At 44.8% G+C, this 266,829-nt stretch overlaps 3 protein-coding genes and 2 pseudogenes across 13 annotated transcripts; 4 read left to right on the top strand and 1 right to left on the bottom strand.

Moving 5' to 3' along the window:
* The first annotated feature begins 45,869 nt into the window (after positions 1-45,869).
* Positions 45,870-57,129, top strand: LOC101708765 (zinc finger CCHC domain-containing protein 8 pseudogene; annotated as a pseudogene).
* A 93-nt stretch (positions 57,130-57,222) lies between these two features.
* Positions 57,223-59,493, top strand: LOC147822587 (zinc finger CCHC domain-containing protein 8 pseudogene; annotated as a pseudogene).
* Positions 59,494-64,630: 5,137 nt separating this feature from the next.
* On the bottom strand, positions 64,631-72,740 carry Dll1 (delta like canonical Notch ligand 1). Of its 2 annotated transcripts, none has more exons than XM_004868848.4 (11): positions 72,352-72,740; positions 71,946-72,245; positions 71,189-71,249; positions 70,699-70,956; positions 68,801-68,861; positions 67,964-68,094; positions 67,665-67,834; positions 67,336-67,552; positions 65,556-66,357; positions 65,349-65,466; positions 64,631-65,265 (listed from the first exon to the last, which is right to left on the bottom strand). In XM_004868848.4, exons 1-11 carry the CDS (start codon positions 72,403-72,405, stop codon positions 65,260-65,262), a joined length of 2,178 nt encoding a protein of 725 aa, XP_004868905.1. In that variant the 5' UTR covers positions 72,406-72,740; the 3' UTR covers positions 64,631-65,259. The 2 variants fall into 2 exon arrangements, with proteins under 2 accessions (XP_004868905.1, XP_004868906.1); XM_004868849.4 differs by having other exon boundaries at positions 64,632-65,265; positions 65,675-66,357; positions 72,352-72,549.
* A 188-nt stretch (positions 72,741-72,928) lies between these two features.
* Positions 72,929-182,168, top strand: Fam120b (family with sequence similarity 120 member B). 10 transcript variants are annotated; one of them, XM_087196014.1, is made up of 10 exons: positions 72,929-73,314; positions 94,639-96,143; positions 103,233-103,413; positions 137,442-137,546; positions 143,369-143,541; positions 147,141-147,233; positions 171,696-171,902; positions 173,278-173,386; positions 176,795-176,887; positions 181,496-182,168. In XM_087196014.1, the coding sequence occupies exons 2-10, from the start codon at positions 94,659-94,661 to the stop codon at positions 181,534-181,536; spliced, it is 2,487 nt and encodes an 828-aa protein (XP_087052140.1). In that variant the 5' UTR covers positions 72,929-73,314; positions 94,639-94,658; the 3' UTR covers positions 181,537-182,168. The 10 variants fall into 10 exon arrangements, 6 of the variants coding, with proteins under 6 accessions (XP_087052140.1, XP_012922544.1, XP_004868907.1 ...); XM_013067090.3 differs by lacking the exon at positions 72,929-73,314 and adding an exon at positions 85,694-85,714; XM_004868850.4 differs by lacking the exon at positions 72,929-73,314 and adding an exon at positions 86,087-86,343.
* A 63,749-nt stretch (positions 182,169-245,917) lies between these two features.
* Positions 245,918-246,427, top strand: LOC147822588 (zinc finger protein 160-like). Its single transcript, XM_087196017.1, has one exon. It carries the CDS (start codon positions 245,988-245,990, stop codon positions 246,339-246,341), a length of 354 nt encoding a protein of 117 aa, XP_087052143.1. The 5' UTR covers positions 245,918-245,987; the 3' UTR covers positions 246,342-246,427.
* The last annotated feature ends 20,402 nt before the right edge of the window (positions 246,428-266,829 follow it).

Consider the following 266,829-nt stretch of genomic DNA (forward strand, 5'->3'; position numbering starts at 1 on the left):
AATCAAGAAAGGAGAGAGGGAGATAGATCTTTCCAGGCGATGCCCATAGTGACCCACCTCCTCTGACAAGGCCTCATCTCCCAATATCACAGTTAGCTATAAACTCATCAGTGGACTAACCTACTGATGAGTATCATTCCCCCATGATCTAATCACCTCCCAAAACCCCCACCTATGAGCACATGAAGCTTTGGGGAGACATCTAGGTACAAACCATAACAAGGTCCCACTGTGAAATAAAACATGGACTTTCACATGAGAAGATGCCAAACCAACTCCCAAACACCTTGAATAAAAGAAGAAATCAGGAGGAAGCAGATTAAACTATGTTACTTCCATAGTCCTAAGCATTGACAAAAGTGAGGTAAAATCAGTTTCAAATTCCATCTGGCTTGCCATATGGACTTGTTTCAGGTGGCAGCTACCAGCTCCATACAACACACCAAATCATTTAAATCAAACCTTCAGGTCCTTACCTACATGAGTGGTTTGGGTACTCAACTCACATGAGGGTGGCCTGGGTGATGCAGGGAGCTCTACTGTGAGGCGAGGAAACAAAGTGCCATGGAGGACCCACCTCCTTCATCCCCAGTACAACCATGCACATCCACACACTGCACACATGTCTATACATGGTACCCATACCAGTGCATATGTACACATGGCAATGCACCCACATACACACACCTCAACCTCAATGCCCACCACTGATCAACAGGATCTTCACTCAGTGAGACCTAGCTGGAATCTGTTGGTCCCACTCAGCCAGGCATTCACACTGTGGTCACTTTGAGAGGTTCTCATGGCTTGGGGAGGTCCTCTGAAGGTGTTGACTTATGGGTGAGGGGAGAGGGAAGAGAGAGAGGTCAGCAAGCTTCTCTAGCTCCCTGGAATCACCCAGACACTGTTGGCCTGAGAGTGATGTGTGAATGTATGTGTGACTCTGTGAGCTTGTGTGAACTTATGCAAGAGTGACTCTGTGTGTGTTAGTGAAGATGTGAATGCCCACATGTGAGTATTATGATCATGTGTGTTAGATGTGAGCATGTGTGTGACTGTATTTCAGCATGTGAGAGTACATGTAATTGTGTGAGCATGTATGTGATCATGTCCATTGTGAAGGTGTGTTTGCATGTGAGTATTGTGAGAGTGCATTTGTGTGCATGCATGTGTAGGAACATATTTGAGCATATGCATGTGTGTAAGTGGCTACATGAGACAGTATACATATGTGTGTGGCCATGATGTATGTGTGAGTGCACAACTGCATGAGTGTGAAATGTGTGGTTTTGTGTGAGTGCATGTGTGAGCACATTTCAGCACATGTGTGCATGTGTGTGAGCACACCTGAGTTTGTATGGCTGCTGTGTGATTGCACATGTGTTTTCTGGTTTGGGAAATTTCAGATGTGCATGATGTGGGTCACTCTCCTCACCTTCTGCTGGCTGTGGTACCAAACGATATCTTCCCCTGAGCCCTTGGTCTGGGCTCTCATCTGTCCCTGCTGATGGCCATGCACATGTCCTCACAGGAGGGAGCTACAGGCTACCCACCTGTAGGCAAATGGCCCACAAGTGGCCTGTGGCACCTGCAAGACTCTTGGGCTTTTTCTGAAATCAGACAAGCCAATCAGCCTGGAGCCAAATGAACAACAGGGCTTCACTGCTAGTCCACAGTGGGTGGGTAAAGAAAACCCTCTGTCTATGCCAGGCTCTGCCCAAGCTGGGAATCACAGGTAGCAGGAGCCTCAGCAGGTTGGCAGGTTCCCATGAGTATGGAGGAGCTCTGGCAGGGACCTGGGGCTCCGTCTGTCTTAGGTGTCTTCGAGGCCAGGGCATTTGTGTCCCCCAAACAGCCCTGGGAAATGAAGTGCAATGACCAGAAGCCTATGGACACTCAGCCTAGAGTCAGACACTGACTTGGCAGCCTCATAACACAACCTCATCCCACAAACATTTTTAGTAAAGCAAGTTGCACCTCTTCATTTTGCCTATGTGTGGCCGAGCTCTCCTCTGCTGATGGAACAGGAGGCGCACATGCTACCTGTGGGGACAGCAGCTCTCTCAGAGACCAGCACCAGGCTTGTGATGTCAGTCCCCACAGTACCCAAAGCCACGCCCTCCCCAAAGGGGTCGGGGGCCACATTCCTGACCTGTGAGGCTGAGCAGCCAGGACTCAGGCTCACCCCAGGGAATTCAGTGTCCTCATGGAGCCTTCTCTGATTTCCCAAGGCCTCCTTCCTGTGTCTCATGAGGGTGGGGATTGGGTGAGCCGTCGCCAGGGCACCCCATTTGCAGGTGGATGTCTGACCCAAGGCGTCCCTGGTGACAGTTCAGTTACCTCTCCTGTAACAGGACCCCATGATTACTGCCATGGAGATCAAACAGACCACTTTTTCCAGCAGGATCCCAGGTCACACTGAAAACAAATCATGATAGACCAGCCTTCCAACAGCCACCCACAGGACACACCACCCTCCATTTGGGTTTCCTGTGGCTTTTGTTCCTGGTAAAAAAAGTGGAAACATTGAAACCCAGTCTCTCCCTGGAGACAGAATTTTGTTAACATTTGGGAAAAGCTGAGCACTCTCTCATCCGGTCTCCAATGGCAGGAAAGGGGCTGTGACCCAAACCCTACGAGTTGGTGAACCCAGCCTGCATCAGTCCCAGACACAATTCTTCCCACGATTTGGCCTGCGGACACTTACAGGACTGCTCTCCATGAAGACAGCATTTTGACTCTGGGGCCCCTCAGCAGGATGCCACCATACACAGCCCATAGACTCCACAGCGACAGACTGACAGGCACTGTCCTTGTTAGGAACGTCATCGCCGGCAACTCCAGGGTGAACTCTTTCCCCTTTTAGCACTGGGCCAGCTCCACGTGCCCTGCCCCTCATGGGGGTGGAAGGCCCAGTTGGACAGTGCTGGGACTGGCAGGGAACAGACTTCCCAGGGGCTTGCACTGGGTGCTGTGACTCCTGTGTGCTGTGGGGAGAGTGGAGATCAGCACTGGGCATTGAGGTGATCCAGACAGCAGGTTGTGGGCCAAAGAGGAGCAGAGAGCAAGGCCATGCAGAGACTGTTGACCTGAGACATACCTGGACCTCCTCATGCCTTGCATCACTCTAAAAATAGAGGAAGTGATTGTGTTAGCATTGCTCCGAAGCTTGAGCAGGTCCACACCTGCGGTGTGCCCAGGTGCCAGTGCCTGCTAACCATGTGGCAGAGGCAGCTCCTGTACATGTTGGCAGGTAGGTAAGAAGATGTGAGCTGATACTAGGGCTTCTCCACTCTGGGGCAGGCTGTGACAGATGAAAGGCCCCAAACAGCAGTAGCAGTGAGGAAGGCCCCAAGACCCATAACCCAAGCATCTGGAGAAGGAAACTGAAGGGTGGAACTAGGGAAGGACAACTGCCTTCTGCTCCTGGATGTTCAAGGCCACAGGAAGTGTCCAGTAGGATGAGCACAACTAAATTATTAGCAAGGCAGACAGAAGAGCCAGGAGCCAGCTCAGGACAGATTCCAGCAGGGCTGAGCAGATTGAGGGGCTGGCTGTGCAGGAGGAGATTCCAGGGTGCCTTCACACTGGTAACCAGATGTGGGAGACAGGAAGCCTTTACCCAAATAAGTCCAAATTCTCACATCTACTAAAGATTCAGAACTTTACCACAAGCTCACATAACTCCTTCAGCTAAACAAGCTACTCTTCATAGTAGGAACCTACCATTAATCCCATTATCCAATCATAGGACCTTTCCTAGTAATGACTACAGTAGCCGCAAAGCTGTTCCTGTTCCCATCCTAACTGACCTAAAGACTGAAAAGAGCAGGCTTTGAAGGCACAGGCTGCTGTCTCCCTCTCAGCTCCTGCCACCCTCTCTGGTCCCTGGAAGGACCTGCAAGGTCCCCACCAAGTCCTCCACAAATGCTGCTTCTCCCAATAAAGTCGAGCACCACCTGGGTGTTGTTTTCCATCCACGGTGCAGCACAGGCTTTAACAGAGGTCCTTCTGTGAGCCCAGCTCAGGGGAGCCCAGGCTGCAAGCAGAACCTGACACCTGTCTTTGAGTGTCTGATTGAAGAATACAGACAGTGCAAACCAGGAGAAGCTGCCTGAGAGAAGTCTTTCTGGGCAGGCCCTGGAGAAGGTGTGACAGGAACAGACTGAGGTGAAGCTTTAGGGGCTCTCGAAATATGGGGAGGGCTCCAGGGAAGTCGAGCACTGGCTAGAGGACTGGGCCTGCAGAGAAGCAGGATCTGTTAGTTCTGGGGCACCAGCTCTGCAAGAAAGTGTGGGGTCCTGAGCAGCAGAAAGGCTGGACCTGTGAGGCAGGGTGGGGTGGCAGGAGGGAAAGCAGCCCTGCACCTCGGCTCCCTACGAGGACTCACTCCCAGCCCTGTGCAGACACCAAGATCACCCGAGAGAGACAGCCCTGTCACCAGAGACACTCTCCCCACCTTGGTGACTGCAGTAGGGTGTCTCCAGCCTGGGTCAGGCAGCATTATGCTGTTGCTTCTGTTGGTCTCATGGTGTCAGCAGCATCTGCTCTGCTCATCCTGCACTCTACGGGTTGTCCTTACCCGTCCGGGCTCAAGGTGAGTCCAGCCCATGCCAGAGGAGGGCTTCTGAGGAGGCACCATCCCTGAAGGGTGGAGGGCTTGGTACAGAGTCCACAGTGCCTCAGCCAGGCTCTCTGCCTCTCTCAGCTGTGAGACACCAGAGTGACCACCACGGCATCAGCCCCACATCTGACACCACCTTCACTTCTGCCAGCTTAGCAGCTCCCCAAGGCTCTCATGGCTCCCATCTTCCACTCCGGCTTCATCTCCCTGCCAGAAACTCCACCCATGTCCCATCCATGTCCTTGTTACCACAGGCTTCTATGCACACTGTCACCTGGCTCAGCTCCCATAGGGAGGCCCTACAGCATCAAATGTGTCCTGGAGCTTTAGTGTGCTTGTGTGTCATTGCCTGGCCAATGTCCACCTCTCCCAGGATGCTGCAAACTCCATTTCCTCCGTGCTTGGGTTTTGCTCCCAGCCTCAGCCAGGGACTCACACAGCTAAGTACTTAGTAAACATTACAGAATGAGTAGGCGTTGCGAGGCTGGGGGGCTCCAGGACATGACTTCCTGGCAGGAACAGCAAATCTAGGAAGGAGGCCACTCCAAGGAGGGACGGAAGTGGATCCAGCTCAGACCAGGTCAGTGTGGCTACACCATGTGAAGACATCTGCCCAGCAACAGGAGCATGAAAGGGGTTTGGGCTTCCGTGCAGCCCTGGGTGCTACCCAGAGCCTCCATGCAGAGGCCTTGTGTGGATCTGACAGAGGAGCTGAGACGCCACAGGAACCACACCAGAGAAGCAGCGACACAGACACCCAGTCTGGAGTAGCACTCTTGGGGAAACTGAGACTGGCCAGGGCAGGACAGGAGCGGGTATGTGAGTCTGACAGCCTGAGGCGAGGAAGCCACACAGTCATATGTGGAGTGATCTGTCAAATGCTGTCGTACACTGTGTTCTTGGACTGACCAGCTGACAGAATGCCAACAAATGTTTTAAGGTTCCAGCTGCAGCACTGGCCATGGAGAGTGAAGTGGTCCTGGCAAGGGACTGTTAGGCCCACTTTGCTGAGGGCATGCAAGGAAGCCCAAGGCTCTCGGGCAGAGGTGATGCAGGGTAGATGGGTGCAGGCCAGGGCTGCACCAGCGTTCATGACTTCCCAGAGCTCTGAGGGTAGAAATGGGAGCAGACAGAGAGGGTATACAATACAGAGGATGATTTCAGGTCAGCGAGTCCTAGACAAACAGAAAGAACTCCACACCAAGAGAAGCATCTTGTCCAGTGTCGGGAACAGCCAAGCAGCTCAGAGGTCGGTCTGTGTGGTCACCTGTGGCCACTGATGTCCAAACCATATGTAACAGTCTGCTCCTCACTTCTTAGCATTTCCTTTTGGTTTCGGAAAAATAAAATTTTATGAAGCCAGATGTGGTAGCACATGCTAGTAACTCCAGAATTCTGAGAGGCTGAGGCAGGTGGATTACAAGTTCAAGCCCAGCCTGCAACTGTTATGATTTATATCTACATGTCCCGCAAGCCCTCATGTCCTCATAGGTGGGGCTTGGGGAGGTGATTGGATCTTGGGTGTGTGATGCTCATCAGTGCATCAGTTCACTGATGAGTTTATAGCTAACTGTGATATTGGGAGGTGAAGCCTCATTAAGGAGGTGATCACTTGGGGTGTGGCCTGGCCGTGACACAGGAAGGTGAGACGTGGCAAAGCTGGTTGGAGAAGTAAGAGTGACCAGATTCCAGGATACACACACCAAATAATTACCAAGATCCCATATATGGACTTTTTGCAGGTTCCAGCAATGCATGGAAGAGATAAAGAGCTGAGATGCCAAGAAGAGCTCGCTGTAGTGCCTCTTCATGGTGGCTCCCCTGTGTTCTCCAAGGTGTACCTTCATTCTTGCTTTTAATTTTTCCTCTCTTTTGTTTGGCCCACATTCACTCTTGCAGCCAGTTACTCCCTTACCCTCCACTTTCACTTTTTCAACTAAACTTTGGCACTGTTTTTTGTTTATTTGTCTTGTTTGTCTTATTCAATTCTTTGTTAGAGCTGAGTGGGACCTGAAAACTAAGGCAAGCACCCAAAAAAACCTGGTAATGTTTAATTGGTGAGCCATTTGTAAAAGGAGCTACCTGATAACAGCAGGGTCTATCTTCCTCCTCCTCCCTTGATATTTCTCTCTGTCTCTCTCTCTCTCTGTCTCTCTCTCTGTCTCTCTCTCTCTCTCTCTCTCTCTCTCTGTCTCTCTCTCTCTGTCTCTCTCTCTCTCTCTCTCTCTGCTTCCTACCACCACCACACCATGAGTTCTTTCTCCTCTGCAATGCACCTCTGCCATGCTGCCCTGCCTTGGAGCCAGCAGACTATGGACTGAAACCTCTATAAACAGTCAACAGAAGTAAACCTCTCCTTCTTATGGTTGTGGGTATCAGGTGTTGTGTCTCAACAATGAGAAAGTAAGTAAGACAGGAGCTTAGCAAGACCAGACTCATTGTGAAAGCAATCCCTAGTACACAGAGAGAGAGAGACAGAAAGAGAGAGACAGAGAGGAAGAGGGAGAGAGAAAGGGCTACATTTTTTACCTTAGGAACAGAAAGAAAGTGCAGGAGGGCTGTTAGCACCATGAGAAGAGCAAGGCCAGAGGAAATCCAGTGTCAGAAAAGCATCCCATGGGTGCTGTGCTCAGCACCACCAGGAACAGCTAGAACCACCCTGAGACTCAGCCCAGCAGTTCTGAGGTGGAGCCCAGCCCATTGCTTCTGCATCTCTGGAAAACCACACAAGGGTGGGTACAGCTGTCAGCAAAGGAGGACCCAGGCCTGTGTGTAGGTATCTCCCCCCGCTTCACCAAGAAGGCAAGGCCCATGAGGTAGCTTGGTGACCTGGCTTACAGATGGGGCCACAAGGCACACAGGAAGCTGTTGTCCCCAGGATCACCAAGTGCAGGGTGTGGGGCTGGTCGTTGTGAGCGAGCCAGCTTCCACCAGCTCTGGCTGCAGAGCCTTTGTCCATGGCACTCTTGGGGATGCACAAATTTAACTATGTGAAAGTGTGTTGTAATAGAGCACTACTGTATTCCCCCTTTATCAATGCAGTCATGGAGTGGCAACTTAGCCTTTGTATGGAGGAGGGGCCCACAGCCATCGTGGTCTGGCCTGTGTGGCTGCATCATTCAGGTACTAGAGCTCCACACAACTGGCCTATTGGCTACGGGGCTGGTGGTCTCTGCACCCCACAGCCAGCATGGAGATTGGTAAGGATTCTGGTAGAAGGATAGCCTGTCTGCCATCAGCCTGAGCCCAAGGTCTGGGACTCCCTAAGCAGCCCTTTCTGAAAAAACTTCTAGCAGACTCCTTTCCTGCAGTCTGCAATGAACCCCCAGGCCAGAGCAAGCTTCGGCCAGCTTGCAAGCAGGCAGGCTGCTACCTGTCAGCCCAGGTCATGGGCAGCCCATGGCTTGCTGACCACACCTCCTCCTGGCCTGCAGAAACAGGGCTGACACAAGTCCATGCCCGCCTCTCCTGCTCACTGCTTCCCTCTGCCCTACATTCCTGGTCCTGGCCTGCAGCCCCGAATTCCTGCTATACCGGGGGCAGGATACACATGGCTCAGGAATTCATTCTTGCCACCTGCCCAGCCTGAGCCTAAGGGTCTGCAAGGGCCAGCACAAGTCCCCTTGCTCACCAGGTAGACGGCACACAGGCTGTGACTCAGGAGAGGGAAGTCCCTAGGCTACAGACTTTTGATTTCTAAGACCCAAGAGCCCAATGACGCCCTGCTCTGAAATCAAGTGAGGGAGAATTCATTGCTTACAGTCCTCTGTCCAAGAGGGAGGCACAGGGACTTGGCGGGATGTGTCTGTCACTTGGTCAGTCTCCAGGTCTAGAGTGTGTCCTCGAGTGGGTGCCCCCAGACCCAGCTCTGCAGCTGCCAAATGGGCTTGAGGAGTGCTGTCACTTCCCAGGAATGTTGTCTTCTGGGAACGGCTCAAGATTACATGAAGCAATCTAGCTACACAAGAGGACAAGCTCCAAAATCAACACATTCAGAGGGAACCACTGCCAAAGCAAGAGGAGTCACACGAGCGTGCCACGAGTACAGGCCACGCCCAGCCCTGCACACAGCAGCCCTGCAGAGCGTCCAGCCTGACCAGTCTTCCCACCACATGCTGCCCGGGGACCTGCTTCCACCAACCCCGCATGCCCTCTAAGCAGAAAGCAGCCTGGCAGGGACTCCTGGGAAGAGTCATGTACAGCTTTGAACTCCTAAAATATGTGAACTTCATAAACAGTTTGTTTTTTAATTTAGGCTTTTGTCCTGTTTTCACAAATAGAACCATCTAAATCACACTTTTCCCACCCGACACTGTTTATCAGTGTCACCCTGCCTGGAGTCACAGGATCCCACTGTCAGCAGCCACTGTAGTCAGCCACTAGAAATGCAAGGTTTGGAGCCAAAGGGACTTGGTGGCCACACGCGTGGGTGTGAGGGTCGTCTCTGTGGTCAGAACTTTGGCTATGCTCCTCTCCCCATTCCTCTGCTGAGTGGACCGGGGTCCCCTGCACCAGCAGTTGACCTCGATAGTCGTGGTGCCCACTCTGCCTTTGGTTTGCCAGTGAAGAGCCAGCCCACAGTGGTGGGCACCGGCTCCGGCATGATCTTAAAATCAGAATCTCATGTATTTCATAACCCTTCCTTCTAAATCTTAAACAAGCTTGTACTTGCCATGTGGAAACTTCCTGCCAGACCATTACTGTGCCTGGCACCCACAGAGCCCTAGAAATATCATTCTGAGCTGGCAAGAAGGAACATGTGCAGGTCGGCTACCTTGTGCTCTCTGCATGGCAGAGGAGCTGCTCCACGGTGGCAGCCACAGCTCGAGGTCAGTACCCTGGAAAACAGAACTGGCGGAGTCACATTTGGCAAATTCATGGAGACAGACACACTATGTCTAATAACTGGTTTCTGAGATGGTTTGGGACACAGCTCTAATCCTTTCCTGTCATTCCTGCTATCCTACAATATGCTCCATCACCAAATCCTCTATATTCCCCATGTTTTCCATGTAATAATATATAATTTACATTTTGAGGGGTTTTTTTCTTTTCTATTGGGTTTTGAACCCAGGGTCTTTGCACAGAGCTTCATCTCAGCCTTTTTATGTTTTATTTTGAGACAAGGTCTCACTAACTTCCCTAAGTGGGGCTTGAATTTGTAATCCTCCTGCCTCACCCTCCTAGAGTGACAATTACATTTTCCAAGAAGAGCCCAAAGAAGGCTTTACTTCCTTTCAGTTTACAAGAAGCATTTTCTCTAAGCAACCAGCAGTGGAGGCCTGACGTTACAATCCTGATTTTCCAAAGCATCCTGCCTGCTACTTCCTGCACATACTTGACCCTAATCTGGGGTCGCCAACATGCTGAGTTGCCCAAGGCTTTCACTGGTATCGGACTGAAAGCCAATATCCTGTAGCAATGCCTCAGCCTTGCAACTCCAGGCCTTTGGTTACCCTCTGACCATCCAAAATAAGTCCCTTTAATTTGTCTTGCACTAACAGATTTTTACAACATAAAGCTTTTTTTTAATTTAAGAGCAGTTTTTAGCAAAGAACAGAGGAAAATAGTGGAGAGAGCTGAGAAGGGCATTTGGATTTTCAAGGAAAGCACGAGGACAAAGGAGCAAACTTTTTCTCTTCCCTGCAGCTCCTCCCTCTTCAGGAAGCTCACTTTCATTTGTGTATAGTAATATCGTCAGCAGGTCAGGGAGAGAAAGAGGACAACAGGTCTTCTGTCTGCATTCCTCTGATGTAACTAGCAGGGAAATGACAGAGAGGCCGCAGGTTCCAGAAGGGGCCAAGCTCCTCCATAAACATCACCCACTAATTGTCTCTTTGTCAACCCCAGCTCCTCTCCAGCAGGCAGCTCTGCCTCGGGTCAGCACCCGCTGGGACATCAGGGCCCAGTGACACTCTGGGTGTCAGTGAGGGGTTCGGCCTGGGCACATGGACAGAAGCCTGCCTGGCCAGCTGGCGTCCCTACAGGTCCATTGTCACTTTGCTCCCCAAAGGGTGCTAGCTGGCACACAGTCACAAAGGGTGAGGAGATGCCAGCTCAGGCAGTTTCCAGGGAAGGACACAGCAATGCCTGGTGCTGGCTTACAGGGCATGCGGCCATCTGGGCATCGGACGACTGCTGCCAGCTCATTTCAAGAGCACTGGCGCCAGTGGCAGGGACCCTGGGGAGGGTCTGGCTAAGGTTCATTCCTACTGCTACTCTGATGTTGGACAGAGAAATGAATAGGACTGTGAAAAATGTGCACCTATGCACGTGTGCACATGTGTGTGCATGCATGTGCTTACATGTATACATGTATCTACATGACAAGGGCTAAGAACCCAGGTGCCAGGACAGTGGAAGAATGGAGAACAAATGGTCACAGTGATTTCAGAATAACAAGAAGACTATCACAGAAGAGCAAGAAAGCAAGACACCACCAAAGTGTGGAAGACAAGGAATTTATTATGCAAAGAAGAAAAGAAAAGAGAAAGGTCATAAGGCCAAAGGAATGGTCACCAAAAAAGCCTAAAAAGTGGACAAAAGCAGAGAGAAACTGGGCTCTCAGAAAGCTGGAACAGAAGCCACTGCCCCGTGGCCCTGACAGAATACCTCACCCTCCTGAGCTTGTTTCCTGCCTGCTGGAGCCACCTAGAAATATGGGCTAACTGTGGCAATCATGGACTCACACTCTCCTCACACCACCTCTATCTGCCAGATTCCTCTTTTATTTCTAACAGACTTAGGAGCTAAAAAGAGACAAGGTGGGGAGGGAATACTGGCTCTTCCTAATATGTCCACAGTAGGGTAAAGGCAGCCCAAATCTTGCTTGGACACACTCAGAGAAGACCGTGACTCGAGGTTGACCATCCCCTCAAAACCTGATATATTTCTGTCCTCAGGAGCTCTTGAGAGGGCTTCCCTGGGAGTCCCCACCTCACTAAACACACTGAACCCACCACCACAAAACTAGAACTTGTTCTAGTGCCCCACAAACATAGGAACAATTTTCAATGATGCAAAAGAAAATATTAAATGAATCCATTGCTCCATTTGGAAAGTGCACCCTCGCAAGGGAACAGAGCAGAGTTCATGATAGATGTTCACTGTCACATATTTTCAGAGACAACTAAGAAGTAAGGAAACTCCCTCATCAAATAGCATTGAAAGGGGACATAAGGAAGGAGAGGGCCTGCATACCCATGACTCTGTGAAGGGATCCACCACTGGAGGATCCACTAACCTTTCACTAAGTGCCAGGGAAGCACTTTTGTGTCCTTTAGTTATTTCCCTTTACATACCTAGTGCATTAGTCAACTTTCTGTCACTGCGACAAAATACCCAAGCAAATCAACTGAAAGGTGGAAAAGTTTGCTTTAGCTTACGGTTTCAGAGGTTTCAGTCCATGGTCAGTTGACTCACTTTTGCTGGGCCTGTGCTGGGGCATAACATCATAGCAGAAGGACCTGGAAAAAGAGGCTGCTCACTTCATGGCATCTACGATACACACAAGAGGGACTGTGATCCCACTGTCCTCTTCAAGGGTACCCCTTCATTGACCTCACATTCTCCCAGTGGGCCCTACCTGCTGAAGGTTCTATCACCTCTCGGTAGTGCCACAGGCTCAGACCAAGCCTTTAACATGTGGACTTTGGGAGACACTGCAGACCACAGCAGCTGGGGTGCAAGTCCTGTGCTCACAGCAAAACAGAAGATGCCAGGCACTCTTTAGGATCCCATGACTCACTCAGAAAAAAACTTGTTAGATGCAGTGCATTTGTCAGGTGAATTGTAATACCTTGGACATTGTTCATTCATGTGTCCTATTTACACTGATCTTTGCAAGCTCTATGCTGGATCCCTATCTCCCCTTTTTAATCACACTGAATCTCAGAGGAGGTGATTGGCACCCAGGGATCCCTGATCATCACTGCTCCAAATGCCCAGTGTCACCTCAGATCTGGAAATTTACCACAGCTGGGAGGGAGCTGTAAACCTCACAACCATGGTAGCTTATATCATTGAGATCCTACTTCTTGTCCAGTGGGAACCAGAAGAGTTAGAAAAACAAGGCAGTACTCTTGTGCATGGGTTTCCCAAGTTACCTGGTCTATCATCTAGGCATCTTTGTACCAAGGGTGGCCATTCACACTCCTGATGCTTCTCAGCTTCAGTTCCATGCATGTTTTTTTTGTCACTAAGGATTATAAGTGCAGAGAGATGCAAAAAGCCATGAGGAAATGGCCAAAGTTTGAGTTCATAGCGGTGACTTCCCCATGAATTCTGCTCAGGAACCAAATGCCTGACACACAGAAACCCTACCAGACCTTACAGCTCCTTCCACTGTTTGTTTTAGAAATGTCCAGAACTGTAGGCCAGCAGCACTGGTCTTAGAGAACTTGGCTGTGAGCAGCAGCCTATCCTGGTAAAAAGAGATTTGTTTATCATCCCCAAGCCAGGTAGTGGCATGGGGGCCCTTCCTGGGTTCTGCCCCATGGATGCCTTCCCCTGGATTCTTTGCCCATTAGCTCTGAGATAGTGAGTGAGTGACCTTGGGAGGATGCTGCCCAGAAGCAGGAGGAGTCTGTGGTAGGTCACCTGACACCACTGGACGGCTGACTTCTGACAGAAGTTACCATACAGGGCACTGCAGGTGCAACCTGAACTCTACAACTGGTGGCTTCCACAAGCACTGAGCTGAGCCCCTGGCTTTGCACTGGCCTTTGTATGAGTGTACATGTGTGTACTGCATCCAGATCCTGGAAAGCAGGCAATCCTGGCCAAGATCTGTGTCTCAACTCCAGGCAGAGTCTTGCACCTGCCATGTGGGGCAGTGTGGACTGCAAGAGGCTTCGGAAACCCAGGGAGTGCTTTGCACACACACAAAGCACACTGAAAAGACAATTTACTAAACCCTGCTTCATCAGAGTTATTTGCAGTTTACACACTGGGCACCCTTAGGGGGATGTGGTGGCCTGGGGAAGGCCCAGGACTTGCTGAGAGCCACACAGCTCCTCATATCTACAAACCAGGCAGAAGAGAAATTGACATGTTTACCAGTTTGTCTGGAATAAAGTGTTTGTGTCCAGGTTGCAATGGTGCACAACGAGTTTTCACAATGGGGCTGAGAGTAGTGAGCTGTACAATGAGCACCTCCAGAAGGAGAGACAAAGTTCACCCCAAGTCCAATGGCCCTGGTCATTCCAGGGTGGGAAATCCAAGTTTGGAATATTGGAACATTTGAAAATTCTAGATAAAAGCAAAGTATGTGTTTGGACACAGTGTGATTATATGTGCATCTTTCTTCTTTATCAAAGATGCAGATCTGCCAGCCACCCCAGATTCTGGCTCAGGAAGAAACTGATAGTCTTCTTAGGACCATTTCAGCCCCATCTGAAACCACCGTTGACATTCACACCCACTCTCTCTCCCAGGAGTTCACCCAGAGGGCTGAACACTTGGAGTCCCTGGCCCAGCCATAACTCACAGGATCCAGATGAAATGTCTCCTAGTATTTGAAGGCAGAGGTTGTTCCTAAAGGAGAAAGAAGTGGAGAAGTCCACTGCTGGTGGGAGGGTAGACTGGTGCAACCACTGTGGAAATCAGGATGGAGATACCTCAGAGAACTAGGACTGGAAGTTCCATTTGACCCCACTATTCCACTGCTGGGGATCTTCCCCAAAGAATTAAAAGAATCATACCACAGTGATATATGTGCACCCATGTTCATAGCAGCGCAGTTTGTAATAGCTAAAACTTGGAAACAGCCCAAATGCCCATCAACTGGAGACTGGATAAAGAAAATGTGGGTTTTTTTATAAAATGGAGTACTACTCAGCCATAAAAAATGAGAAATTAGAGACATTTATAGCTAAGTGGATGCACACTGAGGCAATACTCTTAAGTGAAATAAATAGGACACATATGTGTAAATACCAAATAGTTTCTCTGGTGTGAGAAACTGAAAGGGTAAATAAGGACTAAATGTATAATAGGTAATGTGAAATAGGAAGAAAAGGGGCAAAGGGGAAGGAAGTGGGAGGGCTAGGGGAAAGGATAGAAGGGAATGGGATTAATATGAGAAAATGGAAAACTAGGAACAAAATCTTTGTAAATAGGGAGGACTGGAGGCGTTGAAGGGAGGGCTGGGCAAGGGTGAAAAATAAGAACCAAGAGAGACTATGTAAAGGTGCAAATTTCCAATGATGAAGGTCCTTATATTGTATACCTAAAATGTACCATTGATTAGAATGAATAATCGATAATGTAAAATAGGAAGAAAAGGTCCAAAGGGGTAGGGGTCGTGGGAGGGGCAGGGGAAAGGAAAAAATGATGAGAAATGGAAAAAATGAAAATAAAGTCTTTGTAAATAGGGAAGGGTGGAGGGCTTGAAGGGAGGGCTAGGAATGGGGAAAAAATAAGAACCAAGATGCATTATGTAAAGGTACAATTCCCAATGAGAAATGTAATTGTGTTGTATACCTACAATGTACCAATAAAAGAATTTAATACAAAAAAAAAAAAAGAAGTGGAGAAGTGAGCAACTCCCTAACATTTCAAGTAGAAACTCATGTGATTAGAAGTCTGGACCTATCAGGACCTCCTATCTGCCTTCCTGGCTTCTCTCTCTACTTACCTGTATTTACTGGGTCTCACTTCTTTCCTCTTATATTGAGGCCAAATGTCCAGCCTCCACGTGTTACCCAGTTATGATTTAGATCTAAAATGTCCCCCAAAGGCTCATGTGTTCAGAAGTTGGAGCTTTTGGAAGGTGATAGGGTCATAAGGGCCCTAACTTCATCAGTGGATTGGATCATTGATGAAATCACAATTTGATGACATTATTGAGAAGTAATGGAAATTTTACGAGATAGGCCTAGTTCAAGAGTCATGGGGGTGTGACCTTGGGAACCATATCTTGCCCCTGGCCCTTTCCTTTTCTTACTCTCCGCTTCCTGTCTGCCGTGAGGTGAGCATCCCTCCCCTGCCATGTCCTTCCACTGTCATGCTTCTGCCCTGTCACAGGCCTACACTCCTTAGAGCCATCTGACTATGGACTGAAACCTCTGAAACTGTGAGTCAAAACAAACCTTTCCTCCTCTAAATTGACTTTCCCAGGTATTTTGTCATAGTGAAACAAATCTAAATAATATACCTCACACTTTGCTCAGGAAAGGGAACTGAATTTGAATTCCATTCGGCCAATAACCTGTTTGCTGGTACTTTTGCCATGTAATGGGTCATTAGAAATTAAGAAATAAAAACAGTTGGTGCCCCTTGCTAATCTGTGATGCTCATCCCCCTCCTGAAAGAAAACATCTGATTCCTTTGGAATCAACACTCTGAGACCCCAGCATGTGGCTCCATCTACCCAGTTCCTTGTTCCACAGCAACCCAGTTTATCAGAGCTCCACATCACCTTCCAGTCATAAGCAGTGGTCAGAAGAACCACACTATCCGCTCTGTCCCTGCTGGCAGCCCAGAACACTATGTCTGCTTGCAAGATCCCATTCTGTGCACCTGAGGACTGAAGTCTGGTGACTCTCAGGTTGACTCACTTTCCCTGGAAACACCTGAGCTTACCATGGGGCCGAGAGTGGTAGAGGTATGGACCAGAGAAGGCTCAGGACTCAGGCAATGGCCACATGAGATCGGCTGTAAGGCTGACCGCCACCACAGCAGCATTCTTGTCTCTGGATTTAGAAATCCTACTGTGTAGCTTCTGAGGTCCTATCCAGTGCAGGGTTACCTGCCCTCTTAGCCAGGCAGCCCCTCATCCCTTCTGAGCAGAAAGCCAGGCAAGTAGGGGAGGGATGTGTCTGCCTGGGCATGAGCCAGGGGTCTGGCAGTCACCCCTCAGCCTGTGGATAGTCTCCACTCCTGCTGTCCCCAGAAGCTCCCCACTGCAGGGGCGGGAGCTGGGGTGGTGGGGCTGGGATCACAGTTTGTGCCATTTTCACAAATGTCTATCCTACAAAATGGCTGTCATCATTCAATTGGCTGATTTAGTCATTCCTTTAGAGTTTGACCCAAACTTGCACAGCTGACATTCCAAGTATATGAGTTGGCTTTTGTTTTCTGCCATCCTCTGGTGTTCATCAGTCCACATGCACTGACCTGGACCTGCTCTTGGGTCTTTCACCCCTGACCCGAGGTTTCTGTCTGCTCTGGTGGCAGGACAAGTTCCCAGGGTGGGGCTCGGCCACGAGCTGCCACATGGCCTCTGCAGCATGAGAGTCAGTCCCGTGCAAGGCATCTTCTCACTGCAGCCCTCTTTCTATCAGACACTGTGGGCTCAGTGTCACCTCTCCATCCCAGAGAACATGATTTTGGCAAAAGGATGACGGGGCCTTCAGAAAGATTACAGAAAAGATTGGCAGATGTTTGTGACATTCATGGAGCTGACCCAACCTGGAGAAGAGATAAACCCAGGTTCAGAGACAACCAGGCCATTGGGGCACCAATGGACCCTCCCTCCCTGGACCTCAGTGTTCAACATGCAGAAGGGGCTCATCTCCAAAAAGAGAAAGAAAACAGACATGTTATGTACATGTACGAACTCCCCACAATGAATGTACACTTTATGTATTACAAACATGTACTAATAAAAATTTTAAAAAATTATAAAAGGGGGCCCATTTTACAGCCTGCTCAAAGGCAGTTAAAGTAGTTTTCCAAAACTAAAAACCACCAAGGCAGTGTTCCCATGGATGGCATCAGATATGGGAAGAACCTCAGAGGCTCCCCCAGGAACATAGACACTGACGACGAGAGGTCAAAGATCTATGTTCACTGACAACTTGGTTTTCTGTGGATATTCTTTGGCCCAGGACAGGACATTTGGCCTTCATTTCTACTGTCTGGTCCTGAAATAGCAGCTTTACAGAAACCCCCATGAGTCCCTGTGATTGGCCCTGCAGAAATCCCAGTGTACACCCACACCCTATATAGCACACCCTGCCTGACCATGCACACCAACCCCCTCATACATGAAAGTGATCAGCCCTGTGGAAGCCCCAAGCAAAATGAAAAAGAGCTGCAGATTAGCTCACTGTTATCCTAAGTGGACTCCAAGCTCTTTTGAAAGCAGGCCCTTTACAATGTGCAGAAGCTCTGTGCCTTTCCTTCCAACGAAGGAGCCAGCATTTTCACAGCCATCAGCACCACCCTAACTTCCCAGTGAGACAGCTGATTGCAGGTCGACTTCCATAAATAAAACTGACTTCCTAATCACATTGAAGGCTCAAGTCACTAACATGCGGAAATACCTGTTTTTGAACATCAACTTTTGCTTCTCTCTCACACAGTAGACTGGGGTCCTCTCTGCTGGGACTTCAGAGGCACAGCTGGTGTTTGTCGCAGCCACACCCCCGTGGTGCTGTCCTCTGACATCCCCCACCTCCACCCCCACCCTCCCACACCCCGTCTTCCTGAGTAGCAGAGGCCACTCTGGCAGCTCTCTCAACCCCTTCACTATTCCACGGGATCTTTTGTCCCTGTGTTATGTCCCTCATTGATCTGCTGGCTCTGACTGTGGTTTTAAACACTACAAAATTAACCAAAGATTGCACACTGAATGCAGTTCAACTGATGCTTTAGCAAAATCACTTGAACTTTCTAATAAATGTTACTTGTCAGACTAGATACTGTCATTTTCAGATCTTTACTAGAAGATTCAATAGGTGGATAGATTTAGAAATCTGTAAAAGATTAGTAGGTTGGGATTTTATTTGAAATGTATGACAACTCTATTAAAATAATTAATCAATAAAAAGTTAAAAAAAATTTGTGGAAATAAAAATGTATGTTTGAAAGCAAACAATACCAGGAAAAGTTGAGGCAGTGTCCATCAGAATTTATCCACGCTTTTCCTGGCATTTTCCATCCAGGCATTTTCCTTATATCTCTTTTCTATTCTGTTAAATACACACACACACACACATACACACACACACACATACACACACACACACAGCCAATTAGATGGATTTAAAATTCAACCTAGGCATGTTTTTATTCAAAGAAGACCATTTCAGTTTGAGAGCAGCAGATTGAAAGCAGGGGCTTCCCTGCTGTGCACTGATCAGCTATTGATTAGGGGGAGGGGGGGCATTAAACTAAATCATCAATGCCAAATAATAGGCCTTTAGCCCAGAGGGAATGTGCTGAACACATTTGTTATAGGAAAAGTAAAGCCAGCCTTTTGTGGAGAACCAAAGGCCCTGGTCTTTCTTGAGGGAAAGAAATGTTAATTGAAAAATTCCTTAAATAGGTGAAGGCTCTGAAGTCTGCCTGACATGAAAGGTATGAAATCACCACCAGGGCCCCCAGAGAAAGAGCTCTTCATCTAAGTGGGAGTTTTCCCCCTAATGGTGCTGATTAATTTCCTATTCACAAAGACAGACGAGTTGGTGGAAACAGATCATTGGCATCTGGATCCATGTGCATAGGGAAGTCGAAGTTAACTGGCTCCTGAACAGGGAAAAATGGAAACAAAGAGACTTCCTCCTGGATGCAGACACGCATAGCCTGATGGTTTTCGTAAGGAACTGACATGCGGCTTTTTCTGTTTTGTTAGTTGACAAACTCAGAAAAGTCATCGCTTGCCATCAAACAGTACAGCGACTCTTAAAACCACATCCAGAGAGTGTCTCTCACCCCAGTGACCCATTCCCCAGTCAGCAGAGAACCCTCCATTTCTGAGTGGGCCTCAGGAACCTGTCCCACCAAAGGAAACCCTTGCTTCATGGGATGCCTGTCCTGTTAGTGAGATGCACATTAGTGAGGGTTAATCTGTAGCTGGTGTTTCTCACCATGTATTTTTTTGTCCCTCCTTCCAACCTCCAGACTTCAGTTCAGGATGCACAGCTCCCATCACCTGGCCTGCCACTGACAGAGTGGTGACGAAGCATCTGGTCCCAGGGGACAGAACAGCCAAGACTCGTGTTGGAACAGCAGTGGCTTGTGTTGGAGCCCCAAGTGAGGGACCCACCATAGCTCCCCATGTCTTCATGGGAGAGAGTCTGTATGTTGGGGAAGGCTGAAGCAAGCTGTACTTGCCCCAGGGCCTCTGCCTCATGGGAGAGTTTACAGAACTCTTGTGACACTTTGCTGTTGTATATTTTGAAAGCAAAACAGGACAGATTCAGCTGGCCATGAGGATCCATATGTCCCACCAGTGAAGGTGGCACTCATGCAGAGAGATGACTCACAGACACCACCTGAGAACACACACTCAGAGGTTGTGCTGGTTTCTGCCCTGTGAGAAGCAATGGAAGGCAAAGGCCACAGACTCTCCAGGTCCCAGCCAAGTGTCCTTTGCCTCTGAAGCTGTTTGCTACCACACCGCTTGCAGGCCAGCTCAGAAGTCCTTGCCCCCACCTTGCCAGCCTTTCCAGAGACCAGATGCTGCTTGACTGCCAGGGGCCTGCAGCTGGTCACAGACAGCAGTACTCCATGCCAGGAGGTGCAGGGTGGAGTTCCAGACATGCAAGTGGGCAGTGGAAGTAAGGACTTGGGTGCAGGAGGCACCAGAGCTCTGCACAAGGCCAGGAGCTGTTTGCACGCTGATGAGTTAGCACCTGCACCTATGTGGACTTAAAACAATGGGAAAAGAGAAGTCCTCAGTGAGGTCTGTGGAGCAGCATGGGTTCATTAGGTAGTGGACAACTTCAGAACATCGAACCCCCATGATTCTGCCCAGAGCAGCCTCAGATGCTGGAGTGGAGGAGAGATGGAAGGCAGGGAAGGCACAGGCTGCACACAAAGGTGTATGAAGGACAGGCAGGCACAGCCAGAAAAAAAAGTGTGAAAAGAGCCACAAAAACAGGTTGGTGATAACAAAATAGAGACAGAACATAAGTGCCCAACAAAGAAGGGCTAGGGTCGATACTGACAACAAGCCCTGCAGACATTAGACCCCTGCCTCACACACCACCCATCAGTCCAGCTGAACAAGAAAGACACTGTTGGAAATGGGCAGTGCATTACACTCCCTGAGGGACACAGCCTCTACTGATTTATATGTTATGTTAGCTAAACATCCTCTATCTCAGAATGTCTCTGACATCTCTGTCCCTTTTTCCTTCTAGGACAGTGGTGGTGAACCTATGGCACACATGTTGTTGTGTTTTTCTTTTAAGACAAAAGATGTTAATGTAGAGTTGTTTTTTCTAAACTGAAACATCAGTGCTCAGGTTTAATTGCAATGTTGGCTCTTTGCGATAAATAAGAGGGTTTTGGGTTGCAGTTTGGCACTCCATCTCTGGGTCAAAAAGATTAGTTATCTGAGAGGCATGAACCCTTAGACAAGCCAAGAAAAGAAACTCACCAACCACCAAGAAGAACTCAAACATGCAGCATCTTGCCTGGTGTTATCCCTAATGTACTCCCAGGGGTCCCCAATCCCTGTCCAGGATAGAAGCACAGGCAAAAGCTCTTGAGCCTGAGCCCATCTGGGCATCAATGGGTGGCACCTGCCTGAGGCAAATCCTCTTTACTCCCCAGATCTCTGATCTTGATCCCTTAGCTCAGATCTCCCCAGTCCTCAGGTCAGATGGTGGAGCTATGATTGGCATAATCCTCTGGTCCCCAGGAGAATCAGGAAGGCCCAGGGGGTCTGGAGGGTGCCAGGACTCAAAGAATTCCCTGCTGAGTCCTCAGTCCTTTGACACATGAAGAGAGAAGAAATGATCCCTTGCCTACACTTCAGTGAGGAAGGGAGAATCCAAAGTACCAGACAGAGGAGAGACAATGCATGTGCCACTGAGAGACACAGTGCCAGCAAAGCTTGCTTCCTAAAGTTTTCAGTGGACTCCACCATGGAGGAAGACAGCTCCAAGACAGCCAGTCATCATCACCAGTACTGAGATCATAAGGAGGCTCTAGAACCATGGTTCACATGGGAATCCAATCAAGCAATGAGCATATGCTCTATACTTGAAATTCACATGCAGTTAAAAATGTAAATTGAGACACCCTACCAAGGTCACAAGTCGCTCAGAACACGCCAAATCAGCCCGTGCCCCGGCAACAATCCACTGGACACTCCCCCTCCCCCACTCCTCTGTACAGTCACCTGGTTCCACACTGCAAGGACACACAGAGGACACCAGACCAGCAGACCATGGTACTGAGTCCTGCTGCTCCTGGCCCAAGGTAGGGGCTTCTGAGTCGCTATCCCACTGCTCCTGGTCCAGAGGAAGGGGCTTCCCAGCCACCATTACTCCCACTGCTCCCAGCCCCTGTCCCACCTCTCCCAGCTCAGAGGAGGTAATCCATGCAGGTGCTAACAGCACCCCCCCCAGTCAAAATGAGAAAACACATAAATAGGTCTCAAAACCAGACTTCCAGATCACCTACAGCAACCCCAAAGGGAAATGAGATGGAACACTCTGATACTCAACCACCTGGACCCACTGAACTGGCAACAAAAGGGGATCTGGAAAAAATGAAATCAGAAATAATTTCTCAGATAACAGGAGAAATTGTGCTCCTAGTGCAAGACATGATTAATAAATCTAGAGAGGAGCTCAGGAACATGATGGAATCCCAACATAGGAAACAAATGGAATCCATAAAACAGATGCAAATAGATTTCCAGGACATGAAAAACTCCACTGAAAGTCTACACAGCAGAATGGGCCAATGTGAGGACAGAATTTCAGATAGAGAAGATAAGATTGCAATTAATGACCAGGAAAAGAAAAACTGCTTCAAAATTATAAGGGACCATGAGAAATCAATCCAGCAGCTGCTAGATGATGCAAAGAAGAATAACACAAGACTGATTGGAGTCAATGAAGAAACAGGAGAGAGTGCAGATGAAATAAAAAACTCGTCACAGAAATAATGGCAGAAAACTTCCGAAGCAGGGAAAAAGAGCTTGACATACAGATAAGTGAGGCATATAGGACTCCAAAAGGCCTTCATCAAAAAAAATCTACACATAGGCATATCATTGTTAAGATTCCAGAAACTCAACGGAAGAACAAAGTTCTACAAGCAGTTAGAGAAAAGAAACAAATCACATACAAAGGAAAGTCCATCAGAATCACAGCAGACTTCTCAACACAAACCATCAAGGCAAGAAGAGCTTGGAGTGACATATTCCAAGCCCTAAAAGAAAACAGCTGCCAATCCAGATTGATGTACGCTGCAAAACTATCTTTCAAAATGGATGGAGAAATAAGATACTTTCATGACAAAGAGAACCTTAGGAACTTCATGAATACCAAACCAGCACTCCAAAGATTTTTACACAACATCCTAGAAACAGACATTGAGGATCACAACCCCAGGAAGAAAAGCAGAATGAACCCATCTGTCAGGACAAGAAATTAAATGTAAAGGGGGAGAACCCAACAAAAAGAAAAAGTCATGGCAATGACAAGTCAATACGTTTCAGTTATAACCATCAATATTAATGGTCTCAATTCACCAATCAAAAGAAATAGACTGGCAGAATGGGTCAAGAAGCAAAATCCAACAATATGCTGCATACAAGAAACACACTTAATTCAAAAGGAAACTCATAGACTGAAAGTTAAAGGGTGGAAAACAATACTTCATGCGATGGGAACCTGAAAAAAAGCAGGAGTAGCTATCCTCTTTGCAGATCAAGTAGATTTCAAACCAACACTGATTGAGACAAAGAAGGACACTACATCCTTGTAAAGGGAAGAATCCAAGAGGAAGAGATGACAATCATAAATATCTATGCACCAAACTCTAGTGCGCCCAACCATATAAAACAAATACTAATGGACATGAAAAGTCATATATGCACTAATACAATTGTAGTGGAAGACCTCAACACCCCACTGTCACAAATAGATAGATCACCTAGACTAAAAATAAGTAATGAAATACTGGAACACAATTGAACTCTTGAACAAATGAACTTAACAGATGTTTACAGAGTCTTCCGCCACACAAAATCAGAATACACATTCTTCTCAGCTGCACATGGGTCATTCTCAAAAATAGACCACATATTCACACATAGAACATGTTTAAGTAAGTGCAAAGGAATTGAAGTTATCCCCTGTATATTACCAGACCATAGTGCGATGAAATTGGAGATCCATAGCAAAAGAAACTCAAAAAATTTCATAAACACATGGAAATTGAACAACACACTTCTGAATAACCAATGGGTCACAGAGGAAATTAAAGAAGAAGTCAGACAGTTCCTTCAATTAAACGACAATGACAATACAACATGTCGGAATCTATGAGACACAATGAAAGCAGTCTTACAAGGGAAATTCATAGCAGTGAATATGCATATTAGGAAAACAGAATGAGCCCAATTAAACAACCTGATGCTGCACCTCAAGCTTCTAGAAAAAGAAGAGCAGGACAACCCCAAAGCTCATACTAGGGAGGAAATTGTAAAGATCAGAGGAGAAATCAATGCAATGGAGACTAAGAGAACGATACAAAAAATCAATGAAGCCAAGAGTTGGTTCTTCAAAAGAATCAACAAAATTGACAAACCTTTAGCCAACCTTGTCAGAAAAAGGAAAGAAAAGGCCCAAATCCATGCAATTAAGAATGAAAAGGGTGAAATTACAACACACCCAGCAGAAATCCAGAGGATCGTCAATACCTACTTCCAGAACCTATACGCCAATAAGATGGACACACAGAAGAAATGGACAGATTCCTAGATACATATGAATTACCAAAGTTGAACAAAGAAGACCTAAAAATTCTAAACAACCCAATATCAACCAATGAAATTGAAAATGTAATTAAAAACTTATCAACTAAGAAAAGCCCGGGCCCTGATGGCTTCACTGCTGAATTCTACAAGATATTTAGAGGTCCATAATTTTTTTTTTTTGGTACCGGGGATCGAACTCAGGACCTCATGCTTTCGAGGCAGGCAGTGGAACCACTGAGCTAAATCCCTGGTCCTACAAGACATTTAGAGAGGAACTGCTGCCACTACTGTTTAAACTCTTCAGTGAAAGTGAAAGGGAAGCAATACTCCCAAATTCATTCCTGGAAGCAAGCATCACCTTGATCCCTAAGGCAGAGAAAGACCCAACTGAAAAAGAGAACTATAGGCCAATCTCACTAAATGAACATAGATGCAAAAATCCTTAATAAGATACTGCCAAACAGAATGCAGAAGATCATCAAGAAGATCATACACCCTGATCAAGTGGGATTCATCCCAGGGATGCAGGGATGGTTCAATATACGCAAATCAATCTATGTAACACACTATATCAATAGAGCCAAGGACAAAAACCATATGATTATCTCCATAGATGCAGAAAAAGCATTTGACAAAATCCAACATGCATTTATGATAAAAACCCTACAAAAAATTGGAATAGATAGTCTCTACCTCAGACTGATAGAAGCCATCTATGAAAAACCAACAGCCAATATCATACTAAATGGTCAAAAACTGAAATCCTTCACACTCAAATCAGGAACAAGACAAGGATGTCCACTATCACCACTCTTGTTCAATATAGTTCTGGAAACATTAGCCATGGCAATTAGACAAGAGAAAGAAATAAAAGGAATAAAGATAGGAAATGAAGAAGTCAAATTGTCATTATTTGCAGATGACATGATACTCTATATAGAAGACCCCAAGAACTCCAAAAGTCTTCTAGACTTAAAAACCAAATTCAGTCAAGTAGCTGGTTACAAGGTCAACACACAAAAATCAATAGCTTTCCTCTACACCAATGACAGACTCACTGAGAGAGAAAGAGGGCAAATAATTCCTTTCACAATAGCATCCAAAAAACTGAAATACCTAGGAATCATCCTTATGAAAGAAATCAAAGACCTCTTCTCTGAAAACTATGGCACTCTGAAAAGAGAGATTGAAGATGACATCAGAAAATGGACAGACATCCCCTGCTCCTGGGTAGGAAGGATTAATACAGTGAAAATGGCCATACTTCCAAAACTGCTATATAGATTTAATGCAATTCCAATTGAAATCCCAGCAGCATACTTCATAGACCTCGAGAAAACAATCCAAAAATTCATTTGGAGCAAGAAGAGACCCAGAATAACAAAAGCAATTCTAGGTAACAGAGACATGGCAGGGAGTATCACAATCCCCAACCTGCAACTCTACTACAAAGCTACTGTGATAAAAACAGCATGGTACTGGCAAAGAAACAGACCTGAGGACCAGTGGAACAGATTAGAAGATGCAGAACCAATGCCAGACACACTCAGCCATCTCATCTTCAACAAAGGAGCCAAACATCCTCACTGGAGGAAAGATAGCCTCTTTAATAAATGGTGCTGGAAAAATAGGGCTTCAACTTGCCAAAGATTAAAACTAGACCTATATCGCTCACCATGCACTAATCTAAAATCAAAATGGATTAAAGATCTAAATATTAAAATAGAAACTCTGAACCACTTGGAACAGAGGTTAGGTAGAATCCTTGAAGACATCGGTGTAGGAAAAGATTTTATGAACAAAACCTCAGTTGCCCGTGAACTAGCACAAACAATCAACAAATGAGATCTCTTCTTATTAAAAAGCTTCTGCACAGCAAGAGAAACCACCAGCAGTGTGAAGAGACAACCCACAATGTGGGAAAAAATCTTCACCTGCTCTTCCTCAGACAAAGGTCTACTATCTTGAATCTATAAAGAACTTAAAAAGATCAGACCTCCCAAATTTAAAGACCCAATCCAAAAATGGGCATCTGAAATGAACAGACATTTCTCAGACAAAGAAGTAGAAATTGCAAATAAATACATGAAAAAATGTTCAACATCACTGGTCTTTCAAGAGATGCAAATGAAAACAACCCTGAGATTCCACTTCACTCCAGAAAGAATGGCTGCTATCATGAAATCAACCAATAACCAATGCTGGCGGGGCTGTAGGGAAGGAGGAACCCTGCTCCACCGCTGGTGGGAGTGTAGACTGGTGCAACCACTGTGAAAATCAGGATGGAGATACCTCAAAGAACTAGGACTGGAAGTCCCATTTGACCCCACTATTCCACTGCTGGGGATCTTCCCCAAAGAATTAAAAGAATCATACCACAATAATATATGTGCACCCATGTTCAAAGGAGCACAATTTGTGATAGCTAAAACTTGGAAACAGCCCAAATGCCCATCAACTGGAGACTGGATAAAGAAAATGTGGGTTTTTTTAATAATATGGAGTACTACTCAGCCATAAAAAAATGAGAAATTAGAGACATTTATAGCTAAGTGGATGCACATTGAGGCAATACTCTTAAGTGAAATAAATAGGACCCACATGTGTAAATACCGAATAGTTTCTCTGTTGTGAGAAACTGAAAGTTTAAATAAGGACTAAATGTATAATAGGTAATGTGAAATAGGAAGAAAAGGGGCAAAGGGGAAGGAAGTGGGAGGGCTAGGGGAAAGGATAGAAGGGAATGGGATTAATATGAGAAAATGGAAAACTAGGAACAAAATCTTTGTAAATAGGGAGGAATGGAGAGGTTGAAGGGAGGGCTGGGCAAGGCTGAAAAATAAGAGCCAAGAGAGACTGTGTAAAGGTGCAAATTTCCAATGATGAATGTCATTATATTGTATACCTAAAATGTACCAATGATTAGAATGAATAATCAATCATGTAAAATAGGAAGAAAAGGTCCAAAGGGGTAGGGGTAGTGGGAGGGGCAGGGGAAAGGAAAGAAGGGAAAGGAAAAAATGATGAGAAATGGAAAAAATGGAAATAAAGTCTTTGTAAATAGGGAAGGGTGGAGGGGGTGAAGGGAGGGCTAGGAATGGGGAAAAAATAAGAACGAAGATGCATTATATAAAGGTACAATTCCCAATGAGAAATGTAATTGTGTTGTATACCTACACTGTACCAATAAAAGAATTTAATACAAAAAAAAAAGAATTTAACAAAAAAAAGAAAATGTAAATTAATATGTTCTATCAAGTTGTGAAAAACATCAAGCTACTTATACTTAGTACAATATTAGCAAGGATGTAGGAAACACATATAGTCTTACAGTATGGGTGAAACACACGTGTGTTCAAATTTTAGAGGACAGTGAGCATATAATCAAGAACATTGATGGCTGGGGTGTGGCTCAGTGGTATATGCTTGCTTAGCATGTAGGAAGCCCTGCGTTTGATTCCTACACCACCGAACAACAATAAAAGCCTCAAAAAGGTTCATGTTGTTTGTTGTTTTAACCAATAATTCTGCTTCCTAAACCTTATTTTAAATAATTACAAGTTTACAGAAGTTTTTATATCACGACATTCATTAAAGTTTTATTTTGCAATAATAAATAAACAGGGTTTAGTGACACATTCTTACAGTCCCAACTACTTGGGTGGCAGAGGCATAAGGATCAAAAGTTCAGGGCCAGCCTGGGCAACCTTGTCTCAAAAATAAAATAAAAAGTGCTGAGGATGTGTAGCTCAGCACTCCCTGGGTTAAATCTTTAGCACTTCCAAAAAATCATTTTAATAATAATAATAAATACATGCAACATTATGCATCGATGTGGCTCTGTTGTTTTTTCCCTTCTTTTTTGCACCATCTGTGATGTCCCTTTTCCCTAGCTTTTCTATGATAACTGAACTGTTTTATGCAGCAACTATAGCACTACATTTTTAGACTACTCCTTTTGTCCCCTTGTTCTACTCTTGGAAAGTTGGCCTAATGAAACTAACTTGGCTCCAGGAAAAAAATATTTTCAAAAGAACTTCACCCCAGCATTATCTATAAAAGTGTTTTCCCCCTTCAAATATTCAACCAAAATATTAAAGAGGAAAAAGATGCTAAGTAGCAGAACACACCAAGTCAGTGGGATATTGTAAAGACAAGACAAAGCTGGAAAGCCAGAGAAATGCACACACAACAACAGACAGCAAAAAGTGATATACGATACACAACCCCAAACTCTCCAACAACAACAGTGTTACACACAGCAAATGCAAGAAGACCAAGACTGCACAACCAGTGTGGAGACCAAGGGTTTCCTTCCTTGCTCATCTCTGCTTCTGGACTTTCTAGAGTGAGGAGCTTTTCTTTTTAATTCATTAATTTTATTGGTACATTTCATTATACAATATGTTGACATTCATCATTGGGAATTTGTACCTTTACATACACTTTCAGTTTCTCACACCAGAGAAACTATTTGGTATTTACACATGTGTCCTATTTATTTCACTTAAGATTATGGCCTCAATGTGAATCTATTGAGCTATAAATGTCTCTAGTTTCTCATTCTTTATGGCTGAGTAGTACTCCATTTTACTAAAAAAATTACATCTTCTTTATCCAGTCTCCAGTTGATGGGCATTTGGGCTGTTTCCAAGCTTCAGCTATTACAAACTGTGCTGCTATGAACATGGGTGAGGAGGTTTTAACCAGAACAAACAGTAAGTTTTGTTTGTAAGTCCAAAACTTCTGTCTAGATTACCGTCCACCTCTAGGAAAGAAACTTTTTCTTTAGGTCAAAGACCTCAAGTTCCTCACCTCCACCTCCTGCTGCACCATTGAAGGCATGCTGAGCCGGGCCTGCACCCAACAAGGCTGCTCCTGACCCTGCAGTGCTGTGGAGCCACACAGCTGAGAAAGGGGGCAGACCCGGCTTATGACACAGGACATCAACACTGTAGAAGCCCCTGCTTGTGGAATGCCTGTGAAGAGACTCTCTGCTCATCTCTGAGACATTGCTTTGTGTTTCATAAGGTTCATTACTGAAGGATAGTTGTCCCACAACACACACATGCAAGTGCACACTCAATACCTTAAGTCAGCCCACATGTATTGAAAGACACATGCCCACCATACACATCAACACACCCAGACACAATCAGACACATCCAGACACAACCAGACATACTCAAACACATCAACACCCCAACACACAAAGACATGTCAGGCTGTGGTCTCCTCCCATATCTGTGTCCTCCCTGGTCCTTTCAATGAAATGAGAAGGTTGTAGTCAGGGTTTGCAAGGGAATAAATTTAATACAGGACACATAATTTGCAGGATTATTTTATAATATTCATCCAAAAAGTCAAATGCAGAGGAGTGCAAGAGATCTTCCCATGAGCTAGAGACCCAAAGAATCCAGCTGAGGACCTGGAACCCACAGCAATATCCCATACAAGTCCAACTGAAGGCCTAGAGCTCAAGGCAATGTCTCATGCAAGTCCATATCAAGGATCTGCATCAGGAAGGCCCAAAGGCCAGTGGTGAAAGCTAGAAAGTCTGCACCGGCAGAGTGAAGAATCTGTGCCACCAAGCTGAGGGATCTGCACTGGAGCCAGAAAGGGACACTCAAGGCTAAGACCAGAGCTCCCCTGATGAGAACAGCAGCTATTCCCCACAGCAGTGAGGACCTGAGCCCTTCTGACAATGAGAACAGCCAAGTTCGTTTCAGGAAAACTAGCCCCAGCAAGCTTCTCTAGGAAAATCAACAGCCCACGATCTTCTCCAGGTCTCTTTTTATGCCCTTGGCAACAATCCTCATGTGGGTCTTCCATATCCAGAACCACACTGACTCAGTTCAGCTGGGTGTTCCAAGTTGACCATTAGTTAATCCACCACAAAGGTCTCTTAAAATATGTCTCCCCCTCAAAAAAAAAGATATGTCTCCCAAGTTGAGTTTTTACTCTCTAAAGGCCCTGAATAATCATGCCCTATTCTTTGTCCACTGACCTTTCTGTCAAGAATCTGGGCAACATACAAGAATTTCCTTCGGGACATGTATGTTGACATAAACACGACATTCTCATCTGATGCCCCTTACAAAGGCCAGAAATTAAAGGGTTGAAGTGTATCTGAGCTTATACTAAAAAGAGTGAATGTTTGTTGGATGATGAAAACAACTGACTACACACAATAGGATGATAGATAATGTATCAAACCAAACATTTGAGGCTTTTAGGATTTCACACTTGGCATTGACTGACATCAAGTATTTAAACACAAATTGAATTAACAAAATATTCAACATATGTTCTCTTTAAACACTGTTAAATCAGATGCGACATCTAAAAGCTGATGCACAGGGTCTGTATCAGAGAGAGCAGGATGGGGCAGTGTCTTTCAGGAGGGGCCACAGCAAGACGCAGAAGGTGGCTAGCTTCACACTGTACTGGAGGCCTGAACTCTCAGCCCCCAGAGGAAGGATGATTAATGCCACCACCAAATGTGTGCCTACACCTAACCCTGACCTCATCAAACCCTGCTGCCACCATCTGCTGTTTTTAATTCCTCTGCAATATTTGTATTTGATGCCTCACTCCAACAAAGGGTGGGGGCTGCGTGCACCCTGGTTGGCTGGTTGGCCCAGCCAGAAGGCATCTGTTGCTTGCAGTCCAGCAGCATCTGCTACTATTTCTCACTTTCCCCAGCATGCTGTGAGATATGGTTTCTCCCAAAGGTGGCCCGTCCTCACGCATATCAATCCCGTCATTGTCCGCCGCCTGTTCCCACGGTGCCGCTCATTGCCATGCTGCTGGGCTTTGCTTGCTGGCTGTCTGTAACCCAAGATACTGTGTGATCGAGTTATGCCATTAGCCCTTTCCCTAAGCATTAGGACACTTGATTAAGCTCCCAGAAGGGCCAGGCCCAGTAAGGCTGGTCTGCTGGGCCAGGTGCCCACCCCCAGGATGATCAGATGCTCGGGACAGTTCAAAGAGCAGGGAGCACCCCTCAAGAGCTGTCCCCAACAGAACTTACTTCCAGAGAGGCAGGAATGGGTTTGGCAGGGCCAGTCCCCCTGTCTGGCTTTTCTTGTATTTTAATGTAAAACATTATAAGAGGATGTGCTATTTTTCTCCAGATTCTTGACCAGTCATCAAGCACCATCATAAAGCACATGTGTGAATGCCATTACTCAAGTGTCTGACTTCTAAACACTTTGCCAATGGGGTGCTGCCTGGCTGCTGACTATGCCTGCAGCATCCAAGCTGCCACCATTCCTGTGGGCCCACACATTCAGGAGCTTCTGGTGGGAGCTTCCAGAGCTCACGTCTCTCCTTCATCCTGAAAGCTGCTTCTCTCTGCAGCGCTGTCCTAGTCATGGCATGGATGAGAAGGCTGTGGAGGGAGAAGAGAAGGCAGAGGTCAGCTACAGGGGGCCTCGGGAATGTCACCTAATAATTCCAGGGCAAATGCCCAGACAAACGGCCAGGTGTGAAGATGGCCCCGGGTGCACTCCAGGTCTCAACACCCCCTTGCTCTAGGGTGAATCTGAGCCCAAAAGCCCTGAGCTCCATCTCTACAGGATGCGGGTGACATAAGAGCGAAGCTGTGGCTGCCCACATGCTCCTGTCCGTGTCTGTGTGGCAGCTTTGTTTCAGACCTGAGGTTCTAAGGCCACTTGGGTGCTTTACAAACAACAATAGAATATAAAGTAAATGTTGGCCAGGAAAAGATTTTCTTATACTAAGAAATGTAATCCTCGTAAGTAATGCCATACCAAATATTCAGAATGGTGGATATGGTGGATATCCTGAACTTGTACACTACAGGCAATCTGTTGAGTGAGGACACTTATTAAATCCCCAGAATATGAATAATTAAGTCATCCTCTGCTCACCTGGAGCCAGCACATGAGTAACAAGTGCGGCTGGACAGGTCCAGCACTTGCCGGCCCCAGGCCACTGATGGAGCAGCACCCATGCCTAGCCCAGGCTTCCCCTTCAAGACTCTGCCATCACCCAACAGGGATGAAGAAGTAATCTGTGAAATGCGAGGGTGGCACCACAGTTAGATTGCACCCATAGAACTTGTCCCTGACAAAGCAATGTGAACATCACCTCTCTGCTTAGGGAAGCATGAGCGCTCAAGGCCTGAACTGTAGGCCAAGGGCCTGGGAGTTTCCCAGCTTGCTGAAACACCTTCCCAGGCCTCCATGCTGACTAGAGTGTCATAATGCTGTTTTTAAGAAGTGGTTCCTACCGGTGGTCATCTTTGTAAAGTTCTCTGATGACACACCCAAAGCACATGCCAGCCAAGGCCTTGGTGGGCACCTGAGCTGGTGGCCAAGGAGCCCTGCAGGAGCCAGCGATCCTCCAGGGGCTGTGCTGCAGCACCTTCCTGTGAGGGGCATGGGAGACAAGCTATGTTTCTGTGGTACCTGCCTGACAAACCAGCCATGTGGCCCCCCATGTGTCATTATTCACAGTTTACCCAGTCCCAGTAGATGAATGTGATTGCCGAAGGAGACACACAATCGTGGCAATGGACTCAGACCTGGCTGTTCCCCCCAGCCTGGAGGTCCTGGGGAAAAGAAGCTCTGGTCCCTGGTGCTCAGGCCCCTCAACCTTCTTCTAGGATCCCTTCCCACACTTGTAAAACCATATTCCTGACAAACAAAAAATGCAGCTTTCAGGACAGATCTGAGCCCCAGAAAAAGATGAAGTTCAGGTGATGTGGCCCCTCTAGCTGCTGGAGTCCGAACATGAGCGCTGGGAATTGTTACAGGAACCCCAGGATGGCAAAGCCAGAGCAATTCCCACTCTGGAGCCTGTGGTCTCTGCCCCATCCCCATTTCCCAGCTCCAGGGCTCGGGTCTGCTATTTGTGTGAGGTTCTTGAAGCCATCATGGTTCCTGTTATCAGCCACACCTCACAGACTCCACCAGCCTGTAACAGTGGAGAGGAGGGGACAGAACCCTACCCCTTCCCAGGAACTGGGCAGCTGCATCCCTAGGCGTTTCTTCAGCCTGTACTTTGGCACTCAAGGCAGAAAATGCCATGGGGAGACATTTTTTCAGACACACAGGAGGACTAGTGGTAGATCTAGGATACACTGGGCAATGGGGCCACCAGCAGATAGTGGTCACCACCATTGAAGTGCCCATACCTTGGGTCTGAACCTCATCTGGGGACTTGTCCTCTGCTTAGCCCAGGGGTGAGAATCCTTCTAGGAAATGATGGTCCCAGAGATGAAGAATACTCTTTTCATGTATTAATTGGCCATTTGTACTTCTTCTTCTGAGAAGTGTCTGTTCATTTCAGTTGCCCATTTTTTGATTGGATCTTTATTTTGAGGGTGTAATTTTTTTTGAGTTCTTTACATATTCTTGATGTTAGTCCTCTGCCCAAGGAATAGCTGGCAATTTTTTTCCATTCTTTAGATTGTGTGAAACTCCCTGTTGCTTGTTTCCTTTGCTGTGCAGGGGCGTTTTAATTTGATATAATCCCATTTGTTGATTCTCAGTACTATTTCTTATGCCACTGGGATCCCATTCAGAAAGTCTTTGCATACTCCTATATCAACAAGAGTTGCACTTCAATGAAATTGAAAGGGAAGCAATACTCCTGAATTCATTCCTGGAAACAAGCATCACCTTGATCCCCAAAGCAGAGAAAAACCCAACCAAAAGAGAGAACTATAAGCCAATCTCACTAATGAACACAGATACAAAACTCCTTAATAAGATACTGGCAAATAGAATGCAGAAGATCATCAAGAAGATCATACACCCTGATCAAGTGGGATTCATCCCAGGGATGCAGGGATGGTTCAACATACACAAATCAATCAATGTAATACACTATATCAATAGAGCCAAGGACAAAAACCATATGATCATCTCCATAGATGCATAAAAAGCATTTGACAAAATCCAACATGCATTTATGATAAAAACCCTACAAAAAATTGGAATAGATGGTCTCTACCTCAACCTGATAAAAGTCATCTATGAAAAACCAATAGCCAATATCATACTAAATGGTCAAAAACTGAAATCCTTCACACTAAAATCAGGAACAAGACAAGGATGTCCACTATCACCACTCTTGTTCAATATAGTTTTGGAAACATTAGCCATGGCAATTAGACAAGAGGAAGAAATAAAAAGAATAAATATAGGAAATGAAGAAGTCAAATTGTCATTATTTACAGATGACATGATACTCTATATAGAAGAACCCAAGAGCTCCACCAAAAGTCTTCAGATTTAATAACCAAATTCAGTAAAATAGCTGGATACAAGGTCAACACACAAAAATCAATAGCTTTCCTCTACACAAATAACAGACTCACTGAGACAGAAATAGGGCAAACAATTCCTTTCACAATAGCATCCAAAAAACTGAAATACCTAGGAATCAACCTAACAAAAGAAATCAAAGACCCCTTCTCTGAAAACTATAGTAGTCTGAAAAGAGAGATTGAAGATGATATCAGAAAATGGAAAGACAACCTTTTCCCCTGAGTAGGAAGGATCTACATAGTGAAAATGGCCATACTTCCAATGTTGCTATATAGATTCAATACAATCCCAATTGAAATCCCAGCAGCATACTTCATGGACCTTGAGAAAACAATCCAAAAATTCATTTGGAACAAGAAGAGACCCAGAATAGCAAACACAATTCTAGGTAAAAGAGACATGGGAGGGTGTATCACAATCCCCAACTTGAAACTATACTACAAAGTTACTGTGATAAAAACAGCATGGTACTGGCAAAGAACTAGACCTGAGGACCAGTGGAACAGATTAGACGATGCTGAAACAATTCCAGACACACTCAGCCATCTCATCTTTGACAAAGGAGCCAAACACCCTCACTGGAGGAAAGATAGCCTCTTTAATAAATGGTGCTGGAAAAATAGGGTTTCAACTTGCCAAAGACTAAAACTAGATATATGTCTCTCACCATGCACTAAACTAAAGTCAAAATGGATTAAAGATCTAAATATTAAAGCAGAAACACTGAACCAGCTGGAACAGAGGTTAGGTAGAACTCTTGAAGACATCGGTGTAGTAAAAGATTTCATGAACAAAACTTCAGTTGCCCGTGAACTAGCACAAACAATTAACAAGTGGGATCTCTTCTTACTAAAAAGCTTCTGCACAGCAAGAGAAACCACAAACAGTGTGAAGAGACAACCCACAATGTGGGAAAAAATTTTCACTAGCTGTCCCTCAAACAAGGGTCTACTATCTCAAATCTATAAAGAACTTAAAAAAAATCAGACCTCCAAAATTTAAAGATCCAATCCAAAAACAGGCATCTGAAATGATCAGACATTTCTCAGACAAAGAAGTAAAAATGGCAAATAAACATATGAAAATAAGTTCAACATCACTGGTCATTCGAGAGATGCAAATGAAAACAATGTTGAGATTCCACCTCACTCCAGAAAGAATGGCTGCTATCAAGAAATCAACCAATAACAAACGCTGGTGGGGCTGTGGGGAAAGAGGAACCCTGCTCCTCTGCTGGTGGGAGTGTAGACTGGTGCAAGCACTGTGGAAATCAGTATGGAGATACCTCAGAGAACTAGGACTGGAAGTCCCATTTGACCCAGCTATTCCTCTGCTGGGGATCTTCCCCAAAGAATTAAAAGAATCATAGCACAATAATATATGTGCACCCGTGTTCAAAGGAGCACAATTTGTAATAGCTAAAACTTGGAAGCAGCCTGACTGCCCATCAACTGGAGACTGGATAAAGAAAATGTGGTTTTTCTATAAAATGGAGTACTACTCAGCCATAAAAAGTGAGAAATTAAAGGCATTTATTGCTAAATGGATGCACATTGAAGCGATACTCTTAAGTGAAATAAATAGGACATACATGTGTAAATACCAAATAGTTTCTGTAGTATGAGAAACTGAAAGGGTAAATAAGGACTAAAAGGTATAATAAATAATGTGAAATAGGAAGAAAAGGGGCAAAGGGGAAGGGGAAGTGGGAGGGGTAGGGGAAGGGAAAGAAAGAAATGGAATTAATATGAGAAAATGAAAAGATGGAAACAAAGTGTTTCTAAATAGGGAGGGATGGAGGGGTTGAGAGGAGGGCAGGGGAAGGGGAAAAAATAAGAACCAAGAGAGATTATGTAAAGGTGCAAATTTCCAATGACGAATGTCATTATTTTGTATACCTAAAATGTACCAATAAAATAAAAATTTTTTAAAAAGGAGTTGCACCATTTGTATCTTTCAGTAGATTAAGTGTTTGAACATTTATATCTTTGATCCATTTTGATTTCAGTTCAGTACATGGTGAGATATGTGGATCACCTGGCAGCCCGTGCAAGGACAGGCGGCATGGGCCGGTGTGATGGCTCCAGACCAGGCATGCGCGGCCTCCACCTCCAGCGCCGCCACCCACGAGGCTCCTGCAGAAGAAACAGATCACTCACTGCCACACACTCTCCTAATCGCACTCTCACTCTTGTCCTCACACCTTCTCACTCTCACGTTCGCATGCACTCTCGCCTCCCACGTTCTCACACATCGTCTCACCTTCACACCCGCACAATCGCACCTCCGCATCCTCACGGTCACAGTCTCACACACTCACTGTCACTCCTTCTGACTCCCACGCTCACAGCCTCACTCTCAGGCCCGCCCTGTCACACAGTCTCACACTGTCTCTCACACTCTGCCACTCTTGCATTCACACACACGCTTATTCTCACACGCATTCCCATCTCATCCTCTCATACTCTCACTCACACTTTCTCACTCTCGCACACCATGTCACTCTCACTCTCAGATTCTAACTCTCACAATCTCACTCTCACACTCGCTCATTCTCATACTCACATCTCGTCATGTTTGGGATGGGAAAGCTCCTCCTCCTCCTCAGTCCCAGTTCAGGGTCCACAGCAGGTCCACCACCCATCTTGGATTTCATAGATGTTCTTCTCTCTTGCCCACATTTCCCCAGTGGGACAGGCTTTGACCTGTAGTTCCATTAGTCCTGGCTCTAATACCCACCCAGCCTACCCTGACCATAGAAGTCCCCAGGGCAAGATAGGTGACCACAACAGAGGACCTCGGCTCAGGGTCAGGGTCCAGCACTATCAGGCTAACCAGGAAAGTACTGATCAAACCCACAGCCAGACTCAGAAATTGGCCTTCAATCCAAGCTGTCATCCTGGCCAGAAAGAGAGCAGCACTTTAAGATCGGGAGTGATTTGATACTGATGTGTTTCTCATTGCCTCACCTTTTCATATTTCAGTCATCTGAAAAGGGATTTCCTGAGAAATGTCCTCTCCATGACAATGCACACCTACAGCAATTTTGCCACAAGAAAACCTGGCAAGGCACCTTCATCCCTAGCAACAAGGAATATAAAACCCAAATGCATTTGCGCACCCTCTCATCTTGTTTGTGCCCCTCAAAGTGTCAAGAGGTAGGAAATACTCAGTCTCCACAGTCCAAGGAAGACTCAGCAGCATGAGGACCATCTCACAGGGCAACAGGTCACCACCACATCAGACTGAAAGCCTGGCCCTGGGGGCAGAGCCTGCTAATGTTTCTTAAGGATTTCCAAACTTTATCTTTAAAAAACTTTCATTTACATAACTTTTCAAAACATCCTGCTTGGCACACTTTGCTTTAAGAAGGGTGGTTGGTGAGTTGTAAGTCCAAGGCTCTGAGATGGGCACGAGGTTCACCCTGTTCTCTCCGTAGCCTACAGGGGTTGGGCCACTATGGTGATCTGCACTGGGGAGGCCACAATGCAACATTGGCTGACACCTTTCCACCTACACTCTGCTCTGCTTGTAAAAATGGTCTGATTCATCCTTGTACATTCCAAGGGGGTGGGAAAGGAAATAGTTTTACAAAACTAGTGTTTGAGTGGGATAGGTGATACACAACACAAGGACGTTTCTGAAGACAAAGTAGAGAGTCACAAAGCTGACTTTGGAAGAAAACTTTTGGTTTCCATGAGACCTGGCACTTTCATTTCTGTGCATGCTGTTTTTTAATTAGAAAACCTTGGCTTCTCTGGTGCCAACAAGTCTTGGCTCCATTCCATGGCAAGAGAGGACATGTCCTTCCAAACAAGGGCTGTTAGCTCTGTCAATTCACTTGGGTTGAAAAGTCCAAGGCGGACAAGGAAAGAGAGATACTGAGTGCTTGCTAACAGATAGACCTCAGGAAAACACTGATCCCTGAGACTCCTGGGAGATTCCCAAAAATAATCCTGATCCTCAGGCAAGAGCAGGGTGGGCTGCCTTTGCTTGGTTGTACCTTCAACTTTAGGATGATGTAGTGGACTTGACTCAGCAACGGTGGCCCCTTGTTTCGGATAAAAGGAAACAATTCTGAAGCTCACATACACAAAGGGCCCTGTCAGCCAGGTCCAAATGCTGTCCAGAGTGTTTCCCTTTGGTCCCTGGGCACGAGCTGCTTTTCAATGTTACAGTAGATGCTTGGAAAATGGAGTAACAGTGTGTGTTGGGGCAAAACATGGAGGACATTGCTTGTCTGATCTGCAGCCATTCCCAGGTGTTGGAACCAAGGCCACATGTCAAGCCAAGTGCCTGGAGAAATGTCCACGTTATGAGGGACAAGCAAGTTCCCGTAATTGATGCTCCCGACAACCCCACCCATCCCTATAGACAGGATGCATTCCCCACTGGAGGGATGCACCCCCCACACCAGGAGGGCTGGATCCCCACTGAAGGGGCACGCATCAACCCTTGATGCACTTTGCTCTGCAACATCACAGAAATGTTGTGGCTCTGTCCCTGCTGGCAGACACCAAGTCACCCTTTCCAGCCACTGGTACATCTTCCTGCAAGTGACATGCTTCTGGAAGCCAGGCAGCTGCAGATCCAGAACTCAAAAGCACCAGGGCACCAAAGTGTTCTTGCTGTCCTCCCTGGGAAGCAGGGATATACTTCCTTAGATCAGCCATCTGAGCAGCCTAGAAACTGCAATGCCTCTGCCAGCACATGGTGCAACCCCTGCCATGCCCCCTTCTGGTGCTAAGTGACCTTGACAGACCTTCCTGCTTTGGGACTGGTGAGGGCCTCTTCCCTAAGAAAGTGATTGTGTGTCCCAGGGATGGTGATATGCAATGGCTCCAACATGAAAGAGGTACTCAGGTGTCTGGGACCAGGTGGGCACAGAATGCAGCAACTGTACAGCAGAATGCTGTCCCCCAGCAACTGGAAGCCACATGATGCAGCCCACCAACTTTCAGCACCTCCACCTCCTCCAGGGCCTGGATTCCTGGGGCAAGGACATCTTTACTGCAGCCACAGGGACCATGCAGGCCCTTCCCTCATTCTTATCCACTGAGCACGTGCCAAGCAGTCTGTACCACTGTCTTCTGTGATCCTCATGATACCATGAGATGTCTTGGCCCCTGTCACAGAGTAGGGACGTACAGCTAAATTCACACAGCTCTAAAGGCTGAGGCAACTGGAACTTGGCCCTTCCTCCCTCCACTAAAACTGCTTTGTGCAGAGCTCTGTCCAGCCTCACAGGCTATCCAAATGAGTTAAACAAACGCACTGAAAGATGGCCTTGCTCCACCCATTGTCCCATCCACAGCAATTGTGGCATCTTAAGTGAATGCTGTACCAACCATGTATAGAGTATAAGTTGACTTATCTGAAGTCTGCATTTACAATTCATTTCTACCTGTGTGGATAGCAAGGAGATCAGGAGAAGAGCAGGAGAAGCTTTGAACAGAGGGAAAGAAGAAGCAGGTGGATGGTTTTGCTGGTGGCCACAACAGGGGAAACACTCTTGGGAAACCCAGTGTATTCCTGAGAGTCTGTCCAAAGACAACTCAATCAAACTGTTCCTGGCCGAGATCAACATGGCTCCTCTCCAGCAGCAGAGAGATGATAGGGATCACGTGGATATCCTACTTGTTTTCCTGTGTTTCCATAATAACCAGAATACCTGATAAGTGTTCAGATTCTCAATATTAAAGTATCAGGTCAATGTTGAAATCTTACTGTGAGTCAATTGGAAACTGGCTTTCCAGGAAAAACTCTGCATGCCCTTCCAGCTCTGTGACCTGTTGCTGCTGTATCCAAGCTTTGCTTAGAATCCCCAGGGTTGTGACATCTTGCTGAAATTCAGCCTTCCTCACCATTGATGGGTGCTCTCCAGCTGGGTTAGAGATGAAGATGGATCCCAGCTTGACCTCCCACCTCACCTGCACAGAGCTTCCCTAACCAAGGAATACCATGGAGATGTCACTACAGCATGAAAACCACCTGCACTCAGGAGCCCAGTGCCCTGACACAATGAATGACAAATTGTTCAAACCAAAAAGCTGTTAGAATGAGAACATTGCTCCCCAAAGCAATCCACAAGGAAGTATTATACATTCCCACACCCAGTGCTTTCTGAGGTTATGGGCAGTGTCTCTGATTATGTATGTGGGCCCCTGGCAAGCAGTCAGAAACCAGAGACCAAGATCCCCCTGACATCACAAGTAACATGGCTCCTCTATTTCTGCCACCCAATGTAAGGATCTAAATTCTTGACCCAGTAAGCTCCTTGAAAAGTAAATCCAGACTCTTAGTTGAAATTTCCAAGTAAACCAAAGCAGAATGTCACCTCTCTGTGTGCTAAATCTAAAATACAATGTAAGGAACTGTGTAGCCATGATGCTGTTAGCTGTGAATTTCAGAACTCCTCTACTGCCCTTGGTCTCCAGCCATGAGCAACATTAGCTAGCAAAGGCAAGCCAGCAGCACATAATTACCCTTGAAAAGTCATGGGAATCCACCACTCATTTGTCTGTGGCAGGATGGATACCACTGAGAGCCAGGTGGGCCCATGGTTTAGCTGAGCAGCCAGGATAATAACTTATGGGAAGGCAGTATAAGCTCATAACAGTGTGAAATCTTGGCCTGTGGAAGCAGTGCTGGGGGGTTGGGGAGCACATGGTGAGCATTTTACCAATTCAGTTTTTTGTCCGTGATGAAAGTCATGGACCTCGTAACTAATAGAGAAAACCCTAATAGTGTAATGTAGCATTTCCCATCTTTTAAATTGGCTGACTACATGTCCAATAAGTGCCAAGTATGTGCCAAGAACTGTGCAAGAGTCAGAGAAAAGAGATTAAAGATGTCACATGGGCCTGGTGGGTTCAGTCTGAAGAGGAGACAGACACATCAGCAGTCCTGGTGGAGAAGCATTAACCCCCTGCTACACCATGGAATGTGCACTTCCTGTTGGGAGGGGGCACCGAGACTCGAGAATGAATGGGACTTTCCTAGGGTCACAGTGTGTCACCCTCAGGCCATCCCTGACTCTGCTGAAAGTTGGATTGAAGTCAGCTGGCCCACAGCAGTGCTTCTCAACCAAGAGCATAAGAGTCGCCTGGGCATGATGCCTGTGTCCTTGAAAGGTGCTGTGGTTCCTTTTGTGCACAGTGCAAGGTTGGGAGCTGGAACTGTGAATCTATGCTCTTTTAGAACTTTCAGCCCTAGCCAGGAAAACCATGGAAAACCCAAGGATATGAGATGAGGAAAATAAGAAGCAGGGGACACATCTCATTCCTCATTCTTGTATCTCTTTCCTCTCCCTTTACTTCTTCCTTCTCTTACATTTGTCTTCATGTAAAACCATATCCAAAATGTGACACACCCCAGCAAAGCCCTTACTGAAGATGTGGGCAGAGTCTTTTCTTTAGTTACCTGCAGAAGACATGAAGAAGCTAACTACGAATGGTAGCTTGGGACATGCATTCTGGTCTGCTTCCAAGCACTGGAAACAGAGGTCCTGTCTGCAGCCAGCTGCTCCTGCTGGTCCAATGCATGAGGCCAGCCTGGGGCCTCCCTAGGGTTGTGGTCGCCACAGCCCAGTATGTCTTTGTCACTACTGTGGGACAAAAATAAAACTTCATGCCAATAATAAATAGAATTTCTTTTTTTGGTACATTGCTGCCACACAAAGATTTATCTTAGGTTGGCTGAGGAGCTCAGAACCCTGATCCTGTCCTAGCTGACCTTAGGAAGGTCCAACATGCTCTGTGTTGTGTGTGATCTCTGCCCAAAAGAGAGCCTCAGTGCCAGGGTTGTTAACCATGCTAATGAGCCAACAGGCAAGTGTCTGTGGGAAATGCTATAAATGTTCCTGTAGATGTCTGGTACAGGATCCTGCCCTGCAAGAGCTTGTGACCTGGGGAGTCATAAGCATGCACACACACACTGCCATACAGGGCTGTGTGAAACTGCTGCTGGCCTCCAGTGGAGCACACTGCAAGCACTCGAGGGTCTCAGCAGAGGAAGGGTCTCTGCCTGAGCGTCAGTAAGCTCTCCCATAAATTCATTCACATCTTGGGCTCATCTGAGCTACAGAAAATAGATAAAGTTTGATTTAGCGGACAGCACTTTTTTCTGGGCAACATAAATGCAATCAATGAGAACTGACCCTGGGCATGTCTCTACTAAGTACTTTTAGGTGTATTCATTTCCTTTGTCCTTCACAGCAGCCCTGGAAAAAACCACCATCTCCATTTTTCAGAGCAGAAAACAGGTCCCAAGGATTTAAATAACCTAATGGAGGAAGTAGTAGTGGAGTTTGTCAGAACACAGGTGGTGAGTCCCTCCAGAAACTCCCAGTCTGAGCTTACAGGGCCCCACAACAGCCCACCCCACCAAGCTTCAGATTAGTAATCTAGGTGTTTCTGTGTCCAAGCCCAAGAACTATGAGAAAAACAGGACTCCTTAGCTGCTACAGACCAGGCCCTGTGTAAATGCCACAAAGCCAAAGAGCTTGCTGCTCCCAGGCCCTTGCTCCAGCCATCCCTGGTGAGAAGTCTCAGTGGCCATGCAGCCCTGTGCACAGAGGTGACCTGGTTAATCAAGTCTTGGGTATGGCTGATGCACTAAACTGCTATTGCTCAATAGCTGCCCCCTCCAGCAGCTAAATTTGCCCTGATCCACAAAACAGTAAAACATTTTAATATAAAAACAAGGTTCTATGAGGAAAACAACAAAAGAGCCTTTATGTTCTTGATACACTCTGATAAACCTGGAGAGTTAAAGAAGAATTACATCTATATTGGAAAATGATTATTTATTATAAAACAAGATCAATGGGAAACTGTTAATAGTCTATTAAATAAAGGTAAAAGAGAAATTATAAAACTAAAAGAGGATATTATAGTTGATATCAAAAATGTCCCCCAAGGCCTAATGTGCTCCTAGGTGGGGCTTTTGGGAGTGGCTGGATCATGGGTATGTGGTAATTGGATTAGTCTCCTGATTGGTTTAGCATATTTCTGGATGTGGATAATGGGAATACCCACCCTGGGTGTGGGTGGCACCAAACAATAGGCTTGTAGCCTGAATGGAATAAAAGGGAAAGCAGAAGGAAGGCTGATGCTCCTTTCCTGCTCTGCCATGGACTGTTTCTCCTCTGCCATGACCCTCTGCCATGCCTTCCTGCCTTGGAGCCAGCCAACTATCGACTGAAACCTCTACAAACTGTGAGCCAAAATAAACCTTTCTTCCTTTAACTTGTTGGAGTCCCGTATTTTGTCCCAGCAACAAGAAAATAACCAAGACAGAGATAGTGTTTAAACTTGCTCACTATCAAACAGTGTAATTAACATAATTCCTCATTCTAGTTTGTTACAGAAATGTTCATGGTAAGTAGTGGCAAGACAGGTATTCTCATGTCCTGGGGTGCTGAAATTGGTTCAGTGTGGGTTAAAAGCTTTGGCAATGTACGCCACCTGCCTTGCAAGCAAAAGACCCTGAGTTTGACCCCCAGTACCGCAAAAAACAAAAAAACAAAAAAAAAGCTTTGGCAATGTTATGTCAAAGAACAAAGACATGTTCATGCCCTTAGACTCAGTAATTCACATGACATTCTGGAGGGAGGGGGCATCTGGGATGTTGGTGGTCTCGTTATCATTTATAGTGATTGGAATTTTCAAAGTACATTGAGTGCCCAAAAGAGTATTAAGCAACCTTTTAAAATTATGGTTTCTAAACTATGTGGTAACATAGAAATTGCATATAATATTGAATTTTTCAAAAGCAGAAGATAAATATTGTTCATAAACTGTGATTACAACTTTGTACAAAATGTACATAGGAAAGCAAATGCAAGAAATATGGTGAATGGCAATAGTTACAAATGATAGGATTGACAAGTTTTATTTTTACAAACATTATGTAACACAGATCTATCAATTTGGAATTTAAAACCAAAATTATTTTTACAGCAAAGAAGAGTTTGAGATTTTCCCTCTTGGTACTGTGAAGAGGTGGCTCCAGGCCAAACAGTGCACAGGCTCAAAGCAGTACCACATACAGGTCCACCTGTAGGAGGGGCACTGGGAGCCACCTCTTGATTCAGCTCAAGACCAAGCTCCTCCTTGGGAAGCCTGTTCTGGCTGAGAACCAAAAGTAAATAAAGTCTTCTCAACAACAATATGCCAACAGAAAATAAATGTTGCTTAATATAATACCTAGTTAATCCTATTTATAAAATTCATTTTGACCTGTTTTAATCCTTTTTCCAAACTTCATAAAACAGCAACTTTTGTCACAATGACAATTAAAAACAGAAAAATATGTAAATATTCTTTGTGTACCACCTTCCAAATATATCACTAGTTCAAATCTTCTTGAAAATAGGTCTTAAGAATATTTTCGGTTCACATCTCCCTATAGAGCCTTTTTGGAACATAAAGACTGATTTTACTGAGATGAATGTGATAGGTATCCATGCATGATTTATAAAAGGTAAAGCAAAACAAAGATGTGACTACTGCTGCTGTATGTGTCATAACGACCTCTGATGGGAGAGTCAGGTTCCTACCACACAGGTTGTCCAGACCCCACAGGAAGAGTAGGGCTGGACCAGGGGGCCGCTCACTCCAGCCACGTAGACCCCAAGAGGAATGGAGGGAGATGGTTATTCCCTCCTCAGTCCACATCATGATCATCTGAAGAAGAGGCCAAAAACCATACAACATTAACTCATCTGTCTTGGATTCTCAAGAGCCCAAGTAAGGCAGGACAGTGCCCCTGGATTTGCACCAGCTCAGGCAGCCAGGAAGGCAGTACAGGCGTCCACACTGCTGCAGCCCACCACACAGCCTGTTGAGATGTCTGCTGCCAGCACAGAGCAGTGGGAGCTGTGCTCAGGAACACTGGGCCACGCATCTCCAAAGAACATCTGAGTCCTGTGGGCCCAGGTTGGAGAAGAACAAGGACAGACCCGGAACCTGCTCTGCATGCACCAGTGTGCACACACTAGGCCTCCACATAGGCAGGGGCTGCAGACATGAGAACCTGTGGCTTTCTTTTCCTTAAAAGAAGACATTTCTCCCTGTTCAACTTGAAGCCGACCCAGGCCTCCTGAGCATGGACCTGCTCCTCTGCCCCACAGCCCTGTCTGCAGGATACCACATCTTTACAGCAGTTTTGAATCAGCAGCAGACCCCAAACCCACAGCACTGACAGCAGCAAACTTTCCAGCAACAAGGACTAAGTGGTGCAGACAAAGGGTCCTCACAGAGCACATGGAACCATGGCCACCAGTGAGTGCACAGCAGTCCCTGCAGCAGTGGAGGAGGCCGTGTGCCGGTCACAGAAGTCTATCTTCATCCACATGTACCATGTGCACCTTCTCAGTGATGTTTCCTCAGAATAAGGGAAACACCTCGGAGGGACAGTTGGAGGATCCGAGTATGAGTCCCCGTGCCACCACTGCTCTGTGACCTTAAGCCAGGCCCATGACCTCTCTGGGCTTCAGCTGCATGCATGTTTTTGTATTTTGTTTTTTACTCTGGTTGTTTGTTTTTTGTTTGTTTGTTTTCTTGGTACAGGGAATCAAACTTGGGTCCTTGTGCTTGCGTTTGCACAGCAGGCGGTGAAACCACTGAGCTACATCCCCGGCCCTGTTTTGTTGGTACTGGGGATCAAACTCAGGACCTTGAGCTTGTGAGACAGGCAGTGGCACCACTGAGCTAAATCCCCGCCCCCACATGTTTTAAGCTTCCCTGATACCCTGACACTCTGTTGTGAGGAGGAATCAGGACTTTTTTCAGGGATCTAAGCCCAATCATACCACACTCACCCACACAAAGTGGCTTTCACTTCTAGAACCTCATCGGGACATTGTAGAGGGGCCTGCAAAAGAAGTGACAGTGTGCTCAAGACCAAGGCGCCAGCATGATGGGAACCACAGGTGAATTCAACTTTGCAGGCTCCCCCCTTCACCTTGGTCACTCATAGGAGGTGCCCCTGTGAGGAAGTGACTCCCTCGCCATCCCCGCAGTCCCACCGAGGCCACACAGTGAGGCCTATGTGTGTAGGTTCTGGACAATGTCACAATCGCTGCCACTGAGTTGCTGGCAAGTCAGACTGGGCTGGTCTTTCCCTCCCTTGAAGTCAGGCCTCTGGGACTTGGTTGGCCTTGGGTTGACCTCAGGGGAGAACCTATTTCCTGCATTTCCATTCCAGCTGGATTATCTATGGGATTTGCTATGCACTGAGCTAGAGGAAGCAGGAGGGCTCCCTCCACATAGGATGCTGCCCTGTGGCTGCTCCTTGCTGCAGAACTGCAGGACACTCAGCTCCGTGCAGCAGAAACACGGCCGACTAGGTAGCCAGGGTGACTGGGAGACCTGATGAAGTGAACGTGGCCTCAGTTGCCCCCCTGATATCCTCCCACACCCTCTCCTGCTGGGTGGGGCACCCTTCATGCAGAAATTGAACAGACACAGGAGGGGATCCCTGAAGTGTCCGCACCCTCACCAAAGGCCTCCACAGTAGGGCAGGAACACTCAGGTGGCCTTGGCCCCCAGAAGGGCAGCCCAGTCTGGAAACGAAGTCCTTGCCTCAACTTCTCTCCTAAACCAGCCCATTTTGTTAGAATTCTTGGGACAATCAGACCAAAAAGCTGGACAGAGAAAACATGAGAATTCACCAGGCGTTGCTTACTCGGGTAAGGATCAAATCCTAGAGCTCCAGAGCACAGGAGGCTAGAAAGGAGGTGGAGCCCAGGCCATGGAGTAGGCAGGACAGAGCATCTCCCCAGCTCAGTCCTGGCCTGAGGAGTCCGAATTGAAGTCATATGAATTTGCTCCTTGTCAAGTTTTGTCGGAGCTGACATGATGCCACTGTGTCCAGTCCTGTGGCTGGGATTTGGGCTACAGTTGCTCTGGACACTGTGATAATCTTCCTTTCTGTTTTTCAAAAAGGTCAGAGATTGGAAGCTGAAGGCCAAAGAGGCTAAAGAAGAGGAGACCAGGGACCTTAGGTTGCAGTGTCTTAGAAAATACCCCTAGGGAAAAAATACTTCTGTCACAAAACATCAATGCCAACCAGATGTCACTGGCTTTTTTTTTTTTTGCATGTGTCCCTTAACAGCTGGCCAGAATATCAGCTTAAATTATTCACCACAAGCACACACTTTCTGTTTGTCCCCAGATAAAGGGTTTTAAAATCCTGTTTGTCAGGCAGGGATGGGGAAAACTGTGGACTGGACTTTTCTACACTGGGAGGCAGGTGACCCTCTTCTTCCCTACTGCTTCAATCCTAGTGACAGAGGGCCAGGCACAGTGTCAGCTCTCCCTGGGGACTGCAGTTTCCCCTGGCCCCTGCAGGCACAGTAGAAGAGGCTGTGCCTCTGTCAGTGTGATGCCAGTAAAACCCATGACCCCTGCATGCTGGTGCACGCCTGGTTTCTGGTCTAGAACATGTATGTCCTCTCGCACCGACTGTCCTGGAATGTCGGTTGGCCCCAGGATCATTGTTGCATCCCAGTTCAGGAGTCCCACCTTCAACCTCATTCCAGTGCTCCAACCAAACCAGGCCTTGGAAAATGCTCACTGAAGGAAAGAAAACCTGCCTCAGACATGCTTTGAAAGGTCCAGTTGACTGACAGTGAAAGTGCCAGTGTGGGTTGGATTGTGTTCCCCAAATGTCATGTCTACCCTGCAACTCATCAGGGATCTTGTTGGAAACAAGGTCTCAGCAGTTAGTTAAGGAGGGAGAGGAAACTACACTGGACTAAACTTGGCCCTAGATCCAGCAATTAGGTCCCTATAAAAAGAGAAGAGACCTACAGGGGAAGGTCTGTGAAGGTGGAGGCAGAGGATGGGGCTTGTGCATCCACAAGCCAAGGAAGACCAAGATTTCAACCTCTTCAGATGCTGTGAGGGACTGGCACCAATCCTCCCCTACCCCTGATCTCAGGCTTCTGGTCTCTAGAATGGTAACAGAATGAATTTCTACTGCCCCAGCCCACCACCCAGCAGGCTCCTGAGGCAACACATATACTTCATGGCAGCCTCAGAGCTGGTTGCTTGAATTAACTGGAAAGTTTCCCACCTTACTTTGGGTAAATAAACAGTGGGAAAAGACCAGACTCTCATTCTTTTTTTTTTTTTTTGGTACCAGGGATCGAACTCTGGTCCTTGCACTTGTGCAGCAGGCAGTTAAACCACTGAGCTAAATCCCTGACCCTCAGACTCTCATTCTTCCTACCAAGAAGTCAAGAGAGTCCAGAGTTGAAGAATCTGCCAGCTATTGCCTGCAGGACATGGAGACCACCTTGCAGGCAGCCCATGTGAAGAGCAGGGCAGTAAAAGATTATGGCTGAGACCAGGGGTGTGATAGGTAGAGAATGACTTCCAAGAAGCATGTTCTTATTTCCTGAAGGTGACACACTTTTTGACCCCGACAATGCTTGTTACCATCTCTGACCCTCGAGGCCCAGCATGACAGTTGATCACGCAGCACTTACTGTTGTGGATGCTGAGAGAACAAGGCTGACCCTTCACTGGCACTCAAGTCCCAAGGCCTGTATCTGACCATGGTGGCCTGTAGTAGGTGAAGACATTTGCCATCCTCTCACTTGAAAAACAGCTTCACTGACAAGTCAGACATTTCAGCAGATGCAAAGCATGAGTGAAAATGGAGAGCGCAAGTTCTTGGTGTCTGGCAGCTCATGTCTGAGTGGTGTGGGGCCCCCAAACCCTGCTGATGGTGCAGATTGAAGTTTGCAAACACAGGGCCTCACTTTATCTTGTGTGCAGGGAATAGTCACACTGCACATCTGTCTGTGAGCCATAAATGCTCCACAGTGAGCAAGCACAGGCCCAGCCCAAGTAATTCAATAAATATTTGTAGAGTGAGTGAGGCGAGCACCACGAGCAGCCCAGGAGCTGCGGTATGTTGTGGCTTGCTCACAGGACAGCCCCCAGCAATGCTGGGAATGCTGCCTGATCGCAGGTCAGGAGGCAAGGCCATCATCCATCAGAGTCCGGACCCAACCCTTGACTCTTATCCACCCCATGTGATGCCTTGTGACATTTGCACAATTTACACTCCCCTGAGAGCCTGTCACAGCCCAGGTTGCAAAGGAGTCAACAACTCATCCCAGGATGATGATTCCAACAAGGACCAAATGCTACTTAAAAGCAACTGCAGGGGTTAGTGGCTGCGGTTTTCCCTCTAATTTGCCACTGCCCAGCTCCATGGCCTCTGGACTCAGCTGACAAACATCAAAGTTGTTGCTGCAACAAGAAAAGTCAAGAAAGAGCCACTGATTTGCAGAGCAAAACACTTCTCAAAATCCTTGGTTTCCCCACAGAAAACCTATCTCAAAGAAACAGAGAGTTGTGAATCAGCAGCAGCTGCTCCCTGCACCTGTCATTTATTCCCATGGATGATGTTCTACTGGCATTTTGGAGGGAATCACACATTTTTCCTGAGAAATGCCTGGGCTCTGGGCACAGTTGACTGAGACAAAGGGCCCCAGTGCTTCTGCAGCAGAACTGGCCCCCACGATACTCACAGTGAGCACTGCTGGGGCCACCTCCGGAAGGAAAAAGCATCAGCAGGGCACACACTGAGCCTCAGTCTGTTTTCTAGTTCAGGGAGGTCTGGAATGAGAGTGTCCAAGACAGCAGGAAGCACAGCTCCATGGCCAAGCTTCTGACATCAGCAACAGCTTGCTGTGATACACTGGATAAGGACCAGCCCCCTGCAGTCCCTACATGCCATCTCTATCAGTCCCTTGCTTCTGTGACCCATCATCACAACTATGGCACCAAGCAACACAAACCATCCACCAAGTGTTCTGTAGGCCAGAAATCCCACATGGTCTCCTGGAATCAGAGTCCAGGTGTGCAGGGCTGGTGCCTCCTGGAGGCTCTGAGCAGGACCTGCCTCTGCCTTTGGCTGCTAGAGGCCGAGCACCTTAACTCACTCGCAGCCTTCTCCAGCCTGAGACCCAGCCCTGCTTCTGTCCTCATGCATCAGTCTGCCTCTCTGGCCCTTGTTCCTCCAAGCCCCTTGTGACTACACAGGGCCACCAGGAGGATCCGGGCAGGCCCCATCTCAAGATCTTCAACTTAATGACATCTACAAAGTCCTGTTGCCACATAAGGTAACATGTTCAAGGGCTCAAGGGTTAGGATGTGAGTATCTTGGGGTTGTTTTTCTCTATACACTATTGAGCCACATAAAGTTTTACTGATCTCAAAATGGACTCATTTCTGCCCCCTTGTCCAGTCACTTCTTCTCCCATCCCTGAACTTGGGTTACAGTCCTTTAGGGTTCTGGACTATGGATGTGGTGGCCAGAAACAGAGTCTCTCATCTGTATTTTTCCAGCAAGAAGGTACTCAGGAGACATGCCTATAAGCCTAGAACACAGGGGGAGGCTAGGCAAAATGATGAGAAGTTCAAGGCCAGCCTAGGCTATATAGCAAGAGACTATCTCAAAAAAGAAACACACATCAAGAAAAGAAAAGAAAAACAAAGTGCCAGGTGTTGTGGTGCATACCTGTAATCCCAGCAATCAGGAGGCTGGAGCAGGAGGATCATCGTGAGTTTGAGGCCAGCCTGAACTACATAGGGAGACCCTGTTTCAAAAAGAAAAATATATGTCCATCACCAGATATGGCTCTGACCTTGACCTCCAAAACCATGAGTCATATAAATCTCTCTTTTTAATAAATTTACTCTGCCTCAGGTTTTTCTATAATTACAGTAACAAAAAAATAGGCCTTGAAGTTCTCCGTGCAGTGGCAATCACCAGCGAGCTCTCAGTGAGGCCAATAAACTCAGGCCTTGCAAGACCCACACAGCAGAAGTGCTGGGAGTAAGGACCTGGTGAAGACTCACCTGCAGATGCTCAGAGCTGAGCACATGAAAGTCAGTGCCACACTGCTGTAGGCAACAGAAGGGCCAGTGTCAGGCAGCAGAGGGTGGGGCCCTCATCCCCGAAGTAGACTGTGCCTCTCCTTCTGATGCCCTACAACTGCTGACACCAGAGTCAGCACCAGAGGCCACGGCTGACAGAGGAGCTCATGATCATGAAGCCATGTGATGTGTGCCACCTGTGGTGCCTTCTCAGGGCCCATAGGTGCAGATGGGAGGGTGGCACACACTCTGCCTGAGAGGCCCAGAAACCTCACGAGGGTGGGTAACAAGCAAAGCAGAGGCAAGGAAGCTAACAACACCTGATAGGTGCACGCTCTGCTGTCAGGCCTGAGCAGCACTACTGATGAGTGCCTACTTGGCATCCAAGAGCTCCGAAAGTATAGAATCTATGGAGCTAGCATGCAGTCACACATTAGAAATCGTTTCAAGATTTGTAAGAGGCTGTCATTGTTCTCCCTCATGTCTGGTAGAAATAGTATGGGAGCAGGTATTCAGTTTGGGGCAACAAGGTTAGGAGTGGGATGGACCAGGGCCTGCACAGTCTCTGTAGATGAACCTGATGAAAGTGTGGCCTCCATCAGATCCTCCCAGCTCCTCCTTGGAGGTGAGCAATGCAGCAGTGCTGGCCACAAGTGCCATCAATGCCTTGATGTGGTGCAAATGCCTCAGCCCCACCCAATGGCCCTCTACCTCCTGCTAAGCTGAGGAGGAACAGCAGTCACCTCTCTTCTGCCCAAAACTGCAGCAAGGATGGCACTGCAAGTTCACTTCCCTTTGTCCTCAAGAACAAGTGACTGGGTCATGAGTGACTGCTGAATAAACTGCATCCCAACTCTGGTAGGGACACACCTGTCCCAATTTCCTGTTCAGTGACAGTGCACAGTGCTGACTCCACTTGTCTACAAACTCTGTTGCCCACGTCTAGGAGACTTCATTTGTCCACTTACTTTTTCAGCAAATGACTCTGCACTCTGCAGGCTAAGCTCAGGTGGCCTCTAGCCTGACTTTTGGTGGAGAAACAGGCCTGGCCAAAGGAGTGTTCCAGCCAGGGCTGAGGCCATCCAAGTGTGTCTCTGTGAGGTGCCATGCTGGGGCCTGATGGGACTCCCAGGAGCCTCAGGGAGAAGGTGGAACCTCAGCCTGAGCTCCCAGAACAACCCCTGTCATGAGCTACAGGGATTCTGAGTGGCCACAAGCATTTCCACCAAGGTGCCCAGCCTCCTGGGCTTTCCACGAGCCCTGGCTGCCCACAGTGCTCACTGACAAGCACCACCCTCGAGCAGGAGTGGGCACGGGGCTGGGATCTAAACTTAAGGTGAAATGAGTCAGGACCCAGCACTTCCTCCAGCCAGATGGTCTTTGTGACTCACATGGGGGTGGGGTGGGGGGGTTAGAGCAGGCAGGGAAGGGAGAGGCAGCAAGGGGAAAAGGAAATGCTAGAAATTGTGCCCAGAATGATGACTGGTTTGTGCTGAAGTAAGTAATTTTATATTTTTGTCTAGAACCTGTATTTTGAAGACAGGTAGGACAGGAGCAAGTTTACACATATGGGTCCTGTGTGTCACTGTGGCTACATGCACGAGGCCCCTGAGCCCAAGTCACACCCTCAACCTCTCAGTACCCGAGTCTCCCTCCCCGCCTGGTCCCTAATTACCCCAACTCCCCATTCTAGGTGTCAGTTGATGGTGACAGTTTAATCACACAAATAAGTAGCAGTGGTGGGGAGAGCCATAGTGACTGCTTTTTGATCCTTCTTCAAAGCTGTTGGGGAGCCACTCCCAGCTGCACCAACCCTGGCCTTCCACTTCTAAGCAAGTGGGAGCCTGCACACCAGCAAGTGGCCCTGGACCATCCCCCATCATGCACAGCCTAGAAAAAGCAGAAGAGACCAATAAGTGTGAAATCAGTAGACTCCAGGGCTCAGGAAGAGAGGGTAGAAAAAGATGGAAGCCAATAGCCTCTGCAAGGGGGTTTCTCCTGCAGAAGCTGAGTAGGCCTGTGACACTCACAGGAGATAGACTGTGGAGAAGCCAGGTCCCACCTTCCCAAGTGAACAAAGATGAGGAGGGAGGTTCCCTGTCACTTGTCCTCCTCTTTGGAGTTCATAGAACAATTCTGCCACACATGTGAACTTCAACAGGTGGCCAAGAAGGTTACATCTGTGATCACATGGACAGCAGGAGCCTGTCTCGAGGCTTCAAGTGTGATTTCAGCCGCCCTGACCATGGAGTGGGTCTCATAAGTCTATACATTTCCCAAAACCCATCCCTCTGCATGCTTACCATCTGTTCATCTTTCTGTATATAGATCATGCCTCAAATAACATTGATTTTAAAAATAAAAACAAAACTAGAAATAAAGAAAGGCCCAAATACACTGTTTCTAAACCACCTGAGAGGGTCTGTGGAAGGATGTGAAGGACAGCCCCTCTTCCGGGGAGCTGCTCATTGGACCTAGCCAGCCTTGGGAGCAGGAGCAGAGCTTGAACGAGACCCCAGCCTCTGCCTAAGCATAGAAAGATTCAGCTTTTCTGTGCCTCATAAGAAGTGTGTTACGAACTTGTGGTCATTAATTGTGATATGTCAACTTTGGTGGACTAGTGGAACACGGTTCTGGGTGTATCTCTGGATGATTAACACCTAGACCAAAAACTGAAGAGGAAAGAGCCACCTAGGTGTGGGTGTCACCAACCAATAGACTTGTAGCCTAGACCAAATAAAAAGAGAAAGAAGGAAATCTTCTCTTTGCTTCTTCAGAAGAGCTCCAGTCTTCCTCATTGCCTTTGGACATTGATTTCCAGTTCCTTCAGGCTTCCAGTGCAGGTTCCTTAACCTTCTAACACAGACTCTTCGGCTTTCTAACACAGACTTACACTAGGCTCTGCAGTGAGCTCCAGGCCTTCAACCTTTGACTGGATCCTCCAGCTCTTTGGCACACTGATGGCCATTTTGAATTCTTCCACCCCTGGTTCCACAGGTGGCCATTGTATGCCCCTATATACATTGCATATAATATTAAATCTGTTCCTCCAGTGAACCCCTGGGAAGACACCAGCTAAGCAGTCAGGAAGGTCTCCAGCCACTGTCAAATAAAATTAAAATAATTTTGATACACTATTTTCACTTATCAAATTGGCAAGTGAATTTTTAAATCAGAATATATTTTGGTGAAGAATAGCTGGTAGGATTATAAATTGGTGTAAATTTTCTGTTGAGAGTTCATAATTATAGATCACAGATCTTAAAAATGTTTATTCCTTTTGATAAAATAAGTCCACTTCTATTGTAATGAAAAGTAAGAGGCAATTGATGATTTGAGTACATGTGTGTTCAGTGAGATATCGTTAGATTGCCAATATTTGGAAATAATCTAAATGTCTTAACAGGAGGATGAAAAAATATGTTAGGCTACAGTTAAAGAATAGCATATAACAATCTTTCTCCAACTGAGATTTTTGCCAGCCATATTATAAATATTGGGCAATTCTATTTTTGTTGGTTTGAATGGCAAATTTTAAAGTCAAGTTCTTTTTGTAGGTCTTGGTGAAGTCCCAAAGCAAAAGATCAAGGGAATGCCAGAAGAGAAGAGAAGAGAAGAGAAGAGAAGAGAAGAGAAGAGAAGAGAAGAGAGAGCCCAGGACACACTGTGCTCTGGCCTGGGTGCCCATGTCCCTTCCTCTCCTGGCCCTTGGCCAGGGAAACCAGAGGATCACTTGAAATCCCACATTGGGGGAGGCATAGCCCTCTGTGCTTCCAAGGAAGAAGGGCTGACCCTGTGATTGGCAGCAGTGTACATGTCTCTCCCCATTCCCCTTCAGGACAGACATAGATCTCAGGAAGCCATTACCTTGTTGCACAGACCAGCATAGGACACTGAGGAAGTGTTGAACAAATACAGGTGTACCTGCATCCTGTACACTCACATGGACTCACACTCAAAGAGACACACCACATACATGTGTGCACACACATGCTGCAAATACACAGTCGATTCATATCTGAAAGCATTCATCACCTGCCAGGAGGCCATCAAGCACTGCCTCAGAAATGAGAGGTGGGAGGATCAGAGGTGAAAAGAACTGAGCGGGTCTTCTCTCCTTCCCTCTCCTCTCCCTCTCTTCCACCCTTCCTCCACTCCTCAGGGCAGCAAGGGGAAAGGAACCTGGAGACACCACTCATCTCATCAGAGGCAGGAGATCTCAGCTTTCCTCCTCTAATGTGACAGTGTTACTCAAATCTTCCCCACAGTACAAAATGGCACAAAAGTGCTGGAGACCTGGATCTGTTCGAGGCATTTGATCTCCAGAGGAGTTAACTCCAGAGCATGTTTACACGTGCTTCAAGGGTGACAAAGATGCAGGGGTGTCTTTGGCAGTATGTGGAAACCATCAAGCACCTTCACATGGAGAAAACTAAAGACTGACTTGACCAAATCAAATACTGGTGGACAATACTAAATTAGATGGACTCTTGTTACAGACTCTATTTCGGAGAGTTTTTTGGTTTTGTTTTTCTTTTTTGTTTGTTTGGTTGGTTGTTTGGGTTTTTTTTTTAGGCAAAATCTGGTTATGTAGTTTAAGCTGGCCTTGAACTCATTATGTAATCCAGGCTGCCCTTGAACTCACAGTGAACCTCCTGCCTCAGCATGAGAGGGCTGAGAGTACAGGTGTGCACAACTACACCTGGCTTACAGATTCTATCTGTGAACAATGTTATCTCAAAGCTATATCATCAAGAAATAGAGGAATTTGTATCAAATTTAGTAAAAAGATTTGAGGAACAGCAGAAAAATTATGTGAAAGAGACTTTCTTTAATAATGACCCAGCCGTTTAGTACTGTGTTAGAAAAGGATCATAAAGTAGAAGAATCTTGTACCATTGGAAGAACAAGGAAGATTTTAGTTCTGTAGGAAATGTCCTGTATTTTGCTAATTTTTGTCTTGAAAGAGTGGGGTAACCACTAGTAAATGAGAAAGCTTAGCTTACCAAAGGATGAGTACCAGCAAGTCTTTAGCCACATTGTTTCTCTAGAAGGACAGGAAATACAAGTAAAGGCATAAAGTCCAAATCCTCACTGTTTCATCTATGCCTCTGAAGAACATCAAATGGAAGATTGCCCAATTCCTCTGAAAGCTGCTTGAATAAGTGAAAAGACTATATGGAGGCCTGCGATGAAGTGAACAATCAGAATTTTCAGCAGCAGTCCCATACAGAAGAAAGATTTCAAAGTTTCAAGCCAAGAGTGATTAGTGAGGAAATTCAAGACACATTGGGTGTTATAAAGACGAGTCTTTCCCCTTTTATCTAGTGGGTGTCCTAGCTAGGATTCCCACCAAGGTGGCTCAAAGAGGTTGAGTTGGAGAATTCAGGGCTTGTACTCTATGATGGAAAAGATGATGCTGATGGAGAAACAGAAGTTAGAGAAATACGACCGAATAAAACTGTTACTTAGAAAAACAAAAAAGTGTTACTCATGTTCTCTGGAAATTGGTAAACTACCCAGGTTTTAATATAACTACTCCCAGAGGAATTCCAGATGTGTGGAGGATGTTTGGTTCCACACTAATGTCAGCTGAAGGATGTGTTTGCCATTTACCTCACTTCTAACTTCTGAGTGCTGAGGGTGAAGTCCAGAAGGGTGCAGTCTTTATCACAGTCCATTTCTGGTAGTCCAACATGGCAGTGCACTGAGATGTGGATGTGCTCCATGGTTCTCAGGGTAGTGACGCTCTCCAGTGCCCCCAACACCCCTTGTTCACTGCCACAGGGACCCCCTTCCACTTGTTTTCATCATCTGCTCCCCAGAGGTTCCCCACCACTGACCCCCGTGACTGGCCCCAAACCCAGGACACAGCCGAAGTGGTGGACAAGGACATGCAGACTCTGGAGGAGCTCAGGGAGCAGCACAGGTGGATCTGAGTGGCACTGGAACAGGGAGAGCATCAACAGCAACTGGGATCTGCCTGTGGATGCACCCCTAACCAGGGACCCCTCGCTTCATCACCATCACCATGTACGTGCAAAGGTGCTCAGCCTCCCTGTCCCAGAGGGAAAACACCGGAAGAGCTGGTGGTGGAGGAGCCTGAGGCACAGACACTCGCACAAAGACAGAGCAAGTCGAATAGGCCTGGAGTCCAGCCTCTGAGGCTACACTGGTTTGTCAGAAGGAACCATCCATCTGCAGAGGCAGACTGCAAAGGCCCTCTGCTCAGGAAGGGCAATGTGGGGTCAAACTGTGGCATCAAGAGCAGAGGCAGCCAGAAGCTCCCGCTTGTGAACACCAGTCCTTCACAGCTCTGAACTTCACTCCCCATCCCGAGGTGCACAAGCTGCCAACTGGAATCTCGCCATTCAGATCTGAGAATGTAGCAGAATTACCTGGATGGTTCCTCAGAATGAGAAATGCATTAAAGAACTCTCCCTGAAACCCGCAGAAAAGCAAAATAGCCTCTGAATATAATTACTTGGCACACCACTCACACCTACTGAATTATCTATGGCATTGTGTTCTGCTCATTAGGACCAACTGGACAGAAAAAGTTGTTTCCCTATTTGTCCCTCCCACATTTAAAACTATGCAAGGTTTAATCGTGGTCTCAAGTTAAGTCTCTTTAAAAGAATGGAAGACTGGGCTCATTAGTTTGCTGCATTTTATTCTTATTGACAAAAACTTGGAGCTGGGGATGTACATATGATCTAGTTTAAAGATAAAGTACTTTGATAAAACTCATACTATATTTGGATTGTGATTGTCCCTCAAGAGCAATGTTTTTATCTGTCTTATACATTATTTTTCTCTTTCTACATTTTGCTCATTATCCTGTATAGGAATTTGATATATCCCTTTTTTTTTTTTTTTGGAGACAAAGTCTCTCTGTGTAGCCCAGACTGGCCTTGAACTCATGACAATCATCCTGTCTTAGCCTCCAGGGGGCTGGTATTACAGGCATTAGCCACAATGCCTGGCATATATCACTTCTTAAGAGAAAAAATTCTAGCCATTTTAAATCTATATCTCAACTCTAACAACCAAAGGAGAAAAATCAGGGATGAACAGCTTTATTGCATTTGCAGTATTTTTGTAAGACTTAAGTGCATCAATTTTAGTAACACTTTTTGTAACTTCTTTTTTCATATCAGCTTACTATACAGGTATGCTTACCTTTGTATACAGAGGTTTAATTTGTTTTCATATTCAATAAATAAATAATAAAATATAAAATAAAATGGGAGCGTCCCTGGTCATCTGGTTCGAGTACTATGTATGTTTGCTCTGCTCGAGGTCTGGAATGTCCATCCTGCTATCACCTGGAGCCAAACCAGGTGGCCACAGGCTGGAAAGTCACAATTCTGATCCCATCTCTGAAAAGTAGTCGTATTAGTCAAATGTATAATACCCAGTTAAAGGAAGGAATCACTAAACCCTCAAGGTTTCATAAAGTGTTCAGGACTTCAAAGTGCAAGCATTAAAAGCACAAGTTTTTTTGTTTTTTAGCTTTTGTTGTTGTTGCTGATTTTGAGACAGTCTCCCTAGTATTTCAGGCTGGCCTTGAACTCACCTCCCGACTGTCAGAATTGTTACAAGCATGCTCCACCAAGCCCAGCTCAAGTCATCTTTAATGATAACCAAAGTTTGGTCAGTATGGGAATCATGGTGCAGAGGTAAAAGCTGTGGTCTGTGGACACAGACAGCCCAGACACTCTGAAGGGCCACCCCAGGCCACCATGCCTCCCCATTGAGTGTCTGCCCCATTCTACCATTTTGTGAGTTCATCTGCCCTCTTGATGGTCATGAACAACACAAGATCTGCCCTCCCGGTGGTCATGGACAGCAGATCTGCCCTCCTCATGGTCACAGACAGCACAGACCTGCTCTTTGATGGTCATGGACCACAGTCTCCCTCCTTCGAAGCTGGAGGTCTGGACTGTATTCTGCCCTGTCTCCTCTTAGGCTGACAGTGTCCTTTTCAGCATGTAAGCAGTGACTGAATCTTGTTGGCCCTCCCTGAAGAGAAAGATTATGGTCCGTGTGGTGGGAGATACTGTGGAACAAGCCTGCTTTCCAATTGCTTCAATTGCCCCACTCTAATTCCTATTAAAACTAAAATCTTTAGAAGATAGAGCAGTGGATGTTCCCTAACAAGAAGGATAATTAAGAAAGCATATTTCTTTTCAAGGCTTATTAACAGAAGCAGACAATAATGTTCCTTTGCCCCTGCCAATCAAAAAAGTGAGGCAGGTCAGTTTTCTCTAAAATCGAAATGTTCATTTATTTGAACAAATAAATGTAAACCGTAATTGTTCTGGGAAAAAATGATAATCCTCTGCACTGACACATATCCTCTTTAAATAGTTATCTCTGAATTGCTTCCAAATGACAAATGCCTGAAATTTCAAAGCAATTTTTGCATCTCATACTTGCAGTAGGAGACATTGCTCCCAGCACTTGGCATTTGAGCCCTGTGTGCTCAGTTGACCCATGTTACTGTGCATCTCTAGGCACAGATACACCTGGGGAAAACCATCTACCTTCCCTGTCCTTTCTATAAAGTTCGTAGACTGAGACTGCACTAACTGCATGACTGTATTCACCTTATACCAAGCAAACACACTCACCATACCCTTGGGTTGTGTCTAGGTAACTAGTTAGAATGAAAACAAAATAGTGTGATCATCTGCTTAGATAATCTCTGTATGTGGATTCATGTTATGGTTCAAAACATTGACCAAGATCAAATGTCCAGGAAGGCTTCCAGACTGCAAGACATTTTCGTGGAAAAGTTGACCAGAGTGACAACAGAACACACCATTCCAGGGAGACAGAGGGTTATGTGCAAAGTCCCAGAGCTGGGGGCTTGGCAGAGAGCCATGCTGCCCACAGCCGGTAAGGCAGGAGCCAAGAGCTAAAGGGTCAAGAGGGAGAATAACAGAGAATGGGGCTGCAAGGACATCAGGAGCCAGATTACGCAAGGGCCTGGGAGACCAAGTTAAGGATTTTAAATTTTGTGCTAGGGTGGTCAGAAGCCATTAACTAGTGTCAGTTGAGCAGCGTGCACAGATGAATGCTTGTAATGCACCCTTCGGGGACAACAGGGAGAAGGACCTTCACCCAGCATAGAGATACTTGCTATGCTATCTCTCTATCATAGGCTCAGCAGTGTGGGCTGTTACCAGTGCAGAGCTAGCACATAGAAGAGCCTAGAACGAGACCGAATACTCTCTGGTAACAAACTTCTCATCTAAACAGCTCTGTCTCCACCCTGTTTAATTTGCTTGTTGGGATCTTATTGGACTTCTCATCTGAAATGTGCTATGCAAAGACAGGATGCACCCCCTAAAATCTACCACCCCATGTACTGTAGGATAGCCAGCATCACAGAACACCACAGATCAGCCATGATTGTGTGCATGTGTCCTCATGGTGGAGCTCATCTACACTATCACAGATCACAGCAGGTCACCCATGCGTGTGCTTGTGCCTGTCTGCTCATGGTGCAGCTCGGCTTGGTGCTTCCACTTATGGAACGCACAAGCATTCTGGAAATGGAATCAGAAGAGGAGAGAACAGTCACTCTGCCCAGCACTTGTCACCTGCTCAACACTCTGTGCTGTCCCTGATTTGCCTGCATCAGCCCACCTGCCAGCCAACCAGGGTGGAGAGTGAGTTAAATTCTATACCTCCTTCTGCTTCATGCGCAAACACTTCAGAATTTTTCTCTAAATGATAAGGGCTTTTTCGTTTGTTTGTTTGTTTAATGTGGTAGTACTAAATAACATCACATCTAAAACATCTGGCAAATATACTTTAAAACCATTAAGATATCCAGTCAGTGTTTAAATTTTCCAGTGGTTCATACATTTTTAAACTGTTTGAAACAAGAACCAGGTCTGGCCATTGCAATCAGTCAATACACCACAGTCTCTTAATCTGCAGGTCCCTCCATCTCTTCCTTGTTTACCTGGCAGTTTATCTGACCTGCACAGCTCCCAGGATTCTGCTGAATGGAACCTGATATCCTGAGGAAGTTCTCAGCCCCCTGTATCCCTGTAAGCAGTAACAAGTTTAAGAGCCATGATCAGACGCAAGCTCAATTTGGGAGGCAAAAGTACTTCAATGCTGGTGTTGTGACCTGTACCAAAGGTACTCTCAGTTAATTCACAGCATACAGCTTTCCTGAGGAGTCCTAGATGGTAGTTAATAAGTGCATGCACTAGCCCTTCTGAAGCTACTCTGCACAGCCTACACCATTTACACCTTGGTGATTGTCATTGCTCCACCAAAAGGAACAGGGCTTGCTGGGAAAAGACAGGTATCAGGGAGCACAGAATGAACCTCTGGGGCTCAGATGGTGCTCAGAGAACAAGGGTCTGAGAAGTGAGAGCCACACAGCTCTTGCTGCCCTGTAACACCTGAACATCAAGGCGGTGACTATAATAGCTGTTACCTTTGAGTAGCTATCTACCCAGGAGTCTGCACTGCTCTGAAGGAGCCACTGAGATGGAAACACTCACCTTCAGGGTGCAAAGCCAAGTTACACACATGGATGGCTAATGGAATTAGAAAATCACCCTAGAAAACTATTTTAATAAGGAGATTCTTTGCACTATTCTTGCATCATTTCAGGAAGTACAAAATTATGTCCAAAGGAAGTGTAAAAAGCATACATATTCCTGGCTTTCTCACTGGCAGATGGTCTTGCTGCTCTAGAGACTCTGGTCCAGGAGTGAGGATCTGCTGACTGAAGGCATCTGTGTCTCTCCTGTCTCTGCCATAGGTTGGGTTGGGACAGATCTTTCTTGAGGCTGGTGTTGGCACGCTCTGGCACTTCTCGGACTTTGGAAGTGCTGAGGCCCATGAAAACATCTCTCCCTTGAGAAAACCTGCTATTTTTACTTCCTCATTTGAAGTGAATTTGTTGTTCCTTCCATCCTCATTCCTTATGGCATTCTTGGAAAGAAAACCAGTGTAGGCCTTGGTGAGCACTAACCAGAGGCTGATTGTGGCTAGGCATTGTTTGGTGTCCTGGGTCACCACTGGCCTGTATATATCCATGTTTCTATGGCTGTTTCTAACAACTGGCCTTTGGCTCTGATGCCATGTTGCCCAGGCTAGCCTCAAACTCCTCATGCTCCTGCCTCAGCCTCCAAGAGTTCTAGCATTACATGTGTGTACCACTATGTGCAGCTTCATTCCTTGATTTTAAAAGAAGATTGGGAAAATGAAAAAGAGATTATCTTTAGACATTTTAAGTCCTTTTGTGGCCTGAGCTTCACAAGATCCCATAATGTTACAAATTCCTAAAATTCGATGAGTCATTTGATTGGAACTAATTTGAGCCCTTCTGAAAAGGACAGTGGAACTATTGACAGCCTCTCAGTAAGAGTGGACAAGTCCTTCCAAGGCAGACAACGCATCAGGTCACCCTAACCCTCACCAGGTCCCAGACACTGGAGTGTGGCAGCCTCCCTTCACCACCCTAGAATAGGTCCACACTCTAAAGTGAGCAAGAGAACCCAGGAAGGAGGAGGGCTGGCCCTGCCACTGCTTCTCTGGGTGTGAGAAATTAATTTTCCATAGATCCAACAGCCCAGGTTAGTCATGGGGGCCCAGACAGCACTGGGCATCTTAGAGACAGAGGTGCCCTTGGGGACGCTGGGGCTCCTTGAGCAGTGTTCAGTTCTCTTTGACCCTGGGTTTTGTCAGCAAAATCCACTGGGCCTTGACACTTTCTACCACACCCAGACAACAGTGGAGACATGCACACCTCCTTTCTTAGTGCCAACAGGGTTCCACCCCACCACCTGTGTTGGGAGCAATGCTACATAATTCTAGGGAAAAATCATTTGAGTAGGTCTAGTTTTCCTGCCTACAGACCAGCTACGACATTCCAGACAGGAGACCTCAGTGATCCCCGGATGCTGTAATGCTCCAGGACAAGACCACACCTGTGGGAGACGCCAGAGAGGAACCAAATCTTCAACTGCATAGTTCCTCATTGTTCTTAGATTTCCACTGCCCCCCAGTCTTTTTACACCTTGTTTATCCCAATGTAAAGTACTGAACTCTGCATTTTTCACTTGTTACATGTTTCCCCATGTACTGAATAAAAAGTGCTGCAAGCTAGGGGGCTTTTGTCTTTGCTGCCCAGAGCAGCACTGATCAGACCCAAAGCTCAACTTCTTCTCAGTCTGTTTTCTACCTTTCCTGTAATTCGCCGTGTGCTGCTGTGGCTCGCAGGAGTCTAGGACTTAACGCAGAGGTTCTGGTAACGTCCTCTTCCCCTGTTCCCTACACATCTGCCCACATTGGACCCCAGAATCAGCCACATTTCCCCACATGGACTTGTTCTCTGCTAGCTGATCATCTACACTGTCCCCTGCACCACCAAACAGCACCAGCGATGGGACTTGTAAATTCCCAGATCCTTTAGCAATAAGGAGCCAAGTTTCTGATAAATGCAATCAGTGACTGCACTAAAGTCTGACTTAGGCTGCCTCAACTTGAATGTGGTCACTGCCACTTATGAACCTGAGACCAGCAACCTCTAAGCCTCTGTCTGCACCTGTAAGCCAAGAATGACAATATCGCCTTGTGGGCATCGAAACTGAAGAGTGGCAGTTTTAACACAGTTGACAGGGCCTGGCACACAGCATACACTCAGTAAAGAGTGTATTCATTGCTGCTAACTGTGCATAAATTAGAAAGCAACTAACTTCTTGAATTTAGAAATAAACTCGCAAATGAGTATCAGTCTACGATAAAACATCATTGCCATATTGATGTAAAAGTGCCTCCTGGACCCCAGTGAGGTTTTGTTGCAGTCTTCAAAAAAAATAAGGTTCAGAGGGAGTGGCTGGTTTTTCCAAAATTTCTCAGTCCCTATCAAAGGTGGCATTGAGAAGCATGTGCGGTTGGCACCTTGGGCAGTCTGGTTGCCTCACAGACATGCCTGGGAGCTGGGAACACAGGCTGAGGAACGCTCTGAACATATCATGTTCAGCCAGGGGCAGGCTTTGCAGATGGAACCCCAAGGCCTTGCATCCCCAAAGACCTGGGAGCGGGTGTGGCACCTACCTCTGCCTGAGAGATGATGACAAGGAAACACACTGCTGGTTGTCATTCATAATATTTATTTTGGAAAAATACTTTAAAAAGGAATTTCTTCATTAACAAAACAGTAAAAAACTCAAATAACATTTTCACAATATTCCATAAATACATTTATATACAAAAAATATAGTCACATAGACCCGAAGTGCCTTTGTACATATTTACCAAAATTTAAATTATAAAAAAATGAACATCACAAAATACTCAAGCTTTACAGATATCATGAAAAATATTTTTACAAATCCAAAAAATAACACACATTTTTTCCATCTAAAAAAAAAACACATTTCAGTATCAAAAAGGACAATGAAGGCAGTTGTGTTTCTAGTTCAAGAAGACTGGCTCATAAGAACCCCAGATACACGCACCGGGCAAGGCGTGCTTCTCTGCAGTGCTCAGGTCCACGCTAAATATATACTCTGACAGCAACTGTCCATAGTGCAATGCGCGCCTGGCAGGCGGGGCAGCGCGGCCGCAGCCGGCACGCTGCTCGGGAGGAGACCAGCTCGCCCGAAGCTGTCTCAGCAGCAGTCCCGGGCTCCCTTTCCTCTTCAGCAGCATTCGTGGGGGCATAGATCCTTGGAATTTCACTTATCTTAGGGGCAACAGGAATTTTGCCATTCCATTTCCATTTCACACCTAGAGGCCCAGAGATAGATGGGAGGTGAGCTGCAGACAGAGATGTTTGCCGTGCCCCCTTTCCCCTTGCACCGCACACTGACCTCAGTGGCAATGACACACTCGTCTCTCTCGTCGGAGATGACATACACTGACTGGTACTTGGTGTCCTTTGAAGTGGAGTGGACGGACTCCGGCCTTTTCCTCTCCAGCACTTCTCCACTGAAAGGGAAAGCAGAGAGAAGCAGGCTAAGCACAGGGACACGCTGATGCCCCAGGGTCTTCCTACCCCCGCCCGCCACAGCACATACCCCCTGAGTGTGGCTGGGGTGCCCTTCTCCTCCCCTGCATTGCCCTGGGGCTGGCACTTGGTGTCACACTTGCTGTGGGCATCCCTGATGGCAGCTTCATCACCCTTGAGGTCCTGTACCAGGTTACAGTCCACTGCTGTGTAGCGGGCCTTGAAGCCATTCTTGTCAGCCCCCTGGTCCCCATGGAAGTCGGCCTTCTTGTTGGTGTTCTTGATCTGCGTGGCCCCAATGACACTGACCGAGACGTCCTTCTCACGTTGGCAGCTGGCCAGGTTGTTCATGGTTTCTGTTTCACCCCAGCAGGAGGGCTCTGCCGGTGGCCGGTGCTTCTGCAGTCTGAGCCGGACGCAGACTCCCAAGGCGGCACAGCCCAGCAGCAGCACCAGAACTAGGACTGCTCCAGCACACACGGCCACCCAGGGGAATGGCCCGCCTTGGCCCTCCACGTACTTCTCTGTGAGGTCCACCACCACCGGGCCAGGCGGCTCAGGGAGCAGGAACTGGCAGTTGGGGCCCCCATAGCCCCTGGCACACTCGCACACATAACGCAGGCCCCTTTCGTGGCAGGTAGCCCCATTGTGGCAGGGCGCATGCTCACACCTCCGGACAGGTGCACTGCAGTTCCTGCCTGTGTAGCCAGGTGGGCAGGTGCAGGAGTAGTCATTCACACCGTCATGGCAGGTGCCTCCATTGGCACAAGGGGAGGAGGCACAGTCATCCACGTTGTCCTCACAGTGCCTCCCAGAGAAGCCAGCCTGGCAGCGGCACAGGTACGCATCACCAAGGTCCACACATTTGGCACCTGGAACATGGGACAGGAGCAGTCACATGCATGTCCACCTGAGTATGTTCACTGAACAGATATCCTGACTTGGCCCCTGTGGGTCACCAGAGGCACCAGTACAGCCTGTGGCCCACACAGCCTTTATTCAGGGCAGCATAGTCCAGGACCCTAAACACAAGAAGTGGAGAGGAGTCCAGGCCTAGCCTTGCACACGAGAATCAGTCCTAACAGCTGAGATTTCGTGGTTGGTATATTTTGGCAAGCATCATACAAAATGCTTTGCCCAATTACTGCATTACTCTTCATGACCATCTGACAAAGAACAGAAACCACTAGACCCAAGTTTTAGACTGGGAAACGAAGGCTTAAAAAGGGTGCCACCCTGGCCCATGGCCACGCTGTTAATGAGAGTAGAGGATTGAAACAAGGAGGGAGGGAGCCACCAGGCCCAGTTTTCCTCAGTGAGGCTGTTTGGGGCATCCTACCCCTCATGTCGCGGCAAGAAGCACCAGTCTGGGCCAGGGATTTAGCTCAGTGGTTTCGCCGCCTGCTGCGCAAGGGCAAAGATCCGAGTTCGATTCCCAGTACCAAAAAAAAAAAAAGCACCACCAGTCCACAGAACACGCCTCCTCCCACAGAGGCACACCAAACTATGTAGGGTGACAGTGCAGAGCTAGGTCCACTCAGAAAGCCCTGTTGCTGTGTTCCTATCTGGAGCTGACCTACCAGCTATGGATGGCCTGGGCCTGTGAGAAGCCCTAACTCTGAGCACACTACACCACCAGAGGCCTAGGCTCTCCCTGCGGGACAGATGCACAGACAAAGCTCCAGCCTGCCCTCCTCCCTCTTGGCATTTCCAGATTCAAGGACAGTCTCTACCAAGAATTCCCACTCCACAGATGAAGGAATCCACAAACTCAAGGTGGCTCATGAAGCATGGAATGCACATGCTTCCTAGGGCCCCAGACAGTGCCTGAACAATACAGCTGCCCTCACCACTGGAGCAGGGTGCAGAACTGCAGTGATCCATCTTCTTCTCACAGTTGAAGCCAGAGTAACCCACAGGACAGCGGCAGGTATAACCTCCCTCAGGGTTGTCTGCACACCGCCCACCATTGAAGCAGGGGCCGTCTGCACAGGTCATGGCGCTCAGCTCGCACACCCTGCCGTAGAAGCCAGGCGGGCAGGTACAGGAGTAGCTGTTCTCAAGGTCCTGTGTGGGAAGGCATAGAGGCTTTCCAAAGGCACTCTAGGAAACCCGCACACTCTCTTTCAGACCCAGGCTCCTGGCCAGCTGTGGTGAGACCATGGTGCAACCCACTTACTGTGCAGCTCCCCCCGTTCCGGCAGGGGCTGGGGGCACACTCATCAGTCTCCAGTTCGCAGTTGGCACCTGTATACCCAGGCCGACAGGAGCAGGTGTAACTCCCCTGCCCTGTATTGGTGCAGGTGGCTCCATTCCTGCAGGGTGTGTGGTGTGTGCAATAGTTCAGGTCTGTTGGGGTAGAGACAAGAAAGGAGGGAGACAAATGAAATGCAGGAAGACTTTATTTTTCCAGTAACCAATGAGCCAGGCAAGTTCCAGGCTGCTCTAGGGGGGCAGTCTTGGGGTCCAGAGGCTTACCTTGGTTACAGAAAAGGCCGCCCCAGCCTTCCTGGCAGTTACACTGCCAGGGCTGCTGGCAGGTACCATGGAGACAGCCTGGGTATCGGATACATTCATCACAGTACCGGCCTTGCCAGCCTACTCTACACCTTGGGAAAAAGCAGAACACAATCAGATGATGCTAACTATTCCTGGGTTCATGGCACTCTTGCACATTAGAAATCATCTCTGGCAGCACCAGCAATCCACACTAGGCAGAACACTGGATCACCTTGGAAAGCTTAAATACCCTGAACCTATCCCACCTCAGAGGTTCTGATGGTGGACATTTTAAAGCTCCCTCCAACATGAGCAATGTTTGAGAACCATAAATGTGAACACTCATTTTATCCAACAATTCTTTTTAATCTGCTGCCTGTACATCTTCATAACCATTAGATTAGGTGAATGGCAAGCCCATGCCCATATGCAGTGGTACCTCGGTTCACACATGCATTTATTTGCAAACAGCTTGGTTCACAAACAGAAACATTGGGCAAAATTTTGTTTTTGTTTTCGAGCTCTGCCTCAGGTGACCAACATGACCGTGGCCATCTTTCCTGCACAAACACAAACATAGCCATCTTTTCAAAAATCATGGAACAAGGTAAGTTCATGAACTGAGGTACCACTGTATATCTCCAAGCCTTCACTAAGCAGAAATGCCAGGATAACAACCCCCTCACTCAACTCATTGTAGTAGTTTTTCAACTGATGAGTGTAAAGCATGGGATGGTTACAAATGCAGTACTCCACGTATAAAACAATAACAAGAAAAGGCAGAAAACAAAATCCAAAACAATTTTAAAAACTTACTTGCATTCCCCAGGCTTGTCACAATATCCATGCTGTTCGTCACACCCAGGCAGGCAGATTGCTGCAAACAGATAAAATGCAGTTTGAGCCCCACCCCAGGGCCTCCTTGGATCACCAGGTGGGGATGGGTTAAAGCTGGCAGAGCCCAGCCTGCAGGTCCCAGCTGAGCACACCCCGGCTGTGTGGCGCACTGGCCCACAGTGGCTGGGAGCTCTGGACTTCACTTAGCTTAGAATGAGCATTCTTCTTAATACAGTGGCTCCCGGACAAAAGGGCTCTCGGAAGCCCCCACCCCCTCCCCATCCCCTTTTCTTCTAAGAGAGGGTCAGAAGTCTTCCCCCTCCTCCTCCCCCACTTCCCAATTCTATGCACAAAGCTCCACCTCTTAATATCCCAGAAAGTGTGTGTGCAGATAAGAGTGGACAGCTGGTGTGCAGGGTGCCAGGGCAGGACAGCTGCTCCATTGTCTCTTCCCTCCCGGCAGCTGCCCCAGCGCAACAATGCCACCCCCCCCATGTTCCCCCCACAGCCCTAGCATGTGTGTATGTGTGTGCAGACACACACACACACACACACACACTTCTGCCAATGGGAGCAGGCGGCATACCCACTGCCTATCCTCAGAGAGATCTAATCTATGGTGCACACAAACTGGGCGGGGAGAGACTAAGTGCTTGAATAAGAAAAAAGTTTGGGTTTCTGGCTACCCCAGAACCATGGATGAAGACAGAGGAAAGCTCAAGGGGTAGGCAACCCAGGAGGTCAGAGGTGCCCAAAAGGTGGGTGGCGCTGGCAAGCTGGCTGACTTTCCCAGTTACGAAACCCACTGAGGAGCAGCTCTGCCAGTTCTTAAAAAAACAGAACCAGCTTGGGCCAAGGCGAAGCTTAAAAGGACCTCAGTGGACCCCTTACGGAGATGGGAAGCTAAGCAGCAATGACATTAAGCCTTCCTAGGGCAAGAAACCCCCTTCACCTCTGTGCACAAATCAGAGCTGAGAAAAGACACTCCCATTCCCCCACAGATGTTGTAGGCCCCACAGAGTCCGAAGTTCACCTGCTCCAGGGCAGGAGAATGAAAGTTCACGGCAAGGTGGGGGTAGGGGTGTTTCCCGGACAGCTCACCAACCCTTGACTATGGGGAAATGCCGTGCCAATGGGCACAGCCTGAAGGGGAGGCCTCAGAGAGCTGGCAAGAGGCTCCCTGAGGGCCAGGTGAACCAGAGCAGAGCCTGGGGGTCCCTGCCTGTCAGGCCATTACAGACATCAATACCTACATTTCTTTGTAGGAAAGGTGCCAGAAGCATTCAGATGAGATGAGTAGGTGTGCCCCTCACCCTTGGGGCTTCAAACCCTGGCCCCTGCTGTCCACAAACCCACCGGAGTAAAGACCTCTACTTAAGACAGAATAAACAGTGTTCACCACAGGGAATTCTTGAAAATGGCTTGCTCCATGGACAGGTCAAGCACCCCAAATCAGGGAAGAGAAGGAGGGACTTCCTGATGAGACAGCCAGGACAGCTTCAATGGAAAGCATGCCTTGCACACACCACACTGTGGCTCTGTTCCTCCCTTCCTTCCTCCCCTCCCTCCTCACGCACACACCCTGGTGGTAGCACAGCCTTGCTTCCTGACCCCTGGCCTTGTCTCTGAACTCCTCCCTGATGAAGAAAGGCAGTTTCCTATTGTGGGTAAACACTGTCTTGGATGTGAAAATGCCTGAGTTGACCCTGACCTTCTAAATCCTTAGAAACACACCCTTGCTCTTTGGGACTCAGTTTCCCCACCAGAACATCTCTAAGGTTCCCTGTTGTGCTAAAGCTCATAACCCTGGGCCTCCTAAGGAGCGCCTCCCCACCAAGTGCAGCAGCAGGAGGAAGCAGCATTCCCACAGGACTCACGTTCTGTGCAGTACTGGCCTTTCCAGCCAGGGTTGCACACCTTCTCGCCTCTCTCCCCGCAGGTGAAGTGGCCGAAGGCGTCATCCCGGGGGCGGCAGAACACGGAGCAGCCTTCCCCATAGTAGTGCTCATCACACACAAAGCGGTACGAGTACTTGAGGTCTGTGCGGCCGCTGCTGTGCAGATCCTGGGACCACTCTTCACCCACTGTCAGGTGCCTCTGTGTCGCCAGGCGGCTGATGAGCCTCTCTGGGTTTTCTGGGGGAAGATGCTCCAGTCAGTTCTGTCCAGGAACCCAGAGCTTGAGGACCAAGGGCAAGGTAGCAGGCATGCCTACCTACTGCAGGGGAAGAAGGCCAAGGGCCTTTGGCCGGAACTACCAGGGTGCATGCAGAATGAAAGCCATCAGTGGGGGGGGGGGGAATAAAGTCAGCTATATCTCAGGAAAGGAAGCTGTCTGGACAGTCTTGGGGTGTGGGTTTGTGGTTACCTGTTGCAAGGTCATCAGGAGAGTCTGTGTGGAGGGCCTCGATGATCAGAGAGAAGGTGCCCTGGGGAGAACAGTAGACAGGCATAAGACAAACTAGAAATGGGTATCTGTAAAAAGTCAAAGTCTTCTGGGGCAAGGCCTAGTGGCCCAGATCTGTCCAGGGGTGTCCAAAGGGTCTTGCCATTTCTCCCTGCTCTTACTTTGCTTAAGGAATTGGAGGAACTTTTAAAAGATTGGTTTCCTTTCCTGGTGTGTTTTTTCAGCCTGTTATTACAGGATATTATGGGGGGCTGGAGGGGGAGAGGGGGAGGGGGGGAGGGAGAGAGAGGGGGAGAGAGAGAGAGAGAGAGAGAGAGAGAGAGAGAGAGAGAGAGAGAGAGAGAGAGAGAGGACTCAGCAGGCAGGGTGGGGTAGTGGAAGAGGCTGGAGGGCAGCTGTCATTAGTCTTCCGGGATGGGACTCAGCCAGGGCCTAGGAGCTGAGAACCACAACTTCCCAGTCTCAAGAGTCTGACTGCAGGGACTGTTATAGAGGCGCATGCGACATGTCCTGGACTTGGAGCCGGTTCGGGTCCTGCCTGCCTCCTCCCCACAGCCCGTTGTCACCCTCCAGTGCCCACGGGCCTTTCCAGGAGAAGTCTAGGCGGCAGGCAGGCCCAAGACGCATCTCGGCGTCTCCAGCCCTTGGTGTGCCCGGAGACCTAGTCTGCCAGCCCCCACCCAAAGCCCCGGCCCGAGAAAGCAGGTGCGGCACTCACTGGCCAGGTGAAGCCAAAAGGGAAGCGGATGGGGTTGCTGAAGGCGGAGTCGGCGCCCGCGCCGTCGCCGTCCGGCAGGCTGAAGGAGTCAACGCCCAGCACTGGCGTGACTGCACTGCCGTAGGTGCAGGGCGGCTCGGGGGACACGCTGGCCTGGTAGTGCTTGAGGCACACACGGAAGAAGGTCCTGCAGGCGCACGGCGGGCCCGCGCCCCCGCGGCAGCAGTTGCGGTTCCCCAGCAGCCCCTTCTTGTTGACGAACTCCTGCAGCTTTAGCTCGAACACACCCGAGCTCCAGACCTGCACGGGGAAGGGCGTGAGGGCGCGGGCCGTCGCTCGCGGGGTCCGCTTTCGGCGGACAGCTGCGCGCCCCCGCCCTTCGCCGCGCTGCCCGCCGGGCCCCTACCTGGCACAGCAGGGCCGAGACGACGGCGAGGGCCAGCGCGCTCCGACGGCCCATGGTCCCGCGGCGCGCGCCCTCCGGGCCTTCCGGGCCTCCCGGGCCTCCTCTGGGGCGGGGGCGCGGGCAGGTGGGACGACTCGGACTCCTCCCCCGGGCGGTCTCGGCCCCTCTCGGGGGTTGCGGTCCTGTGGCTACGCTTCGGGAGCCTCGCTCCGCTATGCGCGAGAGAAAGGGCTCGCTCCGGCTGCGCGGAGGCGCAATTTGCGGTTTTCTCCTTTTTTCCAAGCTAGGAGTAGGTGAGGGTCGTCTGCTTCCTGGTTTTGTTTTAAGCGTCTCCGAGATAGAGATAGAGATAGATAGAGATAGAGATGGAGACAGAAAGAGCGAGAGCGCTCAAGCCTCCAGATATTCAGTTTAATTCCCAAGAGAGCGACGGAGGCTTCCTGCGGAGGCCGATTAGAAAGCGGTGGTCTGGATATCCCACTGGCGAGGCGATAATCCGGGGCCGCGCAGAGCGCGGAGGGGACGGCGGGCGCGCGGTGAGTGTGCGTCGCGCGCCCCGCGCTCGCGGCCCGGTGTCACTGGCGCCCGGTGTCACTGGCGCCCGGTGTCACTCGGCGGTGGCCGCTCCGGGAGCGCTCCGCGCCCGCCGCTCCTGCGCCAGCGCCAAGCCTCGCGTCTTCCCGACGAATCCGGCCAATGCCATTCGAGTCAGTGCGCACAGGACCGGAGGCCCGACCCGAGGAGCTCCGCGCAGCCGCCTGTCCTCTCGGGCGACTGCCCTCACCAGGCCAGGGCTCCGCGGGTGCGCGCCGAGGATCTGGCGAGGGCCGGCGCCCGCCGCCCTTATATTCCACCGGCCGGCCGCATGCCTAATGAGATGCAAATGAACGGCCCCCCAATCTGGCGAGAGCTGTCACAAAGGAGCCACTTTTCCAAACCCTCCTCTCAATGGATTGCCAAATGGTCAGTGAGCTGTAAAATGTGCAACCCTCCTCCCCGCCCCCACCTCTCCGCCCCCGGCCCTCCCCTGCCCCCGCCCCCAGCCCCTCCGCCTTCCTCCCGAACCGCACAAAACGCACTCATTTACATGCCTGCAAAATGTTCGCGGAAAGGATCTCTCTGCTCCCGGAGCTGGTGCCGCCGCCCCGGTCCCCGGCCTGGAGACCCGCAGACCCTCCAGTCTTGCGGGGCAGCCGGCGCTTCCTCCCCGCGGCCCGGCGCCGGACTCGCCCTCCTTCGGAACGCCCGGGCCCAGCGCCCTCCTCCCGGGGTCCTCACGCCGGCCGCGTCCCGGGAGCGTGGGGAGGGAGGAAGGGGTTGGGGGCCGGCCGCCCCCCTCGGCCGGCTGCCCCTCCTCCTGGCGGGCGCTTCCTAAGGAGGAGGCTCCTCTCCAGGCCTCCGAGAGGGGGCGGGGCGGGGCAGGGGCACCGTAGGAAGGGGGTGGGCGGAGTGGGGGGAGAGGGAGACTAGTGCGCGGCGGCAGTTTTGAGAAGTTTGGGGAGGTCCGACCCGGATACTCCTGGTCACGGATGACGACTGAACCTAGGAGAGCGCAGATCCAGCGCGCGGGGCTCGGGGCTGACTCCGGGACCCTGGCATCCCCTCGCCCGGAGTGTCCCTGTGTCGTCTGCGGCCACTAGGGGTGAGGGTCTAGGTCTGGGCACCCTGTCCCCCAAGCTAGGAGAGCCTGACGCCTTGAACTGTCCCCTCCCTGAGACACGCACACCCTCCCCTGGGCCATTTTCGGCCGCCACCACCTTTCCTGGGTCTCGGGCCCCTCTCTCCTGGGCATTGCCCCCTTGGCCTCCCTCCGCTTGGTAAAAAGTGAGTTTGGTGTGTGTCGTTCGCGTGGCTGTCATTAAGGCAGTCTGTTATTGTGCGAGGCTGAATCAGTGGCTCTTTGTGCGCTCAGCTGTATGGTAATGCAGACAGCACCTGCTCGCCGCACAATGCCGGGAGAAAGAGCCCCCTCCGCGCGCCGCGGCCTCTGCGACAATGTCCGGCACATGTTCCAAAGACCCCTCCAGCCTGGCCCCCCAGCACACAACCTTTACACAACCGTCACCTTATTAGGTTTTTACATGTCCGTCAGACACTGGAACTCTTGTTTTCATTTTTTTCTGGGAAATGAGTTTATTAGGAGGCCCAAGAACATGTATCACAGTGAATTATCTCAACTGCTCTCCTGCTTACAGGCTCAGGAAGAGTAAGTCGAGGCATAGATTCCAACTTTGGCATCTAGCTTTGTGCTGGGCATGTACTCTGCTGCCTTTCCCGTCCCTGACTGCTGGTCCTTGCTCCCACCCCAGCACCTTGCTTCATTAAAATGCAAGGCGAGAGCCCAGCGCGGCCCCCAGAGGGGCCCTGGCAGAGTCCTGCTGTAGATGTCTCAGCCCTCACAGGAGACAACTACACTGTCCCGCAGAGTGTCACCGTCATCCAAGGCCCATGTCTCCATCACAGTGTCTACGATGCACTTCTGAAAAAGGGAACCCCTCAAACACCCAGGACACCATTGGCATCGGTGATCATTTTTAAAAGCCATCTGGGGTGGTCCCTCTGGTTATCTACAACTGGGATCAGGATTCCAGGGCTCCTTTTCGGGTGGTCCAGTCTGTATTCTGCTACCATGTCTCACAAATACCTTTAAAGTTTCAGGATCAATAGAGGTGTGCACTTAAATTTCCAATTGCCGCCTGGTAGAAAACCAGTGTTAGCCAAAAGCCTTGTCCATACAGTGTTTAAGGCTGAAGTGAGAAAGGCGGGCTTGGGCCCCACTAGAAACCCCCTACTATTTGATGTAGAACAAATAGAGGCTTCAGAAAGTACTGCCAGCCCCCAGGACAGTGGCAAACCCAATGTCCCTGTCCTTTGCAAGCGTGTACTTGCTGCATTGCCAGAGGGCCGGGCCAGCTCAAATCCTAATTTAATCTTGCCACCTAGTGTCAGCATCCCTTTTTCACTAGGGTGATGTTTTCTCTCAAAGCTACTTTCTGAGGGTTTCTGCTCCCTGTGACTCAGAAGCTGTTCCCTGTGGAGAGGTGAGAGGGTTCCCAGAATGGGGAAATGCAAATGAAGAAAGGAATGTGAGGTCAGAATGCAGAATCCTTAGTGTCCCCAAGACAGTGCAGATTTCAGGAAGAAATGAAATATCAGGAACCTTTTAATTAGAAAATGGAAGTGGGAAGTAGGCTCATTTGAATGCCTGTTTAGAAAACTGGAAATAAAAAGTTCCACGCGCAAGGGCTTAAACCTTTGGGGAAAAAAGACTTGCCCCAAATCTTTAACAAACCCCCCTTAGTATCAAGTATTTGTTAAATTGACATGGCACAGATTTCTCGATTACAGCGGCAAAGCGGAACTGAAAGGCATCGTAAAATCCATCAGAATCCTGCCCAAAGCCTTCATTCTTTTCCAACTTAATTTATGCCACGCGATTCTGTATTGAGGAAATCAAGCAGAAAGTCCTTTTCTTCTTCCTTCTCTTCCTCCTCCTCCTCTTCCTCCCCCACATCTTCCCCTTCTTCTCCTCCTCCTATTTTCCTCCTCTTCTCTCCCCATTTTCTGTCTCCCACCCCCAAGATGGTTCCTCTTCCCCTCTTTCAAAAGCTGAGCTAACGGGGAGACTGTTTAACTTCAGCGTTTCTATAGGAGCCTGTTGTAGTTTAACTCCTGAGCACCAGTAGCTGGGATGAACAAAGGAGAGACTCGAGGTCCAACTATTCATCCTTTCTTTGCACTTTAATTTTCATTGATTGGGAAGACAAGGGGAGCCCTTAGGGATTTGAGCTGGAGGGGGATGACACGCCTTTAGACGCCATCAGCCCCCTAGCCAGCCATCTGCTCCAAACCAAATGGCGTTTTTTCACTCCCTAACTGCATGTCTCTATACTCCCACAACTAAGCACTCTGAACCCCCCAAATGCAGGAAGGAGCTTAAGCTAGAGATGTTAAATAGATCTGCCTCACTGTTGGCCCTAGCTGCCAGATTCCCTCCTCCCCACACACCATAAATCCTCACCTTGCTCATTAGGAGAAAGCAGGAAACTTTCTTTTAAATACTTTTTGATGTCTCAGCAAATTTACTGTACAAAGTGAGGCTCATTAAGGCTTAGAAGGCACCCAATATATCAGACACAAGAGTAGAAGGATGAATTTGCTGCCTGGTGGTGGTGGTGGTGGTGGTGATTTTTTTTCCAAGCAAGCCAACCCATCCTCTGAATAACTCTAATGGTTAGGGTTGGCTCCAGTTGTACGGGTCAGAAACTTAGCCACAACAACCACACCTGGAGTTCTCTGTTTGGTAGAGACCTTGATTATTATTAGGCCACTTGAGAATAAAGGCTCAGGCCAGCATCTTATCAAATTAGATAGGCTCATTTTCTGCAGTGTGTGAGTTAATACTGTGATCATCCAATCGTGCTCCAACCCCTTCCACCCAAAGGCTCAATTCTGTGTGTGTGTGATGGTAGGCTGCTGTGGTAGGCAGCAGGGCACAGGCAGATTGTAGTAAACAGTACCCAAAACAGGTCAGACTCCAGCCCAGCATAGGTTCAGTTTCTGTGTAAACAAATCTGGAGACTTGAGTGGGGCTTGTGTTTTCGTAGACCAACTGAATACTGTATACCCAACAGAGAGGTTCTCTTATTCCTAAGAAGAATTAGGGTCCTTGTTCAGAACAACAAAATAAAAAACTTCCAGACAGCAAATCTGGTGTTGATCAAACATGCCAGCTTGCATGAAAAACAAAAAAAGAAAAGAAAAGATGAAAAAAGAATAAGAAGAAGAAAAAGAGGGGGAGAGAAAGCCTGTTTATTAATTAGTATTAGCATCACATCTCATTGCTCCCTCCCAGTCTCTGCCAACCAGAGTTTTGGAATCTGAAAGTAGTTACACTAGCAGAGGAATCCCCTGCTTGCTAAAAGAGAGGAAACAGGGCACCCTGGCCTCTTGGCCGCCCCTCTGTCTGGCTAGCTGTGATAGATTCCGTGCTCCCCAATTCCTAAAGCCATCTTTGGGCACACACCTCTGGGCTTCCATTAAACAGCCACACCCACCCAAATGAACACACAGAGGAGTTCACAATCGATTGTGGTTATATCTGGACCTTTATTTCTAACCTGGACCCGAAGGGCTCCAGGATGATGTTTAGTAGGTAAGCGCTTCCCTCTTACTGGTCAGCAGGCACAGGTGAGCGACACCCAGAGCGCCTCTGCCCTCTGCGCAGCGCATCCACAGGGCCTGTGGTCCCACAGATGCCTGGAGTGTCCCCCACCAGCCTTCCCTGCGGACGCGTCCTGGGACCCGTGCGTGGGCCGAGGGTCGGAACTTGTTCTGTGCCGAAGGGTTATGACGTGTGTCATAGATTTTTTTCTTCTTTAATGGGACAGGCGGCTGTGTGGAGACGAAGCAAGAATGCTCCAGCTCACCTGGTTGTTTGGGTTTTTGTTTGGGGGCAGGGGGGGAAGGGATTCTGAGCACAGTGCGCGCGGGACACCCCACCTCGGGTGTGTGGATCTGAGGTGGACGTGGCAGGTCCGCAGAAAGTTGCAAAGGCATGTGCTCATTTGCATGAGAAAGGGGGAGTCGCGTGGCTCAGCTGGCGGCCTCCTCGCAGATGACGGGTCGCCCGCCCGCCGCCTTCCCCTCGGAACCGCGGGTCATCTGCTCCGGGCTGTCCTGCGCTCATCTCCATGACAAAGCGCGTGTTTACCTGTGGCCGCAGCACCGGCGGGCGCGCCTTTGTCCCGGGATCAGATTACCGCGGCAGCTGCTCGAAGCCCCTCCGAACTTTCCGCCTCCGAACGTGCGGCTCGGCCTGGGTGGGGGCGGGGCGGCGTGGCCGTGAGGGGGCGCAGGGCCGAGACCCGGCGGGCGGCGGGCGGCCTGACAGCTTCCCGGAGGGGGCAGTGCGGAGCGGGGTGCGGGTTGGGAGTGCGGGAGCGGGGCGCGTGAGGGAGCTGAGGGCGGCCGGCGGCCTGCGGTCCAGATCTTGGATGGGGGTCTCCGAGGATCCCCCGGCCGCTCGCCGTCAGGGTGACTCGTTCGGACCTGGGCGCCCGTGGGTGCGCCCGCGGAGTGGCTCGGCCTGCGGGACCCTTTCACTGCTGGGTCCTGGGTCGAGGCCTCACCCATGGGAATCCTAAACCCAGGGCTATGGGCCAAGTCCTCGCTCTGCCCCCGACCCTGGGCAGGTCTCGGCATCTGTCGCCCGAGGGCCCAGGGTACCCGGCAATCTCCCGAGCTGGGCTCTGCCCTTGGGGCGCTCGGCTGGAGGTGGGGTCCTCGGGTCTTCCGGGTAGTGCTCTGCGGGGGCTGTCCCCGCCTCCCAAGAGTGTTCCCGCTCACTTGGCACCTTCCAAGGCCACTCCCGAGGATCCCAGGACGAGGCGACCGTGGAGGCTTTCGAGTGCGATGTCCTCCCCTGGCCTCCCCATTTCCCCTTTTCTGTGAGCATCTGCCCGGGGAAGAACAGATGTGGGCACCTGCGGTGACAGGCTGCATATGTTCCGTCCTATTCACAGGCATTCAGACGTGGCTACAATGAGCAGCCTTTGTGTGCAGAGTCACTAAATATATTAATCTGTACTCCCCAGAGCACCGGGCTGTTTAATTTTTCACTAGCAATAACATCTGATCTAATCCTTAAATCGGCTCCCAAAAGCCTTCCCTCCAGCCCACCCCCCTCCGTAAAAAAACGTGTGAAGTTATTCAACTTTCCACCTGTTGCCTGCCGAATTGGGCGGGGTCACGGCAACATCTACGTTGGTTCCGGGCGGGGGTAAGTGGGGGTGGGGGCTGTGGGGAGCGGTCCCCACGCAGGAAGGGAGGGCGTATTTACCAGGAGGAAAGTAAACACCAAGTGTGGAGTGTGGCCCCTAAATGTTGTGCAAACAAAGAACAATAATTTTTAAACAGCTTCCAAAGCACCCCAGCAAACTTACCCTGTGTGAGTGCCTCTAAAAAACGTATATAAAGTTCCCATTTATCTTGTTTATCAAACCTTAGTCGTTATTATAAATACTGGTCAGTAGGCCACACAGCCAAAAGGTAACATAAATCTTAGATGTAAGACTTAGATTGTTTTTAACAATTTTGTTGCACGACTCTTTTATCTTAGCATCCCTTATTCTGTTTTGATTTGTTTTCAGCCACAATGGGTCCTTTAGTGCCATTGTGGATGTCACAATGCACATGGACATCAGGCTGTGAATGAAGACAGAGGCAGTTTAAACAAACCAAGCTCTTTCTTTCCTTTCCATCTATTGTCATATGAATGGGCCTTCTGCATGTGGCTGCTAGGAGACCAGCTTTCCAAAGCCCCACTCCGGTAAATGGCTGGGGAGAAAGGGACCCCGATAAATAGCCCAAGTATTGGAGAGGAAATGGAGAGGACAAATTTAGGCACTTTTTTTTCCACTTTCAAACCAACACATTAAATTTCAAAATGTAGAACACACTTCCTAGCTTTGAATCTCTGCACTTCAGATTCCTTCCTTTTTAATTCTTATTCCTTTCCCTCTCCTGCTTCCATTCGGAAACACAGAATGGGGACAGCACTGGGTCACCATCAACATTTGTTTTCAAAGTGCATTACCCCCCCTTTAGGAAAATGGGGACTGGGGTGGCATGTTTATCAGTCACCATCCCTAATGATCACACAGTACTTTCAGAATGCGTGCATTATATCACTTCCAGCCCATAGGACACCGTGGCAACTCTGGACTTTCAGGAAGGATCACAAACTGATCTGTTTCAATGGTGGGTGGAGCTTTTCCTATTCCTGCTAGTTAGATAATTGAGGAGAGATGTATTGCTCCAGTTGTGAAGGTCACAGGCACTTGGTGTATTAGCAAGGACCACTCTATCACCACCCAGCAAGTGGTCCCTCATTCTCAGAGACTAGATGGGGTCCTAGGGCCACCGAGGAACCAACCACTGTCCAGGCAGATGGGAAACCACAAATGACTTAGAGCAAGGGGGTGGCCAAACATGGCAGGAAGTAGAAGAATATTTCTTTCACTCCTTCCTTCATTCATTCTCTTACCAATCACAGGGCTGGGGGCCCAATTGAAATTGAACCTGCTCTCTGCCACCATGCAAGATTTAAAGTAAGTCAGAGAAGGCTCTCCTGCCATTCCATTTTTTGAAAGGGTTTATGCAAGATTAACAATCTTCCTTAAAAGCATGACAGAATTCACAAGACCATTGACAACTGACATTCACTTTGTGGTAAGATTTGTATGTAAAAATTTAGTTTCTTCAATAAGTGAAGAGTTACTCCTCTCTTTTATTTCTTCTTTGGTCAGGTCTGGTAATTTGCATTGTTTAAGGAATTTCTGGTTTCACCTAAAGTTGTTTAGATATTCTTTTGCCCCTTTATATAAATGACCTCTATAGTGACTATGTCTTCCATTGTTAGTATAGGTTGTCTATGTTGCTCTCATCACTATCCGTGTAGCCACAAATGGATCTATTTTAGGGATCTTATCGAAGACCTAGTCTTTTGTTTCACTCATTTCTTCTATTGACCTAGGTAGAAACTAGCACAACCATATGACTTATCCCATTTATTTTTTCTAGAATCCCAATTAGTCAGTATGGTGATGCTCCTGTAATTCTAGCACTCAGGAAGCTAAGGCAGGAGGATGGCAAGTTTGATGCCAGCCTGGGTAACTTAGTGAGATCCTGTCTAAAAAAAAAGAGGACTGAGGTATAGGTCAGTGACAGAGTATCCCTCAGTTTGACCCTTAGTATTGCAAAATCATCATCATCATCATCATCATCATCATCATCATCATCAATCACTATCCTTTACTTCCTTTTGTCTGAAAGGAAAAAGGTTACTACTTTTGTCAGGTTTCCTAGTTGGTTAAAGTAGGAGGACAAGTTCTATAGGAATTATTCCTTCATGGATGAACGCTGCAACAGATAGGATATTTTGGGGTGCGAGTAACAGAAAATTCTGGTTCTCATCTATTTTTTATATAACTTTTCTCTATTGTGAAAATTGTCTATCCAGTTTTACATTCTCTCCCAAACTGATGGACTTGGTAAATAGAACAGAGTATGGGAAAATGTGTCTGTCTGGTGTAAAGTAGGAGGCAAAGGAGGAATAATCTTTTGGGCCCCAAACTATGTGAGGAAAATGATGGGGACCAGGCTATGTGACTTAGGTCCCCCAGTCTCAAGGTCAGTGTAACCTGCTTTAGGAATAGGAAAGTATACAGAAGGCTGCATGCTTCCTTGCTCCGTGGGAAAAGCTCATAATCACAGCACTCCTAAGGCAAGATAACATCTGTTGAGGACAATGCAAAGAAATGCAGGGATCCAGGTATGGGGAAGAACTTAATCCCTATTAACTTGTTCCCTTTGTCAGGCTTAACTTGTTCTTCATTTTTTATTGGCCCATTCTTACTGCAGTCACTGTTCCAGGAAAAGTACACTACCCTTCCCCAAGCACTTCTTGCTGGGCTATAAAAGTATGTCAACCTGGGAGATTGTCAAGCTTGTCCACTAAAGGCAGGTTTCTCCCAGTCCCCTTACATCTTTAATTTTGTCTCTGTCTTCTTTTATTCTCTGGCATCTACCCTACAGGTATCTGAGGATCTGATTAACCCCTGACAATAATCCTATCACTGTTTTTGCTCCTTTTACACTGAATTTTATAACAGCTTTGCTTCTGGTCTCCCAGGAAAGAGGCCTTGAAATAGTCTGACTTTTCCTGTCCTTCACTGTAGTGAACTGTGGAAGGGTAATAATTATTTTTATTATAGTTTTTATTTTCATTGTACATGTTTGCAGTACATAATGTTTACATTCCTTGTGTGGAGTTGGTATGTGTACATAACACATCTTCATTCTGTTTCTATCCCATTCCAATCCCTTCTGTTTTCCCTCCCTCCATTTCTCTATCCCCTTCCCATTTGAGAAAGATGTAGTTCCTTGCTTCCTATTATCCTTTATTTTGCTCTTTATTTACATTTTGAGTTTCCCATGTAAGAGAAACCATGTGATATTTAAGCTTATGTGTCTGATTTATTTCACTTCTAGTCTCAAGGTGCATCCATTTTCCTACAAATGACTCAAGTTTATCCTTATTCATTGCAGAGTAATGTGTGGTAATAACAATTTTAAAAAGCTTTAGAGTTTAGATAGGTTGGAGTTTGAGTAATACTGTAATTGTGCCACTTGCTATGCCTTGTTCTAGCTATCCCACTATACTTTAAAACTTAAATTTCTTCTTTCTATCAAAGTAATACAATTACAGATTTAAAAATTCACATAGTATTTCTAGGTTTGTAGCAAAAAATAGCCTTTGCTGGGCTGAGGATTTAGCTCCGTGGTTCCACTGCCTGCCTTGCAAGTGCAAGGTCTCGAGTTCGATCCCAGGTACCAAAAAAAAAAAGCCTTTGCCCACACCACATATTACCACTCCCAGTTATTCCCCCCAATTTATCTGACAGTTACTGGTTTTGGAACTGACTCTCATATTTTAGAGAGGCATTTTCTGCACTACAGAACCTCTTGGCTCCAGCTCTCCTGTCCTTCCTGGCCTTCCTGGGCCCCAGTGTCTTTACATACACATGAGGTCACTTTCCTTTTTCAATACAGTTGTAATACCTTTTTGATTAAATTACTGATCAGTATTTGCCTGGTGATATGTAATGATCATTCACAATTGAGGCATGGGGTGTGATTACATTTCCTTTTTTTTTTCAAACACATTATTTTGTCTTTACTGGAGTCAAAACTTGCCTGGTTTATTTATTTATTTATTGGCTTTCCCTTGTGGCTATTATTTATCACTACAAAACTGAGAATATCTCTTCTAATATTCAAATAATTGACTGTGGGCTTCACTCTTTTCTAGAGATATTTTTCCTGGAGGCCTGGATCCCCTAAACTATGAGTTTTCAACTTTCATCTTGAGACTTCTCTCTCTGCTGTTAGACTCAATTTTGTAGGCCTCAAATATTGCTGTTCTTGACTCACTTCTTAATTCTGGAGAATATCCGCCAGAGTGGCTTTCTAAGATAAGGCATTTGGTAGACAAATCTTTGAGATTGCACATCTGAAAATGTCTTTATCTTACTCACAACTAAGATTTTGATGGGGTCCAATTCTATGTTAGCATTATTTTCTTCAGAAGTTTGAAGTTAATGCTCTACTATATTTCATCTTCCTGAAATTCTATGGAGAATTTCCATGCTATTCTCATTTCCAGTTCCTTAAATGTGAATCTTTGATTTCTCCTTCTGGAAACTTTGAAAATATTTTTTCTCTGGAGTTTTGAAATTTTGTGATAATGTGCCTTCATATAATTTTTTTTTTTTACAAGGTTTGTTGTGCTACGGCCTAGGCACTTGTTGGGCCCTCCCAACATAAGAACATGTCTTCTAAATCTGGGATATTTTGTTGAATTATTTATTGAGTAATTTCTTTCTCTTCATTTTTCTTTTTCAATACTGGGGATTGAATCGAGTGCCTTCACACTGAGCTACGTTCCAGCCCTTTTATTTTTTATTTTGAGATAACGTCTCACTAAGTTGCTAAGTTGCCCAGACAGGGCTCAAACTTGGGATCCTCCTGCCTCAGTCTCCCAGAATGCTAGATTACAGGTGTGTGCAACCATATCCCGATTCTACTTTCTTTTCTTATAGTTCCTGCTTTTCGATGTTAGACCTCTTAATATTTTCTTTTATTCTCTTTTCTGTCCTATCATCTGATGTCATCAAATTTATCTTCTTTCATTTATAATCTTAGTTTTCAAGAGCTCTTTTTTATTCTGTGAATATCCTTTCATATAACCTTTCTCTTTCATGGGTGTAGTATTATGTTTGGATACTGCAGTTAACAAAGATTTTTATATATTTTTCCCCCTTTTAAAAAATTCTTTTTAGTAGCTACATCCCCAGCCTCTTCTTAGTACCTTTCTTATTTCTTTTTTTTTTTTCTGTCTTCCTCAAATGTTATCTGTATATACTTAGGAGGGAGGCAAATGCTGTTGGAAGCTCTGCGTGGTATTTAAGGAGTGGCAAATGATTGGATCTCTGCAAGGCTGCTGCAGGGGCTGTGGCCTTCCTGCTTCCACCATCCAGACCTCACTCCCCACTGCCTCTCTACCTTGAGCCTCCTGCTTCTGAGTCTGTTCTTCCTGGTTTCTCCAACATAACATCTGAGTTTTTGTCTCTATCTCCTTTCTAGTTTTGTGCCTACTGCATGGAAGTTCTTCTTCATGTAAACCTGTCCCAGGTGCTATTCCTCCTACTGTCTCCATGCAGTCTTTGTCATCCTTGTCCTGGGACTGCGGTCTGATATCAGACTGCCACTGTGGTTGAGTTTTGCTGAGGTCCTCTTCTGGGTATCATGATGTCTTCTTCTGGAATCTTCACTGATGGAAAGAGGGCTCTCGGGGGTATCTTGTAAGGGCACCAATTCCATTTCCCAAGGCTCTATTCTCAAGACCCAAACATCTTTTGGAGGCCCTACCCCCAAATACGTTCCCCTTGAGAATTAGATTTCAACATGTGAATTTTGTGGGGTGACAAACATTACTGTCTGTGCTTCACTTGCTTCCTAATGTTTAGTGTATATTAGTGTCCCCAATCACAACGCCATCCTCAAGATGAGAGGCCATTTCACATACTTTTTGGGAGAACCCCATCACCTTCAACCAGGAATAGGTATTGGGCACTGTTTGTTGATTTTACTTAGAATAAAGATCAATAGGAAATGCAACCCTTGTACGCTGAATGGACCGATTCCTTCCCAAATCCTTCAATGCACCTGCGGGGTCATTTCAGTCTGGTAATATATTTTGAGTGCTCCATTAAGTGCTTTGCCAGATTCTGAAGGACATGACATTTTCCCCGGGCCCATATTTATTTAAGTACTTTAATTCCCTGATGGAAGCCTCATAGCTCACCAGGATGTACCGCAGCTCTTCTGGAACATAGTGTGTATACAGATTGGTTGGGATGCATTTTAAGTAATGTAATGTGGTACACTTATAATTGAAATTTGTCAATAATTTACATTTAAAAATAAATCACAGTGGTCTCAAAGCTACTCTTCTGTCAACATGGCTGCCCAAATGTTCTGCAGCTGTAAAGGGCGGGATGAAAACTAGAGGCAGGCCCGGAATTAAAGGTGAATGTGGCCTCCTGCGCAGGGGAAGGGGCAGCCCGCCCTACGGAGCCTAAACCCTCCACGCAAAGTGGTGAACAGGGACAGCGGTGTGCCCGCGTCCTGTCCGGCTAGGAAGCACCACCTTCTCCCGGAACCTCGCCAGGAAGCGGAAGCGAGCGCGAGCAGGACCCGCTCAGGCCCTCAAACTCCGTGGCCGAGCTGGCATCCGCGGGTGAGGCTCAGGGCTCGCCACTGCCTTCCGGTCGGGTGGGAATTTCAGGTGCGAATCGGCTCCTGCTCCTCTGAGAATGAGGAAACCACCGCAAGAAGCCCAGATCCCCGTAGGACCAAAGTGTGCCAGCGCCGCGCTACCACTCAAACCCTCAGGATGGTGTCCCTGGGACAAAAGAGGGAACAAGGGGGGTTGCCAACCGAATGAACTAGGAAGCCAGGAGCCAGCTGGGCGGGTCTTATAAGCGGCCGCTCGGTTGCCAAGACATGGCCGGCGTCTCGTCCGTCTCACCCCACCCGCGCGTGCGCATCCCACACCTCGCCCTTCACGTCCCTCCCAAGCCCCTGCGCAGAGCGCAACTCGCGCTCAGTTCTTCCAGCGCCTCAAGGGCCTCGGCTGCCTAAGCTTCGCCCCCGCGGATGGGGCGGGGCCTCGGGCGGAAACGCTAGGAGAGGATGCGGAAGTGAGCCCTGCTGAAGTGGGGTGGGGGCCGAGAGTCGAGCTGATCTGCGCATCCTTAGGTTCTGCAGGCCTGGTCTGCCGCGCGCGAGCGGAGGCCAAGCCGGTGGCCCGCACTGACCGCGGCTCTCCTCGGAGGCGCGCCCGTTCCGAGTGTCGTCGGGGGTCAGGTCCGTTATTCCTGGAAGCCGCGCCTTTCCGTTCCTCTCGCGAGGCGCCCGGGGCTTGTGCCCTAGTGCCGGCGAGCGCCGCCCTGCCGTTCGGCAGGTGCTGTTCTCCGAGGCGACCCCTCTGGGGATGTGGGGTGGGATCGAACGCTGCGCGACCGATTGCCCGCCCGCCTGCTAGGAGGGCACGGTAGAGGCCGGGGACAGGGGCCGACGTGCGCAGTTGGGGGTGACGCGGGCGGAGGCGAAGGGTTAGGATTCGGCTTGTGGCGATACGGGCACGTCACGGAGGCTGAGGTAGGCGAGGGGTAAAGCGCCTGTGTGCAGCTGTGACCTTGTCCCTCCGCGTCTAGGGTCGACCTTTTGTTTTTGACTCTTCCTCTGCTTTTGCTCTCTCAGCCTTCGCATCTTTTGACCGTGTTGTTAGCTACGCTGTCTACATGTTCACAGCTTTCATGCATTCTCAGTCTTTCGATTTTTCCCATTTTCTCCATCCCTTTGCTCTTGTTAGTCGGTTTGTCTGGCCTTCCCATTCCTCTTCTCTTGGAGCGCAAGTTGCGCTCTTCTAACTGGTTGTGTTCTTGGAAAGCATTAACAACCCAAGTTCCTTGAGTTCATCTTGACCAACTTACCTCCTAGTTTTAAAAATTTCTAACCACCTAATCTTCTAAACATACTGAAATATCTTTAACAGCTTTGGCCTACAGTTCATTGTAGAAACCTACAATAAGATACATCTGCGGTCCCTTACAGTTTTCAGCGTTGAGAATCAGGTATCACTTATGGTGCAGATTTACCAAAAATCTCATAAAGTTCTGTCTTTTGGGTCCCTCACTTGTTTGACCACTTCCATAGCACTGGAAACTCGGCAGTCTTGGGTTTATAATTTGTATTCTTCTAAAATAATGTGCAATCCTAGATTGTGTATTTCAGGCCTTAGGAGACTCTTGATTTTTGTCATCTCTTTTTGTTTTTCCATTTAATTTATTGGTACATTTTAGGTATACAGTAGTTACATTCATCGTTGGGATCTTGTACCTTTACATGATGTATCTTGTTTCTTATATTTTCCCTCATTCCCCTGCCCTCCACCTCCTGCACCCTTCCCTATTTACAAAGACTTTGTTTCCATGTTTTTCCTTTTCTCATTATTTTTTCTTTTCCCTTCTTTCCTTTCCCCCTACCCCTCCTACTTCCCCCACTCCTTTAGACATTTTTTTCCTATTTCACAATATCAGTTATACATTTTGATTCTTATTTACACTTTCAGTTTTTCACATCAGAGAAACTAGTCTGTATTTACACATGTGTCCTCTTTATTTCACATAAGAGTGTAGCCTCAGTGTGCATCCACTTAACTACCAAATGTCTCCAGTTTCTCATTCTTTATGGCTGAGTACTACTCCGTTTTATTAAAAAAAATCTTTATCCAGTCTCCAGTTGATGGTCAATTGGGCTGTTTTCAAGTTTTAGCTATTACAAACTGTGCCACTATAACATGGGTGTGCATATATCACTGTGGTATGATTCTTTTATTTTGTCATCTCTTGCTGTTTTGAGATTTGTATTCTTGTCCCCCCATTTCCCTCCTCACCTTCCAGGTGTGCTTGTTATATGAACAAAGGTAGCTGATCAGGAGGTAATTCATCTCATTGGGCAGAACCTTTTAACCTGTGTGTGTCATGTCTTGTTAGAGTCATTTGACTACAGAGTCGCCACCCGCTTTGAGGAAAAGATTGATGATCAAGATAGTACACTTACATATTTGAAATCATAACAGCTACTTTTGGCTAGTGTTATACGATATGGGAATTTATTCAGAGGAATTTATTGCAGCCTTTCTTGTATTACTTTGAAAATGAGACAACCCTAGTGCTTTTCTTTGAGAAGAGGGATTTGAGACCAGGTCTTGATATGTAGTTGGGGCTGGCCTCAAACTCGTGGCAATCCTCCTGGCCCAGCCTCCTGAGTGGTGGCATTATACCACCATACCCAGCCTTACCAGCTTTTTGTTGTTGTTTTTTTTTTGGTACTGGGGATCGAATTTGGGACCTTGTACTTGTGAGGCAGGCAGCAACACCTTTGAGCTAAATCCCTGGCCTACCAGCTATTTTTATAAAGCTTAATAAGTATAGATAACTTTCTTTCAGGCATGTTTCTTTTTTTTTTTTTTTTTCGGTACGGGGGATTGAACTCGGGACCTTGCACTTGCAAGGCAGGCACCGGAACCACTGAGCTAAATCCCCAGGCCTCAGACATGTTTCTTTGTAAGGTGAGGATTTAAAACATGTCAGTTAAAGTTATTTACATAAATGTAATAAAATATTTCTAAATAAATTTTTTAGTAGTAGCTTAAAATCTACCAAATTTGAGAGGTAAATTATCTTATTTTTACAAATAAAGAAATCAGTGGTGTCCAAAAGTTAAATTATTCGCTTTCATTTATACAGTAAATCAGTACCTTCATTAGCAAAAAAGACCAGCCGTGACCATCAATAAATATTACTCCGTAGAGGAGAAATCTGTGTCAACTCTTATTGTGAAGCATTTAGTATAAACTGAACCAGATTACACCCTTAGGCATATCTGTCTGTACACATTCATATACATACCCTAGGCTCTGTAACAGTGGGCATAGACAATATTGTTGTCCTGAGATTGTAGCTCATATGAGTAACTCAGTACAGAGTCATGCAAATTATTACAAAATCATTTACAAACATGGCCAACTCGGACAAGCAGAAAGCAGCTTTCTCCATAGAGTTTCCTGGATAGTTTGGGTTTTTGCCATCCTTTCAAGATATCAAGATAACTTGGGATAGGAAACTTTCTTTTTTTAAAAAAATTATTATTATTATTATTATTATTATTTTGGTATCAGGGGTTGAACTCTCGTCCTTATGCTTGCAGGGCAGGCAGTGGAACCACTGAGCTAAATCCCTGGCCGGAAACTTTCTGAAAGTACAATTTTTCTCTGAGGTACAATGTGCTGAATGTCACCTAAATATTTATTAATGATTTTAACCATTTCAAACGTAATTTTTAAAGATGTAAATAATGATGTTAGGCTTGTGAGGCATATGTTGTGGTTTCCCTTGTTCCTTTAGAGTTTTGGTTTCCCCATGACAGACCTTCTTACTGTTGGTGTACTTGCGTAAAGCTGCCCTTTCCGTATACTTTTTTTAACCTTGGGTTCACGAGTTAATTGTGAGAACTGAGTAGAAAATAGTCCATAGATGTCAATAGGAGCTGGAGAGAGTTTCTTGTGAATAAGTTGTTTTAGCTTTGTGAATGCTTTGATTTATATCAGATCATAAATTCTGGATAAGTGAAACATTATAAATGTGTAGGCATAAATTTACTGTGTTCAGTGACAGCAGTTTTCATCATGTGTTTCCACAGCCTCTAAGAGATTCTGTAGTGCTGTAGTGGTAGTGTTTTCTCTATAGTGGTAGGGAAAGACCAAGAGCACAGAGTTGTGGATTGCTGGGGAAAACCAGAGACCCTCCTGTCCCAATCGTCCTGTTAGGCTTCCATGAATGAGTGGGAATAACCCATGGGAAAGAGGCTGTGGCACTCTTGTTATACAGGGAATAAGTCTTCCTCAAGTGCAGCAGTGTCTGATGAGGGGTAAGGCTTACTAGAAGGAAAGCAGGCTCAAACCCCGTCAGTCCTGTGATCGTCTATGATTTTTGGCAAGTGACTTCAGCTAGCACACACTGTTGGTTGTCTCCCCAACAGCTGCACCTGCCACATTCTTTTTGGAGTATGTCTTTGACAAAGAGGCTGAACAATACTGATAGTACGTCTCGTCTGGGCTAGTTGAGGCTATAGGATGCATTTGCCAGTAAACTGCAAATAATTAACATGTCCAGTTGGTCACATTTTGATAGATGTCTACACCCTGGGCTTTCTTTTCTATAGTACTCTGAGCCTTTATCATCTCTTTTCAAGATTCATCATGTGGTTAAATACTTGGTTTTGTTTATTGCTGTATCCATGGTCCTAGCAGGGATGTGGAACATGCTAAGTACTCCATGGACATTTACCTTAGATATAGGAATTTTTTTGGTTTTTTTTTTTTTGGGGGGGGGGTACCAGGGATCGAACTCAGGTCCTTCTGCTTGTGAAGCAGGCCACAGAACCACTGAGCTAAATCCCCGGCCCAGATATAGGAATTTGATTGGGCTGCCAAATATTGTTATCCTTATACAGAGATGGCACTCGTGTGGATTGTCTCTTGTTCCTGGGCCTTGACATCAGTTAGCATCAAGTAGGGTTTGTGTTTGGCTGAGGGGTGCTGCTTTGTTACTTTACTTCTTCTTTTTTTTTTTTTGGTACTGGGGATCGAACTCGGGTCCTTGTGCTTGCGCAGCAGACAGCGAAACCACTGAGCTAAATCCCCAGCCCTGCTTTGTTACTTTCTACAACTGTTTGCAAATTGAAAGGCAGGAAGAAAGGATCTCCTGGATTTTTCTTTCCCTTTCCCCTTCCCACCACCCCATCCTCTGGTACCCCAGTAGGTGGGATTGGTCTGCCTGTCAGGAGAGTGGAGCCATGCTTAGGAGTCCAGTAGCCTCCTCCTGTGTTGTGTGTCTTCAGCTCCTTCCTGGAATTTCCTTCATTGGTACTTGTTTCCCAAGCCTTATTGTAAGTAGCCATGGACCGTGATTCAGTTTTGCACTTTATCTTTGGTCACACTCTTGAGTCCATGAGCACGTGGTTTCCTGATTCTCTTTGCACACCTGGCCTTGGATTGATTTATTTATATGTTTATTACTTAGGGGCACTGGAGATTGAACTCGGGGCCTTGGGTATGCTTGATAAGTGCTATACCACTGAGCTACATCTCCAGCCCTTTCTGTTTATTTTGAGTCAGGGTCTCACTAAGTTGCCTAGGGTGGCCTCAAATCATTCATTTATTCTTACCGAACCCTTCACATGTGAGAGACATTGTGCTGGGTGTTAGGATGTGACAGATGATGGCGTCTCAGAGGCTCACCTTAATAATATTGATGCCTAGAGCATCTCAGACTATTTTGGGCAATAAAACTTCTACCTAATGGGACATAAACTGCTTTCTTTTAAATAACATTTATTTAAATATGAAGATTTCCTGTGTAATTTACAGGTAAAGTTAAGTTTTTTCAGTCATTCTATACTAACTCTTTAGAGAATGAAATGCCTCCATATATGTTCTCAAAAATAAAGGGAAGACAAAAAAGAATCATTGAAGTAATACCTAGTTTCCTGTCTTTTGGACATTTTCTTCCACACCACATTAACTGTACCAAGTAAGTATTGTTCAGGTAATGAAATGCTGAAAGGCATCCTCTACTGTGATAGTCCTGTCCTACTCAGATTCTTCTTTGGAAATGTCACAGAAGAGCACATTGTCATACCACGCTCCTGAAATAATTTGTGATTCAAAATGTGAGGAATTGACAGGAAAGTCAGGAAAAGCCAAGGTTTCTTTAGTTAAGAGATTTTCACTCCTGAGACGAAAAAGGAGCAAAACTATCAATAAAATCAAAGCAGAGGGCTGAACCAGACTTCTTGTGAAAAGCAGAATACTTTGAGAAATTCATTGTTGTCCTTTAAATTTTTAGTAGAAAGTCCCTTAAAAAAAATCCCAAATGAAGTCTCTTTTTATTGGCAAGGACAGGCACCAGCTCAGATGTGGCAGAAGCTGCTACATATGGGGCATGTCGGTCTAGCAGGGGAATGGCTGGGGTTTGCTTTGACTCTTCCTAACTCTCTTTCCCTATATGTCTATTGACTTCTGTGATGAGCTGTTCAGCCAGCCCCTCTGGGAGTTGTCTGGCCTAAGAACTCCTGGAAAAGGAATCTGCAGGGATTGGCTGTGAGTTGTCTTGGACCCCAGTGAGGAACAGTGAGAGAACATAGAAGCTGAGTCAGACTTCAGATTTGGAAGGTTGACCTTTGGCCTGCTTAATTCAAAGCTAAGCATAGAATAATAGTCCAGCTTTTCGAAGTGTTGTTTTCTATCCATTCTAATCAACTTCTTTGTTCTCATATTCCCTTTCCAAAACTTATCACCTTCCACTTGTGATAATATTAAGGGACAAAAACCACCATTTTTCAGAAATAAGGGGATAACATCCCTGGGGCTGGGAATAGCTCAGTGCTTGGCATGTATGAGGCCCTGGGTTAGATCCTCATCCCTGGGGAAAAAAAAGTATAACCTTCCTAAACATAGGCTCCATTCCTGGGGATTTAGCAGGTCTCCTGGTAGTTGAAATGATCATGTTATGAGACCCAGTTCTGCTACAGTAATGGGTACTTTAGCAATGTTCCAAAATAAACTCTATACCAATAATAACAGTGATTTAGGGTTTGTGTGTCTATAGTCCATTTAATAATTAAAGTGAAATTTCTCTAAATTTCAACATAAAATGTAATACATCTACCTAACTTTTATATATTTCCATTATTAATGGTTATTACAGACAGTTTCATATTGTATCATGAGGAGTCAAGGTCTATTAGCAGTCAGTAAATTCTTAAGAAATAAGAGGGGAAAAAAAAGCAGCTAACCTCCTTGGGGCTGGGAGTATAGCTCAGTGTTAGAACCACTTGCCTGGTATATATGAGGCCCTGGGTTAGATCCTCGACACTGAAAAAGAAGTGCCTTTTCTCAACCTAATAATTTATTTACAAGTTTCTCCATTTGTAAAGTGGAACTTTTGATTTTTTTTTTTAAACTGGAGTCTCATCAGAGTTTTACAGATTAAAGATTGTTTGTGTATGTGTATATGCACCTGGGCCCTCAGCCCTGTGTCTTAGGCATAATTCATTTTGTGTTGCTGTTTGCGTATTAAGGATTTTTTTGTTGTGTTTTATCAAAGGACACAACACCTTGATAACATAGAGAAAAGCCATAGTGAAAAAATGTACCATTGAAGTATAAGATAACTTTATAAACTTTTTTCTGATCATTGATGGACCTTGTAGCCTGCCTGAAGAATATCTTATGTATAAGGTCATCTTATTATATAAAGTTTTCTGGTTATGGTTTTTAGTTTGTTTGATCTTTTGAGACAGGGTCTTGCTTTGTAGGTTAGGCTGGCCTTGAACTCACTATGTAGCCCAGGCAGCCCTCAAAGTCACAGCAATCTTCCTGCTTTACCCTCCCTGGTACTGGGACTACAGGTGTACGTCGCTACTCCCAGCTTGGCTATGTTTTTTGTTTGTTTTTGTTTTTTCCAAATTTTGAATTCTAACTCTTGGACTTTTTTGTTGTTGTTGTTGTTGTTGTTTTTGGTACTGGGATTGAACTCGGGACCTTGCACTTGCGAGGCAGGTGGCGGAACCACTGAGCTAAATCCCCAATCCTCTTGGACTATTTTGTATCTTTTAAAATTTTAGAGTGGATAGTTTTCCATTCGGTCACTATCTCAAATGTTACATTTAGCACAGTGAATTTTTTTGTTTAGTTTTGTTTTTGGTACCAGGGATCGAACTCGGGTCCTTGCGCGGTAGAACCACTGAGCTAAATCCCCGGCCCAGCACAGTGAATTTTTATGTAGTTTTTTTAATGCTTTAATTGAGGAATACTTGACATGTGTTTACATGTACAATGTAGTAAGTTTTAACATATTCCACACCCATGAAACTTTAAACACAATCAGAGTAGTTCACATCTTTCACCTCCAAAGTGTCCCCCAGAATCCATCCCTCCTGTCTTTTCCCATTGCAGACACAGCTTAACTGCTGTCACTACAGACTAGCTTAGCTTTGAGTGAGCTAGAATTTTACCAAGCAAGTTATTGTGTGCTCTTTTTCTGGTCTGGCTTCTCTCAGTCAGCAAAAGTATTTGGAGTATTATCCATTTTGCTTTTTGTTTGTTTGTTTGCTTTGTTTTGTTTTGGTACCGGGGATCAAACTCGGGATATTGCGCTTGTGAGGCAGGCGGCAGAACATTTTGCTTGTTTCAGTGTATCTTATAACTCCAATTTAAGTTCTTAGGTGGGAAATAATTTTTTTTGAAAACTCTTAACCTCTTATTGGATGTATCGTATTGAAATATCATAAATAATAGTCTTAGTGAAAAGCTTAAAAGATTGCTATACTCTATTGTCTTTGAAGTCAAGCTCCAGTGATTAATGTATGCTTAAAGTTTTAATTGAAAACTCTTAGGCTTCTGGCCAGTGTGTTGTGTTAGCTTGATGTCAGTTTTTTGGGATATTAGCTATTGCCTTGTGTTTGCTTTGAAAAGTTCTATATGTCTAGTAATAAGCTCATAGTTACTAATTATGGATTTATTTTTCTTTGCAGATCTTTTGCAGAATCCAGATATGGGTGTGAGAGGGTTGCAGGGGTTTGTGAAAAGTACCTGCCCACATGTATGTACAGTAGTCAACCTCAAAGAGATGGCAGAGCACCACCTCAACAGGCACCCGGACTGTACTCCGACCATCGTGGTGGATGCCATGTGCTGTCTCCGATACTGGTACACTCCAGAATCTTGGATCTGTGGTGGCCAGTGGCAAGAATACTATGCTTCTTTGCGAGATTTTGTTAAAACCTTTGCATCTGTTGGGATTAAGTTGATATTCTTCTTTGATGGCATGGTGGAGCAGAATAAAAGAGAAGAGTGGGTCAAACGAAGGCTTAAGAACAACAGGGAGATATCCAAGATTTTCCATTACATAAAGTCACGTAGGGAGCAGCCAGGCAGAAATATGTTCTTTATTCCCTCTGGGCTGGCCATATTTACACGGTTTGCTCTGAAGGCACTGGGTCAGGAAACCTTGTGTTCATTACAAGAGGCAGACTATGAGGTGGCTTCCTATGGTCTCCAGCATAACTGTCTTGGGATTCTTGGAGAAGACACCGATTACTTAATTTATGATACTTGTCCCTACTTTTCAATTAGTGATCTCTGTCTAGAGAGTCTTGACACAGTCATGCTATGTCGAGAGAAGCTTTGTGAGAGTCTGGGTCTCCATGTGGCTGACCTGCCTCTGCTGGCCTGTCTGCTTGGCAATGATATCATACCAGAGGGAATGTTTGAGAGCTTTCGGTACAAATGCTTATCTTCCTATACATCTTCAAAAGAGAACTTTGACAAAAAGGGTAATGTTATCTTAGCTGTATCAGACTATATATCCAAAGTTCTTCACTTGCATCAAGGTGAGAAAAAATTAGAAGAGATGTTACCTTTGGGACCAAACAAAGCTCTTTTTTTTAAAGGAGTGGCATCGTATCTCTTGCCAGGACAGAAATCTCCATGGTTCTTTCAAAAATCCAAAAGTGTAACAATGTTGGACAAGCAAGAAATATCCATGAGTTCAGACCCTGAATCCAAGCGAGAGGTTCCCATTTGTACAGAGCCTGAATCCAAACAAGAAGTTCTCACATGTGCAGATCCTGATTCCAAGGAGAAACTTCCCATATGTGCAGATCCTATATTGAAGGAGGAAGTTCCCATATGTGCAGATCCTGAACCTAAGCAAGAAGTTCCCAAGTGTGCAGATTCTGAATCCAAGAAAGAAGTTCTCATGTGCATAGATCCCAAATCCAAGAAAGAAGTTCCCATGTGCGTAGATGCTGAATCTAACCAAGAAATTCTCATGTATATAGATCCTGAACCCAAGCAAGGAATTCCCATATGTACACACCCTGTAATAAACCAGAAATTATCTGTAGGAACAGACCCTGAACTTAATCTGGAAGCTTCCATGTGTGTATACCCCGAAGTTACACAAGAAGATCCCATGGATATGGGCCCTGAAATAAAAGAACAAGTAACCATGGTTTCAGATCCTGAAATCTTAAAGGTAGGTGGATGTGCCCACACCCATCCAAGATGTCATAATTGAAAATATATTCACTAATAGATTTGTTAGTGAAGATTTACTACCTGTAATAGTTAAGGGACTGCAGGGGCTACACAGAGTAAGAATCTCTGAGTCTAGGATGGTGTTGTGGATGTGAAAACACATTACAGTATAACCCACTTCACATGAGTAAAATGAGCACAGCTGTAGGAATTCCAAGGAGAGAGAAAGTTGTGGGTTAAGGTACAGGGGGAAGTTCCTTGGAGAAGTGAATTCAGAGCCAGATCTTCATGGTGCCAGTATTTGCTTTGCATAAGCAAAGACTTAGGTTGTGGGAACCCTAAGCACATAGCAGCTGGAATCTGTCACCATGGAGCACAATTAGAATATCCAAGCTGAAGCATAGAATTTGAGGGGAGAAAAAAATTGGAAGCAGTAGAGTCTTGTCAGATTGTTAAGCTTATTAAGGTGGGAATAATTCTGAGGAGGGCTGGGGATTTAGCTCAGTGGCACCCTGCCTGCCTCGCAAACACAAGGTCCGGAGTTTGATTCCTGGTATCAAAAAAAAAAAAAAAGAAAATATTGGGAATAATTCTGATGATTTTTTGTTTTGTTTTTTGTTTTGATTTTTGGTACCGGGGATCAAACTCAGGATCTTGTGCTTGGGAGGCAGTTGCCGGAACCACTGAGCTAAATCACCGGAAGGAATAATTCTGAGAATTTTACAGAACCTTTGAAGAGTTTGGTGGAGGGTCACTATTAGGCATCTGTTTGTATGAGGTCCTACATTAGGCACAGTCCTTATCTTTTCTCTTTTGATCCTCAACAGCTCTGCAAGATAGGTATTATCTTGGTTTTCCCCTTGCTCCAGTACTAGAGATCACAGCCATGATCTCATACATGTTACACTTCCTGAGTCACACTCCTGTCCCCATTATCCTGGTTTTACAGTCATATGTCTGCATGAATGCTCAGTGGCGTCTCAACAAATATGATCTTGAACTTTTTATTGTTCACAGCGTTGTGTCAGTATGTTTCATCTAGTTATACAAGCAGCACACCTAGGAATTTCCCATTTTTAAAATCAATCTTCATGAGTTTTATTGCTTTTGTTTATTAAATGAGTTGTGAAGTTGTATAGTATCCATTTATATCATCTTAGTGTAGCTATCTTGTCTGGATGATCACAATCCCTAAGAACACTTCCTGAGCAGACTTTCCAGCTTTGCAGTCCACTTGTAATGCTTCGTGCAGAAATAAAGTCCTTTGTTTGCATCTCATAACTCTTAGGACAAAAATGGCCTTATTGTAGCCATGGCTTTTCAACACCTGGCCTCTACCAGTGTCTCTAGAGCTTTGTGTCTCATTGATTTTTTTTTCTCAGCTTTATAGCCTTGTATGTGCTCTTCTCCTGAAAAGCTCCTGCTACCTTTGTAGTTAATGCTTTTTAAAGTTTTCTATAACAGCTTGGGAGTCACTCAGAGAAGTATTGGGCAGTAGTATATTACTCAGCTTTTCGTTGTTGTGACCTAATACTTGACATACACAATTTACAGAGGAAGAGTTTATTTTTGCTCACTTTCCAGAGGATTTAGTTCGTTAGCTAGGTCCAAAACAGAAGCACCATGGTAGAAGGGCTTGGCAGAGCAAAGCTGCTGAGTTCATGGAAGCTGGGAAAAGCTGAGCAAGGGAACAGTGCCAGAGATGAACGGGCCAGGGACAAGGTCATGCTTTTGTAACTCACCTAGACAAACAGAAGTGTGTTTTACTAAACCTCTAGCCAGTTGCTAAGCCAGTCAAGCTGACAGTTAAGCTTAACTACCACACATGGTTTGTGTGCCTGATGTTCATGGTACACCCTGCAGTTGGACTTCCTTGTGTGTGATAAATGCCTTCTTGCTAGACTGTCACAGTGGTGAGGACAGGGTCTCGTCTATTTTCTCAGTGCTTGTCCTTTGTGCTCACAGTGGCTCATTAAATATTTTGTTTAATGAATTACTTGCTTTTTCTCATACCTTTAACTTCTTAGTGACTTCTTCCTTTCCTGCTGTATATTGATCTTATTAACCTAGCTGTGTTGCTTACATATTAGCACATAAGCTAGTTTATTAATAAGCACAAATAATTACAGTAAGATCTAGAATATGATACCCCTTTTAGTAGAGTTGCAGGTGAAAATGTCATTCAAGTATTTGTATAAGTACTTCAAGGGAGGAAAAAAGAATTGGGCTAGAAATTGGAGGAAGGTTGAGTTGGACCTTCAAGCAAAAATGTTGACAGGCAGGAGCATTATGAGTCACAGCAGAGGAACAGACCTGGTGCTGACAGGAGTAAGAGATTTTTTTTTGATTTTTTGGTTTTTTGGTACCAGGGATTGAACTCGGGTCCTTGCATTTGCAAGGCAGGCAGTGGAACCACTGAGCTAAATCCCTGGCCCAGGAGTAAGAGATGTTTGAGGAGTGAATGATGTCATCATGACAAGAAATGTGGAGAGGGCAGGGTGCTGACTCTGACTGCTTTAGTTTATTCAGCTTATTGGTGCAGTCTGGATATAGAAATATTAGTTCAATATAGATTATACAGAGATAATTCACCTTAGATATATGTGTATGTAATGATTAGAGGCATCCTTCCCATCTTCTCATTCCATCATCACACAGCTCTGTTGAGAGGAGGCTGATACTTGGCTTCTCACATGACAGGAAAGTTGTGCCAAGGCCAGTGATGACCTATTAGTCATGGACCTCACACTAGGCAGAGCCAGGGTTTGAACCTCAGCCTTTGATGCCACGCTCTTAACAAGGTCATGTTTACCTTCTCTGATAGTGTGGAAGTTCATTGACACCTGGGAAGGTAAGATGAATGTGGACAGATTCCTGTGGAAGTCATGTGTTCCTAGTCTCATACATAGTTATAGAAGTAACATCTGACGGAGCTCAGGGCTGCATAGGCACCCCGGGGAAATGGTGTCGGCTTGTGTTCCTGCACACTCTCTGCTTTCTCTTGTCCCTATATCACTCTGTCCTCCCTCCACTATATAGTCCAGGCTGGCATTGAACTCACTGTATAGCCCATGCTTGCCTTGAACTAATGGTGATCCTCCTGCCTCAGTCTCTTGAGTGCTGGGATTACAGGCATGCACCACCATGCTAGGCCTCCTATTTCTTGACTTTCCTTCCTATCTCATTTGCATATGCTTTTGTACACATTCTTATTGGGCTGGAGGTCTGTCCTACGGCTCTTCTACATGCTTCATGGGTCCCATTCCTGTTCACCTCACCCATTTCCTCCAAAGGAGTTGGGGCCTGACAGATTGAATGAGACTACAGAGGGCATCCTGTGAATTATGAAAATTTTGCCCTCAATTTTTATATTTATGAAGGAAGCATTGGATATTTTTCAGCAGGGTGATGTGATCAGGTAGATATTTTACGAAACATTGGTTGTTTATACTGCAGAGGATAGATTTCAGGTGACTATCGAAAAAGCTCAGGTGAAAGGAAAGAGCTACAATTAGGAAAATGGTGGTAGAAAATGAAGAAACAACCTCACAGTGTTTCAGAAGTGAAACTACCAGTAAGGGGGGTCATGCTGTGAATGTAGTTCTTTCCTGGGCACCAGGGATAGTAGTTGCATTAGCTGAGAGAGGAGGAGGCAATTAGCTGAGCCCCAGTGCAAGGGAGTGGGATACATGGCACTGTGACATGTCCATGCAGTGAGGTACGGGCCTCAAGTTCTTTACTAACAGGAGGCAGGCATTTAGGAATGTTCTTTGACATCTCACAGGAACCTCAATAGAAGAGCATGTAGGATGGAGACTTAAGAAACCACAAAGAGAGAAGGAAAGTGAGGAAAATGACCACCAAGAGTCCAAGAAGACAGCTTTCAATAATAGAAGAATGATGAAATGGCCTAATAACATATTTCTTGGATTGTGTTTCCATCGCTTGTCATATGACTGTATCGAAATTTAAATTAGGGAGAAGTTTGGCTTATGTGGAGTCCGCTAACTGGAGTTTTTTTCCAGACCACTGTTTGTTCAGTGTTGGTTTTGGGGATCTTTCTGAAACAAATCACACCTCTGGTGTCTTGTTGGTGCTTGAGATCCTTTTTTAAGTTATATGGAAAAATGTTTAAGTGCTTTTCAGTTTTGTTTTGGTTGAGTTCTACTGTACTTGAATATTATTGCAGTTTTTTTTCCCCTTGCATTGTTCTTCTTTGAATGGTTTTTTTTTTTTTTTTTTTTGGTACCGGGGATCGAACTTGGGTCCTTGCGCTTGCGCAGCAGGTGGCGAAACCACTAAGGTAAATCCCCAGCCCTGAATGGTTTTAATTTTTTATATGTGTATGTTTGATAATAAAGTTATTTTAAAAATTAAAAAAAGGATAGAAGAGTGGCCCTGGAGTGTGAGTGCTGTAGAGACAGTGGTCAGGAAGCTGGGCTTGGGCTAGACAAGAAGCACTTGGGTTGACAGCCGCTTTGGTGACTATAGTCAGATGCTGCAGCCAGTTGGAGGTTAGAGGCCACTCACAAGGGTTTGAGGAGTTGGCAGTAGGAATGAACCTTGGAAGGTCATCTGAGGCCTGTCTGTGGGCAGATAGGCAGGTGCTGTGTAACATAGTAGGTCATGTGTATGCCTTGTTCACATTTACTGAACTTAATTGTATCTTTAGAAACAATTTTGAAGTTTAGGTTGCCTTCGCATCTCTTCTTTAAAAACTTTTTTGCAGTAGAGTCCTGCAACCTTGTCTCATAGGCAGCTATAATTCCAGTCTGAGTGGTTGAACATGGTAGAGTTGCGCCAGATGCCTTAGGTGGAAAGGCCACGGTGCAGGGCAGTGTCAGGGCATAACTGTGTCCACACACCTGTGTTTTTTCCATGTCAGAGTGTTTTAAAAATCATGAGATTGAAGAGCAAATAATGTAGTTTTCATAATGCTTGATAAGCTACATTAATTTTGCTTTAGAGTCTTTTAGATTAGGTGACTATGATTTTGCAAGTATAATGTGCTTGTATGTATAACATTGAAGGGTAGAAAAAAAAGCACTTAGAGCATGCTGACCTAATTGATGAATTTAAAATCATTAGTTGTAGAGAACTTAACTGAACACTTTGTGTCCCCAGGAGTGAATGTTAACATCTCAAATTCTGTATGGTTGTCAAAATTAAAGATTTCTTGGTACATCTGTAAAAATGTCAACTTCTTTGAAATGAAAGGAATCAGAAATGGCAAATGGAATAGGAACAACTTGGAAGCATTTCTGCTATAAAGGGATCATGAAATACATAGTTTATATGAAATACATAGTTTGTATCTCCACAGTCTGTATGGAAAGGGCCAGCGGCATTGGTCACTTGTGATCATCGTCACCTGGTTAGAGCATCAAGTGAGGGCCCTTTGGTTCTGCAATACAACCTAACTCTTTTAACCCATCCCTCCGTTGCTCCCTTTCTTACTTAAAACTGAGTTTACTGATCATAAAGCCATTCACAGATCTACCTTGGTTTGAAGACACTGTAGCAGTGCAGTAGACATCCTGTTGTGGTCTGGGTTCTGAAGAGAGCTGGGCATTTGGGCAGTCTTGGTTAATGGTTTGACACTGACCAACTGAGCAGCACTCCTCACCCACCCTCAAGCAGCCCTGTGAGTTGGCATTTTTCACTAAACCCATGGTTTACATGATGAAAGTGTGGGACAGCAAGATTGGCTCAGGTCTACAATAATGAATCCACCTAATGAGGACTCCCTAAGTATACATAAATGAAACTGATTCAGATTTTTTTTTTTTGTACGGGGATCGAACTCATGACGTGCTTTCGAGGTAGGTGCGGTGCCACTGAGCTAAATCCCCAGCCCTGATTCATAGTTTTTGCTAGCTTAAGTCATCCTAACATCACATTTTAAATGCTTTTGGAAGATTGGATTTGAATTCTGAATTTAATTTATTAATGTTAATTTATTCCCAAGTAATAAGAATGTTCTCCACAGGAAAATAAAACCTGTATATAGGTTATTATAGATCCTGTGATCATAACTGCTTATTTAATGAAGAAGTGGAATTAATTTAAACCACATATCTTATTTTCTTCCATGTGGCATCCAAAAGGAGATGTGTTGGCTTGTGGTTTTTGCTCAATAAACAATTACTGAGGCCAGTCATGGTGGTATACCTGTGGTCTCAGCTCCTCAGGAAACTGAGGCAGGATGCTCACTTAAGCCAAGAATTCAAAGCTAGCCTGGGAAACAGGGAGACCTCATCTCAAAACAAGCCTGTTGAATGACCAAATGAAGGAGTGTGGTATAGTGTCTAGCCCCAAATGGTTCATAGCTTTGATAGGAGAGGTTAGGCAAGATAACAGTTGAGCTTCAGGAGCAGGAGTTGGGTAGTTCTAGTTGGGGGAGGAGTAGAAAGTTCATGGAGCAAGTACCTTTGGTTGTGGAGTAGGAGGTTGGAAGCTGTGGTGGGGAAAGATGTTCTGTGTGGGAATTTTTTTCCTGGAGTGCAAGGGGAGGTGGGAGAGTTTTGTTCTTGAGGAGTCATGAAAATATACCACTGAGACTGCAGTGTAGCATTTTCTATGGGGATGAAATGGTTTTTACAGTATAAGGAAACAGAGGGGACTAGAATGTCACAGTGAAGAATTTGTGGTAGCCATTCAAACGTCTCAAGGAGGGAAGCAATGGACCTTTTTCCAAGAAGACAGTGTGGTGGTGGTGAAAGATAGATTGGGAGGGGGAGAAACTGGATCTGGGATCATTTGGGAGCCTTTTGTGGCAGCCCTGGTGGAAATTAGCTAGCAAGCACATGGTTACTGAGAGGCCTCATGTAGACAAAATGATGAGGTACTATAGAGCTAAATATGGTAAGACTGGCAGACTGGAGGTAGACAGTGGAGGAAGAGCAATACAAATGAGGATAGAACGTGGTAGTCCAAAGGAAGTAACACACATGCCACTAATGTCCTGAATTTGAAGGCAGTTACTTGGGTGCTGTAATAAAACTGGCGTGTGATGAAAGTGTTGAACATTTCTGTTTGAAGATCACTGTTTTTGTGGAGAAACCCACTGCATTTTCATTTTGCACAGATTGCTCAAATGCATCATGTCCATGCAGAAAGCTACCTGGTGTACAACATCATGAGCAGTGGAGAGATCGAGTGCAGCAACACCTTAGAAGATGAGCTGGACCAAGCCCTGCCCAGCCAGGCCTTCATCTACCGCCCTGTCCGCCAGCGCGTCTACTCAATCTTACTGGGAGGCTGCCAAAGTGAGTGCTCTTGGTCTGTCTTTGTAACAGTTAGGTTGGAGTTGAATTCTGGGAAGCTGACTGATGAAGTTGAGTGCCTTCTCTCAGGACAAGGAGACAAATTGGTTTTGCTTCTCTGTAAGATCTGTAATTGCAAATACCACTCACATCTGTGAAAATTTAAGGATTAGTGCCAGGGGCCTCTATATCTAATTAGCGAGCAGTTGATCAGAGGTCATTAATGAGGAATGTATTGTTTCTATGAAATGTCATATTTTAATGCCTTAGGATTTGTGCTTTTGAAAAAATGAGAAAACTTCCCTTTTGTAGGCTTATAGGGTGTATTTATTACTAGATGAAAACAATGCTTATTTAGACGCCCTTCAAAATGTGATTTTCATAAAATTTTACAAAATCTAGGGCATCATATATTAAAATATAAACACAATTTTCCTTTAGAGTTTTGGTAATTAAGTTTATTTTTTTCCCATTGTGTACTTAACAAAAAGAATAGAGGAAGGGACATCAATGTGCAGAACAATAACAGGAGAGCCCCACATGTGAAGTTAGTTACCCAGGACCTCATAACTTGCTGCTAGGAATAGTGTATAAGAGACTGTACTTAGAGCTCAGTGGTGTGCAGTGCACTTAGTTACTTTTTTGAGGCCTTGTTCGCACTAGATGGAGACCTTAGAGGTACTTCCTCCTCTGATTGGAGATGGCTTTGATAAGAATGTAGTCTAGCAAGGTGTGATCCAGACAAGAGATAGAAGTCAGAGTGCCAGTGAAAGATGTCTGGGGTCCATTTGTCTAAGAACCATTATTTTTACACATACCAATATATTAATACTAGTCTATTAGTTCAGAAAGTAAACTGTTATAACCTAAAGGAGGTGATACTATCACCAGATTAAAAAGCTGTTGTTCTTTTAGGGGTGGTGGAGTTTATGGAATCCAGGGTCTAGTAGACTCCTGACACGATCCCGCATGTACTCCTTCCTCCCGCACACTGCAAATGCCACACGACTGAAGGAGCTGGGCACCAGCAAAAGTTTTATACTGGTTTAAATACAGAAATGAAAGAAACTATGTGGTCAACTCTGGTTTATTGTTTACACACTTAAATGTTTTCTGTTTGTCCTTTTTTTTTTTCCTATTTTCTTACATAGCTCTCTGACCATATTCTTTCTTAACTTAAATAGTTGCACATTGATCCTACCAACTTGGAAGAAAGAAACTTCTTCAGAAAAAAAATTTATATTATAGAATAATATTTACTTGTAATTGTTTCCAAACTATTTCATTAAATGAGATTAAGCTATATAAATGTCATTAACTTAAATTTGATACTTTGTTAATGTAATTTATTTACAGCTGTATAGGTAACTTCATTAGATAACCACATAAGCAGGAAAATTACTCAGATTGAAACCTACATTCAAAATTGATCTTTAATTCCTTAACTTTGTGGCTTTCAACATGAAGTTTACATTATTAGGATATGAAAATAAAATGTTGCTATTGATTGATTGATGGTGATAATAATGGAGTGTATTCCGTATTACATGCTTGGCTTAGTTCATTATTCGTGTGTACATGAAGATGTTGTGTGTTCTAGTTGTTGAGTATGTACGTGTTCCATGAATATCAACAGTGTACTGATTTTCTGTGTAGTTGCTGAGAGGAGTTAAAATCTACAGCTATTATTGTGGGTTTTTCAGTCTTTTCCTTCAGTTCTATCAGCTTTTGCATCAGCTGTTTTAAACCTCTTTTGCTCAATGTATATACGTTGAGGATTATGTTTCTTAATGAACTGGCCTCATAAAAAAATTGAAAATTATGAGATTTCCTTTAAAATTGGACCATATTAATGATACATATTTTGTGAAACATTCATATATCATATTTTGTTTATTTTCATCCCTGTTAACTCTCTTCATTTTCCCCCCACCCCTTTTTCTATCTCTAAAAGTCTTCTAATTTCCAGTCATCTTTTATTTTATTTAGTTGTTTATTTTTAGATTGCTCGTGTAAAAGGAAATATGCGATCTTTCACTTTCTGAACATTGCATTACTTCACTTAACATGATTCTTTAGTTCATCCGTTTTCCTGCAAATGGCATGATTTTATTTTTATGGCCAAATAATATTTCATTATGTATGTGGATCACATTTGCTTTATACATCATCTGTTGACAGGCATTTTGGCTGTTTCCAAGCTTACTTTTGTGAATTTCTCTTCCCAACATGGGTATTTATGTATCACTGTAGTATGCTATCTTTAATTTCTTCAGGAATATACCAAGCAGTGGTATATCTGGATCAAATGGCATTTCTGTTTTTAAGTTTTTGATGAATGTCACATGGATTCCCATAGTAGTTGTACTAGTTTTCATTCCCATCAACTGTTTAAGTCCCCACATTCTCACCAGCATCTTTGTTTTCTGTACTTTTTTTTCTGGTGCTACTGGGAATTGAACTAAGGGCCTTCACACTTTGCTACATCCCCAGCCCAATTTTATTTTTAAATTTGAGACAGAGTCCCAATAAGTTCCCCAGGCTTGGCTCAAACTTGTGATCCTCGTGCATCAGCTTCTCACAGTGCTGGGATTACAGGTGTGTGACACCATGCATGCCATTTTTTGTATTCTTTTGTAGCTGTTCTAGGGTGAGATGGAATCTCAGTGTAGTTTTGCTTTGCATTTCCCTAATGGCTAGAGATGTTGAACATTTTTTTTTCATATACAATACTTATTGGTCATTTCTACTTCTTTTGAGAATTGTTTGTTCAATTCATTTTGGCTATTTATTGATTAGGCTATTTGTGCTTTTTTTGGTGTTATTAGAATTCTTTATTCTAGATATTAACCCTTTATTATAAGAGTGCTTATTAAAGATTTTCACCCATTCTGTATAGGTTGTCTTTTCACTCTGTTGCTGTGCAGAAGCTTTTTAGTTTGATATAGTATTTTTTGTTGATTCTTGATTTCATTATTATTGTTGTTGGGATCCTATTCAGGAACTCTTTGCCTATGACTATGGCTTTAAGTGTTTCTCTTATGTTTTCTTCCAGCATTTTCAAAGTTTCTGGTCTTATATCTAGGTCTTTGAACCATTTTGATTGAATTTAATACAGATTGAGAAATAAAGAACTAGTTTCAGTCTTTTTTTTGCATGTGGATATCCAGTTTTCCAGTACCATTTGCTAAAGGGGTTGTCTTTTTTCCAGGTATGATTTTTGGCTCCTTTGTGAAACATTGGATGTTTATAGTATAATTTGAAACTGGGTATTGTGACACCTCCAGCATTGCTTTTTCTTTTTTTGCTCAGGACTGCTTTAGCTATTGTGGGTTTTTTGTGTTTCTTTGTGAATTTTAAGATTATTATTTTTAGTTCTGTGTAGAATGTTGTTATTGTTTTAATAGGGATTGCATTGAATCTGTAGATTATATTTGGTAATATGGCTATTTTAATAATAATAGTTCTGCTGATCCGTGATCAAGGGAGGTCTTTCTATTTTCTGTTTTCTAATGTCTTCAATTTCTTTCTTAATTGTTCTGCAGTTTACATTATAGAGGTCTTTTACCTTCTAGATTAGGTTGATTCCTAGGCTTTTAATTTAATTTTTTGCAGCCACTATGAATGGAATTGTTTTCATGATTTCCTTCTTATTGGGTTTATTATCAGTGATTTTTATGTGTTGATTTTGTATGCTGTCACTTTCCTGAATTTGTTTATTAGATCTAAGAGTATTCTGATGGAGTATTTAGGGTCTTCTATGTAAAGAATCATTGTCTGAAAATACAATTTGACCTCTTCCTTTCCTGTTTGTATTCTTACTTCTTTCTCATGCCCAATTGCCCTGGCTAAAGTTTCAAGTATATACTGAACAGAAGTGGTGAGAGTGGACAGCCTTGTCTTGTTCCTGATTTTAGAGGAAATGCTTTCAGCTTCTCCCTATTCAGTACTTTGACTGTGGGTTTCTTGTATATGGGGTTTTTACAATTTGAGGCTAGATCTTTCTATACCTATTTTCTTCAGGGTTTTTATCCTGGAAGGATGTTGAAATTTGTTGAGGTGTTTTCTGCATATTTTCAGATGATCATATGGGATTTTAAAAACTCTTTTTATGTTGTGTATTAACATTTATTAATTTATGTAAATTGAACTATCCTTGCATCCCTGGAATTAATCCAATTTGGTGATAGGATATGACCTTTTTAATGTGTTGTTGAATTCTGTTTATAAGAATTGAGGATTTTTACATCTGTATTTATTGTGTATTGCATTTATGTTGATTGCATCTGTGTGATATTGCTGGTCTGTGGTTCTCTTTCTTTTCTTTTTGTATCTGGTTAATGCTGGCTCTGTAGAAAGAATTTGGAAGCATTCTTTTCCTTTCTATTTCAAGGAAAAAAGGTCTGGTAAAATTCAATAGTAAATCCATTGGGTCCTAGATGTTTCTTAGTTGGGAGAGTTTTCATTACTATTTCAATCTCATTGCTTGTTATTGACCTGTTTGGATTTTTTTAACATCTGGATACAATTTTGGTAGCCCATATGTGTCTAGAAAGCCATCCCATTTTTTCTAGGTTCTCCAATTTATTGGAAATGAAGTTTTCAAAATGGTTTTGAATAATTGTCTTGACATTAGTGGTATCTGTTGTAATTTTGCTTTTTTTATGTCTAGTTTTAATTTGGATCTTCTTTTGCTTCTGGTAAGTTTGTCCAAGGGTTTATCATTCTTATTTTTTCAGAGAACCACCTCTTTGATTCATCGATCCTTTTGTATTGTTCTTTTAGTCTCTACTTCATTAACTTTTGCTCTGCTCATTATTCTTTCCTTCTAATAGTTTTGAGTGTGATTTTTTTTTTTTAGGACCTTGAGATGCATCATTAGGTTATTATTTGGTATTGCTGTTTTTCTAATGTAGGTACTCATAGCTGTAAACTTCTTGGAGCCACTTTCCTTGTGTCCCATTAATTCTGGTATGTTTTGTTTCCATTATTGGTTGTTTTTAGGAATGTTTGAGTTTCTTCTCCAATCTTTTCAGTGACCCACTGATTGCTTAAAAGTGTTTTACTGTAGTCTCCATGTGTTCGTGTAGTTTCTGTGGTTTCTTTTGCTATTGATTTCTAGTTTCATTTCATTGTGATCTGATAGGATGCATGATATTATTATTTCAGGGTTTTTTGGTATTTATCAAGACTTGGTTTATGGCCTAAACCAGTGGTGGTGAACCTATGGGATGTATGTGGCAGTGGGCTGTTTGTATCATCAGAAGCTCTAAAAGGTTCGCCATCACTGGCCTAAACTATGGTCCATTTTGCTTTGATCTGTAGTACAGTTTTGTTTTTGTTTTTGTTTCTGTTTTTGTTTTTTGAGACAAGGTCTTGCTTTGTTGTTCATACTGGCCTTGAACTTACTATATAGCCCAGGCTGGCCTTGAACTCCTGGAGGTCTTTCTGCCTCAGCCTCCTAAGTGCTAGGATTACAGGTACACACCACCACACCCAGCTCTGATCTGTAGTATAATTTAGCTCTGATGTTTCCTTCTTTCTTTTCTGTTTTTTTTTTTTTTTTTTTAAATCTGGTTGATATATTTGTGAGAGGGGGATATTGAAGTCACTCACTGTGATTGGATTGGAATCTATCTTTATGTCAGATGGTGTTTGTTTTATGAAACTGGGCACACCAGCACTTAGTGTTTATATATATTTACAATTGTTCTCTTTTCTTGGTGAATTATATCCATACAAAGTGAATGTTTCAGCTGGGCATGGTGGTGCATGCTTGTAACCCAGCACTTAGAAGGCTGAGACAGGGGATTGCTGCAAGTTTGAGGCCAGCCTGAGCTACATAGTGAGACCTTGATTCAAAAATCTCACAGGGAGAAAAAAAAAGGTGAATGGTTTGAAACAATTCAAGACTTTCAGGCAACCACAATAGTGTGACAAAAGACATGAAAGAGGACTTTGAAAACTGCCTCACAGACTGGCAGGAACAATAGGATAAGTGTGTTCAAAGCAGTGGAGAATATTTTGAAGGACATTGATGGCAATATTATCTTTTACTGTAATAAAAGTTTTTAAAATTTAAGCATTCACTGTATTTTTGATCACACCTCATAGAGGTACTTCTGCTTGCTTTCATTTTCTAGCTGCCTAGCGTATCATCTTCCATCCTTTTACTTTTAAGTCTCTGTATGTTTTTGCAGATGAGGTGTGTTTCTTGCTGGCAACATACAGTTAAGCCTAATTTTTGATCCAATTTTCCAATCTGTCTTTTAATTGGAGAATTATGACTATAAGGGTTTATTAATGAAAGGTATGTACTAATTCTTGTCATTTTTTTCTAGTGTTTGAGTCATTCCTGATTCTTACTCATTCATCTATTCTCCCTGTGAGATTTATTCTTTCTCATGGTCTTGTGGTTTTGATTGTTTTATTCCTCTGTATTTAGGATTCCTTCCTTATGTACTTTCTGTAGTTTTGGCTTCGTGGTCATGAATTTCTTTAGTTTGTACTTCCCTTGGAAGGTCTCTACTTTTCCTTTGATTTTGATGGGTAGCCTAACAGGATATAGTAATCTAGATTGGGAATTATTTTCTTTCAGGGCTTGCAATATGTCATTCCACACCTACCTAGCCTTTACGACTTCTGTTTGGAGATGTGTTATTCTGATGAATTTGTTATTGTGAATGATGTAGTGTTTCTCTTAACAGCTTTACAAATTCTTTATCCTGGACTTTTGGCAATTTGACTGGTATGTTGTGGAGAGGTTCTTTTTTTGGTCATGTCTATTTGGGATTCTGAATGCCTCCAGCACCTGAATATTCATCTTGTTCCCTAGATTTGGGAAATTTTTTCTATAATTTCAGTGAGTATGAAATTTACTATGCCATTAGCCTGTGCTTTGCCACCTTTTTTTTTTTTTTTTTGGCTTTTTGAGATAGGGTATTTGTCTTAGTTACTTTTCTCATGGTGAGACAAAATACCTGACACCCTAGGTTAAAGGAGGAAAAATTTATTTAGCTCACAGTTTGTAGAGACTTCAGTCCATAATCAGCTGGCTCCAAGGCACAGGGGCATATGGCAGAGGAGCGTTGAAGAGGAGAAACAGTTCATTGCACGCAGAAGACAGCAGAAGCGACAGTGGAGCAAGGGATCTGACAACCCTCTTTCTGTCCCTTATATTATATTCAGGCTGCTAGGATTAGGGTTGTGCCAAACCAGTCAGTGGACTGACTTAGTAATCATTCACCCTTAATCCTAGCATTGCACCATGAATCAGTCGCACACTCTAGATTCAGCTACCTCTGAAAAAGCCCCGCCTAAGGCTGCATGAGGCTGTGGGGGGTCATCTAGACCCAACCATGACAATGTCTGCCTTTTTCGTTCTTGAGACAAGATACTCAAGACACCAAACTAAAGGAGGAAAGGTCTATTTCACCTCATAGTTTATAGAGGTTTCAGTACATAGATGGCTGGCCCAAAGGCAAGATGGTATGACAGAGGGGCATGGTAGAGGAGAAACAGTCCATGGCAGAGCAGGCAATAGGTAGGAAGCAGTAAGCAGCAACGCCAAGCTCTCCTTTCCTTTTTAACTCTTCCAGACTACAAGCCTTTTGGATGGTTCTACTTATATATAAGGTTGGCCTTCCCATTATCCATACTCAGATCTATGCTAAACCAATTTAGTTATCACAGACCCTTAATCCCAGTATCACACCCCCTAATCCAGCATCATACACCCATGATCCAGCCACCACCAAAAATCCCCACCTTTGAGCATGTGAGGCTTTGGGGAGACATCTAGATACAAGCCATAATACAGAATCTCATTATGTAGTCCAGGCTAGCTTTGAATTTGTGGTGATCTTCCTACCTCAGCCTCCCAAGTGGTAGGATTACAGGCATGTGCCACCACACCTGGCCTATCCTCCTTCAGTCCAGTGAGTCTTAATTTGGTTCTTTTAGAGTTGTCTGAGAGCTCTTTAGTATTGTTTATTTCTTACTGGTTTTCTTTATTACTGTCTGAATGTTGTAGTGTGTGCATCCACATTGTCTTCAATGTGGGGAGGATATTTATACTGGACACAGTTGTTTTCCCCAGACTTCTGTTGTTAGACATCACCTGATGAAAGAAGGATGTGAAAATCTCTCAGTGCAGAGTTCTCCACAGCCTTTGTGCAAGTAGGAGAAACCACTGAGGGCAGCCAGGAGGCTGAGCTTCTCTCCCCTCAATGGTGATAAAGTACTTGGGCACTGCCTAGCTCGAGGGAAATGGTGGCTGTGTCCTGGAGATACAAAAAAAGTAGGGGGTTCTCTGTTTTCCTGTACTGCCTGCTGAGGCAGGGGAATTACTTAGGATGGCCCAGATGTGTATAAATTTGTTTCTTGCATGGTCTACTGATGCAGAAGCAGAGACAGAGTGGTCTTTAAGATGGCTCCCATACCTGACAGTATGTCTAAATGCAGGGAAATGGTGAGAATTGTCACTCCTATCCCTGGTCATTTTTGACTGACCTCAGATCATCTCTGTTTGGGGTATATTTGTTCAGTAGCAAACTCAGCACCCACAAGAATGTGCTGAGGCTTTCTTTCTTTGATCACACCCCACAAGGGAGGTTCCCCATCCTGCTGCTATTTGTTGAGCAAATGAGCTGCTATTTGTTGTCAGTATGTTTTACTTTTGGTACTTTACTTTCTAATATCAATATTTTATAGTTGTGACTGGTTGCTTGCTCACTCAAATTGCAATCCAATCATTTCCTGTGGTTCCCCTGCTTCCTCATATCCACCTTTTGGTATGGATGAATATCCTGGAGCTGCTTGTGAGTGCTATTTGCCTCTAACCTGCCATGATCCAGTCCTCTCAAAATTTCCTTTTTTTAAATTTATTTATTTATTTATTTATTTATTGGTACGGGGATCAAACTTAGGACCTTGCCACTTGCAAAGCAGGTGCGAGACCACTGAGCTAAATCCCCGGCCCTCAAAATTTCCTTTTTTTTTTTTCTTTTGGTACCGGGGATCGAACTTGGGACCTTGTGCTTGCAAGGCAGGCAGCAGAACCACTGAGCTAAATCCCCGGCCCTCAAAATTTCCTTTTAAAAAAAATTCTGGAATACTCCTTGTCTTGAAGTTGGCTTTGTCAGATATCAATATATGCATCAAGTATTCTCACTTAATGTTTGCATGGCATATATTTTCTCTGTGCTTTTCATTTTAATCTTTATATCTGTTTTTAAAGTGCATCTGTTCTTTAACAGCATGTCCAGCCTAGCAGTGTCTTTAAAAGAAAAAATTTAAAATAACTCTGTCTTTTAATTGGAGTGTTTTAGACCAGTAGTGGTGAACCTATGCACACGCACCACAGTGGCTGTTTATATCATTGAAAGCTCTAAAAGGTTCACCATTACTGGTTTAGACTGTTTACATTTAATGTAATTATTGACATTTTGGGTTTGTCTTCCACTTTGTTCTTTGCTCTGTACTTTTCCCCCTTATTTCCTTCTTTTTTGACTTTTAGAGTTTGTTAAATACATGTCAGTTGTTTTATACTCTCATTTGGAGTATTAGATTTCCCATTGTTTTCTTTTTAGTGATTACTCTAGGATAGTGGTGGCAGACCTGTGGCACCATGCCATAGCAAGCTGTTTGTATTCATTGAAAGTTCTAAGTTTCACCACCACTGCTCTTAGAGTTTACACTATGTATGTTAACATCACAATTTTCCTTCAGATAATATTATACTACCTTTTGTGAAATGTAAAAACCTTTTATCGTTATACTTTGATTTCTCCTAGTAGTTTTGCTATTGTCTTATGTAAATTGTTAAGAACTGTTTAATTTGAAATAATTACAGACTCAAAGGAGGTTGCAGAATTAGTCCATAGATTTCCATGTACCTTCACGCGGGTCCCCTCAAGAGATGAGTTCTGTGGCTAAAGTGTAACATCAACACTAGGAAATTGACACAGCATGGTATTGTCTACTAGGCTACAGGCCTCAATCATTTTTAGCCACTTTTACATGTGCTTGGGTGGGTTGGGTCATTTTTATTTCATGTTATGATTCTTTTTTTTTTTTTTGGTACCGGGGATTGAACTCGGGTCCTTGTGCTTGTGCACCAGGCGGCGAAACCACTGAGCTAAATCCCCGGCCCCAATCATGTTATGATTCTTAAAACTCCTCCATAGTCAAGATACACACCTGGTGGCAACACAGTGGTGCTGTTCCCTGTTGCCCCCTATGCTCTGCAGCAGCTGATATATTCCCCATCGCTGTGCTTCTCTTAATTTTGAGAACACTTGGTAAATGGAAGCATAGAGAATATAGCCTTTTAGATTATCCCCCTTTTAAATCCCTAATTACATGATTTGTTATTTTCCATTTAAACCAGGGGTTGGCAAACTTTTTGTGAAGGGCCAGATGATAAGTGTTTCAGATTGTTAGGCCCCTACCTTGTTAGCCCTTCACAGCTGCCCAGCTCTGCAGTTGTAGTATAGGAGTGGCCACAGATAGTGCTGATGCGTGAGTGTGACTGTACACTGATAAACCTTTACTTACCTTGTTTTCCCATGTGGTAGGATTTGAATTTTATATGATATTCCTAAATCTTAAAATATTATTTTTTCTAACCATTTAAAAGCCACCACCCAAATGCCTTTGCTTTTATTTTTTATTTTTTATTTTTTTGGTACTGGGGATTGAACTCAGGACCTTGCGCTTGTGAGGCAGGTGGTGGCACCACTGAGCTAAATCTCCGGCCCAGTTTTATCTTAATTTTTGTGATACAGTTTTATGGGTGGGAAGTTTAGGTATATTTTTTGTTGTTGAGGACTTTAAAGGTTTTACTGTATTTTCTCCTGGCTTGTGTCTTTCTCATGAGATGATGGTGGTTCTTACTGCTGTTCACCAGGTGTCATGCATCTTTTCTTGGCAGTCTGTAAGGTTTTCTTCTGGTCACTGGTTTGGTTAAGAAGAGTTTTGCTATCGATTGCTCTCTGTTCCTTTGTGGGTTTTTTAAACTTTTTGTATTTGTTTTCTGTCATGTTTGAAATAATTTGAGCTTTATTGCATCACAAACTTTTTCTGTCCTGGTTCTATTCACAGTTCCTCTGGGCTTTTGTTGACTTCTCTTTATAAGGTGTCCTCATCTTTTGCATTTTCTCATACTTAATCATTTTTGATTGTGTGCTGGATCATTTGGATGCTAAGAAGAGTGTTAAGTTAATTTTCCCAGTCCTTCCAAGCCTCATCTTTAAGCTTTAACCTCAAGGTGAGTCTGTTGTCATTTTAATTGTGGAGCTGGTGTCCCAGTCTTCAGGTAGGACTTTCCTAGGCTGTCACTTGAGTGTCCAGGGTATTGGCTGTTGGGGACACCACTGTCCTCAGTCCTGTGCACCTTCCAGTTATTGGTCAGCTCCCAGTAGGTGTACTGCTCTGCACTTGGACAGCTTTGTCTTTAGCCGGTGTTATGATTTAGATCTAAAATGTCTCCTGAAAGTTTCATGTGTCCAGAGGTGGTTGGAAGGTGAGTGGATCTGTGGATGAGTTCATAGCTATATATGCTGTTAGGAAATGAAGTCTGGTCAGAAGATGTGGATTACTGAGGGCATGATTGGAAGGGTGTATTTTTGTTCCTTTCCTGCCCTTCCCTTTGCTATCCTCTTCCACCATGCATTTCTGCCTTGGAGTCAGTCAGTCGTATTTAGACTTAAGTCCTATGAAACTCGATGGGCAAACCATTTAAACTTGTGAGTTGTCTTAGTCACTTTCCTGTTGCTGAAACACAGTACCCAACACTTATAATTTAAAGGAAAAGGTGTTTATTTAGGACCACAGTTACAGTCCATCGTTGGCTGGGTCCAAGGCGGAAACAGCATGTTGAAAGGGCATGGTGGAGGAAAAGCTGCTACATCATAGAAGCCTAGAAGCAGAGAGAGAAAGGAGGACCCAGGGAGGGAAATACACCCTTCCAGGTCACGCCCCCCAGTGACCTGCCTCTTCGGACCAGGTCCCCCCTCCTAATACCACATTCAGCTATAGTGCCTCCTTGATCCAATCACCTTCCAATCACCTCTGAGCATGTGAGAATTTTGGGGTCTTGGTCTGAACCATAACATCAGTGTTGGATATTTTATCACAGCCATGAAAATATGACAATATAGCCAGCATTTTAAAGGTGCTCGCTCTCGCCACAGTGCCTGCTCCTGCTCCTTCCTGCTCCTGCTCCCTGATACTCTGCCCTGAAGATCCTGGTGAGAGAGCTGGATCTCTATTTTTCATGAGGCTGCAGGCAAGACACTGCCTCTAGAAAAAAATTGAGTTATGGTGGTTTAACATTGTTTTCCTTCCCTCTGGGGTCACTGCCTAGCACTGCCCTTTGTCCAGCACATGAATGCAGTTGTTTCCACTGTTTGTCTAGCTTCAGTTTTGATGATCAATAGCCTTGCCTGTCTCTACTGCTCTGCTTTCTTCCTATCAGCATTGCTTTCTGTTTCGATTGCCTGCTGTCTTCTGTGTCACATTTGTTGTTGAAGTCGAGTGCTGTTGTGACTCAGGTCCTTTCTTTGGTGTTTTTTTTCTTTTTTTCCTCTTGGGTAGTTTGAAGATACTGTGTTTGTCCTTGATGTTTATCAGATTCCCTCTTCATGATTTGTTTTCTGTTATTAGAACTGCAATGAGGTTGATGTCAAACTAGTTGGATTTGTATTGTTTCTTCATCTTCTGGTTCCTGATTTTGTCTTTTTGTTCTGCATCATGAGACGTTTTCACTAACCTCATTTCTCATTTCTTTTATATAGAAGTTTCCTTTCTCCTGCTTCTACTTAATAAAGTTTACTTTCACCTGCCCTGCATTGAGTCCATTGCTTTTCTTGTTTCCTCACTAAGGCTCTCTGCTCTTTTAGCAAATACTGCCTGCTGATTGGAGTCATGCAGATTTGGCTTCTGGGGTTACCCCATTTCCCCTTGTTCTGGGTCTCTGGTTCTCTGCTGACCTTTACACATTGGAGTCCTGAGTTCACCTGGCAGTGCCTGATAAACTGAATCTATATCAACAAATATAAAACCTGTTTTTCTGATGTAGGCCTTCCTTCTGAACTGTGGAAATAAGCCTGATCAAATCTGTTTCTCCCTGAAGTCCTTAAAACAAGTGCCACCCAGTTTTCTTATTCCTAGTCTAAGCATGTGATGACTTCCGTCCTTAGTCTTAGCCCTTGTGCATTGCGTGTTTGTTCATGTACTTTCTTGTTTTGTTTTTTTTTTTTTTTGGTACTGGGGATCGAACTCGGGACCTTGCGCTTGTGAGGCAGGTGCCGCAACCACTGAGCTAAATCCCTGGCCCTGTACTTTCTTATCTGACATCCTTCCTCACAGGGCTGAGAGCTGAGCTGAAATGATGTCAGAGTGGCATTTTGCTGCACCTAGCAGGATTCTTGGTGTGAATCAGGTGATAGTGAATATGTTTTGAATATATGCTTAAAATATAACTGTTTCAAGGGTGTTTGTATTTAGCAAGGGATTCCTTAAAAAATGGTAACTCTGGTGGTTGAATTTCAGGCTCAGGTGGGAGAGAAACTTGGTCTCTTAGTCCCGTTAGGTAAGCAGCAGACTACGTCAGTCTGATTAGCTGGAACTGCTCATTTAATGTGCAGACTGCCCAGTAGGGACCCAGTACTAGAGCCTCTTTCACTTGCATGGCCTTAGCCCTGGCCCTGAACTAGTGTGCAGGGACTGCAGAGGTCCTCACTGTGGGTAACTGTCTTGGAGCAGCCTTTAGGGAGTGGTGTTGCACTATGTGTGGTATGCATAGTGTGTGCTACGTGTGCTAGATGGCATTGTGGCCAGAAAGGAAGGAACCTTGGAGTTACTCACCTACCAACGCACCCTGGCTTCACTGTCACTCTTGCCTTTCATGCTATCTCTGGGTCTGTGTTTTAGTCTCCTTAATGGTAATCACAGCTTAAATCACTTCATGAAACCTTACGCATTTTAGGATGTAGAAGAGTCTCAAAGATCAAGAGGCAGAATCTGCTCTGCCACTGTCGGTCTCCCTAGTTGACAGTGTTGGAGAAACCCCATGCATACTGGCCACCTTGAAAGTTGGTTAGTTGCCCTTCATCTTTGTTATTCTCTCATTTCCGCTCAGCATACATTCCATGAACTCAGGAAAACTTTGAGGCGGCATTGTGATGAGGCTAGCCATCATAAGCCTTCTTGATGAAGCCCCTCCTAAATATCTATTTAACATGTTCCTGGTGGCTTGAACCACTGCTGGTACATGCATGACTCTCCCATCAAGTGGCTTGTACCACTAGTGGTATAAACATATCTAATTGCTTTCATCTGTCTTTTTACTAATAAAAAAGCCACCTGATGGAAGAGTCATCCATATACCACTGGTGATTCAAGACACTTAACAGCGAGACATATGAATTATGGCCCTGTTGTGAACATGTTTATGGGTTACTGTTTTCAAATATGTGTTCAAAAGGAATTTAAGAACTAAAATCACACACAATTATGGACTAATCCAGAAATGGGAAAATGTTATAGAACCACAGGACAAACAGTTTTTTTAAAGTTAGGATTGTTATCAAATTGGAACATCCCAATAACGAAGGGGTTAAAACCAACATTGCTGTTACCCCTTTTCTTGCCCCACCCTGTGAGGGAGGGACATGGCATTTGGTGTTGGTGTGTACACTTGGTCTAGGCAGAGGTGTTAGGAGCAACAGGCTGGGAGTAGAAATGATTTCATGATTTTGTTTACAGGAAAAGCAAGTCTTATTTGGATAGAAAAGAGTTTCCAAAATGGAAAGATGTATCTGTCCTTTGGGAATAGTAAAAAACAAGCTTAATGATGTTTTCTGTTTGCCTTTTTTTGTGTACAAAATTATTGCTGTTGCAGCAGCTCTGGTGTAGGCTGAGCCCAGCATATAGGAAGTTCTAGTCACAGAGCAGCCTTCTCTTCTCAGGATTTACAGGCTCAGTTTCTTCTTTTTCTCAATGTATAAAAGATTATTTTGTATAATTCAGACAAACCAAAGTATTGTAAACACTTCTGACGTGGTTTCAAAATGGACGTCAGGTTAAATCTGCCCTAGAGAATGGGCTAACCTCTATGACTTTTCCAGTAAAATATCTTAACCTAAGCAAGCCTTGGGCAATGCTTTGCGTCTTGCTTCTGGCTTTTGAAAGGAGTACTGGAAAGACATGACTGTGTCTGAGAGCAGGAACCTGGCCAAGGGGTGAGAAACTGTTACATAGGGGAAATAATATAACTCCCAACCTGCTAGATGTCAGATATATCTAGTGTGTGTTTTCCAAAATCAAAGAGTGCGGCCGGGGATTTATCTCATTGGCACTGCACCTGCCTCAAAAGCTCAAGGTCCTGAGTTTGATACCTGGTACCAAAAAAAACAAAACAAACAAACAAAAACCCAAAATTGAAGAATGAATTTTAAGGAACAGTTGAGGTTAAGAGTAGGAAAAGTTTATTGAGAGAAATAGCTCCTGAGAGACAGGAGGGGACCTAAAAGTGGGTTGCCACAGACACACTTTGTTCTCAGAAAGTTTTATAGAACAAAATTTCAAGTGGGTACAACAGGGGTCAAAACTATGATCAACCAATAAGATTGCAAGTATAGCCACTTAGGTTATATTGATCTAATGGGGAAGCAGGTCATGTAGCAAGTATGCATGGAAAGAACAAGGACTTTCTTTAGAAAGGGATGGATCGGGAGGTCCTGGTCACCCATCTGGCTGACTGATGTCTATCTAGGCTTTATTGAACGAGGTGACACCAATTATAGTATAATCTGATTTATTGTTTATCCCTTGGGGAGGCACGTAGGCTGGATCATTCTGTCTCTATCTTGAAGCCTGACCTTCAACAGATGCAAAGTTGTAATGTGTGGGTTTTTGTTTTTCTGTTTTTGTCAATAAGTTTATTGGTAAGTTTTAGGTATACAACATGCTGATAGGGCCGGGGATTTAGCTCAGTGGTTCTGCCACCTGCCTCTCAAGTGCAAGGTCCCAAGTTCGATCCCCAGTACCAAAAACAAACAAAAAACAACACAGCATGCTGACATTCATCATTGGGAATTTGTACCTTTACATGATATATCTTGGTTCTTATTTTTCCCCATTCCCCTGTGCTCCCTTCAACCCCTCCACCCCTCCCTATTTATAAATACTTTGCTTCCATTTTTTCCTTTTCTCATATTTATTCTTTTCCCTTCTTTTCTTTCCCCTACCCCTCCTACTTCCCCTTCCCCTTTGGACCTTTTCTTCCTATTTCACAGTTATCTATTACACCTTTTAGTCCTTATTTACACTTTCAATTTCTTATACCAGAGAAACTATTCGGTATTTACACATATGTTCTATTTATTTCATTTAAGAGTATGGCCTCCATAAGAGTATGTGCATCCATTTAGCTATAAATGTCTCTAGTTCCTCATTCTTTATGGTTGAGTAGTATTCCATTTTATTAAAAAAACACATTTTCTATATCCAGTCTCCAATTGATGGGCATTTGGGCTGTTTCCAAGTTATAGCTGTTATAAACTGTGCTATCAGCATGGCTGCACATATATCACTGTGGTATGATGCTTTGAATTCTTTTGGGAAGAGATACCCAGCAGAGGAATAGCTGGGTCAAATGGGACCTCTAGTCCTAGTTCTTTGAGGTATCTCCATACTGATTTCCACAGTGGTTGCACCAGTCTGCACTCCCACCAACAATGAAGAAGGGTTCCTTTCTCCTCACATCCCCCCAGCATTTGTTATTTGTTGATTTCTTGATAGCAGCCATTCTTTCTGGGGTGAGGTGGAATCTCAGCGTTGTTTTCATCTGCATCTCTCAAATGACCATTGATGTTGAACATTTTTTCATATGTTTATTTGCTGCATTTACTTCTTTGAGAAATGTCTGTTCATTTCAGATGCCTGTTTTTGGATTGGGTCTTTAAATTTGGGAAATCTGATTTTTGAAAGTTCTTTATATATTCTAGACAGTAGACCTTTGTCTGAGGAACAGCTGGTAAAAGTTTTTTCCCACATTGTTGGTTGTCTTTTCATGGTGTTGGTGCTGGAAAATTTGGGTTTCAGCTTTCCAAAGATTAAAACTAGACCTATATTTCTCACCATGCACTAAACTAAAATCGAAATGGATTAAAGATCTAAATATTAAAACAGAAACACTAAACTGGCTGGAAGGGAGGTTAGGTAGAGCTCTTGAAGACATTGGTGTAGGAAAGATTTCATGAACAAGACCTCAGTTGCACGTGAACTAGCACAAACAATCAATAAGTGGGATCTCTTCTTTTTAAAAAGCTTCTGCACAGAGCACCCAGGAGGAAGGTCCCTTGCCACCATTCCACCGCTCCTACGGCAGAGGAGGTGAGCCAATCCTAGCGCCCAGGAGGAGGCTCCCCACTGCCATTCCACTGCTCCTAGGGCAGAGGAGGTGAGCTGTGCAGGTGCCAGCAGCAAAACCCCCGCCCCCTGTGGAAATGAGAAGACGTGTAAACAAGCCTCAAAACCAGACTTCCAGATCACCTACAGCAACCCCAAAGGGAAACAAGATGGAACAATCTGATACTCAACCACCTGGAGTCCCTGAACTGGCAACAAAAAAGTATCTGGAAAAAATGAAATCAGAAATAATTTCTCAGATAACAGCAAAGATTGTGCCCATAGTGCAAGACACAATTAATAAATCTGGAGAGGACACAGACAAAAAAAATAGAGGATCTGAGAAACATGATGGAATCCCAACATAGGAAACAAATGGAACCCATAAAACAGATGCAAACAGATTTCCAGGAGATTAAAAACTCCACTGAAAGTCTATGCAGCAGAATGAACCAGTGTGAGGTCAGAATTTCAGATATAGAAGATAAGATTGCAATTAGTGACCAGGAAAAGAAAAATTGCTTCAAAATTGTAAGGGACCATGAGAAATCAATCCAGTAGCTGCTAGATGATGCAAAGAAGAATAACATAAGACTGATTGGAGTCAATGAAGAAAGAGAAGAGAGTGCACATAAATACTGTTCACAGAAGTGATAGCAAACTTCCCAAACAGGGGGAAAGAACTTGACATACAGATAAGTGAGGCATGTAGGACTCCAGGTAGCCTTGATCAAAAAAATCTGCACATAGGCATATAATAGTTAGGATTCCAGAAACCCAGCAGAAGAACGAAATTCTACAAGCCGTGAGAGAAAAGAAACAAATCACATACAAAGGAAAGATTATCAGAATCACAGCAGACTTCTCAATGCAAACCCTCAAGGCAAGAAGAGTTTAAGAGTGATGTATTTCAAGCCCTAAAGGAAAACAGCCTGCAACCCAGATTGATGTACCTTGCAAAACTATCCTTCAAAATTGATGGAAAAATAAGATACTTTCATGATAAAGAGCACCTTAGGAACTTCATGAATACCAGACCAACACTCCATAAAATTTTAGACAATATCCTAGGAAAAGACAATGAGGATCACAACCCCAGGAAGCCCAGCAGAATAAATCCATTGGGCGTGACAAATTAAACGCAAAAGGGGAGATTCCAACTAAAAGAAAAAGTCATTACAAGGCTTTTAAAACTTTAACTTCATCTCCCTAATGAGTGTATAATTCAATCTTGTTATTGTACTGATTAGTATTTTTCTGATTCTAGTGTTGCACACCTTTCCTTATACTGTACTGGCTATTTATCATCTTCTTGTGTCTTCTTTTTAATTGGGTTGTCTGTTAATGAGCTGTAAGAGTTCTTTATATAGTCTGGTCATAGGTTATATGCATTGTAAATATGGTCTGTTTAAGGACTACTTTTCATTTTCACGGTGTCATACAAAGTTCTAAATTTTTTTTGTATTAAATTCTTTTATTGGTACATTGTAGGTATACAACACAATTACATTTCTCATTGGGAATTGTACCTTTATATAATGCATCTTCGTTCTTATTTTTTCCCCATTCCTAGCCCTCCCTTCACGCCCTCCACCCTTCCCTATTTACAAAGACTTTATTTCCATTTTTTCCATTTCTCATCATTTTTTCCTTTCCCTTCTTTCCTTTCCCCTGCCCCTCCCACTACCCCTACCCCTTTGGACCTTTTCTTCCTATTTTACATTATCGATTATTCATTCTAATCATTGGTACATTTTAGGTATACAATATAATGACATTCATCATTGGAAATTTGCACCTTTACATAGTCTCTCTTGGTTCTTATTTTTCACCCTTGCCCAGCCCTCCAACCCCTTCATTCCTCCCTATTTACAAAGATTTTGTTCCTAGTTTTCCATTTTCTCATATTAATCCCATTCCCTTCTATCCTTTCCCCTAGCCCTCCCACTTCCTTCCCCTTTGCCCCTTTTCTTCCTATTTCACATTAGCTATTATACATTTTAGTCCTTATTTACACTTTCAGTTTCTCACACCAGAGAAACTATTTGGTATTTATACATGTGTGTACTATTTATTTCACTTAAGAGTATTGCCTCAATGTGCATCCACTTAGCTATAAATATCTCTAATTTCTCATTTTTTATGGCTGAGTAGTACTCCATTTTGTAAAAAACCCACATTTTCTTAATCCAGTCTCCAGTTGATGGGCATTTGGGCTGTTTCCAAGTTTTAGCTATTACAAACTGCACTGCTATGAACATGGGTGCACATATATCACTGTGGTATGATACTTTTAATTCTTTGGGGAAGATCCCCAGCAGTGGAATAGCGGGGTCAAATGGGACTTCCAGTCCTAGTTCTTTGAGGTATCTCCATCCTGATTTCCACAGTGGTTGCAGCAGTCTACACTCCCACCAGCAGTGGAGCAGGGTTCCTCTTTCCCCACAGCCCCTCCAGCATTTGTTATTGGTTGATTTCATGATAGCAGCTATTCTTTCTGGAGTGAAGTGGAATCTCAGCGTTGTTTTCATTTGCATCTCTCAAATGACCAGTGATGTGGAACATTTTTTCATGTATTTATTTGCAATTTCTACTTCTTTGTGTGAGAAATGTCTGTTCATTTCAGATGCCCATTTTCGGATTGGGTCTTTAAATTTGGGAGGTCTGATCTTTTTAAGTTCTTTATAGATTCGAGATAGTAGACCTTTGTCTGAGGAAGAGCAGGTGAAGATTTTTTGCCACATTGTGGGTTGTCTCTTCACACTGCTGGTGGTTTCTCTTGCTGTGCAGAAGCTTTTTAATAAGAAGAGATCCCACTTGTTGATTGTTTGTGCTAGTTCACGGGCAACTGAGGTTTTGTTCATAAAATCTTTTCCTCCACCGTTGTCTTCAAGGGTTCTACCTAACCTCTGTTCCAAGTGGTTCAGAGTTTCTATTTTAATGTTTAGATCTTTAATCCATTTTGATTTTAGTTTAGTGCATGGTGAGAGATATAGGTCTAGTTTTAATCTTTGGCAAGTTGAAGCCCAATTTTTCCAGCACCATTTATTAAAGAGGCTCTCTTTCCTCCAGTGAGGATGTTTGGCTCCTTTGTCAAAGATGAGATGGCTGAATGTGTCTGGCATTGTTTCTGCATCTTCTAATCTGTTCCACTGGTCCTGAAGTCTGTTTCTTTGCCAGTACCATGCTGTTTTTATCACAGTAGCTTTGTAGTACAGTTGCAGGTTGGGGATTGTGATACCCCCTGCCATGTTTCTGTTACCTAGAATTGCTTTTGTTATTCTGGGTCTCTTCTTGTTCCAAATGAATTTTTGGATTGTTTTCTCAAGGTCTATGAAATATGCTGCTGGGATTTCAATTGGAATTGCATTAAATCTATATAGCAGTTTTGGAAGTATGGCCATTTTCACTATATTGATCCTTCCTACCCAGGAGCAGGGGATGTCTGTCCATTTTCTGATATTATCTTCAATCTCTCTTTTCAGAGTGCCATAGTTTTCAGAGAAGAGGTCTTTGATTTCTTTGATTAGGATGATTCCTAGGTATTTCAGTTTTTTGGATGCTATTGTGAAAGGAATAATTTGCCCTATTTCTCTCTCAGTGAGTCTGTCATTGGTGTAGAGGAAAGCTATTGATTTTTGTGTGTTGACCTTGTAACCAGCTACTTGACTGAATTTGGTTATTAAGTCTAGAAGACTTTTGGTGGAGTTCTTGGGGTCTTCTATATAGAGTATCATGTCATCTGCAAATAATGACAATTTAACTTCTTCATTACCTATCTTTATTTCTTTTATTTCTTTCTCTTGTCTAATTGCCATGGCTAATGTTTCCAGAACTATATTGAACAAGAGTGGTGATAGTGGACATCCTTGTCTTGTTCCTGATTTGAGTGTGAAGGATTTCAGTTTTTGACCATTTAGTATGATATTGGCTGTTGGTTTTTCATAGATGGCTTCTATCAGTCTGAGGTAGAGACTATCTATTCCAATTTTTTGTAGGGTTTTTATCATAAATGCATGTTGGATTTGGTCAAATGCTTTTTCTGCATCTGTGGAGATAATCATATGGTTTTTGTCCTTGGCTCTATTGATATAGTGTATTACATTAATTGATTTTTGTATATTGAACCATCCCTGCATCCCTGGGATGCATCCCACTTGATCAGGGTGTATGATCTTCTTGATGATCTTCTGCATTCTGTTTGCCAGTATCTTATTAAGGATTTTTGCATCTATGTTCATTTAGTGAGATTGGCCTATAGTTCTCTTTTTCAGTTGGGTCTTTCTCTGCTTTGGGGATCAAGGTGATGCTAGCTTCCAGGAATGAATTTGGGAGTATTGCTTCCCTTTCAATTTCATTGAAGAGTTTAAACAGTAGCAGCAGCAGTTCCTCTCTAAATGTCTTGTAGAATTCATCAGTGAAGCCATCAGGGCGCGGGCTTTTCTTAGTTGGTAAGTTTTTAATTACATTTTCAATTTCATTGGTTGATATTGGGTTGTTCATAATTTTTAGGTCTTCTTCATTCAAATTTCGTAATTCATATGTATCTAGGAATCTGTCCATTTCTTCTGTGTTGTCCATCTTATTGGTGTATAGGTTCTGGAAGTAGGTATTGACGATCCTCTGGATTTCTGCTGGGTCTGTTGTAATTTCACTGATTTCATTCCTAATTGCATGGATTTGGGCCTTTTCTTTCCTTTTTCTGACAAGGTTGGCTAAAGGTTTGTCAATTTTGTTGATTCTTTTGAAGAACCAACTCTTGGCTTCATTGATTTTTTTGTATCGTTCTCTTAGTCTCCATTGCATTGATTTCTCCTCTGATCTTTACAATTTCCTCCCTTGTATGAGCTTTGGGGTTGTCCTGCTCTTCTTTTTCTAGAAGCTTGAGGTGCAGCATCAGGTTGTTTAATTGGGCTCTTTCAGTTTTCCTAATATGCATATTCACTGCTATGAATTTCCCTTGTAAGACTGCTTTCATTGTGTCTCATAGATTCCAACATGTTGTATTGTCATTGTCATTTAATTGAAGGAACTGTCTGACTTCTTCTTTAATTTCCTCTGTGACCCATTGGTTATTCAGAAGTGTGTTGTTCAATTTCCACGTGTTTATGAAATTTTTCGAGTTTCTTTTGCTATGGATCTCCAATTTCATCGCACTATGGTCTGATAATATACAGGGGATAACTTCAATTCCTTTGCACTTACTTAAACATGTTCTTTGTGTGAGTATGTGGTCTATTTTTGAGAATGACCCATGTGCAGCTGAGAAGAATGTGTATTCTGATTTTGTGTGGTGGAAGACTCTGTAAACATCTGTTAAGTTCATTTGTTCAAGAGTTCGATTGAGTTCTAGTATTTCATTACTTATTTTTAGTCTAGGTGATCTATCTATTTGTGACAGTGGGGTGTTGAGGTCCCCCACTACAATTGTGTTAGTGCATATATGACTTTTCATGTCTGTTAGTATTTGTTTTATATAGTTGGGTGCACTAGTGTTTGGTGCATAGATATTTATGATTGTCATCTCTTCCTCTTGGATTCTTCCCTTTACAAGGATGTGTAGTGTCCTTCTTTGTTTCAATCAGTGTTGGTTTGAAATCTACTTGATCTGCAAAGAGGATAGCTACTCCTGGTTTTTTTCGGGTTCCTGTCACATGCAGTATTGTTTTCCACCCTTTAACTTTCAGTATATGAGTTTCCTTTAGAATTAAGTGTGTTTCTTATATGCAACATACTGTTGGATTTTGCTTCTTGACCCATTCTGCCAGTCTGTTTCTTTTGATTGGTGAATTGAGACCATTAATGTTGATGGTTATAACTGAAACATATTGACTTGTCATTGCCATGACTTTTTCTTTTTGTTGAGTTCTCCCCCTCTACATTTAATTTCTTGTTATACCAGATGGGTTCATTTTGCTTTGCTTCCTGGGGTTGTGACCCTCAATGTCTATTCCTAGGATATTGTGTAAAATTCTTTGGAGTACTGGTTTGGTATTCACGAAGTTCCTAAGGTTCTCTTTGTCATGAAAGTATCTTATTTCTCTATCCATTTTGAAAGATAGTTTTGCAGGGTACATCAATCTGGGTTGGAGGCTGTTTTCTTTTAGGGCTTGGAATATGTCACTCCAAGCTCTTCTTGCCTTGATGGTTTGTGTTGAGAAGTCTGCTGTGATTCTGATGGGCTTTCCTTTGTATGTGATTTATTTCTTTTCTCTAACTGCTTGTAGAACTTTGTTCTTCTGTTGTGTTTCTGGAATCTTAACAATTATATGCCTATGTGTAGATTTTTTTTTGATCAAGGCTATTTGGAGTCCTATGTGCCTCACTTATCTGTATGTCAAGCTCTTTTCCCCTGCTTGGGAAGTTTTCTGCCATTATTTCTGTGAAGAGATTTTTTATGTCATCTGCACTCTCTCCTGTTTCTTCATTGAGCCCAATCAGTCTTATGTTACTCTTTTTTGCATCATCTAGGAGCTGCTGGATTGATTTCTCATTTTCCCTTATAATTTTGAAGAAATTTTTCTTTTCCTGGTCACTAATTGCAATCTTATCTTCTCTATCTGAAATTCTGTCCTCACGTTGGCTCATTCTGCTGTGTAGACTTTCAGTGGAGTTTTTCATGTCCTGGAAATCTATTTGCATCTGTTTTATGGATTCCATTTGTTTCTTATGTTGGGATTCCATCATGTTCCTCCGCTCCTCTCTAGATTTATTAATCATATCTTGCACCAGGGGCACAGTTTCTCCTGTTATCTGAGAAATTATTTCTGATTTCATTTTTTCCAGATCCCCTTTTGTTGCCAGTTCAGTGGGTCCAGGTGGTTGAGTATCAGGGTGTTCCATCTCATTTCCCTTTGGGGTTGCTGTAGGTGATCTGGAAGTCTGGTTTTGAGACTTATTTACGTGTTTTCTCATTTCGACTGGGCCGGCGGGCTGTTAGCACCTGCATGGATTACCTCCTCTGAGCTGGGTGAGGGGGGACAGGGGCCGGGAGCAGTGGTAGGGATGGTGACCCAAAAGCCCTTTCCTGTGGGCTGGGAGCAGTCGGAGCGATGGTGGCCAGGAAACTCCTTCCTCTGGACCAGGAGCAGTGGGATGGTGGCTCAGAAGCCCCTTCGTCTGGGCCGGGAGTGTTGGGACGGATGGTGGCCCGGAAGCCCCTTCCTCTGGGCCAGGAACAGTGGGACAGAAGGTGGCCCAAAAGCCCTTTCCTCTGGGCTGTGAGCAGTGGGAGGGATGGTGACCGGGAAGCCCCTTCCTCTGGACCAGGAGCAGTGGGATGATGGCTGAGAAGCCCCTACCTCTGGGCCAGGAACAGTGGGACTCAGTACCTTGGTTTGGAGGTTTGGTGTCCTCTGCGTCTTTGTAGTGTGGAATCAAGTGTCTGCCCATCTGCAATGGGGTGATTCAGTGTCTTCCGCGTGACTCAGGCCCTTGTTAGGGCATGCACAGACCTGCCTGTCTGCACCGGGCTGATTCTGCGTGCTCCGTGTGACTCAGGACCTCGGCAGGGCATGGGCAGACCTGCCTGTCTGCAGCTGGGTGACCAGGCATCTTCCGCGCGACTGAGGACCTTGGTAGGGCATGCACAGACCTGCCTGTCTGCATCGGGCCGACTCAGCGTGTTCCGCGCAACTCACGACCCAGGCAGGTCATGGGCAGACCTGCCCATCTGCAGCAGGGCGACTTGGCGTCCTCCGCCTGACTCAGGACCTTGGTAGGGTGTGGGCAGACCTGCCTGTCCGCAGCAAGGCGACTCGGCGTCTTCCGCGCGACCCGGGACCTCGGTAGGGCGTGCACAGACCTGCCTGTCTGCAGCGGGCCAACTCAGCATGTTCTGCGCGACCCAGGACCTCGGTAGGGCATGGGCAGACCTGCCTGTCTGCAGCGGGGTGACCAGGCGTCTTCAGCGCGACTCAGGACCCCGGCAGGGCGCGCACAGACCTGCCTGTCTGCAGCGGGCCGACTCCCCAAAGTTCTAAATTTTGATGGAATCTCATTTATCAGTTTTTTTCTTTTATACATCATGTTTTTTGTATCCTAGGAAGTTCTTGCCTACCCTAAATTCATAAACATTTTCCCTTATAATTTCTTCTTAAAGTTTTATAGTTTTAGTCTTTCATATTTAGGTTCATAGATCCTTTCAAGTGATTTTTATGTATGGAAATAAAGGGTTGAGGTTAATTTTTTATATACAGATTCCAGGTGTTCTAGAGCCATTTGCTGAAGACACTATCTTTTCCTCTGCTCTTGAATTGAGTTTATATTCTATAAAATGTAAATAATCTTTCAAAACTCAGTGGACCATGTATGTGTGGTTCTATTTCTAGATTCTCTGTTTTATTCCAATGATGTATATGTCTTTCCTTACACCAACACTGCCTTGATTACTGTAGCTTTAGAGGAAGTCTTAAAATTAGGTACTAAACGTCTTCCAACACTGTTTTTTTTTTCTTTTTCTTTTTACTTTTCTAGGCCCTTTGTACTTCTACATAACTTCTAAATTTCAATATCCAATTCTTCATTTATAGCAAGTATGCATAGACCTGAATTTTTATATATACCTTGTGTTTTCTAATCCTGCTAAATTCAAGTACAAGTTCTAGGGGCTCCTAGAGATTTCTTAGTATTTTCTTTGTAGATGATCATTTCATGTACATATAAAGATTTTGCTTCTACCTTGCCAATCCTATCCTAATTGTGTCATTTTATTGCCAGACTATTTTCGTTTAGGCCTATGTTTCAAAGTTTAATAGACAGATGAAGAGTAGACATATCTGCCCTTGTTCCCCACCTTAGGGAGAAAGCATTATATCTTCTCCATTCATATAAGGCATTTTTGCTGGAAGTATGGAGTACATGTCTTTATTCTGTTGAGAAGGTCCTGTTCTACTTCTAGTCTCCTGATAGCTTTTACCATGAACAGCTGTAGAATTTAGTTTGATACTTTTTCTCCAACTAGTAACCGTTTCATATGGCTTTTTCCTTTCCTCTGTTAAAATGATGACTTTTAGGGGTGGGTCTTCCAATGCTGAACCAACACTGCCATCCCTATAATAAAACCGCTTTCTACATACTGCCAGATCTGACTTCTGATAGTTTGTTTTGTTAAACAAATTTCTATCTATGTTCATACTTTTTTCTTCTATTATCTTTCTCCAGTTTTAGTATTAGCACAATGTTGATTTCCTAAAATGAGGGGAGAAGTGTTCCTTTTTTTTTCTGCTTTAAATGTTTGATATAATTTATTAGTTAAAATGTATATGAGCCTGCTGTTGTCATATAGATAGGTTTTCAAGCTAGGAATATACTTTCTTTAATAGGTGCTATTCAAATTTTATATTTCCTCCAGAGTTAGTTTCATTGATTTGTCTTCCAAGGTACTTCTTAGAAGTTGTCAAATTTATTTCAAAACAGATTTTTGAAATATGCTTTCTATATCCTTTTAAATTCTGTAAAATCTGTGGTAATGTCTCCTAGATCTTGATATTGTAATTTTAAAAATGTATAATTGATATTGTGTAATAGGAAGTAAAGGTCTAAAGGAGCAGGGGAAGTGGGAGAGGTGTAGGGGAAAGGAAAGAAGGGAAAAGAAAAAATATGAGAAAAGGAAAGAAATGGAAACAAAGTCTTTGCAAATAGGGAAGGATGGAGGGGGTGAAGGGAGGGCAGGGGAAGGGGAAAAAAATAAGAACCAAGATACTCATGTAATGGTACAAGATCCCAATGATGTATGTAACTGTATTTTATACCTAAAATGGACCAATAAACTTAATGGGGGGGGATGCTTCTGCACAGCAAGAGAAACCACCAACAGTGTGAAGAGTTGTAGTAATGCGTTTGTATCTTTTGTACTGACTCCCACGAAGGCCTAGCCCTGTCTCACTGCCTAACCTAACTTAGCTGTCTATAACAGCTGCACTTGAGTTGGGGTGGGTATAGATGCTGTTTACATGATAAGTGACCTTTCCAGCCCGTGTGTGCTACATTTGGTCCTCCTTAGGTAGAAAGAAATACAGCCATGTCTGTTGTGCAGTCACAAAGGTGAGGTGGGAACACAGTTTGTAGGATACTCTAGCTCCTGGTTTTTATTAAAATGCCTCTTTTACCTGTACCCCAACTCTCCAAAACTAGTTATTTTTCTTCGTGTTTATTACCAAGTTCTTTCTTGTATCTTCCCTGGAATTTACCAAAGTTTCAGATGAAATCTTATATAGACAATGAAAAATCAAGTCAGCCTAATTCAGTTTTTATCATTTTGCAGGTGGAAACTAGGAGTTTCTCCTGTGCAAAGGTCTGTATAGCACATAACTTTTGGCTGAATTCTAAGCAGTGTCATTTTAGTTACAACAGCTTCCGAAGGGGAGAGTTGACAGTGTCCTTCCCAGTGAGTTGATAGAGCCAGTACCAGTTTAGAACATTATGCACTCAGGGACTGTCAAAAGCAACCTTCTCCTCTCTCCCAAGGAGTGAAATTTAGGCTAAGTTGAATGTATTCTGGTCTGGCCTTCTGCAAAAAACAGAGGGTCATTGCTTGCAGGAGCTCACAGTTGAGTTGGATGCCTGTGCATGAGTAAGCCAGTTTTGTTTTGTTTTTTGTGCTGGGGATTAAACCCAGGGCCTTTGCACTGAGCTGCATCCAAGACCTTTTAAATTTTTATTTTGAGACACGGTTTCACTATGTTGCTAAGTTGCCTAGTCTGGGCTCAAATTTGCTATTCTTCTGCCTCATACTCCCAGAGTACTGGAATTACAGGTGTGTGCCATCACACCAAGTTATAAGTCAGCATTTGTAGCAGCCAGCCAGAGCACTGAGGTTGGGAAAGTATTGTCTTTGAGGACTAGTCTCTGACAGAGATGTGCAGGAAGAGTAGTAGTCAGCCAAGTGTAGGTCAGGAGAGCATGGAGGCCAGGAAGGCCACTGTAAGTTGAAAGATCTTGTGGACCTGCAGCGTGGCTGGAGCATGGTGTGTTCTTAGTGAGGTCCCCAGATCAGAAGCATCACATTGCCTGGACAAGGCTTAAGAGTTGCGAGTCATGGCACAGACCCAGCAATCAGGAGTGCTGGAAGTGGGCCCTAATCCATGCCTTCACACAGCCTCTGGGGACCCCTGCAGCCTGCTGTAAGAGCTGCTGGGGCAGAGACAAGCAGCAGGCAGACAGACCTGCATTCTTAATTTGAGGGCCTTGGGTTGGCTGTTAACTAGGGAGCAGCCTGAATTTCATTTAAAAACTAAAAGAGAGCTGGGTGTGGTGGTGGACACCTGTAATCTCAGCACTCAGGAGGCTGAGGCAGAAGGATCACTGCAAGTTTGAGGCTGACCTGGGTTACTTAGTGAGTCTCCAAAGAAGCAAACAAAACTGAAAAACAAAAAGCCTCCTAGCTATTTACATTGAGATTGGCTTGGCTGGGAATGTGGTGATAGACAGGGAGTGATCAGGGATCTGTTCTGACTGGTCTGGGCAGAGACAGCCTCACTGACACAGCAGTGCCAATGTGGACAGGCTGTGGTAGAATGCAGAGAGAGTTCTCTTCCCAGGCCTGAGCATCCAAAGAGGCAAAGGAAAGGGCACAGCCAAGAGCCTTGTGGTTTGGGTGCTATGGGAACTGGAAGCCCATCATTAAGATAAGGAGCAGGAAGAAGGTTTGTGAAGGGAAGAGGGGCAGTTTGGCCTTGGGTTTGTTAGCGCTAGGGCACCTGTGGGAAGAGAGTGGCACAGAAGTCAGGTAGAGTCCTGGAGACTGGCTCATGCCAGGGCTGTGCTGTATAGACACAGTAATGTTTACGTCTCTAGGCCATCTTCTCCTTCTTTGTGGTGTGGGCATGTTAAGAGGACTTATCTGTCATAAAGTTGTAACTGTTATTAAGTCATAAGGATTCCACAAGGAAGTAGAGGATATATATCTGCCCATGGGAACCAGTGGGTGCCGGCTAGTGCTCTGTTCTGTAGTGTAAGTATCCAAAGTAATGAGGCCTGGTGTAGAGACAGAGGCCAGGAGCCCTGGGATGTGCACCAGGGCAGGGCTGGCATTTAGAGACTGGCAAGAAAAGATCAGCTCTTCAAAGGAAAGGAGACCAGGTAGAGAGGAGCCCAAGAGGGACATGGACACTCACAGGCCAGAGGCCAGAGAGACTCTGTAGCATCCGTTGGGTTTTACAGTCAGGAGGCCATGGCTGGTTCTGGCAGTGTCATCCTGGTAGAGTAGTGTGGGCTGAAGGCAGATGAAGGAATTGAAGTAAGCAAGGAAGCAGCTGTCAGTTGAAGGGAGGAGAGAATCAGTACCTGCAGAGAGGTGTGGAGTCTGGGGCGCTTGAGCCTGGAGCAGCCAAGGTAAGAGGCTCAGGAGACAGGAGAAGAGCCAGTAGTTACAGAGAGGTCTCTGAGGGTGGATCCCCACAGGGACAGGCAACAGGTCAGTTCCACTACAGGACGGAAAGTGGTAGCTACAGCATTGGATGGCTCCAAGACAAATTGAGTGAGACTGTTGTCAAGAAAGTCTTCCTTTCACACTGGCTTTGCTGAACAAGGTAAAAGACTTAAGTCCAGCTGAACTTTTTATGATAATCATCCGGCATACCGAAGTACCTTTGTTCTCAATTATTGCTACCAGCTTTTTGAGTAGTCTCAGTACTGATAATGGCTTAAGACAGTAAGCACCAAACCAGAAAGGGCTCTCATATTCCAGCAGTTTTCTCGCAGCACTTTCTGCAGCAGTGTAAGGCATCCTGGGACCTGTTGAATCAGCTGCAGTCGTTCCCCTCATTGGATTAGATGATCCCCCTCACCCTGAGGAAGGGAGAAGCTGGTGATGATTGCGTGTTACAGTTTAGATTAACAGTGCCCTCAGAAGTCTCCTGTGTTCAGATGGGGGGCTTTTCAGAGGAGATTGGCTCATGGGGGCGCTGTAGTCATCGGTGGATTGACTCATTGATGAGTTCCTAGCTGAAAGTGCTGTTTGGAGGTGGGGGCTCCTGAAATCAGGAAGCTCACTGGAGGCATGACCTTGGCGTATGGTTTTTGTCCACAGCTCCTTCTCCCTCTTTCCAGGTGCCCTGGAGTGAAGAGCTTTCCTCTGCCATGTCCTTTCACTGTCACCTGGTTGAATCTGTGAAGTACCCAAGGCTGAGATAAGGAACCTATCTCACCTTTTTAACCACTTACCAGTCCAGTTATTTAAATACAGGATGACCAAAAATTGCATATTTTTTCATTAATTTTTATGAGATAATGTGAAATATAAAAACAACAATTTTATCAAATTTATTCTTTTATAATTTTTCTGTGTACAGTACATCTTAAGACATTCAGTACAGAACACATTACAATCTAGACAATTGTGTCTAGTCTCTTTCCAAATTCTTTTTGCATTATTGTCTTTCTTTGAATAACACACTTTATACTGTTGTGTTGGCCTTTCCTTTTTTTCTGTGGGTGGTGTAATTTTAATAAAATATCTACCCACTAAACATAATGGTGAAGACGTTGATGATAGACATCCTGGTTGGTGTTTTGCTATCCTGTATTTTTCTGTTGTTTGGTCTGTTAGACCTAATCTAAGTTGTAAATGATTTTTTGAACTCCTTTGTTTTGAATAAATAACAAATGAGTTCCATATTGTTTGGTCCAGAAGGTGCATAAATATTTTGTAATAATATTTTTCCCTTGCTTTTTGATTATAGAATAGATTGTTAGATGTTGGTCAACTCTGTCAGCACAACACATAGAATTTTTTTTTTTTTTTTTTACTTTTTCTCCACACCCTTCCCAACATTTATTTTTCATCTTTTTTTTCTCTGCTCTTTTTTTTTTTTTTGCACTTTATTAAATTCTTTTATTGGTACATTGTAGGTATACAACACAATTACATTTCTCATTGGGAATTGTACCTTTATATAATGCATCTTGGTTCTTATTTTTTCCCCATTCCTAGCCCTCCCTTCACCCCCTCCACCCTTCCCTATTTACAAAGACTTTATTTCCGTTTTTTCCATTTCTCATCATTTTTCCTTTCCCTTCTTTCCTTTCCCCTGCCCTTCCCACTATCCCTACCCCTTTGGACCTTTTCTTCCTATTTTGCATGATCGATTATTCATTCTAATCATTGGTACATTTTAGGTATACAATATAATGACATTCATCATTGGAAATTTGCACCTTTACATAGTCTCTCTTGGTTCTTATTTTTCACCCTTGCCCAGCCCTCCCTTCAACCCCTCCATTCCTCCCTATTTACAAAGATTTTGTTCCTAGTTTTCCATTTTCTCATATTAATCCCATTCCCTTCTATCCTTTCCCCTAGCCCTCCCACTTCCTTCCCCTTTGCCCCTTTTCTTCCTATTTCACATTAGCTATTATACATTTTAGTCCTTATTTACACTTTCAGTTTCTCACACCAGAGAAACTATTTGGTATTTATACATGTGTGTACTATTTATTTCACTTAAGAGTATTGCCTCAATGTGCACCCACTTAGGTATAAATGTCTCTAATTTCTCATTTTTTATGGCTGAGTAGTACTCCATTTTGTAAAAAACCCACATTTTCTTTATCCAGTCTCCAGTTGATGGGCATTTGGGCTGTTTCCAAGTTTTAGCTATCACAAACTGTGCTGCTATGAACATAGGCGCACATGTATCACTGTGGTATGATTGTTTTATTCTTTGGGGAAGATCCCCAGCAATGGAGTAGCAGGGTCAAATGGGACTTCCAGTCCTAGTTCTTTGAGGTATCTCCATCCTGATTTCCACAGTGGTTGCAGCAGTCTACACTCCCACCAGCAGTGGAGCAGGGTTCCTCTTTCCCCACAGCCCCGCCAGCATTTGTTATTGGTTGATTTCATGATAGCAGCCATTCTTTCTGGAGTGAAGTGGAATCTCAGGGTTGTTTTCATTTGCATCTCTCGAATGACCAGTGATGTTGAACATGTTTTCATGTAGTTATTTGGTATTTCTACTTCTTTGTCTGAGAAATGTCTGTTCATTTCAGATGCCCATTTTCGGATTGGGTCTTTAAATTTGGGAGGTCTGATCTTTTTAAGTTCTTTATAGATTCGAGATAGTAGACCTTTGTCTGAGGAAGAGCAGGTGAAGATCAAAATGGATTAAAGATCTAAATATTAGAATAGAAACTCTGAACCAGTTGGAACAGAGGTTAGGTAGAACCCTTGAAGACATCGGTTGTAGGAAAAGATTTTATGAACGAAACCTCAGTTGCCCGTGAACTAGCACAAACAATCGACAAGTGGGATCTCTTCTTATTAAAAGGCTTGTGCACAGCAAGAGAAACCAACAGCAGTGTGAAGAGACAACCCACAATGTGGGAAAAAATCTTCACCTGCTCTTCTTCAGACAGAGGTCTACATAGAATTATTATAATCACTGACCACTATTGGAATTTTTTCAGTTTCGTTTCTTCTTTCAAGTTTTTTCATCTCTGTATTATGAATAATTGACAATAAAGAGACAGCTTTTTTGTCTTTCCATTTCATAACACAGACTTTTCCCCTCTGATATACTAACATTTCTCCCTTTTTCAGTTTTTACTTTTGCAGATCTTTTGGCACTTCCTTCCTGTTCAGTCTCAATGCCCCAAATATGTCTGTTTTGTATTGTAAAAGAATATCACTGAGTTCTGAAGAAGTATAAAAATTATATCTAATGTACTTAGGATAGGAGTTTTTATCAATTGTAGCACAAAATTATAGGTTATTTTTCACAAATAAAATAAACATCAATTATAAAAGAAAATAACGAGAACTTGTTATTAGATTTCACTAGAAAAAGCAAAGGCGAATACAATGCTCCAAATTAAAAAGGATGCAAAACATAGTTAATATAAAACAAACAGACACGCAGGTGTTTTCTGTGCAAACAACAATAGACTGGTTGAAGAGACAGATTAAGTGGTTAAAATAAGTTTGCAGATTTGCTGACTATAATCATGAAAAAGGAATTTTCTGGATGTGCCAGTAAAAAAGAGACATGAAAAGGGTTTATTTTAGGATGTACTCAAAGAATGGAGCAGGGCACATTTAAAGGGGTATCTTTGAGATGGGCGATCCAAGATATGTATTCTCTGTCTGTCAGGTTATAGTCCAAGCCTTCCTCGTGTGTTTGAAGTTGAGATTATATTCCCCTCCAGTGTTGCTGCTGCTCGAGGATGGAGGAAACACAATTTACAGGTGAAAAGGACAGGTCCAGAGCCCTAATTTACAGTGTATTGCAAAAGGGCCTTTAGGAATTACCTTTTTTTGAGTGAGCTTCCTGGAAGGGAAAAGGCTTGTCTCAGAAGCTGTAGTTTTTCTTAAAAGTGCAGTTTTAAAATTTGAATTTGCTTGTCTTCTTTTTACATACTTTTCATTTCTTTTATCCTACCTCGCCTCTGTGTCATTTCTGCCTGAGAGCCAACTCACCTGGACTAAGTCATTTTAAACCATGAGTAAGAGTAAACCTCTGAAAGTCACTTGTTTATATCAGGTACTTTGTCCCAGTGACGGAAGGTAACAAGACAACATGTCACGCTCAGCCTTTCCAGGAAAAGATGTACTTGGGAGGCCAATGAGTGCTCATGGACCAAGAGCTTGCCTCTACTGACCTGCTGCTGTCTTTCCTCAGATGGTGCCAGTGCCACCTACCCAGTGGTCAAGGAGTGGTTCGTGTACCCTGGAAACCCGCTGAGGCACCCGGACCTCGTCAGGCCTCTGCAGATGACCATCCCAGGTAGAGCAGCCTCCATCTGTTCATTATAGGATGCACCTCAGGAATGAAGAAAGTCAGGTAGTTCTGTTTGTTTTTTTTCACCCTAGGAATATGCAAGGAAAATAATCTTAAAATAACTTCAAAACCCAGCTGTTAACAGACTTATTTCCAAATAAAAAACACATAGTGCTGTGGCTTACCAGCTAGCATGTCGTCATGTACTCACTTTTGTTTATGACTTTAAAAATGGGGCATTGTTTTATTACTAAAGAGGCTTGTCCCCAGCATCCCACTCCCACCAGGTGGGGTCCTCCATTTGGGTCCCTCAAGGTATTGACTCCCTGCTTGGCCTCTGGGGCTCCATTCCTTTTTAAAAGCCCCATAGGTGTGGAGGTGGTGGCACATGTCTCTAATCCCAGCACTCTGGAGGCTGAAGCAGGAGGATCACTGCGAGTTCAAGGCCAGCCTCTGCTACATAATGAGTTCAAGGCCAGCCTGAATTGCATAGTGAGACCTTGTCTCAAAAAAACAACAACCAAAAAGCCCCATAGACTATCCTCATCAGGACTGTTACCGGATTACATAATCAGGGGTTTGAAGCTGACATTTTAGATGGGGCTGCTGAGCAGAGTGTCCATTTGGGTCTCTGGATGCTTGTTTGAAATGCCTCAGTTACCCACACAGGCTGTGAATATGATGAGAGCCTCTGTGGTCTTTGCTGATAGTCACTCATTTGCAAAACCTTGCTGAGACTGAGTATGTATGTGAGAGAGTTGTGAGACTGACTGTATGAGTATGTGTGCACGTGTGAGTGAATGAGGCTATGCACTGTATAAATGACAGTGAAAGTGTGTGTCTGTGGGTGAGAGTGAAAAGTAAGTGTGAGAATGAGTTTGCACACGTGTGCAAGAGTGGGTTTGCATGTGCACGTGTATGAATGTGTGTGCCTGTTATAATGTGAGTTGAGACTGTGTGTGAGCATGAGTGCATGTGTATAAATATGTATAAATATGTATAATATGTATAAATATGTATCTGAATGTGTGTGAACAAGAGTGGAAGTTTGTGTCTGAGTGTGAATGAGTAAAAGTGTGGTATGTGAATGAGTATGAGTGTCCCAGTGCATGTGATTGTGATTATGCACACACATATGTGAATGTGTAGATGAAATCATGAGTGTGCACATACTTGTGAATGTATATGTACATGTGTGTGAATGAGTGTGTTTGTGAGAATGTGCATGTGTGTGAATATGCCTTTGTGTGTATATAGTTCTTTTCCACACCAGGTACTTTGAGTTAGTCTTTCAATTGTAGTTAAAATATGTTTCTTTTAAACTAGAATTACTAACAGTTTCTTCTCATTTGCTAGTCTCAGCCAGAATTGGTTTTCATACCAGAGCTACCCTACCCATTTTTCTCAGAGTGAGCTTACTTTAGAAGAGAACTAATCTAGATGGTGCTTCAGAAACGTTCACATGCTACCCTGGTGAAGATAACTTGAAATCTGTCAACTGAAAAATAAATCTCTGTATTGCATGAGGAACTGACATTTTACTATATTTAGGAAAAGAAAAAACTACACCTAGGCCTTTCTGGAGTGAGCAGAGGACGTCTCGTGTTCTGGGGATGTTTTACTTGTAATGTCAGGAGGTGGGAGCTTTGAGGTGTGGCATCTTCTGTTGGGGACAAGCTTCTGGAGGAAACTGGAGGTGCCTCATCTCCTTGTTCATACATACCAATTTCTCTTGACAACAAACAATTTGAGGCCAAAATTCTCTGTTATGAAGATTGAGGGTATAACTTCTCACTCTGGTGGTTTTCTGTAATCTGTTTCATCATTAGGCCTCCTGGGAGGGACAATTTCTTTATTATTGGTAAGTTCCTCTTATTTGTCTGTGTCCTTTTTAGCCTCTCTCTTTAAAGATGTTCAGTGGTATTTAGATTTTCTGTACATCAGAATCTCCTGCCCCCAGTGTTAAAACACAATTGTGCCCCTGTAGTTTCTAATCAAAGATTATGGGATGGGGCCAAGGTTTTGTATTTCTAAGTTTCCAAATGATATGGTGGCAGTTTGTCTAATAAAAGACGAAAAATAGAACTGTCAGTTCCATCAATTGTTTACCAGCTTTTTTGTTTACAAATATGTCACTAACATGTCACAGCCTCTGTAGGCTGAGAGCCAAAAGAGTCAGTCTGCCTTCCCATTGTAGTTAAAGACTCCCTGCAGTTCTGGGTTCTTTGCTAGTGTCTTAAGTGCCCCAACTGAAGACCTGGGTTTTGAAATGGTACCGTTTTCCACTGCAGTGAATGTCACCACCTTCTTGGTCCAGATCTCATAAATCTAGTCATATTCTTCTTCAGCCTCTCTTAATCTGCTTGAGATAAATCTGCTACTTCCCATCTTCCCTCTTCCCATTTCCTTTTCAGTGTTCCTCCAGTTAATTTCCACTATATCCAGAGTCTGCTTTCAAAGCACAGACCTTATTATGACATTCCTTTGGGCTCACCCTCAGCTTCTTCTTGTTATTCTTTGGATAAAGATCTTCGCAGATGAGTTTCTCTTCCCCAAATATCCCTCTTTGTCTTAGCCAGGTCCTTTCTTTCTTCAGCCTTAGCTTACTTCTCTTCTTCATGGTATGCCGTCACCATAGTTGGATTGGTGTGATCATCTGGCTCATTCCCCTGTGTTCCTCTAAGACTGTCAGCTCTCTGAAGGCAACCCCAAGTCTCCTTCACTCCCTCTTGTATTTTTAGCACCAGCCATGGGTCTGGCACTGGTAGTTCTCAGAAGCAGAGCACGGATGACTGACTGGTTGGTGGAGAGGCCGGAGAAAGGCAGGAGGGTTGCATCACATGAGAATTGCGTACTGTCACCTTTCAGTCCCAGAAGTACCTTTCATCCAGCAGAGCCAGCCCCTTGTGTGCCTGTTTCTCCATAAAACCCTCTCAGGGCCTCTGCCCTGATTTGTTCATTATTCCCTTTGCCCTTCAGTATTCCTCTAGTAAAACCTTTGCATTTTTGAATTGTTATTTGTTTTGTTTCTGTGACTTTCTCCAGCAAAACCTCCCAGGGTGGCAGCTGTTCATTTTCCACAGGGCCACTCAGGGGTCAAGGTACCTGGAGTGGTGAATCAGTACCTGCAAGTGGAGTGAGGGGCATCATCAGGTCTCAGCCTTCATAGAAACTTCTGCGACAGGAGGTGAAAAAGAAGCTGTTAAACAATGCCTGATTTTGTGTGTCTTTCGCTCCTGTCTTTTATTGTTAGATACTTGAAAATCTTTACTTGAAAATCTGAGGCTATCTTCATCCCTGAGAGAACGAATACACGGGGCCATGAGTCAGCACCATTATTGACTCTTCATTGCCAGTTGCTTCTGCTGTACAGTGCTTGACCCTAAATATGCCCCATGAGTCTCCATTTTTGTATTACGCCTCTGTGTGTAAGCAAATGAAACTCAGGTGATGTTTCCCCGTTCATCCCTGTGCTTTGATGAGACCCGCCCTCTTAACTATGTTTGCAAATGCTTTAGACATACTGATAAAGGAGAAGCTGTGTTCCAAACTATGGTAATATCTGGGTGGGAGGGTGTAGATTATTTTTTTTATTTTATGCTTTTCTGTTTTAAAAAATTTTTTTTACAGTGTCTGTCTTTTGCAATCCAACAGAGGTTTTCCAAATACTTTATATATTTGAAATAACTATGATAATGGAAGATTTATTACTTCCCATAGATCAAAGGTTAGCAGACATTTTCTTTGAAAGTAGTATTTTAGTAAATATGTATATTAGGCTTTGCAGGTCCTGTGGTTTCCGTTACTTTGTCCTTAAAATGTGGAAGGAACCATAAGCAATGCAAACACAAATGAATACAGCAGCATTTCAGTAAAACTTTGTAGGCCTTGAAATTGGGATTTCGTATAATTTTCTTATATTAGGAAATATTAATTTTCTTTTTTCCCCTAATGATTTTAAAATGTGAAAATGACTAAAATAGGCAGCAAGTTTTCTTTGGCTCACAGGGAGCAGGTCCTGTATTAGCTGGTGGTTTCCCTGGGAGTGCGTTTCTGACATGTACTTGCTGGCACCTGTGAATACCTTGGAATACTATCTGTATCTTAAGTATTAGTCCCACAGAGGGTCTTAATTGTGTTTAGCATTTTATTTCTCTGGAGAGAAAAATATTTTTTCTCTCCAGAATAAATAGTGAAAAGGCTCTTCTTGTGGAAGAACACTTCAGTCTTTTCAGAAGTGCAAGTAACTTGCTGAGTTGTTTTCCCTTTGAAGGTAGGAAATGCACCACTGAGAATAGTGCGTGACATGAGAAACAAAAGGAGAAAGTGAAAGAACTTCTTACTGAGGTCTTAGATTCTGATGCCATTTGGTTAGCAGGGCTTGTTTTTGGGAAATGCAGGGCTGTCCCTGTGTTCTGGTGTGTGTTTTACAGCCAGTGGCCCTGACAGACAGCTGCAGCTGCTGGGGTCACGGAAGGTGTTACCATCCTAGGTCTCATTCTGGCTCCTTCCTGTTGCTCAGAGGCAGACCACCCGCATCTGCTCAGTGTCCTATCCAGAGTCTCCCGTGATTTCTCCTGATTTAAGTAAACTTTAAGGATTTCTCTTGATTTTATTAACTTAAATGTATATATAAAACACTAAGAATTGCAGTTCAGGAATTTCCTTTCGTCAAATACTGTGGTTAAGGGGTTGAAGAGAGGGCAGGGGAAGGAGAAAAAAATAACCAAGAGAGTATGTAAAGGTGTATATCTCCAATGATGAATGTCATTATATTGTACACTTAAAATGTACCAATAAAAGAATATACAAAAAAAATACTGTGGTTATAGAGAATTGATTTTAGAGTTGTTAAAATGTAGACTTCTTAGTATACAGCACTCTAAATCAGAAGCTTCACATAGATTCCAGGAAAATGTATCACAGTTTCTGGCTGATTGTTTTGTACACAGGAGTCTGAAATACACTGATTTGGTGGAAGAGGTGAATGGACTGCATTTCCAGTATAACAGCCCTTTGTTTTGTTGGGGTGTGTGTGTGTGTGTGTGTGTGTGTGTGTGTGTGTGTGTATCTGTCTGTCTGTCTGTCTGTGTGTCTGTGTGTGTCCTCCCTGGTACTGAGAACCCAGGGCCTTTGCACTGAGCTGTATCCCCAGCCATTCAAAAAATTTTTTTTATTTTGAAACAGGATTTCACTAACTTGTTAAGTTGTCCTGGCTGACCTTGAACTTGGGATCCCCCTGTGTCAGCCTCCCAGAATGCTGGGATTATAGGCGTGTGCCCCCATGCCTGGCTATGTTCTGACATCCTGGACTGGCATACTGACATCTCTTCTGGAATGTGTCCTAATGGTAGAGAGCAAAACATGGACAGTAGCAAAAGCTTCTGGTTTTTTTCAAAATGTAGCCATTAAAAAGAAGAACTGGATATTGTGGTATACACCTGTAATCCCAGCTACTCAGGAGGCTATGGATAAAAGAAGCATGAGTTCTAGATCAGCTTGGGCAACATAGTAAGACCCCATCTCCAAAAAACAAAGCTGTGGGTATAACTCAGTGGTAGAGCACTTGCCCAGCATACGTGAGGCCCTGGATTCTGTCCCAACCCCCGCAAAGAAGAAGAAAGATTTTCAGTGAGATGTGCTTGCTAGCCCTTTGGGTTTTTTTTGTTTTGTTTTGTTTTTCTTTTAAACTGGGAAGTTTTTTTTCATGTTTGCATTTTGGTTTAAGCTTTGAGCCCCTAGTGTATCAGGAAGGGAAGAGATTAGTTTCTGTTTATTGTTTCCTATAAGCATAACAATAAATGAACCTCTCTTTCGTTTTTAATTAGGAGGAATGCCTAGTTTGAAAATCCTGTGGCTGAATGAGGAGCCGGCTGTGCAGGCGCAGCGCTTGGATATATTCCTCTCCTGTTTCAATCTCTCCTCTTCAAGGGAAGAGCTGCAGGCTGTTGAGAGCCCATTGAGGGCTCTGTGCTGCCTTTTGATCTATCTCTTCATCCAGGTGATGCTGAGTTCTCTGTTCTTGTGGCTGCAAATGTTCTTTGCTTCTGGACCCTTCTTTCCTGGGATGCTGTGGGTGGAGAAGCAGGCTGGCCAGCATCTGTTCCACTGAATGGTGTTAGTCATTCAGGATATTCTAGAAACAAGGAGGTCCTGTGTGAAATGTGGCTGACAGCCCCATCTGTTCATCTCAGCGGCTGCAATGTGCCTCAATACAGAACCTTTGGGCACTGTGCAGGTATAGGACCTGCCTTGCTTTGGCTGAGCTTCTTCAGGCTCTTGGACTCTGGTGTGCTGCCTCATCCTTCTGTGATTGTTAAGGGCAGTTCCTGCTGCTGGAGTCTCAGGAAGTGGTGAGCAGGACCTGGTGGCAGTCCTGGCTTAGTAGCTCTGACCCTCTAGGCAGATCACTTTTGCTACCTTCATCAGAACCTGTTTCCTGAGTGCCAAAATCCCTCTTGTAATCTGAAAATGAGATAATAATGACAGCTAGCTCTGAGGTTACTGGGCAGCCATGTTCTGGAACACATGAAGTGTTGTGCAGAGGTGCTCAGTGAAATGTCTGCTCTCGTCCTGGTTACTCTTGCCACAACAACCTGTCCTGCTGAGCTTGTGTGCCAGGGCACACGCAGTCTGTTCAGTAGGGATTGCAGCACCAGACCTTTTATCTTTGGATCATTCAACAAGTTGATCTGTTCCTTCCTCATTAGTTTTACATTTTATTTATAGAGGAAAATCAAAGGGTCAGTTAAACGATTAGTCTTGATAGCTTCCTACATCCTAATAATGTCTTCACCTTAGTGAAAGACCTCTTTCTCTGCTCATTGCTTCCCACTCCTTCTCTGCTGTGTTGTCTTAAGACAGGTTTGTTTCACTGTTGATTCATGTCTCTTCTGCAGCCTGTTGAGATTTTCTCACCAGTTCACTAGACCCTTCCAGGCCTTCCTTCTATCCTCTCCTCTCCTCTTCTCTCTCTGCAGGATGGGTCTGCCCTAGCATGACGAGTCAGTCAGCTTTCACTTGCCTGAAACAGTTCATTATGTAGTTACTGTTGTCTCCAAAAAGTTTACCTGTTGTGGAATTCCATCTAAACATTGACTTTCCTTTCTAAATGTCTTCTTGGCTCTGCCCACTCTGTGGCCACTCTTCATTTTTCATTTGGTAAAAATTGGGTATGGTTTGTTTATTACTGGTTTCAGTGCACTAGTATAAACTTTAGTTTTTGCATTACTGTGTTGAGTAGAATAGTTTATTTGTATCAAACTTAGCAAAATATAAGTCAATATAGAATGGCATGAATTATGTAATATTTAAATGTTAGATCACGTTTCTTTTGATATTACATATTTAATATGCACACATACATTATTGATTACTGTTTTTCTGTCCATTATTCATTAATCTGTAAGTGTGTGTGGTTGAAGGTAAACCATAGTGGGAATTGGGAAGTGGTGGTTTGCCAGAAAGTGGAGTTCCTTAACTCATGAAAATGAATGTTTTGCTCTCAGTGGCATGTGTAGCCATAGGAATGCTGTGTTTTCAGCACCCTTGAAGCATGAATGATGAATTGCTTTCTCCAGCAGTGGAGGTGGCTTGTAGAGCCCTCCATGATCTTTCAGTGTGGCTCTTCTACTCTATGGTGTAGGTGATTGGCATTTATCAAAGTCTACTTCAGTCAGAAAAAGTTGAGCATCCCACAGCATAACTTCACATAACAGTTTATAAGACCCTGAAGCAAGACAAGCATCAAGCAGAGAATTTCCACCTTACCTTTTCTCTGTTGACATTGACCACTTAAATAGAAAGTCTTCAGTGGACATAGGCACAAGTAGATGTGGTGGTTTGATTTCAAAGGAGAAGAGAAGTCAGTTCTACAGATAGAAATCATCAATGAGTCACTGATATCTGTGAGGGTGAGAAGGTGCTATGCTTTCATCATACAGATAATTATTCTCTCAGTATAGCTAGAAGAATAAGTTTATCAAGATGTTACAGTTTCATGCTGGATGTGGTGACACACACCTGTAATCCAAGCCTCTCAGGAGGCTGAGACAGATTGCAAATTCAAGACCAACCTGGGCACCTTATCAAGACCCTGTTCCAAAATTCAAAAAGATATAAAAAATTTAAAAAGAGCTTGTTTAATTTGTGCAAAGTGCAGCATTCATTTCTCAGCACCAAGGTTAAATTAGATATTTAGATATGCAGTGTGGGATGAAATTGCCTACTGTTCAGTGAGAAAGGCAATATTCTCATTAGGGACAACCTTAAATTAACAACAAAAGATTTAATTCTAATCTGAGCGAATACTCTGGAAGGATACATTTACATTATAGAGATGATACATATTTTATGTAATTTATAATAAAGAGATACTTTGTAACATATGGTATATAATGATGGCCATTATTGAAAGTCTAAAGAATTAGAAATACTAAGAGTCATTGGCAACTTCTGGTAGTTTTGAATTTGTCCACTGCAGAAGTGGTCAAGTGTGATATTGGTTACCTGTGAGGAAACTTGGCATCTGGTGCTTTTTCTTCTAGGCTGGTAGTGTAAGATCAGCCTTCTTCAAAGGTCACTAACTGCAGGAAGTAAAATTACGTGCCAGCTGACATCAGTCTAAGCAGAAAGATGGATTTTAAAAATATACTTAGTGCTTTGTCTTGCTTCTACAATTAGGATCTTTTTTCTTGCTCATGAATCCCATACATTTGCGCCCCCTACCCCCACCCCATTAGAATTGTTGTCGTTTGTATAAAGGTTGCACTTACTTTTGAATAAACACACCACAGGTAGTGATGGGTCAATAAGGGTGCTCTGTGGCTCTCTGTGGCCCTGGAAGGGTGGCTCATTCCCAAGGTACTGTAGCATTTTTCCAGAAGAATTTCAAGGTTGGGGTCAGCAGGAGTCTGTAATAAATGGCATTTTTTATTATGGTGGGTCATTTTTTCACAGGTAGACATACTAGCATTTTATTATTTGGAATAGATCAGTGAAATTGTTACTGATAGATTTGTCATTGTTCCCTTGTTTATTTCCTTTAAGCCTTTGCTGCCACAGTGTGCTCCTTCCAATTGGGAAAGAGCTCTTGTGTTCTTTTGTGATAGTGGAATTACTTGGCAGGTGGCCACCGTAGTACTTCTGGTGCTCTCTGTCCATAAATCCCTGAATTGTCTGCCTCCGTACAGTTTGTGCCAACAGCAATCACCTGTCTTGCTCAAAGACTCAAAGTTGGTTGGCTCCTGATAACTTGCAGATATTCTGGACCTTTTTGCCTTGCTAGAGGAGAAACCTTGATAGGAGTCCAGGTTCTCCTGAACAGCTTCATCTGTGAGTTATGTGCATAGCCAGAGGACAGTGAGGAGTGCTTTGCAGCCAGGTGTTGTAGAGGGCATAGGGGAGAGGCTGTGCTTTTCCCTCCACACTTTGCGATCCCAGGATCTGATGCATTGGGCATGTGTGGTGTGCACTTGAGCCTGTGTGTGTCCCCGTGTGTGTTCCTGTGTGTGCCCATATTTAGTAACTTAGAGCGATGTATAAGAAGTATTGAAGTTTTTAAATAGAGCCTAACTCTGATCTTTTCTTTGTCACTTTCAGGTAGACACTCTTTGCCTGGAGGATTTGTATGCATTTATTGCTCAGGCCTTGTGCCTCCAAGGAAAATCAACTGCACAGCTCATAAACTTACAGGTACAGATATGATCAGTTGTTGCAGCCCTGGATACCCATATTGTGACATAGGCTCAGGTTTTTTTCCATCCTTCTCCACGATAGTTGGTATGACACAGAAAAGATCAAGAAGGTATGTTCAGTTGAGGTCTCTTCATGAGTTGGTGGTTTCACTACATCTTTGGAGAAGCTCCAGATGGGCACCAGGTCAGATGTTGACAACCACTGCTCTGTCTCAGTTCTGAGAAACTTGATGATTCTTAGTCTTGTTCTGATGATATGACAGTTAGAAAAGAAGAGATCAGCCTCATTGGTGTCATTGGTGTCAGGGGAACATGGTGCCTTCTCGGGTGTTAGCAGTTCAGCCTGCACTCACCTGTCCCACTGGCGCTGTGCACAGGAAGTCAGAGCCTTGCCACCTTTCCTCTATTCTTGCATGGTACTTCAAATGCACACTGAAGCTTGTTTTCTCATCATTTTGTCCTTCGTATACAAATGAGGAAGCCTTGGGCAGCAGGGTAGTTCTGGGTCTGTCACTTAGAGAGGCTGATGTTGAACACATAGCAGCTCTAATTCAGCCTTAAACTACACGTGCACTTAATATCCAATCAGGTGATTGGATTTATGTGTGAAGCCATATGCTATAATAGTACATATCTATGTTGTTACTATATAGTATAGTGTATACATGGATATAGTTGGCCCTCTGCACCTGCAGTTTCTACATCCACTTATTTGACCAACCATGGATTGAAAATACTTTTTAAAAAATTGCATCTGTGCTGAATATGTGCAGACCTTTTTCTTTGCTACTCCCTAAACAATACTGTATAACTATATAGCATATACATTGTATTAAGTACTGAGTCATGTTCATAGGAGCACACGTACAGGAGATAAGCAAAAGCTGTCATTTTGTGTAGGGGTTTGAGCATCCATGAGTTTATGGTTTCCCAGGAGAGTTCTAGGACCAACCCCCTGCAGATACTAAAGGACAACTCCACACACCCTTACACATGCAGAATCCATTATGTATGAAATCAAGCAACATGAAAGCACTTAAATTGCAATAGTTACATAAATAATAAAAAAAGAAAATTTGCTTCCAGTTTTAAAAAAACAAAACATAACATTCCTGCATAATGTGCAGAGAGGCAAAGAGCAGTCTTCGAATGCCAGAAGGCTGCTGTTTCACTGGCTGTATGGGAGAACTGAGTCTACTCCAAAAGTGACTGCGGCCTTCTTTCCTAGTTGTGCTTGTGTCATTGCTCAGTGTAAGTCATGTGTTTACTAGTCTTCGTGTTCACAGGTATAACTGCCAGTGTGGGCTTCTGCCTTCTATTTCTAGAGGACCTGCTTGCTTACTGTACCTTAGAGAGAGCATGTAATACATAGTTGGTACCACTCACGTGATAAGCATACACACACAGATATTTGTGATTAGTTAGAATCTATGCTAAAGAAGTAAATTAAGTAAAAGACTGAGCTATGTAGACTAAGTAACACAGAGTCTCCCTCTTGAAAAAGCTTCAAAGGTGGGGAGGTAGAATCTTCTGCCTAGATCATTTAAGACAAGTTTGCCAGGGGCAAAGGAGTCACCATGAACTCTGGTGCCCTCACTAATCTGTCATGAGATGTGTGTCCTGCAGACACTGTGATGCATCAGTCACTTCCCTAGTTCTGTCCATTGTGATGTAGGGGAGGGGCCTTGCCCTGAAGCGAGGAATCTTCATTCAGAATCCTCTCTATGCTAAGTGTCTTCTAACTTGGGCATACCACCTACTCTAGAATGTAAAAGGGGTGAAAAGCTGCCTCATTTTCGCCCTGGTATTGCACAGAAACCTAATGATTGCCCAGAGTCTATTTCTCTGTCAGACAGACACCATGGCTGTGTTATGTGTCACTGAGTCAGGTAGAGTGCCTATCACACACCTCATGGAGCTGGGCCTATAGGCTAGTCTTGGTCTAGTGTAACATGGGGTTCTTAAATCCACCATTGCCCCTTCTGGGACAAGCCCCAAGAAACTCTTCTGGCTTTCTTTGTCTTCTGGGAGTCTCTGATGAGTCTCTGCGCAAGGACATCCTCACCCCTCCTTGGGCTTTGTCTCCTGCCTCCTTCACACGGAAGTCTACCCAAGCTAGAAACCTCTGGATTCTTCATATTGAGAGCTTAGTGTGAGCTAGGAACTCAGAGGAGATGCCACCACCCTCTCATCACCACTCCTAAAAAGTTCTTGGTCATATTTTGTTGAAGAATTAAAAGGAAAAGAATAGGAGTCGGTGAAATCCTGTTAGAAATTCAAGCCATGCCACATTAACCACTTACCAGTGCAATTATTTAAATACAGGGTGACCAAAAATTGCATAATTTTTTCATTAATTTTTATAAGGTAATATACCAGGAATAATAGAAATGACAATTTTATCAAATTTATTCAGTACAAAAATTGATTGAAATGACACCCACCCAAGTAACCCTCCAGATAGTACATAGACAAATGCACTGGCCAAGTGACCCTCGAGGTAAACTGTTAAGTGGTTAAAAGTGACCTATTCTGGACTTGAGTTTGCTCCATGAGTACATTTCAGAACCTCCTGGGCCGGTAACTGGAGCACAGGCAGTTTCAAGCGAGCTGACACTGTGCAAGTGCACAGAGGAATTATGCCAGCATCGGGGACTCTGAAAGAGCAGTACCGTTTTTGTTAGTTATAGAATGTGACAGATAAATGTTGTCCATGTGACACAGCTGTAGTTATATGTACTACAAGGCCTCAGGCTTTTGCTCATTGGGGCCTTGTGTGTTCTGGATCCTGGTTTCTTGGTGCTATCTCTGATGGGACAGTTTATAACCAGCTGAACCTGGTGTTCTTACAGTGAGCTCATATCAAACAAGTGTTCGGTAAATGTGGCTTTTTGAAATTATTTTCTTGCTGAGCTCTCTGATAGTGGATTACATCTCTTCAAGATTCTAATCTGTAAATTTCCACAAATTTCTGTGCAGCACCCACATTTTAACACTTTAATATATTGAGAATTTAAGATGCCAGGAATGATTTGAAAGATCACTTAAATGTGTCAACTTCACTATTCACTTCAACATTATAGGGCTGCTCTTAGCTCTTGAGGCCTCTAGTCGAGGCCCTGGGGAGCACCCAGCTCTTCATGAAGTTGTTCCCTCATTTATGCCTTTTTCTTCATCCTCTGTCTTTAACTTGGTATCTTCTGCTGGTTCTTTCCCCTGGTTGAAAAACTCAGGTGTCTCCCAACTTAGGAAAACAGATTGTCCTATAGCAAAGTTCCATTTTGTCTGCTGCCCTTCTCTAGTCACAGGAGCAAGCTTTACAGTGTGCCTGCAACTTTACTCTCTCTACTTTATTTCCTCATTCATTTCTTCCAGTGAGAACCCCACTGCACAAAGTTGCCCAGGCAAAGACTAAAAATGCCTAGCCTGCCATATCACTGGGTACTTAGTCTTCTACCACCTTCTCTGACCTCTCCTTTGAGCCTGTGGTATCTTTTACTTGCCTTTTTAAAGGGATACCTTTTACCGTGTGGACTTTTCTTTAAATGCATGTGCTGAGCCCTTCCTGGAGTTTCCTACAGTGTGTCTTGGGCTGGCTGCAGGCAAGATGCCCGAGTACTTGCTTGTGGGTTTTCATGGTCTTTTCCTCTGCCAGATTGTGATCTGTTGGAAAGAAAGGATAGTGCTGTGCTCTTTTGTATTTTCTAGTACTCAGCACCCTGCCAACATTTAATAAATTGATCCATGCAATTTAAAGGTATACCAACTGTTGGTGACTGAAATGGGCAGAGTCTGTCTGGTCTAGGCACACAGCTGTGTGATTGTGGAAGCAATGCATGCAGCTTGTGTTCCCTGTGGTGTTCCCAGCAGTGCCCTGGGGAGAGCTGATTATGGGACCTCCTAGGAAAGCCAGAGGAGAGCACCTTTCCTTCTTCTGATGTTTCCATTCCATTGTGTGGAATGTTATGAGATCAGACCCACAGCTGGGGAGGCCGATGGCCCCCTTGCACATGTGGGTAGATAACTGGAATGAATTTGGGATTTGATTCATCAGTCCTGGGTTGGAAAGCTGAAGTAGTGCTCTAGAGTTTACAGCATCCAGTGGAGGGGCGGAGAATGTGCCATCCCATGGTGGCATATCTCTGTCCTCAGGTCCCTTGTCTGGCCATATACTGGGTCCTGTGGGGCTCCTGCTGGTTTGTTTTAGCTTCCACACCTTTGTATGGGAGAGAAACTGTCCATGCTTTGAGGTCTTTTGGATTTCTGAGACCAAAATGTGGTAAAGCAAAGCTGTGGGAAGCTTACATAGACCTATGTTGCTGAACATTGAGGCTGGGACTCCGGTGGGTCCTGGGAACTCCTCAGGGATGGGCAGGAGAGTCACTGTTCCCTGCTGCTTGCTTTCCATGCTTTTTGTTTCTGCCCTACCCGGGGGAACATCTATGGTCTTTTAAAACTGTAGGTGAGTGTTGGGGTTCACCCTTTGATTTTTGTCCCTGTTCTCAAATGATGCTTATCTTGAATAATGTTTTTAGTAATTGAGTAATGGTTTCAGTGATACACCTGTGGAACAGATCCCCTTCTCAGGAGCAATTCAAATTAAAGAGTTGTTGGCAGAGAGTATTAGAGCAGAGCTGTGTGAGGAGAGAAGAAGGGAATTAGGTTCTGGTGCCTTAAGAGTGGAGGAGGCAGAGCCGGCCCCCCCAGAGTGACCTATGAGTCAGGGGTCAGGAGGGGTTTCCCGCACTGTCTCTCTTGCCCCTAAGAAAGAGTTGGGTATGCATGGACTGAGAAGGTGATTGAGGAAGGGTATGGCTGTGAGGAAGGACAGCCACGAGTCTGGCAACTGTCTCAAAGTGGGCAGGGTCACAGGAGAGTACTACATGCCTTGTCAGGGAGAGAAGATGGGTGGGGAGATCCTAGAGCACAGCTTATTCCCAGATTTCTAGGTAGCCTTGGCGTGGACGGATTGGGCTGTGGAGACCTCACCTAGGCGTGGCACTTGGACCAGAGTAGAGGACCATGGGAAGGGGCTTCCTCTCATTATAAGCAGCTGAGAGATTTTGCCATCTACTGACAAATGGGTGATCTGCTGAAGTAAATACAGTATATCAAGTGAGTAGTGTTCTGGCAGTAATCCTCCTTAGTTCTGCCAGTTACGGACCTGTGTTTGGATGGGAGCCTGCAGGCCTGACCAGTGATGCTGCAGGTGGCGTGAGGTGGGCTTTCCTCCCTCTGCTTGCTGTATCCTCATCAGGACCTGGAGGGAATGGAATAAGTAGGAGAAGACACCCAGCTGAGCCCATACCACTCTGTCCTTTTCCTTTGGCCAAAAACCATTATAAACTTAAGCGGAAAGTTGTCTTTTGAAACAGTAGAGATGCTCTAAAACTCATTAATGGAAATTCAGAATTAAAAGTACACATACATCCTATTGTGAATTCTGTTGCCAGGCAAGAAAGTATGATCTCTGTGGGTAACTTGAAGCAGAGAATTCAGATTATGGTTTAGAGAGAATGAAGATAAAAGCTAGAAGGAACCCTCTTGGTAAAGAGGTGAAAAGCACTTCCGAGCACCAGTGGTCCTTGAATGGCAGCCTGTGCCATTGCTGAAACAGGCTACCCTCTACTGCAGTTGGATGTGCAATTTCCACTCTTGCCCCCACATCCAGTTCCTAGGAGGAAAGTTTCCCTGTCCTGGAGAATGTTTAGAAGCCAGATATTCCTAGGACTCCAGATAGCTTGGTTCCTGGAAGGTGAAACTGAGTCTTTGTAAATATTGGATAAGTAGTTATAGATTTGCTTGATATGGCTAAAAATTGTTGTATTGTTGATAGTACTGTAAGCAGTCCATCAATACTGCCAGTGGATGTACTTTGTCTTGATAAGTAAAAATCTTTCAAATATAGCTTATTTTCCAATAATAGACTAGAAACAAATCTCAGTATATAATTTCAGTTTTATAAAAAATGCATTTTTCTTTTCTCAAAGCAACATATTTTCTTTTCAAACTCCCATTCTATAAATCAACAGAAATTCATCATGGATGTCATGCAGCTGAGGATGAAGGGTTAAGTCCTCACTGGTGGCCAAGATGTCCCTATCCTGCTGTAGGGCCTCACTGACTTCACCACTGAGGTGTCCCCCAGGCCCCTAGGATCAGTCACCCCAGTCCTCCCACAAAGACTGGGCCAGAAGAGCCAGGGGAGGTCCTGTGTGCCTCAGTAACCAATGAAGGGCTTTCTTCACAACCTGGCTGCTTCCTCTGGCTCTCCTTGAGAGCTGGGAAGCTTTCACTCTGCTCTTGGTTATCTGAACCAGCCCCCTCCTTCAGGGGACAAGGCACAGACACTGCCCAGCCTTGTCTGTCACATGTGTTGCAGCTCTGGTTCTTTAAAGTTCTTCGCAAGGTTTAGTTTTGCAGTGCAGGAGCAGAGCTGGCTAGTGTTACCCTCTTCAGTTGATTAACCCTGTGCCTGCCACTGCCAGTGGGATGTCTTGGGTAACAGGTTGGGACGGCACATGAAGGGAGGAATGGCAGAATGGTGGATAACAGTTCACACACTACCTCATACCTTCCTTATAAAGATCAGTGTCTTAACACCTTTAGGGACTTGTTTTCCTTGGTGTTCTAGGCTTGATTTCTTCCTGTAGCTCTGCGTACAGTTCATCCATTTAAAGGGTGCAGTGCAGTGGCTTCCTGTAGATTCTCACAGTTCACCCATCACTACTTTCGACTTGAGAACATTTTTCACCACCCAGAAGAGCCTTTCCTTCATACATTGTGTACTTAAAGAGAGCCCCTGACAATTGTAACTCAGAACATGTTCTGTTTAATTTCTCCTAAGTTTCTTTATGTAAATAATGTGTATGTCACAGGTAGATAAATGGTACCCCGATTCACAAACTTGATTCTTTCTCAGTTCTGTTCAAAAACTGAGTTTGATGAGAACCAAATCAAATTCAATGGTTAGGTTCAGTGTTGACCTTATGGGGAGAATTTGATTTGATTCTCATCCAGTTCGGTTTGTGACCAGAATTGTGGAGAGAGAATTGAGACTGTGAATAGAGAATTGAGTTTGTGAACCAAGGCACCACTGTAGAGAGAGGGAAGCCATTCCTCACCCCTCTTCTATGTGTTTTTCTTTAGCGGGTCATGAGGCTGTTTGGCCCAGTTTTGCCCGCAAGACTCAGGGGAGATTAGGGTATTTGAGAAGGCTGAATGTAGGTATACTTTTTCCCTATTACTGTGTAAGGAGAAAGTGCTGATACTCCAAGGAAAGACAGATGGAGCCTTAGCCTTACATGATGCTATTGAGCTGTGCAGCTGACCCTGAGATCTCTGACCCCTGTTGTCTGTTAGGTGAACAGTAAACATTCTCGTGGTTTTCACCACTCTTGTGTGCGGCACACCTATGTTTATTTATTTATTTATTTGTTTGTTTATTTTTATTTATTTATTTTTTGTATTAAATTCTTTTATTGGTACATTGTAGGTATACAACACAATTACATTTCTCATTGGGAATTGTACCTTTATATAATGCATCTTGGTTCTTATTTTTTCCCCATTCCTAGCCCTCCCTTCGGCACACCTATGTTTAATGTAGCCCTCCCTGACATCACCAGTGTAGTGCATCTGCAAATTCAGTGTGTTCTCAGTTATCTCACTCTTAGTAGGCAGGACACTAGTGCATGCATGGAGCTGATTGGAAAGTTGGTCAGAGTTCTCAGAGACCCTGCCTACCAGTTGAATTTTTGACAAGTACAAATTTAGGGGTAGAAGGCATGAGATAGGAGGAGTGCTGTTGGCCCTCACCTCATCCTGGGATGAGTCTCTGTAGGTGTAAGCCCATACCAGAATTGGGAGAGTGCTTTTGGATAACTCTGCTGCATTCCCTAGAAGTCTTCTTTCAAGTCCATTGCTGAACCAGATACTAGTTTGGCCCAGGATGGGCTTCTCTGACTAGTTGTGGATCATATTCCTACCCTGGAAGACATAGGATGAGCCCCAGAGAGGGCTACCTGGAGTAGGAATTAAAAGAGGACGGGGATGGGTGGGTGTCTGTAACAGTTACTTGGGAAGAGATAGAATACTAGGAGAGTGCATCCCAAAGTCCTGCATTGTGCTTTCCTGAGAAAATATTCAGTCAATAATAGTAACTTCTACTTTGTCTAAGTAAAGTTATGAGTTGTTTTTATTTTCTTTTACATTAGCATTCTCTTTATAATGCCCTTATATGAGTTGTTAATATAGAACTAAAATGGTAAGGAATGGGGTGTTAAGCAGACATGCACATATGCTTGTGCACATGTGTGTATGAAACTACTAGTGCACACGTGTGTGAAAGTCCTAAGTATGTGCTTGAGAGCCAGGCTTCTTGGACACAGTAAGGGCATCTGTCTGTCTGCACCTGGAGTCATGGAGTGGCTTCTATGCCTGGGCTCTCTGAGCCCTCACCTTGGAACGTCCTTTCAGGCTCCCAGGGTAGCCTGGATTTGGACAGGAAGGTCTGAAACTAAGATGTCCCTTACTTCTGGCAGGAGTCACTGCAAGGAGGCAGAGCCATCAGACAGTGAGATGACCCAGGAGAACAGATAGGTAGGAACTTTAATGCTCAAATCCATAGGAGATGTTGCCTACCTCTGCAAGGTACCACCTGGTAGATGCCCAAAGATACTGTGTACTATTATTCCTCTTTTCATGTGAATTCTCCCACATTTACTATCTTTATACCAAGCTGCACTTTATTTTCTTTATTCTTGGGTCCTTTCCAGAAGCCATCTGAACAAATTCAAGAGAATTTATTTTCCCGGTGGATTTTTGTCCATCAGACTAGCTCAGGTGAGTCTGGTTGGAAGGCGAGGGCTGTCCCCAGCCAGGAGTGCCCTCCTCTTGGTGGGCCCAACTGGGCCACAAGGGATGCTGACATGGCTGGCCATGGCTGGGATGCCCAAGTAGCTGGACAACACACCTTCTTTGGCCAGGTGGAGACCGTTTTCATGCATTTGAAATACAGGAAGCTTGTTGCTGTTTCCACTTGTTAGTGCCAACATTTCAGTGATGTGCCAGAGTTTATAGCCTATGTACACAAGTTGCTGGGGTATGCCATGTAGCACTTGCTAGTGGGTTACTCTTGTTCTTTGTGTCACTTAAAATTCTAGGGATGCATTGCAATACAAGTCACTTTATGCCTGGTTTAAAGAGTGAAATAAAAATTAGCTTGCTGGAGGCAAGAATTACAAGGTCTGCTTTGAAGCAGATGTTGGTGTTCATTGCCTTTCATAATGTTTCAGCATCTCGTACTATTTGGCCAGAGTCCCACTCTGCCTTCTTTGCTTTATGAGAAATAAAGGATTTCACAATGCACTCTCTGGATTTCTTATTGGTAACTCATATGCCCTGTTCAACATTTTTTTCCCTTCTAATATAGGACCAGAAAATGGTAGGTTTTCCATCCAGCCTTAAAAGGTGCCCACTTATTTACTTATAAGTTCAATAACTGTTTTTTAAATAGTCACTGTGTGCTAGATCTAAGGAGGTGTGGTGAACAGTTGCTCCTTGACCCTGAGTGCACAGCCCATGCATGATGTTCTCAGAGGCACACCGAGGCATGTTACTGTGCTGCTGGAAGGCCACATAGGACAGTCACCATCCTTGGTGTGCTTGTAGAGCCCTGCTCCTTGGACTTCTCACCTTCCATACAGTGTGGCATGCTGACTGCCCATTGCCTAATCTGTCCCTCTTTCACAAGTGTTTGGACCAACAGTACTATCTTTTCAGTAGTTGTACTGTCCCTGACGAGACACCTTCCATCACCCTCAAAGAAGCTTTCTTCCTTTGCATAGCTCTCTTGCTCTGAGCCAAATTCTGTCTAGAAGCCACTATCAGATATCACGTTGCATCACAGGATTCCACTCTGGACACGGTATTTGACATGCAAACTAGTTAAGGTGGGAACTATAGAGGCCAAAAGTAAGTGAGTTGATAGGATGCTAAGGAAGATTTGAATTTGTTTAAAGCCAGTGGTATTTTCTAGGCTATGATACATAGCCCTTGTTGAGGACAGCAAGGTCAATTCACTGATGGTGTGCACGCACCAAGTAAATCCTTCAGTAAGTAAAACCTTCCTTTTCAGAATGGTCAGGGAGGATCCGAGCAAAGGACAGGTAAGATGTCAGGCGGGACACGGAACTCAGGTATGCTTGGCTGTGGAGTGCAGTACTGCCGAGTAGGAAGTACCTGGTCTTAGGTTGTCTTTGCTCTCGTGAACCACTTTTAATAATTTCCATGTCCCTCTGTCCTGACACAAGAAGGTTGCACAGGGCTGAATGTGAGTGCGGGCTGGCTGCAGGCTGCCTGGCCTGCCTACTGGGACAGCTCCTTTATGATTTTTATTTGTACTGGGGATCAAACTCAGGACCTTCTGCTTGCAACTTTATGGGTTATTTTGTAAGATTGTGCCAAACTGTAATCAGACTTCTGAGAAGGAGCAAGAATTTTAATGTAGCATCTCTTAAAGTCAGTCTAGGGCTTTTGGACTAAAGAAAATCAGTTTACCTGTTTTGTTTGTTAACAAATAGTAATGTATTTAGTGTTACTCTGCTTACAGAACAAGCTCACTAATAGGATCAGAAACTTAGATTAGCAGTGTTGTTCCATGGAACTGTCATTGTACATCACTGCCAGCTGACTTGAGTAAATGAGCCTTCCTTCGCGTATAAACACTCCAGAGTTGAGCTGTTTGCTGTTAAATATTTACTGTGAGGCATTTGGAACACTAACTGGTTTTTCTGGTTTCAGTTTCTGCCCAGTGCCACAGGGACCCTGGGCTTCATTACCTCAGCTTTTCCTTGCTCTCATTCCAAAGCACCTTAAATCCTATTTCCAAAATAGAGGCTGCTTTTGTTTATTAATTGTATTTGTTGAGTTGGACAAGCCAGAAGCCATATCTGTGGATCACAGTGACTGTTCTCACCAAGCTGATGTTCTGAGCCTCAGATCCATCCTGCCAGTCCTCTGCCACCTTGACCTGGGGCTCCAGGATGCTCCCTGAATTCCAGGCGCCCTTGAGGGAAGCAGAGTTGCCCTGTGGCCTTCTGTGTTTCTGTTTCCCCATGTAACCCCAGTTAGCTTAAATTAGTTGTGTTTTTCTGGTCTTGGCCATCCCGCTTTTCATAAGCCACCTGTCCTCAGGCAGCTGGGTCCAGTGCTTCCCCAAGGAGAATGAGGAGGGGCATGGTCTGTTTTATGAAACTTAGCTTATACTTAGGAAAGTAAAAACACAGGACAGACATGCCTGAGAAACACGTTTAAACACATTCTAGAATATAAAGATTTTGCAACCATGGCATGTTTGAAATAACTGTCAGATACAAGAGGCAGCATAGGGAATGGTGGAGGTACTGGGCATAACTCATAGTACTAACACAGAAAGAAGCAGCATGTTTATCCTTCAGTTTTTTCTGGATGTCTTATCCTGGCTGTGTGTAGAGCAGGGCCAAAACAAAGCTACATTTAGAAAATTGAATTAGTGTCTGTATAAAGCTTCTTAAATTAAGGATTTTACCAAAGTTCTGATGTTTCCTCCAGCCCAGGTACTGACCTTCAAGGAGCTTACTGTCCACACCCTGGTCCCCTAGCCCTGTGCCTTGTTGGGCTGATTTGGATTAGATGCTATGGTAATTTTTCAGAGAGGAGAGATGAAGGGATAAATTGTGTGTAAGTTGTGAAGTTCAAGTCACTATGAGTCTACAGAAGAGCAGATACCCGAAGGGCCCCTGTCCTCTTAGAATTCCCTCTCATGCATGATCTTGAGGAGTTGATAAATTCTGACATGTCACAAATCACTCAGTGTGGTGTTTGCTCTTGAGTGAAAAGGCTTTATCTCTCTAAAACATTGCTGATATTCAGAGCACATTCTAACCTCTAAATTCATTTAGGGGTATTTTCAAGAGTAAACTTTCCAGGGTTTAGTGTCATGAGTGGGGAGTTGCCAGTCTAGTTTTTACTCTGGAATTGTCTGCTAGATAAACTGTATCCATACCACATTACCTTTCCTTTCCTTGCTGTAGAGAACGCTGGTGATTATTACCAGTAGATTTTCTTTTCTCAAGGACAGGATGTCTACTTTAGTACCTGGCCTGGTCCTTCATTAGGGTAGGGGGAGCTCATCAGACTGGTAATGAGTAGAATCAAATACAGTTCTCATTTGCATAGATGCAGTGATGGAGGATCCCAGATGTAGTGTGACTTGCTGGCAGTCGCTTAGCTGGGTAGTGGAGGGTGCTACGTCTAGCTCGCATCTCCTGCTGTGATGCTGGCTGCCATGTCTGCGCTCAGGATTACAGGCAGGGGTTAGAGTCTGTAGATATTGCTGGGCTCAGTGTTTTGGCATGCGGCTCAGCAGTTTTGGCATCACACCAAAGCAGAACTCTCCTGGATGGTTATAGCACACAGCATATGTGCTGGCCTGAAAACAGATAGATGCCTGTGAACGCCATTCCTTCTAGTGTAGAAATGTCAGGAAAATCCAGCATTCAGGATTATAGTTTTCACATGTGTCTTGGAGCAGGCTGGGCTGGTTAGCTTTTGCTGGCAGGATGAGCCGTGAGTCAAAATCTTGGCTTGAGTTACATAGACAGTAACTGTGTGCTTGTGAACAAGTATCAAATTAGAAAGTACATTTAATATCTTTCCTTTAAAGCCCCTCCTGCCCATTCATTGATTGAGCTGTAGCAGTTGATGGAGAATTGAGGTGACAGGTCATGTTCTGGTACTTGTCATATTCATTCCCTGAGTAGAAATCTGAATTCCTGCGATGTGCCGGATTTGTCAGGGTTTACAAAGAGTAAAATAGGGACCTTCAAAGAACCCAGTCTCTTGGGACAAATGAGTCTGATGAAGAAAGTGGAAAGGATTGCTGTACCTGATGCTGTAGCTTCCTTTAGGGATCCAATAAATGACCAGTATCATGTTGGTGAAGAGTAGACATTTGGCCAGTGGACATGACCTGTCACCTCAGTTCTCCTGGTTAGACGCTCATGTGCTCTTTAGCTGATTGACAGGTACAGAAGCAGTTCATCAGAGGAAGGGGAGGCTTTAGCAGGTGGTGCCAGAGCAGTCAGACATCCAAAGGCAAAATGAATCTCAGCCTTGACCCCACACTTTGTACAAAGGTAAACTCAAGTAAAACATGAAATTCAATGTAACACTTTTGGAAAATCCTAGAAAATCTGTGGGGCTCTTTGGCAAAGATTTCTCAGACTTCACACCAAAACCACAGTCATAAAAGAAATAAATTGGACCTCAACAAAATTTAAAATTTTTCATTAAGATGAGAAAAAGGTAAGCTACTGACTGAAGAAAGTAGTTGCAAACCACTCACCTGACATTGTTATTCTCTAGAAATATAATCTCAAAACTCAACAGTAAAAGCATGGTACAATTAAAAGGTAGCCCAGGTCATGAACAGAAATTTCACCAGAGCAGTACTTGGATAGTAATAAGCAAATGAAAAGTTTATGCAAATAAAACCACAAGATGCCACCACACAGAGTGAAAGGATAAATTTTAAAAAGAGTGACTACCAAATTGTGGCATGGATGTGAGATTCACACTCAGCCTTGTCTGTTGCTGGTGGCAGTACAAAATGTATGCAGGCACTCTGGAAAATGATTTGGCAGAGTCTTAAAAGGCTAAATATCCCCTCACCATATGATCTAGCAGTCACATTCCTGGGCATTTGTCCTAGAGAAATGAAAAGTTAGTTTCATTGAAAAACCTGTACTTGAATATTCTTAGCAGCTTTATTTGTAATAGTAGAAGTTGGAAACAACCTAGATGTCTTAATGTGGGTGAATGTTTAAAGAGACTGCAGAGTGACTGCTCCCAGCACAGAGGAGGCTTCTGGGTCAGCGTGCCACAGCTCCCAGCCCAGAGGAGGCTTCCGGGTAGGTGTGCTGAGCTCCCAGCACAGAGGAGGTGAGCTGAGCAGGCGGCAGCAGCTCCTCCCCCCCCCCCCGCCCCCTGTCAAAATGAGAAGACACATAAACAAGCCTCAGAACCAGACTTTGAGATCACCTACAGCAACCCCAAAGAGAAACGAGATGGAACACTGATACTCAACCACCTGGACTCCCTGAACAGGCAACAAAAGAGGATCTGGAAAAAATGAAATTAGAAATAATTTCTCAAATAACAGCAAAGATTGTGTCCATAGTGCAAGACATAATAAATCTAGACAGGACACGGATAAAAACATAGAGGACCTGAGGAATATGACGGAATCCCAACGTAGGAAACAAATGGAATCCATAAAACAGCTGCAAAAAAGATTTCCAGGAGATTAAAAACTCCACTGAAACTCTGTGCAGCAGAATATGCCAATGTGAAGACAGAATTTCAGATACAGAAGATAAGATTGCAATTAGTGACCAGGAAAAGAAAAATTTCTTTAAAATTGTAAGGGAACACAAGAAATCAATGCAGTAGCTGCTAGACGATGCAAAGAAGAATAACGTAAGACTGATTGGAGTCAATGAAGAAACAGGAGAGAGTGCAGATGACATAAAAAAACCTGTTAACAGAAGTAATGGCAGAAAACTTCCCAAGCAGGGGAAAAGAACTTGACATACAGATAAGTGAGGCATATAGGACCCAACTAGCCTTGATCAAAAAAAAAATAGTCTACACATAGGCATATAATTGTTAAGATTCCAGAAACAGAACAGAAGAACAAAATTCTACAAGCAGTTGGAGAAAAGAAACAAATCACTTACAAAGGAAAGCCCATCAGAATCACAGCAGACTTCTCAACGCAAACCCTCAAGGCAAGAAGAGCTTGTAGTGAAGTATTGCAAGCCCTAAAGAAAAACAACCTCCAACCCAGATTGATATACCCTGCCAAACTATCTTTCATAATTGATGGTGAAATAAGATACTTCCATGACAAAGAGCACCTTAGGAACTTCATGAATACCAAACCAGCACTCCAAAAACTTTTAGAAAAAATCCTAGGAAAAGGCAATGAGGATCACAACCCCAGGAAGCCCAGCAGAATGAATTCACTGGGCACAACAAATTAAAAGCAAAGGGGGAGAATCAAACAAAAGGAAAAAGTCATGACAATGGTAACTCAATATGTATCAGTTATAACCATCAACGTTAATGGTCTCAACTCATGAATCAAAAGAAATAGACTGGCAGAATGTGTCAAGAAGCAAGATCCAACAATATCCTGCATACAAGAAACACACTTAATTCAAAAAGAAACTCATAGACTGAAAGTTAAAGGGTGGAGAACAATACTCCATGCGATGGGAACCCTAAAAAAAGCACGAGTAGCTATCCTCTTTGCAGACCAAGTGGATTTCAAACCCACACTGATTAAGAGAGACAAAGAAGGACACTATATCCTTGTAAAGGGAACAATCCAACAGGAAGAGATGACAATCGTAAATATCTATGCACCAAACACTAGTGCACCCAACTATATAAAACAAATACTAATGGACATGTAAAATCAAATAAGCACTAATAGAATTGTAGTGGGGGACCTCAATACCCCATTGTCACAAAAAGATCAACTAGACAAAAAGCAAGCAACAAAATACTAGAACTCAATCAAACTCTTGAACAAATGAACCTAACAGATGTTTACAAAGTGTTTCACCTCACAAAATCAGAATACACATTCTTTTCAGCTGCACATGGGTTGTTGTCCAAAATACACCACATACTCACTCATAGAACATATTTAGGTAAGTGCAAAGGAATTGAAGTTAACCCCTGTATGCTATCAGACGATAGTGTGATGAAATTGGAGATCAATAGCGAAAGAAACCGCAAAAACTTCATAAACACATGGAAATTGAACAACACACTTCTGAATAGCCAATGGGTCACAGAGGAAATTAAAGAAGAAATCAGTTCCTTCAATTAAATGACAATGACAATACAACATATTGGAATCTGTGGGACACAATGAGTGACTCTTGTGAGGGAAATTCATAGCAGTGAATACTCATATTAGGAAAACAAAGTGAGCCCAATTAAACAACCTGATGCTGAACCCCAAGCTCCTAGAAAAAGAAGAGCAGGACAAACCCAAAGCCCATAGAAAGGAGGAAATTATAAAGATCAGGGCAGAAATCAATGCAGTGGAGACTTAAGAGAATGATAGAAAAAATCAATGAAGCCAAGAGTTGGTTCTTTGAAAAAATAAACAAAATTGACAATTCCTTAGCCAACCTTATTTGAAAAAAGAAAGAAAAGGCCCAAATCCATACAATTAGGAATGAAAAGGGTGAAATTACAGCAGACCCAGCAGAAATCCAGAGGATCATCAATACATACTTCGAGAACCTGTACACCAATAAGATGGAAAACAGAAGAAATGGACAGATTCCTAGACATGTATGAATTACCAAAGTTGAACAAAGAAGACCTAAAAATTCTAAATAACCCAGTATCAATCAGTGAAATTGAAAATGTAATTAAAAGCTTACCAACCAAGAAAAGCCCGGGTCCTGATGGCTTCACTGCTGAATTCTGCAAGACATTTAGAGAGGAACTAGTGTCACTCCTGTTTAAACTCTTCAACAGAATTGAAAGGGAAGCAATACTCCTGAATTCATTCCTGGAAACAAGCATCACCGTGATCCCCAAAGCAGAGAAAGACCCAACTGAAAAAGAGAACTATAGGCCAATCTCACTCATGAACATAGATGCAAAAATCCTTACTAAGATACTGGCAAATAGAATGCAGAAGATCATCAAGAAGATCATACACCCTGACTAAGTGGAATTCATCCCAGGGATGCAGGGATGGTTCAACATACACAAATCAATCAGTGTAATACACCATATCAATAGAGCCAAGGTCAAAAACCATATGATCCTCTCAATAGATGCAGAAAAAGCATTTGACAAAAATCCAACATGCATTTATGATAACCCTACAAAAAATCATAATAGACGGTGTCTACTTGAATCTGATGAAAGCTATGTGTGAAAAACCAACAGCCAATACATACTAAATAGTCAAAAACTGAAATCCTTCACACTAAAATCAGGAACAAGACAAAGATGTCTGCTATCACCACTCCTGTTCAATATAGTTTTGGAAACATTAGCCATGGCAATTAGACAAGAGAAAGAAATAAAAGGAATAAAGATAGGAAATGAAGAAGTCAAATTGTTATTATTTGCAGATGACATGATACTCTATATAGAAGACCCCAAGAACTCCACCAAAAGTCTTCTAGACTTAATAACCAAATTCAGTAAAGTAGCTGGTTACAAGGTCAACACACAAAAATCAATAGCTTTCCTCTACACAAACAACAGACTCACTGAGGCAGAAATAGGGCAAACAATTCCTTTCATTCCTGAAATACCTAGGAATCATCCTAATCAAAGAAATCAAAGACCTGTTCTCTGAAAACCGTAGCACTTTGAAAAAAGTAATTGAAGATGATATCAGAAAATGGAAAGACATCCCTTTCTCCTGGGTAAGAAGGATCCACATAGTGAAAATGGGCATACTTCCAAAATTGCTTTATAGATTCAATACAATCCCAATAGAAATCCCAGCAGCATACTTCAAGGACCTTGAGAAAACAATCCAAAAATTCATTTGGAACAAGAGACCCAGAATAGCAAAAGCAATTCTAGATAACAGAGACATGGCAGGGGGTATCACAATCCCTAATGTGCAGCACTACTACAAAGCTACTGTGATAAACACAGCATGGTACTGGCAAAGAAACAGACTTGAGGACCAGTGGAACAGATTAGAAGATGCTGGAAAAACTCCAGACACACTCAGCCACCTCATCTTCAATAAAGGAGCCAAACACCCTCACTGGAGGAAAGATAGCCTCTTTAATAAGTGGTGCGGGAAAAATTGGGTTTCAACTTGACAAAGATTAAAACTAGACATATATCTCTCACCATGCACTAAACTAAAATCGAAATGGATTAAGGATCTAAATATTAAAATAGAAACGCTGAATCGCCTGAAACAGAGGTTAGGTAGAACTCTTAAAGACATCAGTGTAGTAAAAAGATTTCATGAACAAAACTTCAGTTGCCCGTGAACTATCACAAACAATTAACAAGTGGGATCTCTTCTTACTAAAAAGCTTCTGCACAGCAAGAGAAACCGCCAACAGTGTGAAGAGACAACCCACAATGTGGGAAAAAATTTTCACTAGCTGTCCCTCAAAGATGGATATACCAAAAAAAAAAAAAAAAAAAGACTGCAGAGTACAACTTAATAATGGAAACATAGGAATTGCTGACACTTGAAATAACTTGAATGGATCTCAGAAGGTCTATGGTAAGTAAAAAAGCCAATTTGAGAAGATCATGTGCAAAAGATTATATGATTCAGGCTGGGGATTTAGCTCAGTGGTTCCAGTGCCTGCTTTGCAAGTGCAAAGGCCTGAGTTCGATCCCTGCTTCCAAAAAATAAAACAAAACAAAGATTATATGATTCTATTCATATAACATTCCCCAAATGACACAGTGCAAAGCTGGAAAACATATTCCTAGTTGCCATGGATTAGGGACAGGGTAGAAGGTAGAAGTGGCACAAGGGAGATTCTGTGGGAATTGAACCATTGTGTCTTGTGGTAGGTTCAAAGAATTGTGCACACACAGAAGTGTGTATAAAACTTATACCCCTGCCAGCCTCCTAGGTTTGATGTTGTGCTGTAGTGTGCCATATTTACCACTGGAAAATTGAGTAGAGGGTACATGGAACCCTTTATTACTGTCTTCCCAAATTCCTGTGGATCTTTAATCACTTCAAATTTAAAAATCCAAAGTAAAGAAACCACCAACCATATACTGTCTATCAGTCATGAATCTAAGGTCCAACCAGGAAGTTAAAAGTAAATGAACAAAGGATGTTTCTCCAGCTAGTAAGCCAAGGAAGCCGATGTGGAAAAGAGGCACTTCATAATGATGATCAGCCTCCATAGCTTCAAAATATTTAAGATGAAATGACAACAAAAAAAGAGAAATAGATACACCTATATTCCTTCAGAGAGATTGTAGCGTGGGTCAGCAAAATGCCCACTCTGACCTGTGACCTAAGGATGGCTTTTATGTTTTTAAAGTGTTGGTCAAAGGGAGAATGGGTAATATGTAACAGACTGAGTAGGGACAGCAAAGCCTGAACTGTTCACCATCTTGCCTTGAGAGAAAAGGTTCACTGACTTCTGTGTTGTATTAGTCAGCTTTCTGTCACTGTAACAAAACACCCGAGGCAGCCTACTTTATCAAGAAAAGAGGTTTGTTAAGCCAACAGTTTGAAAGGCAGCCCAGACTGCATGGTATCATGGCGAGAGTATGGATATCCTTTGCCTGTGTCTCTCTTTATAAGGTTTCCAGGATTCAGTTGTGGGGGCTCCACCCTAATGGCCTAATCTAAGCACCTCCCAAAGGCCTTAAATGCCATAGGGGGATTCGGCTTCTACTGTCTTGGTAGCTTTAATTTTGAGCATTAAACTGCATGAATTCTCAAGCCACAACACTGCTTGCACAGATCTCACTAGAGCTGATAGAACAAACAGAGATCACTGTTGCTTGGGTATTAAGAGAATGCTCAGCAGGCTTGACCAGACAGGGTACAGCACAGTTCAAGGGCTTGTAAAGAGCTTGCCAAAGACAAATGTGGGATGGGTTGCAAAGCACACCCTGGCAGATTTCAGAGCATTGAAATTGTCAGTCAATTTTCAGACCATGTTAGAGGTAGGAGAGAAATGCATACTAATTATTTGAAAACTAATGCCCATGAGAAACTACAGTGGGCATCATCAGGTATCTTGAATGACCATAACAATTCTGGATATCAGGTCTTGTGAGATGAAGCTAAAAGCTGTCCTGAGAAGGAAAGTTATTTCGTCTTTGTAAACAGCACAAGAACACATCAAATGGAGAGTGTGTGGGAAGAGGGAAATAATAAAGAAAAGAGCAGGAATTAATGAAATAGGAAACAAATATGTAATAGAGAAGGATTTTTACAAGTGGATTCTTTGCAGGAACTCTCACTCATTGCTGGTGGCAATACAAAATGGTACAGCCACTTTGGAAGACAATTGGAAGCTTCTTCAAGAACTAAATATACTCTGTGTGACCCAGCTATCGCACCCCATTGCATTTACCAAAAGGAGTTGATATTTAGGTTCACATGACAACCTGCCCTCAAAGGCATTAGCATCCTTAGTTATAAATGCGACTTCTTAGTCTGCACAACCACAGCAGAAGTCACACGGGCAAAACATTAGAAGTCTTTCCTCCTCAGTGTGAGTGAATCAGGGGTGCCCTTCTTCACCATTGCTGCTAAATGAGAAGTTCCTCCCAAAAGAGGAAGTCAGAAGAAATGCCAGCACAGTTTGAAGCTGGGCATGATGGCACATCCTTGTAATCCCAGCACTTGGGAGGCTGAGGCAGGCGGATCGTTGTGAGTTTGAGGCCAACCTGGGCTACGTAGCTCAAGGTCAGCCTGATCCTGTCTCAACAAACAAAAAAATAATTTGAAAGAAAAATGAAACTTATTATTTGCAGATGACATAATTATATAGAGAGAAAATTGAAAAAAATGTACAGTCCAACCATTCAAATCACTAAGCAAGTTTAACAGGTTGCTAGATATAAAATAAACATGTAAAAGTAAAATTTATTATAAAACAATAAAAGTAACCCCAAATTATTTTAAGTTTATGCTAACATCAAAAACATGAAATAATGAGAGAAGAAAGTACAAAATCTCTACATTGACAACCATAAAACTCCAGAAAGAAATTAAAGGAGATGTACCTAAGTGGAAAGATACGCTGCATTCAGGGGGTGAAAGTGGACTCAAAAAGTCCAAGATGTCCGTGACCCTGCATCCCAGACAGGATCACACCATCTAAGGAGCAATGATAGCAGCAGAACTTGCTCATTAAGGCATTCAAAAACCTCTCAGTGCAGACCAAAAGGAACCAGAGACAGAAGCATGTATGAGGGACGATCAGAAAGTAGAGCAAATGTTAAATTTATTAAAAAAGATTTATTACAGTAGAAGACATTACCATTAATTTCTCTCAGAATATTGCCTCTCACTTTGAACACTCATTCCATCTTTGAAACAGTTCTAGAAGGCATCTTTTATGAGTGTCTATTTGCATTGTTGTGGCTGCCTCAATGTCCTAAACCAATTTAAAATATTTCATGGTCATTTTGACTTGAGGAAGGGCCAGAAGTTGCGTGGTGCCAGATGCAGTGCATACGATAGATGAGAACAAAAATTGCTGTACCAGAAGCAATGTGTGACACAGAGCACTGTCATGTTAGAGGATGGAACTGTTTGCCTGTTTCTCAGGCCATTGGTTATATGCACCATTTCTTAGAACACTGTAGTAAGCTCTTACTCAAAGTTCACTGGAGTGTTCCTTGGCACCAACTCTGCTCACCCAGTTCTATCAGGGTCAAAAGACCAAATCAACATCATGTTTATGTTGAATCTTGATTGATGGGCTTTTTTTTGTGCAAGAACTAGGTGATTTCCTTTGAGGACTGAATCTTGGACTCAGGATCATAAACAGAGACCCAATTTTCATCTCCCATGATGACATGTCTAAAAAAGCTGGTATTGAAGCTGCCTAATCACAGAACTCCAATGAAGTTAACAAAATTTCATGTTAATGCATTGTTCATGATCTGGATTTATGGCACACTTTTAAATACGCCTTCTCTGAACTGCAGCTCACGACTAACTACACCAAAAAAATGGACTGCTGGCTAAGGTTTGACATACCCTTACTGGTATTGAAGATTTTTGTCTTTCCTTTGGATGGCACTCAGCAATAGTAGCATTCACTGTATTTTTTATAGTACCCCAGAATTTTTATTTTATTTTATTTTTTGCTACTGGGGATCGAACTCAGGACCTTGTGCGTGTGAGGCAGGCATGGCGCCACTGAGCTAAATCCCCGGTCCCCCAGAATTATTTTTATAAACTAAAAAAAAGTTAGTCTTGATTAGTCTAAAATATTAGTCCATTTGAGAAGTTAGTGCTAATCTTTCAGGCATGAGGACCTCTGCTTTTTGATCTACCAATATGGGCTTGTGAAAATTTACATGATATATGTAGGATTTGTGCTTTAGGGGATGGCAAGCTTCATGTAAAGTTTACTTCAAAATAGACAAGTGAGAAGAGATGAATGGGACTGCATTATGGACAAGTCTATCAATCGGAAATTTGTTCCCCAGCAGTCAGAAAAAGCATGTAACATCTGTTAGTGCAAATTTCCTATCAGTTTATTTGATAACAACTGAGTGGGCATTGCATAAGTGCTGAGCTGGGAACTGGGACGGTGTCACCCTCCACAGCCTGGAGTGACAGTGTTGTGGATGACTGAATGCCTGTTGTTGGTGAGGGTGGGTCTGGAGGCCAGTGAGTAGGGTGAGCTGTGGTTGCAGATGGCAGCAGGAGGGCTCTGGAGGTAGGAGAGGGAGGGGTATGCGGTGGGACCCTGATCTTGGGAAAAGTATCCTGTGTCTCTACTGACCAGAACGCCAGCCACTTACCTCCATGGCTATGGAGGGTTGAAATATGGCTGGTTGCATCTGAGAAACTGAACATAAAATTCCACTTTTAAGTTAAAATACTGCCTGTGGCTGCACCCAAGCCAATGCAGTTCTAGATAGGGTAACATATGCGCACACGCAAGTGCAAGGCTTAGTGCACTGCAGAGGTGTCAGATCATAGGATGGTTCATGACAAGAGTAAGCAGCATGGGGCAGGGAGTAAAGGTGTGTTCCTGTAATCCCAGGACTTGGGGAGACTGAGGAGGAGAATTGTAACTTTGAGTCCAGCCTAAGCAACTTAGGGACTTAGCAAGATCCCATTTCAAAATACAGAAATTTTAAAAAAGACTGGGCATGTAGTTCAGTGTGAAAGCCCTGGGTTCTATCCACAATATTGCAGAGAAAAAAAGTAAAATGAAAAGAGTAAGTAGTCCAGGAGGAGCCATCAGAAGAAAGCAGATGGCTTCCCCCAGAGGTATCTGGAGGAAACAACTTTGACAATTTGGTCAGTAGTTGGGGTCAGCATAGCCTTGCATTCTTGTGTAGTGGTCATCTTTCCAAAGAACAAGTGCCCTCAGGACACTTTAAGAAGTAGTCCTGTGCAGCAACAACAACAACAACAACAAAAACCACATTTTTTTTTGCAGTACTGAGGATTTAACTCAGGGAACACTGAACTACATCCACAGTCCATTTTAGTTTTCTATCTTCAGATGGGCTCTTGCTGAGTTGCCCAGGCTGGCCTCAAACTCATGATCCTCCTGCCTCTGTGTGGAATTATAGGCATGCATTACCATGCCCAGCTAACAAAAACCTTTTCATCGGGCCAAGGATTTAGCTCAGTGGTTTCGCCGCCTGCTATGCAAGTGCAAGGACCTGAGTTCGATCCCTGGTACCAAAAAAAACCCCAAAAAACCTTTTCATCAAACTTTAGAATTAATTCTGACACAATCCAAGTACATGCTAAATTTCTTAAAATGATTACAGACTTACTGCATTTTGGTAAGGGAAGCATTGCTTTAAAGAGGTAAAACATCTGTTAGTGTTTCCTGATTTATTTTGGTGTTATATACTCTTACTAGATATGTAATGCAGGTAAAATAGCACTGTGTTAATTTGAGCACAGAACTAGAACAGAAGGTGCACTCACTCCTTCTTAGTGAGGTCACTTGGACACTCATCATGCTGATAGGAGTGTAAGGTCCATGTAGCCAGGAGTTTCAGAGCTTGAGGGGTGCCTGTGGTTGCCTGTGGAGTGCAGCAACACCCTTGCAGCACCCAGGTGTGGCTTCTGTTTGATGACAGCAGGAACATTGAACATCAATGTGGATTTGACAAGGAAAACAAGTCTTTTGTGTTGATAAGACATTCTGGTTTTGTAATAATTAGCAACCATTAGCCTTTTGAGATACATAATGCCATTTTATTCTCAAGTGGTAAATATTCATTTAAAATGAGAATTTTAGAAGTTTTTATATTTTCAGGAATTGTGATTTTTAGAAACAGCCTACTGACATCTAATGTGATGCCTCCACTGCTTTCACTTTCTCTTTGCCTCTGAAGAAAGTTTTCGAGAGGTGCAAACCCAGCAGTAGTGATCTTGCAAGTGTCTTCTAGTGGGCCTATCTCTGATGTAGGTGAGTAGGCATTTCTGTTTGCAGCTCTGAGGCTCCTGGGGTGGAACATTGTCCTGCAGGGTCTGAGTGAGCATCTGCTGCTCCGTCATGCAGCTCTCCAAAGAGGTTCCCGCTCGTGTTCCCTCAGCTGAATTTGTTTGCAGGGATTCTTCGAGTCAGCAGAACTGTTGAGGCTCAGCATGTCTGGTTTCTGAACAAAGCCACTGTTTTATGTTTTTTGTGTGTGTCTGTCTCCACAGCTCGAATACATCAACCCCCGAGCTGTGCAGCTTGGGTCCCTCCTTGTCCGAGGCCTCACCACTCTGGCTCTCGTCAATAGTGCATGTGGCTTCCCCTGGGAGATGAATGAATTCATGCCCTGGAACGTATTTGATGGGAAACTTTTTCATCAAAAGTACCTACAATCTGAAAAGGGATATGCTGTGGAGGTTCTTTTGGAACAAAATGTGAGTTCACATGTTGTTTGTTTGTTTTATTTTGCTTTGCACATTTCAGAAACAGTAGGTTTGAAGCCAGCACCTCTAGCACATCTGAAAATGCAGAGTCCTGGGCTGGACATGAGGTAAGCAAGGGCTGTTTGTTTTAACAGCCATTCAGCTTTAGCAAAACAAACCCTTTCCGGAAACATCCTCCTTTTATGAGGCTTCAAAAATCTACACAACTCATGTTAAGATTAGTTATACTTCCACAACTACTTTCCTGATGAAAAGTTCTAGTTACTGTGACACCAGAAACCTCTGGCCAGGAGCATCCGTGTTGGTGACTTGTGAGCCACGGCCTCTGCCTGGGGAGGGCATAGAGATGGAGAGTTTTCATTTTCTGCAGAAGGGCTGCCGTAGACCCCAGACCAGGTGGTGGGGCACTTGAAAATATTCAGAAGGCTGCCTGTGTCCCTGGGGATGTGGCTGCTGCTCCACTTTTGGAGTACAGTCGCTGCATGGTTCCTGGAAGACTTCCAAATAAGGCCCCACGCCAAGCTCATTTGGAATGTTTTAATACCCGCAGGGATGTGAAGGCAGCGTGATTGTGAGAGAGCATACTGGTCTGTTAGATAAAACACTCCAAGCTTTCATATCAAGAGGGAAAACATTTGGTAATGTGTTGCCACCACCATTTCTCACCAAAGGAAAAAAATCCCAGGGTGTCATAGGATTTCTGTGTTCAGAACTTAGAAGAGGTCCAAATTATGCGTGGACAGCAAAAGCAGAGTAAGAGAAAATATACTTTTCAGATTCGAGTGTTGCTGTAGCAGTGATGAAAGGAGACATCATCTTCAGGCCACAGCCATGAATGACACTGTGGGACTCTTTCTTCTGTACCTGTTCTTTGACCACACACATGATAACATTAAAAGAGAATCAAGCACATGGGATAGAATATTCACTAGTAAAACAGGAAGCTGCTAGGAAAGGGTTGCTGCCCCCTCCCTCTGTCTGCTGCTGTTTTGTGGCCTCAGCATAACCTATAACCAAGAATGGAAATAAAATGCATAGCTTTTTAGGTACGATTATGTGGTAATCAACTAAGTTGTTTTTTAGCAATGACTGCTTAACCCACAGAAGAGAAAGGTAGGCACATTTGCTTAATGATGCTTTTCCAGGAGACTCAGGCAGGTCTTCTGAGACCTCTTGTGATCACACTAAAGGACGATTGTGCAGTGTTCTCAGCTGTACAGAACCTGTGGCCAGCTGGTTAATATCTTTCAGGACAGACTGCTCATGGAGTGTGTCCCATCCCCTCTGTGTCAGACCCTGCTATGCATAAGTTGGCCTCTTCCCAGAATGTGTGGCCAGCTCTCATTAATATTCAATCTGTTTGCAGAGATCTTGGCTCACCAAATTTCACAATCTGAAGGCAGTGGTTTGCAAGGCCTGCATGAAAGAGAATCGTCGCATTGTGGGCCAAACGCACTGGAACTCACACCACACAGGTGGGCAATGACCAGATACTTCACTTCCTCGGTCGCCCAGTGTTCTGGACCTATGATAGGCCAAGGTTTTTCCTGAGGCTTACTGGTAAAGAATTCCAAGAAGACCCAGGCATGGCGGTAAACACCTGCAGTCCTAGCACTCAGGAGTTTGAGGCAGGAGGATTGCTCGTGAGTTTGAGGCCAGCCTAGACTACATAGTGAGTTCAAGGCCAGCCTGAACCACATAGTAAGACCCTGACTAAGAAAAAGAAAAAAAAATTCCAAGAAGATGATGATGAAATGATAAGAAAGGATTAAAATTAATCTGATAGTGCCCTACTCGGTAATTTAAATCTTGGTCCCATTTAGAAACAAAATTTCAGAAAAGATTGAATCATTAATTGAATAATTATGCTCTTTCTCTGTGTGTATAACCTACTTCCTACAATTCCTGAAAGTACAGAGGCCACATGGTAGTATTTGCTAACTTTACAAAAGTTTAGGTTTAGTTTTTCCTCGCAATAAAGTCATGTTAGAAAAATTTAGACTATAAAGAATATGAAAAGGAAATATAAATGATCTCTAATTCTGTCACATAAAGTTGACAGGTGCTGACAAATGATATATTTCTGCAGTATTTTCCTGTGGTTTTATGTCATGGTTGGTACTTGATGCAGTTTTGAATCCTGTTTTTCCAGGTACCACTTAACTTACCATTACAGTCATGTTAAAAAGAAAATTCTTGGGCCGGGGATTTAGCTCAGTGGTTTTGTTGCCTGCTGCGCAAGCACAAGGAGCCAAGTTCGATCCCCGGTACCAAAAAAAAAAAAAGAAAATTCTTGGGCTTGGGGATTTAGCTCAGTGGTCCCGAGTTCAATCTCTGGTACCAAAAAAAGAAGAAGAAGAAAATTCTTCAACAGTAGCCATAGAATCTTCTATTGCTAGATAGACCCTATGAATTTACCACTTTGCCTATTTAGAGATCTGCAGCTATTTCCATTCCCCTCATTCACATTGCTTTCATGTACATTATTTCCTTAAAATAAAATATCCTAGACAGTTGGAATTATAGATCAAAATGTAATCTATCAAATTTTAGGTAAATGCTGCCAACTTATTTTCTAAAATCCTTCTTCATTTCATACCTTTACTAGTGATAAGAATCTGTTAGATGGCAACCTTGACAGCATTTAAAAGCATTAACTTTTTTTTATTAATTTGGTAAATGAAAAAGTATTTTATTGATTGAATGGTTATTTTTTGTGGAGTTGGACATGTTTATTTTGTTAATGAGATTCTTTTAATTACCTTTTCATGCCCTCCTTTGGTTAGTACCTATACCTGTAAGCATAACAGCCCCATTGTTTTTCTTGATGGGTAAGAGAACTCATCTCAGACTCCTACCCACCAGACTGTCTCCAGGTGCCCTGCTTGGTGCCAGTGTGCACATCCACTCATAGAGGCTATAGAGTATGAGTGGCCCCATTGGGTGAGCCTGTCCTGCTGGGTCTTGTGTGTGGAGTGTGACTAGAGATCAGCTGAGGTGTGAAGCTGGTCCCAGACTGGAAGAAGCACTTTTTTCTGTTTCCACCCTTTTTCTCCATCTTAACTTTCTCCTGCCAACTGCAGATAGAATTTGAGATCCCAGAATAAGTTTATTCATTAAAAAATAAATGTACCGCCTTCTCATTGCATTGCCTGTTTTCCTCAGTGGTTGGCAGCTGAGATTCAGAGTCCACCATGTGCATAAATCCCTCATGATTGCTCGATGGCAAAGAGACTTGCCGATGGCTAGATTCAGGTTGTTTTGAGGTGGCCTTCATTGGGGGACCTGCATGCACAGACTCCTATGATCACACTGTCCAAGTGTGTCCTGTGATGGAGAAAGGACCGTGGTACTTAGCAGAGCTCTCCAAATGCTGACTGTTGTTCCCTGCTCCTACAGGCTGCTGGAGGAGGATAGGGCAAAGCCACCCTCCCTCCCTGAGTGTGCATATGGAGTTGACATCTGTGATTTACAGCTGCCCAGGCAAGGGGTTGCATGTAGCTCATGTGCTAGGCATCAGAACAGATTTACCCGGACAGAAACCTGCAGCACTACAGTTAGCATCCCTGTGCTGGCAACTTATGATCAGCACCATGCACACGGGCTTAGCTGTGAGGGCAGCAGTTGAAAAAGGGCTTTGCAAAGGAACTAAGGAGCTAAGAGCTGCAGCTGCAACAAGGAAGTGTAGTAGATGAGAAAGCCAATAGTTAGTTAGGTTTGGGTAAATTGCTGCAGTGGAAGAAGAGCCAGGGGAAAGTAAGTAGGAACTCACTGCAGGACTCTGCCAAATGCCAAACTCAAAAGTTGATGTTTTTATCAACTGCAAATTAGGGGACCTTTTGAAGTACTGTGACCAGAAATCTGCTTCTTAGGATGGTGACTGCACTGACAGTAGAGGAAAATGAGGCAAGGAGACCAGCTGGAGACCATCCTGAGCCCTAAGCAAGGGATGGTCCTGGAGGAGGTGCAGGGCTTACTCAGCACATGACGAAAGCTGTACTTCAGTATTCTCTGCTCACTGGTGCTTAAAGTCCCTTGTGGCCTGTGGTCTGGGCATGTTGAGTGGGTCCTTATCCCTTGTTTGCACAGTAGCACCAAGCACAAGAGAAGCTGCATCTTTGAAGGTATCACGCCACATGTGTGCCTGCCTTTGGGGAATACTGACTGAAGATCTAGTTGATCAGCCCCATGTCTGTGGAATAGCAGTTTGCACCACTGGTGGGTGCTGGTCAATCTTGGCCCTTTTTCTTTGTGGGAGCACTGTGAAATATTAAGATTAAAAAAAAAAACCCACATACATTAGTGGTTAATCCAGCCTTCTAGTGGAGATAAAAATGGAACAGAAAATCCATGTTTAGAAATTTATGAAAATTTTATAGTACAAAAAGTTTGTGTAGGGGCTGGGGATTTAGCTCAGTGGTTCTGCGACCTGCCTCGCAAGCTCAAAGACCCGAGTTCACTCCCCGGTACCAAAAAAAAAAAAAGTTATTGGAAGAAGATCATGAAGTCAAGGAATGTGCTCAAGGCGAGTTTCTGCAGGGTTGAGTTGGCTTGAGGGACCAGAGGTGGGGCCCATCCTTCCTTTCTGGGTTAGTGGCTTCTGGCCCCATTCCTTCCAGGCAGAATTGGTGAGCCCAAGTCTTCCTCTTGAAGACAGAGCATCCTGTGGGGCTGTTGTTTCTCAGCACCTTGGCAGAAAGCCAACTCTCCCATTCAGGTTTTAAGGTGTAAATTTGGCTCCCTCTTGGAGCCAGACTGTGCTGCAGCTCCACCTCAAGGGCTCCGTGGTGCCACTATGAGCCTTGATACTTTGGGAATTGCAGTCCTTTTAAGTCCAGGGTAAAATGAGTAATGTCTACTCTCACACTTACGTATTCCCACAGGGAGATGGGGAAGGCAGAGCTCTAGCTCCCACAGGATGAGCTCTGCGTACAGTCGTTCTGGGCAAGGACATCCATGGAGAGACCAGGGACCAGGTAAGAGGCCACTGCACACTGCTGACTCCTCAGCCACATGCCTTTCCATTGTGGTGTTGTCCAGAGCTGCCTTTTGCATTTCAAACATGGGTTGTGTATTTACAGTCGAGCAGACAGGTAGTGTGCTGGTGTATTTCATTCATTGTGTAGTGTGTTCACAGTTGGGGAGACTGATACACGTATTGGTATATCTGATTCCTTTTTCAGTGAAATGGGGACACATAATTTCTCTGCTTGCTTCTGGCCCATATGCCCTTTGCCACTGTATTTTGTCAGTTCATTCATCTGTTCAAGACTGAGTGTTTATAATTTACTCAACAGAAGGCTCTTACAAAGGTTTTATGCAGAAGGTTCATCCTTCTAATGCAGACATCACTAATGGGAATATTCTGGTATTTTTCATGCCATGGACTACAAATATAAGAGGCTTATAGTATGATGTGGGGAATAAACCATACCCCTGGCTTCTTACACATGTAGTACAGATAACTTTTAATGCTCATACTATGCTGAATTTAGTGTATAATAATGTACATTTAAATACATGAAGAACCTCACATTGGTTTTTAAACTCAAATTCCTTAGTTTTAAGAACCAAACTTCATAGATTTTGAAATCACCTAAGATTTTACTTAATTTTATCCTTTTATGCAGACACACTTTTAATTCATGACTTATTTTTATGAACCCTAAAATGTGGAGACTTCACATATTGCTCAGATTACTATCCAAGAGATAGCGCGTCTTCAGCATTAACTTGGCACTTCTGGTGCTATTTCTGGGAGCAGCCAGTGCAGGCCTCCTCTGTGCCGCTGCCAGCAAGGACTGGTACCCAGGCTGTGGACAGTGCCTTTGTCCAGAGCCACATCCTGTCGTCTTGGCCTTCTGAGTCTACACATTTAACAAAGGATGGAGCCTGCTATGCAGCTCTGTGTGGGCCAATTTCTGTGAATGTTTTTGAAATGCCCACCCCAGCCAAGATAAGCTTCATCAGTGTAGACCTGTGTTTGCTTTGGAAGTGTCCTTGAGCTGGCTAAAACCTGCAGAGACTCTGCCTTACCACTTCCTGCCACTGTCTGACATCTGTGGCTTCTGCTCACCCAACTGGACCTGCTCTGTAGCATGCCTTTCTCTTATAGTCCCTAGTGCAACATGTCCATAAGGATTGCTGCCACTTCTCTACCAGATACATCATCTTCTTATCCACTTGTGCCACATAAATTTCTCTTTTTTATCATATTTGAGCTTACTTTTAATTTAGGACATACTACAGTTCACTGGGCTAAGCTACAGACAGGGAGCCCAGAGGGACTGTGACTTGCTTGGAACTAGATGGCATGACTGGGGCAGACAGGTAGATTGAGGGTGCTGATGAAGCAATCACAGGCTGCCTTGGAGCCCGAGGTGCCTGGGGCCTACAGCCATGTGATGAGGTACTGACCTGTTGAATCCATCTGTCTCTGCTGGGTGGAGCGGGTGTAGGGCACTTCAAGAAGATGCCGGTGTGGCAGCTTTTAAGTCTTTAGGCTGACAGGCCTCCAAGTGAACTAGGGTGATATCTATGAGAAACATAAGACTGACAGCGTCTCTGCTGTTTTAAGTAAGGGGTCTGAGACGGTCTCCATGATAAGACCTGATGGGGGTAGGAGCAACCACCAGGTGTGTGAGAAAGGCTCTAGGAATGGCCAGCTGGGCAGTAAGAGGCCTTCGTGGTCATAGGCAGTGTCAGGATGGGGGACATGAAACTCAGAGTTGACTCCACAGAGACTCTTGGCCAGGGTAAATGTAGGAGAGGGGCAGGAGGTCCATGTCTCATAGTGACCAGAGGCCACCAAAGTGCTAAAGGCCTCTGAACCATCCTTGTAAGGCTGGCCATGACACATGAGATAGCATGAAATACAAGCAGGTGTTTGACTTGGGGTGAGGAAGGGTCCCAGCCTGTCTTTCCACACATCCCATCCTAGATGTGTTTGAGCCGCTTGTCCCCTGGCTCCGGGCAGCACCTTGAAAGCCAGGGCTATACACTAAAGCTTTAGCACTTAGACGAGGGCTAGGCTGCGGGAAGAGCTGGTGGCCTTTTCTTGAGGCAGGTGGTTTCCTGCAGAAGCCATTCTTATTCCTCAGAAGAACTTGTTTCTCTTCCATCATTTTTCTTCATCAGTGCCCATACTTGCCCAGTGTGCCCGTGAGCAAGGTGACTTTGTGCTTACCTTTTTTGGCCCAAGATTGCTACCATCCTCCCCCCATCTTGGAAACCAGAAGACAAGGCCAGGTGATGACTGGGCAGGCAAAATGAGGAAGAAGCTATAGTTCTGCAGACTTGGCCACCATGATCACCCAGCTAGAGGAGAGACCTGACTGACTTACCCAGCGGGGAGGGGGAGAGACCTGCTGGACACTCACTTACCTGGAGAAGACCCCTGACTGATGCTTAGCGGGCTGGAGGAGTACCTGAGCTGCACCAGGTCTCCACCGAGGGACATTGTCCTGGATTGCTCTCCTCACTTCCTCCTCTATACAGGCAGTTGGCCTAGTTGACCTCTGTGTCCCTTACCTCCGCAATCTGTGATTCTTTGATCCCGTTTTTTTCATGGTGGACAGTGAGTAATGAATACTAACACCTAAGGGCAAGTAAAGAAACTGGGCTGTATTGCTGACAAAGCCGCCATCAGGGACATCAGATACCAAAAGCACCATGCATTTCTTCCTGACCCAGAAGGAATAGTGACAAGATTGTAGCCAGTGAGTCATAAACACGCCGGTGCCAAGGCACATAGGTTGCAGGAAGTTGTTGCTGGTTGAGTGAGTGAGTGAGTGTGCAGATCAGCTTTTCTTGCCTCAGTTCTGGCTACCCGAAGGGGATCCTACCTAGGCTGGGAGTCAGGCCGCATGGTACGAACCCCATCACCACATGGCCGCTTTGAATTTCAGGAAGCATTTGGGCCCCACGTTAAGCTATGTGTCTGGCTTTCCTCAAGGTCCAGAAGCATGCTTACTAATGCTGTGCTGGTTACTTGGAGCCAGAAAACTGTGCTATCCAAATGCAGCCTGAAATCTACTGAGAGGTTATGCCCTGGTTTGAGACCTGAATCTTTGAAGGAGAGCCCTGCTTTGTGGGGTGGATCATAATAGGAACACAGACAGCACAGAATGGGGGTGGGAGAGGCTCCGGGGGTCGTGAGATAAAAAAGACTGACCTGAGTGTGGAGTGCTGGGCTGGTGTTGGTGTTGGTCTCAGGACCAGAGCAGCTGTGCTCCTGCCAGGTGGCTTGTGAGTAGGAATGCACATTTGTTTGCAGCAGGCCTCTGTGGAGGGGAGTCTGCAGGCATGCTGTCAGTGGTGCTAGCTTTCTGATTCAAGATGTTCTGTATAGTGTCTGTTCTACAGTCTTTCAGTAGGACTGGAATGTTTTCCAGATCAAATAATTTACTTTTTCATTATTAATTACTACAACAACTTGAGGCAGCACATTTTTTGCTGGATTTTGCCTACATTGTATGTAGTCCTACTTTTGTATTTTGTGTTCCAGGGTAGAATCAAAAGGCAAAATTCTTGGTGTTAGAAAACTCAAAGTGCCTCCTAATGAAAGTGTTCTGTTACTGCCGGAGTTGGCAGAGTTCCAGAGCCTGGACAAGTGTGGACCAGGTGGGGAACTGGGAGCTATTGGGAAGCAAGACCTCCCTGGGAGTACACCCTTGAGGTGGTCAGCTTCAAAGAGAATGGGAGAGCCACCTTAAAAACAAATGGGCACCAAAGCCTCACCCTTGCTGTTGTTTGCCAAGCTGGGAGGAATGATGTGTTAGATTCCACAGACTGAAGCTGTAAACTTGCCTGAGATTCTTAACATTCTCCCTTCTCCAAGGTAATTCTGAAGGAGGCCTGAGCACTTACTGAACTACCTCTCCTCATCTGGGATAACAAGGGTGTGGGAATCATCGTGTTAATTTGTTTTGGCCATCTGCCTTCTGCTGTAGCCCTGAGTCTTCACACCTCTCGGGGTCATCAGGCATGGTGCTATAAGGCCATGCTTTGGTAAGGCCTGCTTTATAGGCTGGTGGAAAACAAGGGCTGAAGTGTTCCTTTTAAGGTGTGATACACAGTCATCTTTTTGGGGTGATAGAGTGGCTGTGCTCTGAGTCTTCCCAACATTCCTTGTCTGTCAGAAAGGCAGAAAATGGCCAACCATGCCATGGGCTGGGGAAGGAAGCTCTGACTTAGCCCTGGAAAAGCCACACGCATGGCTTTTTTGGTGCTTGGCAGAAAGTCTCTTGTGAGCCATCTGCATATGAATTTCCATTTCCAAAGTCATTAGCAAGTAATAAATGTCTAGATATCATGCAGATGGTTGGAACTGGTGTTAAGAGGAACAATTTTGACAGTTTCCTTCCACTAACAGCACTAGCTCCTAATTAATTGCTTCCACTTTAATGGAATAATTATAGAACAAAATTTTAATGACAGGTGGCCACAACTGAAAGAATAAAGCTCTGCTCTCTGTACACAACTCAGCATGCCATTTTTATGCAGCCTAAAATATGTGCAGGTTTTTGTTTGAATATTTGGAAAGAGTTAGTTCTTACTTTGGTTTTCATGTCTGTTTGGTGCAGGAAAGAGACAGTATGAGCATGACCAGTGGAGAAGGTACTAGGTGTCTTTGAGTCATTCCTCACCTGCATCTTCAGAAGAAGCAGTAGACTCCATTTATACATCAAGAATTTTTCACCAAGTGTAAAGTTCTAACAGGGTTCACATATTGCATCCTCCTCCTTACTGGAATCAGCTTGGTTGAAGAGAAGTTTGCTTCCTCCAGAAAAAGTGTGAAGAAGTGGACATAGTGGCTGGACATAGCCCCAAATGCACGCTCCTTCAGAGAAGAGTCTACAATGAATGATGCCACCTCACCACAGCTGGAAAAGAAAAGTGGCTGAGAGCCAGACCTCAGTGGAAAGAAGGAAAATGCCCTTTGCAGTGGATTTGCCCTTGTGTTATGTGAAGCTTTCTTTGGCTTGTTTTCACAAGTTGTGCCTGAGTCCATGGCCCAAAACAATCATTATTAACATCGTGTATGTCATCTCATTTTTTGCATCCATTATATGAGGCAACATTGATTTTTTTAATAAATTGGAATCTTAACTATATCTTGTTTTTTTAAACTCAACGCTAGATTGTGAAAATGTTTTTCCATATCATTAAAAAGTCTTTGAAAGCATGTCTAAATCCATTTAGTATTTCATAAATTTTCTCATTAAAAATTCTAATAAAAAATCAAGTTTCCAACTATTTCTTCCTTTGGTTCTCCTAAGTGCTTGAACAGAAAAAAGCAAAAACCAAGTTCTTGCCTTCCTAATGGAAGAATTGGTTCTGCCTGGGGCAGGACACAGTGTGTGGGACTCATGACTCTATGTTTGTCGTGTCACCCTTTTATTTTGCCAGCTTTCAGTTCTGTTTTTTACAGCAGTTCATGTAAAAAGGCCTGAGCTCTCAGTGCAGTCAGGAAGCCTGCAGCATACATGTTGAGAGTAGGCAAGAGCTGAGCTGCCAAGAAGCCTAATTTATGATCCTACTAATGAATGGTACATTTGCTGCTCTTTATCTGTGAACACTGAAGAGCATTTGTTTCTTAAAAACATTTTAAATGAATCCAAGTTCAGAGTAATCCTTTTCATGGAACAATTTTCAGATAATCCAAGAATTGAAACTTTAATTCCCCACATTATACTGAGCTATACCTATGAGTATTGATAATAGAAAGCATGCTGGGTTAGACTTAGAAGACAAGAATTTTTTACTATAAAAACTACTAATTACAAACAAAACTGCTAAGAAAGTATAAAGAAGAAAACAAATATCTTATACTCCCAACCTCCTATCCATCAAGACAAACACTAAGGACATCTTAGTGGAAGTTCCTATCAGGTATTTTGCTATGCATATATTTGAGGATTTTTTTCCCACTGATTTTTTTTTTTTTTTTTTTTTTTTTGGTACCATGGATCAAACTCTGGACCTTGCGTTTTCAAGGCCGGCACCAGAACCACTGAGCTAAATCCCCAGCCCTGGTTTTTTGTTTGTACAGAATAATGGGTTTCATTTTGGCAGATTTGTACATGTACATAACATACTTTGATCATTCTCACATTCCCCTGCCCTCCCTAGTTCCACATTTTTTTTTCGCACAGGGAAGGGTGGGTGAGTTCAATGTGTATGCTACAGTTTGCTCTAACTCACTTCTGTCTCTATCTGTGATATGGGAGTTGGCTGTGCCTGTCAGGGACCTTTCTGAGCCACACTGCTGTTCTGAAGCTACTTGTTCACTTAAGACATGCTCACTCCTGATTACTAGAGGTTATATTCTTACGTACTCACGTCTAGTTTGCATATCTCCAGTTAGCAAAGCACCCAGGCCAACAGCTCAGGTGTAAATATAGCTCCTGTCTTGGTCTGGCCTTAAAGTTCTGTCTTGTATTTACCAAAGAGGGTCACACCGTCTCCAGACACTTGAATGCATTTTTATTTCTCGGGTTTGAAAAACTGTAACCACTGTTTTCAGGACCCTCTTGAGGATGTTTGCATACCTAATTTTGTTTCACAGGTACCTACCACATTGTTTCTTGGCTGTGAAAATAGGGTTCTCCCCCCAATCTATTTTATGAGTTTCATATCTGAATATCCACTCCCTATTCATTCTAATTTCTGCTCCTTTGAAACCACCCCTGCTATTTCTTTGCTACCAATTTATATAACATACATTTCTCTGAAACTCATTTCCTTTCATAATATTTAAACTCTTAACATAGCACTAAAAGGCCATTGTATTGATATGATCAATATTGAAAAGACCAGTGCATTGAATTTTTCATAATTTAATACTGCTTATAAGTTATCTCTAGTCAAATCTGGTAGAATTTCCACACATCAATTTCAATGTAAAAAGATACATTTATTGCTCATAATATCACATTTCTTTGATTACTTGGAAGACATTTCAACATCCCATGAACCAGGGTTTTTTATGAGAAGCATCAATGAATAGAAAGGAGAGGCATCCAGATACCTCTGCTTGTGGTTGCAGCGGTCACCCAGGCATTGGCTCAGCAGAAGAAAATGAAGTAGCTTCAAGCTGACCTCAGTGAGGCAGGGTCTTCAAGAAACTTCATTTCTGGATTTATGTTGTTTGAAAAAATGTGTTCAGAGTCAGGAAAAAAATTTTGTTGGGGAGACCAAAGACACAGATGTTTCTTTATCCAGTGTTACTGGCCAGAACTTCGTATTGCTACATGTATAATATATTCCTTCTTGTACAAATTGATACAAATAGGTAGAATTACTGATTCAAAAATGTACACATTTACTTAAGGAAAAGTGGCTATCCACTGCAGAAGATTGAATCTAGGCCTTTATTGCTTAGCATGGACCAAAGTTAAAATGGGTCAAAGATCTGAATATTAAAGTAGAAGCAATCTGCTGGAAGATAAAATAGTTAAAACTCTTGAGGACATAGGTGTAGGCAAAGGACTTTCACATAGCTCCAATTATACAGAAATAACCAAGAATCAACAAATGGGATCATGTCAAATCAAGAAGCTTCTGCACAGTAAAGGAAACAACTAACAGTAATGAGACAACATACAGAATGGGAAAAAAATTTGCCACCTATTCCTCAGAGGACTAATACAGTAAGTCCCCAACTTATAAATGAATTCTGTTCTGGGAGAATGTAAATCAAATTCAATCATAAGTCTGACAAAATGAGTCATACACCTTTGACAAATATACAATGTAAACCATAAAACCAAAGTTTATTAAGTTCCTGGCTATACTGTGCTATTTACTATGCACTGTTGCACTGTATAGAAAGCACACAGCAGAACAGTTGTGACCATGTCCAGCAGACAGGTGAGCTCTGTGACTTTTTTCACATCTGTGAATATCCATGAAGCCAAGTGTATTTGTATCTGAAAGTTCACAACTCAAACGTTCATCAGTCAAGGACTTTAGAATATGTAAAGAACTTTAAAAAAAAAATAGAGCCCTCCCAAAATAAAAGATCCAGTCAAAAAATTAGTAACTGAAATGAACAGACACCTCAGAGGCAGTACATATGACCAATAAATACATGAAAAAATATTCAACATTTCTGACCATTAGAGATGCAAATTAAAACAGCACTGAGGTTCCATCTTTAGAAAGAATGGCTATCATCAAGAAACCGGATAACAACAAATATAGGGGGAAAAGGAGCCCTTTTACATTGCTGAGAATGTAAACTAGTGCAACCACTATGGAAATCAATATGGGGAGTCCTCAAAAAACTAAAAGTAGGAATTCCATTTGACCCAGCTATTCCCCTTCTAGGTATCTTCCCAAAGAGTTATACAACATCATGTTATAGTAGTATATGCATGTCCATGGTTATAGCAGCACAATTCATAATTAAATTTTTGAACCTCCCTATATATCCAGCAACAGATGAGTGAATAAAATGTGGCATTTATACACAACAGAGTATTACTCTCCTATAAAGAAGGATAAACTTGATTCATTTGTGAGAAAATGGATGTACCTAGAGATCATAATGTTAAGTGGAATAAATCAGACACAAGCTTAAATATTGCATGGGTTCTCTTACATGAGAAACCCAAAAAATAAAGAGCAAAATAAAAGATAGCTAATAATAAATAAGGATAGATCTTTCACAAAAGGGAAAGGGACTAAGAGATGGAGAGGGGCTAGGAGAAGGAAGAGGATGAATAGAAGAAGATGTGTGTGTGTACCAACTCCCCATGAGGAATGTAATCATCATGTACTGCAAACATTGACTAAGAAATAAAAATGTATATGTTTAAATGTTTGGCTGATGCTAACCCTTTAAAAGGGTGGCAGTATCTCATAGTGTGAGTGGCAGACCACTTGTATCTGTCACTGTACATGAACTTAAGTCTTAATTTTTACCCATTGGTAAAAATTTGAGTGGTTTTGTTTGCATTTCTCTGAATATTGGCTATTCATATTTCTTTCTATGAATTACTTATGTACATCCTTGGCCAAACATTTTTAGATAATTTCTTATATTGATTTATAGGATCCCTTCTTACAGTTTGAAGCATTTGATGATCATTTCTGTTTTTTCCCATCCATTTTCTTTGCTTATTTGGGTTGGCAGTCATCATTCACCTAGAAACCTCAGTGATTTCTCCATTTTCCTGAGCCCTAACATCAGTCTTTCGGGAAGGATAAGCCTGCTCCAAAAACATCTCACTGCCACCACCATGGTCCACGCTTTCTGAATGAACTCACCTTCCACAGCCTCTCACACTGTCCCCACACTCTCACCCTGGCAGACCTGGCATTGGCCCTGCGTGCTCAGGCCGGGTGAGGCTTCAATGCTCTTCACTCCTGTACCAGACTGTTGGAGCTCCTGACACTGAGCTGTATGAAGCATCTATTCACTGCTCTGAGACCTGGTGAGCACAGCACTGATGGAGCTGATGAATGTGGGCCATTCTTGGGAGAGCCCATGGGGTGTGGACAGAGCCAGAACACAAGCCAAGCAGATGTCATGGCCAGCATTTGCAAAGGCAGGGTCATACAGCCCCACACATCTCACTTTACCAGCAGTCTGGAGCTCATGAGATGAATTAGCACATGGCCTGTGTGAAAGTTCTTGCCAGATTATTCAGAAGGACTGACAGTATGGTCTTTGGCCACAGCAACTTGGGAGACCCCTAACAATGGCTGCAGCTCTCCACTTAAGGAGTAGATGACCCCAGAGCTAAGGAGACATTTGCTTATCCTAGAATAGCCAGGGAACAATCCAGTGAAAGAATAAAGTTCTCCCAGTGTATCTTAACATCTACTCTCACATGTCTACAGATCTACAGCTATACACATGCAAATACCTGAAGCCCATTCACTCAGAGACTGCAGCCTACAACTCCCATTGGTCTAGCACTTGGCCTGTTCAGTGCTGGCTTCCCATGCCCAGGGTCTCCCCCTTAGAAGGACTGTAGAAGACCCCTAGTTCTTTCTACTTAGCTCTAGTCTGAGTTGGCTCAGACTCTCAAAAGGCCATCCTCTGGGATGGAGCAGCCTCAACTGTGGCAAAAGGTGCTGTCCAGCACATGGACACTAAACAAGTCGGGTATTTAGCTCAGCAGCATAGCACCTGCCTGGCAGGCACGAGGTCCTGAATTCGATCCCCAGTACAAAAAAAAAAACAAGTTTCACAGCTTGCTCAGTACTGACACATGGATGGCAGGCTGTAGGCAGTGTGTGTGTTAGATGGTTTGTCTTTGACTATATGTGCAGCCATAAAAGAAAAGCCAGTGCCCTGAAAATACAAAGAGTCAGAGATGCAGACAGAGCACCTTGGTCAGTGGACCTTCAGAAACAACTCAGTGCCCACACAGACATGTTGCTGCACCTCTGTCCTAAGTGCAGGGATCATGTTCAATGTATTAATGCACAGACATGCAGGGGAATATATTCTCAGAGAAGAATAAGAAACTTCCACATAGCTCTCTGTGATCAGCAGGACTTTTTTTGCAACAGCTGTGTTTGGGGAAGAAAGGGACAGGCTGAGTCTGAAGCACACCAGTGCAATGTCTCTTGGCAGCTGCCTGACTTATCACACAATGAATTAGAAAATGACCCCATACTTGTGTATTTCTCAGTCATTGGTCCAGTGTGTATCTTGTGACACTTTGTCAATATATGAACATCATCAGAATTTTGATATCGCAGTTTTCTTAGTTGTGATATTTGTTCAGGTTTGTGTAGCCAGAAGTGTCCCTTTGTCATTAGTTCAAGAGTTACCCATGGGCACATGCAAGTGACTGGTTGATTTCTTCTGTGACCCATTGATTATTTAAGAATATATGTTTAATTCTCATGGTTTTGCATAATTTCTGTGGTTTCTTTTGCCATTGATTTCTAATTTCATTGCACTATGAGCCAGTAATGTGCATGATATAACTTCAGTTCTTTTTCATTTACTTAAGCATGCTTTATGGTATAGTAAGTGGTCTGTTTTGGAGAAAGTCCCATGTGCTTCTGAGAAGAATATGTCTTCTATTATTATTGGGTACATATCTATTAAGTCCATTTCTTTGAAGGTGTGGTTCAACTCTGTTGAGATCCCCCCACTAATAATTGTATTGATGTTAATCTGCTCTTTTTTTGTCCAGTTTTGTTTGTTTTATGAAGTTGGGTGTACAGGTGTTTGATTCATGTATGTTTATAATTGTTACCTCTTCCTGTTTAATTGTTCCCTTAACCAATATATAGTGACTTTCTTTGCCTCTTCTGATCAGTTTTGGCTTGAAGTCCACTGTCTGAAAATAGCTTACCTATTCCTGCTTATTGTCAGGTGCCCATTGCATGGAATATTTTTTCCCATCCTTCGACTTTTAGTCTATAAATTTCCTTTTGGATCAATGTGTTTCTTGTATACTTCATCTTTTTTTTTTTTTTTTGGTACCGGGGATCAAACTTGGGACCTTGCGCTTGAGAGGCAGGTGCCGGAACCACTGAGCTAAATCCCTGGCCTCTTGTATACCTCATATGATTGGGTTTTGCTTCTTGATCCATTTTGCCAATCTGTGTCTTTTGATTGGGGAATTGAGACCATTCTCCTTGAGAGTTATTACTGAAAGGTATTGACTTATCTGTCGTTGTATTATTTTCCCATTGCTCATTCCCTTTTTTTCCCCTTCTGTTTAACTGGTCACTCTGGTTGGTGTATTCATTTTATTAGTTTTTGGCATTGTTAGCTTCATTGTCTCATTTAAGATATCCTTGGGAAATTTTTGGAGTGCTGGTTTAGTGGTCCTGAATTTCTTATGGTGTTCTTTGTCATGGAAATATCTTATTTCTCCATAAAATTTGAAAGATAGTTTTGCAGGATGTATCTGTCTAGGTTGGAAGTTACTTCCTTTTAGAGCATGAAACACTTCACACCAAGCTCTCCTTTAAGGTTTGTGTTGAGAAGTCTGTTGTAATTCTAAATGGGCTTACCTTTATAAATGATCCATTGCTTTTCTCTAACCATTTTTAGGATTGTGTCCTCTTGTTGGACTTCCGAGATTTTGACTATAATATGGAGAAGTTCTTTTCTGATGATGGCTATTTGAGGTTCTATATGCTTCACTTATCTGTATGTTTATTTCCTTCCCCATATTTGTAAAGTTTTCTGCTATTATTTCTGTAAACAGGCTTTTGTGCCATTTGTGTTATCTTCTGATTTTTCACTAATTCCAGTTAATCTTAGATTAGTCTTCTTTGCATAATCTGCTGCTGTTGGATCCATTTTTAAATGTTCCCTTGTGTTTTTAAGGTATTTCTGAGTAATTGGTCCCCAAGATCAGCTCTGTCTTCTCGTTCTGACATTCTCTCCTTACATTGATCACTTCTGCTGCCCATACTTTAAGTAGAATTTTTAATCTCCTCAATTTCTGTTACATACCTTTTTGTGGATTTGAATTCTTCATTAAACTGGTCATTTATGTTTTGTATCATTTTGTTTAGGTCATGTAGGTTTTTTTACTCATGTGTTCTGTAAGTTTGCTGATTTATTATTAAGTCCATTATCTGTTTAGTTATATATTCTTTGAGCTCACCAAGTGCCTTATTGATCTTTTTTTTTAATCTCTTCTTTTATCATTTTAAATAATTCAGCTGTGTGGCTTTTGATTTCCTCCCTTTCGATGCCCCAGGAATCGGCTTTGGGAGAGTTGGATGTTTTTGGAGTCATTTTGTTGCCTTGTCTTCTCATGTTTTTATTTTATTGTTTTGATTATTTGTTGTTTTGTCCTGTCTTGTTTTTGCAGGCACTTATAGTGGAAAGACTTTGTTGCTAGTGTGGCAATTTCTTTAGTTAATATCTGATTTTCAGTGATGCACTCTGAATGAGGCTAACTATAGGTATTTGCCTGTGTTCCAAGACTTGAGCACCTCAAATTTGGGATTGGAGGGTGCAGTGTAATTGGCCTAGCACCCAGTTGTTCAGGAATGAACCAAGAATGTTAATGACACAAAGATAATCCAGATATTGGCACACAGAGAAAACCTATTAATAGCAACAACTATGTCACCCTGGCAATAGCAAACCAATCAGAAACAATAATAGTCTCAAAGAAAAACTGCACATTGACATACATAAGAACCAAAATGTACCACCCTTAACCATAGAAAAGAGATCTATACCTATAAACACTAAGACAAGCCAAAGATTGACATACAGTAAATACCTACTAAGTGCAACAACTGTACTGTCACTAACAATAGAAAAGAATTCAACAAGAATAGCATAAAGTTAAGTATATAAAGATTAATAAAACTTAATGGTTATACTAGTAAAGATAGAGGGAATGGGAGAATGAAAGAAGAAAAGTTGAAAAATTAAGCAACCAACGATGAGATGGAGAAAAAGTGCGATAAAGGATCCTATTAAGGAATAAAAGGAAATTAATAGAATTAGATAAAGCTAGCAGAAAAGAATAAACAAAAAGAAGAAAAATAAGAATAAAAAAAGAAAACAGGAAAAAAGGAGCTCCCCAAGCCACCAAAAACCAATGAAGAAGAAAAAGGAATCTCCCTACAAAAGTCCTTTGCATTTTTGAATCAGTGGCTTCTTTCCAAGATCCACAGTTTTGGAATCCAGAAAGTCATATTTTCTCCACCTGATTTTATGGCCTGTGGGTTTGTGAAGTGCCCTCGTGTTCCAGAGGCCCCTCTGTCCATTCACCCCAGACTTTGGCAGCTATCTAACCTGATACTTGTCCTTGCTCATGTTGGCAAATGAGTAAAGCAATAAGACCTCTGCTCTGTGCTAAATGTAGGCAGCAGGGTAAGAGTTCAAGCACACAACTTAATGCCAGCACTTTCAGACTTAGTTATTTCCTTGTTGCTGCAACAAAATACCCAACACCCACAAGTTAAAGGAGGAAAGTCTATCTCAGCTCACAGTTTGTGGAAGTTTGAGTCCACAGTTGGCTGGCTCCAAGATAGGGCAGCATAGCAGAATGGTGTGGCAGAGAAAAAGCAGTCCATGGCATGGCAGACAAGAGGCAGCAAAGCAGCAGCATTGAGCCTCCCTTTCCCTTTATTCCATTCATGCTACAACCCTATTGTTTGGTGTCACCCATGCCTAGGGTGGGCCTTCCTATTATCCACACCCAGAACTATGCTAAACCAATCAGTGGGCTAATTTAGTTATCACACACCCTTAATCCATATTCACACACCCAAATCCTTCCATCTCAGGCTTTGAGGGGACAGCTAGATACAAGACATAACACACGCCCAGCTGCCTCTGAAAGCCAAACATGCTGGGCCTGCTTACCAAAGAAGGTGGATCTCTATGTCCTTCCTGGTCTTAGTTTAAACTTCTCAGGGAGTCTATGTCTAGCCAACAGCCACTCCTCTACTGTCTCCTGTGGCTGTCTCTCACTCAGTCACTGTAGGAGGGTAACACTGGAAACTCTGAAATGAAGTTGTTTTGTAGTTGTTCTGTCGTTCAGTCTTAAATAGTTAACCCCTTCCTGAAATGATGCCTGATTAAACACTCTCTGGCAATATGGCAGATGATGCCCTGGATTTCTTTTCCAACTCTGGCCTGCCAAATAAAAAGAGTCACTTTCAGAGCAAAGTTCCACACTATTTTTGCAGTTTACAGTAACTGTAGGCTTTTCTTGGGACCAGCACTGCTATTCCAGTCCACTATTTCTCCCTGAGCTCCCAACACTGAGGGCTTACTTTGTGTTTGTGAAGATAGGTTTCCCTCCCTGGGAGCCAGAGTGAGATTCTAGACTGCCTCATTCTTTTCTCTGTACTGCCCTCCATTTTTCTGTCTTCTCTGTAGTTTTTAATTTTCCTGTCAGTTCCTTCCCAATTCTTGAAGGCCTACTTTTTTCCCTTTGCAAAGTTGTTATTTTCCAATTGTCTGGGTTCTACAGTCCCACATCTCTAGCCTCTGGGATGGGGAGATGCACTGAAGGTTGATTTGACTCTGTGGTTTAATAAATCATGCCAAAATAAGGAAGACTTCCCCCAAAACTGAAAGACTGAGGAGGATAGCACACCCCAATTCCACAGGGACAGAAGCTCCTGTTTGTAGGACCTATAATGACTTCACCTGGGGTACCTCCTCATCTAGCTGTTTATTTTTGTCCCTTAAAATCCTCTATAATAAACTAGTAAAACTAATTGTAATGTTTTATTGAGTTCTGTGAGCCACTCAGCAAGTTAAGCTTAAGGAGTGGGTTTGGGATCCCCAGTTTACAGTGGTGGGTCAGAGCCACAGATTGGAGCCTTGACTGGCATCTGAAGGGTTTAGATTCAGGTTTAGATTCAGATTCCTCAACATGTGGAGTCTAACACTACTCCCCAGTGGACAGTGTCAGACTGAGTTCAAGATGTCAATTGATGGAGACTTCCGGGCCACCGTACCACCACCCCCAGCACTAAGGAAGTGGGCCTCACAGGTGCCAGCAGCACACACACATCCATTGAAATGAGAAGACATGTAAACAAGTCTCAAAACCAGACTTCCAGATCACCTACAGCAATGCCAAAGGGAAACAAGATGGTACACTCTGATACTCAACCACCTGGACTCCCTGAACTGACAAAAGAAGAGGATCTGGAAAAAATGAAATCAGAAATAATTCCTGAAATAACAGCAGAGATTGTGCCCATAGTGCAAGACATGATTAATAAATCTAGACAGGACACAGATTTAATAAAAATAGATGACCTGAGGTACATGATGGAATCCCAACATAGGAAACAAATAGAATCCATAAAACAGCTGCAAACCTTTCCAGGAGATTAAAAACTCCATTGAAAGTTTACCCAGCCAATGTGAGGACAGAATTTCAGATATAGAAGATATGATTGCAATTAGTGACCAGGAAAAAAAAAACTTCTTTAAAATAGTAAGGGACCACAAGAAATCAAACCAATAGCTGCTAGATGATGCAAAGAAGAATAACATAAGACTGATCAGAGTCAATGAAGAAACAGGAGGGAGTACAGACGACATAAAAAACCTGTTCATAGAAGTGATGGCAGAAAACTTCCCAAGCAGGGGAAAAGAACTGGACATACAGACAAGTGATGCACATAGAACTCCAACTAGCCTTCATCAAAAAATAAAATCTACACATTGGCATATAATAGTTCAGATTCCAGAAACCCAACAGAACAAAATTCTACAACCAGTTAGAGAAAAGAAATAAATCACATGCAAAGGAAAGCCCATCAGAATCACAGCAGACTTCTCAACGTAAACCCTCAAGGCAAGAAGAGCTTGAAGTGATGTATTTCAAGCCCAAGATGAAACCAGCCTCCAACCCAGATTGATGTACTCTGCAAAACTATCTTTCAAAACTGAGGGAGAAATAAGATACTTTCATGACAAAGAGTACCTTAAGAACTTCATGAATACCAAACCAGCATTCCAAAAAATTTTATACAATATTCTAGAAAAAGACAATGAGGATCACAACCCCAGGAAGCAAAGCAGAATGAATCCATGGGGCACAACAAGATATTAAATGCAAAGGGGGAGAATCAAACAAAAAGAAAAAGACACGACAATGATAAGTCATTACATATCAGTTATAACCATCAATGATAATGGCCTCAATTCACCAATCAAAAGAAATACATTGGCAGAATGGGTCAGGAAGCAAGATCCAACAATATGCTGCATACAAGAAACACACTTAATTCAAAAAGAAACTCATAGACAGGTCCAACCCATGCCCAACGCACCAGTTATGAGCCAGAGGATGGTGAGGCCCTGGCCCAGCTGTGTGGAGCCCCACTCCAACCTACCCTTGCCCTGCCCCCCAGTGACCAGCCATACACGTGCTTGCAGTGCCCTCCCCACCCATCTCTGGCCTCCTGGCTGTGCCACTACCTGGTTCCACACTACAGAGGCATAGGGGGTCATAAATGCCATTGTCCTGAGCTCCAGAAGATAGAGCAGAAGTGAACAACAGAAAGAGGGCCTCTCTTAGTCTCCTTGATGAAAACTGAAGCCTACTAGAAAAGTGAAGAGAATCTCTGCAGTAAAGGCACACCAGACCACTGTACTTGGTAAGTTGGAGGGATCATCACCTCCAATTGGAACCTGCACTATCTTCAGGGGAAAGTCAGCTGGAACCTGCAGTACAACCTTGCAGAGTTCATCTCTGCAGGAGGACAGGGAGCTCAAATTGGGAATTGCAGCCAAAAATCTGCCTGAATCTCATGGGTCTGCTACTGACTTGGTGAGACTCATTGACCCACATTGTCTATTGTGACAGCAGAGACATACCCTGAAGGAGGCCCTTCATTTTTATTTTTTATTTGTTATTTCCAAAATTATTATTTTTTTCTGCTCTTAATTTTAATTTTTCTACTCTTTTAAAATTTTTATTTTTTCTCTTCTTTATTTCTTTCTTTTCTCTTTTCTTTCTCACTTGCTCTCTTGCGGTCCCACATTGTTCCTCATCTCCCTTTTTATTCCTGTTCTGCCCCTAATTCAGATTTCTTCTTTATTTTTCTTTTCTTCTCTTTTTCCTTCTCTCTCTTTTTTTTTTTTTTTTTTTTTTTTTTTGGTCCCGAGGATTGAACTCAGGTCCTTGCACTTGCACAGCAGGCGACAAAACCACTGAGCTAAATCCCCAGCCCCTCTTTTTCCTTCTCTTGATTGTCATTACTTTTAAGGGAAAGTAGATACAGTTTCTAGCCTCCCTATTGCTGTGAGGTTGTTCAGTTCTCATCTTTGTCCTTTCATTCTGTCTTTTCCTCTTGTCTTCAACAGTTTCTTAGAGTTTGCATGATCTTTCTGTGTCCTCTGGCCTCACTGCTAACCTTCCCCTATCCTTCTACCTATCCCTCCCTCCCCAACTCGTTCTAACTCCCCATCCCAAAATGTAAAGTTGCTATATTGAAGAGTTTATTCACTATAAACATGTGTTGGGTTGGTCCTCAATTTTTATTTAATTCACACAGTTAAAGGTGATAGATTAATAACTACCACAAATTGTCATTTTCTAACCTGTGCTTGATGCTATGGTGTTGCTAATTGTATCACTTGTGATACAATTGATATCAAGGTGTTGTGATTGATCTAATCAGTTGTCCTTCCTGGTATAACGAAAATGAGATAGCCTCAGAGTCATTAGAGACTCAAAACCTAGAGACCAGCTATATCTGGAAGACACCTCTGAGAAGCAATCATTCCATAAGGGTTCTAAATACAAGCAACAAAGATACTTACAATAAGCAATTTCAAAGTATAAACCCAGGAATTAAACCAAGGACAGTACCAAAAACAAAAATGAGAAGACATTTAAGCAAGGCACAAACTCAGACTTCCACCCCACCAAAGGCAAATTCTGGGGGAAACAAGTTGGAAAAGTCTGATAGTCAACCACCTGGACACCCTGAACTGATATCACAGGAAGTAACAAAACAGATGAATGAGGCTGTACAAAAATTCAAAACAGAAGTAATTTCCCAGATAACTACAGAGATGTTGAGCAGAGTGAAAGGCATGATGAGAGGCTCTAGAACAGAAACAGATAAAAAAAATAGATGTGCTCAGAACCATGCTGGAATCCATGAATGCCTAGCATAAGAAAGAAATGGGAAACCATGATCATGAAACATAAGAAAGAAATGGAATCCATGAAATGGTTTCAAAGAGATATCCAGGAGATTAAAAACTCCATTGAAAGTATTCACAGCAGATTAAGGGAATGTGAAGATAGAATATCAGATATAGAAGACAGGAATTTGGTTAATGACCATGAAAACAGAAGTTTCTTAAAAATAGTAAGGGACCTCGAGAAATCAATCCAGCAGCTGCTAGAAGATGCAAAGAAGAATCACATAAGACTGATAGGAGTCCACAAAAAAAAAAGGATAAAGTACAATTGACATAAAAACTGTTCACAGAAGTAATAGTAGAAAACTTCCCAGACAGAGGTAGAGATACAGATAAGTGAGGCATATAGAACTCCAACGAGCCATGATCAAAAAAATTTACACCTAGACATATACTAGTCAAGACCCCAGAAACCCAACAGAAGAACAAAATCCTATAAGTGGTTAAAGAAAAGAAACAAATCACCTACAAAGGAAAGCCCATCAGAATCACAGAAAACTTCTCAACACAAACCCTGAAGTCAAGGAGAGCCTGGAGTGAGGTATTTCAAGCCCTAAAAGAAAATAACTTCCAACCTAGACTGTTGTGTCCTGCAAAATTATCTTTCAAAATCAATGGGGAAATTAGATACTTGTACAACAAAGGACACCTGAGAAATTTCATGAACACCAAACCAGCACACCAAATAATTCTAAACAATATCCTAGAAGAAGACAATGAAGGTCACAACTCCATGAGGCCCAACAGAGGGAAACCACCAGGCAAGACAAGAAACTAAAAGGAAAGTAGGAAAAATAAAAAATAAAAGATCCAACAACATTAAAACCATGACAAGGAGGAGTCAGAATCTATCAATTATAAACTCAATTCACCAATCAAAAGAAATAGACTGGCAGAATGGATTAAGAAGCAAGATACAACAATATACTGTATACAAGAAACATACCTAACTCAAAAGGAAATTCATAGACTGAAAGTAAAAGGATGGAAAACAGTTCTCCATATGACAGGAACCTGGAAAAAAGCAGGGGTAGGAATCTTATTTGCAGACAAAGCAGATTTCAAACCAAAACTAAGAGAGACAAAGATGGTCATTACATCCTTGTGAAGGGAACAATCCAAGAGGAAGAGATGACAATCATAAATATATATGCACCAAATACTAAGGCCCCCAACTATACACAACAAATATTAGTGGACATGGAAAACCCAAATAAGCACTAATAAAATTGTAGTGGGGTACCTCTATACACCACTATCAAAAATAGACATCATCTAGACAAAAAATCAACAATGAAATTCTAGAACTGAACCAAGCTATTGAACAAATGGACTTAATAGATGTTTACAGAGTATTCCACCCAACAAAAATCAGAATATACATTCCTTTTGGCTGTACACTGGTCATTGTCCAAAACAGACCACATGCTAGCTCATAGGACATGTTTAAGTCAATGTAAAAGAATTGAAGTTACCCCCTGTATAATATCAGACCATAGCACAATAAAATTGGAGATCAATAACATAAGAAACCGCAAAAGCCCCCAAAACACAAGGAAATTGAATAAGACCCTCCTGAACAAGCAGTGGGTCACAGAGGAAATTAAAGAAGAAATTAGACAGTTTCCACAAGTAAATGATGGGGCCAGGGATTTAGCTCAGTGGTTCTGCTGCCTGCCTTGCAATTGCAAGGTCCCAAGTTCGATCCTCAGTACCAAAAAAAAAAAAAAAAATACATACATTAAATGGTAATGCCAGTATAACATACAGGAATCTATGTGACACAATGAAAGCATTTCTATGAGGGAAATTCATAGCAGTGAATGCCCATATTAGGAAAACAGCAAGAACTCAAATAAACTACCTAATGTAGAACCTCAAGCTCCTAGAAGAAGAAGAGCAGGACAAACCCAAATCTCATAGAAGAGAGGAAATTATAAAAATCAGAGCAGAAATCAATGGAATGGAGACTAAGAGAACAATACAAAAAATAAATCAAAGAGTTGGTTTTTTTAAAGAATAAAATCGATAAACCATTAGCCAACCTTGTCAGAAAAAGGAAAGAAAAGGCTCAAATCCATGCAATTAAGAAGGAAAAAGATGAAGTCACAACAGACCCAGCAGAAATCCAGAGGCTCATCAATACCTACTTCAAGAACCTGTACTCTAACAAAATGGAAAACACAGAAGAAATGGACAGATTCCCAGGTACATACGAATTGCCAAAGTTAAATGAAGAAGATATACAAATTCTAAACACCTCAATTACAATGAGTGAAATTGAAAATGTAATAAAAAATGTACCAATAAAGAAAAGCCCAGGTTGTGATGGCTTCGCTGCTGAACTCTACAAGACATTTAAAAAGAGCTAGCACCATTACTCTTTAAACTCACCAAGGAAATTAAAGGGAAACAATACTTCCAAATTCATTCCTGGAAGGAAGTGTTACTTTGATTCCAAAACCAGGGAAAGATGAACCCAAAAAGAGAACTAAAGGCCAATCTCCCTAATGAACATAGATGCAGAAATCCTCAACAAGATATTGGCAAACAGAATACAGAGTGTCATCAAGAAAATCATACACCCTAATCAAGTTGGATTTATCCCAGGGATGCAAGGTTGGTTCAACATCCATAAATTAATAAATGTAATACATTATATTGACAGAGCCAAGGACAAAAACCATATGATCATCTCAATAGATACAGAAAAAGCATTTGGCAAAATCCAACACCCATTCATGATAAAAACCCTACAGAAGGGCTGGGGATTTAGCTCAGTGGTTCCAGCGCCTGCCTCACAAGCGCAAGGATCCAAGTTCAACCCCCGGTACCAAAAAAAAAAAAAAAAAAACCTACAGAAAATTGTAATAGAAGGTCTTTGCCTCAACCTGAGTAAGGCTATCTATGAAAAACCAACAGCCAACATCATACTAAATGGTCAAAACCTGAAAACTTTCACACTAAAATCAGGAACAAGACAAGGATGCCTACTGTCACCACTCCTGTCCAATATAGTTCTGGAAACAGCCACAGAAATTAGAAAAGAGAAAGAAATAAAAGGAATAAAGATAGGAAGGGAAGAAGATAAACTGTCATTATTTGCTGATGATATGACACTTTAAATAGAAGACCCAAAAAACTCTGCCAAAAGACTTCTAGACTTAATTTACAGATTCAGTAGAGTAGCTAGTTACAAGGTCAACACTCAAAAAACAATAGTCTTCTTGTAAACAAATAACAGACTCACTGAGAGAGAAATTAAGGAAATAATTCCTTTTACAATAGCATCCAAAACCATGAAATATCTAGGAATCAATCTAACAAATTAAGCCAAAGACCTCTACACTGAAAACTAAAGCACTCTGAAAAAAGAGATCAAAGAGAATATAAGAAAATGTAACGACACCCCTTGTTCCTGGGTAGGAAGAACCAATTTAGTGAAAGTAGCCATACTTCCAAAACGGCTATATAAATTTAATGCAATGCCAATTGAAATTCCAATAATATATTTCACAGAACTAGAGAAAATAATCCAAAAATTCATTTGGAACCAGAAGAGATCTAGAATAGCTAAAGCAATTCTAAGCAACAGAGAAGTGGCAGGGGGTATCACCATCCCCAATTTGAAACTATACTACAAAGCTACTGTGATAAATACAGCATGGCACTGGCAAAGAAACAGACCCAAAGATCAGTGGAATAGATTAGAAGATGCAGAAACGACTCCAGACATACTCAGCCACCTCATCTTTGACAAAGGAGCCAACCACCCTCACTGGAGGAAGGCTAGCCTCTTTAATAAATGGTGTTAGAAAAACTGGATTTCAACCTGCCAAAGATTGAAACTAGACCCATATCTATCACCATGCACTAAACTAAGATCGAGGTGGATTAAAGATCTACATATTAAAACAGAAACACTACACTTACTGGAAGATAAGTTAGGTAGAACTCTTGAAGACATTGGCCTAGGAAAAAACTATGAACAAAACCTCAGTAGTACTGGAACTAGTACAAAGAATCAACAACTGGGACCTCATGTTATTAAAAAAGCTTCTACACTGCAAGAGAAACCACCAACAGAGCTAAGAGACAACCTACAATGTGGGAAAAAATTTTAGCAGCTGTGCCTCAGACAAAGGACTACTATCTAGAATATATAAAGCACTAAAAAAAATCAGACCCCCCCCCAAATTTAAAGACCCAATTCAAAAATGGGCATCTGAAATGAACAGACATTTCTCAGAGAAAAAAGTAAAAGCAGAAAATAAATATATGAAAAAATGTTCACCATCATTGGTCATTCGAGAGATGCAGATGAAAACAACACTGAGATTCCACCTCACCCCAGAAAGAATGGCTGCTATCAAGAAATCAACCAATAACAATTGCTGGCAGGGTTGTGTGGAGAAAGGGACCCTTCTCCATTGCTGGTGGGCATGCAGACTGGTGCAACCACTGTGGAAATCAGTATGGAGATACCTCAAAGAACTAGGACTGGAAGTCCCATTTGACCCAGCTATTCCCCTGCAGGGTATCTTCCCAAAAGAATTAAAAGAATCATACCACAGTGATATATGTGCACCCATGTTCATAGTGGCACAGTTTGTGATAGCTAAAGCTTGGAAACAGCCCAAATGCCCATCAACTGGAAACTGGATAAAGAAGATGTGTGTTTTTTTAATAAACTGGAGTACTACTCAGCCATAAAGAATGAGAAACTAGAGACATTTACAGCTAAATGGATGCATATTGAGTCCATCCTCTTAAGTGAAATAAATAGTAGGCACATGTGTAAATACTGAATAGTTTCTCTAGTGTGAGAAAGTGAAAGTAAATAAGGATGAAAATGATTAAAACAAATAATTGATAATTTGAAATACTAAAAGGTCCAAAGGTGTAGGGGTGGTGGGAGGAGAAGGGGAAAGGAAAGAAAGGAAAGGAAAAATTATGAGAAAAGAAAAAAAAATGGAAATGAAATCTATTTAAATAGGAAGGGTGGAGGGGGTGAAGGGTGCACAGGTAATGGGGAAAAAAATAAGAACCAAGATTCATCATGTACAGGTACAAGCACCCAATGATAAATGTAAATGTATTGTATACCTAAAATGTACCAATAAAAGAATTTAAAAGAAAAGAATAGAAATCAACCAATAACAAATGCTCGTGGGGGTGTGGAGAGAAAGCCTTCTCCATTGTTGGTGGGAATGCAGACTGGTGCAACCACTGTAGAAATCATTATGGAGATACCTCAAAGAACTAGGACTAAGGGTCCCATTTGACCCAGCTATTCCCCTGTGGGTGTCTTCCCAAAAGAATTAAAAGAATCATATCATAGCAATATATGTGCACCCATGTTTATAGCAGCACAATTTGTAATAGCTGAAGCTTGGAAACAGCCCAGTGCCCATCAACTGGAAATTGGATAAAGAAGATGTGTTTTTTTTAAGAAAATTGAGGACTACTCAACCATAAAGAATGAGAAACTAGAGACATTCATAGCTAAATGGATGCACATTGAGGCGATACTCTTAATTGAAAGAACTAGTACACACATGTGTAAATACTGAATAGTTTCCCTAGTGTGAGAAACTGAAAGTGTAAATAAAGACTAAAAGGTATAATAGATAATGTGAAATAGGAAGAAAAGTTGCAAAGGGGAAGGGGAAGTGGGAGGCTAAGGGGAAAGGAAAGAAGGGAAAGGAAAAATTACGAGAAAATGAAAAAATGGAAACAAAGTCTTTGTAAATAGGTAAGGGTGGAGGGGGTGAAGGGAGCACAGGGAATGGGGAAAAAATAAGAACCAAGATACATCATGTACAGGTACAAGTACCCAATGATAAATGTAATTGTATACCCAAAATATACCAATAAAGAATTTAAGTAAAAAAGAAAAAAAACCTCATAGACTGAAAGTTAAACAGTGGAAAACAATACTCCATGCCACAGGAGCCCCCCAAAAAGCAAGAGTAGTTATCCTTTTTGCAGATCAAGTGGATTTAAAACCAACACTGATTAAGAGAGACAAAGAAGGACACTAACATCCTTATAAAGAGAACAATCCAGGAGGAAGAGATGACATTCATAAATAACTATGCACCAAACACTAGCGCACAACTATATAAAACAAATGCTAATGGACATGAAAAATCAAGTAAGCACTAATATAATAGTAGTGGGGGACCTCAATACCCCGCTATTGCAAACAGATAGACTAACTAGACAAAAAATAAGCAATGAAATACTAGAACTCAATCAAACTCTTGAACAAATGAACTTAACAGAAGTTTACAGTGTTCCACCCCAGAAAATCAGAATACACATTGTTTTCAGCTGCACATGGTTCATTCTCCAAAATAGACCACATACTCACTCATAGAACATGTTTAAGTAAGTGCAAAGGAATTGAAGTTATCCCTTGTATATTATCAGACCATAGTGCAATGAAATTGGAGATCAATGGCAAAAGAAATCACAAGAATTTCATAAACACATGGAAATTGAACAACACACTTCTGAATAACCAATGAGTCACAGAGGAAATGAAAGAAAAATCAGACAGTTCCTTCAATTAAATGACAATGACAATACAACATATCAGAATCTATGGGACACAGTGAAAGCAGTCTTAGGAGGGAAGTTCATAGCAGTGAATGCTCATATTAGGAAAACAGAGCAAGCCCGTTTAAATAACCTGATACTGAATCTCAAGCTTCCAGAAAAAGAAGAGGATGACAAATCCAAAGCTCATACAAGGGAGGAAATTATAAAGATCAGGGCAGAAATCAATGCAATGGAAATTAAGAGAACAATACAAAACATCAATGAAGCCAAGAGTTGGTTCTTTGAAAAAATAAAATTGACAAACCCTTAGCCAACCTTATCAGAAAAAGGAAAAAAAAGGCCCAAATCTATGCAGTTAGGAATGAAAAGGATGAAATTACAACGGACCCAGTAGAAATCCAGAGGATCATCAACACCTATTTCAAGAACCTATATGCCATACATCATAGACCTCGAGAAAACAATCCAAAAATTCATTTGGAAGAAGAAGAGACCCAGAATAGCAAAAGCAATTCTAGGTAACAGAGACATGGCAGGGGGTATCACAATCCCCAACCTGCAACTATACTACAAAGCTACTGTGATAAAAACAGCATGGTACTGGCAAAGAAACAGACCTGAGGACCAGTGGAACAGATTAGAAGACGCAGAAACAAAGCCAGACACACTCAGCCATCTCATCTTTGACAAAGGAGCCAAACACCCTCACTGAAGGAAAGATAGCCTCTTTAATAAATGGTGCTGGAAAAATTGGGCTTCAACTTGCCAAAGATTAAAACTAAACCTATATCTCTCACCATGCACTAAACTAAAATCAAAATGGATTAAAGATCTAAATATTAAAATAGAAACTCTGAACCAGTTGGAACAGAGGTTAGGTAGAACCCTTGAAGACATCGGTGTAGGAAAAGATTTTATGAACAAAACCTCAGTTGCCCATGAACTAGCACAAACAATCAACAAATGGGATCTCTTCTTATTAAAAGGCTTTTGCACAGCAAGAGCAACCACCAGCAGTGTGAAGAGATAACCCACAATGTGGGAAAAAATCTTCACCTGCTGTTCCTCAGACAAAGGTCTACTATCTCGAATCTACAAAGAACTTAAAAAGATCAGACCTCCCAAATTTAAAGACCCAATCCAAAAATGGGCAGCTAAAATGAACAGACATTTCTCAGATAAAGAAGTAGAAATAGCAAATAAATACATGAAAAAATGTTCCACATCACTGGTCATTCGAGAGATGCAAATGAAAACAACCCTGAGATTCCACTTCACTCCAGAAAGAATGGCTGCTATCATGAAATCAACCAATAACAAATGCTGTCGGGGCTGTGGGGAAAGAGGAACCCTGCTCCACTGCTGGTGGGAGTGTAGACTGGTGTAACCACTGTGGAAATCAGTATGGGGATACCTCAAAGAACTAGGACTGGAAGTCCCATTTGACCCCACTATTCCACTGCTGGGGATCTTCCCCAAAGAATTGAAAGAGTCATACCACATGTGCACACATGTTCATAGCAGCACAGTTTGTGATACCTAAAACTTGGAAAAAGCCCGGTTGCCCAACAACTGGAGGCTGGATAAAGAAACTGTGGGGTTTTTTAAAAATAAAATGAGTAGTATTCAGCCCTCAAAAATGAGAAACTAGAGAAATTTATAGCTAATTGGATGCACATTGAGGCCATCCTCTTAAGTGAAATAAATAGGACACACATGTAAATACCGAATAGTTTCTCTAGTGTGAGAAACTGAAAGTGTAATTAAGCACTAACAGTTGTGAGATAATGTGAGCTAGGAAGAAAAGTTGCAAAGAGGAAGGGGAGGTGGGAGGGAGAGGGGAAAGGAAAGAACAGAATGGCATTAATATTAGAAAATGAAACAAAAGTCTTTGTAAATAGGAAGGAAAGAAGGGGTTGAAGAGAGAGCAGGGGAAGGGGAAAAGTAAGAACCAAGAGAGATTATGTAAAGGTGCAAATTTTGAATGATGAATGTCATTATATTGTATACCTAAAATGTACCGATAAAAATAATTTTTTTTAAAAAGATGTCAATTGATGCCTGTTGGTGCAGAGTTCCTCTTGGTTGTGCACATTTGAAGATATTTAATCAGAGTTGGGCTTTAGAAAGACTGTTCTGGAACCATGAGAAAGATGGATTTCAGGAACTGATTGAAAGTAAGGCAGCCAGTAGAGCTGTGGAGCACAGACTCAGTGATACATTAGCTCCTTCACTCATCACAGATGTACACCCAGGACTCAATGCGTGGACTGCATCAGGGTCTGCAAGGATGGTATTTTGAGAGTACTTGTCCTGAGAGCCACAGTCTGATGCAGTGGTTGAGGACAAACCAACAAGGACACCTGCGTAGCAGCCAGGCTTCCTCCCTACTGCGTGAAGCAAGCTTGACCCACAAGTGTTTTACATCATGCAACACCTGGCCCAGCCAGGGTGATGGTCCCTCTGAGTCAAAGGTATCTTTCAAGGTGTGGCATTGCCTGTGCTTTGGGGCTGGATCAGAGTGCTTCAGCCGATGGCCCTTCTGGGTAGCTCCGTTCTATACAGGCTCCACTGCACAGAGTAGTGGTGGATGTGGTGTAAGGATGGAGACGATAGTAGCTCAAGTGGACTGCAGGGAGACCGGAAGATAGATGGCAGCAGGCAGGCAGGCATCTCATTTTAAAATCATAGAAACAAATTTTAACTTTTTCTCAAAAGGTGACCATTGGTGATTTTTTCTTTGTGTTCTCTCTGCCTTCATGGTTATGGTGAGTCAGAGTCTGACACAGCTGCACATCATGGACATCTGGTAGACCTGAGAAATGGCTGAGTGCCTACAACATGCAAGATTCATACCCATAGTAAGCATTAAGAACTTTGTGCAAATCTGTTCACTGACAGTCTAACCTTTCTTCTTGTTGTTTTCTCCTTCTTGCTGTAAATGTTTCTTAGCACAGTCGGTCAGTCCCCCTTTCTTTGGAGAACTCCCCCATGGTTAGAGAGAAAAGAGGAGCCCCCAAGAGCTGGTAAGGATAGAATGGTCTCCGAGTCCCAGTTCCTTTTGCACAGAGCCACCCAGCTGCTGGCTCTTCCTCCTGAAATCCAGAGGTTCTGGGCTGAGTGAGGGAGCCTCAGTGGGTATGGTCACAATGGCTGGGCCCAGCCTGTAGAAACACTGTTGAGTGTGATGACCGGCAGTGAGGAGTCCACTCTCCTTTCAAGAGCCCAACCCCAGCCATGAGTAGGTTTGTTGTCCTTGGCACACTTCCAAGCTGCTGGGCTCAGTGCTTATAGAAATTACTTTTACCGGGAATTAATGTTGACCGGATGACAGTTCTTTTCTTTTTTTTTTTTTAAAAAAACAATCCCTTTAAACCCATAATAACCCTTTAAAATCAACTGATAGAAACTGTTTTTGAAAGGAACGTACTAACTGTTGTATTGTTTGTTATCCTCATCAAGTGTGTGTCTACTAGAGCGTGCAGAGCCACAGGAAGCTGGCTCCGGTTTGAACATAGCTTGTCCACTCTGAAGCTCAGGAGACTCATGCTGGAACTCCACTGCCCTGCACAGTGAGCCTGGTGGGAAGCATTTGGGCCATGTGCAGAGCCTCCACATGGATGGATGTCTCTGAGTGATCTCTTGCCTTGTGCCCCAGGCTAGCCACCCAGCACATCTGTAGTAAAATCAGCCTCTCATTCTCCTCCTGCAAGTACCACCTGTCCTTACACTTTCAGCTTTCAGTTGAAGCAGCAGGACTTCCTGCCTCCAGAATCATCAGCCAAAATAAATTCCTCTCTAAGTTACCCAGTGTCAGGTATTCTGTTATAGCAACAGAAAATAGCCAAGATAGCCGGTTCTGTCTCCCCTCACCTCCCCAGGGGGTCACAGCTATACCACCTTTCCTCAGAATTTCCTTTACTATTCTGGCCAGGTGTGCTCAGCCCAACTCTCCTCACCCTGAAGGATACAGGTAGGTATGCGGAAGCAACCTCGATGGAGTCCCCAGGCCCTGCCACCTGGCTGTGCGACCTTCTCCTGTATGGATCAGCACCGTACCTGCCCAAGGCTGCTTTGGTCTCAGCCATGTGTCCCAGCAGTTCTGGCTGGCCCCATCAGGGCTTGGCTTTGCCTGTACCTATCCACACACTTCCAGTGTGAGCGGAGCTGCTCTGGCCAGAGCATTTGTGCAGTGTATCAGTGTGGCCTCGTGCAGCCTGTGGCTGGGCTGGTACAGGATTGGGCTACACCAGAGGCGCAATGCAGGACTGTCCATGGGCAGAGTGGAAATGTAGGAGAGAAAATGATGAAGCCATAAGAAGGGTTGCAATCTGCCACAGAACTGTTGGGCCACTCGGGTATACAGAGGGCATCACATCTAGCCTGGGTCCTGTGAGGCTGCCTGCGACTGGCTTTTCCCAAAGTCCTTGCCTCATGCAGCCCCTTCTCTGTTGCATGGCCACTGTGGTGCTGTCCTGATAGTCTGAGGAGACATGCTTTGAAAACTCACAATTCCAAAGCCTGTCCTTTGCTGCAGCCGCCTGTGCATCTTGGACTCAGTGGAAAAGAGAGGTCAGAAGGGAGCCCAGGCTCTACCACTGTGCCAAAACCCACTGCAACTAAGGTGCTGACAGGAGCCCAGGAAGAGCCCAACACCCCTGAATGAGTTTGTCCAGGCTGCTGTCCCCAGGCTGCAGCACTCTCAACTGTCCAGCTGGCATTTGCTCAGGAAACATGTGCTAATTTTAAAGTGGGCCTAGAATAAACACTATTGGGGAACTACATCTACCAAGTAACTAAGCACATTCCAAAGCCAAAATGGTGCTGACTGGAGATGTCCCCCAGAGTGGCCACTGCCAGGACCACACGTTCTGGGCCTGTCAGCAAGGCAGTGCTGGGCACAGCTGCACGTCAGCACTGAAGGTAATAGAAGTGGCTCCATAGTCCATCCAGATGGGAGTGGTGGTGTCTCAGGTAGGCCTGTCTCTAACCTGACCAAGAAAAGGGAGGCCTGTCAGCATGCCATGGCTGGCTAATGCCACAGCAACACTGTTTGCAGCCTGACAGGACAGCCGCATGGGAGTAAGCCTTGGGACCCTAGAAGCCTAGTTCTCTGTGGGGCAGAGGGCTGCTTGGCGAGAGGAGTATTCGGCAATTGACCCAGGGTACTGGAGAGAATGTCAGTACAGACAGCACACAGTGCCTCCCTCACCCAACACAGATCTGACTCACTCTGGCTGCTTCTGAGTGTGGTTGTGACCTAGCCCTGAAGAGACACAGAGCAACAGTCTCTTCCTTGCTGATGACCAGCGGCACAGGAGCACCCCAGCCTGGCTCACATTCATTCTGTTGCCCAGGATCCAACTCTACCAAGCCCTTTTTTGTTCCCAGGGAGAGCTGTGAAGAACTGCACAGGGCCATGAGAGGTGGTGCTCACTACCACAGTGCACCCCAGGAAGGTGGCGGGAGAAGCCAGGCTTAGGCCTCAAGCAGCCCCCATCTCTGGCTACCCCACGGTGTGTGGGAGCCAGTGGTATATGGATGTCTAACTTATGGCCTTGAGCATTAAAAATTGTCTCCATTTAGGAAGTAAGGAAAATCAGTATTATTGAGATTTGTGAGGTATTATTTATATCCAGTAAAGTGATGCATTTAATAAATGCAAATCCTGTGTTACTACTCAGAGTGTTTCTGCCTGCTCGCTCCCTCCTGCACTCCAGCCTCACAGCCACCTTTCCGTGCTCCCCCTGGATGCTGAAACCCCTGCCACATCATGCTTCATTTCTGACATTGGTGGCTTCTCTCTTCATTCTTCATCAGTCTAGATAATCTTTTCAAAGAACCAGCTTTTGGTTTAATCATAGGTACCTGTGTTTGCTGTTTTTTGTCGTTGTTGTTGTTTTCCTTTCTCAGGTGGCCCCTCAGGTCACTGTCTCTCTTCTTTTTCTAGTGGGCTTTCAGACCTGCCTATCCTCGCTAAAGAATGGCTCATCTCAGTGTCTGGATCAGAAGTGATTGAAAGTGTGTGAAACTTCTTGTTATAGTTTATTTCTAGATGTCCTCCCAAAGCCTCCTGCACTCATATGTGGGATCTGGCAGAAGAGGTGGGCCACTGGGGCATGGCTTGGGTCTGTCTCTTCTCTGCTCCTCTTTGGTCTCCTTGATCTCTCGTCTCTGCTTCCCACCAGCGTTCCATGAGCTCTTTCTCCTCTGCCATGCCCCTCTGCCATGCTGCCCTGCCTTGGAGCCAGCCAACTATGGACCAAAACCTCTACAAACTGTGAGCCAAATAAACCTCTCCTCCTTAGAGTCTTAGTCTGTAAAACTCATTCAGGTATACAATTCCACGAAGAGCTCCCTGCCTGTCACTGAGGAGATGTGGCCTATGGATCGTGGTCTGCTGCTCTTTTGGATGCTTCTTGGGGTTAGGCAGCAGTGATCAGATTTCTATTCTTGGGCTTACCTGTGGGTGGCAAAGGGAGATGGATGTCTTCACCAAGGGTACTTCAGGAGAAAAAGCACACCCATGTGTCAACCCAGAGAAAATCAGAAAGGCATAAAGAAGTTCTCAGATTGTGCCCATCCTGGACACAGTAGTGAGGAATTTTGTTTGTTGGAGGCAATGGACCTGGTAGCTGTACTTCTGCAAAGATTGTGTCTTTCCTCTAAGGCCCCAAAGCAATGAGGACATTTGCTTTGTACAGGTTGAGTTTGCTCCTCTGGTCCCACAAGGATGCCTTTTGTATTGTAATCTGACTTGTTATGGAAAGCAAGATTATTGAGCAGCTCCTCTGGGCTCACAGGTAGATTTCTACTGCATTTGACAGAGAGGGAGAGTTTAGAAGGCATCACCACGGGCTGGCGGCAGAACTAACCATTTCAGGGTTAACCAGAGTGCAGAGAATATCCAAGGCCAGTTAGGTGAGGTTGCTTGGGCACACTAGCTAGTGACCAGCCACACTGACCATGCAGCTCCCAACTGAGTGCTTGGCCCTGCAGGGCCAAGTCTTTGCCCACCTGCACTTCTGACAGTGTTCCTGGAGACATCCCTTTCTCCCATGAGAGGGTCGGATATTTAGCTCAGTGGTTCCAGCGCCTGCCTTGCAAGCACAAGGTCCTGAGTTTGATCCCTAGTACCAAAAAAAAAAAAAAAAAGAATTAATTGTCCTTTCTCCCATGAGCCCATGCAGGGAAATTTGGCTTCTGCTGTAAAAGCCACAGACACCAGAGGCCTGAGACACAGACGGCTAAGGGGGCAGGGCTGCTAACAAGGTTCTGTGCGGCTCCTGGCTGTCGCTAATGTTGCACTCTGGCTAAGTAGGACTAAAACTGCACTGGAGTGTTAGTAATCGGCGCCCAGCCACCCCCACGCTATTCAGGCTCCCCTAATCTCTGTGCGCTCCAACAATGCAGCCCCCAATGGGAAGGGAGAGAAGGAAATGTCAGGTTATGTCCCGGACCCACCTCCTGCCCACCCTCCATCTGTGCCCGTGTCAGGGCTCACGGGAACATATGCCGCCTGTTGCTCACTGACCATCTGTTCACAGGGCTGTGAAGTGTGCCTGTTCCCATGGAGACAGGGCCCTTGATTGGCGGCTGGAGCACAAACATTTGCTACTCAGGTTTCACTTTTATCTGTGCTCTGGAATGGGACTGGGGGAGGGGCGGGCTGAGGGGCCAGGCTGGGGACCGGCTGGAGGGGGCCTTCCCTTCCACCTCCGCATTTCCCTTCCTTAGCGCTCCTTCCTGCTCCTCCTCAGCACCCCACCCCACTACCCTGACCCCACTGGGCAGGTACAAGTGGAAGCAGATGAATGTGGGAGCAGGGGCCCCAGGCCCCACCCCAGAGGGGCCTCTCCAAGATCTCAGGCTGGTGTCTGAAGACCAAGCCTCAGGCTCTGCGCAGGCAGCGCCCCACCCCACGGTGGGACATCTGTCCAACCCCATGCTGTTTGGAGCTGCGTTTGAGGAACAAATGAGCTCTTCTTAACCACGGTGCTGGGAAACACCCCTCAGTTCGTTTTCAGTGTCAGAGAGGTGGCCCTGTGCTGTGTTTGGCCTGGGTAGAGGGAGCAGGAACAGCCAGGTCCTGGCAAACCACCTCCTCCTGGCTGCTGTCGAGCCCTGCCCCGTGTGGGATGGAGACCTTGACAGAAGAGCGGGTCAGACTGAGCCTTTGCTCTTTTCTCTTTTGCGTCCTGGAATCGAGTGTCACAGTCCGGACTCTATTTCCTCTACTGTTTCACTCTTTCAGGGCTCAAACAGGGGATCCCCCACCCACTCACCCCCCATCAGCGTCTAGGCCCAGTGTGGCTATGCTCCACGGGACCAGCGCACGGGCCACACTCAGTCTGGGAACAACACTGTGACACATGGAAGCTGAGGGGCCAAGGAGCTGTGATCACAGGGATCACATTAGTGTTTTATCACCAGGGACAAAGGCCCAGGCCACCCCGCTGGGACAGCTGTGGCCCAATTGCCCAGCCCATGCACAGCTGGGACCAGGACAGAGGCCAGGCTCTCTGAAATGTAGTGACAAATCATATGTGTGTTTCCTCATGTCACCAGGGAGCCAGTGTCCCTGAAAGAGTCTTGGGTCAAGGAGAAGATGCATCTTGGGATGGAGTCAGTCCTCACAGCCAGCCTTCACTGCGGCTCTAGAGACCCTCCCAAAATGCCCAGAATGGAGATGGCCCAGCCCAGGAGCAATCCAGGAGCCATCGCTCTCTCTGCAGTGGTGGCCACCGCCCTACACACCCAGGATCTTACTCAGTCTGCTCTGCAAAGTCCTCTGGGGCATGTGCAAGTGCTCGAGTCACAAGTCTGGGGCTCACTGGCTGTTGTCCCAGACTCAGTTCCACTTTCCTGCATTGCTCATCATCACAGTTCTTGGCCAAGAATAGAATTATTTAAATAAAATTACAATCTACCCTTTAAACAACTTCCAAAATAGCCAGCAAATGTGTTGGGCACCAAATGCATCTAAGGAAAAAGTCAAACTTGGAATTTTTCCCAAATTCCTACTCTTAGTGTCATCATAACTGAAATTAAAACTGAAAAATGTCTTATTTATACTCAAATTTCAACAGATACCCTTAAAAGACCTATTTCTAAGCTACTTGGATAAAGAGTAAAAAATGTCAAGTTTCAGTTGTGCCAATGTTTCCCCTGTCAACTCCAACAGTATTCAGCTGTTTCCAATGTAAAAAATAGAAGGAAAGCTTCCAAATTTCTTCATAAAGCCAGAACAACATTGCCACTGAAGAGATCAGTAAAAATAAAGCCACCAATGAATCTAATGTTTGAACAGCAATTTAAAAATCCTAAACAAGACCTTGGCAAACAGCATCCCTGAGTGTGTTGAGAGTCACACACTGTGAGTGAGGGTGAGGAGGGGCTGTGTGACGCCAGTGTTAACATAGAGCAAGAGCAGCATGACCTTGTCTAGATCCCCACAAACGCAGGGCTTCTAAATGCCACTAATGAAGGAAAACGTGCTGGCTGTTCTCTGATAAATGCTCATGTGAGTCAGAGAACAAGAGATTTAATTCCAGGAAAGAGTTTTACGTTGTTCAGAGGTGCTCACCTGTGCAGTGAGGACGAGATGAAGGACTAGAAATACAAAGGTGGAAAAGGAGAAGACAAAGTGATTACTCACAGATCATTTATTTTTTCACATATAGATAACCCCAGGGAAGCAACTGAAAAAAAAATTCACAGATATGAGAGAACTGGTAAGGAGTACAGTTCAGATGCAGAAGCCAGGAGTCCTCACCATTCTGGAAGCATTCCAGTGCATGGCTGGGGGAAAGTGTGTGAGACCCACAGCCAGAGGCACACACAGAGCAGCAAAGGAAACTCCACATCATGAGGATGTACATTTCTGCAAGGTCAATCTGCTTCTTTAGTGAAATCCCACCTAAATCTTCATTTTTTTTTTATCAATCAGGCTGAATTTAATTTGTATGAAGAAATAGGAATAGACAGGACAACTCAAAAACAAAAAATAATAGGGGAATTAGTTCTATCAGCTATTAAAACATGTGATTAGATTCTGTTTAAACCTATGCTATTGGCACATGAGTACCTAGAAAATATGTACAGAAACAGACCCCAATATATTTGCAAATTTTATAGTAAAAGCATTTAAAGCACAGGAAGATTTTCCCATAATAGTATTAAATAAGTAGTCTCCTAGAAAAACTACAATGCTTGTTCTTCACTTTACCAAAATGAAGTTCATACAGTCCAAAAATATAAAATGGAGAGAGAGAGACAGACAGACAGACAGACACAGAGAAAGAGAGACAGGGAGGAGGAAGAGGAGGGGGTGGGAAGGAGGAGAAGGAAGAGAAGGAAGAGGAAGGGAAAGTTTACTAAAGGAGAAAATGGGAGACTTTCTGTTGTACTTAAGCAAGGAAGGTCTAAATATAAGACAAAATAGGGCCTGGGGTTTGGCTCAGTGGTTCCTCTGCCTGCCTTGCAAGTGTAGAGTTCTGAGTTTGATCCCTGGTACCAAAAAACAAACAAACAAAAAAAGACAAAACCAGAAGCCATAATAATATCAATAAATATGATTGCATAAAAATAAATTCTGAATGATATGAAGCACCACTATAAAAACAAAAGACAATGAGGGCCAGGGATTTAGCTCAATGGCACCACACCTGCCCTGCAAGTGCAAGGTCCTGAGTTGGATCCCTGGTACCCCCCCCCCCAAAAGACAATGAAAAACATTGCAACTTATACAATAAAGAGTAGCTTCCCTAATATTTAAATCAATAAGAAAGACACTAATAAGTCAAGAAGGAAAGGATTTCAACAGAGTTCACAGAAGAAGAAACACAAACCCTTCTAGCTTTGTGAAAAGACTCCTGACCTACGTATGCACAGAGCTCCCTCAGGACCGTGTCACTTGTGCTGCAAAAGGCTGGGCGAGGTGTGGGGATGCTGTGCTCTCCTGCTTGTAAACACATGCAGACGCAGTGCAAAATCCATCCCTTCCCAAGGGAAGAAAAAACTCAGCCATATCAATCATTATTTGGCCCTGAAGTTATATTTCTGTGAATTAGCTGATGGAATCCTGACCAGGGAAAGAGACACATGTATGTGGTTCCAGGAAGCATTGCCATGACAATTTGGAAGCAGATCGCACATGGCTGGACTGGCTCACCAAGTGCCAGGTGTGTGCTTGGCATTACTGAACAGAGCAGACATGTGTGCAGCCTCTCGGGCTTTGGAGCTCCTCAACCTGTCTTGCCTCTCAGATTCTAACTCCCAGGGACCTTGAAAAGGGCAGGCTGGCCAGGGGATGGAGGAGGGAAGCTGCTGAGAGCACTGGACACCTGTCATACCTTTGCTCTAAGGCCTTTCCCATGTGTGCATGCCTGGCTCCTTAGCAAATCCTAGGAAGAAGTGGCTCCCAGGGCCTGGGCCACAGGAGGAGGGTGCTGGTCTCCCTGGGCCTCCAGAGTTAGTGTGAACCAGGGAAAGAACTGTGCAGGTAAATCCAACCTGTTGCCTGAAGTGGCCTCTGCGTCTATGAGCTTTCTCAGCCCTACTGTGCCCCCAGCTGTGTGCACATGGACCTTGGAGTTTCTGCACGCACATGTTCCTCTATATTGCCTGTTCTTCCCTGTCAGAAGTGAGTCACATTGTCCAACCATCAGAATGCTTCCAGTGCCCAGATCAGGCCTTGTGCTTACCTGGACCTGGATTCAGGAGGCTGCAGGCCTGGAGAGAAGAGTACCCATGAGATGTGGCTTGGTACAGAGCAGCAGCTATCTCCTGAACTGTACACTGTCTCTGCAGAGCCTGGCCAAGTGAGAAGCAAGGAGCAAGAAGTGCTGGACAAGTGCTGTGACACTGCAGGCTGGCTCTCCAACATCTCCTAAGTGTGAGTAGATGAAACACCCACAGCTGGGCCTTTCCAGCTGCCTTCAGTCAGTTAGCCTGCGTTGCTGCCAGGAAACACACCCCTGAGTCACACTGAAGACATGCTGAGCCAGAAGGGCTTAAATCCATTCTGCCTAACCCTCTCCACACTGGCTTCCATGACTGGGATGTAGAGATTGCCACACGTGGGCCTAAAAGTGCAGAGACTCCAGCCAAGGGCTCTTCCTAGCTTTGTGTCCTGGCAGAATGCCTCTCAGAGCCTTGATTCTGGGGACAGGTTCTTGCCTCTGAGGAGCTGGGCTACAGGGTCTGGAAGGTGCTGAGGTGGATACCTGGCTCCAGCTGGAAATGGGTGGAGATGTTTCAGGGGCTCATTCATAAAAGAGGTGCTGTCTCAGTACCTTCAGTTTCTGGGTGACGGATTCCTACAACTGGAAGCATACACAAAGCCACACATCTACTTAAATTCACTGAGGTTGCCTCCTCACACAAAATCCCTCCCATGGTTTTGTCCTGTCACATGGCCCTGCCCTAGACACCCAGTGCTGCTCACACTGTCCAGTCTGACCTCATCTCTCTCCTCTTGGCCAGCCATGGATGCAGCATAATGTGTCTCATTCCCACTAATATTCTGAAGCCCAGTGGGACATTCCCAATCTGCCCACCCTCAGCCCTAGCTCTGTGTGGTTGGTGGGAAGCTTTTGGTGCCTGGGCAGCCCATAATGGGTCTCATCCTCACCTGGCAAGTGCTCCAGAAAAGGACATTTGCCCCAGGCTTCCACTTGGGAGGGCCTGTGACCCAAGAGGGCTTGAGCCCTAGCACTGCTGGGCCCTCCTCATGTTCCCTGGGCTCCTGGAAATAGGGTGGGTCCCCTTGTGCTATGGTAAGAGCTGGCTAGGCCTAGGCATTAAAGAGAAGCAGAACCTGGGGTGAAGACCACCCCCCCCCTCAATACCACCACTAGGTTCAGGATATAGCAGCTATCCTAGACTCAACTCCATGGTAGAAATCTATCTTCAGCCACTGCCCACCACTCTGTTGGCAGGGAGCCCTGAACCACACTTGCAAAGATGGTTTTCCTCCAGGGCTGTGTTGGTGGAATCCACATTTGCACTTGAAGTTGGACATGATGAGTATTAGACATTTTCCCATCACTGGGACAAAATGCCCAACACCTGGAACTTGAAAGATTTATTTGGTTTATAGTTTCCAGTGGGTTCAGTCCATGGTTTGGTGGCTCCAAGATAGAAACAACATGGTGGAAAGGTATAACAAAGGAAAGCTGCTCATCTCATGGCAGCCAGGAAGCAGACAGAGAAGGGAGGCACAAGAATGGACTTAGGTCATGGCCCCAGTGACCACCTTCCTTCAACCAGGCCCCTAATAGTACATTCGGCATAAACTCATCAATGAATTAATCCACTGACTAGTATAGTGTCCCCATTAGCCAATCAGCTTCTCAAAACCCCACCTGTGAAAACATGAGACTTTTGGGGGACATCTTAAATCTAAACTATAGCATTCCACCCCTGGCCTCCAAAAGGCTCATGTCCATCTCCTTATGAAAAATGTAGTCCATCTCTGTAAGTCATCAAAATCTTAACAGTTTTAGCATTCCTTAGAAGTCCCAGTCCAAAGTCTTTCTGAGACATAAAGCAAAGTCTTATCTGTGAGCTACTGTAAAAATCAAAAAGAAAGTTAAATATTTCCAACATACAATAACACAGGGTAAATAGTCTCATTCTAAAAGGGAGGAATAGGAGAATAGAAAGAAATGGGACCAAAACAAGACCTAAACCCAGCAGGGTAAATATTAAATTTTGTAGTTCCATGTCCAGTACTTGTAGCAGGTTGTGGTGAGATGTGAATTCCAAAGGGCTTGGGCACCCCTTCCTACTGTGGCCTTGTTGGCTGCAGCCCACATGGCTTCTCTCTTGGGAAGGCTGTGTTCACTGCCCACAGCTTTCCTCAGCAGATGTTCTACGTTTCTGGCATCTCCAACTTCCTGGGGTCTCCACTGCACCTTTGACTGGACTCTTACAGCTTCACACATTGCCCTCTCAAGGGCACATTGCCTTGCCTCACAGTCCTCCCTTTGAAATCTGGGTGGATGCCTCCGTGACTCCAACTCTTGCATTCTGTACACCTACACAATCAGTACCACATGGGTGATGCCAAGGTCTACCACTGGCTCCAGCAGTAGCCTGCCCGCTTTAGACCTACAGCTGCTTCTGAGTGCTGAATGGCTGCACTTGGGGACATGTGCTGAGCACATGTCAAGGGCTGGATGTCTTATAGGAGGCAGCCATGTATCCATAGCACCTGAGCTAGCTGGAGGGCCAGGATGGGCCACAGAGCCTACCTTGTGCTGGGAGTTGGACCATGGCTGCCCTTGGGCCACATTCATTAAGAGTACAGCAGTGCTATGAAGCCAGTGCCTAATAGCCCAGCATAATTTTAGTCCAGAGATAGAAATTCCATTTTGAATGTATGATTATGATTATGACTTTTAAAAACTTCTGTTCTAAATGGAACAGCTGCTTCTCAGTAAGCATCTTTGGCAAACACACTTGGAGAATCTTGTTCTGTGATTCTAAAAGGCCCAACATGCTGCTGGGAAGGAGGAAAACAGAGATAACCCTACCTGGGCACGTGTGGCAGCCTCTGCATTGCCAGGAGCTGAGAGGGAGCAGCCATGGCATCCCTGTCTGGATACTCCCTCTCCTCCCAGCTGACATTCCCTCACCCTCGCCCAACATTTTCCACTCTGTCTTCCTCCTCACAAAGAACAGCACTGCCAGTTTGGATCTAGGACATCATCAGCCTTCCCGACCTGCCCTCTCGAAGCTGACATTTCTCTTATCCTTCTCAAAAATCTGTGTCATGCCCACCAGCCTCACCCCAAGGCTGAGTTCCAAAGTGTGGAAGGGATCAATGCCAAAAAGGCCCCTGTGCATCTCCACACACACACACCATGTGTTCCACACGCCACATACAAATATGCATGCTGCACAGTCTATGTCCACATGCCTCACAAGGCCCACATGTGCCCCAAACATGCACACCCCAGTGCACATGCATTTCCTGAAACCAGGAGTCTCTGGAAGACTTTTTCCTGCTGCCCCTGCACCCCTCTCCCTTGCATACTTGTTCCTTCTTGTAGCTGTCACTGGCTCCTGGCTGGTGACTGGCCCCTCTGCCTATTTGTCTCCAAGCTCCCACCCTACTCCTGCCCTAGTCTTCCTAACTCCTCTCTTCCTGTTGTTTCTGATTCCAGGAGTCCTGGCAAGGACTCAGATCCTGTGCTCGTCATCAAAACTACCCTCAGGAGCCCAGTGGCCATGGAGTATGCTCTGCCTCCCCTGTGTAATCTACAGCGGACCATGAGTGGTCACCAAGAGAAACCTGGTCTCTGCCTCTCCAGCCCAACTGACCGTTCCACCGAAGCCTCTTGACAGCATCTTCTCCACAGAGCCTGACTGGCCCCAGCTGGTGTCTCTTGTACTCAGTGACCTCCGTGTCAGAATGGGCACCTGTATGGCCATGAGCCTTCTGGCTGGAGTGGAAAGGGCCCCCATGAGCCCTGAACACATCAACTTAGAGGTGTCTCAGCCTCACATCCTACTCCAGACTCAGGGCCCTGGAGTTGTTCCCTTCGAAGCAAAAGCCACATCTGCAACATGTGGTGCCGTTGGTCCTGCATACAGTCTATTCTCTGCTCAGCTCTGCACTCAGAGCAGAGGCAACTCACAAGGCTCAGAACTGAGAATAGTGAGTGATCGCTGTTATGGTTTGGGTCTATATGTCCCCCCAAAGCCTCATGCAGTCATAGGTGGCTTATTCAGAGGTGGCTGAATCTAGAGTGTGTGATAGTAGGATTAAGGGGATGTGATTACTAAACCAGTACACTGATTGGTTTGGCATCACCCTAATCCTGGTAGTCTGGATAGGATAAAAGGCCCAGAAAGACGCTTTTAAGGTCCTCTTGTTGCGTGTGCTACCATATGGGTACGATGAACTGTTTCTCCTCAGCCATGTGCCACTCTGCCTTGGAGCCAGCCAATTATGGACTGAACCATCAAAAACTGTGAGCCAAATAAACCTTTCCCCCTTTAACTTTGGGTTTTGGGTATTTTGTCTCAGCAACAAGAAAAGTAACTAACACAGTCACCATGGGATGTGTGAAAGAATTGTGGACAGAGGAAGCATGAGTACCTGCAGCCTGGAGCTGAGGAAGAGCCCAAAAGAAGCTGAGGTAAGGTGTGGGGGACTCTTGGAGGACAGAAAAATGGAACCAGCAGAGATCAGAGGTGACCAGAGCCATCCTGTGGTACCACTTGGGTGCTGAAAGGCAGGACAGAGGCAGGGTCGGCCTCTCTACTTCTCTTCCCTGCTGTGGTTTGAATTTGAGAGCTTATATGACATTTATAGGCAAAAGATTTCTGCCTAACTCTGCCTGTTCTGGCCTCTATAATCTTCCCGTTGAAACTCAGGAGATAAAGGCTGTGCCCTGAGAGAAGTAGGAGGGCACAGTCAGTCAGCCACAGGCCAACTGGATGAAAGTAGAGATGAGGCATGGTTTGGTGGAAGCCTCAGCCTGCAGCACCTCAGCACGAAGCCTTCAGTCTGATACAGGGTCCCTGATGGCCAGCCTTGCAGGCAGCTCTGAGATGCAGGCACCTCAACACTGGCTCCTCTGCGGGCCACACAGTCAGCTGAATAGAAAGGTGGGGACCATTTCTTCTCTGAGCCTGTGTCCTTTGGTCACACATACAGCCTGTATTTTGAGGCTGTATGTGCTGAGACAGTGCCAGGGGCTCGGGGTTGTATGCCCCTTGGCCCAAGAAACCTGAGCTGCACAACAATACAGGTAGTGTGTGGAGAGAGAGGGATGGAAGAGTCGGTGTGGACTGGCCACACAAGATGGGGGCTACTATGGAAGGCAGAGGAGGCTGGTCCCTTTTCCTGGGCCCAAGCCCACGCACAGGTTCTCTGAGCTGCCCCAGCAGGAGGGAGAAAGCACCAGCTTGCTAAGAATAAGCATCAGATCAAAACTGTGGGAGACATGAGGTCCCAGAGCCACACAGAACCATGGTGGGATTGCCCAGGAGGTGGAGGCACCCCCAGGGCATACACAGTCGGAGTGGCTTAGAGACCAGCTCAGGCTTGAATCCCAACTGTGTTCTTCAGCAAGTTGTGTAACCCCTTGGGCCCCAGTTTCCTCAGCTAGGAAAGAGGATACAAATAGGGCTATGGTATGAACTAGCAGAGTTTGTTAAAATGTTCACAGTGCCCAGCACACAGAAAGCATCACGATGTTGTTTCTTCATCAGTGACCTCAAAGCATGGAACCAAAGCCAGATGTCACTGGGAATCCCACACTGACAAAGACTTGCTTTTCTTCACAAAGCCCCTCTGGAGATTGGGCACAGGGGATGCTTGGGTAGGGCCTCAGGCCACTGTGCCTAGGGTTTCCATTAGCAGAGAAACCTGTACCCAGCCTGCTTAGGACTCAGAGCTCTCAGCACTTCCCCACAGCCAGGGCCAACAGCACGGCTGCGCCATGTGGTGATTTGGTAATTATTGCACTTGTGTCAATAAAACAGTGCATAAAAGATCTTCAAATACACTAATGCAGCACTGTGGTAACTGCCTTCAGCACCCCAGCAGGCATCACTGTGACATTCTGCCGGAGGCACCAAACATTCTAAGAGCCACCAAGGCGGGAAGCTGCAACAATCCTTTCACTGGGCCAAGAACGTGCAATCAGTGAATGGATGGATTTTGACAATTTGGGAAACTGTTGACTGGGCCTTGCCTTGTGGCTATAGCTGGTCTCATAGTGTGTGTTTATTAATTATACACTTGACAGTTGCCCATGGGGTGCCGCCCACCAGTTGTTCTTTCTCCTCCCAGAAGACACAATTTCTCCCCCAGGCAGAAGTTGGTGAGCATCCCTTTGGAGTTTCCTCAGGCCAGGCCCTGGGTCCTGCATGGATGCCTGATGTTTGACCCACCTTCCTCCAACAGAGGCGGAACTGAGGTTCTTAGAACTCTCTGGACTGCTCAGGTACCATGGTCTTTCGCCCTGGAGGGAGATGTCCCTGGGCTTCCTGGGGCTGGGGCAACATGCCTGACAATCTTCTGCAAGAGAAGCCATGACCGGGAACCCTTTGGTACCCTGGGGCCATTACTACAGCCACCAGCCTGCTCTGCTTGTGTGGGCATGGGTGTGGTTAGGTGCTCCTTCTTACCTCAGACCACCAGCTTGGAGTCCTTCTAGGAACAGAAGTCATTGCCAGCACAAATGGACCCTCTGTGGGCCAGTAGCAGCTGGCCTGCTTGTTTGTAAATGATGACCCAAACAGTTCTGGAAGGCAGAGAATTGCTGAGCCTCTGGCAATGCCCACAGCTAGCACTAGGGAGGTAGATCCCAGGTTTTAGAGTGTCCATGTTCTTGCTTGTACCATGAGGTACCTGAGACCCAGCCTGCCTTATGCAGTCCAAAGCAGGGACATGGGGACTTTTCAGTAGTCTTCTGTGTACAGGCCACATGGTTCCAGTCAGATGTACTGTGCTGAAAGCAAGGGCAGCACAAACAACCCAAGTTTGGGGCAAGCAAGGTCCTGTACTGCTCAATTCAGCCCACTTGGGGCCCATTCCCCGAGCAGCTGTAGTAGGATTACAGACTTGCCAGTGGCGCTCACACAAGGTTGCTGTGCATCAGAACCACCCAGAGGACTTTGTCAAACACAGACTGCAGGGTCCCACCCAGGAATTCCAGATCTGGGAGAGCCTGAGAGTCAGCAAGAGTGCTGTCAGCTGGGCACACATCTGCTCCAATTACAGGAACAAGTTGAAGATGCATGAGGCCTGAGCCCAGTTAACCACAGGGAGCAGGAAAGTGCATGAGTCCCTACCACACTGCATCACGTCAGACCCCTCACTGTGTCCTTGAAGTCCCGAGCCCCTTGGAGGCAAAATCTAGGCCCCAAACTCAGGGTGCTGTGAAAAGCAGCCCAGGATGAGCCCCACATGGAGCCCTGAAGCACACAGGCACCACTGATGCCCCAGTGACACAGTGTGGGCCGAGGCCCCTCACTGCTCCTACATGCCAGGGGCCTGAGGTGGGCTTGCCAGGGACACAAGGGGAAACAAGGAAACTAGCAAAAGCAAAGTAAAGCAATCAAACAAAACAGCCAACAGGATGGCTGGTAGTCAAAATCTGAAGTTCAGAAAAAGAAAAAGCCAAATCTTCAGTGTAAGTATTCCCATGGAATACTTGTCCTAAAAAGGAAAACTTCATGGGACACCCAAATTTTGGCTGTCCTTCCCCTTCCCAATGGTCACCTGAGGACATGGGCTATGCTCATTTTCCCTCCTCCTCTCTCGGCCCCTTCTGTCTTTTCTATTGAAGTTCTAACAACATTTTTTCTAACAATCCATCTATTTCTTATGCTCTGCCACCACCACACCACGCACAGCTATGGGAAGGCCCTCATAGGTAAACTAATTCAATTTTACACCGCAGCCATGAAGGGCCAGGCTTTGTGGCTGGGTGCATTTAACAAGGACATTGAAAGTTTCTCTAGGGCTTTCCAGGAAAGAGAGATGTGTTGAGCAGTACTGGGCCAGGTCCCCTGGAGGAAGAGGGTCATCCCACTAGCAGCTTTGAACAGGCCTCCCCCAAGGCTGGAGGTCTGAAGATGTGGTGACAGAGGTTCTGAGAGTCCAGAGGAAGCACAGCTGTGACCATCCATCTGGCACTTTACCACCAACTTTCCTGTTGAAAGCCTCCATGGCTCCATCCAGAAGGAAAGTTTCCTGGGTGTGTCATCCCAAGACTATAGAACTTAGGGGCAAGAGATGGGCAGGGGAAGCATCCTAAGTGGCAGGGGTGACTGCTGGATGCCAGCAGATGGCCATAGCTAAGGACAGGGTGGGGGGGACACGGAGGAGGTGTGGAGGTGGCAGGTGTGATGTAGGACAGGTGAAAATGGCTGCTCCTGGGAGTGAACCACGTTGCTGGAAGAGCCTGAGGTAGAAGGTAACAGAAGATGCATTCATTTACTGAATAAAATGCACATGAACTCTGAGTGCCACATGGCCACCTCCTGCCCCCAGAAAAAAATCAGCAGATTCATGGAAAATCCTCAAAAACAGAGAGGAAAAGTGCTGATTAGACAGAATTGAGTTGGCAGGGGAGCACTGAAAATGAATAGAATATTCCCCTGGGCAGTGGGGGCATTGACAGTTGAGAAACAGTCTCATCAGTCTGAGGGACACTGTAAGTGAGTCACAGGCATGGCTTCTGGCAGTGGAGACTTGATCTGCTTGGTCTCCGGAGCACTGTAAATATGTCTCTCTTAGACAGTCAAGACATGGTCCTCTTGGTCTGAGGGGCACCATAAGTCTGAGGTGGGCCCATCTATAGGCTCAAGAGGAGACTTCACAACACTCAGCCTCAGAACCACCTCTTCTACCCACTGCTAGGTTCCCAAGTTGGATTTGATGCTAAAACCGAGCCCTCAGATGCTCAGAACTGATGGTGGTGTTGGGGTCCAGAACTAGACAGCTCAGGAGGTAGACTAGATGGAAAGGACCTGGGCCCTGGGCAGTTGTGAGCCCAGATGCCCTCAGGCAAGGGCATGTCGTGAAGAAGGCTGGGAAGCAGTGGGACCGGAGGCAGAGACTGGCTTCACAAAATGCTACCCAGGCTGCTGGACATGTGCTTCTCAGCTCCCGTGTGGACATACTATGTCTTCCCTTTGCCACCTCAGCATCCGGGTACTCTCTGACTGAAGGAGAAACTCAGTTCACAGAGATCAATGGCCTTGGCCAGACAGGGCGGCCCAGAGGGCAGCAGAAGCAGAGTCCTCCCCACCACCACCTTGCCTGTTTCCAGTTGGCTTGAGAGGAGTTACTTTGTCTTTGAGAAGGGTCCAGTTCCTGCGACAACTGGTGGGAGGGGCTGGAATGGGTGCCAGTCAAACAATTTGCCTTGACCCCAGGTTCTTAAAGAAGTGGCATCAAGTTTAAAATCAGTACAGTGTGGATGCTGCAGGAAGCACCGGCACAGAACCAGCCATCAGGGAGGCCTCTGAGGATCTTCCAAGGGTGAGGGTGCAGGGGAGCCCCTCCAGGCAGCCTCTAGGGGAAAAGGTTTCAGGTGGGAAGAAAAAGAAGGACTCTTCTTCAATGGTGAATATTTACTTTCTGACAGTTTTGCCTAAAGGCCCAAAGTCTCTGTGGCCCAGGCCAACAAACTGTCTGCTTTCTCTGGACTCCATCTTGCAGCTGTGAACAGGGGGCCCCAGAGAGAGAGCCACCCCAAGTCCGCCCCAGAGGGCCCTGCAGCAGAGAGGCCTGCCCACCTTGCATCTCCACCCCCAGGACCCTCTCATCCTACCACCCAGCCACCTGGTGCTGCGTCCTTGCCAGCCTGGAGGCAGAGGGCTGGGGCTGGACCATACTGTCCTTTTGAGAATCCTTCTCTCACACTCCTGGAGCCTGTTCATTGGCATCAGGAGTGGTTAAAGACAAAGGAGAGTTTTCCATATAAAACAAGGCTGGTGTTAAAGTGCAGAGGAGCTCTGGGAGGCGGGCGGGGCTTCCCTCCCACCCCCGTGAAGTCAAGTGTTGAGTGCAACTAAGCCATCAACACTTGGCTGAGAAATGGGGCTGCCCCACCTTCTTCCCCAAAGTGCGCTGGAGATCAAAGGGCCAGATTTGCCTAACCCGCCCCCAGGAAGGGGTTCACACTGTTTGGGGGTGGGGAGCACAGACTGTAAGGGCAGTCTGGCTGAGGCACCCCCCAAAGGTGGAGAGGCTGATTTTCAAAAGGTGACACCCCTCCTCCCTCCGGGGTGGCGGGGAACAAGATGAAGGACAAACCCTGCCCCAGGAGGCAGGTGGCTTGTACAACTCACATTCCAGGGTGGGTGCTTGGTGGCGAGGCTGACACCACACTGGCAGAGGGAGCCCAGACTGAAAGATGGAGGGGGAGGACGTGGCAGGAGGGACCAAGTGAGGCTGGCCCGACGGCTCTGTGTGAAGACCCTGTTGCAGGAGCTGAAGTGGGTCCACATGGTTTCCTCCAACAATTAGTGTTCCTGAACTTTCCCCACTAAACTGTCTTTATTTTAGGGAGAGTAAGTGAACTGGCCACTGGAATACCTAGCTATGAAAAGAGGCTGCGTGGAGAATGTGTTTGCTCATTAAGTCCCTGAGGTGGGCCCAGGAGCGTGTGGTGGGTACCTGTCCCTGCCGAGTTTGCCCCCTGCTCCTGCAGGCTGCTTGCCCTGTTAATATTTACTAACTTGATACTTGATAGAAACATTTCTGTGGTTCATCCCCTGGCATAAATAATTTTCCTGAAATGCTTCAGATGCTGCTGTGCTCATGGTCACTGCAGATTTTGGTGAATATTTTTGCAATAATAGCTCTGAGCCGCTGGGTCTCTGTCCCAACACAGCTCTTCAGTCTATAGAAACTTCACCCCCAGTCTTTAAGCCAATTTCCTAGAATAAGCAGATTCCAGGTAACAGTGGCGCATCTGAGGCACGCAGCCCAAATGCTGAAAGAAACACGATTTCAGAAACACCTGGGATTTTATCTGCAAAGAATTGTACCTGTAATAGCTGGCATATGCCATAAACTAGTGAGATAGTTGTGAGTAAAATAATTCTGCTTCTATTCAAACTTTTGCAGGCATGAGAGCTGTACACACAGCCTGGCACTTTAGGAGCTTGGCTGACTCCCACACACTTGGTCCTGGCTCTGCAGACACAGTGTTAGTAGTCTGAGATTCACGGAAATGAAACTTAGAGAAGGTCTACCCTTCTCTGGTAGATAGAGCACATGTACAAGGGAAATTCATTCAGTAAACAGACCCAATATACAGAATCTGTCTACACTGTGAGCTTAGGGTAGCTTAATCTTACAGACAGAAGAAGAAAGCACAGCTGGTTTCCAAAACAGGCAAAATTGGATGTGTACACTAAGGGCTCCAGGCCAGTGCAATGGATTCAGTTCTGCCAGAAACTTCCAGCAATGCACTGAATGCTAAGAAAAGGTCCATTGCTCCAGCATGCTGCACCTGGGCAGAGAGGCATTGTGGGACAATTGCTTGATTCTTCCTGCTGTACCCTTTCAGAGATGCACTCATGGTTCCTGGTCAGGGACAAGGGCCTCTCCTCCTGCATCCTTGCAGGGGTTCTCTGAGGGTTTTAGGCCATTTCCATCACTCCTTCCTGCTGTGCCCTCACAGAAAGGCACTGAAGTCTCCAGGCCAGCACCTAAGCCTGACAGTGCTACACAGATGCACAGAGGGCTGCAGGCCAATACAATGGCTGTTTCCTGCTGTCCCCTTGCAGAGATGCACAGAGGGCTCCAGGCCAGTACCATGGCTTTATTATTCTGCAGCCTTTCGGAGACTCAGAGACGTTTGCCATGACTCCTTCCTAGAACCCTCTTGCAGAGATACAATGACCCTCCATGCCAAGCTCAAGGCTTCTTCTTCCTGCACCCTTACAGAGATTCACTGAGGTATCCAAGCCCATGCCATGGCTTCATTCTGCTTTACCCTTGCATAGGTGCACTGAGGGCTTTAGGCCAGTGCCATAGATCCTTCCTCCTGCACCTTGCAGAGGTGCACTGAAGGCTGCCATGGCGCCTTCCTTCTGTGCTTTGCAGAGATGCACTGAGCACTGAAAACCATGGCCAGGGCTTTTCTCTGATGCCCACTTGCATAGACGCGCTGATGGCTGCAGGCCTGTCCAATTGCTCCATACCTCTGCACCGATTCAGAGGGCTCCGGGCCAGTTTCTTGGCTCTATCCTGGTGCACTCATGCAGAGATGCAGTGAGGGCTCAAGGACAGACCCTCAATGATATCCTGCTTCATACTCGCAGGGTTGCCCTGAGATCTTCATGCCAGTGTCGTGGCTCCATTCCGCTGTATCCTTGCAGTGATGCACTGAGAGCTCCTGCCACTCCCTTTCTTCTTCCTGCCTTGCACTTGCAGAGGTACACTGATGTTTCTTGGTCAGTTGTGACTCCTTCTTTCTGTGTCCTTCCAGGGATTCATTGAGGGCTGCAGGCCAGTGATATGGCTCCTTTTTCCTCTGTCCTGACAGGAATTACTAAGAGTTTTAGGTCAGTGCGATATCTCCTTGCTGCACCTTTGCTGAGATGCACTGAAGAGCTATAGTTAAGTGCCATGGCTACTTCCTGCTGTGCTCCTGCATATTTGCAATGAGGTCCCCAGGCCAGTGCCATGACTCCTTCCTCCTGCACACTTGCAACAATGCACTGAGGGTTCTACTTCAGTGTCATGATTCCTTATTGCTACACACTAGTGAAATGCACAGGAAACTCCAGGCCAGTGGTAATGACTCCGTCTGGCTGCACCCACTCAGCTAGATATGCACTAAGTGCCATGACTCCTTACCTGACATTCTGCAGAGATGTGCTGAGGGCTCTAGTTCAGTGATGTATCTCCTCGCTGCTGAGCCCTTGCAGAGAGGGTGAGGGCTCCAGGATAGGGTTCTGTCTGCTGCACCCTTTCTGGGATGCACCAAGGGCTGCAGGCCAGATGATATGGCTACACCCTGGTGCACCCATGGAGAGATGTACTGAAGGCCCCAGGCCAGAGCCTTGCTTTCTTTCTGCTGCACACTTGCAGAGATACACTGATGGCCTCTGACCAGTGTCGTTGCCTCATCTTACTGCACCCCTGCACAGATATACTGGGGACTCCAGGTCAGTGCTGCACCCTTGCAGAGCTGCATTGAGGGGTCCAGGGCAGTCCCAGTGTTCCATCTGCTGCACCCTTTCAAGGATGGACAGAGAGTTGTGGGCCAGTACAATGACTCCTTCCTGCTGCATTACAGTACAGTTGCAGGAATGCATTGTTCAGGGCACCTACCCCTTTTTGCTTCACACTAGCAGAAATGCACTGAGAGCTCTAGGCTAGTGCCATGGCTCCTTCTAGCTGTGCACTTGCAGAGATGTCCTGAGGGCTGCTGCTCTGTGCTGTGACTCCATCCTGTGCAGGCTTGTAGGGAGGCACTGAGTACTGGAGGCCGGTACCATGGCTCTCTCTTGCTCACTCTTTCATACCTGAACTGAGATCTCCAGTTAAGGACCATGGGTCCTTCCAGCAGCAGCCTGCAGAGATGCAGTGAGTGCACTGGACTAGTATGATCTCTTCCTGTTGCACCCTTGCACAGATGCACTGAGTGCTGAGGGCAGTGACATGGCTCCTCCTTAATGTGCCTTGCAAAGATCCACTGATATTTCTAGGCCAGTGTCTTAGTTCCTTCTGCACCTTTGCAGATAGCTTCAGGCCACTTCCATGGCTCCTTCATTCTGCACCCTGCAGAGATGCAATGAGGGCAGCAGGCTATAAGAATGGTTCTTTCTTGCTGCACCCCTACCTAGATCCTCTGAAGACTGCAGACCAGTGCAATTTTTCCATTCTTCTTCACCCTTCCAGAGATCCATGGGAGGCTCCAGGCCAGACTCTTGGCCCCACCCTTCTGCACACTTGTAGTGATACTCTGAGGGCTGCAGGCCAATGCCATGGCTTATTCCTGTTGCTTCCTTACAGAGAGGCCTTGAGGGATACAGGCCAAAGCTAGAGCACCTTCCTGCTACAACCTTGTGTAGCGGCACTGAAGGCTTCAGTCCAGTGGATGGCTCCATCCTGCTGCACTCTTGCATGGATGCACCAAGGGCTGAAGGCTGGATGACAAGGCTTCACCCAGCAGCAACCCTGGAGAGATGCACCGAAGGCTCCAAGCCAGGACCATGCCCTCCCTCTGCTGCACAGATGCTCTGAGGCTCCCTGGCCAGTGCCGTAGCTCCATCATGTTGTACCCTTGAGAGATGCACTTGGTGCTCTAGTCAAGTGTCTTGACCCCTTCCCACTGCATACTTGCAGAATGGCACTGAGGGCTCCAGGCAAGCAACACTGCTCCTTCCTGCTGTTTGCTGGCAGAGAGGCACTAAGTGCCAGGTCAGCACCCTGACTCCTTTCTACTGAACACTTGCAGAGATGTACTGAGGGCTCAAGGTCACTGGCACGGCTCTTGCCATGTGCGTGCTTGCATATATGCACTGAGGCATCAGGGACTTGCCGCAGCTTTTTCCTGCTGTACCTTTGCAGGACGCTCTGAGGGCTCCCTGTCAGTCCTTTGGCTCCATTCTGTGGATCCCATGTAGAAATGCACTGAGGACTGCAGGCCAGTTCCATGGCTGCGTCCTACTGCATCCTTACAGAGAACCACTGTGGGCTGCAGGCCAGTCTACGGCTCCTTGCTGCAGCACCCTTGCGAAGATGCCCTCTGGGGTGTGGCTCCTTCAGGCTGCCCACTTGTGAAGATGCACTGAGGGCTGCCAGCCAATGCTATGGCTTCATCCTGAGGCACTGAAGGCTCAAGGCCAGACCCTTGTTCCATTCTGCTGCATGCCTGCAGCAATGTGTGTAGGGCTCTGGGCCAGTGCCATGGCTCTATCCCATCGCACCCTTGCAGAGACACACTGAGGCCTCTGTGTTGGTCACTTGGCTCCGTCCAGTTGCACTGTGAAGAGATGCATCAATGACTGCGGGTCATGACCCTTACCGTAGACTCACTAAGGGCTCAAGGCAAGTGCCAGGCTCCCTCCTTCTGCTCACCTGCAGAAAGGTACTGATGGCTCTTCTTGCTGCACATTTGCAAAAAAGCCATGGCTCCATGTTGAAGCACAACTGAGAGACGCACTCAGGGCCCAGCTAGAGCGATGGCTCCTTCCTGGTACAATCTTGCAGTCCTGTGGTTGCATCTTGCTGCAGACTTGCAGAGGTGTACTTAAAGCTCATCTTTGTCCCCTCAGTCTACCACACTTGCTTAGATTAGAGCACTTCTTCCAGTTGTGTTGCTGGCCCCCGACCCTTACTCCCAATCTGTTCATATAAGGAAAAAAGCATTGAATTGATGGGCAAGGAAGACCACCCTGGACCTGGCCCCTAGCTGATGCTGCTCTCCTCAGAGGTGCCATCTGATAGAGTGGCCTGTGACTGCGACACACCTGTCTGTCTGGGTACTCAAAGAAGGCCAGGACTCATTTCATATCCCCCACAAAGCAGCTGTCAAGCGATAGTGGAATTCGGACTTTGTGCCTAGTGAGCCAGATTCAGACAGGTGGTCTATATGGGTTAAAAATTCCCTATCTTATTACTGGTTCCCAGAAGTATCCAGTTCTTCCTTCCTTTGTTTTGAATGGAAATCTTGAACCTGAGGGAACCTTTTCCCCTTCCTCTTGGGTTGCTCCTTAGCCTGTAAGAAGCCCCAGGTCTAACCCAGGAGGAGGGTTCACTCACACTGCTCTCCGGAGTGGCCGCAAGTTGGCTGAGGCAAGGACGCGCCCCTGTGGGTGCAGATATACACCTTCCCCTCTTAGCAAATGCAGCATCTACAGCAGCTGAGGCCCAAGGGTGGCTGTTGCTTCTGTGTGTGCGGCAGGTGTACACTTTGCTCTGGAGACTCCAAGTGCCATGCACCTTATATTTCTTTACATGAGTTAAAAATTTCTTCTTTGGAGAAGTTTTAACATAGAGAAGACACAGAATTGAAGGAGAACATGCAGACTGTCCATGTTCTAACCAGGGAGCCCACAGGTCACCTGGGCATCTGCAAGTATTTCTGTGCCATGGCTTCTCTGGTTCTGCCCAGGAAGCTGCATTCCTTAAGAATCACCAGGGTCTATTCTGATCTGCACTAAGTTGAAATCCTTGTAAAGATAAGAAAGCAGACACAAAAGTATTTGTTCAAATGTGTTTTGTAACATACATGGCTTTAGCCCTGGGGATGATGGCAGTCACTTGAAGTCCCTGGACCAGCAGCTGCTTGGCCTCCAAGAGCAGAAGGTGCACCCCAAGGTCCCATGGAGCACACCATGTCTTTGGCTGAGCTTGGCTGTGGGCTCCATGCAGTGCAGTGTGATGGTCATGCAGGCCCTCTGGAAGTAGGTCGATAGAGGATGGGCTCTGTCCTGGGGAAAGCAGGGGAGAGCGATCTGTGCAAGGCAATGAGACAGAGTGTGAGTTAGAACCTCTGTGGCATAGGCAGGGAGCTCAGGGAACAGCCAGGAGAAAGTGCCATCAAGGGGTCGAGATGATCCCAGAAGCCCTCACTTCTGAAGCTGTACAACCTTCTTAGGTTGCCATTGGCCCCATGACCCCTGCTCATAGTTTAGAATTCGCAGGCCCTCAAGGTGGGAGGTCTGGGGGCCCTGGCATGCGCAGGCATGCAGCTGTATGCCCATGGACAAGTTCCTTCATTTCTCTGATCTTCAGTGTCCATTTTTCAAAAACAGAGCTAATGATGGTTACTTTGCAGGGAGATGAAGGATGTGAGGCCAAGGCACAGCACAACAGCGGATATCAGTGCTAAGGCCCTGGTCCTGGAAGAGAAATCCTCCCTTCCAATGTGCAGGTTGTCTAGCTCCTTTTGCTTCACCCAACCATACTGATTGTTCATCCAGTTCTCATTTGCCTTTTCTGTAAGTGCATTGTTTCCTAAAGGTATGGAAATTCCTTAAAGAGTCCCTGAGAGGCCAGGAACCTCCTCGGGTTCCTCCTTTGACAAATCAAAATGATGATTTCGACAAGTGCTGCAGGTGTCATTATGGCCTGGAGAAAACCCCCTCAGCTGTCCTAGAGCATCAGAAGACATTGCACAAGTACCACTTACTGCGATGGGATAAATACCATGAGGTGTTTAACAAACACATGTGCATTCTATCCCAATCCTAATGCAGGAAAGTCTTTCTGTGGCTTTCAAGAAATGGTAAGGACATGACATTTATTGGCCAACTTGAGAAAAAGGAAAGTAGGTGTTTGCCTTCAGTATTTCTTTTACCTTTAGTTTGTATTAGCTTATTTGCTTTTTTCTCTTTTCGATGGTCATGTCTGAGTACACCCTGGATCCTTTGGTGGTGGTGGAGGTCAGAGACACCTTGGGGTCCCAGGGAAGGGGTGTCCTTACTTGTCCTCACCAGTTGCCAGGTCTCCAAGGCCTGTGGGGAACTTGGACAAGGAGTGAATGGTTAAACTCCGGGGCAAAGCACACAGGCTCTGTGAGTAGAGAATGGTTAAACAAGAAGTTTAGACTGCTGAAGCATGTTGTGTCTGGCTGCTGTTCTTCCTCTTCCCGTGATAAACCGCCCAGCCTTGATATGGCTCTTGTCCAAACTTCTTTTCTTCTGTTTTTTCTTTTACACGGATATTCTAATAAAAGCCAGAGAGTTCTTGGCTTGGAGGTTATTCCTGGGAGTCTCTCTAATGCTGGGTGCTCTTGGTTGTGAGCCCTTCTAGGCCTCCTGGTGTTCAGACCAAGTCTTGTCTCTGAGTGATCTTTTCATACTCCACGCTGCCGCAGTCACATACTGTGACAGAGGCAGGGTGCTGGCGTGGAGTGGCTCCTTCCAGTCCTTAGCACAGCTTTCTAATCATTCTTCTCAAGATCACTGGGAGCTCAGCAAATCCAGCTCCCGGGTGTTGGGCTTTCTGGAAGACTGTAGCTGGTCAGGAAGAGGAGACAAGGGTGGCAGACTCGTTTCCTGCCACACCTGTCAGATACAGTCACACTGTTGGCCCTAAAGTCCAGCTGAGATTCGAAAGAAGTCCGTGGCATGCCTGCCAGAAGGGAAAACAGCAAAGTGAGAGCCCAGCCCTGGGGGTCACTGGGGAGGGGATTGTCCTCAGACACATGGTTGGACATGACCCAGGTACCTGAGGAGAGCAGAGAGAAGGCTCTCACTGATTAACTCAACACAACTGATTTTCCTCTCAGAGCCCAGTGTTCAGTATCCATGAAGAAGCCATTTGCATTCTCTTCATCTCCACTGGAAGATAAAATTTTGTGTTGTTTTGGAATAGGTCATTCTGCATCCCGTCTTCATACCTCAGTGGAAGCTCCAGACCTCTAAATAACTCTATTTGGATCAAATCCAGAACTAGGACTCAGCCATTGGGGCCAGAATGCCACTAGTTCTCATAGTCATTTAGGGGAAACAAAGGGACAAGTGTGGAAATTTTACTTTAATGCTGAATGAAATTCATGACTAATGGGAGCACATGAAGAGTTCTATGAGAAAATATTGCTCGAGCCTTTGGAATCCAGAAAGATGTTACAGATGAAGGAGGGTTTGTGCTAGATGTTCTGTTTCCTTGGTTAAGGAGTACTGCCTGGCCCAGTTACACACAAGGTATTTGCTAAACACTCAGTGGAATATCAACAAATGAGTGGAAACTACTCCAACATTTCTTTATGCCTATGGAGAGCATGACTTCTAGGTAAGTCTAGAACAGAATTAAACAACACATGAGTGTGAATGTTACATATGTGGATGTGGATGTATCACTCACACATGCAGGAGAGTACACCTGGTGTACATGTGTGCACACACATGTAGAACAGCATGCCTATGCGCACACATGTGCTTGTGTGTGCACATGTGTGTCGGTGAATGTCCCATGTGCAGCCACTCAGCACTGTGCTTAGCACTGTAACTGCCTCGTGCTGGTTGCTGCATGCTGACCTTCCAGGAGCTGCTGCCCAGCACCCCTACCCTGCTGTTTCTACATACCATATTTGATTGTGTTAGGATGTGTGTGTGTGTGTGTGTGTGTGTGTGTACAAGGACACTCTACAACTAAGGTCTATCCCTAGCCCTTTATTTTTTATTCTTGAGACAGTGTCTCACTAAGTTCCCCAGGCTGGGCTTGAACTTGTGATCCTCCTGCTTCAGCCTCTCTGAGTGCTAGGATTATAGATGTGCACCCTGTGCCCAATTCGTATTATGATTCAGTATCTTCCCGAAGGAAGTTGGTGAGCCCTGAGGAAGTCACATTTCCTTGGCATTTGTTCTTTGTAGTATTGCCATGACATAGGCATTCTGCCAGTCAGGAATTGAGTCTAGCTGCTAGTAATCAGAAAGCAAAGTAACAGTGGCTTTAACAAGATGCAGACTGCTTCTCTCTCATAACATGGAGTCTTGAGGCAGTGTTCTGGAGCTGAGCATGAGCCCCAGAGTCTTGTTTGATTTGGAATCTAGGTGGAATCTACCTTTGTTTTACAGATGAGGAAATAGGCTTTGAGAGGCTGAGTTGCTTTGTCCCAGTTCACACAGTGGACAAGCAGTAGGTCTAGAATTTTGAGCCAGACCCCACATTGTCTGTCTGACTCAGTCTGTGCTCCCCATTGTCTGAGTGGATGCTCGGACTCCCCTGATGAGAAGGGCCACCATGGCACCTGGTGCATGTGGGGCTCAGTGGGATTTGCACAGGGAGTTTCCTACCTGGCTTCTTAGGCTCTCTGTTTACCTGGAGAAGCTGCCCTCTTACTGCATGTAGACTGTCCTGGTGCCCCTTGCTGGAGGAGTTGGAGGAGTCCCTGAGGGTTACTCCCATTGTTGTCCAAAGAAAGGCAGCTGCCTATCCGGGAGTCCTGGGAGGCAGGGCTCATGCAGGCATCCTAGGTGCCCCCAAACAACCTTCATACACAATATCTCTGCACATTTTGGACTCTTACCCTGGGAAGCACGGACCAGCCCTCCATTCAGAACCACCACATCCACCCCACTGAGGTTCTTGCCCAATGCTGGGTATCTGGGCTGGCATCTCTCAGTGTGATCCAATGGCCCACACTGCTGTGCTGGCCCAGTAAGCACCCTGGAGTATTTCTGGTGATGGGAAATTAGAGAACAGCGGGATACTTCAGAAACACGGGGAACCCTTTCTTACCATAAACTTACACTACAGCACTCAAAATCCCAGACAGCACTCAAACACAGAGTTAGGAGCAAAAAGTGGCTTTAATGATGCTGGCGGCTCAGCGAGTGACTCCTGTCAGTCTCGAGAGGCCCAAATAGAAGTTTGTGCTCTTTATTTATCTCTTTTTATGTCTACGAGGCTTAATTCCATTGGAGTTTCCCTGGTGATATTCAGGTACATTCCATATAGAGCAAAGTTACCTAGCTAACCCATAGTTGCCTAATTCCACATGGAGCGGTGGCTTCCTCTCTCAACATAGAGAGGGAAAAATCAAAAGAAAAATTCTACATAATACATGCTCCAAATGTTGGGTGTGTATCTGTACACAGAGCCTGGAGGTTGGCTGTGATTCTAACTACAAACCTGCTGGCCACACCTGCCCCCTCACCTGCTAACTTCTCCTTCCCATCTCACCTGCCCACCTGAAAATGGAGTCATAAAAATCAGTTTTGATTGTACACATTTGTCTCTGTGGCAGAAAATAAGGAGCAGCGTTCAGTTAGAAAGAAAAACACAAAACTTGTGAGGTCTAAAGGTATATTCCTTTAGGGTAAAATTCTGTAGGAGAAAATGACTGAGAATATGAATTCAAGAAGAAAAAGGAACAGTGGAAAGTTTTTGTGGGTTTCTAGTATACTCTATTTAGACTCCATTGGCTCTATTTTAGAGTGATTATAACAGTTTTGTTTTAAAATGTACATTTTTGGGCTGAGATGTAGCTCAGCCATGGTACTACAAGAGGTGGGCGGGGCACAGCGGGCAGGAGAAGTGGGCGGGACCTGTCAATTGTGGGATCCCAGGGCAGCCAGATGATTCTCAGGACCAGGATGTGGAACTTCTCGAGGATCCCACCAGACGTGCAGGGCATAAGGAAGACCGGACTCCATGGGAGCTGCTATCGTGACTCCTCATGGTAGCCCACTCTGCATCTAGAATGCACTTTTATTTTTGCTTTTATCCTCATTTGTTCGGTCCAAGTTCACTCTACAGAACTAGTTCTTCCTGTACCCCTTCACCTTTCACTTTCGAATAAATTTTTGGCACCACTTTTGCCTGGTCTCGTCCAATTCTTTGGTTCCAGGCAAGAAAACCTGGAACTACCTGACAACAGTAGAGCACTTGCCTATTATGCTTAAGGCCTTGGGTTCAATTCCCAGTACAAAAAAAGAAAGTAAATTTTCAACATAGGCCAGCAACATTCTCTGCAATTACTTTAATGTATAAGAGATTTTAAATGTGAGTTTCAACTATGTGAGGCGGGGGTCATAGTTTTAAAATTTCTTGGTGCGTGTGTGTAAGCACAGTTTCGTTCCCTGTGGTTTTGACAACAGGGGAGCACTCTACCCTGGAGCACCTGCCCGTCTGGGGGTCTTGTGATACCTGCTGCTTGTTCATGGCTCAGCCCTGTGGGCAGGGCATCTACTGGTGCCAGGTTTTACCCAGGTTTCACCAGACCACCAGAGATGATGAAAACATTTTAGCTCTGGGAGGCTGAGGCAGGAGGATCACAAGTTCAATTCCAGCCCAGGCAACTTAGCGAGACCCTGTCTTAAAGTAAAAATACAAAAAAGGGTTGGGGATATACCTCAGTGCAAAAGTTCTGAGTTGAAGCCCTAGTATTGCAAAAGCAAATAAATGAATGAACAAACCAAATGAAAACAAAAGCTTTAAAACTAGATAGAGGTGGTTGTGCAACATACTAAATACCACTGAAATGTGCACTTTATAATGATGTTTGTGACCAAAAAAAAGTTTTAAAACTTCTGAATTAATGGCTTATGGTGATAATAGACTTAAATAAATAGTTTTTATTGAGGTGACCTGCTCCTCACATAATAAGCTCCTTCACTCCAGTATTTGAACCTCTGCAGAGGTCTGTATAAAAAAATCCCATTGTCACACATCATCAACATCTATTTGTGACATTCAATCAGGTGATACCTTGATGTGAAGGCAGGACTGGCAGCCAGCTTTCTTTGGAAGACTTGTTCTCAGGAACTGCGTGCTCACAAGACCCAGCAGATGTCTCTTATTCCACCTGTCTCTGCCTTTCAGGCCCCGGGTGTGGATGAGGGAGCTAATTGCAGGTTGTGCCAAATTCAAATGTCCCTGCTCCTTGCTCCTCCTCGGCTTGCAGGATCCCAGCAGCACTGGGCCATGTGGCAGACAGACGGCTCCAGCAACTCTTCAGACACTGAGCAGGGATGTAGGCTCTAAGTCTTGGCTCCTCTCCTGGGGCACAGTGTTCTGTCCCATTTCCTGCTCAGCTGGCGGCTTCTGTGGCCCCTCCACCCAGGTGACAGGCCCTGAGCCCCTCAGCAGCCCCAAGCAGCACACTGGTCACCACCTCTGCCCTCGCTCCCCCTCAGCTGCCTGCCCACAGCTAACTTTATGTACTTGTTAAGAGCTCGTTTCTGCCACAGGACAGGACTGGGGCTCAGCGTCAGACCAGCCAGTCGGACAGAGGCTCTGTGAAGCACACTAGGGATCTCGCATTGCAGCAGCTCCCCTGCCCCGGACTGCTGCTTGGGGTAACGAGTACAGACACTGTGTTCCTCCTTACATCCAGCTGCCTTCTTTCTGCCCTCTGAGAGGGGTTACTATATCTGTCATTGAGGCTTAATTTATATTTGCCAGCTGGCTTCTTCTAGCAACTCACTCAGGAGCACTACACTTTTCTAGTCCTGGGCCAGCGTTCCCCCTCCCATGTTCTGTGTCAGCCAACTGACCCTGGGCACAATGCCAGCACCTGAGGTCTCTCTCTGTCCCTCCCATGCTCCCTCAGCCCCCTGCTTCCTACCCCACTCTTAACATTAAGGTCCCAGCTGCCTGCCCTCAACCCTGTGGCCCGGGTGGCCGGAAAACTACACTTAGGTTGCCTGCAGCCCTCCCCAGCCTTCCAGCCCACAGGAGACTGTCCTTGAATCTGTCCACATGAGAGGCAGGAGGCCCAGGCTGCTGGGGAGGAAGGAGGCAGCCAGCTTCTCCCTGCAGGACCTGGAACTGGTGTGGGCAGAAAGAGCTGAGCAGCTAAGAGCAGGAGGAACAGCCAGAGCCATGTGGAGAGAAGACAGAAACCAGAAGGGGAGCTGCAGCACAGCCGCATGCAAGGCCAGGATGTCCTGGACACATTCCCACCTCCCTGAGGCAACTGCCCTCCTTCCTTCCCCTGAACCCCAAGAAAATAAAGTTCCTCCAGGAATACACCAAAGGCCACCCTGTTCTTTGCAGCCTGAATGAGCCCAGCAGGCAGGTGAGCAGTCAGAGCATAACCAAGGAGAACAATTATGCTTGAGGATCTGTTTCTCTGGATCCAGGACCTCGGGGTGGGAGGCTCATTTTATACAAGGTGGGATGCTGCTCTCAATGCCAACCCAGCTGCTGGCCCCAGAAACAGTCTCTTTGATCAGCCACACACACAGGCACAGCACTGGGAAGAAGTCAGACAGCACTGGAGGGAGGTCAGAGGAGTAGGATTTAGAATAGAAGCTCATCCTGCTCCTCAGCAAGGCCGAGTCCTGGGGCATGGGGCCCTCAGGTGAGGGCCAGGTGACCAGCACTGATTGATAGACTGTTCTGTCCAGGGACTCTTCTCCTCACTGATGCATCAGAGAGCACTTGACAGTGTCCATCTGAACCCTCGAGCAGCTGGAATACGAAGACCCACAGTTCACCACCAGGAAAGAGCCTGCGAACCCGGGTGCATCAGCATGCCCACTGGGTGGGAAATTCAGCTTTTATTGGTGAAAGGGGAAATCAGGTCTCCAGATGCTCATAACATTAGCCTGTCCTCCTTCAGGCCGAGAAGAGCTAGGGGAGGTGCTCTTCCTTCAGGGTGGTGTGTACTCTGAGCCAACCTCACAGCCAGGCCAGGAATCAAAGGAGGGTAGGCTGTGTCACATTTAATAGTCTGTGCAGGAAACTTTCATTGGTCCTGCAGCTTTGGGCTGTGCTGGTTCACAGGTTTTTGTTCACAAAGGAAGACGCAATGACCATTCTGCTGAGCTGGAAGCTGAAGCACCACCTGGTCATCTGGTCCTCATGCCTCTAGGTGGACAAGGGAAGCGGTCACTGTGTGAGCCAGGGTGCTTGACCCCAGCGACCAATTAGATTGGACTGATGCTGAAAGGAGGAGCGGTGAGCTGTCTGTAGCTTCCAGCCCCAGGAGAAAGGACCGAGCAATCACTAACAGCAGAACCCTAAAGTTCCAGACTTCAGGAAGAGAGGCGGGGTCACCTCATGATGTACAGGACCTGTCAAGACAAGGTGACAGCTGAGGCAAACAGAATCCAGGAAGGAAATTAGAAAAAGGAAATGATCACAGAAAGAGGATCTAGATACAGATCCATACCTGTCACAAATTAACTCAGAATGGATTACAGACTGAAATACAACACATGAAAATGTGCACATTCTAGAAGATAAATGAGAAAATCTGGAGACCTAAGGTCCGGCAATGAACCTTTTTTTTAAACTTAAAAAATCAACTTTATTGAGATATGACTTACAAATAAAATGCGTATATTAAGATGCATAGTTTTATAAGTTTTAACAGAGGCACATACTCAGGCAACCACCATCCCACTCACAACACAGAGCATTTCCACGGCAGAAGGCAGTGAGCTTTTAGAAATACCGTAAGGATCTGTGAAAGGGAAGACTATTAATTTGGACTTTATTAAAATAAAACAAATTCTTCTCTGTGAAAGATACTATGAAAGAATGAAAAGAAAGGCCATGCACTGAGAGAAAAATCTTTGTAAAAAACACATTTGGCAAAGGACTTGTCTACAATGAAAACAAAGAACTTTTAAAACTCAGCAATAAACCAGCATGGTGGATCATGCCTGTCCTATAATCCCAGCACTCTGGAAGGCTGAGGTAGGATGATCACAAGTTTGAGCCAAGGCTGTGTAAGTGAACCCCATAATGAATGTATTCCTTAAGTATTGCAAACATACACTAATGAAAACATTTTAAAAGTCAGCAGTAAGGAAATAACTTGATTTTAAAAATCGGCAAAATAGGTCTGGGAGTGTAACTCAGCAGCACTGTCCCTGCCTGGCAAGCACAAGGTCCTGAGTTCAATCCCCAGTACTGAGAAAAAAAATTGAAAAAGATCTGACTAAATACCTTGTCAAAGTAGATGCGTGGATGGGAAATAAGCCCATGAAAAGAAGCTCTGCACCATGTCTCAGGGCCTGAAAATAAAAACAAGAGAGCATGACATACCTTCAGAATGGCCAAATCTTTTTAGATGACACCTAATGCTGTCAAAGACACAGGGCATCAGGAACCCTCAAGCACTGGGGGTGAGAACGCCACAGTGCTGTGCCACTTTGGAAGACAGGCTGACAGCCCCTCTCAAAGTGAGATGTGTTCACAGTCTGGCAATTATGCTTCTAGGATGCCCAGTGGAGCTGAAAACTGTGTCCACACAAAAGCCTGTCCTGAACACACATGTGTAGCAGCTTTATTTGTAATGACCTTAAGTGGAAGCAACCAGATAGCTGCCAGTACCTGAGACAATGAGACATTCTTCAGCGATAAGAAGAAATGAGCTGTCCAGCCACGGAAAGCCACAGGAGGGCTTTACATGCATGTTACTATGGGGAGGAAGCCTGGCCAAGATGGTGACCTCCTGCACAATTCCACCAATGTAATGGGACAGCAAGGCAAAAGCACGTGCACAGCGAAGCGGTCAGGGGGCACAGGAAGAAGGGATGAGCAGAAGTGTGGGGATTTCTAGGAGAGCAAAACTGTCCTTCATTATACTGTATGGTGGACACGAGGCATTTGTTAAAACCTGTACAACCTTTGGGCACAAAGAATGAACCCTAATGTAAAGCAAGGGCTCTAGTTAATAACAGTAATGTGCCAACACTGCTTCGTTAGTTGTGACACAAGCACCACTGTCATGGAGATGTTAATAACAGGGGAAATGGTGTGTGATGTGTATAGGGTGATACAGGAATGCTGGGTGCTATCTGGTCGATTTTTCTGTAAGTCTAAAATCATCTTAAAATCGTCTGTTAATTTAAAAACTGAACAGCACATCCATGAGCTGTAGAAGAATGTCCCAAATCTGAAGCAAACTGTAAGCCACAGGTTCAAGTACCCTAACACACCCTAACCAGAGGAAGCCCTACCAGAACACACCATGGTGCCTCATGGATTGCTGAAAACCAGCAATAAGAAGAAAATTCTACAACGGCCAAGAAAGATGCACACACATGGAGGAACGAAGAAGTGATGGCCAACTCCTCATCAGAAATTATGCAGAACGGAGGCAGCTGACTGACATTTTGAAAGCACTGAAAGAACATTATCAGCCTAGAATACCACCCGTACCCCCTCAAATCCTCCAAAACCAAAGCCAAAATGAAGATTTTAGACACACAAAGGTTGAAAGAATTCATCACCAGCAGACCTGCACTATAAAATCTGTTTGTATCCTTCAGTCTTTTCCATATTTAAATTACCATACACAAATACTGCCACCAGGACATTTTGTTATTTGATTATTGATTAACAAGCATGCAATATTATTGTACCTTGCTTTTCTCATCCAATAATACCTACTGTATTCCCCTCAATGTCAACATTTCCTTGGATAGGAATATTCCATGATTTATGTAGTCTGTAAACTTTTAAACACATCTAAAAGGACATGCTATTGAGGTTTACTGTAGTTTATGGATAACTTACAGAAAAAACACAGCAGCTGAGTTTTCTTCCTTGTTTGTTATGTATGCACATGTGTATGTTCACTGTTTCTCCCTCCTTTTTCCCCTACCATTTTAGCTGAGAACTGTTTCTCATGGCTCACGTCTAGCTTGTGGGCTACAGAAACTTGGGTGGGATTTCACACCACTCAGAGAAGGGTGCAGGCGCCCGGGCCTGTGGTCTCCTTTGGTGACAGTGATGCCTCTAGAGCAGATGATGGCTCGCTGTCATTGTATCTGCGTTCAGAAGTGTGCAAAGCAGTGAGCGATAGTAACTGTGCACCGATCGCCTCTGTCTCAGCTCAGGAGCTACAGTCTGCTCACATCAAGGGGCAGAAACTCTGCATCTCAGTCTGTTGTTTGCACCATCACAGAGAATGCAGTTTTATTTTCTCCTGGTTCTGGATGCTGGCAAATCCTAGGTCTAAGTGTCACCTGTGGCGAGGGCCTTGGAGCTACGCATTAAGTGGAGGAAGGTGGGAGGACCACGGGAGAAAGGGGCCCATCTCACTCCCAGATGCACTCATCCCCTGGTGAGGGTGTCATTGGCTCAGTGATAAGTAAATTCCAGCTCAAGTCTCGGAGGGGCCAAGTGCTCAAATTGCATTTTCTAGAATATCTCTTTCACTCTCTCGCTCTCCCCCCCCCTTTCTATTTATACAGTGTTTCAGATTGAACCCAGGGACTTTGAACTGAGCTACATTCCCAGTCCTTTTTTTATTTTTTCTTTTGAGACAGGGTCAATCTAATTCACCAAGTCACCCACATGGGGCTCAAACTTGTGATTCTCCTGCCTCAGCCTCCCAGAGTTCTAAGATTATAAGTGTAGGCCACTACGCCTGGCTTTTCTGGGCTCCCTTGATGGCTGCTTCTTGTTAAGTTCCCCAGTGAGAGGCACAAGAAGGGGTCTGGAAGCAGAAGACAGGGCTCCCTCTGCTTTCCTGTTCTGATCCTGGCTCTGTCCAGTGCTGCCCTGCCCTTCACACCTGTGCTGGTGCCTTGCTCTGAGCTCCGCCTGGTGGCCTAAACTTTTCCTTCAGACCCTTTCACCCTTCTAACCCTGGTGTAACCAGATCATTTAATCAAATTCCCTCTGAATTGCTAGCACAGTTCCTATTTTCCTGTTTGTCACAAATTCCATCTTATTTAGCTGAATCTCCAGAAAATCTGGGACCCCAAGTAACATGAACCTACCCAAGAAAAATCTTATAATACATTTTCAGTCCAGTAACCAAACAGTAATTAGCACAATCTTCTAGTCTATAGAAACAGGGAAAAAAGAATATATGACAACATCCCACAAGTCCCTCACCGAGTGCTGATGTGGTGGGATTCTATTGGTGAGTGTATCAGTCAGTTTTCCCATCGTTGAGACACAATGCCCATTAGCCACAATTTAAAGGAGGTTTAATATAGCTCATGGTTTCAGTAGATTCAGCCCATGGTCCACTGGCTCCAAGGCAAAAACTCTATGGTCGAGTGGTGAGGTAGAGCAAAGCTGCTTAGTTCATGGCAGCAGGGAGGCAGCACAGAGAAAAGCATCAGAGAGGAACCAGTGAGGGAGCAGATATAATGCCCTCCATGACCCACCCAGACACACCAGGAATGTGATTTACTAATCTGTTAAGTGTTTCTTAATCCAGTGAAGCTGAAATAGAGTTAACGATCACTCTGAGCATTACTGAACACTGGTGATCCCTGGCAGTAACTGGGGAATGTGAAGCCATCATCCTCACCGGCCTGCAAGGTCAACACTGTAGGAGAGGCTGATGTTCTCCAAAGTGGGGCAGGTGCATTTCAGAGCTGCTGAGAAGTAGCACAGCGAGGGCTGAAGATATACTCAGTGGTAGAGTACTTGAACTCAAGGCCCTGGGATAATCCTCAGCACTGAAAAAACTAGTTTGTGGAGGAAAGGAATAAAAGATTGAAAAATCTTTGCCCTAGCATCCATGATTCCTATGACTGCCTTACTCTAAAATTTTTCTTTACATTTTCCAACCACTGGCATACTCAGCTCATACTCAGCTGGTATTATTATTACCAACTGAAATACGAACTCTATGAAGAGGAGTTTTGTCTGTTCCATTCACCAGTGAGTTCTCAGTGCCTAGCAGAGCAAATGACATGGGGTAGGCACTGAATAAAGATTTGTAAAATGAACAAATGAAATTATGAAACATGCATGCAAAGAGGCCTCGTATAGGGGTACTGAAGCCGTGTCAATGAATTCTGAACAATTTTCCAATGTATTAAAGGTTGAATAAACTTTGGTAAAATATTGGGACGCTATGTGCTCATAAGAATAGGCCTCTGGAAGTGGGCTCGGTCACACCAACTTTTTCATGATGTAGCATTAATTTTTTGAAAGACCAAAATGAGTAATCCCAGGTCTCTGGGAGGCTTAGACAGGAGGATGGCAAGTGCAAGCCCAATTTGAGCAACTTAGGGAGAGAGACCCTTGTCTTGAAATGAAAAATAAAAATTAAAAAAGGGCTGGATATATAGCTCAGTGTAAAAGCCATGGGTTCAATTTATGGTGCTGAAAAAAGAAAAAAGACCAAAGCAAAAGCCAAGAGTTTGCTATCCAGCATCCATTCTTCTCTTCTAGACACAGCACTTGAGTGTTTTTACCGCCATCTCCTTCTCGTTTTTCATCTCTGTGTTGACGTGGACTCCAACATCAGGGTGGCTCCTCACATGTCCCATCCCACTGCCCATGGGGTGTCTGTGGTCCCAGTTACAGTAGGTGAGACATCCACAGTTTCCTGAAACATTTGTAAAAGGGGAATTTTCTTTTATCCAAAGGAACCACTCAATGCAACCCTCTCCTGTACCGAGTGGTTGGTTGGTGTGATGTTGTAGTTTTTGCCGCCATGCTTGGTGGACAACAGGGAGAGACAGAGGACCGGGACACTGATCAGCAAGGCCCGGCCTGAGGCAGAGTTGGGGCTGCAGCTCAGGGGCAGAGGGGAGAGACAGGGTGAACCCACAGGAAGGACCTGCCTGGGGAGTTCAGTGATGAAGCCAGTGCGTTTTAATACTGCTTGGTTCCAGCTGAGTTTTTCTTTTGTCATTTGAGGTCAAAGAAATCTCAATCGATACAAAGGGCATCATCTCATTTTTTAATGCATTTAAAAATATACAGTCAAGAGCTGGGGATTTAGCTCAGTGGTTCTGGCGCCTGCCTTGCAAGCACAAGGTCCCGAGTTTGATTGGTGGTATATATATGTGTGGGGAGAGAGAGAGAGAGAGAGGGACTTTTCAAAAGTTTTGACTGTATATATAGTCATCTAAAACACAGTCTCCACCTATTAATCCACCCAGGCCAGCTCCCAACAGGCCTTGATTTTGTCCATCCAAGATGCAGCTCTGGCGAGGCTGCACAATGAGACTCAAACGCAAGCACAGCAGCAGGTGAAGGTGGTTTCCAGATGAACTGGGAGGGAGGTAGTGAACCGAGGCCAGCTGCAGTGGGATGTGGAAAACCAGAGAAGGACATTTAAGGAAATGTACGCAATTATCTTTCCTTAGTATAATGTCCTTTTTTCTTGTTACCTATGTATTTTCTAAACTTTCTAGAAAAAAATCTTGAATTTTCTGGGTCTCTGATATATATATTGTAAGACAGATATCAGTATTGATATGATAATCAATGCATAAAAAGTTGGAAAATGTAAAAGGAAATACATAGGCCATGACTTTAGCCTCAACAAGAGTTGCTATTTCTGTGTGCTTAGGATGCAAATGCTTAGAAGTTACAATTTAATGTAGACTGTGGGGGCTTCGCTGAATGGATTAAAAAAGACAAGAGCCCAGGCTCTGTTTCCAGATCTTATATTCTATTTAACTTGAGATTTTATGCCTAATGTTGTTATTGTGGATATCTGGGTGCATCAGAAAGGAACTGCCTATTAGGACAGAGACACCTCCCAGTTGGAGCAGGGGCCTGTGGAGAAGGGCACTTTCCTCTGGCCATCCCAGACTGTCTTCGCAGCTCTGACTCGGCCCGTGTGGGCTGCACAGGTGCACGGAGGGGTTCTGAGGGGAGGCAGGGCCAGGGCCTTGGCACCATAAGAACAATGAGAGCAAGACAGATGTGCAGAAGTTAGTAAGCTGAGCAGTCTGCCCAGGAGCCTTTGGAGAAGCAAGACCAGGCTGAGCATCTGTTGGGCCAACAAAGGCAAAGGGAGAGGAACAAAGTGGGAGGAATTACTTTCCCTCAAGTTCTTCAGCTTCTCAGGTGACATTCAAGCTGCTTGGTGCTCCTTCCTTCAGATACTAAATTCCAAGAAGGGGTGCTGCTGGAAAACCCCTAACCAGCAGCCCAGCACAAAGGAAGGAGGGCAAGTCCACATTGCTGTGAGGTCAAAACTTCCTAAGTGCTCATCACTGGACTAGGAAGTGGGATTTCCACTGACCCGCTTGGTGGACAGGTGAGAGCCACTGATCTCAAGGAGTAGACAGGGCCAGTACTCCATGGCTTTCCACTTCTGAGGCCAGAACGGGGCAGTGGGGAAAGTGGAGGCACCATGGGTCTCTGCCAGGCAGAGGGTCCAGCCATCTGAAGCTCCAGCTACCGTCCAGGCTTCACAGTCCCTGTGCGGGTTCTGCTCCTGTGTACAGGGGCACGGGTGGCTCTGCAGGTGTGGCTGCCACATGGCTTCCTACTCAACAGACACAAGACAGTATCTCAGAGGAGTCAACAGTTAGCCCAGGTCCCCAGAGCTGGGATGTGGCCAGGTGACATTGTTCTTATTATATTCTTACCTGCAAAGCTAGGATCGCCAGGTGACATCAATTAGGAGGTTTTCTGGGTTATGTCTCTATGAACTAGGTTTAGACATACCCACTGTCTTATTTTTCTCATTGCTGAGAAAAAATACCTAATACTCAAGGTTAAAGGAGGAAAAATTTATTGTGGCTCAGAGTTGGTACAGGTTTCAGTCCATAGTTGGTTGGCTCCAAGGCAGGGTGGCATGGTAGTAGAGGGGCATCACAGAGGAGAAACAGTTCATGGCTGGTAGAAGGCTGGAAGGCAGCAAAGCAGAGAAGTAGCAAGCAGCAGCAAGTGACAAGAGACAGCAGCAGCCCTCTTTCTGTCCCGTATATTCTGTCCAGGCTACATGCCCATTAGGCAGGAAGCACTCACACCCAGGGTGTGCTTTCCCATTATCCATACCCAGAGCTATGCCAAGCCAATCAGTGGACTGATTTAATAATCACACACCCTTCCTCCCAGCATCTCTGAAAAGCCCCACCTATGACCACATGGGGCTTCGAGGGTACATCTAGATACAAGCCATAACATTCATTATGGTGACTTTAAAATATGCCCACAGGAGACCCGGAAGTGCATCCCGTGGAGTAGAGGTCACAGCAACGCACAGGAGGAAGCCTGGAAGAGGAGAAAGAGGAAAGAAAACGAGTTGAAAATGGCTGTTATTCAGGATCTGTTGACATTCAGGGATGTGGCCATAGAATTCTCCCGGGAGGAGTGGGAAGACCTGGATCCTGCTCAGAGGACTTTATACAGGGACGTGATGTTGGAGAACTACAGGAACCTGGTCTCCCTGGGAATCTCGCCTTTTGACCTGAGTGTTTTCTTCATGTTGGAGCAAGGGCAAGAACCCTGGAGTGTGCATGGCCAAGTGAAAGTATCAAGGAACTCAAATTGGAGGGAAAGTGTCAAAAGTGTGAACACAGATTCCTCTCCTAAATGTGCCATCAAAGAATTTCCACCAAAAAAGAAGAGTCATACTGAGAAATGTTCCAGACAGCAGTATTAGAAAGACATAAAATCCATGACATTCAAGAATTGGGCTTCAAAGAAATCCAGACAAATGACTTTGAGTGTCACAGTAGACAGGTTAGAAGACTTGATGCATGCTTTACTATGCATCAGACAATCCGTGCTTGAGAGAAACCATTTCTGTGTGTTACAGGTAGCAAGGTCTTCAATAAGAAATCAAACCTTAGAAGTCTTCAGGGAACGCATACTGGAGAGAAACCTTACAAAGGTAATGGATGAGGTAAAGTGTTCCATCATAGGGCATCTCTAGCAAAGCATCAAAGAATCCACACTGGAGAGAAACTTTACAGATATGATAAATGTCATACAGTGTTCAGTTGTAATTCATACCTTGCAAAACATCTGATAATTCACACTGTAGAGAAACTTTAACAAATGCAATGAGGTGTTCAATCACAATTCCCACCTTGCACATCATCGGAGCATTCACACTAGAGAGAAACCTTACAAATATAATCAATGTGGCAAAGTGTTCAGTCTAAACTCATTCCTAGTACATCATCTGAGATTCCATACTTGAGAGAAACCTTGGTAATATAATGAATGTGCCAAGATCCCATGCGAAAGCATGGGAGATTTTCCCCTTTGGTGACTATCCTTTGGCGACTCTCCTTTGGCACACTGCTGATTTTTATCTTTTTAGTGTCTAACAGTCTCCCTGCTCAGGAGGTTGGGTGACATACTGAAGTTGTAGGATCTAAAGGGTTTTTTTTATGTCCTGGGTTGTAGACCTTGAAGGGCCAGTGCCAAAATATTAGCTATTTTCTTAGCCCAGTTACCTTTTTAGTTTTGGTCTCTAAGCTTTAGTTGTTGAAAACCCAGAGGAGAAGATCAATAACATTAGCATTGTAATGGGAGTAGTGAACTTAACTATTGTAATTTTATCTGGATATCAAACACTTTGAAATATAAAATATAGTTAGAGAACTGTTACCAGTGTTGAAAGAAATGCTGCAAGAGATAGTTAAATCTAATCATTGTTTTTCACAAACACAAACTTTAAATACGAAACTTAGAGAGAGTGACAAAAATAACATCCAGACCAATAGGCTTGCAGCCTGGACAACATAAAAAGGGAAAAAAGAAGAAAGTCTTGCTTTGGCATCTTTGGAGGAGCTCCAGCTTTTGCCATTACCTTGAATGTCTGTCTCAAGGCTTCCAGCACAGGCTTTTCAGCCTTCCAGAGCCATCCCTTCAGCTTCCTGTTGTGGACTCAAGTGGGATTCTGCGGCAAGCTCCAGGGCTTTGACTTTTGACTGGATTCTCCAGCTCTCCAGCACACAGTTGGCCCTTTTGCATTTTTCACGCCTGGTTGTGCAGATAGTCATTTACAAGCCTACTTTGTAGCCATGATATAGTACTCAAAGACAACATACAAGATGAAACAAGAAATAAAGGGAAATTATTTAAGTGGCTGGATCAAACCTTGCTTGAGGTCTCTTTATTGTTTCAGTCATTTTGTTTTTAATTACTTGTCACCTAAAAAGTCCTATATATATGATGAATAAAGATGTTGAGGCAGGAAAGCAGGTAAAGATCCAGGAAACGAGTTTGTACTAGAAGACAGGTAAATAATAGGAGATAATCTGGAAAAGTCGATTTTTATCCTCATTGTAATAATTCTTTAAATGAAATAATAATAATAGCTAATGTTTATAACAACCATTTATTACATGTCAGGTACTATATTAAAATTTGGATGTTATTAGTTCACCTCATCTTATGGGACAGACACTGTAATGATCCTTGTTTCCACAGAGATAGAAACAGGTACATAGAAGATTAGTGATTTCCTGCAAGGTGATTGTGAATGAGTGACAGAGCCATGATTCACCACCTGAGCATACTTCAGAGTTTAACTCCTAACTGTGCTCTTCTTTGTAGTTTTCAAGCAGCCACAAGATACTAAGAGATCCATGCTATTATAGGCTTTGCCTAGTTAGTGTAACTTTGGAAAAAAATCCAACCTCCCTGCATGTGTGTCAGTCCTTTCTATCAGGAGATAACGCAGTAGAAGCAGGCCCTTAGGAGCTCAGCACCACCGGCACACTCAGGCTGCTTTCTGCCTTCTAAACAACTGTCTTCCTGGGCCTAGGGCATTGGCTCACACAGAAGCCCTGGCATGAATGAATGCAAGGCTAGGGAATGGAGAATGGTGGCCCACAGCTGCCCTGTGTGAGTAGTCTGACAGGGCCCCATGAAGCAGCATTGCACCTAGGCACATCCATGGTGTACCACCCAGGGAAGATGGCATGGCACCTCAGGTAGAAGGAAGCCACCAGGTGAGAGAGTGTGGGGCCTCAGAGGCCACCCATGATAGAGAATATGGGACACCAGGTGGATGGAGGCCTCCCCAGGACAAGAAGTGTGGGACCTCAGTGGACAGAGGCCACCAGGGCAGACACTGTGGGATCCTACTTGGGCAGCGTCCTCCATAGGTGGAAGATGTGGACTCCAGTGAATGGAGGCTTCCCAAGGTGCAGTGTGTGGGACCCTAGGTAGATGGAATTTTCCCAGATAGATCATGGGATCCAGGTGGAAAGAAGCCTCTTGGGGTGAAGAGAGTGCGTCCCCAGTGCACTGAAGATACCCAGAGTTGATAGTGCAGGTGGACAGAGTCTTCCCAGGATACAGGATAGGCTGAAAAGCTTAGGGAGAGAGAGCAGGGAGAACAGACCAAGCATGACTGAACCCTGAGACATGCCCACAGCTAAAGTTGGACAAAGAGGGGGAAAGTACTCAGGAGACCAAGGAGCATCAAATGGAGGGGGACTCCAGAGGCTGCAACATCACCCCTGCTTCGACCAGATCATGACAAAGGAGCAGGAGAGAGAGGTTAGGAAGGGAGGCAGGGCCAGCATTGATAGCCAATGCCTGAGAAGGTGACTAAAAAGAACATTGCCACAATGGGCTCAAGCCAGAGGAACTCAGGGGCCACCTGCTTCTCCACCACAGGGCAACAAAACATGGTAGACAGGTAAGAATGACCAATTGGTCAAGAGAAACCCTTGGACACAGAAGAGAAGAGGATGATTGGCAGAGGGAAGTCCTAGACAACAGGAGAAAGAACGGGATAAAAACTGCTGGCAAGGAATTGATCTTTGTTGGCAGGAAAGACATTGTAAAGTTGAATCTGGATGGGATAAAGAGCAAAAGATACAGACCAGACCTAAATATGGAGGTGGGAACATAAAAGAGGTCGACTAAGATGCCATATTTTTTCTAATAAAGCATGAGTAAGGCCCTCGGACAGCACTCAAGTGAAGATGAAGTTGGGAAGAGCCAGGGCCATGTTCTTCAGGGATTCATATGCTATGCCAAGGAGTGTTCTACCTAGGTACTAGGGAGCTTTTAAAGACCAATCAACATTCAGGGAAAAAAGCCAGTAAGTCAGTGTAAAAATGCTTGTCAACATCATTAGTCATTATGGAAATACAAATAAAAACCACAGTGTATTACCACTACACACCTAGCAAAACAGCTTTAATACAAACTGATCTTACCACATGTTGGTGAGGCCATGGACAAACCAGGACCGCTATCAGTGGCAGAGATGTTCAGTATTACAAAGACTTAAAAGCAAGTGTCTTACTTACTTTTCCTGTTGCTGAGATAAAATACCCAACACTTAAAGTAAAAGAGGAAAAACTTTGGCTCACAGTTCTTAGAGGTTTCAGTCCATAATTGGCTGGTTCCATGGCAGGGTGGCATGGCAGAGGGACATTGCAGAGCAGGCAGGAGTCAGCAGAAGCAGCAGCAGCACCACCAGCAGCAAATGAAGACTTCAGCCCTCTTTCTGTCCCTTATATTCCACTCACACCCAGGATGCAGCTCCCTGAATCTCAGCATCACACACCCTAGATCCAGCCCCCTCTGAAAAGGCCCATCTATGACCACATAAGCCTCTGGGGGGACATCTAAATACAAGCCATAACAGCAAGCATCACAGAAATGCTTTAAAAAGCAATACAAACTCCAAACTCCCTTCAAATAGCTTTTTTTTTTTTTAAAGTCCCAGCAAAACCTTGAGACCATAGTGTTAAATGAAATAAATCAGATACATATGCTTAGATATTGCATAGTTTCTCTTTGTTGTTTTTTTTTTTTTGGTACCAGAGATCGAACTCAGGTCCCTGCGCTTGCACAGCAGGCGGTGAAACCACTGAGCTAAATCCCCAGCCCTGCATAGTTTCTCTTACATGAGAAAACTATACTATAAATAAATTAAAGAACAAAATAAAAGAGGGATAAGAAACAGAGATAGATCTTTTACAAATGAGAAGGGAACCAAGAGAAGGAGGGAAGTAAGGGGAGGGGACATAGAAACATTTAAGATGTGTTATGTACGTGCACCAACTCCACACAATGAGTGTAATCATTATGAACTGCAAACACATATGATAAACATAAAAACTTTTTAAAAAGTCCCAGCAAACAGATGGGAAATACAAAATACTGAATGGGAAATCCAGTAGTCTGGATCTCGAAACACACCCCTTCCATGCCCACGTGGGCTTTCAGTTACTGTGACAAACTGCTCACGTGACCAATGTCATGTATAAGGAGGGAAAGTTTATTTCAGCTCAGTTTTTCAGGCTGCAGCCCACAGCTGGTTGGCCCACTGCTTTGGGGCCTGTTAGTGAGACAAGGTAGCACATCATGACTGGAGCAAGTGGCAGAGGGGACTGTGCGAGACAGAGAGAGGAAGAGGCCAGGGTACTACTCACCCCTCAGCAAGCTCACTCCGCTAGTCTCCACGTTTGTAAAAGTACACAAAACTGTACCTAAAAGAATTTCTTTATTTCTAAATGAAAACAAATAAAAAGCAGTGAAGACTATTGCAGCAGGGAAGAGCCAGGTCAGGTTTATTTTAGGAGGACTGTTCCCTTTACCATGTGAGGACTGAGGCCATGGGGATTAGGATGAGATGGCTACAGATTCAGCAGTTCCCCCAACTCCTCTAGCTCCGAAAGAGAAGACAGAGCCACGCCAACCATTTTAAGAACTCCTAGAAGGAGCTGGGATGTGGAGAGGATGGCCCTAGCTATCACATGGGAATCGCCTGACGGAGGGCGCCAGGAAGCAACACCCAAGTAGGCACATTGGGAGGCAGGAGCAGAGTATGGATGTGGCTCTTCCCGGGAGAGCAGGCCCATTTCCTAGGTGTCTCTGGGAATCGTCATCCAACGAAGCGAGAACGTACACTGGTGTGTAAACCTGGAAAAACTTTGCTCATGGGAAAACCAGTTTTATGAGAAATTGAAGGATATGGGCCCAGGACTGGGAGTTTATAATTTTAGTTCAAATACGAAGATACTTAGGCATTGGACAAAAACAGGAATTCTGTAATAAAAAATTTGATGGTAAATTAAGTGACCAGGGCTAGAGATGGGTAAGAAATAATACAGAGCTAATGAATATGGGATAGGCTCAGCCACACAAATTAACATATCACCAATTTCTGTCTGTGGTCAATCCTACAGCCCCTCTCAGCCCATGGTCTTTGAAGGAATTCATTGTAAATGGCTTTACTCCTTGGACAGCAGGTTAAAGAGGGCCAGAGAGGCAGCAGAGTGGCCCTCAGCAAGGCTTCCCGAGCACCTCCAAGGTAGGGTGCTTTCACGTGGGCAGACTCCTGCTCTACCCCCAGCATGGCAAGATCAGTCCCCCACAGCAAGTGCCAGGGAGGCTCCACAGTGACCACCAAAAGGAGAGAGTGAGTGCAGCTGAGAGGCACGTGGGAGCCCAGAGTCCTCAGCAGCACCAGTGTGCATGGTGAACTGTGGGCAGAGACCCCTGGGTAACAGGAGTGGAGAAGAGCCAAGAAGTGACACTTGTGAACAGAGATGTATGCTCAGCAACATGGTCACAGGTCCTGTAGCTGCTCTAAACACCTCAGATAGCCATTTCCCCCAGCTCCCTCGCTTTTACAGGCTGAAGAACAATGCCCACTTATCTTACTAAGCTTTTTTCTTAAAAGTAGTACATATGCTGGGGCTGGTGGTACATGCCTGTAATCCCAGCTACTTGGTAGGCTGAAGCAGGTGGATCACAAATTCAAGTTCAATTTGGGAAACTTAGCAAGATCATCTCTTGAAATAAAAAGGCTGGGCATGTAGCTCAGCACTCCTAGGTTCAATCCTCCATACTATCAAAGCAAACAAACAAATACTAGTACATATTATCAAAAAGAAAAAATAACCCATAATCCCAGCATCAACATTAACACTGTGTGTGTATGTATGTGTGTATATATATATATATATATATATATATATATATATTTTTTTTCTCGAACTCAGGACCTTGTGCTTGCAAGGCAGGTGGTGGCACCACTGAGCTAAATCCCTGGCCAACTTTCAATGTTTTGAGGGGTTTTTCCAGTCCATTTTCTGTGTGCTTATGTTTGCTTGTACATGTTTTAAATACAGAGTCAGCTAAAAAAATGTATACACACTTCAGCAGTTCTCTGTGCTAATAAAGGTCTAGAAGCTCTTGGCCACCACTTTGAGCACCTCTTGTAATTGTAGAGGCCAAAGATAACTTGTATTAATCTCATGATGCCTCAATAAATTCAGTATTAAAATATTTATACAAGTTTTTCTTTTCCTCATGTATATATTTTTTGGTTGGACTCTGTATTTTATAAAAATACACGAAACATTGTTTTTAACCCAATTTTTATTTTTTACTTTTTGTTGGCTAAGTTCCATCGAAGGGTGGGATGGGCCATGCAGCAGCCACCTCTCTGCTTTCCCGACTTTTAGAGGGAACAGTGATGACAAGGCACCGCAGCAGAAAAGCAGTCCCTTGCATAACTAATATTATTTCTGCAAATATAAGTTATTGAAGCTTGAAAAACTAAATGTGGGGTCATGTTCTAGAAATCCTGAAATGGTCCAGAATCTAAATTGTATTCTGTATTTTTATAATGTGTATCAATAAATGTGACTTGGCATTTGTAACTGAAGCATCCCCATATAAACTGCTTCACAAATCAGAACCCAGTCCTTGAGTGGAGAATTACGTTTGGAGGTCTGAGGATATAGTCGTCATGTCATGTGGGGTTATTTACCAAGATCTGCACAGAGAAGTTGACTGCAAAACAGGCAGAGGATGAGAAGAGCAGGCACCAACCTTGGGGCTGCAGGCTGCACGGTGACCCCATGGGGCCGTGGGGATCCCCAGAAGCAGGCAGCCAATTCCCAAAGCCAGAAGGCACCGGCCAGGTAGAGGAAAGGACTCAGACTGGCCATAAGTCACCAGTCAGCTGCAGCACACTGGGCCCCAGCCTTCCCTGGCAGCTGCTGCTGCCTAAGCTCAGAAAAGAAATGCTTACCATGGGGATCAGCTCCCACTGGGCGGGAGGAGGTGCTGGCTAAGTGGTTCCTCACACTTTGATCACCAAGAACGCTTTATCTCTTTGACCCGGTCCTGCTGCATGTTTAGATGTTTTCTCTGAAAATCTGCATTCAGTAACAAGGCATTCTTCAAGAGTTAGAGTCATGGGCCAGGGATTTAGCTCAGTGGTTTCGCCACCTGCTGCGCAAGCGCAAGGAACCAAGTTCGATCCATGTGTTAACAGACAACGTTTTATTCACTAAAAAGCCCACTGAGTTGATTTAATTAATTCTTTTATCATTTATTTATTTTAATTATTAAGCAACAGTGGCAGCCTTGGAGCTACTGAAGGGGTAGGAAGTGGTGAGGCCCTTGCCCTCAAGGGATCACAGTGAGTCCGGAGCCAGGACTCAAGGCACGAGTGGCAGAGAGGCAGGATTCTTTGCTTCTTAAGGCCAGCCGGGAGGCGACAGGGAGGCAAAAGGAGAGACGGGCCCCAAGCTTAGGGGGAGGGTGCACTGTGGTCCCCTCAGCAGGGAGGAACAGCCGATGGGGTTTAATAAGAATTACCAATTCACTGAGGACCATTCCATGTTCACGACTGAAGGCCCCACATGCATTTTCTCCCGTGCCCCCACTGCCACCTCTGAGGAAGTACCACCATCATCCACATTTAACAGGCAGGGAAGTGACACTCATGGGTGTCCAACAGTAAGCTTGAGGCCACTTTTCAGGAAGAGATGGGCAGCCTGGTGCTGTATGCATGAGAGGCCAGGGCCTGCGGCCATTGGCTCTTCGGGTGTCTTTGGGCGACAACAGGGAGACGGGTCTTGCCAGAGGGTGAAGTTGGAGGATGAGGTGAGGGGAAGTGATCAGCTATCACTGTGAGCTGGGGAGATGGAGCTTGAGCCATGTGGCATGGGCAGATGGCAGAGCCACTAGGGCTTGGCCACATGTGCAGGAACTTGAGCAGTGAGCCCACCCAGTGGCAGAGGCCACGTAGCCAAGCACAGGAACAAAGGAAACAAGTGTTTCCTCCCCGAATCTCTCCCCTGGTGCCCTGCTCACACCTGGGATCTTGTAATTACCCAGGGCTCCTCTTGGCTTCCAAGCCCACTCAGCTGCTGAGTGAGTCCAACTCTGAGTCCCTCCATGCTACAGCTATCCTAGTCTTGCTTAACCCAATCTGCTGGCTCATGTCTTCATGACCGAATGGGCTGTGGAGAAAGGAGGGTGGCTGTGACCAAGCCCCAGCTATGGGCCATGCTCACTGGCAGGTTCTTCCTACAGCAGCTTACTACAGAATGTGGTCAGAAGGAAGGGAGACCCACAGGCTGTTCTTTCCTGGGTGCTTCTTGGAGGTGGACTCTACCACTGAAGGCACAACCTTTGTTTCAACCTAGAACTCCATCTCTCGGCAATGCGTGGTCCACCCTCTGACAGCAGAAGGTGATGGTAGACATCCTTGGTGTGGTGGCCATGCTCCCCCCACCCCTACCAGCACACTTGTCCCAGGCCACAGAGGCAAGCAGACACCCTGCAAATGAAAGATAGTTTTCATTTTAGGAAAATAAGAGAATAGTATTTTATGCCTCAACACTCCTCAAGGTGGCACAAACATAAATAGGTTTCACAAACAGGTCTACGAAGGCCTTCTCTAGTCTGTGCACAACTGTTTGGGGCTGGTGTTTGCAGGACCCTCTCTTTCTCCCACAAACCACTCCCCTGGCAGCATGCTCCGAGATAAGCCACACTCTGACTCAGGATGACATTTCTCAAGTCCTCTCCTTTTAAGGCCATCAGGGATTGAGCCACAGGCAGGGAGTGGCCAGGCAGCTGGAGCATGCGAGTCACCACTACAAATAGTTTGACTCTGAAGTTTCTAAAAGGGAACCTGCACCACCTGAGCCTCCAGAGATGCCTGAGTCACCTCGACCCTGTGTTGCCGTGGTATCAGGGGGGGCCATCTGCAGGGCCAGAACACGGGGCAGTCGGTGGGCCTTCAGCTGTGGGTTAAATGTGGCTCACAGCTGTCGCTCACTGAGGCACACTCCCAGAAATAGTCTCCACACAGCAAAAGCAGAAAGAACGGCAGAGGTGATGGTGAGCCCAGCAGCAGTGCATTACTACTAGCATCCCATTGAATAAAATAGGTAAAGCAGGCTGCTCTCCGGCAACGAGCACAGAAAACAGTATTAGGGACAAGGACTAAACTGGCAGAAGACTCACAAGAACAAGAGAAAACCAGTTAGTGGAGCCAAGCCTGGGAATTCTGTTACTTGAGAAAGCCAGTGATATTTACATTACTGACAGAGCAGGTAACAAGATAGAGTAGAAGTGGGCATCACCTTGAAGGAGGAGCTGCAAGGCTGCAAGGGGCTTCCTGACACACAGCGGAGTGTGGATGTGCTAAGCTTCCCCCTCTGAAACCGTCCCTGCCAGGGCCAGGTGACCACACCTCAGGCAGGTGGCATGGGCCTTGCCGGAGAAAAGGTCAAAGTCCTGCCCATGTCAAGGCTGATTTGATGATTTAAAGATTTTGTGGCTTTGTTTAGAAACTGAAGTTTATCTCATATTGGCAGAAACTCAAAAGTCAATGATACTGTTTTAGTAGAAACAGGTCTAATTTACCCATCTAAGCAACAAGACTTATATGAACTTAAATTCCTCTATTGAAAAAGACATTTGGCTCTAGATTTGAACACACTGGAAAATAATAGATATGTGTGAGACAAGGACATTTGAACATGGAGTAATTATTTGATTTGATGTTGAAGAATTATAGTTACCTTGAAGGTATGATTATGATACTGTGATTTTACCATAAAATATGGACATTATTCTTTAGAGGCACTAAATATTTATGGAGGAAGTTATAGGAATTCTGAGATTGGCTTTGAAATAATCTGGGAGGGAAGCAGAGGGTGGGGAAATGACAGAGGATCAGCTGTGAGCAGCTACTGATGCTGGGCAGGGTGGGGTGTGGGGTCATTATTCTGATCTCGATACTTTATGTATTGGACATGCTTCATGATAAAATATAGGAATGAATGACTAAAGCATTACAGGGACTCACTGGGAAAGTGCTATGTTTAGCAATAAACCAAGTACACCGTCCTGTAAGTGAAGAACAAAGTGAGAATGAAGTCCTGCCTTAGGTCAGACAGACTCACGGACATCACCAACCCCAGAGGAGAGCTGAGGCTGGCTCGTTGGCTGTGAAGCACATCCAGGTCTTCTCTACTTTGAAACTCAAACTTGCTCTTCCCCAGACTGTGACAACGCGGGCAGTGTAAATTTATGCATGTGCTGAGATAAAGGAGATCTGCCGCCAACCCACACCCCTGGGACAAGGCTTGATGGTGTGGGACTGGTGAGAGGACACGGTGGCCTCTCGCCCCTGGGGTGGGCACTTGCCTTTCCGCTGCCAGTGGAAGGAAAAAGGCACTGGTCTAAAAAGGAGGAAATCACCATATGAGGGCACACCACTATGTTAATCCGATGCTTTTTCTTCTGCATTGCTGTATTTATGTTTCACACCCCTGTAATTGTTCTGTACAGTTTTGTAATTCTGTTGGTTTTCATTAATGTTCTGCTGTGGTGGTGTAAAGGCTTCAGAGCTCTACTTTTAACTCATATTATTCCAGGCAGTGAGCATTTCGTGGGTTGTCAGTCACCATTTCCCACCACTGGCTCCTTAGGGAACATGGGCAGAAACCCTGCTCGGGGACAGCTGCCCCGTGTCCAGGTGTGCTGCCTCCTGCCCACCAGTGGCTCCTCCAGGGAATCAGGGTGCACTGTGCGGCAGAAAACTTAAGGGTTCCACAAATGCTTTCAAGGGTGGGATTTAGGGACAGGCAGGGCCACCTGGGTCACCTCAGGAAGCAGGGAAGCAGCACCTGCTATTCATCTCGGCCCCACCTCGCTGGAGCCTGCAGCCTCTGTCGCTGTCCTGCCTGCTCCGTGTGTCCAGCATGCCAACCCTCATCACCGTCTCAAACTTACTCTTTCCAACTGTCTCAATTCCCGCTATAATAAGGTACAATCGTCATGGAAGGAGGGACAGTCTCTCTTCTGCTGCGGCAACTCCCCCACCCTGCCCAGAGCCAGAGATGAGACCCTTGCCCTCTGCTCTTGACACAGCTGCCCACGCTCTGAGCTACACAGACACATCTGTGCTGCCTCTCTCTTCTAATGCTCCCCGTCCTCTGATGCTTCTGGGGTATTTGTCCGCTACCTGTCTCAAGAGATCAGGCATCCTCATCTCCATGGCCTGCTGTGTTTCCAGGAGTTAGGAAGAGAATGTCTGAACCAAATATCCCAACCTGACCCCAAAATGAACAACAGAAATAAGCAAATTCTGATTTCTTGGGAAAAGCCTATTTTAGTCCTAATGATCCTCAAGCTAGCAATGCCGCTTCCCTTGTTCACCTTCTTGCCAGAGCTGCAGGAGGGCTACTGTGACCATGCAGCACTGACTTCACCGCGGGCCTGGACCTGTCCTACTCATGCTCCACTCCTTCCTATGGTCTGAACTGGACCTGGGGAAGGTGGAGCCTAGGAGTTGCCACCGACACCTTTCAGGACAAGTTCTCAGTGAGGGGCTTCACAAGGCAGGCACAACTTCCTGGGACGCTTAGTGACATTTACTGCTTTCATGACTCCGATCAGAAGCAAGGATCTGGCGGGTCCTCCCCAGGCCTTGTCTAAGCCCAAGAAGGTTCAGAGACTCTGTTAGCTGTGATGGGCAGGGCAGTGAGGCAGCTGGCCTCGTAGATGCACATTCTCAGCTTTCTAAACCAAGAGGGGAAATGGCAACACTGTCCGAGACAGAGCATCGGACTTCACCTTCTGGGTGCCTCAGGGGTTCCCCAAAATCAATTCTAATACACAAATAAACACTGCCAATATGAGAGTTAAGAATTTAGAAGAGAATAGGATTCAGACAGAGCTTTTAAAATAGTTTTAAAATATATGTTTAAAAATAAAAGCCAAACAAGGCAATGACAAGTGTTGGTATTCACAGAGAGCCAGTCTTGAGTTCAAGTATTTGTTTCGACCCTCAGTTTAGAAAGTGGTGCCATTATCTCTGCACATTCCTTTTATCTCTGACATGGGGGATCTGCCCTAGACTTGATTTCTCTCCCAGGCAAAAGAGAAAAAAGCAAAAGTCCCTGTGAGATATGGAGACTGCATTCATTCGACCTGTACAGCAGCACCCACAGGCAGCATAGACCGACTCCAGGTAAGCCAAGCACACAAAGCTAAAAGTAAGGAAAAGGGCTGGGGATTTAGCTCAGTGGTTCTGCCACCTGCCTCGAAAGTACAAGTTCTCAAGTTCGATCCCTGGTACAAAAAAAAAAAAAATTGGGGCCAGGGATTTAGCTCAGTGGTTCTGCCACCTGCCTCACAAGTGCAAGGTCCTGAGTTTGATATATAGTACCAAAAAAAAAAAAAAAAAAGGAAAACAAGTCTCAATTTTTCTAGAAGTTGAATACTACTCACCATATCTGCCTGGGACTAGAGCTTGAATAGCAGATTTTGCTTCATCATTTTGTAGATATTTTCTACTATTACCACCTATACAAAATCCTCAACTGAGAATCTCAGTGCCATTGACATTGAGTCCTTAGACCATCACAGTGTCCAGGTTCATTTGAAAGGTACATCCTAAAGTACAAGAAATAGAAAGGGTTGGGGAGCACAAAAAAATGATGACACAGGAAGAGCGGAAGCTCTGGAAGGAGAGCAAGAATATGAAAGACCAAATCTTAATCTTTGGTCCTAGCCAGTTGCTTGGACAAAGCATTTTAATGTATCCTCTGACCACATACAGTGACACACATCTGTAATCCCAGCCCTTTAGGAGTCTGAGGCAGGAGCATTACAAGTTCAAATCCTGCCTGGAAATTTAGCAAGACCCTGTCTCAAAAAAAATAAAGAGGGTTGTAATCCCAGCACTCAGGAGGTGGAGGAAGGAGGATTATCATGAGTTTGAAGCCAGTTTGGGCTACACCGTGAGTTAGAGTGAGACCCTGTCTCAGAAAATCGAAAAACAAACAAAATAAAGAGGCTGGGGATATAGCTCATTATGAAGACCTTGGTTACAATACCCAGTACTGGAGAAAAAGGTCCTCTGGACACTAGTTTCCCTGTTTATAAAAATGCACGGCTGCAGAAAGTCCCGTGTTCGGCCTTGCATCTCCCAAACCATAACTGACCTTGTCTCCTTCCTTCCCGCTCCATTTCCAGCCCGCACACCTGGAACACCACCCATACAAGTTGTTGTCAGTTTGATGGGTTTATTTTCCGTCCTTTGCATTTTGCCAGCGGATAAGCCAAGAGTCACAGCGTTCACAGCTGTCCTTTTCCCTGGTTATGAACAGGATTGCGCACGGGTCCCTCACAGACCGGAGCGGCTGAACTCCCAGGCTTTGCCAGGCCACAACGCGTGCGCAGAGGCCAGCGGCCAGGCCGACAAGTCTACACTGCCACCTGGCGGCCACTGGGAGAGTGACATAGAGCGAAGCGTTCCCCAGGGGTGCTGAGGCCAAGGCCCTGTGGACGACAGTCCACATCCCAAGTTGGTTTTGAATATTTCCCCATCACAGAAAACATCTTCAAAAGCAATCCACAAGCTCTTGAGGAGCCACTCCGACAAGGAGGGCCACGGGCCATTGAATGGCGCTGCGTTGGGCAGGTCGGCTTGGCGCTCCAGCTGGGCACAGGCCTGGCCAGTGAGCAGGGCTTGTGGCCCGGAGGTCACAGGCCTCACCTTCCCCTGCAGGCAGGGAACGCTGATGCCACCTCAGAATGCACACAAAACCTGCCTGCCCAGAGAGGACACAGGCGAGGATGCCAACAGTGTCCTGTGGGGGAGACAACGTCCTTCACCATCGAGCCCCAGCAGTTCCGCTCGTCCGTGGACACAGAAGCGCCGTCCACGGGAGAGAAGCCCTCCCGGTGTGGACCTGGGCCTGCTGGGGTGCCGCGAGAAGGGGGCCTCAGCCACCTGTGGACTCAGGTTTCTCTCCCAGCCAGAAGCAGGCAGCAGCAAATGCGGTGGGATATTTCATATAGACCACAAAAAGTACCAAGTTCGTCGGGGCTCTGAAGAAATTTATGAAATCACAAAAGTTGGGGACATGTCAGTAGAGAAAATCCAATTTTATCTGTACTTTGGGGGGTAGGTAGAATTTCTACAGATCTAGTGGACATCAGAGGAAGCCTGAAAATCTTAGTGCAATCAGTGACAAAAGAAAAGGAAACCCACTTAGTAAAACAGCCCGTCCAGCCAAGGGCCTGGGTAGGAGGTGATGCAGGGACCTGAAGACCATTGGTGGCACTGACAGCTCCCCCTGTATGGGGCCAAGGTGCAGATGGTGGACAAGCAAGAGCCTTGTTTTGTGCTCAGCTGGACAGAAGGTGATAGGTGGGCGCAGTCCCGTTGCCCTCCACTAGCTGGCATGCCAAGCGTGACCACTGACCCATGTTCTACGCCACTGAGCCACGCCCCACGCCACCGACCCATGCTCCACGTCACTGACACCACACTCCACAGCACTGACCCCACAGCACTAAACCCCCAGTCCATGACACTGACCCACACTCCTTGAACCTGAGGCTACACTTCACATCAACACCCATACTCCACCGCAATGACCCTACACTGAACACCTATGACTCCACTCTGCACCACTGATGCGACAGTGGACAGTGACCCCACATCCACAACAGTGACCCCACACTCCAGACCACTGACCTTAAATGCCACACCAGACTCCACACTCCACACAACTGACCCTACACTCCACACACTGAACCCACAATCGACACCACGACACCACACTACACCACTGACCCATCACTCCACAGCAGTGATCCAACTTGACACCACTGGGCCACACTGATGCACTGAACTCACGCTCCACTTCCTTCAGTCAGCGGCACTGACACCCTCATGTCATATCAGTGACTCTACACTCCAACCACTTTCCACGCTACTGACTTCACACTCCACCAGAACAATACTCCATATCACTAACCTCACACTCTGCAACACTGACCCCCACAATATACAACACCAGCCCCCAATCCACACCACTGAGTCCCACACTCAACACCACTGATCCCAAAGCCATAACAGTGATACCGCACCCCAAACCAACTGACTCCACAGTCCACAAAAGCGGCCACCACACTTCATGCCACTGATCCTAATCTCCACACCACTGACCCCATATTACATCAGACCCAAGTTCCACATCTCAGAACCAAAATTCTACCACACCCGGATCCATCCCCTGTTCCAGAAAGCACAATTGGGATAGGTATACTTAGTAATTGGTAGAATCCTCACATTGGTTCCCTAACCTGTAGCTTGAGGGCTACTATGGTTGGAAAGCCCAAATGGAAGCCATTAGAGTTTTATTTACCTGGTAAAGTAGTAAACCACAAACAATATTGCATCCCTGGAAGGATTGCAGAGATGAGTGCCACTATCAAGGACTTGGAGGATGTAGGGGTTCCCACCACATTCCCATTTAATTCTCCTATTTGACTGGTGCAGAAGATGGATGGTTGTTGGAGAATGACAGTGGATTACTATAAACCAGATGTGGTTTCCTTGCTTGAGCAGATTAACACATCTCCTGGTACTCGGTATGCAGGTATTTATGAGACGTTACTAAAAACCCTGGCTGGCCATGGGTCTCAATCTTCTGTGATCCAGTACGATGCCCACAAGATAGGAAAGAGTGAGGAAATAAAAACACAGAGACAGAAACCTGAGAGAAGCTGAGTCTTGGGCTGATCTAAGCTGCTCTAGGCAGCAAAGACAAAGACACTAAGGACATCCAGTGTTTATTCATTACAAGTGTGGGAAGGGGGGAAGCTGGGCAGGCCTTGGGACACCTGCTGATAACAAGTATCAGGCAGGGAGGACTGTAGAATGAGGGCATAAGCAAATCTGTGCTGAAGAGGACGAACGGTTAGTTCAAAGGGGAAAAATTTAGTTGGGAGTCAGTTGGCCTTGGCTGGAAGTGAACTCAGTCAAGTCCTACTACTTCCCATGCATCACAGCTGAATTATGGCGGGGCAAGAAGCTTGTGCCACTATAGCCTTGTAATACTGGGCAGAGGTGTCTGCTACAGCTACTGATTTGGCAAATCCCTTCTCCATACTTAACCGTAAGGTCCATCAGAAACAATTTGCTTTCAGCTGGCAAGCCCAGCAATACATTTGCACTATCCTACCTCAGGATTATGTTAACTCTCCAGTCCTGTGTTATAATTTATTTAGCAGGGCTCCTCTCCCACCATGTATCACTCTAGTCCATTACATTGGACTAATTAGAACAAGTGAGCAGAAGGTAGCAACCACTCTGGACTCATTAGTAAAGCATTTGTGAGCCAGAGGATGAGAAATAAATCCAACTAAAATTCAAGGTCCCTCTACTCTGGTGAAATTTCTAGGAGTCCTTGCATGCCTGTAATCCTAGCACTTGGGAGGCTGAGGCAGGAGGATCGTCAAGAGTTTGAGGCCAGCCTGGACCACAAAAGTAAGTTCAAGGCCAGCCTGAACTACATAGTGAGACTTTGTCTTAAATTTTCTTTTTTCCTAGGAGTCCAGTGGTGTGGGGCATGCAGAGATACCCCTACACACCCCTTATAACCAAAAGGAGACACAACACCTAGTGGGCCTATTTGGATTTTGGAGGCAACACATTCCTCACTTAGATGTTTTACTCTGGCCCATTTATGGAGGGGCTTGGAAAGCTGCTAGTTTTGAGTGGGGCTCAGAACAAGAGAAGGCTCTGCAACAGGTCCAGGCTCTATGTGGGCTGCTCTGCCACTAGGGCCATATGATCCAGCAGAGACAATGGTACTTGAAGTGTCAGTGGCAGGTAGAGATGCTGTTTGGAGTCTGGAGGATCTCCATAAGGGAACTGCAGCACAGACCTTTAGGATTTTGGAGGAAGGTTCTACCATCATCTGTAGACAACTACTCTCCCTTTGCAAAATAGCTCCCTTTGCTTCTGGGCCTTAGTGGAATCTGAACACTTGACCATGGGACATCAGGTTACCATGTAGCCTGGGTTGCCCATCATGAGCTGAGTAATAGCTTTTCAACTGAGTCATAAAGTTGGACATGCACAGCAACTGTCCATCATGAAATGGAAATAGTATAGACGGAGCCCGAGCAGGTCCAGGGGATACAGGTAAGTTACATGAAGAACTTGCCCAGATGCTGTGGCTCCTACTCCCACTGTACTGCCTTCTGCTTCCCAGCATGCACCTGTGGCCTCCTGGGGTGTACCATATGATCAGCTGGCACAGGAAGAGAAGGCTAGGGCCTGGTTTACAGATGGCTCTGAATGTTATGCAGGCACCATCTGTAAGTTGACAGCTGCAGCATTACACCTCCTTTCCAGGACATCCCTGAAGGACAGTGGTGAAAGGAAATCTTCACAGTGGGCAGAACTTTGGGCAGTACACCTGGTGGTACATTTTGCCTGGAAGGAAAAATGGCCAGAAGTGGGACTGTATACTGACTCAAAGGCTGTAGCAAATGGTTTGCCTTGAAAGGAACATGACTGGAAGATTGGTGACAAAGATATTTGGGGAAGAGGTATGTAGATAGACCACTTCGTATGGCCAAAGGCTTAAATATGTTTGTATCCCAACACTCACCAAAAGTGACCTCAGCAGAAGGTGCCTTTAATAATCAAGTGGATAGGATGACCCATTGTGTAGACAGCAGTCAACCTCTTTCTTCAGCCCAGTGGGCTCATAAACAGAGTGGCCATGGGGACAGGGATGGAGGCTATACAGGGGCTCAGCAACATGGTTCCACTCACCAAGGCTGATCTGGCTACAGCCACTGCTGAATGCCTGATATGTCAGTGGCAGAGACCAACAATCAGTCCCTGATATGATAACATTCCCTGGAGGGATCAGCCTGTGCCTGGTGGCAGGTTGGTTATATTGGACCATCATGGAAAGGGCAGAGCTTTGTCCTTACTGGCACAGACAATTATTTGGGTATGGATTTGTCTTCTCCACATGTAATGCCTTTGTCAAAACTACCATCTGTGGACTCACAGAATGCCTTATCCACTGTCATGGAATTACACATAGCACTGCCTCTGACCAACAAACACATTTTATAGCCAAAGAAGTCAGCCAATGGGCTCATGCTCAAATTCACTGGTTCACCTTGCTCCTCACCATCAGAAGCGGCTGGATTGATAGAAAGGTGAAATGGTCTTTTGAAGACACGGTTACAGCACCAAGTAAATGGAAATAGCTTGTAGGGCTGGGGCCAGGTTTTTCAAAAGGCTGAATATGCTTTGAGCCAGCATCTACTATATGGTACCTTGTCTCTCAGTCAGGATTTACGGATTCATCCATCAAGGGGTCAAAGTAGGAATGATACCACCCACCTTACCCCTAGAGATCAACTATCAAAATTTTTGCTTCCTGTTCCCATGATCTTATGCTGTGCTGGCCTAGAAGTCTTAGTTCCAGAGTGGGGAAGGCTTGTCCCAGGAAACCCGACAATGATTTCATTGAACTGGAAGCTAAGACTTCCCTCTGCTCTTTTTGGTCTCCTCATGCCTCTGAGTAACAAGCTAACAAGGGAGTTACAGTGTTGGCAGGGATGACTGACCCAAACTATGGAGGGGAAATTGGACTAACACTCCACAATGGAGGAAGGGAAGAATATATTTGAAGTGCAGGCAATCCCTTAGGGTGCTTCCTAATATCTCCATGCCCTCTTAAAAGTCAATGGGAAACTACAACCAATCCAGACAGGATGACAAATGGCCTAGAACTTTCAGGAATGAAGGTATGGGTCACTCCATCAGGGACTGAACCAAGACCTGCTGAGGTGCTTGCCGAAGGCCAAGGGAATACAGAATAGGTAGAAGGTACTGTAGTTCTAAATACCAGCTATGACCCAGTGATCAGCTACAAAAACGAAGATTGGGAACAGTTCTCTCCTAATAGTTCCTATGTAATATAATGTTGACAGACTAATATTGGCTCTTAAGTACTGCTAAGTGTACATTATAATGTTCAAGTTATGAAATGTTAGGAGTAACCATCACCTAAAGAAAACTTTCCTTCTCTTCTGGGGAGGGAATGAGTACACTTCCATTTGTATGCAGGAGAGTTGTACCATGTTAGGTATAATTATGAACTTGTCTTTGTATATGAAGACTAAGTATGGTTTAAGGAAATGTGTCTGGTTGTCAAACTGACGAGGGGTGGATTATGATAGTTAACTTTGTGTCAATTTGAGCAAGAAATGCCCAACCAATTGGATTAGCATAGGTGAAAGGGATTCATGGAAGACAGAAGACTCATTCTGGGTGGGAGGGGCACTGGCCAATAGGCTTGTAGCCTGAGTGGAATAAAAAGGAGGCAGAAGATAGACATCACACTTTGCTTCCATTTCTTCAGAGGAACTCCAGTCTTCACCATCGCTTCCAGTGCAGACCCTTCAGCCTCTCAGCTTTGGAAGGGTGACTCCAGTCTTTCAATGTAGCCCCTTCAGCTACCAACACGACTCTCTGGTGAGCTCCAGGTTTTCCTACTTTTGGATCATTCAGTCCTCCATACGGCTCACAACCCTTTTGCATTCTTTTACACTTGAGCCTGCATGCAGCCATTATAAGTCTACCCTGCATATCCTATGCATATAGTATCAAACCCACAAACCATAAAACTGACCACCACACTCCACACCTCTAGTCCCACTGGACTCACACTCTACACCACAGGACCAATATGCTATCACTCTGCCCCACACTTCACATGACTAACTCTAAAGTCCACACTGACGTCAAACCTCCACACCGCTGAAGCCACACTCCACACCACTGACACACCACTCAATTTCACTGACCCCCACCCACCACAGCTCTGACCCTCATGCTCCGTAACACTTATCCTGCACTCCACACCATTGATCCACATACCTCAACACTGACCTCCACTCCAAACTCACAATTTACAACACTGCCTACACTCTTCATACCACCGATGCCACACTACACAACATGACTCCACACTCCTAAACACACTCCACACGAATAATGCATTCCACCCAACTAGACA

Source organism: Heterocephalus glaber, unplaced genomic scaffold (assembly GCF_053883595.1).
Source record: "Heterocephalus glaber isolate CG9 unplaced genomic scaffold, H.glaber_assembly_v1.0 deba00001610, whole genome shotgun sequence".
Lineage (NCBI taxonomy): Eukaryota > Metazoa > Chordata > Mammalia > Rodentia > Bathyergidae > Heterocephalus > Heterocephalus glaber.

Excerpts from the sequence above, each read along its gene's own strand:
- Fam120b (XM_087196014.1), top strand. The coding sequence starts at position 94,659 with ATGGGTGTGAGAGGGTTGCAGGGGTTTGTGAAAAGTACCTGCCCACAT. Across the intron at positions 147,234-171,695 it reads CACAGCTCATAAACTTACAG|CTCGAATACATCAACCCCCG; the intron begins GTACAGATATGA and ends CTGTCTCCACAG. Across the intron at positions 176,888-181,495 it reads ATGGAGAGACCAGGGACCAG|GAAAGAGACAGTATGAGCAT; the intron begins GTAAGAGGCCAC and ends TGTTTGGTGCAG.
- Dll1 (XM_004868848.4), bottom strand. The coding sequence starts at position 72,405 with ATGGGCCGTCGGAGCGCGCTGGCCCTCGCCGTCGTCTCGGCCCTGCTG. Across the intron at positions 67,835-67,963 it reads CGGCCTTTTCTGTAACCAAG|ACCTGAACTATTGCACACAC; the intron begins GTAAGCCTCTGG and ends CTACCCCAACAG. Across the intron at positions 65,467-65,555 it reads ACCCCAGCCACACTCAGGGG|TGGAGAAGTGCTGGAGAGGA; the intron begins GTATGTGCTGTG and ends TTTCCCTTTCAG.
- LOC147822588 (XM_087196017.1), top strand. The coding sequence starts at position 245,988 with ATGGCTGTTATTCAGGATCTGTTGACATTCAGGGATGTGGCCATAGAA.